The following is a 229,678-nucleotide window of genomic DNA, read 5'->3' on the forward strand; positions in this document are numbered from 1 at the left end:
TGTAGAGGGACATGTGATGTCTGTAAGTTGGAAGCCTTTGCGTAATTGAAATCATTTTGCAGGGAATTTTTGCGTACTAGAGCAGACTTTCTCATGTTCGTTGTGTTAAGAACGAGACGCGATTGCCGAAGATGTTGAAAAGTCTTTTTCAATAAAGTGCGAATTATGGCAGGCGGTGAGTGCAGAAATATGAATGACTCTTTATTTAGCTCGTGTTATGTAACGAAATAGTCTACCCAGAAGAACTTAAAATGTGTTGCAAAATCCTGAGTCAAGTTCCTTCTGTTCTTGAGAATCTTAACATTGTTTTGTAACGACAGCAATGAAGAGATTCTGCTTGAACAAAGACAACTTTGATTTACTGAGATGGAATTATGTCAAAAGGCGTAGGAAACATAGAGGGTTGATGATTTATGTTGAGCAGCTTCGTTCTTACGAAAAGAAATCTGTCTTTGCAAGAAGTTCATGTTAATCGCGCTGAAGAAACTCGGATTTTTTAAGATCACCGGCGATCGCGGCTGCCGGGGGCCAAGCCTTTGCATGCCCTGAGAATTTATGTGGTGAAATGATGTTCAGATCCCATGGTAGATCATCTCATTAAGTTTTTTTTATCACAAGTGGGCAGAATTCCGTAAATTGTTTATCGTTACTGAAAATATTCATTTTAAGCCCGAAAAAGGAAGTTACAGGCAGTGAAATTTTGTGTCCACAGTCGATTAGTTGTATATTTTTTCTCTTAAATAAAAAAAAGATCTAGTCATTTTTAATAAATAATAAATTCCATTTGCATCACTACATGTGGTATTAATAAAATAGTTAAAATACTGGATGAACGTCCTACTCATGTGTTCAGCACACGTTTCACTCTTCTTGTAGTGTAGGGTGTAATACAGAGTGTCAACTCCATTCTAAAGAACTTGCATCTGAGAAAGTTAACGTAAAGTAGATTTACAATGACTTGATGTTTTATTCCGCATTTTAAGTAACAGGCCTTAAATCAAACGCAACAATTGTACTTTTATAGAGGTCACTCTGTATTTACATTAGACGAATTGAAGTCTATGATGACCGTTTCGAAGTGCTTGCCACTAGGGACACGTGGTTCAAACACACACCGCGCACAAGCCCTGCTCCGTTCCCGGAAGATTATTCTGCATGTGGTGACCCTGTAGATTGATGGGCCATTGCGCCTCGTAGTCTGATAGAGTTGCTTGCTGCCTCCATCGTCAGGGTGACGAGCTGATGATCGCAGCAGCCCAGTTGACAGCCGAAGCTTCTAGGCGCTGCGCAGCCAGACCTCGATGGGGATCTTGAGGAACGCGGCGTTCAGGAAGTCCCTGAAGTACCTCGCGATGGTCTGGGACGCCGCCGGCTTCATCTCCTTGATGATCTCGTCGGCGTTCTGGTTCAGGAACTGGTTCATGGCCTCACCTGCGGACAGAGCGGCCGAGGCAGGTATCACAACACTTGGATTCTGGCGAGTTAAAATGCAGAGGTCTTCCGAAGACCTTCCTCTCCTTGCTTCGGTTTAGATTATGGGGGAGTAGCAAATGTGAAGCCCTAGGCTCAGGTGGGACGATGCTCTGTTTTGAACCTTCGGGTTCCGTGAAGAAACCAGCTTCTTTAAGAAGGACTCTGCTCGGTGGAGTTTGTTAATGGCCGTGCAGTGTTCCGCGTCTCGAGTGGATCTGAGGATCGTGTCCTCAGGAGTGATTCCATCTTACCCAGAATGTTGCCGTCGTTGAGATAGTCCTTGATCCTGAATCGAGACTTCCCCAGGTTGAAGTCCACAAACAGATTGTCTGTCCTCATGTACTGTTTGCCGTCCGCCATGGTCACTTCCTTTCCCAGGATCTTGCTCACCGCCGAGATATTGTCTGCAAACAGACAAACTCAGTTAAATCTGAAGCCTGAAGCTCGTATAAATTATATTTAAGAATTCACTCCGTACCGCAAAGAAACCTCAGCACTTCATGCGACCATCTGCTCTTCCGTCTAGTGAATAAACGCTTTCCTCTTCTTCTCTTCATGTGAGAGAGTCAGAACGGCCGTCAGCGCGTACGATTCCAACTTTCTCTCTTTATATTGTTCTGTTTTATCTTACGACGTGTGACTGTTTACGTAACAAAATAAATTGGTTCAAAATCTTCAGCGGAATGGAAATTTTCTTTTTAAACGCTGCTAGGCCTTCATTTGTTTTATGTGATTTACACTTTTACGCTAAATTACGCAAGAAGCTTCTGCTCCCATTTCTGAATGAAACACGATCACCGCTTATCGGGGATGGCAAGTCAGGCGGAACGTGACTTCCCCTGAGCGTGAGGCCGAGTCTGACGGCGGACCAGGGGCTCATTAATCGCGTTTCTGTCGACTTTACTCGGCAGAAGGACGGAGGGTGTTAAAGTAGAGCTGATACTCACAGAAGACGGCCCGGAACTCTCCTTTGCTGCGGACCGGAAACAGCAGGATGTTTCCGGTCACCTCGTACCTGCCCGTCGCCTCAATACGCGGGAGGGCAAGCCCCATCTCTATGCGGTACTTGGAAACATCAGACCTGAAGCAAAACAGCCATAAATCGGAGTTACAGCGCGCTGCATATATCGACAGAGCTAGTGTTGAGAATTCTGTTCGGCGTCCGTCGGAAATATTTAGATAGAAAGTAAAGTGAAATTTAAATTAAAAATAAATTCTGAGAAAAAAAAAAATATATAGGTAAAATAACAATGGCCGACTGCCATTTTATGAGAGTGAACTGTCACAACGCAAGGGCTTTGGAGAAGAAACTTTTGAAATCTGAAGACACAAAATTCACTTGTGTCTGTCTTGTGCCAAGTTTGAAATTGCCTCCACTCCCCCATACGCCTCTGAGTATTCCAGTTTCTTGTGTTAACGTGGGTCAAAGTGCGTGTCCCTACTTGATCCAGGTGATGGAGTAGTTGCTGGCGCCCCGGATCGTCATGTTGTTGAACGCCGCCCGAACGCGCACGGCCCCGTTCCCGTTCTCCATCATCAGAAGCGGGATCACCAGCGGCTCCATCGGAGGCACCGACAGCTCGGGGATGCCTGGGGAAAAACAGGTAAGTGTGAGCCACTGAAAACGCATCATCAAAACCGATTTGGAGCCGCTGTGACTGCAGCGTAGTGTTCAAGGTCACGCCTTCGAGCTGATTCGCTGTGGTAGCTTACCATCCGCGATGTAAGGCCGCAGATGTGTGAAGCCTCTCTTGATACAGCTGTTGATGTCGGGGTCTGTCCTGTTGCACGGCAGAATGTACTCCGCTGAAACACACAGACAGAGGTTCTGTTCAGGGCAAGCGCGCCTTTCTGATCTCACGTACCCCGGACGAACCCCGCGCAGTTGAGATTAGTCTACTCGGAAGACTCGGCCAGACGGATCATTTGCGCCGCGTTAGCTTGCAAGGGAGGATGACACCGGGTGGGTCTCAAGGAAACTGTGTTCGTCTGTCTCAGGATCGGGCTCTTGTGTGGACACGTGACGGACCTTAGTTTTCTGCCCTCAGAAGCTCGAGAAGGGATAACCCGATTTGCATCAAACCAGGAGGCGAACATGGGCTGGTGTGGACGCCTGAAAGATCTTACAATGAGGGCGGTTCTTTCCTGTAGCTCGGAACCTAAGCACGACAGAAGAATAACGCATGGGAAAAACATTTGTTGAGAAGAATGCGTGTCTATTGATTGGGCAAGAGTAGCGCTGTCAACACTCTGCTAGTAACACATAATAATTCATTCCGTACCGCGAAGAAAACGCCACATTCCACCATTACGACGATCGACCTGTTAACGCTGTTTAATGAAATAATCGCTGTTTACACTGAGAAGCATACTAAACATATGGGTAGAAAATCAGGATTTATTGATTGTTGAAGCATGTGGTATGCATAGTTACCACTGGGCGTGCAAGAATCAATCGGTTTTGGACGTAGAATTTAATCATGATTTCTGACGAATAGGAAGGCTGACGTAAAGAACGCCTGTCAGCATACTGGAACGCGGCAGGTTGTGCAAACAAGGAAAGTAAACCGGTGTTTTACGGCTGTGGCGGATTGCGGGATTCGTAACACACTGTCATTCTGTCACGAAGCCGCTGAAGATGCCGCCACTGTAAACGTGAATTTGGTTGCGTAAGTGTTCGCCGCGACTGCCACTGCAGCGTGTTCCTGAGACGAGTCTCTCTGAAGATGTCGACATTTCAGCATCCGTGCAACAGCCGTACCAAATCCGCCACTAATAACCAGTTAACACAGAAAGAGTACAGTGTGTTCCGTATTTTGGGTCACACTCGTCGGTTTAGTGCAGAGTAGTGCGGACTTGCGATTTTCGGACACACACACACACTTGCATGCGTTCTGAAATGTATCCGGCAGTCTCATCGTACAAGTACACAATGGGAGAGGGCTGTGTCCCAACTGACAGCAAAGTACTTCGGGGCCCTCGTCCGTAACTAACCTCACAGGTCAAACCTGTACGGCAGCACGTGACCTCATTTCGATCGAAATTATACGAAATTACGTAACATCACATCACGTTCTCATCTAGAAATGTCCCTGTAATCAGGAGCGTCTCAGACGACGTTCGAAGCTAAATTATAAAATACGGGATGTTTATGAGGTCCTCGTGTGTCTTCCTCAACGCAACCGCGGCCTCTGTCACTGGGGGTCCGTGTTTGTGTGTTTTTCCGATCTGTGCCGAGGTGCACGCAGATGCGAGTCAGCCTGTGTTCTGTGTTCCACTCCCGTGCCTTTACTTTCCCGCAGTTACCTAACAGCGGCCACGCAACGAGTTACAGCACTTCTAGAGGCCTGCCCGCTGCCCTCCTCTGCTCCGCTCCCAATATTCCGAAACACGGCAGAGTTCTGCCTTCGCTACGAAGTGAAAGCGATGTAGAGACCTGAGGTGTGCTTTCTTCCTAGCGACGAAAAGATCACGTGATCTTCAAGGACTTCTTCTGAAGCGTCTGTTCTCAACCCTTTAAAGCCCGGTGGTAACCACACGTACCATTTGCGTTAACAGTCAGTGATTCTGCGCATTTTGTGTTCACTTCCTTGAACAGCGTCGTCCAGTTGATCTTCGTAACGGTGAAGTGTAGTGTTTTCTTCGCGGTACGGACTGGGCCCTCAAATAGTATTTAGAAGTTACTCTGTGTCCTTCAGCATCTCCGTTTCTGAACGTGGGAGCTGAATTCAGCAGGAAAAGGCGAATCCGCGTGGCAAATCGTTTTTCCTTTTTCAGTCGCAATTCCGGTCAGGACGTTTTCCCACGACCGGAACAGGAACAGAGTTTGGTGCTGCTGGATGTCGGGCGCCAGCAAGTCGCAACTGCGCGATGTATTCGATTTCTGTAACCTGTCTCAGCCAAGAACGATCCTGACGCACGGAGACAGGGGACGACCATGCTCTGTGTCGTAAATGGCCGAAGTTGTCAGCTGACGATGTTACGAAAACGTACGTGCGCCTTAGAATCGCCAACGACGTTCAAGGTCCTCTCTGCCAGTCACGTGGGGTGGTTAGAGGCGAAGTTGCCATCACCTAAGATCTCACCGTATCTTAAATGATTTGTGGGTGTGGACGAGAAAAATCGGTCTTATGAACGGGGTTGAGAAATTTCTAGTCCAATTAAAGCGAATGTCAGTTTCTCAAAAAACGTCTGTGCTCAAGATGGGCGAGCAAAATTATCTGAACATTTGCGTAGAAGTTACATCGGCGAGGCCATTGGTATGCAGGCGAGGATGCGCACCTGGCGGGAATACAGAGCACTGCGCAAGAATAATTGTCGCCTGGCCGTGACAATGAAATGAACAGCCTCCATTTCTCAGGGCCGAGGCGTAAGGGTGACTGAATTCCTGCGTCTGATACTCGAGCTCTGTCGTCGCGTGCAGGACGAGAGTCTTCGGTTCGTCTCTTCTCGTCGTGTAACGCAGTCGGCCTAACTTCGTGGTAGACTGACGTCTGTCCGTTCGCGTCTTTGGTCTCCAAAACAGCTTTCAAAGCGCACCACCCGCTTTGACGCGCAATAATTCTGAGTCCGGGTGAACGTATTAATCTGAGGACGAACAGCGATTTTTCCTCCAGAAGCATTAACCATTAGATCGTTGTTTTCTTTGAGGTACGAACTGATTTTTTTTAAATACCGGTATTGCTTAGCTGAGATGCGCGTCTGAAGGCGATTAGTAGCGAAAGCATTTTCCTCTTTGGTTCTGCACGTGCACGTATTTTGTTGCCGAAAGAACCACACACGTGGCTTTGATCTGATCGTTTCCGCACGTCCGGTCGCGAGTGAATCTTCGTGTACAAATAGTGGCCCGCAGGCCGTTTTCGGCGCGCTGCACTAATTACAGAAGCAAAAATATAGAAAGCTGCTGTAATTGTGCAACTGCGGACAGACACGCTCTTTGTGTTCGCGTAATAAGGCATTCTATTGTCTACGTCACTTCCTGAGCTGTGGTGATGGGCGGGCCGTGCTGCCACATAATTCTGTCTGAAATTACCGGAAGCAGCAGCGAGGTAGGATGATAATATTAAAGTAGATCACTGTTTGTCGTGTGATGTTTGTAACTTTTCTGTAAACCGATGTGGTTAATTTCATTTAATAACTTAAAATGGCGGTGTTCAGACTCCCTTAAACCTCACACCGACCTTTAACAGCTGCTGTGTGCTTTGCTGAAGGCCGTGCACAGCGCAGTTTACGTAATTCTGTAGCAAAAAGTGTCTGTCACTTGCTCTGAGTTAATGTTTTGATTGTCTTACGTGTCTCGAAGGCAGCCGCCCTCAGCGTGGAGTTCAGCACCAGAATAAGTACGATCGCTCGACGCGAACAGCAGTGGCACATGTTTGCACACGCGGCACAGACCATGACTGACCGAAGGCGAGGAATCTCGCTCGCTGACGCCGGTGGGTGAAAGCTCTTTTATGTGTTTCGGTCTCGCGGACGGAGTTTTGTACGAGAAATGTTTGGGGGGGGGGGGGATGACAGAGCGAGACTGTGTGGGGGGGGACGTAATTATTCACCACGAAAGGCAATGCGACTTGATTGTCGTCGTCCCTCCTCGACGCCGCTCGTAGCATGCCAAGTGCTGGTGTGACTAGTTACGGTTTTAATGGGCGAGTGTTAGCCTTGGGGTGTCACCCGCCAGATGCACACACGGGAGGATGAGAGGTGTCACTGAACCAGTCGAACAGAATAATGGTACAGGACGTAAGAGAAGTGCATGGGGGAAAAACGTCTGTTGTTTGCGCCGAGTGAATGCGACCAAGAGACACAGTTCCGGGCGGGACACGGATTTTCTTCCCGCCTCCAGATCGGTTCCTTATCCGGAAATAAACTGGCCACTGGATTTAGCGTCCATTTCCCCTTACTTCTTCAGGAAGTGTTTCTTAAATGCAGGGACAACTTGGGTTTATTTTTCACACGATGTTGTTTTTTGATGGTTGAATGAGGAATGACATTTAATTAGGGTCTTGTCTCGTCCCAAAACCCCCTCAGCGTGAGGATGAGGTCCGTGGAAAAGTTGAATAAGAAACAATACCAGAAGAAGGAAATTGCAAGAATAATGAAGAGGAAGGAAGCGAGCAGGCTCCTCGTTTCATAACATTTCTGAAAGAAGACGATACGGTTCCGGTCGAATGCACTTCCGGTTTACAGGACCACAGAATTTCTTCCGGTGTTCCGGAAGGCGTGACGTAATATCGACAGAACGCGGCTGCAGTATCCGAGCGGACAAAAATATTCGACGATCGCACAAATTTGCCTTTTTTTGGATTAATCTAATAATAATCTTAATAAGCAGCGACACGAGTAGGTCATTTTGGATTTATTCCCCTTTTGCACCAAAATCTTGAGACGCACTATTTTCTGGGAGCGCCGTCGCTGGGCGCATTGTGCATTATCCGCCCTTCGATGTTCACGTTCAAGTCTCGCGTCATTTTCCTCTAAGTCACACGTTCGCCGTTCTTAATTGTGGAACTGAACCCAGACCAAAGAGAGTATCTCAGCGGTAACACGTCAGGCCATTGCAGTAGAGGCGACGTTCCCTGGCCTCTTTCCCTTGGGCTCCCTCCAGGAGGTCGCCGTTCGGTTCGTGACGTAACCCTTTCTCATGGGATCGCTTGTGTGACGCCATTTCTGATGTTGCACAGCGAAGCAGACAACAGAGAAATGTTCCCACATTTTGAAACCAGGGCACACATTCAACTCGCAATTGGGTCGAGTTCTGGCGGCAGAATGGCTTCAGACTACCGGCGACTGCTGCCGTCACTTGCGGGGTTGAGAGGGGGCAGTGTGGACACACTCGTTAATTCTTGTTTGTATGAAGACGCTTTATCAACCGCGTAGGTTTTGTAGCGCGCAATGTAAATTGTTTATTGAAAGGGATTTAGAAGGAGCTGGTCGTATCCTGTCTTTTTGCAGTTTTCTTGGTTGTATTTTTAGTGACTGGAGAAAACTGCGATAAACGTTAAGATATTTGTACCCGGAAAGGGAGGCACCAGCGTTGGTTCAGAAGGTACGAAAATTAGGATGGACTTTCTTTCAAATTGCGAAACCAAATCAGCGGCGGACGAAAGTAGTGCAACAGTGGCATGAGGCACGATCAAAGAGCATTCTATTGTGGCGTTGTTATGTGTAAAGGAACGAAGGCTCCGACACACACGAAACAAAAAACTGCCCGTGTCCTCTTCGTCTCGTCTGTAACTGCTTCGCCAAAAATTATTTTAACCTACTAAACTGCATGAGCAATGTTTTAATAAGCAGGATTTGAGATGAATCCGAAGATGGCTGTCTTCTGGGTTGTTGTGCCGTGTAGTCTTGTAGAAGTTTGCCGACGTTTCGGAGGTCCTTGCTGCCTCCATTATCACGGCGATCATTGATGTTTTAACAGTTAACTACAAGACCACAACTTGTAATTTTCAATTCTTGACTAAATTTTTTACCTTGTAATACGTAATTCTAGGCAATAGCAAGTCACATGTACCTCTGCCTCTGAATACGAAACGTGTCTGAGAGGCCCTGAAGATGATCGTGGCGGATTGAAACATGTAGCCCAGAGATTAATCCTGCATCGCTCATAACATTACTTTATCAAAAGTTGTAATGTTTTTTTGTTCGTATTGGGATTGCAAATCAACCGAATTTGGAGTGTCAGTAGCTTCGTTCCCACGTGACCGCGACTTCGTGTAGTAAAGACGGCGTCGTCTGCCTCCCATCTACAGACACAGGATGGCCGAATGTAGCTCGAGGGAGGACAGGCGATCGGGACGGTTAAAGGCCACTGGCGCCCTAGACGATGCGTACAGAAGTACCCATCGAAGGTTATTCTGTGGTGTCCTGACAAGTACAGTGCACCAATGTCACGCGTTCCATCCTCTTGAGGGCTAAGAATAGTCCCTAATGAAGCAATTCGGATGTTCTACACCGACTAGCAATAATCACTCTGCTTTGGCTCTTAAGGAAGTCACGTTGACATTGGGCGTCTCTATTTGGAAACGTTGTTATGTTCCGCTCCTCGATGTTCGTTTGTTTACCTCTGTTAACCCCCTCCCGCAGAACATCGTCACTAATTCTTCTCATTTTTCCTCTTTCCCTCGAGTTTGCAATTCGCTGTGACCCTCGTGCTTCTGTTTTGCCCTATATAAGAGATCAGCGCGATCGCTGGCAGCGGCGGAGAACTTGCATAATAGCTGAGAGAAGGCAAACCAGTGCGCGATTTGGTCGTCTGTGTTATGACACCATGCACCTCGTTTGCGGTTATTAACTTTTTGGAGGAACCCGCCGCCTCCATCTCCTGCGTTGGAAACAATCTAAATTATCGCCGCTGTGAAAATATCACATTTCGCACAGGGCGAGACGTTGCTCGATTTGTAACAAATTCACGCACATACACAGCGTAACCCAGTGAAAATGGGAAATATGAAAAGACGAAACGAGGAGAGAGTTTCTCGACCAGCTGAACGACTGTTAGCTTCGCCAGGAGAGGCGGTTTTCGTGGTTCTGTCCGTCACCACGCAGTCTCACGCATTCACAGCAAAATCCTCTGTTGGCTCTGAATAAGCTTGGAGCCACGAGTTCCGTAGTTAACGGGTTGCAGTGTCGCGGGTTTGACTCCCGGCAGGGGCACCATTCTTCTCCACTCGAGATTTGGAGCCTCCAGTTCGCGACGGTCGCCTATTCACCTCTTTACAATGCCCAGGTCAGGAGTGCGTGGGGCTTTACGTTGCATCTGAGGAGGGCGACGGACGCTGTACGTCACGTCGCTTATCCGACGACGTTGATGGCCCTTGAGGGCGCGAGGAGCGGAGACGTCCCTTCTCGGGTTACGGATCGAGCGAAAGTTTTCGATATCCCTCGGCGAATGACGCAACGTCTTCTGTTGCTCAACTTTCCCCCGGGGCCACGTGACTGCTTTCGTTTCCCGGCAGAGTTACGTCACACGGGGAATTCCCGTCAGAATACCATGGCTTCTTGATTCACGGTCGCGTGGCGTCACAGAGAGACAGGGAAGAAACCGTGACGAAGGAAGGCGTGGATGGAGGAAATTGAGGTAAATGGAGAAAATGAGCGAAAGATGTGAAGGAAAGGGAAAGGGAGAAAGAAGGAAAGTTGTGGTCCCTGCGCATGCGCGGAGCCATTGAAACAACGCGATTATCCTAATGTCTGCAGAGCGTCTCGCGTTTCGCTTACATCTCCTGTTTAACGTGACGACGCTTTCCAAATTGTCTTTGATCCTGACTTTGGGAACTGGTGTCGTGGCCTAATTTAATACGTGCGGATAGCAGAGCATTGTCTCCCCCAAAACATAAAACCCCACCTCATTCAAGAATGTACAGTCTTTGCAACAAAAAACCATGTTCTGAATCCCAAACCGGAAGTGACGTAAGGGTGCAGCTGGTGACAGTTGCAGCCATTCGTAATCTGCTCGTGCTTTCTCGTCAGATGTCCCTTTAGCAAAGACGCCAATATGTCTGCAGGGGCAAAGCGTAGAAATAAATTTTGGTGTCCCGCCTCCCCACTTGTAAGTCAAAGATTGTCGAAAGCCGAATTTCACGAGTTATATGAGGACCCGCGGATGTATCCAAAGAAATTATCGAGATACTTTCTTTTTTTTTCCGTCAAGTTCGCTCTGGTTCGGCAGTGGAGCGTCTCAGTTTCTCTTTAGTTTTTGTCACCGAACTGTACAGTCCCGGCCTTTTTCTCCTATTCAGTTACGCCAAGGTCGGGCGAACGATGGTCGCCGCTCGTGCGCGCGCACCGCATCGAAAATGAAGCATTTTTCGCGCAGAAGAACCGGACATGCGCGGAAGGTCTTATTCTCGACGTGCGAGTACGTGATTCTGGACATGTTATTAAAGGTGCAAGGTCTTCAGAACAGGTATTTCCAAGGACCAAGGTGCTAATTCACACGTTGCATAAGCAATTGGTATATTTTAGAAACAAATTCACTTCCTACATCTTTCTCTGATTGCTGTCAGATTCCAGCACGGAGCTGATGTCGAATCAGAGCGCCGTAGAATTGCCTTTTGCAGCCTCGCACTTGAAGCCTCACGACGGGAATAACGAATGGACCGTGCGTGTGTAATTCGTCGTTCTGTTTCGAATGTCGAGGCTGTTTATTTCTGTGCGTGGAAAATTTCTGACCTGACGTGTATGTGACTTAATGCGCTGGAGATATGACGTCAGCCCAGATTTGAGACGAAAAGGCCAAGACGCCACCATTATTACGGCGTCACAGTCCGTTGGTTTACTTCACTTTTGCGAGATTGCACTGACGTCACTGTCATTTCATTTGTTTTTAAGATGGTAAAGTTACGTCATATTGAGCATGATGTATATATACAGAACAACATCGAGTGTGTTATTAAAAATGGAATAAAAATCTGAAAAAGAACATCGTTTGATATCTGGTAAAAATCTAATAAAAATGCACGCTAGCATAATGTATGAAAATTGTATTTGAATTATTTATCGTTTTGAAGCTGAGGATGGTTCTTTTAGGAACTGAAACATGAAAAATGATGGTCTAATGTAAATCGAATATTTCGATAAAGAACATCATTTAATATTTTAAATATTTTAAAATGTTAATTATAGTAATATTTTAATATTTAATAAGAATTGATTGTGATTAGACGGACAAGATTTAATATATATTCATTTGTTTCGTTGCTGATGTAACCGGCCCCACTGTTGTCATACGAGGCTGATTTCATCAGTTGGCGCGTCTGTAATCAACCAATTGATGGGGCGTAGTTTGTTTTGGAGAAACAGCACGTGTTCTGTTAGTTTGTCAGGATCGCGAGGTTCAGTTTTTAGTAGAATGAAAACGCCGCTTACGTTACAGAATGTCACGTGATGTTTATGGACAGGTAACATTGAGTAGAACTCGGATTTTTTTTATGAGTTACGCCGTTCTAATGAGTAACTATGAAAAACATTATCTCCCATTGTTCGGAAGGCAGCGTAAGAACATTGAAGTGCGAGATCGTTCGTGATTTATTTCTTAATAGTCTCGTTGAAAAGTTCTGATTTCGAATTCGAATGAACATTTCTTTGTCTAACGTCATCCTCTTGGAAGACATTAAAATTAACCTGAAGGAACATGGATCTAATGATAAGCCCAGTATTTGAAATATGGATCTTCCGTTTTCTGACATTCCTTGTACCATTTTGTGTGGCCAATGAGCATCACGCGTGGTATCCGTGACCCCAAACAGCAGGAAGGCTCCAATCATTTGTCACTAGAATGCGAATTGTCCTGTGACAGCTTAATCTATCGGATTCCCGCCATAATTATATTTCTCTGGTTTTCCCATGTACTTGTGGTATTTCATGCGTAAGAAATGACAGGTATTTTGACGGAACACGGACGGCTTTTACTTGTTATTTAAAAAAACATTCCACAAGTCAAGGTTTGTTCTGCGTTCGTACGTAACATTTTGATGTAATGTTTCTGCTTGTAATTTTATTATTAGATAAACAGCGAAATTACTTTTATTAACATGACTTCGTGTTTATCATTGGTGTTCGTTTTTGGTTGGACATTCGAAGAAATATGAACAGACGTTATAATATTGCGTCTTCTGGACGTCCTGGTAATTTTTGTAGGCCATGAAGAAATGTCCCGCCTGTTGGGAAATTAGAAGGTTCATAGCCGTGTTCACAAAATCCCTCCACTTCGGTTGAATCCACTCAAGACTTTTATATCTCGAACAATATTTTTATCAGTTTCAATGTTGAAGGATGAAGTCGTTGAATATGTCTTGGTGGCTTTTGCTTCGACACGAAATAAATTAGTCCCTTCTTTAGAAATTCTGTACGTAAAGAACGCCTTGCCCGGAACTCATGCACGTCGTCCCACACATTTCTTTCCAAAATTCTTTGAAGGACTTGGATATAAATTTGCGATGAGCGTTCCACATTATTCGACAGTCGACGCACGAACGTGAAATGCGTTAGACAGAATCAGAAGAATTTCTAAACTTTGTGTTAATTTCCTGTTGTTATCGGATGTTCCTTTGTTGTTGTCACCTTAAAATTCATTTCATGTTCCGTCTCTCTCCCATTTCAGTGTTAGACCATCGACTAAAAAAGGGCCATCTTCAGGGACTCCTTTTTATGTCTTCGGTAACGTGCGCGTGTCACGTTAACTTTATTACGCTTACTTCGATCTGAATTACAGCGTTACGACACCGTGTGCAACTCTCTAACTTACGAAATGACTGAAAGGAGGCCATGAGGATGGTCTTTGAATGCCGAAACATGTGCAGTGATAAGGAAGTTAAGTTATTTCTGATGGCTCGACAGTGAGGAAGATTGGGCCAGTTTCTTTTGAGGTTTGAAGAAAGAAAGTTTGCCGTTTTACTTTAATTTTAAGCTTGTCTATTTTTATCAGTCTAACCCAGTGGTATTCAACCTGGGGTACGCGTACCCCCGGGGGTACGCGAAGACATCTTAGGGGGTACGTGAAATTTAAAAATATATATTATTTTATGATAAACACTGAATAATGAGTAATGTAATTTATTTAATTTATTTTAGATGTAGATTATATACTACGTATAACTTGGATTATACACCAACAACTTTGGGGTACAAAGTTGAAGAGAAATTATATCTGGGGGTACGCGAACAAAAAAGGTCGAATACCACTGATCTAACCCTTTAAAGCCCAGTGGCGACTGCATGTAGAGCGACTGTGTATTTTTATTTATTTTTCGTACGATCCTCACTCTAAACAGCGATTATTTCCTTAAACAGCGTTAACCACTTGGCCTCTGTAATGGTGAAGTGTTGTTTTCTTTGCGGTACGGACTGAATTCTTAAATGTTATTCAGACGAGCTCTGGCTGAATCTTTTGTTATGATGAGGTTTATGATGTGACTGGAAGCTATTGGCAGTGAATGTGCGGGTCTTATATTTCGTGCAAAATGTATTTCGATCTATAAAAAATATATCAGCTTCGTGTTTTATTTATTTAACCTCGTCTGCGTCTTGGAAAGATGTAGTTGTTCATCTGGACATCCGAAGTCATTGCTCTAACTGCAGTCACGTCCGTCCTTAACTCTAAAACAAAATATATTTTACAATGAAAACAAATAGCTAAGAACTATTTTCAACAAAATATGTTAATCGTGCAAACTTAATAATGACTGTAAAGGTATCCGTCCCTGGATGCAGACTTCAGCTGCGCTGTGGGTGGTTTCGCTTGTTGAAGTTCGTGTCTTCTTCATGCACTCATCTGTTCTGCTTGTGAAGCGTTGGCATTCGTCCTGAGTCCCGATTGGTCTTCGGTTGCGCACTCATTAATTGCAATAAACCATCGCACATGGCGCGAAGCCTTAAATTCTTGCAAGATATTTTACAAGTCCCTCGCAGAACCTGTTTTCAGGGCAACCTGGGAAGAAATCCTTTAAAATGTGTGTACATCGTGGTTCATATAGGCACGGAGACACCACATTTAAATTTCCTGAACAATTCAGACATGATGAAGGAAGCATAAGTGTGTGACGAAACTGTGGAAGGTCACGTCTCGTATGAAGACCATACATAAGAATCAGAGTCATGGAACCTAAGCAACGAGGTTGCTGGTCAGTGTATGATTTGGTAACCACGGGTTAAAGTAGGCCACGAACACTTTCCTCTCCCTCGTAGCTTCTTCTGTCTTCCCTGGTCGAGTCTGTGTCTCGTTTCCATAAAAGTCGTTTTCAATGTAGATAAAGGTAATCGTCATTTCGCCCCGAAGGGCCCACGCCTTTCTTCTTATTCTTCTGAAGTTGTGCCGTTGGAACCAAGACTCGTTTCAGAAGACGTTCAGCGCGCGTCACGAAAGCTCACTGGTCGAGGAGCCAGAGGTCGATTGGCATGTGGCTCAGCGCGTTGTTCATGATATCCTTGAAAACGACGCTGAAACTTTCCCCCAGAGGATCCTTCAACTCCTTCACGATCTCCAGCGCGTTCTTATTTACGAACGCGTTCAACGTGCGACCTGAAACAGAGCGGAAAATCAAACGTCGAAATTACGGGTGGACGGACAGTTGCATTTGCGTGTGAATTCACGTAAGTATAATGCACAATGGAGTAGCATGACTCCGGGTTTCTGTGACAAATTGCAACTTCCGTTCATGAGAAAACGGTCTCTAGCAACAAAGCTGTTCAGAGTGCAAAATGTTGATTTCTCACACGAGATATTTAGTTAGTAACACTTAGTGGTAAAAAGAATTACTAATGTGAAATATCAAGAGAATCACGTGGATTACAAATTAAACCGTTTCTGTGACTTCACGCGCGAAGTCTCTTCATCGGTTCCTGGAGCGCCAGAAGTGTGTTCACTCACCCAGCACCTTATTCCCGTTGAAGAGGTTCTCCAAGTTGACCGTCATGCCCTGGATGTCGAAGTCCACTGTCATGTCAGCGATGTGTAGGACTTGGCGTCCCTGCAGGCGCCTCAGTTCGAACCGCGTCGAGACGCTCGTCGTCACATTGTCTGTAAGCCACGGAGTTCCGTCAACAGAAGCCACGTGCACTACCACACTCAAAACAGCAGAATTACTTAGGACAAGCTGATAGTCGTTCAGTTCCCTGCCTTCTATTGAACTCCAAGGTGTATCGCCCTGTTCACAAGAGCCGTCCTGAGCCAGCTGAATCCAGTCCACACCCTCCCACTCTAATTTCTTCTTAAGACCTACTTTAATATTATCCTCCTGCCAAGTGGCGTTTCGGAAATTCCTGCTCTGCTGTGTACTCACCGAGGTTGACTTTAGCCGGCCCGTTGCCTATCAACGGGAGGATGAGTACCTTTCCCTGCAGGTTGTAGTCTGACTCGATGCGGATTTCGGGCAGGAAGACCCCCAGTTCGAACACCCGCCTGTCCATGTCCAGTCTGCGCCAACATAAACGAGAATGACGATGTGTTAAGTTGTCTCTGAAGACACGACGTTGCGTCCTTACGTTATCGGTTGTTGGGGAATTATGTAAAGTAATTATACCGATTCGCTTTTCGGAAAAAAAAATAGCGAAGAGTTTTTGTTGCTGAAAACGAGGCACAGAAACGTCCTTGACTTTTGGTTCTTGCTCCGAAAGTAAGGCGGCCTGAGAGTGTTTCTAACCACTCACAATCTAGGAGGAGTTTAAGAATAAGTGGAGCTGTGCCTCCAGTTCCATGGCGTGGTACTTACACCGCGGATGTAGCTTTCGCTTTGCTCGGCCCGTGCGCTAGAATGTCGTAGAAACTTCCGGTTATGGTGACTGGTCCATGGCCCTTGGACAGGCTCAGACGGGACAGGTACAGCGGCTCGAAGCGATCCACGTGGATTTCCGGGATCCCTGCAAAATGACGGGTGGAGTGCTTGTCCATCAGCTGTCACTCGTCTACGTAGACCGAGGGCAAAGTGTAGTAGCAGACAGATTGGTTAATTGCCTCCTTAGCCTAGCTTAACCCTTTGAATATTTAAGAATTCAGGCCGTACCGCGAAGAAAACACCGCACTTCACCATTGCGGAGATCAACTGGTTAACGCTGTTTAAGGAAGTTCTCGCTATTTGCAGTGAGAATCTTACAAAACACAGAAATAAAAAATGAAGAGTTACTGATTGTTAAACAGCGTGGTTCTTGTATTTGCCGGTAGGCTTTAAAGGAAATGACTACACCAGACCGCAGGTTCGACACTCTTGCTGTCCATAAATGAATCAGGGAACGGGCAGCCAGACTATTAAGAAAGGTTAGCTTGAGGAAGGGCCTGCAGTGACATGTGGATGTCGAAACTTACGTCCGTGTGTGAGGTAACTAACCTTTAGCCAGGGCAGGGAACATGTTCTGGAAAGTGTCCTTGACGCAAGAGTTCAGCTCCGGGTCCTTGAGTCTGCACGGTCTCAGCCAATCAGCTGAAACAAGTGACAGGCACTTTTCGTTAAGTCAGTATGAAACGAGCTTTGTTTCTATGGCAATTTATGAACTGAGTTTGTGTAGTAAACTTATAGATAGTTGCCTCAAAATTCCAATGCATGGCTTAAGCCATGTCATAAACTAAAGATTTGCAGAGCAGGAGAAGTCGACTTACATCGACATTTGTCGTTTGTAGCATGGAAAGGGATAGAACACACCAAATCATGAAGAGATGTGTGAGATGTGAGGATAATCATAAGAAAGGCGATGAAGGTGTAGAAGGAATTATCTTTTCGAGATTACGCGCGTGGCACATGCCCGAGCAAGTCTTGAAGCGGAAATTGAAATCGAAAGGGAACGTCGCTGGTCAGACAGCATCCTCCTAACCTACTTCTGGCCTTAAGTGTTATTTTATTATGTGAATGTCGTGAAGAACGGAGTAGCAATGAAATGGACAGTGGAGAAAGTATTCGTCTTCGTCTTCCGCGTCATTAAATTATTGCGTTTCAGCTGTTCCTGCCCTTATGAAATGGCTTTTGATATTCTGACAATAAGCCGTACTGATGCCCCGAATGCAGAATTAGCCAGTGTTATGACGCAAGTGCAACCAGCACTCGGCAGACACGAACGGGTGCAGAGTGGAAGCTGCAAATCTTTGTGCTTCAAGTGTCAAGTCTGCGTGGAAGAGATTGGGGAGCTTCGTAATAATAATATTAAAATGGTTAACAAGGAAGAACAAGATTGGATTAATCTGGTTCTGAATTGAGACCGGTGGCTGCTCTTGTGAACACGGCGATGAACCTTCGGGTTCCATAAAAGGCGGGAAATTTCTTGACAACCTGAGCGACTATAAGCTCCTCAGGAATAAATCTTCTCCGCGCAGTTTTGTTGGTTTCTTGGTTGGTTAGGCCAGTGGAATTCAACCGTTTTTGTTCGCGTACCCCCCAGATATAATTTCTCTTCAACTTTGTACCCCCAAAGTTCTTGGTGTATAATTCAAGTTATACGTAGTATAAAATCTACATCTAAAATAAATTAAATAAATTACATTACTGATTATTCAGTGTTTATCATAAAATAATATATTTTTTTTTAAATTTCACGTACCCCCTAAGATGTCTTCGCGTACCCCAGGTTGAATACCACTGGGTTAGGGTAACCGACTAGTTAGTCTGCTTGGGTGAACAGATAATTACGTGGACAACTGAGTTGCTTATAAGAGTGATTACATTTTATAAAACGCCTTCAGTTGAAGTATCGTCATTAAATAACTAATAATATTTGCCTGGCTCTCCCCAGCTTCACCCTTGTTAATATTCATTGTCTCTTCATCCCACCTAACTGCACGCAGTTATGCTGCCGGTCCATCTCGTTCATCAGCTCGTACAGTCGTGCAGTCTACGAACTCTTGAGATGTCGATTTTGAGGTTAGAGTGCCTTTGATACGAAAGAATGAAGCGATTTCATTTGTCAGTACAGCAAAGTAAAAACTTTTATGAAATTTCGGAGGAAGTGTCTCTCGTTGCGTGTTCATCTCCGCACCCACAAAAGCCCGCTGCTTGTGCAAATAGTCTACTTACGCGCCTGGTCCAGCAGTTTGATCGCTCGTTGATCGGCATTTGTCGTTCCGACAGACGGCAGCACTGCGCCGAACAATAGCCAATATTGGATGGCGGTGGCTGTTGCTATGGTGAGTGCGCGGGCCATCTTGAAGTCTTGCCTGCGCTGATGGACTCGGAGAAATGAAATGTTTCGGAAGAAAGCGCCTGCATGACTGGAGAAAGTGATTATTGATTCGGGGAGCCGGGGGAGGGGGCAAAGAGCGAGGCGTGTCGGTTTGGGCATTTGTGTTTGTTACTGCCTGTTCGTGAGGCGGAGACGTTTCGGTACTCTGCCGGAATATAAATCGCGCCTGTGCATTCCTTTGTCGATTAAATGTGATGCTGGCTGCTGTGTGGAGATCGCTTTCTTCTTTAACGCGGACCTGCGGCCGAGTAGACTGAGAGGAAAAGGGACTCATGGAACACACAGAGCAATCCGCCAGAGAAAAACCTCTCCTCTTCAGATTTCTTAGATTTCAGAGGCCACTCGATTGTTTCAGATGCAATTAGTTCATGCAGATGTGTGAGCGTCGTTAAATCAACTAAGACGCTGCTGGACGAAGGACAAACCTCGTTGCGAACTGTTTCGTATTGGAGAGATAGCTGTAGAGTTATTATAAACATTACGTCGTAATAATTAGTTTTAATTTCCTTATTTAATTATCAGCTTATATTTTTACGATTTCCGCACTCTTTATAGGCAAACTTTATTAAGTGATTGCTTGTGTTTGAACGAAACATTGAAGCATCGTCGAAAATAACCTGAGACGCTGGCAGTCGCACTTTTTGATAATCGTGTTCTGATATGCCAGACTCCCGAAACGTCGCAAATCCATAACCAGCCCTACGACAAGTCTTTGAACATATCGCGGGGCGCACGAAATTTGGTCAGAAAATTCTCGGGGGATCGCGTAATCGAGACTCGTCATGGTACTCGGTTGCCTCGGAAACGCGTGGACGCCCACGAGTCGACTGTTCGTTCCACTTGCGACTATTTTTACCGTCCTATTAAGCCGATGCGTCATCGCGAAATAGCCCGACATGTTTATTTCTATCCTGACGTATGCGGTGGGGCGACCGGACCCCCCTTCAGGATACTTCGTGCACGACGAAACTTTAACCTACAAAGACGACAAATGTGACGTGAGGCAAATGTGCTCGTAGTAATCTTGAGGCGGGCCCCTCTATGGACGTCGCTTGGGGGGGGGGTGTCCTTGGGGCCTTTCTATATAACCGAGCTTGGCCAGTGGCTACTCTAGGAGAGCTGTCTCTGTGTGTGATATCCCTGGTGTTGTACGACGTCTGACAGCCACGCGATCATGTTGTGTTCTCTGGTGCTCCTGGCGTTTAGCGTCGGCCCAGCGCTGGGTTACTTTAAGGAGAAACGTAAGTAGTCACATAACCTTCAGTGTAGAGTTTTATGGAAACTTGGTCATTGGTAGAAAAGACAGACAAACGCGTTTTGTATCGAGCAAAGGAATCACGTGGGCTCAATTAATATTTTTCGCGCATCTTGTGAAGTCAGGACAGGATGTCTGCAGCCCTCTAAGAGTTGGTACTGTTTTCAGCGCCCTTCATGCAGGTTTGCTACAAGGCTGACCCGGAGTTCGTCAGGTGCTCGACAGAGGCCGTCCAGATGATCATGGATAGCATCAAGAACGGTGAGTGAGCGATTGTTTGCTGTCGTAAGAGGTTCTTTCAACTGTCACACGGCCCGTCACCATTTGGAGATAGGCACATTCGCGTTCCGGCCATGAGTTTATGTTCGAGGAGCGGTCAGTCGTCGTGTCGAGTTTCGAAAGCGGACAGTCGGGGGGCCGGTCAGAGAACTAGCCATAGATTCGCGAGCAGCTCAGGTGGTTGGGTTACGAAACCGCCTCTGGACGACAGCATGTGCTCAGGCTGTTCTGCGCAAACTAGCACGAGTCTTGCGAAATGCGGTGCTAAGTGCCTTGCGGCTTCGAACCGTTGTACAACACTTCGCGGTCTATTTGTCACGTGCCATTTCATATGTCAAAATTCACACAAGTTGTTATTCCACGTTTAACACGCGCGCACAATTCTGAATATGAATGTAGTTGTATTATTTGTAAAACACCAGGGTCTAGAATTGAACGCTGTCGTGTGGACTCGTAGTGGTAGGTAGATCTCCCTGAAGATGTAGCCAGTATGTGCGTACGAAACGTTGGTATCTACCTACGAGTCCACACGACATCACAGCCCAGAAGAACAAGACAGCCTGATAATTTATCGGGGTCATTTCCGATGCCAGAAAGTTCCGGGACAAAACGAAATTGTGTACGGCGACATCTAACGGGATGATACCTCATCAGTGGTTGTTCAAGGCCAGAAATGTGTCTGAGGGCCGGACCAGAGATGCCAGGAGTTGACAGGTCGAGACAAAACTATGAACTTTGTTGCAGGTCTTCCGGCGTTAGGGATTGAACCTCTGGACCCTTTCAACATCCCGGAGATCAAAATTCTTCAGGGAGGTGATGGCCCGGTCGCTCTGAACGCTTCCTTGGTGAACGTGACCGTGAGAGGGCTCACCAGCACGAAGATCCTTTCCAACAAGTGGGTACCTTCCACCCAGCAGGGAAATGGGAAGTTGATGATGTCATTGTCTCTGCTTGCCGAAACCCTGAGGATTGCGAGAGAATAAAAAAAGAGCGCGCAGTTTGCGATAGTAAGGGACATTTTGGCGAGGACATTTTTAGGACGTCACTTGGAAAACCGAGAAAGTAATCTAAGAGATGGGATTTTGTGTTACCAACGCCGAACCTGTTAGAGGGGCGTGGGCCACTAGAAGAAAATGTTGCGCGAGTGTCTGACGGGACTCGTGTAAATCTGGACAACTCAGGTCAGTACGGTCTGTCTGTTATGTGACCAGTGAACCAGTCGCCGCTTGGTTACGCAACAAGCGGCCAGCAGCATTTCTGGCACGTCTCACACACGCACAGTCCGTACTTTCATTATTGCATTAGGAAAGGTGATTTGTGGAAGGCGTGACCTGACTTCGGCGCGTCGAGTATTCGCTAGGCCGATTCTGGAATTCGGGCGCGTCCTTATGTCACGGAATGGTCACTTAGGAATTTGCGTATCGCCCGAGGCGCTGTAGCAGCGAGAGAGTGGACGCAGCGTATTCCGGAATACCCGGTACGCGTGTTTAAGATTCGGTATTTACGAGTTCGACCAAGATCTGACTGACAGCAGGAATTTACAGCCACTTAACGCACTGTGACGTGCGTGGTTTTCCTCAGTACCTATGTAGAACCAGCAATACGGCGTAAAGCTTAAAGCTCTTGGCGTGAGAATTAGTTTTGAACGCAATTAGTTCGTCACTTCACGCTGTTTGTGTATAGAAGCTTTGAAATCCGAACTTCCGGTTGCGTGTAGTCCGTCAGGGTGACCAAGGAAGACTGAACGTGTAGCACGCGCGAGGAACCGGGTTAGAAACGCAAAGTTTACTCCTCTCCAGATGATATTAGGATATGGGAGGAGTATGTTGATCGGCCAGAGTGACAGGTGTCAGAAAGATACAGCACGGTCCTGTTTGTTGCAGAGTGAACTTCGAAACCTACGCGTTTTCGACGCAGATGAAGATCCCGCGGCTCAGGATAGACGCCGTCTACACCCTCAAGGGCAGGATCCTAGTTCTGCCGATCGTAGGCCACGGCGACGCGTGGCTGGAACCCGGTGAGTGTTCCACGCTGTGCATTTCTTCCCAGACTAACATCCGAGCGTGGATTTGTTTGTCATCAGTGGGCAAAGGCATTGGATTAATGGATTTATATTTGTTTACGGGTGGATGGCTGATGCTTGGGTTATTTTTGACGGATTCACTGCCCGATGGATGCGTGGATTGACGGATGAACTTAGTTATGAATGGACAGGCCATGTACCAGTAGGTAAGCAAGTGAGTGCCGAGGGAGTTCCATGAGTGTGCGCTTGTTGCAGAGGACCTGGACATCATGTCGGAGGTCGACCTGACCCTTAGGAGCGAGGACGGCATCACGTTCTTCAAGGTGCAGGACGTGCAAGTGAACTTCACGATCGGGAAACTCCGACTGAGGCTCAAGAATTTGTACAATGGGTTGAAGGCACTGGGTAGGTTCTTAAGTACCCGGAGGGCAGTGGCGGCTCGTGCCGTGTGCACGGGCGATAGGCCTGCCAGAAATTGGAATATTGCGTCATAGGCGTCGTAAAACTGGTTGGCGTTCTCGAGGTGTTAGGGCGTTTGGACGCGCGATAAACGGAACTTGCACCGGTTACCGGAAGTACCAAGTTTCGAAGAGGTCAGGGTGGACAGGACGTGTAGAACGTGTTAAAGGTGGGATACGTCGGAATCTTTTTGGTGAAAACCTGAAGGAAAGAGATAATTTGAAAGACCCAGGTGGAGATGGGAGGATAATATTAAAATAAAACGTAACGAAATACGAGAAGGCGGTGTGGACTGATTCCACTGTTTCAGGCTAGGGACTGGTGGTAGGCTGTTGTGCATGTTGTGGTCTCAAACAAGACGGCAAATTTCGTGACTCGTTGAGCCAATAGCAGCTTCTTAATAGGATTAAGGTTCCCCGAAGCCCGTAGACTGGCTGCTGTATGCTACGTCTTCTTTGCAGAGGACAGCACCAATGAGTACATCAACAGCAACTGGCGGTCCATCGCGGGCTCCCTGAAGCCCATCCTCTCGAGAACCATAGCCGATCTCGTGGGTGACGTCCTGACGAAGCTGTTTGACGGTGTGCCCGCCAAGTACTTCATCGGCGACCTGAGCTAGTGACCGCAGGGCCCAGTTTCGCTTGAGTCTGAACGAGAACAATGTTTTTCTTTTTGGTAATTTAATCTCTGAGTCTGAACACCGCACGATTTGACTTGTCTCTTCGAATTACGACTCGCCGTTCGCACGTGGTTTTGTGTGGTTACTTCAGAATTTGTTCTGTACCTTCAAGTGTATCAGTGATTAAGCTTTTAGATTTTTTGTCTTCCGGGTTATGACATCTTGTAGTTGGTCACTAGCGTTTTAGAGGAACATGTTGCCTGTGTGTTCAGGGTAGAAATGTGGAGGACTTGGAAGTAAAACTATGTCGTAGTTGGGGATAATCGAACTGAAGAGGGCCGTGTGACTGCAGGGCGAAGCAGCAGAGTTTTCTTGGGCGATGAGAATGGGTGACAGGAACGCAGGAAAGCCTCAAGAAACAGCCCATCATCTTGATACCTTGATGATGGAGGCGGTAAGAACCCCTGCGAACGTCTTCTAAGTTTTTTCCAGAAGAGAGACATCTCCGTCTCACTCCCTTTTAAGTCCAAATATCCCCGTCAACACTCTGTTCTCAAAGACCTTCAAACTGACAGACCAGGTTTCGCACCCATACAGCACAAATTGCAAAATTACATTTTTTTTAACAAATTTAATTTTCTTATTAGACGGGAGGACAGAAGATTTTGGACTGAATGATTACCGGGATCCATGAAAGGTGGGGGATTCGGTGGGCGACTGTCAGCTGCTCAAGACAGCCAAAACCAAGGAGGGGAGGGTGACTCAGCCATTAAAGAATTCAGAAACACTGGTCGACTTTAATTTCAGTTCTTGAGGTAAGACAGAGGAATTTGTACTGAGTTGGGCCTCTCCGTGGTGATCGTGCGAGAAAGCGACGTATTGAAGGCGAGAGAGAGAGAGAGATTGCTGTGGCTACGGCGGGAGGATCTGGTCCAGCGGGAACTTGTGGTAAATGCTGTTGGAGAACTGCCGGAAGACATCGCCGATCTTGGCCTCGAGCAGCGGCTGCAGTTCCGTCGCCACGTTCTTCCAGTTCTCGTTCAGGAAAAGGTTCATCGCCTCGCCTGCGGGCGGGACAGTGAACAGTCTCATTTGTCACTACACCTAAGGCTTTAAACTGCAGTGGTAACTATGTGTACCATCTGCTGAAACAGTCAGTAAATCTGCTTTACGTATTTGTGTGTTTCATTTGCTTTTCCGATTATTTCCTCTGACAGCACTAGCGAGTTTATCTTTGTGATGGTGTGTTTTCTTCGCGGTACGGACTTAATTATTGAATATTATTAAGACGAGCTTCAGCTCCAAAGGGTTGGCTAAGTCTGTTTCTGAGTCCTTTGGATAAGATACGTAGTATTCAAGATGGCGATAGTCCGTGAGCGACGTCTTTTGACGTCATTTCAGGGATGCCCGACCATAGCCCCTAAGGCCTTGGGGCCGTGTCTTATCGTCCATACTTACCCAACTCTCTGTCTCCGTTGAACAAGTCCCCTAGAAACACCTTCGCGCCACCAATGGAGAATTTTACGTCGAAATTCTTGACGCTAAAATGCGTCTGCCCCCGAATGCTGACATGTTCTCCGTGCAGAGTGCACACCGCCTGTATGTCAGCTGCAAAGAGACATGAAGATTCATCACCCTCCTCATTGTACCATTCCCTGAGCCACATAGATCTAGTCTGCACGCCGTTTTAATATTATCCTCCCACCTGGTCACATATTTACGTTTTCTGATGAGAATTTTGTATTTCTCGTCGCCCCGATGTGTCCTGTATATCCGACCTGCCTATTGAATCTAATACGAGTAACATTATCTACCGTCTGCTCTCAGCAATTGTTCATTGCAGCAACAACAAAATTAATAATAATAGCGAGTGACTCGGGGTAAAGACGGCAGGAACGTGAAACTGGGACTGCACTCACTGTAATTTCCCTCGTAGTAGCCGCTCCCGGTGATGGGCAACACGAGCAGACGCCCGTCCATCTTGTAGTGACTCGTCATGCGTAGGTACGGCAACCACAGTTTGAGAAACACGCGTCGCCTGTCCAGGTCAATCCTGCCAACAAAAAGACGGTGGACACATGCACGAGGCAGAATGCTCCGAAACGTCGGTGTATACCCAGAGATACAACCCAGAAGACGAGCAGCTGGGTTATGACAGCGAATATTCTTATAGTCGTCGATTATACTCTGAAGATGGATGCGGCACGCTCCTCCGAAACTTTGGTAACCGCTTACAAGGCTACACTGAGTCACAACCGAGCAGAGCGCAATCTGAACTCTCACCTCAAATCCCATACAAGAAGATACGTTGCTTCAATGATTCCTCGTGTATTTAACGCCGTTAATTCAACTGATTAGATTATCTGTCGTCGAGTGTAACCCGTATAAACACCAAATTGGAAGGAATCTGTATCTACAGTTACTGTCCTAACATTTGCGTTGAGGGACTGAGGAAACCCACGAAAAACACTGGTCACGACAACCTTCTTAGGACTGAGACTGCTTTACGGGACCTTGTTGTCAGAAGTCGCGATTTCCCGACGCAAGGTTTTTCTTAAGATACAATTTACGTAAGGAAATCCGAGGATTAAATTGAAACTCTCGCTGGCCCTGGGCAACAGCAAACTATAAAAACCGACACGGCAGGTCCCAGAGGCGTTTGAGGCCGACGACATTTGTGTCAGAAACGTCGGAATTGAGCCAGGCGCTTTGACTGTTGTCTGCACTAACCTGACGGTTTCCAGTCTGAAGTTCGTGGGGCCGTGCACCTTGATGTCCGTGTAGGTGGAAGTGAGTCTGGCCACCCCCTGACCTTGGTCCAACACCATCTCCTTGATCTCCAGAGGCTCGCAAGATGGAATCCCGAACTCCGGGATTCCTGCAAAACAGGCCTACGTCACTCCCACAATTGTGCCACAGGAGCCTTCTCCCGGAAAACTGAAGAACCTTGTGAGGTTAATCCTCACATAACATCGTAAGTTAATGGCGAGAATCGAATGTTTTAATGTAACTTACGTATTTTTCGCGGTGATTTTTAATACTTCCAATGCACTGTATCTTTCTAGGTTTAAAGCGTCCGGGGCCTCGAGCTAACCATTGAGGTGATGTGGGCTATGCGTGTTGGTTTACTCTCGTACTCCTAAGAATTATTATTTGAGGGGGTTAGACGTAGGGATTAGCGGCTGTGCAACGTACCTTTCACGAGATGTGGCCTCAGTTCCTCCACGGCGGCCATTACACATTCGTCGAGCTTCGGGTCTGATCGGCGACACACCTTGAGGAACGGAGCTGCAACACGCATGCGTAGAGTGAGGTAAATGTTGTCGAAGTTGACGTTAATGTTGGTACCGAATGTCTCTGTTAAAACATTTCTTTTAATTTCTGTCTTGATTTTCAGAATGAAGACGAGTCAGTGTATGCGTAAATAGATAATGACGTCATATAACAGTAATAATCATCTCTGTCTGGTGTCGAAGTTAAGAATGCGTGGAGCTTTGCCTCCTCTAGACTGGGGCCTGCCTCGTCCATCCAGTGGTGAGCTACTAGCCTAGTATTAAAATATCCTGGGTTCGACCCAAACCTGTGTCATTAATATTAAAATAAAACAATATAAATTCTGTCGGTGTGACGATAATCGACTAGAGAATGGTGTACAGCAGGCTCCCGAAACGTCCGACAAAGTACTCACGTATGTTGTCGCCCGAGGTCGCCGCAAAGTATCCCAGCAGCAACATGGCGCCTGTTAACCCCAGCGACTTCATGACTAATAAATAAGTCTGCCCGCCGCCCAGTGGCTTCACAGCGCCATCACCTGTCGTATATATATGGCACCCTCAGCGTCGTACAGCTAGAGCGGCGTAAGTACAGTCAGGAGTGCGCACGTTCTCATGGTGATACCTGCTCAGTAGTTGGAGGTATTTCCACAATTACCACTAAGATCCGCCAGCTCGATCCACTTCGATTTGCCTTGCGTTTTGTGGTCTCTTTGTATGAGCGTTTTTACTAATATTTCGTATGATTTATCCATATAAAACATGCATTTGGCCACGTAATAAATTTGCATGATTCTCCGAGAATTTGGACGTACTAAATATGCCGTCCGTAAGTGATTCTAAACATAAATTCTTATTTAAACATTCTTCTCGGGCATTTAACCTTAGGAGGAAGAAATTACCCGGTTACTATATGATTTCAAGAAAAGGAATATGTAAAATACTGACGAGTAACTTTGAAATTGGGTACTGCAGACGGTGGAGAATTACGTTCTTGTGGTTTCATAAGCTCTCGGGGAAACAGGGATTTGTAACAAAAATAAGGATTTGTCGCCTGCGGGCGTGCTGATTGTAAGTGTATATGGAGATATGTGGATAAATTAATAAATATGTAAATAAGGATATAAATAACTTAATAAGCAATACAAAAATTAAAAAATTTCAGGAAGAGCATTCGTGAGTGTTATAGTACTCAAGAGATTGCTTACACCGACGTTTCATAAACTAGAAGAGTCAGCTGATTGCATACAGGTGATTGCACATTTCCGCATTGTGAAGTATGGGGGTGATGATCCGTGTCATCACTGCCAGGTATTCCAGCCAGTTGTGGGCGAACAAAATAAGACTATTATCGGGAGACAGGCTGAGTTAGTTTGAAATGTTTCCATGTTGTCCATAACAAATGTTGAATTCGCTGGCTAGATGCAGAATATTAAACTTATTAAATAATTCCCTACAAGAGATTTCCCCTAGAAATGCTTATGTTGGTACTGCGTTTGTGATGCTCAACTGTTTACTAGTTATTTTCATCCATTATCGAAAATGCCGCGAATGAGTAAGGTTAATACGAAACGTAAGTCTGAATGAATTAATATACACCTGCCAAAAGAAAGTGCCTTGAAATTAAAGACTGTGAATTGCACATGAAATTTTGACAAAACGAATTTCATGAAATTTTATAGGGAATTGTTTAAAAATGTAATATTCTACTAGCCTGAAAATTTTTGGTCTCGTTATCATAATTTGTAGTGGACAACTCTGAATAATTTAAAACTAACTCATGTATTGACAGTATAGGTACAAGGTGTAGATATAACTTTCATGTGCCAAAACCTAACCTCATTTAGTATCAAAAAGGAGTTTACTATGCCGGAAATAAGCTATTCAGGAATCTTACCCTCCTTCTATAGAGTGTCTGAATCAAGAACTACAAGCCATAACTAAACGAGTGTCTGCTTCTCACTCCTACTCCTTAGAAGAATTTACCTCAACCATAAATTCAAGTATTTCATTTGTGGCATGACATGTTCTGCAGCATCCTTGGCTCAAGCCAATGAAAGCTCTGTGGAATATAAGTAAAGTCTGTTCTGTTCACTGTAAGGGCAAAGTAGTGAAAGTGCTGCTCATTTCTGAGGTTAAGGAAGCAATTGTTGTAAATGATAACCTAGCTCTTGTCTGTGGAAAATGTTATGGAACTTTTCTGAAGAATACTCCCACTGAAATCACTTCTGTTACCTGAATTTAAGTCTTCTTTACTTTACAAGTTAGTGGTGCCAAATCTGTCACATTCATCTGTGTTGGCAGTAAACGCTAAAAGATATGTTCTCAGTATGACACGGCAAGTGCCGTCGATAGCCATCCCAGAGTCCCCGATACTTCCGTTGCAAAGTTACAATGTGTACAGCATGTGCAGGAAATAATGATAAACCCAAACTATGACACTTTTTTGTTGAGAAAAATTGACTGGTATTTATGTGGAGTTAGAAAGCTTGGAACTGACCACGTGAAATGTTATTACGGCTTGGCAGTTTACGATAACATGGAAGAAGCAACATGAGCAATTATTTTCTTAAATATTTTACAGGTGACAGGCCCCTTCATGGTTCTGCTCTTCTGGTACAGCATCTGGTGCCAAGTGATGTCATCAACACCAGTTAAGGTTTGAGTGACCTTGAACTGCTGACAAAATGTCTTCTTGGCAAGAATGTTTTGAGTATTTGAGTTCTGCGGTCTGTTCGAGGCTGGCAAAGGCTGTGTAAATTTTGGTGCTGTGAAATGTATAGTCTGTTGTGCTGCTACAGTGAAAATAAACGTTCTGAAGGGTCTTGATAGTGAACTGAGTGAAATCTTTACATGTGACACGTATTGACTGAAATTTCAAGACTAGAAAATCCAGAAGACATATCGAGAGGCAGAAGTTGGAATGTTTTAAATGTAAGTAGTATTCTATCATGAAACACTGGTATAAATTTAAGTACTTTGGTTTCCAAAATGTCTTTTCTCAGTGCCTAGAATATCTGAATCGTCATAGGCGAGACTACGTGGCGCAGTATCCGAAAAGACTTTTAACTCTGCATTTCAGATTTTCTCTTTAGCATCCTGTTTCCAAAACCCTCTTTTCTTTACATGAGACTGCCACCTGGCTGTCGTACTTAGCAATCTAAGAATTAAAGTTTAAAATATAACAGTTTTCTCTTTAAGCCAAATAGCTGAAGTTGTGCATGCGCCTCAGTTACTAACTTGCCTCTGTGTCCCCGGTGTCACTGGTGTGGCCAAAACCCTTCGGTGGACGTGATCCCTTAGCCAGTTCTATCCAAGTGTCTTTCTGTAAGATAACTGACATTCCATAAGATTCTGTGTGTATTTATTGTCTCCTTTTTGTTTTACGCCCCGAATGCTTGCTTATTTAAACCATCTTGGAGACCGTGTTTCATGCTTATGCGAAGAAACTAGCAAAATGATTGTTTTCAGGATTTTCTGTGGTTGGAAAGTAGATGGAATGATATTTTTCAAGCTGAGGAATGGAAATCATTTCCAGAATTTATTCTTCTCTGCTGATTTCATCGTAAACCTCATTTCTTCTTCCCATTAACATACTTTTAATGTTGAAACATTTTCATTGCTGTTGTATTATTATTTTTATGTTGACTTCGGTTTCATGCCTCGGCTTTGTCGGAATTTACTCGTAGACTGGTCTATTTTCTTGCCTGTAGAATTCCTTGTGGTGATTGCATTCTCCACTAACAAATGCATATTATCAGAGTAAGTACATGACACCCCCCCCCAAAAAAAAAAAAAAAAAAAAAAAATCTCTTCGACTTCCTTCATTTCTTGTCTCAGAGAAATGTTAAACGTTGGTTACGTGATGAACTCGATTTCACGTTTGCTCAGCTTCAAGGTGTGGGAGATGTGTGTCGTTTAGTCTTCCGGGGTCTTCTTGTAGCTTCCTGTAGCGCGTCATGTCAGTGTCCAGCGTTGCAGACATTGGCAAGTATCTCAGCAAATTCTTAACCTCACTATCAGGCGCAAGTGAAGATATCTTCACATATCCCTAGGGACTCGGCGCAGAGCGGAGAGGACACAGGGTTACCAATACAAGAAAATGTGGCCACAAACACACAGTTCAGGAGGGATTTAAACTCAGCATCCCATCGCCTGAGCTGTCCAAGACACGATTAACGTCTGGAATTAGTTTTGTTATTTTACGGCTTAAGGGAAGCCCTGGCCTGAGTTAAACGAATGATTTTTACTGACTGTTTAACTACGTCTTGACTTTAGATGTGCTGCGAATATTGTGGGTGTTCAGCATGCGCAGAGGCAAATGAAAGTTGAACGGCAGGGAAATGATTATTCATATAATAATTTTATTACTAAACAGTAAGGAAATCATAATCAGATTATTTTAACAAGTGGAATTCCTCCAAATTAACACTGAAGGACAATGTAAAGCAGTTCTTCGTGCATAATGTTCTTATGTCGTGAGACAGTGATGCGAGGAAACAGTAGAAATGTAGAAGTGTGCAGCATTTAAGTGATGGGGAAATTAATTATTTCACTATGATCCCTAGGGGCAGGAATGTATGCAGACTTGTAAGTGGTCAGGATTATTTCAGTCGCATCACAAGCGTTTTCTCATTTTCTTTGACAAATGAACAATACGTGATCTTTTTACAGTGACCTGTGTCTTGAATCACGTTAAAGTCTTTTCAGAATTAAAAATCGCAACACAAATAGAATTAATCAAAATTGGGTCTGTTATACTTAACTCCATGAAGCGCAGTTAGAACCCGGAAATTTCTTTTTGAAGGAGGTCCTGGCATCACCGAGTGTTACTTGCACCAGTTACTGATAATAGCTCAGGCCGGGAGCAACTCTTTGAGAGGTATGGTACTCAAGATTTTGTTGCTGATCTGAGTCACGATTTCTTCAGCTGTCTCCTGAACGATAGGCATCAGTATATTCAAGACCTGCTTCTCGTTCTGCTTATAGAACCGCGTAAAGGACTCCACTGAAACACAAAATGGCCGGTTTAGGACGCGCTTTGGTGTCTCATGTGGGAAAAATGTACTCACGCCTCACATCAAGGTGTAATAAAGATGGTCTCAAGGATAATTTTAGACAGAGGAATTAATAGAAGGAAATTACAAATTATGGATCATTCTTATGTACTTTATTCTTGTCACCAAGGTGAATGGGGCATGCGTGCACTGACGAGATGAGAAATGCATGCAAAATTTTAGTTGAAAAACCTAAAGGTACCAGACCATTTGGGATTCCTGAACATAAATGGTCTATAATATTAAGAAGTATATTATTAAAATGGAGTTTGAGGATGTGGACTGGAGTCATCTGGCTCTGGTAGCGTTTGGCAGTGGGCTCTCCTGAACAGGGTAATGGATTTTTTTTTTTATTTAGTGTTCTGTCTGTCCATATGAACAGGATCCTTCCATCCTTTTCTCGGACTGGGACCTGTTCATATACGTTCTTGGCAGATGATCCAGAAGTGGTTTGCCATTGCCTTCTTCTGCGTGTGAATGGAATAATTGTTGGGAAGCCTAGACCACGGCCTTGCCCAACACAAGTTATAAATTCGGGCACCGCCGGGAATCGAACCCGAGACCCCAGGATTACAAGGCCAGCGTTCTAACCGCTTAGGGTTTCATAATGTGAGGGGACTTTGGGATTTTCTTGAACAGCTGAAGTTAAGTCAGATTGAGGCAATAAAAGGCACAGCTAATGGACTGCAAGTAATATCGTTAGCTGATAAAGCGTCGCTAAACAATACGTGTACTCACGCAGCTCATCGTTCTTGTCTTTGTCTTTAGATGCGATCTTAACTTCCGAGCTCCCAATCCCAATCTTTGTCTTGATGTTGTTTACCTCCAGATATTCCTCGCCTTTCCTTGTGACCACTTTCGCGTCACCTGCGACGTCCACCTTCACATCCGCTGCAACAGAAGCACAACGTACTTGTTGATATTTCTTGTTTCAAGTATTGTGGTAGTGCAGGCTGCGCCATCTCTTGATGGAATTGGAAAGCTCATCGTCTATGCTACTAAATCCGCCATTATAACTCATTTGATTGCGATAAATATTCTTGTTACAGTTATTTTCCATTGCGATGACGAGATTATTTTATTTGGTCCATTTGTATCTGTTGCCCTTTGAACAGGCAGACTGCTTTTCATAAAATTCTACATTAATATCACGACGTGAGAGTGCTTCTTAATTCAACTACCGTCCTCCTGGCCTTGAGATAATTTCGTTCGACCTTCAGTCCTATCTTTTTTAATCTGGTTACTATGGAAATTTGTGAAACGTGAATTGTGTCGGGAAGATGTACTCACTGAAATTGCCCGTGAAGGCACCCTTCCCCTTGATATTTCCCAGGATGCGGCCCGTCACGTCGAAATCCGCAGTGGAGTGGATGTGTGGCAGAGTGACGCTCAGCTCGAGCGCCAGCTTGTCGAGGTCCGTCCTGGAACAAAGGAAGTTCTCAGGGCGCTCAGCGATTGTCTCTAGGCTGTGGGCCCCAAAAGGTCTCCATTCCTCGGAGCGTGAAATTAAAACCTTACCTGATTTTACGTGTTATCCTTTTGTACGATTGTCAAAATGTGACTCTTCTGGGAAGCTGTGCTGTTTAGTCTGGTACAAATTGACCGACGTTTCAGAGGTGCATTAATGCCCAGTATTAAAGATCCTTAACCCATGAAAGCCCAGTTGTCCCTCGTACTTCAACTGTGGAGTTTCAGTTACCCTGTTCAGAGCAGCCTCCAAGTCCACACGACATATTCACCGCCTTGAGAACCGGGCGTCTCTCATTTTAACGTTTCCGTGCCATCTGTTTCTGGGTCTTCCAAGGCGTTTTCCAACTAAATTTCAAAGAGCATTTCTTGTGACCCTGATCTTTGCCAAGTAATCAGGAACGCTTGCAAGATATAGGCCTACTTGTTTCTAGCGGGTGTTTGTATCGATTGATATACAATCGCTGATCGATTATTGCATCTTACTTGAATTTGTTGATGACGAAGGCGTTGCCGCCGTAAGCCACGATGTTCTGCAGCAGAGCGTGCACCTTGATGGCCTCCAGGTCCCTTTTGATTTCCAGAGTAGGCAACACGAAGGGGTCTGAGGGTGGCACCTGCAGTTTGGGTATCCCTGCAAAGGAGCACAGCGGCGCCTGGCGTTACTAACCGTGGCGGCATGGAACGGGGGGGGGGGGGGGGGGTTCCCTTATTCCTGGTGCGTTACGACGGTTCGATTGATACCGGAGTACCACTGGACCGCGACGTCAGATTATGCTAGGTGGAGCATTTGCGCTTGAAGGGAGAGGTATAATGTGTCTGCGCCCCCTGCGCTGGTTAGGGTTTATACAAAAACCGACTTTAGAAAAAACCGGTTTTCGAATTTTTACAAAAGAAATTGAAACAGTAAAAAAATATTTATACTTATTTTAAAAAATTTAAGTGTACTTAATATTTATGGAACTACAAAAAATAAAATATACTCCATACAAAACCAAATAAAAAATTAAAATAACTGAAAATCCGTACAAAATATAAATTATGAATTTTTATTTCATTTAGTATTTTTCTTCAGGAAATATGATTTCAAAAAACATAAAATGTCCACTTAACGATTACTTAATCTTGTTCTTATTCTAGATACAAAATTGCCTGAAATAGAAAATACTTTTTCACCGGCTACCGAACTTGGTTTTATCGTTTTCAGGGCATCAAATAATAAATCTAAATTCTTTGTTATTTTATCGGTTGCCTCAAATACTGAAAATTCGGCCTTCAGTGTCTTCGGATTTGATATTAATTCTTCAGGTTCCTCAAGAAACCTTCTTTTCGAGCATTGCCCTGATTAATAGTTTCTCCGTCTCCGATATATCCATCATCGAAGCTAGAGGAAATTCACTAGATTTCTTTGTCGAAATGTTTTGTGGATTTTGCAAATGTAGCAAAAGGCTTACCAATCCAACTTGGTCTTCTTTCTTGAATTCGTACTTCTAAAGCATTTAATGATTTGGAACTAATTTCAGCCTCACTCATGAAGATTAGTTTTACTACAATATGCTTGTGCCCGAGGCGATTTCAAGTCAAAATGTTAACGTGTGTAATCAATTAATTTTTTACATATCAATTCTAGTATCTGAAACCGGTTTTTTTTAAATTTTAAAAACCGGTTTTCGAATTTTACAAATTTATGCAAAAAAAAACAATTGTTTTTAAACCCGATTTTTAAAAACCGACTGGCACTGGAAGATATCTGAAACTGCAGTGAAAGCACAGTTTGAAAAACTGACTTAAACTGCAAGAAGGAGAGTATGGAGTGGATTGAACTGGCCCAGTGCCGCATGGACACGTTTTTACGCCATTGGGTTCCATAAGAAGCAGGGAAGTTCTTGACCGGTTGTGCTACTGTCAGCTGTACGTACCTTTGCTCAGTCTTGGCCTCAGCGACTCCACGGAGTCGATGACGCAGGCGTCGAAGTCAGGATCATTTTTCTTGCAGACCTTCGCGTAATTTGCTGGAACAGAAAGGACGTCATTTGTGTTTGCTTAGTTTGTTGTTTAAAAGGGCGTTGCTCGGTGTAACGCAGTGACACCTGGTGATGGGTTCAGTTCGAGGAAGAGGCGTCCTGTCCCCTAAATCGTCGTGCCCTTCGCCTTCAGGTAGCAAACGGAGGAGTGGAAGATGGTTTCGATTTGTAGTTGATTGACGCTTTGCGATCTCAATGAAAATATTTCATTTGCTGTGTGGAATTTAAACTTAAACTGTCAAGGGATTTTCGAACTGTTTATTTCACAAAACGAATCGATGTTACAGGAGGTCGATTTATCTCGTCCGTAGCATGCAAATTGTGAAAATGTGTTCTCTGTGGCAATTGATCGAAAAATGTCCGTGTCTTTAAACCTTTAATAGCACCACTTGTTTTAACATCAACCGTGGGTTTTGTTTGATACTCAGAGCAAAGTTTCGTAGAACGTAGGACCCTTTTTCGTAAACTTGACGACAAATCTGACTCAGGGTGAGAATACGGACCTGAGTTCGATTCCTGTCAGGAATAGAATTCTCCCCTCGTCGTCCACTGCGTCCAAGCCTTGCCGCTATCATTTTCCTGGATGTAAATCCGTCGGAGCGTGAATCTGACTGCCTCATTCCGCATTGATAGCACGTGCCAGTCAGGAACGCCGACTGTGAAAGTGGTCGGTCGGTACGGCCTCGATCCCGTTGGTCTGCTCGAAAGGCCATCTGTGAGCCTGCCACTGCGTCGAATCATGAAGCAAGTTACTCCGCAGAGCACTCTGTTCCCTTGAGCTCCATTTTAATATTATTCTCCCATTGATCGTCTTAGATAATTCTGCAGTGTCGTTCCTCAGCCACCGCCTTCAGGTCTGTTCTCCCCCCCCCCCCCAAAAAAAAAAGTTTTGGGCCGTCGGTGAACTTACCCCCTTTCTGCGAATTCTTTACGATTTGTCTCGTGTCCATTGAGCTCTGTTTGTAATACAAATTCCTTCCTGGTGGCACTGGACTACTTCCTGTTCGATGTTTTGATTCGACTGCGTCCAGCCGCGTTCCTGAAGAATTTCTCTTCTCGCCGCCTGTGATACTAGGACTTAAAAATTGTAATCGACTTCCTGTTTGACTGCCGGAAGTGACCGGTCGCTCGGTTGACTTGGCCGCCTCGCAACGTAGTGGAGCGTAGTTACGTCATTTCATGGGAGAGAGATGCAAAACAGGGGCGTTGAAACGAGAGCGACGGATGGAGGATAATATTAAAATGGGCCCTCACGGCGTTTAACCCACAAGACCACAGTCTTATTAAACTCTCACGGCCGAGACACCTCAACAAAGCCCAAGAGATGAAGTGTCTGAAGAAAAACATTAAATTATCTGCAATAAGTGTAGTAATATTTCGTGCTAGTTAAACGGGTGTGAAAAGATTGTGAAGATCTAAGTATCCGAATAAAAGTGGAACTTTGTAATAAATTTCCCTTAGTGCTTCTGCGTAATCACTATTCAATCGTGATGGCGTACAGGGGGCGTGGAGGTAAGAGATGACGCATTTTTCACCTGCGTTTGAAAGCCATTGTTTATTTATAAATAACTTAAAATGACAGAAATACGTGGAATTAGTTTAAACTTACGGAACTTGCCGCTGAGAATCCCAGGGAGGACCGTCGCCACAACAAGGAGCCCCACTGCTGCCAGTCTGAGCGCCATGCCGAGGACACTTGAAGTCGACGGGGCGGACCGCGGCTTTTATAGCAGTGGACGCGACGTGTCGGCAGTGCCGCTCTCTGCAGTCCCACCGAGGTGTCTGCTTTCTGTTTACATTTGCGTGTTGGTTCATCGGCGCATCGTCAATTTGTTGATTTCTTTGTTCGTTTGTGTTCCTCCATTTCCGCTTTATTCGTTTCACCAGACGCTGCCAGAGAACTGCTTCGTCTTTGGGAGGTCCCGAGGTCAAATGTCGTATTCGAGACCGGCTCACCCAGATAAGGCTATCCTCAGAACTTTCAATAGAAATACCGGTTCCATCCATATCCTCCCCAATTTATTATTTTTCTTACCATCCGACGCACTGTAGTCTGAGTTACCGACAGCGTCGTTAAACAAGCCGGAAATAAAACTATTCTCCTTGTTTCTCTCATTTTGCCTTCCGTCCGTCTTCACACTCAGTTCCTCCTCCGTAATTCGCAATTCATCGTTTAAAATCGGTCTCTTCCTCGGTCTCGTCCTCAGCAGTTGGCATCACAGATTCATTTGTCATTAATTCCCATGTGCACTAAAGCTTGAATATGGCTGTCTTCAGGGCCGCCGTGCCATGTAGCCTGCTACAAGTTTACCGACGTTTCAGACGTCCTTTCTGCCTCCATCATCAGGGCGAAGATGTTCTGAAATGTCGGCGGATTTACACGGCGCTGCAACCCAGAAAACCTCCATCTCCGTGAGAACTTGAAATCGCACTTAGCGCAGTCGTAATTTCTGGGGTGAGTGAACCCTTCTTTAGTAGAGAAAATTTAAATGGATTACATTAAAGACAGATTGGAAGAAGATATTAACAAACGCAAACGAGTTAAAGCCTGTAAAATTGTAGAAATATCAGTTGTCTTCTAGCGAATAAAGTCATTTTGTATCCTTCACAGCAGTGGTCATTTTACAGAATTAAAAATGTGGCAAAGTCAGCGCATGGACACTCCTGAAATCTCAATTCCTGTTCCGCTCCCCTGTCGCACCCATCGCTCGATCCATGGCCGTAGTAAAGTTTACAACCGGTGGAACTCCGCGCTGACCCCAAAGTTGCTGCCAGGCTTAGCGAGTCGGTCTTACAGAATTTGGATGGTTTTCGTTTCAGCGGGTACTGGGTTTTGTGTTACATTTAACTCCGAAACGTCTGTTTCTCTCGTTTTACTGTGCGAATGAGCTGGGGTTAAAAGTGCAAAGAAACTCGTTCGTTGTCCTGGGCGTGAGGTTCGTCCACCATAGGAATAAATTTTGGGGGTTAGCCGTAGTGGGAAAAGGTTAAAGGATTGAAGGAACGGCTTCCTACGACAAGTGAGAGCGTCATTTGTTACCATGGTTACGCAACTTCTGTTGTTAGGTTTCTGTCTCGTCACCGCGTTCACATCACTCATTCGCGCCTCTTTGTGTCCGGTGAGCGCGGTCCTCATTTGTGTTCAGCTGAGACGACATCTGTTGGACAGTTACAGAGGAGGAAATTAATACGAGAACCGATTATGGAGGTGGTAAAACTACGTTGTTTCGTCAGAGATTTATACAACATTAAACTTGTAAAATCTGAGGTTTCCACTGGTAGAACAGGTCCTTGCTGCCTCAGTCTTCAGGGTAACGAGTATCGCCACCTCCACTGTGAGATTGTTTAATTACATTTCATCTTTCCGGTGGATTACATCGACAAGTTTTCTTTCCATTTTATCTGGAAGTTAGTTGAGTTTTGAGTTATACTTCATGATAAAAAAGAACCAGTTAGAAAGTCAGTTACATCCAGAGTAAGGCTTGCCGTGGTGTGGAGAGAAACGGAAGTATTTGCTCAAAAGAACGCGTTGCTAAGGAACTACAAGATGTGTTAAGCCAGAAAATTCATCGCCCTCGCAGAGTGGACAGCCTGTGGCATTTGTGGGGATGTAGTGAGTAAGAATTACCCCAATGTTCTTCTGACAGTGGCGACTGCACTGCGGAGGAGTTGCGGGTATTTATTCCGAAAGAACGAAACTTTCTTCTGAAGAAGACGATGTCGTAATATTTGGGATCTGTAAATCTGTTGAGGAACTTTAAATTCTGCTTCTACTTTATTGGAGTGTGAAACGTTCTGTAAATTACGCGAAACTTCTGGTCACGTGCAGTTCCACTGTCGCAGATATAAAAAGAGTTTTAAAAGGTGATAATACTCGCAGTAAATGCAATTTAGCGCCCTCAGACCTTGGCCGCGTTGCTACTGCGGTTTATGGACTGTCCCAATATTTGTCAAGGTTCACGATTGGAAAACTTTCCTTGTAACAGTCGGCAGTCATTGGCTGGCTGTCGAATGGCGCCTGGTGTTGAGGTTAAATTGTTGTTCTGGGGAATCACAGCTTTAATTGCGGAGGCGGAGTTCAAATATACAGGCATTCAGATTATGACGCACGTCTCTGCTACAACAACAGCATGTTAGGACCTCTCGATTAGGCTTCATCTGTCTTCGTTGCAGATTACATTGCGAAATTATTTCTTGAGATCCGCCATTCTTACGGCCCTGAGAATGTCGATTGTGATGCTCTGGTCTTGTAGAGGGTTACCATTACTTCGGAGGAACGTTTCGCTTCCATCTTCGCGTCAGAAGAGAAGTATTTCCTCCCATTACCACATTGTCTCTGCACCAGTCGGGAATCGAATCCCAGTCTTCCGTCTCGTAGCCAGTGACCATTCCGGCTCAGAATTGATGTGTGTTCAATGTAAAGCTCAGCATCTAGTTCTAATTGTCGTGACAGAAACCGCTGTCTCCATGGTAACACACAGAGTGCCGGAAGTCCGCCTCTGATATGGAGTTCTTCTGGTGTTAGGATTTCGAATTTTGAAACCCAAGTTTCCGTATTCGTAACTCTGCAAGAGACGCTTAAATGACGCAGGTGAAAGGGTGAGACAGAGAACCCGTGCATGAAGACCGACCAATGTCAGCGTGTTCCCATCTAAGCTTCGTAGAACGACGCAATTTCTGAAATGTTCTCACAAAAACTGGCATCTTACGTAATTAAGAACGTGTCCTTGAACGAACGTGTTTAACTACGCGAATGCATTGTTTCTCCTAACATTCCTATCTGTAACCATAGTTACAGCGTGCTGCAGAGAGAGAGAGACAGTACAACATCGAATTAACAGCGATGCCGCGTAATGTAATTTAAATATAAACATTTGGGACACGGAAGGACTCGCTGACTGGCCGACTGTCGGCTGTAGACTCGAGAGTCAGTCTTTGTTCGACCTGCATCTCGGCTGCTGACGTAAGCAAGTTCGTTTCGTAACAACATTTTACGTTGAGGCTTCGGGTTTTCACGACGATAATCGGGATTTTCTTTTGGGTTCTGGCACCACGTGGGTGCCAGCATTTCGGAGAGTATACTGTCTCCATCTTGAGGGTTGACGTGACAATTCTGGGAATCAGAATGATTATATAGGGTGCCAGGAAGGAAAGTCTGAAGGAATGGACCCTTTTATATATATAGTGGTGGCGTACTCCTGTAATCCAGCTTCTTGGAAGCTATGTGTTGATCTTATATATATATAAGGAGGCAGAGGGAGACTCGTAGCCCACAGCCTGGCTCGTCCGATAGGTATTTAATAACTCTTGTTCATCTGCATACATTTCTACGATGATTGGTGAATGATGAATCGGAAATTATGTGGAGGGAAGCGATGTCAGTCTGTCTCAATGCGCTAACCCAGTTACTGGTGTAGAAACTGGCAAAGGTCGTTTGAAATGGGGGCCTCACCGAATGCGAAGTCGGTGTCTTCTGGACGCTGTAGGCGACTTGATCTTTAATGCTGGAATACACATGTGGAAATGTCTCTGTTTCTCTTAACACTTTATATGTCTGTGTGACGACGGGTCCATATGAACAGGATCCTTCCATCCTTTTCTCGGACTGGAACCTGTTCATATACGTTCTTGGCAGATGATCCAGAAGTGGTTTGCCATTGCCTTCTTCTGTGTGTGAATGGGATGCCACGGAGGAAAACTCCGTGTTGCCTAGACCACGGCCTTGCCCAACACAAGTTATAAATTCGGGCACCGCCGGGAATCGAACCCGAGACCCCAGGATTACAAGGCCAGCGTTCTAACCGCTAGACCACCTCATCTTATTATTATTTAGTGTTCTGTCTGACGACAGGTCCATATGAACAGGATCCTTCCATCCTTTTCTCGGACTGGGACCTGTTCATATACGTTCTTGGCAGATGATCCAGAAGTGGTTTGCCATTGCCTTCTTCTGTGTGTGAATGGGATGCCACGGAGGAAAACTCCGTGTTGCCTAGACCACGGCCTTGCCCAACACAAGTTATAAATTCGAACCCGAGATCCCAGGATTACAAGGCCAGCGTTCTAACCGCTAGACCACCGTGGCTCCTCTGTTTGTATTAACACTTTATGTGTCTGTCTGATGAGAACGCCGTTCTAATTAGACCGGCCCGCCGATCACATATGCTCAGCGCGTCCGAACATCAGCTTCAATATCGCATATCAGGAGACTGGCTCCTACCGGACTGCACGACGTCCCAGAGGACAGAAGCTTTCGAAACTTTGTCGTCAGAGTAATATTGGTTGATGTGACATAGGACTACTCTTCTCTCTCTCTCTCTCTCTTATTTTTTTTACGCTTACAACTGAAGAGACAAGCTTGACTTTCCTTTCCAGTGAGAAAGACAAACAAAAACATAAGACAGCATTTCCCATGTCCATTACGTGTCACCTAACCTTTCACAATTTCTTATTTAGACATCGACCAGACTACACAGCGCAACAACCCAGAAGACAGAAATCTTATTTTGACATTTTTGCCAATTCTGGGAATTTTTGTAATTTTTCAAAAATTTTGAAACAGTTCAAATTTTTACAAATTTCTTCTTAGAAATGTTTCATGTTTTTAGGTTTATAGCCAGTTTTGGAAATTTTTCTCTTTTCAAAATTTATAAAACTATTGAAAGTTTGAAAAAAAAATTGAGTTTAGAATTTTTTTAAATTGTTAATTTTTTTTATTTTAGCCAATTTTGGACATTTTTGTAATATTTCGAAATTTTTAATTTTTCTTATATTTACAAACCGTTTTTGTTTCTCAAAGATTTCCGAAAAATTTTAGGTTTTAGAAAACTTTTGCTGTTCATTTATACGTCACAGAGATAGTGTCTTGGAACACTGAGATGTGCAATCGGATTTTTGTCACGTGACGTGGCGGTCGCGGGGTTTACGGTGTCGTTAAATAAGCAACGTCCTAGGAACTGCGGTTTGGTTCTGTGGCTCTACGTTGAAGTCAGAAAAACCGACAGTGACAGGTTTTAGGCGAGAAAGTCTGCGGTAACCGAAGCGTCAGAGAGCAAGGAGGGAGGGACGCCATTAAGGTGCTACTGGCGATCGGACCGAGTCTCTTGGGGGGCGGGGGGGGGGGGTGAAACTTCACATTTGCGTATTGTTAAAAAGTGCTCTTTGTTTCTGAGTTGGAAGATTTACACCTTATTTGTCGGCGTCTTGCAACAAGACTTCTAAGGTGCAATGATTCCTCGCGCGTTGGTGTTTTGAATGTTGGTAGCCCTGTTTTACCTAGTCCTTAAAGGCACTGACGCATTTTGACGCTACCTACAGAACGTAGACTGTTGAAATGACGTCGTTGAATAATGAAGTGGCCTTTCTGGGTCCACATACCTCGAAGCTGACCACCGTTCTCTGTCGATTGCAGGGATAAATAAGGCATTTAATAATTTCCTTTGCGCTCTCTGTATGAACGCCATGTTAAATAACGTTTAAACACATGGATTTCGTGTAAGCCTGTCGCTCTCTCTAGTGAAGGTGTTTTCAAATGAGAATGTCCCTGTTTAAAATGGCAGTCGGTAGATGGCCGAAGAAACTAGTTAATATTAGTTGCATGACCGTGGATAGATGGCAGCAGAGGGAAAGTACGTTTTGAAAAATGTAGATTAATTAACTAACTAACTAACTAGATGGCTTAGGGAACCCGAAGGTTCATCACCGAACTAACCAAAGCCCTCCACTGGACCCTGTCCTGGGCCAACAAAATCCAGTCTCCTTCAACTCCTATCTCCCATAGATCCCGCCTGAGATTATCCTCCCATCTACGTCTAGGTCTCCTCAGAGGTCTCTTCCCCTCAGGCTTCCCAAATAGTGGACCCAACCAACCAGATGGCTTAGGGAACCCGAAGGTTCATCACCGAACTAACCAAAGCCCTCCACTAGACCCTGTCCTGGGCCAACAAAATCCAGTCTCCTTCAACTCCTATCTCCCATAGATCCCGCCTGGGATTATCCTCCCATCTACGTCTAGGTCTCCCCAGCGGTCTCTTCCCCTCAGGCTTCCCGTCCAATATCCAGTGCACACCTCTTGTCCCATCCATGCGCGCTATATGCCCAGCTCATCTCGAAAAATGTGGTATTCAACCTGAGGTACGCGTACCCCCGGGGGTACGCGAAGACATCTTATGGGGTACGTGAAATTTAAAAATATATATATATATTATTTTATGATAAACACTGAATAATCAGTAATGCAATTTATTTAATTTATTTTAGATGTAGATTATGTACTACGTATAACTTGAATTATACACCAAGAACTTTGGGGGTACAAAGTTGAAGAGAAATGATATCTGGGGGGTACGCGAACAAAAAGTTTGAATACCACTGATCTAGGCTGCTGTGACCTGCTTCACCGGTGTTCTATGGAGTGTACTTGTTTATGTTATGTGCATTTTGTTGTAATTGTGTAGTGTAAGGACCACTGCCATCGGGTGCAGTAAATAAATAAATAATAATAATACGTAACTCGCATGTTCATCAACATCGACACAAAATCGAACCCGTAGTCCAGTCCAAGGACAACATAATCTCGCAGTTTTGCCGACAGCCATTTTGACTTTGATTCCCGGGAGTTTAAGTAGTTTTTGCTCATCGAAATTGCGTTAGTCTTTTCTTGTTCTCGCATGAGTGTCACTGCGCTCCACGAAATCTGCATGAAGAGTGCCCGATGACTGTGTGAAGATTTTTGTGTTAGCCGCTGATTGCTTGAAGCGATGTTCTTGCGTTTTTAGAAACGTAGTTTAATAATTTTAAAGATTTATTCAGTGATCGTTTCCCTTCCTACACTGACCTTAACATGACAGACGAATGCCGGAAAACACGGAAGCTGTTTCATTTTGTTTCCGTAGTGTGTTTATAACCACGCATCTCGCTTTGTCTCCGGGCTGTTGGTAGGCCTGCAGTAGTTTTCCGCTGAACGCTGTAGTGTTCTTGAACAACATCGTGCGATCGTCCTTGTGTGTGTTTCTCATTGGGGATCGAATTGTCAACACTCAGTATGCGACGGTTGCCCCGGAAACCGAGCGGCGACTATACGATCGAGGGCGCTGGAAGGAATTTTGACGTGTCTCAGAACCTAAGTACGTAGGTGCAGGTGTTTAAATCGAGGATAACTTCTCCTGGCCTTTAAGCCACTCTTTTCATTACGACTGTCAAGTCGCTTAGTAACAACTGTTACTATGGGCTCTGCTTGCAAGACCTGAGACCGGAAGATATGAGCATATGATAATAATTCTGCATTATTCTGTGTGGGTGTCAAGGTGAATCTGTTTTCTGAAGGGAACCCAGAGCAGACATTCAAGGATAACATTAAGATGGATCGTGGGGCGCGTATCGGATATCAAGTGGTTCTGAACCTTCAGTAGCTACCCTCCGCAGATTATGTCGAAGGTTGTTCCGACCTCATACGTCTTAGTTCGACCGGTGACCTTGCATGCAGGCGTTCTAATAAGTGTCTGTAGGAGGAAGCTGTTACGTTTGGGACGAGTGGAAAGGAGGAGATATGCCCTTGCTGCATAGTTCTGAACCGCTCCATGTGTTCTCAGTCGGCGTTGGATGGTGGTTGGGTTGGCGCTGGCGTCCATCCCGTTGTCGGATACAAATCAATAACAAGGCAGTCATATTCTTCTCGGCGATCCATCGAGAGTAAACAGTGAAGCGACCACAGCCCTGTGGCTGTTCCGGCAGTGAGGAAAACAGCTTTCGTAGCTCGCAGGAGCGTGAGCTGTTTGTTTACCGGATCGAAACCTTGCTACGCGTTTTGCAGCCCCCAATCGACACGAAATACTTCTCCTCCTATTGGCTTTGTGCAGCCTCGCCAGTTGTTCGTCTGCAGCGAAGAGGGTGTTGTAGCTGGCTGATTGACTGGCTGAGGCCAACCCGTTTTTCGTTAAGACTGGCCGGTTGATTGACGGATTGATTTCGTAGGAATGCTGGTTGACTGAACGATACTAACGGAAACTGGTGGATTACAAATGCAGGCATTCTCTTGCTAGGGCATTGGGGACATTGTATAACGGACTTCAATTAGGCGAGGTTCAGGAAGGAGTCGGCGGCGTGACGTTTGTTAGTTGGTCTTCGAGTCTCTCGTAGGTCTTAATAATTTCGCATTGTGTGCAGGCGACCGGTTGATTTCATTAGAGGTGGAAACGCCTTGCTTTGGATTGAGGTCTTCTGGGCCAAAACTCCGCGAACTCTTGAGCGTGGTTATAACCGTTCCTGGGGACGAGTTTTCCGAAACGCTTTACATTGAAGGTGTGCCGGGCTTGCAACTTCAAGCATTGTTATGCAATGTGGGGGCATGTTTAGGTTTGTAATCTTCGAACCTGTGCAGGGTTACCTTGGCCCCGGATAATTAGTCACGAGTCATGAACTACTGACATTTTAAGTTGCAAAACCTGCCAACGAAGAACACACAGTAAGACCTTCTGAACATTATATCCGAGCGTTGTTAAATCCACCAGAAATAGAAGCCTAGTGCCCTCGGGTAGAAACGGACGGATGGACAGACTGCTTTCCAGCAAAATGTTGAAATAAGCGACGATTGCCTTTTCCTTGTACTTCATACCTGGTGTGAGAATTTGTTTGTTTCACATTTGTATTGCATATAGGCGTTTTAGCACATCGGTGTGAAACACTCCTTCCTCTGGTTAAAAACCAAGGTTAGCCAGGCTCATGTGGGGGTTATGTTAACATGGACATAGAATTTTAAATAGATCCAGGGGCACGCCTCGTGCCGGACAACGTCAGGAGGAAGACTGCGCTTAAACGTTTGATATAGATTGGATTCATGTGGCTTAGGTAGAGACCGGTAGTAGCTGGCTCCTGTGAAGATGGTACTGAACCCCGGGGTTCCATAAACAGATGAGTATCTGACCTACGACCAGCTTCTCAGTGTTATTCCCACAAGTAGAAAATATTTCAAAACATTAGAATTTCATTGCCCTGATGGTGATTACTTAGGAAAGGATTTCCGAAGCTCTGATCAGTGTCCTCGTACCCCGTCGATGTTGCCCGCAAACGCGTTTCTAGACGACCACCGAATGTTTCCCGCTCCTCGGTTATGTCAGTCGGGACACGTAACGGCTACGTGCAGTTGTTCCTCCGCAGTCACGTGACCAGGGTCACGCGCCATCCACTCGCTATTGCGTCTCACAAATGACTCACCTGTGTCTTTCGAAGTTTTGTGCAAACCATTCCAGCGAGGCTCTGAGTGCGTGCCAATGATTGATTGACTGATATTGTGCGTCGTTTGATTATCCTTTGTTCTAATCTTTGTCATGCGGCGATATTACCCAGGAGACCGACACTGCTTAATAAACGTGTCAGAAAAAATCGACTGCTCAGTGCCTTAATGCAATTTTATTCAGAATTTAGATAGTCTTGTGTGTGTGAAGAAAACTGACGATCGCATTTGGATTGTTCTCTTCGAAGCCTCTTACCCCTGAAGGCCGCGGAGAACTGCAGAATGATGTAATGCTTTCACTTGTTCCGTATCGCGGGTCATTTAGAGGTGAGATGACATAATTCGCCTCTCTTAAAAGGATCACTTGGTAGAACGTGAAAGAGATGGGAAGATGACATTAGAATAACTTAGGGAGGGGGTAGGTTGTCAGGATGGAACTGCGACGGCAGTGTGAACTATTCTGCTATCATGTATCAACTGCAGCTGTTACTTGTTGAGATTAAACTATTTATCTGAATGAGGAACAGGTAGATCGTTCTAAAGAAAAGTAACCTGTTTGAAGTTGCTGTTTAGGGTAAAGCAGGGAAGAAATGATGAATAAATAAACGAGAACAGCGCGGCCATTGTCGGGACGAAGCAAACTTGTCCCCACCGGTCCACGAAGGTGTAGGGAGAAATGGAGGCCCAGCTTCTATTGATGTTGCACATGAGGTTAAGTGGACCCTAAAAGTCTGTCTGCCCTGTCGGGAATCGAATCACGGCCTTTCAGCCCACAGCCAGTCACTTTACCGACTGAGACGCAGTTCCCGATTAATCGCGACCTGTCGCAACGTTGGAGGGGGCGCGGAGGGGCAAGAGGCCAGATGCCTCGTTTGTATAAGAAGGCGGCACCCCCAGCGGCCATCCCACAACGGCTGCTGCTCTGTCCAGTGCACTCAAGGGGTGTAGGGCATCGCGCTCAGCTCAGCTCAGCTGCCTCCTGTCGCCATGGAGACCGCTGTGTTTTTGGCCGTCAGCTGTTTGTTGTTCAACTTCGCGGAACAGTCCAGGATCCGTAAGTCTGTTCATCAGGGATAGTAGATGTGGAAGGAAGTGGTCGTGGTGGTGTTGTGTCAACGTTTGCCAGGAAACCGCGATATTTGTCGCATTACTCGGCTCCCCGGACGTCTGGAGTGCTAAATGTTGCTTTTTCCGGTTAACAGGAAGTTACACGTTAATTATTATAATTCTTCGCTTTTTAGTTTTTATATGTTTTTATAAAATATCCCCGGTTGTATGCTACCAGCAGTCTCGAACCTTTTTGATTGGTCACGCATCTAAGTTGCTTGCTTAATGAAAAATGAATTTATTTGTTAATAGAGAGACCGAGTGTAACAGCAAAATTAATTACAGAAATTAAGATGCTGGGTTACACTAAAATGCACATTAATCTTCTGATGTTTAGCGTTGTTAAGTGAATTGGTCTGGCTCAGGGTCACGTCCGATTGAGGACTTTTGTGTTGACGGTTATGAATCAGAACAAAATTTACCTGACTTTAACTGAGAACCCAGTAACAGGCGGAAATGTACGTTCAAATTGAAATACCAACAAAGAGATTGAATAGAAAATTGAATATGATTGATGGATAATTTGGGTTGTAAACCGCAGAAATTAGGCTTCTAATTTCCAGTTGCTGTACATATTCCGCAAGGTCAGAGGACACTCGCTTTCTCCGTGTTTTAGATTGCAAAACACCTTTCGGCTGTGTCTCGCTTCCGGTACGAGTTCGATTTGTTGTGAAAACTGTTGTGCGAGAGAAGGTGTCTGTATCAGGGAGACAGACCCCGAGAGGTGCCCAAAAGGCGTTTGTGTTTTCCCACAGATTTGCGCACAAACAGTTTGAAGCCTTACTGAAAGCAAGATCACGCACGGAAAATAATTTGGTGCTAATCTGGCAAACCGCAGAGGATGGGTACCAGCTGTTCCTGCACAGTCGTTGATGTTAAATTTCCTGAGTCATCCGAAATCTCACAACAGGGCTATTTCAGAGGTGACTAAACAGTTTGAAAATGTTGGCGAAATATGAATGACCGTCTCGTGAACTGGGGTCGGGCTTTCGCCGATGACAAAGGGATTTCGTAGACTCTCCTTCTATCATTAGCGAGGGATAAAACCTGGCAGCACGAGGACCACTGAATTCAATCCCAGAACTGTTCAGTCTGTGCGTGGTTTTATTCAGTTTCAGCGAGATAATTCTGGAATTACACCTTGATGCCGGACACGAGGTCCTGAGGAAAATATTTGTACGCGAGAGAGAGGAGATAACAGCACAATGAAGAATTTGTGCTATTTACAAGGTATTAGTAGGGTTAACAAATCAAGGGTAATGAATGGCTGAGCGTCTAGCACGCATCGGGGAATCGAAAAATTCACACAAAGTTTTAGTCCGAAATTGCGAAGGGAAGAGGATACTTGGGTGTATATGGAAGTGAATTCATGAATTGGACTCGTTTGAGTCAGATTAGGGTTCACTAGGCGGGTTCTTGTTAGCACGGTAATGAACCTGCGGGTTCCATAAAAGACGAATAATTTTATGACTAGTTGTGCTGCGATCAAGGACTCTACTCCATGGGATTAATTTGAGATACGGGTAAGTCATGTGTCTTCTCTAACGACTTATCATTCACGAGTCTCAGATACAGCTTGGAAATAATACAGGGTTAGTCTAAATGATGTCCCCGATTTTAAACACGTGTTACTCACGTTTAATGAAATTCAGATGCACAAAATTGGTACCGATGGAAAGAGAAACTCTCCAAGTTTATGTTGGTATACTTCGCGGCCGCGTAGTAACACTGTTTGCCGCCAGGGGCGATATGAGAGAAAATGGCTGCCATTTGTGTCCTGGATTTCCACGTTCACCGGAGCTGACGCCCTGTGATTCTTTTCTGTGGGGGTTCGTCAAAGATAAAGTCTTCGTGCCACCCTTACCACGGACCTTGCTTGATCTGCGAGCGCGTATCACAGCAGCCATTGCAGTAATCGATCGTGATATGCTGCAATGTGTCTGGGATGAACTCGACTACAGGCTGGATGTGTGCTGAGTTACCATGGGGTCTCACGTTGAACGCCTGTGATGTACTGAAACGAAACTTGGAGAGTTTCTCTTTCCAACGGTACCAATTTTGTGCATCTGAATTTCATTAAACGTAAGTAAATCGGTAACATCATTTAGACTAGCCCTGTTTATCTAGTGGCTGATGATTCATTAAAGGATTATAGAACAAGTGGATAACTTGTTACAACATCACAAGGAACTTGTGAACGTGTCAGCTTCGGAACCCAGTTTGTTGATCTACACTCTCATATCTCTGGGGTCCGTATGTCGTCCAGCAACGGCTGTCGATGTCTTCCACATTATTTGGAGTTTATATTCCATCCTTCGAACTGACATAAAGGAACAGTGGAATTGAAAAAGTGTTGTTAAAATAGGAAGCTGCCGTAATGCTAATCGAAGGTGAATGAATAGTGGAGACTTTAATTCCCGAGTAGGCGACGAACATGCATCTATTTCGTGTCATTCGAAAGAAGGGGTTTTCAACTTACGTCGAATTTGATATTTTCCACTAATTGATGCCCTATGTGGAAATGAGAAATGTTACAATACATAATTCTCCTTCCGAAATGGAGAGTTTATCGTTTGGAGGGAAATTCGTGGTGGACCAGGTTGCACTGGAGCGGGGTTTTTTCGCTTAGCTGATCCTCAGGGTTAAGTTAGTTTAGTAAGGATTATTTCCTCTTAACGTACCAAAGATTACCTGTACAACAGGTAGAAATATGCTATAAGACATTTTTTCTCTATTCTTTCTTAAAATATGTTATATTCATCTGTCTCATTCCATCGACTCCGAAACTGCTTTTGTTGTGATAGTGGGACTTCTTGTGGTCGAGCTTGGCGACGGCGGTCAGTGTATACCCGACCAGACCGCAGCATTCCAGAAGGCAGCATACTCCTGTTTTGGACACTTTCCTGAGTGAGTTTAATAAAGGAAACACAGGAAGAGCGCAGACGACGCGTGGTTACTGCTGAAGTAGCGTCATAATCCGGACATGTCTCAGCGGCTAGTCACCACGTCCTCTGCGGGTTTTCCAAGGTCGAGCACCAAACGACTGCTTTCTCCGAAACGTGATGATGACCCAGAAGCCGAAGGTCGGGATGGTACCGGCGTGCCGATCAGGCGCGATGTTTAGTTGGTGTGCGGAGCCTAGGCAGCGGGCACTCTGTTCAGGAAACATCGATATTCAGCCGTATTCTGATTGCAGTGTATTTCGAGCATTTTCATCGGTTGTGTGGGCCTGCATTCTTCAGCCAGCACATTCTGTGGTCGTGGATCCTCTTAAGATTCTTAATATTCACGGCAAGTGTCTGTCTTCTGTCTACGTGCCAGCAGGTCGTCTCTGCGGTCGTAAGCGTCTTTGTGAGCCAAATGCGTGGGAAATTTGGTGTGCAACAAACGACTATCAAGCCATGTTTATGTTTTGCGCAGGCAGTTAGACGTGCGGAAAGTATCAATTGTGTGCTGGTTCGTTTGTTCGAAGGCCATAACGATGGCGACACGTGATTGCGATGAAATGGCCAACCATTACTTTAAGAATAGACTTCGGGGTTCCCCTGACTTAATTAGACAAATCACTTAGTGCGGACATGCTTGTAGGTTTAAAGGGTTTCGGTGAAACGCATTGCTCCATCTTCAGGGTCGTGATGTATATCGTTCGCCAGGCATCACGGCCCAAAAGATCACCACCGACATTTTCACAGCCGTGAAAAATCTGAGAACTCGCAGAGTGATTAGTGAAATCGCTTTTGTCTGTTCCAGCGAGCTACATCAAGGTGTGTAAAAGGAGTGACCCGAAACTGAATGATTGCATCATAAACTCCATTGAAACTCTGCGGCCGTATCTGCTGAAAGGTGAGTGGATGACTGCGACCGTTGTTGGCTGGCCTGTGGCTAGGACGAGGTTGGAGAGGACTGTAGGTGGGGTCTGCTATTAGCTGTGTTGTGCCTCATATTTAGTGCAGGAGGTGGATGCACCCGGAATCTCACGTTTCCTCTCGATGTTGACAGGAATTCCCGACCTGGACGTGCCGTCCATCGAGCCTCTGACTTTGCCCGAGATCCTGGTGGCTCAGGGCGCTGGGATCAAGGCCGTGGGGAAGAACATCGACATCTACGGCCCCGGGAGCTTCGTCATCAGGAAGCTGAAGTAGGTCACGCCCCGGTGATAAGGGCAGTAATCTGAAATGGGTGTAGGGGCACCCGCGCGGAGGTATATCTCCACGCACTAGATGGCGATTTGTCGGCTACACGCGTCAGTCGCTTTAACCCACACGAAAGGTGTCCTGATGTAAATTTTAATATTATTATTCTTCATGATGTGAACGTATAAGATACCATGGGAGGTGGAGACGGAGATGTAGGATGACGATACTCGGATGTTAGAAGGTGGGTTGCCGTGGTGATGGTTTTGTGTACCCTAGGTAGGGCTCGATATAACCCGAGCCAGATAAATCTGCTTCGACCTGCGCCGGAAGATGGTAGATTGTGGACTGTGAGAGGCGGGGGGAGGGGTTAAATCAGGAGCGTTGGCCTCGTAGTCAGTCTGCGTCTATCGCGGAACTAGAAACGTGCTTGTTTAAGGCAGATTTATTTGTCGCAGCGTGGATTTGGAGAACTACCAGGTGGACATCAGCGTAGACCTCCCGTACCTGACTTTCGATGGGGCCTACGAGGTGAGCGGTAGGTTGCTGGTCCTGCCTCTGAAGGGGAAAGGACCCGTGAAAGCCAACGCCAGTGAGTACAGCATCTTCATGTTGTTCCTCGTTGGAGGATCAGTTTTCGCAATTCTGCCTCCGAATGAAATGGAATACTTCAACCGTGTAAATGCTCACAGTCTTTCTTTGCATCCGGAAAGAAAAGTCTCGTAGCTTTATGAACGTTGCCGTCGTGTATGGATCCGTACGATTTCTGAATGTGATCGAATGTGTGAAGTATAGTAAAATTCGTATTCTGTTCGGAATACGACCAGAGTCAAATTACTTATCGCCCTGATGACGGAGGCAGTATGACCTCTGAAACGTTGGTGGAAGTCTACCAAACCACACTGCGCAACGACCCAGGAGACAACCATCTTCAGACTTACCTCAAATCCTATACAGATGATCTTAAAAAATTGTACCCCTCCCACAAATTGTCAGGATGATTAAGTCAAGAAGAATGAGATGAGCTGGGCATGTAGCGCGCATGGATGGGACAAGAGATGTGCACTGGGTATTGGACGGGAAGCCTGAGGGGAAGAGACCGCTGGGGAGACCTAGACGTAGATGGGAGGATAATCTCAGGCGGGATCTATGGGAGATATGAGTTGAAGGAGACTGGATTTTCTTGGCCCAGGACAGGGTCCGGTGGAGGGCTTTGGTTAATTCGGTGATGAACCTTCGGGTTCGGTAAGCCATCTGGTTGGTTGGGTCCACTATTTGGGAAGCCTGAGGGGAAGAGACCGCTGGGGAGACCTAGACGTAGATGGGAGGATAATCTCAGGCGGGATCTATGGGAGATATGAGTTGAAGGAGACTGGATTTTCTTGGCCCAGGACAGGGTCCGGTGGAGGGCTTTGGTTAATTCGGTGATGAACCTTCGGGTTCGGTAAGCCATCTAGTTAGTTAGCTATAAGATATCTTGTTTCGCTCACTATTCTGTTTATTTATTTATTGATCGTCAGTGTTAACTACTCGCATGCGAGGATCTTTTCGTGTTTGAAATGGAAAGTGTGCATTTGGGAACCCCCGCATTGCAGTGTTACTTTGATGGTTAATGCACATCTTAGACATCCTTGTGTGGCCATATTGAGGAATTGTGATAACCACGGTCAGCTGTTTGGTCTTAAATGCGTCTCTGCGAGAAGCGAGTGTATACGTGCTTGTTGCTGCCCGCAGCGGACTGTAAGGGAGACGTGGTGCTGTACGCTCAGCTGATGAAAAAGGCGGACGGCAGCTACCTGCAGTTCAACAACATCGACATGAAAATCACCATCGGAGGCTACCACGTGCGTCTGGACAACCTGTTCAACGGCGACAAGTTTCTAGGTAACGAGTTTTTGGCAATGCCCGAAGCGATCGCATAAAGTTTTGCTTAACAAAATTTTCATGTCGAATAATTTTATGTTCAGTTAGTTTCATTAGTCGGAAGCTTGCACTATATGCAATGAGGTCACAAGCGAATGTTGAAACTTCGTAGGAATTTTTTGGCGGGAAGAAGTTTATTTTAATGAGGGTTTCAGCAGTGAGGCGTAGGTGTCATTTGTTGTCAGGACTGGTAACTTTCGTATGCACATCATCCGAATAAGATATTGTCTCTCACAGGTGAAGCGACGAATGCCGCTTTGAATGAGAACCCGAAGGAGCTGATCGCGTACTTGAAGCCAATTGTAGAGAAGACGGTCAAGGATATTATCCAGAAGATAGCAAACAAGATCACACAGCATTTCACTGTTCAGGAGCTGCTGCCTGACGACTAGCTCCAGGAGAGGCCGGAAGGTCAGGGGGAGTTGTCGTAGTCGCGTAATGTAGAAATTGTCTGCAGCTGTTGAGGGTGGACAGATGCGGTTGCAAACTAGCTGACTGCTATTTCCCAGTCAAAATATTACCCGTCCTTTATGGAACACCAGGTGTTCGTTGCCGCATTCACATCGCTGGTCGGCTTCCGGTCAAACCAACGAATACTCGTTCAACACCTCAGTATTTCTCTGCTTTGTTTTTTATCTTTGCTGCTTAGAAATGTACGTCTGTGAAAATGTTGCTGTTTTCATTTTGTAATGTTGTACAGACTGTGGACTGTAGTTTTGTGTACCCGAAAAATAAATTGAAGGACTACCAACCTAACACCTCTCACGTCAGTTCCTGACAAATATTTCCTGGCCACATTTGTCCATTAAGTAGGGAAAATGTGCGTTTGTGGCCTTAAAAGGAGTTTCGTGATTTTCTTAATTCTCGCTGTTAAATCTGTCAAACTGTTTCCTTTAATTGGATTTTATTTATTAAATATGTTAACTCAGCAGTGAACAACGAAGTTAGGCCGTGTCACCGTCTCCGCTCGCTGCTACGACGACTTTAACCATAAGAGGGTTTTGAAGAAGTAAATTACTCTGATGCCTCTCGGGTATGAAAATTGCCCTCGAAAGTTATAACATTCACTCTGTTCCTGGATTTCACATGTGTTAGCAGATTTTATTTTGTATTAGTAGCGAAATAAAGTTCATTTTTGTTGTCCGTGAATTCTAATCCCATATCTCGAATCTTACCGTCGTCCTTCAGAATTTGACAATCAATCACCTGGTCAGGAAAGTCCCTGTCTTTCATGGGACCCAAAGGTTCATGAAAAGAGCAAACTCCCAGACCCCATGCTGAACCAGCTGTGCCCAGTGCTCAGATTCAAAGCTTATTCGTCTAATTTACATTTTAATAATATCCTCCCATCTACGCCTAAGTCGTCGAAGAGGTGTCTTCCTTTCAGGTTTCCTCACTAAAATGTTCAAAGCATTTCTCTTCGTTCCCATGCGTTCTGTACGACCTGTCCATCGCGTACTCTGGTGTTTCGTCATCGTAAAATGTTACGTCATTTTCTGCTTTATTAACAGAATTTTTGTATTCGACAAAAACCATGAGATTTTTTTGTGGAACTATTAGGAAGACACAGCATATTTCCTTTGCAATATCACGTTTATTTGTATAGAACAACATGAATTTGAATTTTGCTGTAAATTCTAGAAACATAGAAACTTTTATGAGCAGTGAAACATTTTATTAGTATTATTTCCAGAAATTGATACTTTCTTTAAGTGTTTTTAATATTATACCACATCACGCAGGAATATGAATCATAAGTTACTTTAGATGTCACTATAATTCTGTTCCATCGCGTTTGAGCACAAAAGTGTGTTATTGATATTTTATGCTGAACTAGTTCAGAATAATCAGTCTTATCGTGTTCATGTGCTTAAGTAACGCATTAGATTGTCGGATTTTTTTAGAATTTATTTGTAGTTTCAGCGTTCCGAGAACATTTTATTTGGTTGCAGCCAAAATGAGTTTGTTCTTTACTTAAAAGAAACCCTTAGCAAAAATTGTCGTTCATTCTTCTTTTCGTTATTATTTTAGTGTTATCTGCACCACGTGAATAATAGTCTTTATGAGGCCATTACTAACGCCGCACAGCGTAAGTGAATCGGTTAACGGGGGTGTATTTTTGGACAGCCCTCGTGCTTTAGGAAGTGTCACAACATTTTCGACACTTACCGAAATAAAATTAATATCCTGAACGAAAATTTCATATGCGCGAAATCTTATGGACAAATATTGAGTAAAGATGTGGGTTAAATATGGAAATCTATTTTTAAAATCCTTAAGCGGCTATGGTGTACTTATTGGGTTTCTCACGCCGTCTTATTCTAGAGGGAACAGCTGGTCGTAGGTGAAATCTCGTACGCAGTCGTTCGCTATTTCGAGAATGGCGTCCTCCAGCGCTTTCTCAATCGGATGCTGCAATTCCTTCAGGACCTGCTTGAAGTTAGAGTTGATGGCGGAGTTCACTGCGTCGCCTGGGCAACAGATCGTAAGTCACTGAGATTATAACTTTTACTCACTTTTTTTATGCAAGATTGGTTTATGATTGTACCATGTTCTTGTCTCTCTCACTCTTAATCGGATCCGAACCAACTGACGGATTTTGACGAAACTTGGTATTGAATGTGTGTACGTACCCAGGACTTTGTCGCCGTTGAACAGGTTTCGCAGCTCCACCCTGCCCTTCCCCATCGTGAAGACGATTCTCAGGGTGTTGAATCTGACGAACTTGAATCCGCTCCTGTCTTCCAAGTCGCCGTCCAGGGTCACGTGGGCCGTGCACTCCGCTGCGCATGGGATACGTGATAAGTGACTGCGACTGGCTATAAGTCTTCGTATTATAATTGGAAGTCACGAATACTTATGAGATTAGATACACTTGTTATCTTTTTCTGCAATGAGGTTCATCTACAAAGTGGATTTAACGACCTTGGACGGAATAAATGTTGAACAAAATGCAACAAATTGCCACGCGTTCTTCGCAGTTCGCTCGTTACTTCCTGTCTGCTTACGCGAAGGAGGGTCTCGTGGTTACGTTTCTGGTGATAAAGTGCTTTACCTTACCTTTTCCATTCGAATGCTGACCTGGTGGCTAAAGATACTTTGCCACCTACAGCTTGAACCACTCGTGACAATGCCCCTGTCTCATTCGGCGCTGTGTAACGTAACTCGATTTAATCGGTGGAATTTATCAACCCAGCAGCTGAAGAAACGCCTCTTCCTTCAGCGCGACTGACACGAATTGTTACATGACCCGGTTCTGGTAAGAGCGAGTGCAACTTACACCAGTTTCCGTAGAAAGGCCCGTTTCCCTTTATAGGGATCAGCAGAATCCGACCGCTGACTTCATACTGGGCGACTGTATACAGCATTGGAAGTTCCAGGTCGAACTCCAGGTCCATCTTGCTGCCGACGTCCGCTCTGTGGACATGGTAAATGCTACGCTTAGTTCAGGGCTCGGGACTGGCCGGTCAGCCGGCAAAGTGTTCCTGCGGCGAGCGCTGTCGTAGGCCTGAGACGCACGATCAGATCGTACTCACTTCATATTAAAGATCCTGAAGTCGCTACAGCCGTAGGTCTTGACGTCTTTGCCCACGATTCTCAATCCGTTGTTGTCTATGATGGGGACCTCGTTCATCCGCAGCGGCTCCAAGGAAGGGACGATCCCCTCCACTCCTGAGAAAATTGGAGTTCTCTTTTGCTTTCACACTTCAACTTGAACGGAAGGTTTATAAGATACTCGTTACTTATGATTTTTGTAGATGGCTGTCTCTTGAGTTCAAGCGCAGTGTAGTCTGGTAGAAGTTTACCAACATCGCCCTGATGACGGAAGTATCTTGGACCTCTGTAACGCTGGTAACCTTCTACCAGACTACACTGCGCTACAATCCAGAAAGCAGCCATCTTGAGATACATCACACTGAATCCAGCCCTTACCAGTAACAGTGAGACGAAACTTACAGTCCTAAGCCTTTTGTCCATGCTTGAAGTGGGTTATGTTATCCTTTCATTAGCTTAAGTTATAAGCTGAGATGAAAATTTAAAATAAAAATTTGTATTTCTATTTAAAACCTCAGCTTGGAGATACTATATAACTTCAGGATCGAATAAATACCCACCTCAGAAATTCGCGAGGCACACTAGCCGCCACTGATCATTAAGTAGATATCTCACCTTTCTCGAGTGCTGGCTTGAGGTGCTCCACTGAGTCCGTGATGCATTCGTTTAGCTGCGGGTCGCTTCTCTTGCAGAGTTTGATGAAATCCGCTGTAACATAGCGACAGAAACAGATGACTGGCTTCGTCTCGGGTGAATATGTCGTGTGAAATGTTTTTAGCGCTCCAGCAGAAAGTTACTATCAATTAGTCTCAAATATTAATAGGATTCACGACTCTCGAATTCATTCTTCTTTTCTTCCGGCAAGCTTTATGATCGCGATATCGCCTGCCATTCCTCGTTTAGGCCACACGGTGAACACACGAGTCGGAGAAGTTGCCGCACGATCGCGGGGAACTACTGTAACGAACGTTTGGTGCCGCGTCTTGAAAGAGGGAAATCAGTGGATTCGGACGAAACGTCTGTTTTTAGAGGCACACGTCAACAAGATTTGCCTTTTGATGAAAGGAGACGGGTTAGATGTAGGAGGATAATGGGTTTGGAGTTATGAACTGGATTAATCTGGCGCAGAATAGGGAAAGGTGGCTGGCTTGAATGAACGCGACAGCGGAAGGGCTGGGAACTTTGTGACTACCTGAGCGACTTCAGCTTTGCGATTGCGCGGTTCAGGAAGTCCATGTTTACATTCCTGGCGAAGATGACATTTAACCTGACTAGTAATTTTAATGGACTTCCTCAGTCGACCCAAGCTAGTGGCGCCATAGCTCTTCGACGAAGGTCCTTAAAACTTCCTTCCAAATTCGTTCCAAGTCATTGTTCACCAATCGTCTTGTCATTTGTGGTTTGTATGACGACGTCAAAAGATACAGTGACTAATGAATTGGAAGTGGTCGTGGCATAATGCAAGGCTATATTCCTGAATTTGTCTGGAGATACTGGGTAAAACCACGAGAAGGCTCAGTAGGCGGTCTCATGGCTGAGATTTAAACCTGGGACCTTCCGACTACGAATCAGGAATGCTGAGCACGTTCGTTACTTCTTAACTTGGTCAGTTGATAGAGTGTCGGATATTGGATATGCCGTGTTTTTGCGCTCGCGTGGTGCCTCGTTAAAATCTGTAACGCGGGGTCTACACCGCGCCCCTGCCGAAACGGTTCTGCGTTCCCACTCGCGTTTTCTTTAAAGTTCTGTCGCAATTCGCCCCTCGCTCGCCGAGTTCCACCGAACGGCAATGAGGCCAGATTCCTGGCGCATGGCATCTCGTTCTGCATCGAGACTGCATCGTAATTTGCTTATTAATGTGAATGTGCTCGGCAGTCTAGCTGTCAGATTACCTCCATGTAAGGTTTAGTGGACTCAAGGTACTTATTAATCCATTTGTCAGGCGTTCGTGCCGCGGGAACATGACCGCATAACTTGAATAGGATAAAAACGAGGCGTTGAATGCCCTCGGCACTTGCTACACGTCGTTAAACAAGGATAGTTCGCGATCCAGTAAAGCCGCATTTGACAATTTTCCGTCTTTCAGCGTGTAAGAGTAAAGGGTTTAAGATTTCAGAATCTCAAAATAGTGATTTCGTTTTGAAATACTGAAAATTTTGAGGGGGGCAATGGAAAATAGGTTGTGTTTATTCCGTCGTTAAATGCTGTTGCGTGTCTCGTGCATTTCTGTGTAATGTCAGCGTCCGATGTTGGTAAATTATAAATCTTATCAAAATAAAAACATGTATCTTAATTTCTTCTTTTAAACGTGCACACAGAAGTTTCCTTTTTGGCAATATGGCGGATTATTGCCTTGAAAAAATGTATTATGGAATGCACTGAGTTCACAAATGTTTCGTGCGTGTGTGTAACGTGTCCGGATTTTTACGTTTAAGATTTTTTTTTCTTAAATTCAGTGCCAGATGACGACGGGTTTTGTTGATTTCGGACCCAAACACGTGCGTGTGTGAATTTACCTAACTTCGTTCGTGGGTGTAGAAAATATTTCAAAATAATTCATCGTATTTGAGTTTTGTAAGACGTTATCGTGTACTTAAAGCGAGGTCTAATGCAATTCCTGTGTGCACATTTGCCGAAGTATATTTGCCCGAAGCAGACTTTCTCGTTCTCAGGTGAAACGCAGACAGAATTGCCTTTTTTGTCGCAGTACAAACAAATATTTCGCAATCCGAAGCTTAAGAAATCCCATTTGGACCAAAAAAATGTGGCGACATCTCCAGCTATACCAGAGAGGCGAATGGGGAACGTCGAGGTAAACCTCCACGCATTCCCTGGTCGTCGGCGATACCCGTGGCTGGCAGGTCGGCTAAGTCCCGCCGTACAAGAAGCAGGGTGGGTGCCGGGAACTTGCCCCTGCTGGAAATCGAACTTCGGTGTTTTAATTAACTCAGTTATAAGTAATGGATTACATGAGGATGTTTTTGTTCCGCTGGAAGACACTAATTTGCAGTTTCAAAACGAGGGTAGGGCGAACTTTGTCTCAGAAGAACGGAACGGAACTTTACCGGCCTCAAAAATTTTGTAACAGCCGGAGGTGAAAGATCTTAAATTCTGGGGGGGGGGGCTTCAGCCGTGTTCGATGCCTTCATTCCCTGCGATAGCTTGAAGTCCCGCAAGAATTTTAATCGAATGACTTCACTGTCAGGCGTCCGATCACAGAATATCGAGACGGACTCACTGGCATTTCAAAATACACAGCGACGTGTTGCATAATAATTTCCTTGTGGTCTTTTTTTTACAAAAAAACGCAAGGCCGACCGGTGAGCTAGTTAATTTTCTAAGCCCACAAGAAATTCACACCTTGTTACTGGAAAACTCTAAATTGTTAGCCACGCGTAACAACTGTCATTTTACGTCTGTGATAACAGCAGCAACACGAGGTCCGAGCTTCGTGTCTGACCCCAACGCGAACGAGCACTCTCCTCGCCTCAGCTGCAGCCGGGCACGACGAGTGAACCTGTTTGATGACGATACATCAGCTGAACAAGTCACAACTGTCAGAATGGCCATGTTGAGATTGGAACAGGGTCCCACAGCGTGTCTGGTACTCCATGACACTTGCTCGGGTGTTTTACAGATCCTACGGCTTTTACGGACCCAGGAGGTTCATCGCCGCGTTAACAAGAGCCCACCACCGGTCTCTCTCCTGATCTAAACGGATCCAATCCACAACGTCTTATGTGTACTGGCTCGTTTTAATATTATCACACGCTGTTCACGTTTTTGGATTAGTATATTTCTTATCTCCGGAGTGCGCGTTGCATGCCACGCCCCCTCTCATCCTCCTTGATTTAGTCACAGGAAAACCGTAATTTTAATATTATTATGTAACTTCCGTGATCCGACAGTGGTTTTGTAAGAAAACTCGTAAAATAAAAGGTTTCCGACACGGGAGGGTGTATTTCGTACCCTGTTCTTTCGATGACGAATTCTTATATTTAAGTCCGAAGATCCTGAACTGATGCTCTGACAGATATGTTAAAATTTGTCGCGCTCAATTAATTGTAATCCTTGGTGGTCTTGTTTTAAATCAAAGTTAAACAGAGCGTCTGTATGACGTGAAACATGAAGACCAGCGTGGACGGACATCTTCATCGCCGCACCTCGTAATGCGCTCTGATAAGAATTGCTGGGGCAGAGGCCCTCGGCCATACTCACGTATCTTCTTGTCCTGCGCGGAAGCGGGTGGTGCCTTGAGGAAGACGGCCAGTGCGACGAGCAGCAAGTAGCTTGGCGCCATAGTGTGGACTGCGGACTGCGTCGGCCTGCGAAAGACAGTGCACAGTGTTCAGGTGTACAAGACCCGCCCCCTCCACACATTTGCACACCGCACAGAGGGACAACGCCTCGTAGCACAGACCTACATTCAAATCCTAAGATCCCCCCCCCCCTCCTCATAGCTTCTGTAGTTGATACAGCGTCATTAAGTAACTTTTTACCTGGCGGATTCATCAACTACATATTTTAGGTGCTTACTTTGTATAGCGTTTATGAAGCTAATACGACGAGACACAGACGGACCACGAAACGTCGGAAAAGGCAAGCTATCCGACCGGGAACTCGTGCAGTACCACTGATCGATTGTAAATCGACCGTGACGAAAGGGGTCCCTCCCCGGCCGCGGTCTCATTCTGTCTCCTGCGCCGTGTGAGTGGGCTGTGACGTCCGTGGCGTCAGATAATAGGCCTCGCCGAGTAGTCGCTCACCTGGTCAGAAATTCTATAAGACCGACTTTAATGTTGCCTCCCCCCCTCACCTGCTGGGGTTTGAACTTCGACCACTTTCTTCAGCCTGTGTGGTCTCTTTCCCACGCGGCGACCTCACAGGGACACGCGAATTGTGGAAATAAAGCGAGGCACCTGACATCTCGGTTACATAAGATGTTGGCCTAGAGTGATGTAAGTTCTGGACGGAGGAGCCTGGCTCTGTGCGCTCTCTAATTGCCTTCTGAGAAACGATCTGCCCCTAAAAATATTAAATTTGTGTGAAAACGCCAAACCTCTTATTCGTATATGTGGACTTACGTAATGTTTGTATGTAGTGCCATTTAAACGATTTTGAAAGCAATTTCACTGTTGGAATTATTAATTCTTTCAGCCGACGTTTTCCCCAAATAACCTGAAATTTTAAAAACACCTCATGAAATGATCACAGCGTATAATAGTTAATATGACCTACAGGGTGCAGCATTTTCTAACTCCATGAAGCATAGTTGTTAAAGATAAGCTGCTAGTCGCTCAGCTGGTCGAGAAATTCCCTGTGCCTCTTATGGAACCCCAGTATCGATTATCAAGTTGACAGGATCCCGCCAGTGGACCCAGTCTTGAACCAGGTAAACGTGCAGACCACACCTTCACATCACATCGCAGCCTCCCATCTGCCCCTAGATCCCCCAAGTGCGTGCTTTACTTCAGCGCAATCTCCTAAATGCACGCAACATTTCCATTGCTACCTTCTTGCTTTGTTACGAAGACGCGTGTTCGAGACCTCTGACCCTCATTCTGAGGTCTGTTGCGATTTGCTGTGTGGCGAGCTTACATTTCATAACAGCCGCGTCCTCGCTTCATTACAAGAAACAAGAAAATAAAACGCGATTCTGTGACAACGATCATTTGGTGCATGCTGTTCGATTATTATTTCTGATTATTAGAACTATGTGGTACATATAGTTACCACTGGATTTTTAAATGTTCAATGCCTCAGCCATATTTGTGATTCACCTCGTGCTAAGAACCCGTGTTGCTGGTTTATTTCTCGTCCCAGAACGAGGTTTTGTTATGTGGTTAACAGTGGTACATAACGATCCTTCATTTGCATGCAGTTCTCTTACGTAAGGAACCACGGAATTATTTGAACCTCTCGGCTGTTCGAGCTGCGATCTTCTGCGCTGGCAGTGTCGGGTGTAATCTGCGTCTGCCCCGACCTGCTCTGTAACGCGGCGCGCCTTCGAGGAATTAGTACTTCTAAAGAGAATAATTCAGAAATATTGACGATTATACGAAGCTTATGAACCGTAAAGAATTAACCTTTAACCTGATTCACTTTCATTTAATGCAATTTAAATATCCGGCAAGAGTTTAGGCTTTGTTTATGAGAGCCATGTTGACATCCCTGTTCGTACTGCCCACCGCGTGTCCTGGTGTCAGTATGCGTCACTCTTGCCGCTGTTGAGCGCTAGACGTTCGAACTGCTAGCGATTTGTCAAAGGCGAAGGATGAAATAGTATTTGATACGACAGAATAATTAAATTTTAAGTAGTATTTTACAGCCAGAAGGCAATGTCGTGTGCGTTTTGCGAATCTTCTTCCATCCTCCTTGACTTGCAAGCGATCTCAACAGTGCTGGCTGAAGAATGTGGAAATCGCCACGCCTTTTCCCTCTAAAGTCATTGTTCCTGAAGTTGTGCTGTATGAAGTGAGACTGATCTTACCGAGAGATGAGACCGCCTGGCGACTGGAGCAGCAGCTGAGACTATTGAGCGCGGAATCGGACCGGGCCGGTTTATATACGTAACCTCCAGAGAGTTGAAGCGATTCCCGGCACAGACAGAGACAGACGGACGCACAGCATCGTGCACGGTACCACCGCGTCCCTGACCTTCCACCGTCCTCCGACTTCCTCTCATCCATTCAAGTAGAATTATGAAGGAATTCCGCCCGATACGAAACTCGCACGAGTTACGTGAACGGTGGAAGAGTTTAGACGTCTTTTATCTCTTGATAACTTATGAAATTGACACTGTGACTGAATATGGCGGCATTAAGGCGTTTGAGGGTGGCCTTAAGGCTCTCCGAGCATCCTTACGTTACAACCTCGCACTTTCTTAAAATCGCAAATGTTATTGACAATCCTGAGACATTTTATGTTTTTTTTTTTTTTTTTGAGTTTATGCGGAGATGCGGGTCTGCATTGCAAGAACTAGGCGCTTTAAATTCTCGCCAAAATGGCTTTTACATGACAGTGGTGGTATGAAACATGGTCTTACAAACGCAGACGACAAATCAGGTTTTGTAGGTGACTCTGTGTGGTTCTTGTGACAGTGAATATTTTAGCTTCGTGAGTCTTGTGTTTAGCATTCTTATATTTTGGGGCTGAATTCAGAATATAAAAGTTAATAAAGTGTGACTGACAAACGTGCATTGTCTAGTCGCATTGCAGATTCATAGCTTCATAAATTAGTTATCGTGTAATTTATTAAATAATTACGACACCGAAAGAAATTAATTTTAATTCGGCCTGTACATTACAGTCCAAAACGTTGTCACGCGTTCGAAGATTTCAAATGATGTGGGCAGGAGAATGAGAAGAGGCACGACTGAGAATAGAGAATAAAGTGTAAATGAAGAAATGGAGGAGACCGGAAAGGAAGAAATAAGAAGGAGAATAGAGACGCAACCAGAAGGGGCCTTCTTTGAAGCCCCGAAACAAGTCGATTCGTTGTGCCAGCTTCGTTGCATTCCTGGAGCCAGGCCAGCTGTTGACTATAAGGAAACGGAACTTGATTAGTCCGTACGTGACTGATTTTTATTGGTTTAAGCTTCATTTCACCCACCGTCTTCAACTGTCAGGATTTAAAAGACTCTCTGATCTGTTCCGCTTCATAATTAACTTCCAAAACTATGAATCCCTTTAGACATTTCATGGGACTCCTTGGATGAGGGATCGGCTCATCGCAGCGGATGCCCGTCTAGGATCTGAGTGTTCGGTGGTCATTGAGGTCTCCCGAATACAAACAGAATTGACAATCACTCCACGGCTGGATTGGGTTTCTGAGAACTGACGAACAGCGGATGCATAAGGTCGTTAGTGGTGAAATGGTGATTACTTTTTCCAAATTGTTACTCAGACCTTGGACACAAACGCTGTAGAAAATTGAGTCTTGGACCCCCCCCCCCCCACCCCCCCCTCTCCCGCGTGGTCGGACATCGCTGAGCTGTCCTCGTGGTTTGGTGAAATCCCAGAGCAGACTTTCGGCGACTGAAGAAGCCCTTTGCCCCTGGAATTCGAAGGTTGTTGGGTAAGAGATCGGGGTCAACTGAAGGTGACATGCAAAGTACTGGGCAGCAAAACAGCTTCCTGTGAAACGGACTGTAGAATTGTGTCCAATTAAATTCCTTCTTCTCGTTTGGGTTCATAATCTCGCGTGGTTAGTGTTTATGAACGCTCTATTGCCCAGAGAAAAATTGCGGACGGCTCAACTGAGACGAATCATAATCATACATAATGTTCGGTGTGGGCTCGACCCTTACGTAACCAACACAGCGAGGCCCGTGAGACTGAGGAAAATATTTTGCCCGACCTCAGAACCTGACTGAGTCTTCGTGAAATGCACGCAGCGAAAAAGACAGAACGCGGACCAGGAATCAGTGGTTTCGCGGCCATTCGTGCATTCCACAAGGCCGAAACTTCCCCAACAGATTTCCCATGGCAAAGTCGGCCCGTTAATGATTAAGGCAGTGAGTTACGAACGTGCAAAGGGAATAAGGACCAAGGTCTATTAACCACATATCACTTTATTTATATTACACATATGTAACAGGCAGTGTTATTGCTACGACAATTGCACTCCGGAGAAATAATTCCACCCCTAAACCGGATTGTTCACAGACCTGAATCACTACGCCTAATTTACGTGTAGGAGACCAAAATATTCGTGATTTTGTCCTGAATTCGTTTCGTATGATATTGGCACAACGCCCAGATATTTAAATGGATAGAATACATTTGGAATTTGGGTTTCATGTGCAAATTGTAATTCGTAGAATTTTGCCTGCCCAGAGAGGCAAGGTCGCGAGCCGCCAGCCATTACGGGTGTCTCCGGGGGGGGGGGGGGGGGGGGGCACAGTTTTACGCAGGATCACGAAGGTGGCAGACCTCTCTGTGTCTTTGTTTTCTGTGAATGTTTCAATCGTTAACGGACGCACGTATCAGCGCGTCTGTTCGAAACTCCCTCTTCGCCATATTCAAACGTCTTCTGCACGAATTTACAGATTACGAATTATTTTTAATGTTCATTCCTGTCACTAGGTTGGGCTGCAGGCCGAACAAACGAAGGAGACAATAGAATTTTCTGATATTTGCTTTGTGATTTGTCAGAAAGTAATTTAGCCTCGTGCCAGTTGTCTGCTTGGTGGCCATCTGCCATCGAGTAGATAGAAAATATCCTCCCCTTTGTCTCTCAAATATCTACATTAACTTCACAAGAACTTAAAGCGATGCCCGAATTTCGACAGTTTTTTTTAAGTTCGTCTGTGATTTTCACCGTTTCCACACACGTGTGCAGCAAGACACGTCTTTTGTTATACAGGGTGTTCATAGAGTCCGGCGGCATTTCAGATGTTTTCTCGAGGCACTTCCATCAAACGCAGAAACTTTCTTATAGAAGGGTTCTCAGAGATTTCCCGATTCTGACGAATGTGTTCGTTCTGTAAATTTTTAATTTTGCGGAAACTTGTTTGTTGCTGCTATTTAAAAATGCGTTCGCTCTTCTGGTGTCCTCGTCACTGCAGCATCCACATGTCGTACGGTATTCTGCTGAAGAGGTTGTTGACGAAGTTCCTCGTCTTCTGGACCATCTTCTTCTTGATGTCCGGTTTCATTTCTTGAAGCAGTCCCTGTGCGTTTGAATTGATGAACAGATTCAGGGCTGCCTCTGTAACATCCGCACGACAAGTGATCAGACTACAGCGCGCTACAAAAGCAAGGTCACATTGGCCATCCCTCACATGCATGGAAGGCGGCCATTTTCAATAGTTAATGTAAAACTGTCACTCAGGTTAGGTCCTTGTAAAAGTATTTGTAAGGGAGGTGATTCAGTTGAATGCGGAATCGTAAGGAAATAACATTTTCGCATGCGTTTTGATTTAAAAAGTGTGTCCTGATTTTTGCACCGTCCTGTATATCATTCATTATTCATTCGTTTATACAAAAACATTTTTTTTTTCGATAACCGAGGTCGAGGATTCATGACCATTGCCGCCGAACCTCGCTGTTGGTTTCCATGTTGCCCCAGTCGTGTCTGTCTACTTGCGTCCCTCATGCCTCGGTATAGGTAGAGGCTGGATGACGGGAATTCGATTGCGCGCAGGGCGGGAAATCAAATTCAATCAATTTCGGGTTCTGGGGCCCAAGGAACCTCTGGCAAATGGGCTCTCCTGAGACGCGCGGTCGCTTTACAGAGACTTACTTACGTAGTACAGTGTTGCCGTTGTGCAGGTTCTCAATGCCCATCTTGATATCTTTTACGCTGAAGTCCATTTTCATGTCCTCCACCTGCAAGTAGTTCCTGCCCTTGACTTGTTGGGCCTGGGCCTGGAAGTAAACTTTGGCCTTCACGCCCTCTGAAACGAACAGCGGGACATTAAGCAAGAGTGGCCTATGAGTAACTGAAGACTGTGGCAGTAGAGAACCCGAAGGTTCAACACTGCTAATGCCGCGTTCCAAATGCCATCCCCAAAACCTGTTTCTCTACGGGCTGTTTTAATATTATTCTTCCATCAACTCTTTTTCTTGGATGTCGGCGTCTTACAAAAAACCCAAAGCCGAAATTCCATATTCACTCTTTGTCTGCAGAGCAGCTGATCAAAATTATAGAACGTGTCGTCTGTACCTAAGCCACTGTTGCACTTACCGTACTCTCCCCAGTAGTCTCCGCCCCCCGAGGCTTGTACCATGATCAGCACCCCAGAGCTCTTGTAGTGCGCACGCGCGGTAATCTTGGGGATGTAGAAGCTGACCTGAAACTGCAGCGAATTCAGGTCCGTCCTGAAACAAAGTTTGGGCCGCTGGATAACGATCCTCGTTCGAGATTCTTTGAAAGTTTTCTGACGTTTCGACAGAAATTGCAGTCGCCGTCTTCAGAGTGAATGCCAATCATATCCTTCGCTTCCCGCTCACTCCCCACCTACTGCCTCGTAGACACCACAACAATTTCGCCCTCAAGATGGCAACTGCAATGCCTGCCGAAAGCTTTCGGCATTTGACGCGGCTCATCCCCGAGAGTCGAAGTGGTACCCGACCAAAAGAAGTGAGAAACTTCTTCGTCAAGTCTGCGAGAGACACGAAATCTCGTTTCCTGCTCCAGTGGGTTGTTCCCTCCTAGAAAGTTTCAGATTTCGACCCTTTGTGAAACACATTTATGACGCGGAGTCAGGAGGTCTGGACTCGATTCTCGATACGGGCGGGGAAGATTTCTCGCCACTTTGTATACAGTACGGACCGGCTGTGGGTCCCACCAAGCCTCTGATCTAACGGACTCCGGGCATAAAACAGCCACTCACCACCTAGTGCCGAGATTATAACCGCCTCCTTCCCCCATTACAAGCTCGCTCTAATCGAGAGAGGTCGTAGATAACTACGTATAGTGACTGGAAATGATCCTCTGTGTTGAGGGTGGAGTTAGTGTGCTTTTGCAACAAATTTGGCCATTCGATGTCAATTTTCCGCGTCACGATGCACGATAAGATGAATGTATGTAAATTATTCTCCGTGACTCACACTTAACTATGCTTTCAGAAGACCCAATTTCCTGGAAACACATCCGTTGCCGTAAGTTTCTCATGCTAGTCCTGTCCCATTAAATTGTCATCATCATCATCGTCGGTTTGTGCCGTCAGTCTCCTGAGGCCCGGGTCTTGAACTCGTGTCACCAGGATAAACAGCTCGACTGCTAGTTCTGTCGCGTCTCTGTTTGTGTTGAGGTACGACGTCTCTGCTTCCTACCCACTTTGGATTTAAATAACCCCTTCATGTGATGGAACGTTGTTAAATAGATACCACAACAGTCGTCAACATCAATTTCGCGCCGTAGTCTACATAAAATACTTAAGGAGTTGATTAAATATCTTCCTGCATTTCACTTAACCTCTAAGTTGTCCGTGTGCTTAAGGTAGCACCGGCCGCTTTACCCCATTTCCTCCCGGTGAAGAGCCCCTCCCCGCCCCTCCAGTACCTCTTTGGGCGTTGAGACCTCACGGTCGTGGTGGGAAGAAAACTGCCCGTGCCGGGACTTGAACCCCGGTCGGCAGGCCCGTGGCCTCTTTGTCCCTGTATTAAGCAACCACGCACAGATGAATCAGCGTCATGAAACTCGGAGACTGCTCACCTCATGCCCACTATGGTCATGTTGCTGACGCCAAACGCCTCGATGTCGTTGAACGTGGCTCGGTACCCGTTGGGGCCACTTCCCAGGGCGATGGAGATCTCGTCGATGAGGATGGGCTCCACGTCGGTGACCCCCAGTTCCGGAATACCTGGAACACACGGTGTTGACGGAGGTGAAACGTGTTTCCGTGAAGACGTGTTGAGGAGTAGGGCGAAGCAGCTCCACGCATTCTTAACCTCGGAAACAGGTACGAATTAATGCCGAGGAAATTGTGTCCCAGCTCCGCCCATGCGAATGTGCGTTACAGCAACTTTATTAAACATAGAAATGGTTTCTCTGGACCCAAATATTTTATGGAAAAATAATTACAAAAACATGTACTTTATTAATTCATGTTAGCTTAAGAGTATGGGTTTCGTCGTTCCAGTTTTGAACACGGAAAGTTGAATTACAGTGTTTGTTGGGGTCGGACGCCGTTTCAGCCAACACCTTGCAGTCTCTCGTCGTCTTACGATTGCAGGTTGTGGCGGTCCGTACCCAGTAGTTTCCGTCTTCTGATCTCGGTTGTTCACAAGCCAATGTTTCCGCCGGAAGAGCTAGCTAGCGCCACTGAAGCCCTCTTTCAAGGCCATCGAAGTGCTAGTCGCCGCTCTGAGGGCCCTTCGTGAGGTCCTAGTCTTCTGTCTTCGATATGAACGCCTTCCGTACTGTCCGCTTTGGTTGCTAGGAGACCGTGTAAATTCAATGCACACAGACGGTCACTTCGACGTTGCCTGCAGCGTTGTCTGTAATTGCAGATGTTGAAGGATCACGTCCAACAATCCAAAATGACCACGGATTTCGGGGGAATGTCAGTGTGGTAGCTGCTGGCGTTATGAATTAACATCCGCGCCTTCTTCCGAGTTTTGTCTGTAAAAGTCTTCCAGATCCCCGTCGTCAGTGGCCTTAAATGACATCAGTGTCGTCGTGACTCCTGTGTTCTTTGATTGAGCACGCAAAAATTTCCTAACCGCTGGGTTTGAGTCAGACACGAACTTCGTGTTTGTGCGGGGAAAATGTACAGAAGTGCGATTTGAACATTTCGTCAGCGCGTTCCTCTAGTAGACGCGGCTTGCGAGTGGAGGACAACACTTGAGGGCGGATCTTGTAGAAATATGAATTGAAAAATCTTACTTATTCCTGATTAATCTTCAACTAATTTTTTCCCCGAGTCCCTCCAGAAAAATTCTGCGTCTCTAACACTCATTGGCCCATCCGAAGTCATGTGGCCTGTGTACTTGTAAGCGTCGTTAAAAACAACGAAAATCCCGTGTAATCCAGGAAAAACATCGAGAGTTTCGGACCGACACCAACGCTGAAAACGGAAATCCTGTAGCTACGAGAAGTTCCTCGTGCAGCTGTCGATCGCTTGAAGGCGCTGCTTGTCGGACCCTCGCCTTCTGTTGCCAGAACAGCTTCTTCTTCCTTTCCTTCTCTTTGCGCTGGCCGTGGATGTACAGACGTACCAAAGCAATGACTGACAGGGCGTCGACCCAGCGCGGTTCATCGCGAAAGTGGGTCAGGGGCGCCGAGCAGAAAGTGAACTTCCCGTTTCGCCCGCCTTCGTCGAGCGGAGTCGTTCTTTTTAGAAGCTGGTTTATAATCAGAGCAATTCGCTCGCAATCTTCCGTGGACCCGGAAGGTGTTCGCGAGAGCCCTCCAATTGCCCCCCCCCCCCGGTTGAATACGCTCCGCTCTGTCTTACTCTGAGATCCGTTTTAATATTATCATCCCACCTGTTTCTTCCATGTATCCTCGTGTGCGTAAAGCAAAAATTGCTGTTGGTGTTACCAGCCTCTTATCTTGTGTAATCCTTCGTTGTTGTCATCTTGTGGTGATATGTATCCCCTTGCCCTCCTCTGTGCTTCAGAACCACCCCTTGTCGGCTGTCCGCGACTGTTCACTCCATATATTCGCCGCGTCCACCCGCTACCCGCGGTAATGAGGGAGTTGTTACCTGTCTGCTCCGTGCCCGCCGGACAATAGAAATGTCATTTGAAAAACAATAAGTACTTTCTGTGAAGTATGATTTCGCCGTGATGATGTCACCCCCAACTACAGGCTGCTGCGCGCTCATTAAGCGTCCATTTCAATCTCAAGGTCATGTATGTGTCTAATAAAGACGAACTAGAAATCAATTAACTCGTGGTTTTATGGAACTCAAGGTTCACAAGCGTCTCTTACATTACGTGTACAGGGTGTTTCGTAAGTCTGACGCCACAGGGAATGTTGTAGTTCAGACACAGGCGACCTGCGTCCTTCCGAGCCTCGTATCCAAAGAATGCACTGGAGTCATTGAACTGGATTAAATCTGCCAGAGCGTGAAACTAGCAAGTGTGAAGTTTCTGAGGAATATCGAAGCATGTGCTCAATATCACGATGATATTAGGATAATTGAGGCGGTCGTTGAAATGAGAAGCGGATACTAAATTTTGGTAGGAAAACCGGAAGATCTCGCCGTAGATGGAAAGATAATACAAAGATGGAGCCGGCTATTGTGAATATGGTAATGAACTTCGGGTTCCATGAAAGGCGGGGAATTTTGTTGGGTAGCTGAGCGACCGTCAGCTTCTAGAGAAGCACTCTGCTGTGATAATGTAGCAGCCGTCACTCACCTCTGCTGTAACAACGCGCCAGGTGATTGGTCGCTTCTGCGAGGCACTCGTTGACGTGGGGGTCGGTCTTGTGACACTGGTGGATGAAGTAGGCTGAAACACACCCGGACCAAAGTGAGCGCTTGGCCGTTCCGTCGGCTTGTTTGTTTGTTTGTTTGCTAGAGCTACGACTGCGTATAATCTTACTGGCTTTTAAACGGTGGCATGTTGCCGGAAAAGTTGTGGCCTATTTTAAAGCGTTATTCTGAAATGTAACGTAGTCGAGGCTAGGAAAAAAGCATGGCTGACCAGCGTCTGAATTGCCGGAATAACCTAACCTGCGGGAAACGTCCTTCCTATGCGCAGATCGTCCGGCAGAAACATTATAATCCCGCCATTTACGCTTGGAACGCTGTGACCAAACAATTCCGTCTCTTGTACTCCTAGGACTGTCCATCAGTACGTCCTCTCCTGAGAGTTTGTTTACAAATTTGCAGCTGTGACGACTAAGGCGAATTGGCCTCGGATGTTTGTCCAATAAATTTAGAAAATATGAACGTAAGAAACAGTCAGAATTCTGAAGAGAAGATGGAAAATTTCATGAGCAAATTTCTTATCGCTGTATCGTGGCAGATTATCTACTTCCACTTATGCCAGCTCAATCCGGTAGATTCGAGGATTGCACTATGAAGCCGTTCAGCGCGAGCCACGCTGAATGTCTGCCCGCGTCACCTTTTGCCAGTGAGAGTGACCCCTTGCCAAGTGCAGAGGCAGGGACTACGATAATTCGTGGTACGACGGACTGACGCCTCAACTTACGGACTTGGTGCCTTTGTGGCGACCTCTGGGCGAGCAGGGGGCCCAAGGCGAAGCAGAAGATTAGAGCTGCAGGAAGAACACGCGAACACGCCATCTGACGAGACAAGGAGAAAACAAATATTAGCCCTTTGAAGCCAAGTGGTAGCTATGTGTACCACTTGCTTTCACAATCGGTAATTCTGCGTTTCTCTTTCTCATACACTGCATTGAGACTATCTGTATCGTAAGATCTTCAGAATAAACAGCGAATTATTTCCCTCACCAATTGATCGTTGTGTTTCCTTTGAGGTACGGACTGGATCTTTAAATACGTATTATAAATATACGAGCTTGCAATTTGATTCTGCTGTCGGTCGTTTTGCAGCAGCAACAGTTAGCTTTCGAGAAACAAAGGAAATCTAGGACGCGGAGGTTGCATCTGCCGCAGTTTCCGACTGGCTGAGCTGTAGACACAAACATTTTTCGTAAGAAAGGCCACTGGTTCTTGTGAGCGTGCGGTCAAGATTTTTCCTCATCACGACGTTGCTGTGGGAGCTGAAGGAACTTTCCCGATTTGTCTCTTGGCGTCTTGGTTACGCGCTGTGTCGGTCACTTCTGACGCCAATCTCTCACCCTCGAGATGAAAGCACGCCGAACTAAGCTGAGACAGTTAAGTGACTAAGGAGGCGGTCAGTAGTCGACAAGTGACTCGCCTCTGGACCTTTCGGCGTGTGCAGGTCGTAGCACCGTCCCTACTTTACTTATTCAACAACTGTTACCCAACTACTTACGTTCCTTGATGACTGGTGCTCATTTTAAAACATTGTCAGGTCAGCTGTCTGAAATTGGAAATTAAATCCTCACGAGAACGAAACGGGACGCTGTGTCTGGTACCAACTGGTGTCTCGGTAGTAAGAAATTCCCCCACACAGCCGTGGCTACTCTATTTCTCGCTCTCTCGGTTGCTACTTTCCGTTAGGCCTCTCGGCTCCTGAAGGTCAAGTATTAACGAGAGGTCACGCACCCCAGTGGTCAGCAGATGCAGAAGCCACCCACCCCCAACTGTGGTTCTACGCCCACAAGGGCAGAACAGAGGAACAGTTCGAACGGATGAACGTTGGCAAACTGACAGAAATTCGCAGAAAGTTACGTAACATCCACAAGAACACGCGTTATTGTCCTCCAGACGTTTGATGTCAGTTCCTGAGGAGAGACACATACGAGTATTTGTCTTCAGTGTCATCTGACACACAGTATTTGTCGCGATCGCCCTGATGGTGGAGGCAGTGAGTACCAGACACGGCGCAACATCGCAGAAGAAGTCAGTCGTCTTCGAACTGTTCCGCGATGCCCTTGTTTCATGAAGAGGTGGATGTGACCTACTCCACTTACCTTGTGGTAACGGGAGAGGACTCGACCTAGCGGAGTGACGAGATCAGGCGGGCTTCGTCTCTGCTTCTGTGAGCCCTGTCGACTGCCGTTGAATGAACTGGCTCTATTTATTTACCCTCGCGGACAAAGGTTGCTTAAGGGAGGGAGGGAGGGGGGCTGCTTGCGCGGTACGACCCACGGAGCCCGTGCTAAGGTGGCACAAGGCGCTCAAAAAGTGTCTTCGAAGTTCAATGTCGACGAGCTGGCAGTTTGCAGTTTCGTATCTTCTTTGGCTGTAAGTCGAGTTGAGTGGTTGGTACTCTTAGAGGTCCTGCCTTCGATCGTAGTCTCGGACATCTGCTATTCTAGATGATATTTCACGTGGTTTTCCTTTGATAATGTCAGCGGTTCTCAGGGTTGTGTCGATGCTGGACTTCTGGGCTGTAACGCCGTGTGGTATCGCCCTGACAATGGAGGCAATAATTACGTCAGTAAACGTCGACCAAGACCAACGTGGAAGTGGTTTATCTTAGTTCGTACGAGCACTTATTGGTGTGATAATGGAATACTACCACCCACGGTGGTCTAGCGGTTAGAACGCTGGCCTTGTAATCCTGGAGGTCTCGGGTTCGATTCCCGGCGGTGCCCGAATTTATAACTTGTGTTGGGCAAGGCCGTGGTCTAGGCAACACGGAGTTTTCCTCCGTGGCATCCCAACAATTGCTCCATTCACACACAGAAGAAGGCAATGGCAAACCACTTCTGGATCATCTGCCAAGAACGTATATGAACAGGTCCCAGTCCGAGAAGAGAAAAGGATGGAAGGATCCTGTTCATATGGACCTGTCGTCGGACAGAACACTAAATAAATGGAATACTCGAAAGCCGCCCTCTCATTTGACCTGTGCATTTCAGAGAATTTCATTACGAACACCAAGGTCAGGCGTCTCCGGACGGTCCGCCTTTGGGTTACGTCGCGTGTCTTAACGGCGATACACTTCTGTCGCCTGCCATGCTACGTGTGCCACTCTTCCGCGCACCTGCCAACAGGTAGGCGCATTCCGCGGCCGCGATTGGTCGAGAAATGTACAGTTACGGCCGGTAAGATGACAATCAGCCTACCAGAAGTGTTTGCTCCTCTCATCACCCAACCCACAATGCAACACCTGTATCCCCCTGCACAAATGTCGTCAATTGTGCAGTTAGGTTCATCTGACGTCGAAACGACTGATTAAAGGACAGGAAGCTTGTTTAATGACGTTTTAATCGAGTTCACTTACTCGGCAGGGCGAATGATCAATTGGAAATGTGAAAGGAAGTGGTCGTGGGCTATTTAAACGCAGTATCCCAGCCTTTGCCAGTAAGATAAGGGTCTAAAGACATCCATCGTGATATCCGATCGCCGGGCCTTACTGATTCGATGACCTGCTGTGTCACTGCTGTTTTGAAAGGAGTCTCCACGCGTGTCCTTTAGTCGGCGAACGGCAATGCAGAAATTGTTATGTCAGTGACTTTTTTTATTCTTAGCTTCTGTAACAGTTACTTTGGAGAGACTACGAAAAGGTTAAGTCAGGAAATCAGAAAATAATTTTAAGTCAGAAAACACACAGCTGCAGTGGAAACCTAATAAGAGATTGGAGGATAACATTAAGATGGATCTTATGAATGCAAGTTGAGTAACCGTCAGAGGATCTTCTCTGGTTTTTGTGTCCTGCTATCAGAGACTTGCTTGGTGAGCAGAATACGTTGTTGGTATCATTTGCAGGTGGTTTAACTGACATGGGACCAGCCAGCGACTGGTAGCTTCTCAGGCCTTGCCGAGTGTAGGTCATCCGCTTGGCTAGAATGCTGACGTCACGGTCACATAATTTCGTTTGTACGCGATGTAGAGCGATTTCATATTTTCTATCGCCCTCTCCCCGAGAGATTTTTTCTGCAGACGGAAAGGTTTTAAGTTCAGTTTCACCCAAAGCTGGAAAGAGAGTCCGAAGATGGCCGTCTTCTGGGTTGTAGCGCCTTCAGTATAGTCTGGCAGAAGTTTGCCGACGTTTCGGAGGTCTTTGCTGACTCCGCCAATAAGACTCGTCGACTTGGTGATGGAGTCAGTAAGAACCTATGAAACTTCGGCGAGGCTACGCGGCGCTACAAATCCAGAAGACGGCCATTTCCAGAGCAGACATTTTGCAGAGATTTTCATGATCGTTTTCTGGACTTGGTGAAAACATAAGTGGGGCTCTAAGTGAGAGAATTTCTATATTCTCCGAGTAGAGAAATGAGTAGAACGCCTGAATCCTTTTCGGACCCTAGAAAACTATCTTCCAGAACTGACCACTGTTCGTTGACCAGCCAATCATTTGTCTGTACGTTTCTATATAAAAATCACACGAACGATACTCGAGAACCACCTCCCACTCCCCCATTAGCTGAGAGCCCAGTGAAGCTTCGTCAGGGCGCAGAAGTGCCGTTTAACAGCTGAATGTGTAATTCACGATTGACGTCAACGCTTTTGAGCTTTCGCCAAGGAAGGTCATAAACATTAACTTTCAATCAACAGACACAGAATTGACGGACGACTTCCGCTGACGCTACCTGTCGCTTGACACGTCTCATCGTCGCCTTCGTATGGGAATTATTAATACGACGACTGCTTGTTGGCTTCCTCGATCTAGACGTAAATTCCGGTTTCCGACTTTGCTGACACTAAATCAATTTTGTTCCAGTGGCAATGTCCAGACGTTTTGGGGAGTCTTGTAGGACACAGTTCATCGGGGTTTATGTAAATGGTTGTGGGATAAATAAACAATGGAACAGTCGCTCCTTTCAGAGAAATCTGATGTACCAAAGGTTGCATCTCGCTTTTTTCTGAACACGACCTCACAGATTTATTAATTGGCAGGGTATTTTCTTGTGACGAACTTTTTTGCAGAATTTGACACAATACGGGCACCTGCATTGTTGTTCTTTCTGGGTACCTGAATGACGTCTTCGTTTCTTATGCAGAGAGTTAATCCAAGCCGGCCATTATCGGGGACAGCGGGGCCATGCCACTGCCTGCAAATGGCCGTAATTATCATTAGAGACAATAAAACTGCCCCCCCTCCCCTCATCTACTGGGACTCGTGCCTCTGGTGTATTCAGCGCCAAAGTCACGGTATGTTGGTACTGGGGGGGAGGAAAATGGATTTCTGTTCTCATTCATCAAAGTAACCTGAACATTTTTTTTTCGAAAGTACCGTACAGAACATTATTTGTTATGTCCCGATAAAGATTGTTTTGCGTTTATAACTCGAAAGATTTCCCTCAGCGCCGGACTCTTGCAACTTCAACCCACGCGAAGGCAGATTTGTTGAAGAAGCCGGCTTACAAATCCCCTCAAATGAAAATAAACAAATTCGATTTGAAGCAGATTTATTCGTCATTCACTGTAATTTCTGTGTACCGAACGTGCGTGCACTTTGAAGTGACGACGTTTCGGGATGCACTGTCAGCAGTCGGCCTGCTTTCGTGGCACACGTGTCTTCACACAGTATCTCGTGGGAAACTGCCCCGGCTACTTTCAGCCAAACTTGGTACTTTGAATACACACCTGAACGTCTTTTACGACTGTCGGCAAGTGTCACTGAATTTCTCAAGTTTAAAGTTTCTAATAGATTCGCTTTCGGCCGCTGTACTACACTTTCGCTGGCAGGAGGAGCGTGTCCGTGGGCACGTGAGTTAGCAGCTGATTCGCTATTCCCTTGAACACCTGAGAAAGCTTCAGTCGTAGCTGAGGCATCATCGCCTTCAGCACTTCCTGTCCGTTCTCCCTCAGGAAGAGGTTAGTCGCCTCGGCTGGAACAAAGTAGTCCAACGTTAGTCAGCCCCGTTGGCGTCTTATGACGGAAGAACTCGTCATTGAAGGATCTGCGGAAGGTTCGAGGTGGAAGGGCGAGTGTGTCGGTGGTGCGGATTGGCCCGACCTCGCCTCAGTACTTACTGAGTATCCTGTTGTTGTTGAAGACCTTCTTAACGAGCATGCGCACTGTCTTGATGTTCAGGTCGATGTCGAGAGTGTCCACGTGCAGGTACATGTGCCCTTGCCGCTGTTGCGAGCTGATCGTGCCTTGGACCATCGCTATGATGTCGCCTAGCAACGAAACATTCGCTCATTAACGTCTTCATTTGTGCAGGTGGAAAGGCGGATTTTCTTTGCAACAAAATTTATTTTCCCTAGGGAACTCCCTGAGTGCCTGTAGAGCCCTAGAGGTTGTTTCGTCCACACACCTGCAACCCCGCGCCGACGCAGGAGATTAATTACAATCAATGTCGGACTGTTATAGACGCGGAAATTAACTTTAAATGGACTCCACAAAATTCGGGGAATTTCTTGAGTATTTGAGCGACTGTTATTTTCTCGAGAAGGACTTTAATACAAAAAAGTTAAATTCAGATTTAGTCAATAATTCCCTCTCCACGTATAGACATAATTATGGTTGGCCTTGATCGCTATATACAGGGTGTTTATCGGGGATACGCACCGAGAGTCGAGTGGAAGTTGCCTTGTCCGCTGGCCGGCAGGATGATGAGTACTCCGCTACTCGTGTAGCGCGCGTTGATCTTCAGCTCCGGGATCTTGATGTGCGCCTTGAAGGGCTCATTGCCGTCGCTTAACCTGCGAAGTTAGGTCACAATATTCACCTCGCTCTTTCAGGGGACAGAACCGAGTTTCGGTCCGAATGGGACGAAGTCTCGTAAGAAACACCCTGTAGGCTAATAGCGTATAGTACAGCGCACGTGAGTCCTCGAGGTGGCATCTCAGAGGTGCGCTGAGTCTGCGCATTCCGTCGTAAGTCGAGCAAGAGCTTAGACATCGCATTCCGTGGTGCATTCTTATTGAATGTATTCTAATAATATGAGATTTTCTGGCCATCACTAAGAGCTTATTATGCTTATCTTTATGGTCACTGTAACTATTGTTAAATACTTTTTCTCTTACGTTAACGCTGGGTGAAATAGCCTGGATGTGTATTGGACCCTTAAATAATATGGATCTTAGAAATTACTTTAACGTAGTCCCCTTATATGAATTCCTTCCAGGCCTATTAGAAATCCACAAAGAGTCGAAGAAGTTCAACTTGGCTTTGGCCCTCATTTGAACTTTCTCTTAAAGGTGTTCGTGAGAGTGGAGGTGTAGCTCCACGCATTCTTAATTTAGGCGGCTTACTACGTGCCCCACTAGGTGAGTCCTCAAACAGGTCTTGGCGAAAAGAAAGTCCACGACCTGCCGGGAATCAGACCCCTGTCGTTCAGTACGTAGTCAGTCTCTTCACGGACTCAGCTATACCGGATTAACTTGGTTTAAATTGAAGGGGGGTATTCACTTGGTTGACCGAACCAGATTTGATCGAAAACGGTAAGGAAACTTAGGCTTTGTTTTATGATGAAGGAGAGGCTGGGTTGCAATTCGTTCTTTCCAGACGCACGTGCACATTAAATACTGATCACTTGTTCGCACCGATCGATCATGCTTATAGATGTGTCAAAATACATTAACGTAGCGTTATTAATACTTTATTCCCGAGTTCTGAGCCGATCTGCAGTGACCGCTGAGTTAGTCAGCCCCGTCTTGGCACTGAGAACTTCTGTGCTCCCCAGCCAAGACTCTGCAGAAAAAACAGAGAATTTTCTCTGGGGGTAATGTTAACCGGAGCGTGAGGCTGGAGTCGAGATTTTGGTGATTGGTGGAGCTCTACCTACATGGCGCCATGCCTCGGCACATTTCGGCTCTGCCTGACTTGATACCAACTCACTTCAGGTCGGATACTGAGAAGTTACTAGCGCCGTAGATGTCAAGGTCCCTGAGCGTGACCTTGTAGCCGTTGGGCCCTGTGGTCAGGGACAGGGACAGTTCATCCATTCTGAACGGCTCCACAGAGGGCATCTCGATCTCAGGGATCCCTGGAACACGATCCAAACAAGTGAAAACTCGCGACAGCACTTTGCGTGCTATGAACGGCATAACTCGTTGCTTGCTAGACGTACCTTGCGCGAGGTAAGGCCTCAGGTGGTGCAGAGCTCCAGTGATGCAGTCCACGATCTTGGGGTCCCCCTTGTGGCACTGCTTGACGTAGGACGCTGGAAATGAACACAGGCCATGAGTGAGCTTGCAGAAAGCTGCCTTTCTCCGTTCTCCGAAATGGTTATCGCAGTCGAAGTGTCTCACAAGGAGGAAGGAGATCGGAATGTCGTCTGTGAAGTCTGAGACAGATGTGAGGAGATTGCGGTGCGCGTCGACTTGCGACATTTTCAGCCTCTCGGCTCACGGATTTGTGTCTGTTGACCTCTGCGTGGCCTTGGTGTTGGTAACCGCTGAGGAAGGGAGCGGATACGACACGGGAAAAGGCGAATCCGCCGTGCTGGGGCGGCAACTTCTCCGACACCGCTGTGTTGCGTGAGGACTACACGTAATGCTGCAGGCGAATGAAAGACTGTAGTGAGTCGCTCAGCTAGTCAAGAAATGATTCGCCTTTTATGGAACAAGCAGCTTAATTGCCGTGTTTTCATGAGCTCGCCACCGGTTCCTATCCTGAGCCAGCTGAATCCAGTTTACCCTCACATATCCTCAGAAGACCAAGGCGTAGATGGAGGATAATTTCTGGATGGATCTTTAGGGAAGTAGACTGGGGCGGTGTCAGATGGGTTCATCTGGCTCGGGACGACGATTAACTTTCGGGTTTATCTAAATGCGGGTAATTTGAGTAGCTGAATGCACCGTACGGGATACGCCATTCTCTACGAGGAATCTGGTCCGTGGACGTACAAGTTCTGTTTTCATTTTATTTTCTTTATTTTTACCAACCCGTAAATCGGAGACCGTTCTGCTGTTCGCGGTCATTATCCGAGCAACGCCACTGCATCGGTCAGCCGGTGATTAAAACGCTCGTCTCGCAGGCCCAGGGCGCTGCTTCCTGTTTGGATTGCCTCCAGATTATCTCCGATCTCAGAATTTGTGTCCATGTTCCGACCGCGAGCAGACGCATCGAAAATGAATCTGCTCGTTGAACTCTCGGCCGTAGTCGAAACTTACTCGGCGCTGTTGGACACAGGCGCGCTTAGAGGGGAAAGGCGAACTGCAGTTACGAACCAAACAACTCCATGAAGCAGCTGACAGTCGCTCATCTAGTTACAGAAATCCCAGTCTTTAGTGGACCCGAAGGTTCATGACAGTAGTCAGACGATCACGTCCACAAATTCACAAACGATTTGTGTGAGATTCGTTTTAATATTATCCTTTTATCTTGCGAGAATCGTCAGTCCTAACTAAAAGTGGCTCAGATTTATAGAAGCCTTCGACAAAGACTCTCATACGTTGAGCGTACAAGCACAGATTTTATGAGCAGCTTAGCCTTGCTCAGTGATGAATGTCGCATTCATTGCGATGAACAAGTGACTGTTGGGATAGAAGACGAGGTTCATCACTTCGAGTTCCTTGCGTCGCCCTGCTCATCATCTGACGCATGAAAGGTCCCACTGGACGAAGGGTTAAGTTATTAAGTGGCCCGCGGATTTTCAGTCGAACGACAGTCGTGATTCGGTTATTTGAATTTAATCCCACGCGTTACGTTATTTTCTCACCGTGAGTTCTGTTGCTGCTTAACAAATGCGTAGATAGACTGGCTAACTAACTAACTAACCAACCAACGATGTAGTTATTTTCAGAAGATGAAACTTTTTAATCTGAAGAAAGTTGTCTTTATGGGACATGGTTGATGAAACATTCTATGACCACACTCAGCAGATGCGACTTGCAGGAAGACAATTGTTGCCATGGCCTACTCGAATTAGCGCGTGAGAATTTCGGAGTGTCGTCCAGCGCGTAACCATGGCGACGTCCTCAGCCGAGAAGCAAGTGACTGCAAGCGTCCGATAGCCCGTTCCCCTTCACCGCACAGCGTACTTGGCCGCTTAAATGACGCTACATCAGCTAAGGTACAAATGCCTCAGAAACTGACAGAGTCAGATCTGAGTCAGCGGCCGCACATTTCTGCACCTTCCACCCACGCCCACGCCCCGTCTGTCCTCGTGACACGAACCTGTCGCTTTCTCTCGCATTTCCCCATAGTAGAAAGTTCTCTCGGTTCAGTGACCGAGCCGTGCACAGTGAAAGGAACGGTCGGTACTGCAGCTCGCTGTCATGGTACACCGATGGTTCATTACCGCGCTCACATAAGCCCCCATGGACTCTATTCTGAGCTAGATTAAGTTAGTCTGTACCCTTGTTCTCTTTTTGTTCAACGTGCGTTTTAATATTATCCTTGCATACGTTTCTCAAGTGGTCTCTTCAGATTTTCAGACTGAAATGTTGTGTACCGAATTTCGACTGTACTGTGCGCGCTGCATTACCCTATTAATACAGGGTGTTAAAATACTTAGCACGTGGCTGTTTAAAAATGTGTGAACGGTGTACAGTGTTACTTGGTTGCTCATCATTCGTTCCATGGAGAAGTTCCTTATTTTGTTCGGAATGCCAGCTAGATCGTTCCTTATCACGCCCGGACGTACGAACCGAGTTTTAAAAATCCTTTGATTCTCTATTGCAAGGCGGACTTTCGACTATGTAATTTCGCTGTTTAAGAAATTTACCCCCAAAGCTGCTGAAATTAGCAGAGAACACGCCACTGACCTAGTTCCATGCCGACGCCGTATGAGGAAAAAGTTTGTGGCCCCCGCCCCCCCGAAGATATAACGAGTTATGCAACACCGCACTTTAAAGCGCCACTGTTGAGTAACTGAAAATATTGCGTCAGTCCACCGGCACGACCTGTAGAGTTCACCGAGTGCAGCGTCTGTTTCGTGGTAACCGGGGAAGTTGCCTGAACCGGTTGCAGTCGTTCAGCCAGAAAGACTCTCTCTGCATTCGTAGTAGATGTAAAATAGTCGGTGGGTGAATTTGGCAGAATTTTGTAAGGAAGTGGCCGTGGCCTATTTTAATTGGGGTAGTCTGTCCTTCGTCTAGAGACGCTGGGTAAAGTTCAGTCTGAAGGCGCCTAACCTCACTGAGCGTCGAAGTGCGGACTGAGGGTCTGAGTACCGAAGCTACTTACGTATTTCATCTTCTGAGGCGCATCTGACGAGCGATGCAGTTCCCAGCAGAAGCACAGATGTCACTAGCTGGATGTTGCACGCCATTACTATCTCCGTATGCGAACCAGGTTACGATCTGCAAAGGATATTAACTGGTTTTATTTTGCTGCGAGGCGAGCGATTGTACATTCCGCCACTTTCTTAACAAATTCCTGCGCTGAGCTACATAAAATCATTTCACACACGAGCATCATGTTTCTTTGAGAACAATTTTAATATTATCCTCCCATCGTTCACAAGATATTTTTCGTTTTTAGGTAAGATCTGAGGTGATTGTGTTCTGGAATGTTGCGCCGTGTAGTCTGATAGAAGTTTACCGACGTTTCGGAGATGCTTCCTGCCACTATTATCAGAAAATCTGTGGCATTTTTAACCTTCAAACAGTATTTTTGTATATCAAATCTAAAACTTCTTGACGATGGTGAAGAGTCAATTGAATAAAAATTTCCTTGGATATTATCCATCGTCTAGTAAATATAAAACGTAAAACGACGTTTCGGAGATGGGACTCTATCTCCGTCTTCAGGTTCCTACACAGTAATGTACATTACTGTGTAGGAACATCTAATGTACATTAGACGATGGATAATATCCAAATAAGTTTTTATTCAATTGTCAGTATTTTTGTATCTCGAATAAATGAACATCAGAGCAATTATGTTATGAATATTCGCAGAGAACTTGCGTAGTGTAAGAACCACTGCCACCGGGCGCAAACCCAATTGCAGTAAATAATAAGATAACAGAGCGTCTTAATGTAGTTCACCGGATGGTCAGAAAATTCCGGTCGTTAGAAGAAGGTAACTGGTGATACAAAGACGTTGTGCCGAGCGTGGCCACTCACCTTTCTGCGAGGTCCTGGTGTCAGCGTGCCTACTGCAGACTCTCGTTTCCAATCTGCCTGTCAGCCTCTTTCAGACCCCCTGTCCCTCCCCCTCTGCCAGTAAGTGATTCAGAAGGGGGGGGGGCATATTGAAAGTGTCGAGCGAAGTCCCCCTCACCGGCGTGTTTGTTGTCGTTTTCATTTTTACGACTGGAAATTGACTGACGTCTACTGCAAACAGCGCCACTCGCTTGTTTGTTGAGTTATTAATTTCCGTGGAGAGATGAGACTTGTCAAATTGTCGCTGCCAGGATACGAACTGTAAGCTACTGCTCGCACGAAGCTTTGAGCCTGCACAGTCAATGAAATTGACGGTCCATGTCTTCTGAGTCATAAGAACACGCAGGGGCAGTTGCACTTGCGACGAGAGACGCCAGGGTTCGAAGCGGTGTCTTTCCCTCTGTGTGGTGCACGGATGAGTCAGGTGCTGTCTCAACTCCCCCCATACGCCATCGGTGCGTGTTTTATCGTGACGTTTATGATTGAAACGTTATGTTTTTTTGGGGTCTTTGTGGAAGTATCTGCATAAAGTTGTAAAATGTTGGAAACGGAAGTTACACCAACGAGAACTCTGTATAAATAAATGACAGGGAGTCTTCATTTCATCATTATAACGAATTATCGGCACGGAAGGTGTTGTCTGTCGTAATTAAACTTGTCATTTCGAGACTGCCCGCCATTTTGGTGGCTTCGAACGTGACATGGCGGTGTTTACCAAAAACAAATTATTAATTTGTGTAATTAGACGACCGTCAGAGTTTCTGTCAGCCCTAATGAAAATTAAAGTTTTCTCCTAAAACACAACCTGGTGTGCGCCACCCTGCGAGGTACTCGGGCATGTGATGACGGTCGTCGTACTGAGGCTGAAGGTTTCTCTGACTAACCAAACCTCTCGCGTCCCGATGGCGTCATCTGTCACCTGAGAACGATGTAGCAACGAGTACCTTATAACGGGGTTGCTAGGCAACTGCCGATTGTCTTCGTGTTCGCTCACGATTTGCCAATTCTTTTGTGCGCTATTGGTGTGAAGGACAGTTTCGTCTTGAGTCGTCCGTCTTTTGTTGCAACGGATGACCCACTTGTCGTGCGAGCCAACAGCCGTCCATCTGCAGAAGTCACCTCTTCAATGCCCAGGGGTTACTGTGCGTACCGCCTGCTTCAAGAATCAGTACCTCTTAATTTTGCATTTATGTGTTTCTTATGATTCTCACTGTAAACAGCGATTATTTCTTTAAACAGCGTTAACCAGTTGATCTTTGTAATGGTGAAGTGTCGTGTTTTCTTCGCGGTACGGACTCTCTGTCTAAATATTATGTACGCAATGCGTGTCTCATTATAAACAGCGATTATTTCCTTAAACAGCGTTAACCAGCTGATCTTTGTAATGGTGAAGTGTGGTGTTTTCTTCGCGGTACGGCCTGAATTCTTTAATATTAATCAGACGAGCTTCGGCTTCGAAGGGTTAAACAGGGAAATGATTATAAATTGTTTTTGTAACGAAACGGTTAAGACATTCTTGAAGACGCTATTTCGCCACTCTGAGAGACTGAGGAAAACCTAGAAACGTCGTGGTCACCACAGCGGTTAGCCATACGCGTGTCTCGTGAGTTTCTCAGCCTTCCCATTCCATCGATCGCCTACCCTGTTAGCTGTGACCACAGCAGAGAGAAGCCACTGTCGCGTTTGGTTGGGATATGACACACTTTTGAACGCAGATATGTGAATTGTTTGCATGCAAAACTGAAACAAGTGTCTCGATGTGAACCCCGCTCTAATGAGGAAGCATCGGATTAGAGTTCCACTGAACCCCGTCCACTTATATGGACCGAGCTAATCTTCCTGAAGCTACATTTATTTTTCTAAGTAGAGGATTCAGTAAAAATAATTCCAAGGATTGGGCGTGAAATGGACGGAGTTCGACACTGTACCCCTGTTCCGAAGTTACATGAAAATGAATTTTTTTTAATACAAAACAAAAAAGCTGTCTCTGGTCGTAAGTCGTGCGAAGTTTCAAACTGTCGTTTCGGAATTTCGTCTCTGGTCGTATTGCTCTCCGGTCTGAAAGTTGTACGAGAGGGTGAACAGCTGATGCAAGCGCCAGGTCGTCCAGAGTTGTCATGAACCAATTTGTATCCTTAACTGCGATCGTCTGGCGGGCACTGCAGCCTTGTTTTCGCTCAATCAAGTCTCTATTTCCTTATTAGCACGCTGCTAATCTGCCTGACATTTTTGGAGATCCCTTCTTCGTTATCTAAAAATTCGCTTAGCTACTTGAGAAATTCTGTGTCTTTAGGTTAACAGACTCGTGTCTGAGTCTTCGGTTCTTGCAGTGCGGTCATGTTGTGTAATGAGCAGGTAGTTACGTGCATTCTCAGACACGCAATGGCTTTTAAGCGTTTGCAAGTGGGAACGACACACAGGCTGTGCCTCTTAAAACGTAGTCGTGAGACTCGAGTTAAGGTCGCCCTTGTTGCTAGGCCGATGCTCGCGCCAGTTGCGCAAAGGTTGCGCAGGTGGAAACAAGGCGAGGAACGCGTGTCCGTTCTGGAACATTACTTCGCATCTGAACCGCTGGCGAAACATTTAGCAATTTGCATCCTTGTAAGGAAGTACCGAGTAAGACAAAAATACAAAAAGAATTTCGGGACGCGGGACGTGAGTTTTCATCGAGCGACGACGAAACACCTGAAATTTAAGGCCGCGCCTATTTCAAGCAGCGGGACACGGCTGCAAGAATTCGCTGGTTTCATAGTTCGCGTGTAGTAGTTAGAGTTGCGTTTTAAAATGAACACCCTGTATCTTGCGGCTGCTTCCTTGATATCTGTGTTCTCCGCTCGTTAACCCCATATCCTCTGGCGTCGCCTTCCGTAAGGGCCGTACCACGCAGACCTGTAAATTATCGTTTAAGTGTTCGACTTCGCATGGCTGAGTCGACATTCGTACTTTTTTGTGTTGCGTTTAATTCTGTTTAGCTTTATTGAGAGTTATTTAGTGAAAGGCTTTTTTGGTGATTACAAGGATACCAGATACTTTGCTGGCAAAGCTCACTTGTGGTTTATTAAAGGTAGGAGTGGACGCAGGAGTCGGTTGGCATAAGGAAGCCGGTGACCCGGTCCAGCACAGTTCTGTGATGAAACTGATTAGTGACAGTGCGTCTGGAGGGGGACGGGGGAGGAGAGGATTGTGACAAGCCGAGATTGTTACTTGTGAGTGCAAGACGGGCGCGTGAGGGACAGTCCGGCGTCTGTGCTCGATGGAAAACGAGGTGATCGGAGGAAATACGACGGCGTGAAGCTTGAGAGGGTTACGTTACGTTCCTGAACAACACCGCGGTTTGCGAAACCAAGGACTTTTGGGAAACTGGGGGTTAGGGGGACCGTGGCCGTGGTGCGTTGTTGAAATTTCAGTAGGTCCAGCCCTGTAAGGTTGTCGTTTGAGCGTGCATGTACGAAATCATCAGTGGCTTTTCTGTCTGTGTACGTCCGTGTAATGATGACCACAGAGACACGTAGCAGATTCGTAAGTAAGCGTTCTCTGTTGATGGTCTTTCATTTCATGGAACGTTTCGTCGGTTTTAAGATCTGAGGTACTCGAGGCGATGAGTGTGACGACTGCCATCCACGTACAGTGACTGGTTGTATGAATCGCGCTAAGCTGTCGGCTGCACAAAAGACAACTTTCACTGCTGAGTAGAGACCGCGTTGATGTGGTCAGTTTTGAGTCAAGGCCGGACCTTCCACGTCGCTTAAAACCAGGACGTCTGATGATTAAATTAAGCGGCGACGCCCTGTTAAATCCCGGGACGACATATTCCCGGCAAATAGTTCTTAGTCAAGAGGTCCCTCTCGTTTTCCTTCGCCCATATGCAATACGAATACTTGAAATGTGCATTATTCTCATTGCGTGCTGAAATATTTATTGATTACGTTCTGTAACATAGATACAAATTCTTGTGGCTGAAGTTTAAGCGAAAGTCTCGACTTCTTTTGTCAGTTGGTAAGCGGCCATTAATCTGGGACTGGCTCCTGTAGAAGAAACACAGAATTAAACAAACGAAGGGCACTCGCATCTCGCACGTGTGTTTTGTCCGTGTAGCCGCGATTTGTTTCTCCGAAACGTCGGTAACCGCGCGGCGTCACAACCCGGAACACCAAAATCGAACGTGAGATACTCAGAACATATTGTTCGCGTTGTTCTTCTGGGTAGATACCAGCGTTTCGGAGAAAGATACTGCCTCCATCTTCAGGACTAAAAACCGCTATCAGTTATTCACATTTGATGAATATGCTTTACGGTGTACCAAAATCTACGATAATTATATTATTGATAGCGTTTACCAGCATCCCACAGCACCTCGTTCAGCTGCTTGGAAACAGTTCCGCGAACGGAAAGCGGTCGAACACTTTGCTGGCGGCGTCAGTGAAGATGGCGCTGATGGCCTCGTCCACCACCGGCTTCAGCTCCTGGAACACGACCTCCCAGTTTCTGCTCATGAAGTTGTTCATGGCGTCACCTGCAAGTCAGCGTCAGTTCTCAGCGTCATTCTACCCGAACGCTTCAAGGAGCGTCGCTTTCGCTCGTTGAACAGCCTGTTCACTTACCGAGCAACTTGTTCCCGTTGAACAGTTTGTTCATGTGTATCGACGCGTGTCCTACTTCAATGTGAAACTTGAATTCGTCCAGTTTCATGTAGTCCTGACCGTCACGCGTTTCTTTATGACCAATCAACGAAGCGGTGCCTGTAACGTCAGCTGTAAACAAACAAACAAAAATATTTCAGTTAGAATTTCGAGTGCGGTTAGGAGTCCAGGCGTTGATCTCAACGGGGTGTGTTGTACTCACTGTAGTTACTCCAACTGTCGCCGCTACCGCTGATTGGCAGCACGAGCACTCTGCCGTCGATTTTGTAGTCACCGTGCGTGTGCAGATACGGGATCGCCACCTCGAAGTCCAGCCGATACTTGTCTATATCGGCACTGCGGACACAGTCGGTAACACAGCATGCAGCAATTACTACAGTTCTCCAAGTTGACTCGTCCACCCTCTTTGAAGCGTTTAACCCTTTCGTTATATTTCCCCCCGGCTTGCAAAGTTGTCACAACACTGATCTGATAGTCGTCCATCGTTTTGACGCCCTCCGAGCAAACAAATCCATTCGCAGATCGCTCTTACTCTTTAGTGAATTCTGTCAATGGAGCAGCCGTGTTAAATGTTTCAAATACCAACTGGATGCAGATTAAGAACCTTTACTTTTATCATCGTTTGTAGTTGTGCCAGCGTCGTTTCAGAAATAAACTAAAATTACGAATATCAGATTTGAGGTTTTCGCTGTGGTGGTCTTCCGAATCGTGACGCCGTGTGGACGCCGACGTTTCGGAGGAGCATGCTGCTTCAGCCCCGAAGAAGAAATTGCGTTCCTTCGAAACGTCGGCGTCCACGCGGAGTTTCTGCCCTGAAGACCATCGTCAACGCAAGACTCCTTGAACTCTAAACTTGCCATCGCATTTGGGTGTCCTTCAGGAGCATTAACATCCTAACTTCTTTCTACTTACGCCACTTTCGTGATCTCGAAATTCGTGATTCCCTCCACGTGCAGATTTGTGAACGTCGAGTCGATGGAAACGGGACCCGAGCCCTGGAAGACTCTCACTTTGGGGATCACCATCGGGTCGACCGAAGGCACGCTGAGCTGCGAGATTCCTGGAAAATTCGGAAATTGTTTCTGAGTTCCAACGCTCATCCGCTGTTTCCGGGGCTGCCCCGATCTGTTTTGAGTGTGCTGATATGCGACGCTGGTTCAGAACAGATCAGCACTGAGGAGGACCTTTGTTATGTGCGTTCGGATTTCAAGACTCGCTGGTACTGTGATGCAGATCTCCGTCCCACCTCCCCCGTTCTCTGTCTTATGACACAACCTGCCCCTATATCTTTGGAGTCAGTTACCTGGTTCACTTGATGGCGGCATTAGTGAATTTTTCTTTTAATAATTAGAATATTTAGTATCAAATCTAAAACTTCTTGACGATGGTGAAGAGTCAATTGAATAAAAATTTACCTGGATATTATCCATCGTCTAGTAAATAGTCCGGAGATAGGGATTAGCTCTATCTAGTGGGCCCAACTGTGTAGGAACCTGAAGACGGAGATAGAGTCCCATCTCCGAAACGTCATTTTTTACGTTTTATGTTTACTAGACGGTGGATAATATCCAAGTAAATTTTTATTCAATAGAGTATTTAGTGTAATAACGTCGTAACCAGTCCCTGCGCCGTGAATTTATTTCGCTCCGAACTTAAGTACGTAAATCAGTCGTCCACCTGCATCAGAATAACGCGTTAAGTACGTGACGTGTTGGACCCTGCCGCCTTCAGATAAAATAAGCGTGTACCTGATTTCAGCGTGAAGCGTAGTTCTTCAAGTGTCCCCTTGATGCAGTCGTTGAGTTGAGGGTCGTTTCGGTTGCATATTTTGAACAGATCGGCTGAAACAGAATTCTAGAACTAGAAAGTGCATCAGTGACCCGTGACCTTCCGCAAAAAACTGGGCCAGTCCCACTTCGGATCTCCTCTGAATGTCAGCTTACAGATTTGGGTTTCGTGAAATAACAGGGAGAAGGTCACGTTGTTTTGGAAGGAACTGTACGCGATACGTAGCGCAACGTTCAGATATGCTATAGCTCATTATGGACATGAAGGAAAAATATTAAATTATTGTGGTGCAGTGATGCCAACTTCGCACTCTGAAATATGCTTGCGACGCGTGAGCTCTTTCAATTTCTCCTCGCAACAACTTTTGTCAGGTTATCAGTGAAAATAAGAAGACATATACATATTTATTAATGTAATGCAATTTAAATGGGAAAATCGAAGGATACCAAAATATATGTCGGTAGTCTTGCGTGAAATCACATTTTATTTTATTTAGATTTGCCAAAAATATTATCGCTCTGAAATTAATTATTTTCGTAGTACATATGAGCACTTTGGTACAGACTCTGATACTTCTGAATCTCTGGGGTACGGGGTTTGAAATCTGCTCCCGGCATAAATGTTCCTCTGCACTTTTCGCGTTGTAAACTGATTTCCTTCTGTGTGCGAAGAGGATTTATAAAAACCACCGCCCTCTTGGCTTATTGATCGCTCGAATCTGGCTGCTGTGGAAAAGAAATATGGATGGGCGAACTGTGAAATGTCCTTTATTTTATATGTCTATTTCAGAGCACATTTCCTGGGGAATTAGCTTACATCAACATTGCCGTAACTTCTGGAAAATGTTACAAGCTTCAATCTTGTAGATCTCCACGATCACAAAACACTTTTGTAGGAGGACAAAGGAAAAGTTGGAAGACATTTCACGCTGTCATGTTGTCAGCGCGGGAAGGTTACTGGCGCCAGACAGCAGTAGGGAGGCTTTGGGAAGTCCGAAGGCTACGTTTCATTACTTCCGTGTAAACACCTCTTCATGTGTTATGGTCCGAAAATAAGTAATGACCTTTACATAACTTCAGGGGCTGAAATTGAAGGATTGTTAACAAAATGGAATTACCTTGTGTGAACCCAAATCTGAAAGCTTCGTCAAGGTAAAATTGTTCAGAGCAAATGCAGTTAATTCTCTCCCCCTCTCTTGTATTCTCAGCTACAATAATTAATATTTACTCACAGGCTTTGAGGGCGATGGCGACGTGGTAGCACAGTAGCACAATGGCGAAAACAGTTGACGCTCGATTCAGATGCATGGTTCTCACTGGGTCGCCAACTGGCCTACATCTGTTCCTCGGCTCTGGCGGTGAGAACGAGAACCTCGCTATTTACGATGGTCCTTAAGTGGCTATAAGATAGCTGAAGGTTAGCGGCTCTGATGATGACTCGTACGACAGATAATTCCATATGCCGTATCACGTGCTACAGGACCCTGAGTCTGTGTCAGTGCATGCCAAGAATGCTTCGCGCGCGGTATTTTACGCTTTTCCCCTAACCTCAACTGCGAAGTTATTCCTGGAAGAATATTCTTGTAGTAATGCAGAGGAGGCCGGCCGATGATTCGGTGGGGTCAAGATATGTTTGCTGTCTTTTATGGAATCCTGAAGGATCATTAGTGTGCTTACAAACGCCCGTCACTTGATAGCATCCTGAGCCAGATGAATCCACTCCACACTCGATATACCTTTTGAAATCCATTTGATGGATTCGTCTTCGGCCATTGCCGTGTCCACGCGGTGTCACGCTCCATTGTTTGTTTCCGTGTAATGAAAGTAACGTTTGCAGTGAAAGCGACTCATAACTGAAGTCTGTGTAATAAGCGTTATTAGAGCCTGCGAGTTTCTTTTACCAGGGAAATTCATGCAGAAATCGACTGTAATTTCGTGGCTGAACGGTGGATATAAATGTTTAATAATTAAGGAATGCTTTCGGGGACTTGAGAGGAACTGGCTGTCTTTGGTCTGGAGAAGATTTCAGATCGGCTTCTGTGAAGTCCGGTGTTCGAACCGCGCACCGCACGGCAGCCATTCGGATGACGCAAACCCGGAACGCTCAGCTGCGAGTTACGTTTCGAAATTGCTAGGCCGTCGACATTTTAGGTCTTCAGCGCCTGAGAAAAGAGAAAATCTCTCGCTGTCCCTGTCCTCCTCAGGACGAACGTGACGTAACGAGGCCCTCACCGCGCTCCGGACTAGGTACACATACTTACCAGTCGATGTCGGACCCCGACCCCGATATTAATTTCTAAACATGCAGATTCGTTGCTTAAGGTTCCTTTGAACGCCGTTTCGAAGAACACGTGAAATAAAAATAGGCCTTGGCCAGCTGCGGGATAAGGCACCTCCGGTCACCCGATTTTGAGTCGTGCTGTGGTTTTCCTCAGTCTGAAATAGTATCTTGAATTACGTAACAGGAGTCTCCTTTCAAGTCCCTGACTGCTCAGTTAGCCCGAGAATCTTCGTTCTTCGATGTTCCCGCTTTTTAACAGTCCTCATTTCCTCATACGCAGTGTCAGTTCTCGAGGAACTTGGATGCTGGAGTAAGAAGCAGAAGTTACGTCACGTGTCGTAATGCTAAAACCGAAGCTGCCCTTGTCTTGTCTTGGCCAACAGTAAATGTTTTCCTAACCACTTAGGTTTATTAGCAGCCACTCCAGAAGTCTCTGAGCACATTTGTTAGAATTTCTATATTTTTCCTCGTCTATTCTTCACTGTCCTTGAGTAGCCTTACTTGGAAATATGTTTCCTCGGCGACTCATTCTACAGGCTCAGCCAATCTGAACAATCTGCAGTGAGTAGCCTACAGAGTAACAAAAGAAATATGTTCTTTTCGTCATTCCATGTCTTCTCAGTCATTAATTATTTACATTTTTCATGTTAAATTTTATTTCGCAATGTTGCCTTGTTTTGTTTGAAGTTTTTGCCCGTGACAACTCGACGAAACGTCACAAATTCCTTGGCTTGGGGGAAATTTGTTTGCATTGGCTGTATTAATACCAGAGTTAGATTTTTCACGTCAGACGTAGCCGATGTCTCCTTCGTAGCAATGAACGGGTTAGTGTTTCCATATGAGGACGGCAGTCTTCTAGGATGTTCCGCCGTATTGGCCGACGTTTCGGAGGTGCTTGCTGCCTCCACCTTTAGGGTCACCGTCAGTACCTAAAATCTTATTGTAAGGGACGACCTGTGTAGCCAATTCTCCGAATGCGGTAGACCCACTCGGATGCGACCTCTCCTCGGCGGCCTCCGATTTCTTGTTGCATGAGTGCAGTCGCCGATGATTGTGTGTGTGTGTGTGGAATTTATCTTCTGCCCTTGGCTTCCTTCCTCCAGACTCAAAATGCCGAATTCATATTAACGCCATTGTGTGCAGAGTCCTCCTTGAGGAGCTCGTGGTCGCTCAGCTGGTCAGAGAAATTCCCAAGCCTTTATTGAACTCCAGCGATCATTACTGCGTTCAGGACCGCCCAAAATCGCCTCTTCCGCAGTTCGGCCACTCCTCCACTGTCGCGGGCTTTCGACGTAGCGCGGTTCAGGTTGGAAGTGAAAGTTTGCGAGCGGCAAGTCGCCTCAAACGAGGCCCTTCGTGGCAGTTAAACGCGAGGCATCGTCCGAGTTACAAGGGGAGATGTGGAAGCCCACGGCTGCTGTGACACTGGTTGCGTCCTTCGCCCTCTGCTGGGGGCAGGAAACCCAGAATCGGACCGGTAAGCAGACCGCAGGTCACTTCTTGACAGCCAACGCAGTGACGGGAGCTTCGTTGTCTGAGATAGGCTCTACGTACAGTTCTGATAAAGGCAGACTGTCATGAAGTAGGCCACTACCACATCCTTTATAACGGTCCGAAAATTCCAATTTGAAATTGTCTCTCGTTGCGCTCAGGTTTCTTATATCCATTTTAATATTATCCCCAATAACGCTCAGGTATCCTGACGTGTCTCACTTGTCCCTTTCTTTTAGGTTGGCCTGTTTCGCCTTCTTTGGTTTGATCGTCCTAATAATTTTCGGTGAACAGTAAAAACCACGAGCAGTCTCGCACCCTCGTGTCACTTTATCCCTCCTCAGCAGCCTTTTCTCAACAGAGACCAAGTTTTACACTCATACCGCGCATAAAGAAGACAGCAGGCCGGAAGATACGTGATCCAGTGCAGTTTGCCACACCATTAACTTCCTACAACTCAATATTTGTTGATCTGCAGTTTACGTGTTAGCCAAACATCGTACGGTCATTACAAGGGCGTCTTTTGTTGGCTTTTTTTCCACAATGACCGTGTGATTAGACTATAATATTTAACCAATAACCACACAATTTCACTAGTCGTTATATTGCACGGTCTGTGTCTGATGTTATTTTTAAATTGCCGATCACAGAGTGATAAGTAAAATTTTGTTTTCGCTGTTGACCGTATGTCAGTTAGAGGTTCCCGAGGTTAAGAAGGAGTGGGAGCTGTACAGTCCCCCCCCCCCAAGTGCCTCATGGCGTATAGCTGAACAGCTTTTGTTTGCTTTTACTGGACAGTACCCGGTGCAGTAGTGTTGAGAATTCTGAGTTCCAGCGTTTTTGGCCGCTGAACTTTGTGAATTGGAACCTCGGAGCGAGTCACAAACCAGAAGTTTGCTGGAAGGGATGCATCAGGCCGCGTACAGTACGCTCCAAATAAAATATCACCACGTTATGTAACACAGGAAAGTCGATTTCACTACACTACACGTCACTAGAAAATTAACACAACAGAGAATATTAAATAATCTTATCTTCTTCGCAACTCTTCAGTCCTCTTCCAATTCTTCCACTCCTCACAGACATTCGCTTTCTGAAATATCACTCGATTCATCACCACCGCTGCTGCTGTTCGCTCCATTATCTTGAATTATGTCATATATTAGTGACAAAGCGTGACAAGGCGTGGCCTCCTTTGAAAGCGTGACGAGAGGACACCGTAAGTGTTAAAACATCACCAAGATTTTAAAAGCGTGACAAATCGTGACTACGCGTGACGCACCGTAACGACGTGACGAGATGTGGCCATAAGTGACGAAACGTGACTTAGTGACCTAGCGTGATCAGCGTTCACGTCGTGACAAAGGATTACCAAATGCGTCGAAATGTGACGGAGATTTACACAGGGTGACCAAACGTGACTAGGCGTGACTAGGCGTGACCTGCTATAAATATTTGTGTTTTGACTTATTCAGTTTGATTAAATCGTACTGTTGAGCTTTGGACACGTCACAAAATGGGATATTCATTTCCAATCGCCAGGCTTTCATTTCGTCCTTTGATTAAGACGTCGGTGGTTTGTCTGTCTGTCTGTCTGTTGTGATCGAGGCGTTATCAGTGACCAGAAAGGAGATTGCATCGAACAGGTGGCATATCATTAACACAGCACAGTCACAAGACAACAATTATCAGGCTTCTACACTGCTGCACTGACGCAGACTGTACTGACCGACGGAAACTCCTTCCTTCCTTCCTTCCTTCCTTCCTTCCTTCCTTCCGTCCTTCCTTCCTTCCTTCCTTCCTTCCTTCCTTCATTCCTTCCTTCCTTCCTTCCTTCCTTCCTTCCTTCCTTCCTTCCTTCCTTCCTTCCTTCCTTCCTTCCTTCCTTCCTTCCTTCCTTCATTCCTTCCTTCCTTCCTTCCTTCCTTCCTTCCTTCCTTCATTCCTTCCTTCCTTCCTTCCTTCATTCCTTCCTTCCTTCCTTCCTTCCTTCCTTCCTTCCTTCCGTCCTTCCTTCCTTCCTTCCTTCCTTCCTTCATTCCTTCCTTCCTTCCTTCCTTCCTTCCTTCCTTCCTTCCTTCCTTCCTTCCTTCCTTCATTCCTTCCTTCCTTCCTTCCTTCCTTCCTTCCTTCCTTCCTTCTTTCCTTCCTTCCTTACTTCCTTCCTTCCTTCCTTCCTTCCTTCCTTCCTTCTTTCCTTCCTTCCTTCCTTCCTTCTTTCCTTCCTTCCTTCCTTCCTTCCTTCCTTCCTTCCTTCCTTCTTTCCTTCCTTCCTTCCTTCCTTCATTGAGTGGTCCGCATACTGGGCACTCCCTACAAGGTCAGCGGCCATAATCGGTGGATCCAATTCTAACAAGCGGTGGAACCGCGACGCTGCTCGTGGCACACCTTGCTGACAGATGTTTGTTTGTTTGCATTAACAGTTGATGCCTTCATGAAGTGCAAGGTAGGAAGTCCTGGGTTTGACAACTGCGTCATGACCGGGCTCAACTCCATCCAGAAGTTCTTCCCTACAGGCAAGTTATTTAATTAGGCCCGAAAGAATACAATGTGTCTGTTCTCACGATATTGCGACTATTAGACAGAGTCCAGAAACCAAATGACACCAATTGTAGTAGAACTGAGTGCTGTTTCAGTTGTCTGGGAAAAATTACATGTTTAATATTTCATTTTTATCCGATCTGTGAAACATCTGTTTTTAGCGTTTTTCATATTCTAATTCTTTAGCTGGAAACTCTTAAAACGTTCAACTCTCTGACTGTCGTTCATTCATAACTGTTGTGGTTAAATATATATGTATTTGTGCTGCCTGTTGAGGACTCCCGCAGTACAACGTGGGGTCCTTTGACCCTTTCTTCGCGAAGGAGGTGACCCAGAAACGCGGCGGTCGAAACATGAACTACCGTCTGAAGCTGAAGGATGTGTACGAGAGAGGCTGGACCATGTCACACGTCACCAATTTCAGGTACAGTCTGATCCGCCTGGGAACTCCTACACTAAATGCATTTAAGCACCCGTGATTTGTTTACCATTTTCGGACATCTCTGACTCAGTTTTGCTTATTTATTTTCTATGTGCCTCGTTACTTATTGTTCTTTATCGTAATAAATAAATCATAATTTTTAACACAGGTATTCACTCCTTGAGCTATCAGACAGACATATTTGTTATTCGGTACAGGAATGAAAAAATAAGGTTTCTTACATAATGGCCTAATCTTGCTTCGTATTTGGGAGGTCATGGCTTCAGATCTCGCCCCAGAAACAGGCTGTACTGATCGAGGTCTTTTGTGGTTTTACCGAGTCCCTCCAGGCAAATGCTGGGACATTACCTTTTCATAAACCTGAAGCTGTGAGTGGTATCTGCATAAAAACGAGAGAAAAGACGCACTCCAATAAACTATGTGTGTTTTACAAGTGCATGAACATTGTGATTGGATTAAGTGGCTCATGACATGGTAAAGAGGTGTGTCTGTAGTCTGTGTTTATAAATCTAGATACACGTCTTATGAGAACACGTAAGTACAGTCCGCAGACCAGGAGAAAATCCCTGCTAGGAATTCGATATACGCGCGTGCGCAAGATTTCGCGACGAGTGACGACCGATCCTAAAAGCATTCGTTCCACGACCACTGAACGAACAACAGACGACAGGCTCTCACGTGTTCTAATGGGTACAGCTTTAAGATTATCTCACAGCGGCACAGCGATTTAATCTAGAATATTATCGCAGAACACATTAGAGGTGCACTCACTACACGCTGGTCTCAACTGCTTGATGTTTTCAGTCTGTGTAGTAGCGTAGAACTCTGACGTGTCACACTTCCTACCAATAGCAGCCCTCTAGTCCAGCTGGCAGTAAACATTCCCCCGGCACCGCACCAGAAACGACTTCCCCTTGCAGGGATTTTTCTCGTCATCTGTGGTGTGTGAGTGAGTTTCATTCTTTGTTGCAGGAGTGACCTGAAAAACTACAGGATCAAATATTCCCAGTTTTTCCCTGAAAAATATTTGCAGGGAGACTATGAAATAGAAGGAAGGCTTTTTGACTACCCACTGAGCAACAAGGGGAAGTTCAATCTCTCGCTATGTGAGTTTCACCCCAAAGCGCGTGCGCCAGGCACTGAAACTTTGTTTTACGCATGAGCACACATGAGAAATTCGTTGTGTAATGGGAGAATTAGAACAACATGTAGCGTGCACATTTCTTGAGCGCATTCTTTGTGATTTTTGATTTTCATTACATGGAATTTCTTGATTAGATCTGCAGTTTTATCTGCACAGTAAAGATCTTATTCCAGGTAGTTGGTCAATTACCTGCTAAAACAGGGACACCTTGGGATGCAAATGTGTTATGTTCCATTTATACTGTAGTGAAATGTGACTGTGTATATCTGACAGTCACATGCATAAACAGATTACAGTCAAATTGCGCTAGAAATGGTGATTAACTCTGCCTGTGTGAACAAAAAGCACATTTAATACTGCAGTCCATTCAACGCACTGTCATGCATTTCTGTGTTGGAACCGCGCTGCTGGGATGGCGAACCAGATAACTACACGCAGACTACGACTGCCGCTCGACGCCGACGCTCAAGGGACGGCGAGGGGTCAGACGGCGGACCAGTGAAGGTGAAGATCGAACAAGATGGCATTGGGGACATGAAGCTGCACATCACAAACCTGTTGCAGGGACGGACCGTCATGGGTGCGTTGAACACGGCAAGCAGGACCAACCATCCTGATCTTTCTTGCCTCTTTCTTATTTCAAAAATTATCCTTTTCATTTTATTCCTTCCTGCCTTCCTTTTCAACAGTTATCCTGTAAGAAAGACTTTTGGCGTTACCATTTTCATGTGATTGCATCTGCAAACTCAAGTAACTTCTGAGCCATTTGGGTGCTTTTTAATTGAACCAGGTTGGGGTCCAGAAGCAATCTGCTGTGAACATGGTAATGAATCTTAAGAGGAAGGTTCTTGAAGATCTGGTTCACTATCAGCTCGTCAAGTGGTTTCTGTAGCTTGTAATAACTTCAAGAAACCTACTGGGAAATGTGACAGCGGTGGGGGCATTCTTTTGTACATGGAAGGGGGGGGGGGGGTTGAAATGCGACGCTGTCATGTATGCGCCAGTGCCGCTTTGTTCTGATTGCAGAGAACATGCTGGATGGCGTCATCAATGTTAGCTGGAGGCCCTTCTTACCTGCCGTGAAGCCTCTCATCGATGACTTGGTGAGCACCGCATTCACCGAGATGTTCAACGATAACTTCCAGAACTTCCCGTTCCACGAGCTGTTTTCGCAGTGAAGCTGTGGGATCTCGATCAGGAGATGGACCACTCCTGGCCGCAGGCTTACCTCTCTTTTAAAAGTAACTTACATTTGTAGATGTAGACTTTCTCTTTAAATAAGCTCTCTATAAATCATTCCTGAAGGTACCAAAGTACACGTAAACACCACCAACAGATAGAGATTATATAACTGATTCGATGGGTCAGCGCTGCGTTCACAAGAGGCAGTCTGTTTGTAGGAAAACTGAGATGAAAAGTAAGTGTGCCAGTAACTGCATGAACAAGGCCTCTTTCCATTACCAAAGGGGGACCTCTGCAGTCTTGCAGTTCGCCCACTAATTATAATTCCTTTCCCTAAACCTAATGTAATGAAACAACTTGGGAAATCAAAAGTTTCATAGAAGGATAATTTTAAATTCTTTAAAATAAATTGTGATACGCGAACTGGAATGGAGTACAGGTTTTGCCTTTATGACTTATTATTTTTACTTTAATCGGACTCACACTGCCGTAAACTTAGCCGAGCTTAAATCTTAAAATGCGATGAGCAAGAATGACTTCATCAAGCAATTGGTAATTTTCAGGTATTCGATAAATTTGTCGTTACTGAATCTGAATTTTCATCACCATTACTACAAAAACTGATACTGAACTCTATTCTCAGCCAGTCCACCCCATTAATTTCAACCTAAGATTAAAATTAAAAATTAAATCCGTGGCGTAACAGCTCCAGAGAGCCTAAGCCGACTGGCTTGACTGCTGGCCTCACGTTCACATGCCTAAGCAGAGGTGAACGATCATCCGACCAGATACAGGTGGACGTGTGGTCAGCATGACTAACCCCCAAGCCATCACTAGTTTTCCTGACTGGATTACGCTACTTATTGTAGCTCCCCAATTTCCTCACGGGTTTGGCACCAGTGCCATACACTGGTCGAAAGCTCATGAGAAAATTTCTTCTCCCCCGAGACTCTAACCAGCGCGCATTCCGTATCACCGGTCTGAAGCATGATGCCTCAGACCGCGTGGGACTCAATTTCAACCTAAGATCCTTCTAATATTATTGTCTGGCATGTCTTAAACCATATTGTATATGAATGGAGGATATTTAAGTCTCTGTACTGTGGGGTTGCCAGCCAGACTTAAACTCTTGATTTTATTGGTGCAAGGGAATGCTACTCCGACACACAGCCAGCAGGACCACACATAAGCCACAGTGCATGAATAACTACATGATTCCTTTTCAAGATATTTCCCAGTGTCAGAGTTTTCAGCCTAGGGCGTTAAAATTATGCTTTGGAGAATAAATTGACATTTTCCTTGGCACAATTTTATTTACAGTGTTATAACAATGTATAACTAATAATACCAGGAAATTACATTACAAAACAGGTTACAGATTCCTTGCTTGTATAGTATTAAAAACTGTTAACTTAGTGCTTAGGAACTTAGTCCACAACGACGGTTGTGTCATAGCTGTTTTCCGTCGTCACCGTCTTCTGGCCATAGACACGGTCCGGGCAGCATACACCAGCCAAACTGTACATAGATCAGTGTTTGGTCATAACACAAATTCACGGCGTTAAACACATTGCCGTGTATTGTTAATTCTTATGCATTTTGTAGAATATGACTGTTTGGAATTGCATGTAATTATTGAACACTTACGATGGAAATGAATGCAAAATGTAACATTCACGGCACCAACGAGGAAATATGCTCTAAAACGTTTGTATCAAAATGGATGGATTCAGAATCAACATAAAAAAAAATCAAATTACCTGTCACGTGTACAGAAGTATTCCTTCAGGTATATGTCCAAATCTTGTCTGAACACTCGTAGTACACACTGTGGCAGGGGAACACACACTCCACCACCCAGATAAGCACTTGTCTTGCATGCAGCTCCGTCTGCAGAAGTCTGAGGACACAGTAATTTATTAATGTCTTGAAGACAGTTTTCAGAAACCTTACGTAGCTCAAGGATTAAAAGAGGAGAGATTGTGCATAATAAAAGGGCAATGAAACATTAGACTAGCCTGTTCATGGCTAAACTGGTATATGGTTATCAATTTGCCATCTACTGGGTTAGGAAGGTTAATTTAATTTGAGAATAAATGCTGAAAGTATCAAAAGTACTACAGTAGTATGGGAACAAAGTGCAATATATTCTGCATTCTACCACTATATGTCAGAATTTATGCATTTCTAATTTTTAAAAACATTTAAAAAGGATCTCCCCCTGTCATTTACATTGTTGTTACTTTCTTTCTAACTGAGCACTTCAGGGTGGGATTTCCACTGCCTGAAGGGAATTTTATGGTGTGGCAAACCTGTAGAAACAAGAAGCCATTTTATTTGTATGCTTTGTGAATGAATGTGTGGTTTTGTGAGCTTCATTTTAGTGAAATTTCAGTGCCAGTCAATTTTAATGCTATGCAAATGTTGAGATGAAGTGTTTAAAAGCAAGGAACTGTGTGGGGAAGCTAAAATACTGTCAATTTATGCGGGTATTATGTTTAGGCCTAACCCTAATCTTTAAATAAATATTCAGATAAATACAGCTGCTTCACAAAATTAACTTGAAGATTTATGAAGATAAGTTTAGTAACTTTCTAGAAGAAATTAAGAAAGAACTACTGCCTGGTGTACTTCAAAATAATGTGGCAAAAGTGGAGTTAAATTATTCATACAGTGCCAGACTCCACAGTTCATAATGTGCAGAATTTGGAAAAAAATTAACTACAGCATGTAAGTAGTAGATGTAAGATGTTAAGTTTATATCAGGTTAATAAATTATTGCACTGTAGAATAGAATAAAATTTATGTACATTTTACGGATCCTTCATAGGATTAGGCCAAGGATGCAGAACAGTAAAAGCATAAATACATTACTTGTTTCTAAGAATACAATTATAAATTATATAGTTATAACAGTGATTTGCAGTCTACTACAATACTAATTCAAAAATATTTACATAAGAACGCATCACCACTGTTGCTTTGAATTGTCAGCCTAATAAATTTGGTGAAAATTGCAAGTTATGATACCCTCTTTGTGTAATTTTTTCCAAGTCTTTTATATTAACAATTCATCTAAATATTTGGACTCTGGTCTCAGAATCATACCTCATTTATTCCTAGTCTGAAGATCTTGGCTGTTCCATTCTCACCAAGTGGAAGCACAACCATGTCACTTCCATTTCTAACGCCACTCAGCCACTCCAGGTCATCAACATTGTCCAACACTTCACCTGTAACAAATCAGAAGCTGCTGTATTAAACGGTTTTGTACGATGTGAGTTTAGAAATTTAAATTGTGTTTACTTGTTGTTCTAAACATTCTAATGCCAGAAATTTTAACATTTCCTGGTGCCAGTCTTGATGTAGATTGTCCGTTAGTCCTAAAGTAGACGTGCAAAAGAGTGTTTGTCTTCGCAACTGCCTTTTCGTCATCAATTTTGCTACTGAGGAACTTTTCATTGAAAGATTTACCAAGGCCCTCCCACGTCAGGCACGTTCACTGTCACTGTTCATAGAAATAACTAATTTCAAAGGAGAATATGAGTCGAGAAAGTTTCTGAAACATGTCATATATATGTAAGTGGCAATTATGTGACTTGGAAGGTTTGTGCATCTTGTTTTACAGTAATAATATTACTTTTGGCCCCCAGTCAGAAGCTGGTTATAGTCATCATGCAACTTGAACTGTTCAAACATTGCAATTGTGGGTTCAAGTCCTGCTCAGGGCACGGATGCATGTCCATATCTTATTTTTGTTGGCCTTGCAATGGAACAGTCCGCTGCTCAAGCATATATAAATTAATTCTGAATCAGAAATTTGAGACTGCTTCTATGGCCTCTTGAAGAAATTGTCTTTTGCACTAAAACCGAACTTGGAATGCATTTCATACGTTGCATAAGAAAACCAGAAACTGAAACTGACTTGAGTGATACTGTCTGCCCCCCCCCCCCCCCCCCCCCCAGCTCATATTATTTCTGACACCAATTAATGTACGTACGATACTCCTCATTAATCTGCGTTGTCACTTCTGGAGATCCGATTTCCAGCCGTGTTGTCAGGTATGACGGTGGCCGCGATGACTTCAAAGTGACTGGTTCATCTTGTGCTTTTGGCAGAGATTCCATCTCTAAATTTGCTTCCTCATCATACTTATTTGCGAATACTTGATGTGGGGGCTGAAGGGGTCTCCTTGACGTTGAAAACACTGCCCCAGAAGAGCCAAATCGGTCCACCGCCCCGCTGCCTGTACAAACACTAGGTGTCACTGAAGCTTCTCTTTAGTTTTAAGATTGGTTATTTTAATATTTATAGTATGTTTATAGTTTAATACATAATATTTATACCATAAAACTGAAGATTAATTTATACTGTAACCTCTACATATAAATATATTAAATCCTGCAATAAAAAATGTAAAATTGTATTTATTTGTATTATGATGTATCAGTGGAACATAAAGTTATTCTTTACTGAAGAATCAGAATATGTATGTGTGGCATGGATGTGAAACTTCACATATCCTTAACCTTTAAACTTTGGGTCTGTTCTCCTGTGTAAGATTACATTCATTCATTCATTCACGCCTTTGAAAATAAATACGCAGGTACAGTACAGTCTGTCTGTAACTTAAGAAAAGTCAATTGTATTAATTTTGTGTTCAAAGTTAATCCTATTTCTTGAAGTTGTTGCCGATGGTTCATGACAAAACCACAGATGTCAACATATTATTAAGAAGTTGGCACTAATTCAGCTCCGTGCTCTGCAGATTGGCAAGGTGGAACTCACTGTTGCATTTGTGCCAGAACTTAAAATTATGTTCTTTGTATCACACCTTCATTTAAAAATGTGACTTTCTTATGAAACTAGTAGAATTTCTGAATTCATAAATGCACCTTGAATGTCCTGTTCTCATTTAGGGTAGTGCGGTAGTCGGCTACATTCTACCCAAATGAAAGACCTCCCGTACTTACCTCCAGATGGTCCTGCCTGTGCTGGATTTGCCAGGAATCCTGACAGAGGGAGCGCATAGTGTGAACCGCCATTGTCACTCACTGCGAGTTAAAAACACAGCATTGCACATGAGACTTTGATGCTTTAATATAAACAATAGTTCAAATTTTGGATACCCTGAAGACGAATGAATTGTGTTTTTGCAAAATGTTTATAACTAAGTGCGATACTGTATGACCCTTGGTTGTAGCATGTTAGGGCTCTTTTACAAGATATACAGGTACTTGAAGATCTGCATCATTCTATTCCAGGGGTAGAGAAATTGTAGTTCTCAAAGAAATTCAGCCTGGCACATGTCATCTTAAGGATATTCTGAAAATTGGTCAGCTTCATGGTACAGATGCTTTAGCCCCCTTCCCCTTCCATATGCATGAGATAAGCTGGATGGACCCCAGAGCTGGGTTAGATATGATGGTGAAGTCAAAAAGTCCTACCCTGCCAGGATCGAACCCCGGTCATTTAGCCAGTAGCCAGTCACTTTACTAATTGATCTATCCTGGCTCCTTGTATTGTACGGAGGGCTGCTATAAATAGAAACTATTAAGTTACTATTAAATAATATTTGACTCCTCATCCGGGTACTACTGGGTAGCTAAGCCGAAATATAATCTCGTACTAAAATATTTGGTTGTTTTATGGTGCCGTTTGCAAGTGTTATCTTACAAATGCAAATGGGTTACATCCTGAGCAAAGTAATGGTAAGAGATGAATCATACCTGCAGGTTGGACCACCTCCGTGCCCACAGCGCGAGTGTCATTCGGCTTCACAACCACAAGTGATGTCACGGGCGTCACAAATGAGTACTGCCAGAACAGACGTGTATTAGCCTTCCAAATACACTGAACCCTCAGTTTTTGCAGGGAGGATTTGTTCCAAAGGCATTTGTAAGGAGCATATTCTTTAAATTAAAATTATTTTCATTGCAACATAATATTATATAGGCTCAGTAATTGAAAGTTAGTACAGTTTCTCTACAGTAGGGTGGAGCAGAGAGGTAAAATGTGACTTGAATATGATGGTGTTAATTCTGTTTCTATTTTTAGCATTTTACTTCAACGTGCACTCCATCTGCAGCAAACCGTACATCAGACTTCTAATTTAGCTGCAGCTTCTGATGCTCTTCTTTCTAATTGTTATACTGTTGCCACTTTGTGGAGAACACTTTCTGCCTTCCACAACCCCAAAGTATGAAACGTAACTTAGAAGGGTCACGTAAACAGGGAACCCAAGAAAGCTACAAACTCGTATTGATGAAGTACTCCCAAAATAAGAAATGTAAAATTTGAGGTTTTCACAGCGGTGAGTATGAAGATTTCTGTCTTCTGGGTTGTTGCGCTGTGTAGTCTGGTCGATGTTAACCAACGTTTCAGAGGTCATACTGCCACGTTGGTTAACATCAACCAGACTACACAGCGCAACTACCCAGAAGCCAGAAATCTTCAAGAAATGTAAACTCTTTTTTGAAGTCCAGTATGTGTTGTTGTTTTGCATTACTGCATTCAGTTAATATTTAAATTATAAGTGTTGTCATTAATTTCAGGAAAAACTCTATGCAGAGTTCCAATGTACCTTTAATGCCAACTCAAGGGCCTTCTCCTTGCTCTGTGTTGAGTTGGTGTCATCTTCACTCTGTAGTTCTTGCTTCTCCAGGAGCTGCTGGATGGTGAGGTAGGCCCACAGTCGCTCCAAGGAGGATGCCTTGGCTGCTACAGAGGATGAGAACAGGGAGGCACCATCCAGAGAGGAGCCACTAACATGCCCAACCAGTGAGTCCAGAAGCACGTGATTCTTGAGCTTTCCGGCCACTATGAGCTCAGCACCCGAAAACAGTGTCGGGAAGATATGCTGAGTCACTGACTTCTCCTCCACCTACCAATACAACGGGACAGTCAACTCGTACAGTCGCGTCTTACCTCGATCACTTATAGCGCGAGGTAAGAAAGACAATTTCATCTGGTGGTATATGAAATGGCTGGCATCTTATTTTGTAGCTTATGGCTCTTCCTAGAATCAGGACACATGCAAATATGCTGTTTCTCATAAAATATATTTTTACTGGTTTAAAGTGGCTCAAGATAGGGTTTATGGCAACTTTTGTGATGATGGTGTTGAACTGTTAGGTTTCATAATGACAGAATTCCTTGATGAGATGTATAAATATCACCAATGCAGTTTTGGTGTTAATTTTTATGAGGTTCCATCAGCTGTCTGATGCATAGGTCTGGTAAATAAATGCAGTTCTGATGGTCGAGACTCACATGTTCTGGCTGGTAGCTGAAGGTCACATTAGCAAGCAGCGGAGATGCAACTTGACGGTAAAAGTCTCTGAGTTGCAGCGCTGTGTCTGAAGCCTCATAGATCTTGCGTGCGAATCCAGAGTTGCGCAGTGACAACTTCTTCAGGAATGCCAGATCAGCATCAACTCCTAGTGCCAGGCTGAAGATAGAGGCCTCGGGGTCAAAGTTTAACTCCCGGACAGTGGCCTGAATTTTGTTTGGTCGCACCTCTCCCACCGTGGGCTCACCATCTGTCAGGAACACGATGATCGGCTCTGGCTTGTCTTCAGTCGTTATGTTTTGCAAGCCCTCGTGTGCCACACGTATTGCTGTTTTCAGAGTGTCGTGGATGTTGGTGCCTGGTCGGAAAAGTTGGTCAGTTAAATACTTTTCACCCCGTCACTATTGACGTTTTTTCTTTGGAGATATAGGTACAGTGCTGACAACTAATCAACATTAAAGACCCTGGTTGGTCTTGCAGTGTCTCCGATCTGCATAGAACAGCCTGAACTACATGACCAATTTTCATCATCCTCAGTGTAGTGAATCTATAAGACTGCCACATTTTTAAAATACACTTAGGATATCTATTACAGGGCTTTTATATAGTAGTATTCCCACATTTATGTCCCGTGCCATAGCCGCGTGGTCTGAGGCATCATGCTTCGGACCGGCAATACGGAATGCGCGCTGGTTCGAGTCTCGGGGAAGAAGAAATTTTCTCATGAGCTTTCGACCAGTGTATGGGTCCGGTGCCAACCCAGCATCGTGAGGAAATTGGGGAGCTACGATAAGTAGCGTAATCCGGTCAGGAAAACTAGCAATGGCTGGGGGTTCGTCGTGCTGACCACACGTCACCCTGTATCTGGTTGGATGATCGTTCACCTCTGCTTAGGCATGTGAACGTGAGGCCAGCAGTCAAGCTAATCGACGTTGGCTCTCTGGAGCTGTTACGCCACGGATTTAATTTTTAATTCCCACATTTATAGAAGTTTTTGTGCTGGCATGAGGGTCTCAGTTTCATAATGGAAATAAAGCGTGGACCTAACAATTACTCACCTCCGCCTGCCCGCATTTTCTTGATGATGTCCTTGGCCTTGATCTTGTATTCGTCTGTGGCTGGGAAGGCTGGGATATCACCTGGGTGTGGGTTCGGACTGTCTCCATATGCGTTGAAGGGAGAGAACACGGCACTCTGGGATGTTGAGTCTAGGTTCCACACCTGCAAAACAATACCGGTAAGTCAGCAGCACAACTTTCAACATTGCTAACCTAACCTACCTACATCTTAGACCAAAGGTATGTGGGAACAATGGTGGCAAAGCCGCACACTTTCTGAGGCCTCAGGACAGATGTGGAGATATCATAGGGCCTCCCAATATTGTGGCATCCTCTGATATACTGAAAATGTATAATTTTAGGCTCATGCAGTGGACAGATCTGATTTAAATGTAAGTGAAACTGCTATAATACAAACTACAGATAAGCAAATTTGTGAAGCAGTCTTCTCATTTTACAAAATTTTCTAAAACTTTGTCATTATTTTCCCTTGCCTCAGATCACATTATTTGAAACCTCTCATTACCGTCACTGAATAGGAGAACTCGACGATGTTGAAGTAGTCACCATTGTTGAGGTCATCCAGAATCGCCATCATCGCCTCTTTGAGTTGCTCTATTTTCCTTCCATCCATAGAGCCACTCACATCCAACACAAAGACGACGTGCTTGTGAAGCGGCTTCAGGTCAGTCGGGGCAAAGAAGTGCACAAAGTAGCCGTCACTAACCTGGAATGCAAGGGGCATTTTTTATGTTTCAGTGTTAAAAGATATGACTGTCCTCTGAAACTGTAATAATTTTAAAGAGGGAAACAAATTCTACTTTTCATTTTATAATGTTTTATCTCATCTTCTTTCCAAATGTGTAGTTCTCCGTGTAAAGCGTTGATTATTGCTGTCAAACTTTAACAAAAACTGGGATGTGGAGAGAAATTTGTAGTAGAACTACCTTCCTTCATATTTCATTAACATCTATTCAGCAGTTCCTGAGCTGTTACAGACAGACTGATCCACCTACTAACTGCTCAAGAAGCAGCCTATGTCTGAAGTAAATAATTGATAGTTTGGTGGAAATATTTAGTCATAAGATCGCTGTATCACTCAAGACTCATAATATAATTTACATATAACAAATATAATTGAGTTCCCTTAACTTTTAGTGCTTGTCATTGCAATGTAACGCAGCTTGTAGTATGGTCTGTTACAATTAAACATGTGTTTTGTTGTAAGATTTGAGGTTTTTACAGCGGTGAGTATGAAGATTCCTGTCTTCTGGGTTGTTGCGCTGTGTAGTCTGGTCGATGTTAACCAACGTTTCAGAGGTCATACTGCCTCCGTCATCAGGGCGATATTCATCCACAGCGCAACAACCCAGAAGACAGGAATCTACATGTGTTTTGTTACGAAGGCAAATTTGCATCTCTTCAGGCCATTGTAAAGTCTATAGTCACTTGGTCATGGAACTCACCAAAACTTCACCTGCCTGAGGGTCTCTGTCCACATCGTACTGTACCACAAACTGTCCGCTGAGGCCCGCATCTTCCTTCTTGTTACCTAGCTTCTTGGCCAGCTCGTGCTGCTCCTCCACTGTTGGCGAGAACTGCACATGTGCCTCTGTGGGACTTGGCCGCTCAATCCTGGCCAGTGAGTTGACTGCAGTTCATTGGGGGAAAAAAGGTATGTTTAACATAGCATTAAATATATTGCATTCATGTTTATTTATATAATTGCTACTTTTTATACTGTTTGATTTTATTTTCTTGGTTTATTTATTGTTTATCTGGGGTGACAGCAGGGAGACTCTTCCTACTGGTGTAAAGTAGATGGGGCATGAAGCTATCAGGCCACAGAGCGCTGTTCTCAAGAATGAGTGGACTTGTGCAGCCACTCCCCCCCATATACGTATCTTAATATGCACCAGGACAACTTTACCTAACTCTCTAAATACAAGTCATAATCTTTCCTTTAGAGCCAAGTGTCTTGACGCATTATTACAGGGATGACAATTCTACAGAACATTTATAGGCTTGCCTACCTCTGTCGTCCTGCTCAGGATCTATCTCGTTGCCAGAACGGAGTTCCGGGATGTGGAGCGCGGTGATGTTCCGGCTTTCGCTGATAAAGACGTCGATCTGAAGGTCTCGCACCTCTTGCCCAGGGTGCAGGTTCACCACGTGGCTGTACTCGCCCAGTCTCCGCATCAGCAACTCCTCATATGTCAAGTTGAACGTCGCTTTCTTCCGAGGCTCGACGTTCACCGACACCGTGAACCGGTTTGAGTCCCGGGCGCTGTAAGTTTTACAAGTGGTTGTATTGGTGTGTGAGTCGTAAATGATTAACTGATTGAACAGTTGTTACAGAAGTGACAGATTATTTGGGCCTCTCGTGCATCGCGTGATGAAGGTGACGCTGAGTTGTGCGGGTAATATTAGTTTGTCTGTCTTCAGGGAGTGAAATGCTCACCTGATAGCCACATGTGCTGCGGCCTGTCCGCCTGCCACAGCCTGTTCGTACTCCTGCTTCGCCTCCTCTTTCTCTCTCACGTATGCTTCATACACTTTCCCATCCACTTCCCTGCAACAAAGATAACCTCTTGTAATTTTGTTAGCGTGTCAAAGCGAGGAGGTGAGCCTCCCTTGGCACTACGAGGATGGGTGATCTTTTGGAATCGACCCTAGAAGAAGGTCCTGAAATTGCTGAAAAGAGTTTGGGTGTTCATGGTGATCCACACTGTTAAGTCTAATGCCTTCGAGCAGTGGGAGGTGTTCTGTTGTTTCAGAAGAAGATACTGTCACCATCTTCAGGGCAGAATATGGAAGCAGGATGTTGCTCCAAAATGTCAAAAGCTTTGTACATCGTGACATCATGGAAGAAGCTTGTGAAACTGCCATCTTGACCAAGAGTATGTCAGATCGTTATTTGACACAGCGCAACTTAGTAATGCGGCCCATCTCGAGCACCGAACCGAAGAAGTCTGCAGCTCGGCAACACAGATACGCTAAGGAGGAATCAAATGGGACATGTTTCATCTGCCTTGGGAGAGATAACTGGTTGAAATTAATGTAAAATAAAAATGTAAATACGGTACAAGAAAATATTTTGTATTGGCTCTGTGTATTTATTTATTTATTTATTTCACTGTTTCTGTGAAGATATTGTATCAGCTTTTGAGATTGTGTGACTTTCGGGTGAGGATGACCGATTTAACCTACCCATGTAGAGACGGCTATGTCCGTCGCTCTATCAGATTTTTTTTGTACAACTTTTTAGAAAGGAAATGAACCCATCGCAGTAAGAGAGTTGCTGAAGATGACTTGTCTTCTGGGATGTTGTGCCATGTAGTCTGGTAGAAACAGACGAACATTTGAGAGGTATTTGCTACCTCCATCAACGTAAGTATCAACACACACTTTTGTATGTTTTTAAGATTTCGTCTTGAATTCAAACTGAAGTTACAGATATTCGTCGGCATTTTTGGCTGTTATTAGAATAAATACATTAAGGCATTAAAATTGTACTGATTTTTTTATAACTATTTGAACATTGGGCACTCCATTTTTAAAAGAAAGACACTGATATTTTTTTTTGTTTTCAGTGCCTAAAATGTCTGTCACAGGGTGAATGAAAAAGTGATGTAATAATGCATACACAGATTAGGAAGTGACTCACATGAGGAAACCGGAAATGAAAGCAGTCTCCGGTAGAACCACGCTGAAGAACACTTCCTGGGACTTATTGGCGGGGTTGGCAAGCCTGCTGCTGACCACTGTTGTGGCGTACCGGGACTTGATCCGAGACTCCACCCTCAGGCTGTACATTTCCGGTTTGGGCAGCTCTGGAGCAGCCTGAAGCAGAGAGACCAGAAGACCGGTTCACAGGGAAACCGCCTGACCGGCTTCCGAATAAGAAACAACTGACGGCCGTTCACACGATGTCAGTGCCTCGAAGTGCTATTGACCACCAGAACTTGCTTATGCTGGGTATTTCATAGGGTACGCTGTTTCTAAATCTGAATCTATAGTCAGCTGTCCGCCAGTTATTATTCAATCTACCTGCATACAGACAGACCCCGAAAAGTTCATAAGGAAAATGAGTATTAAAACCAGTTTCTCTTAAACACAGTCATGGAGGTAAGTCCTCTGTCTGAATACTATTGGAATGACTCTCCCTACTGGAGTTCGTACGTCAAGCCCAGACTCGGAGACTTTAACGCCAGAATAAGACACGACGTCTGGCTCTCAGTGACTAGCTGAGCGACTGTTAGCTTCTGAATAAGTACTCGGCATCGTGGACCCAAGACGTAGGTACGCCGTAGATCAGGAAATGTACGCGAAGGCAATTAGGACTTGCTGTTCTGGTAGTGACGTCACGGAGAGACGAGCGAGTTGTGGCAGAGTCGTGCGCTACGTGATGTCAGGTAGCAGGGTCGTGGAAGAGGTCGCGCCGTGGGAACAGTCACGCAGTTCCCAGCAACAACAGCACAAGACACGTTTGTGTTTGTCTCTCAGTGGTATTTTAACTACGATTTCTTTTTCTGGTTCATCAGATTTGTGTCGTGTCTTCTGCTCCGTTCTTAACTTCATTCTTTCTGCGTGTTCATTGCTTTATTTTAAAACCCAGACAGCTCACTTAACATAGCAATTTGCTACAGGAGTGCTGTTCTCGGAAGGAGGCGTTCATCTTCGCCACTGATGTGCTCACACCCCCAAAGATTCCCGTCTTCTCCTACCGGGCTCACCTCCATCTAATAGGTGAAGAATGTATGGAGCTTTTCTCGTCCATTTCGAAACTTTAAATTTATTCGGTCATTTTGCACACTTCGTCTCCTTCCGATCCAAGAGATTCGTATCTCGAAACGCGTGACCAGCCATCCAGATCTCCGTACCACACACGCACGTCAGAATGGCGACCACTTCCTCCCTGCTTCCATATTATTCGGAATTCACGTTTATCGGAAATCAGAAAATGCACGAAATCTGTACCGAGGACTTCCGAAATTTTCCCCAGCTCGCGTTGGTCCGTACGACAATGGCTTTGGAAGGATTGTTGCCTTTCGGCGAAGAGTACACGTCGATGTTGGTCTCTTCGGTTAAAACGAAATTTGACCTTGCAGGTACACAGACGTTTCAGAGGGACATAGTACCTCCATCATCCGGGCTTACGTTAGCTGAAAAAACATTTAAGCTACGTCCCATTCATTTGTCACGGTTGACTGTTTAAAAATGTAATTGGCTTCAAAGAAACGAATAAGAATAAGGCGCCAGTTACCTTAATGTCAAACACGTTTGCGGCAGGACGCTGTTCGTTTCCCGGTAGGTGCAAGGATTTTTCTCGTCACCACGACGTTCTAATCTCTGTACGGCCGAGGTTAAGAATGCGTGGAGCTAGACCTCCATTCCCAGCACGTCTTCGTTACGCGTGCATGTTTTATCAGGGTAGAATATTAAGTAAGCATTTAGAATGCAAACTAAGGGCGTCTTACCTCTGCGGCCCGGGCGACGTCGTGGTACTCAGACTGGGTGGCCAGGTTCAGGGGGAGCGGGGTGGACGTGACCATGGCCTGTGGCAGCCCCTTGACGGTCCTCACTTCGAACCAGAGCAGAAACAGTAGCAGTTGTGGTAGCATTGTGAAGGATGAGCGCACTGTGATAGGTTTGTCTTCCCCTCTAGAGGGCTCTCCGCATCTTCAGAATGGAGTTCTCTGCAAATAAACAATCCGACTGCCATTTATCTCGGAGAGCATTGTCTATTTGTTGACGAAGGTAGATAATATGCATTCACCCTGTAAATCAGAATTTCGTATGATTATCTCTGTAAACAGCGATTATTTCCTTAAACAGCGTTAACCACTTCATCTCTCTAATGGTGAAGTGTTGTGTTTTCTTTGCGGTACGTACCTAATTCTTAAATGTAATTTAGACGAGCGTAGGTTTTAAATGATTAAGTAGGCACGTGACAAGAACACTTTCAATTAAATAAGGAGTTGCCATGAACTGAGCTGTTAACACGTCTCGGCAATCATTTTCATGACAGGAAACTCTCACTGCAGTTCCAGTTGTCTCGTCACGTTCTGTTCAGACCTCGTATGTCTAGTTAAAATATGTAAATAAATACGCGTGCATGTTGGCAAGGAGAGGTCATGTAACTGTAAATATTTTTCGGGTGCCCTGAAGCTGTCTGGGGCAGGGCTGACAGTCAGTCATTGACAGTTAACGTGTGGCTCACATATACGTAACGAAATAAGTAACACATTTAAGCGAAAACTTTGTTTGTCGAGGAACAAAGGCCCTCGCGTTATTCGGTTTTGGCTCATAAAGTTTGTAGTCGCACTTTCCGCAATGATCCTCTGTTCTAAATTCTATAAATCAGGAATTTTGCGGGCTAGACGACCTTTAGGAATTTTGAAAATTTTTCGCATTTAACAAATAAGGTGCCATTTCTGACTCATTTCTTTCATGATGTGTAACCCTTAACCTTTAAAGCATGGTAGTAAGTATATATATACCACCCGTAGTAACAATTAATAGCCCTTATTTTATCCACACAGTGCATTTATGTATTAGTATGATTCTCAAAATGAGCATCGATTATTTATATTAATGTTATCTCAAACTACTTAGCCAACATATATAGCTGACAATGATTTTAAGCTATTAAACTTCAAGACCATAACTTGCAATCGTTAATTTGTAATTAACACCAGCCGGTTGATCGGTGCCACGGAGACGTGTTGTGTTTTCTTTGCGGTAGGGACCAAAATTTTATATGTTATTCAGATGAGCTTCGCGTCAAATTACGGTGATTTCTTTTCGAAGACGTGACGTCTTAATTAGTTGAAATAGCAGTTTGTTTCCGTGGAGCGTCTTCTGCGTCGAACTTGGTAATTGCAGGCGTTTAAAATGAAAGTGTTGGCTCACCGCCTTCCGAGAACGGAGGGCTTCGTGTTCCCACGGTTGTAGAAAAGTGCAAGGTGGGCAGACCTCGGTTGCCGCGGGCGCCTGCTTCAACCTTTCCTCCTTGTCCGCGTTGTTTACCTGCGCATCGCTGATGATGTCACTGGCAGTCTGTATTTCCCGAAAACACGCAGTGGGCCAGCTTTGCCGTCATTTTCACTTTTACAAAAAAGAAGCTGATGTTAAGAAGACCGGAAATCTGCTTCACCTCGGGAGCACTCACAGTTTCGGAAATTCCTCTTTGCTGCTCTAAGTGGAATTCTGTGGCCTTCATTTGTGGCGGGTGCAAATGCGTTGGTTTCGACGAAGTGATAAGCATAAGAAGAACAAAGACACGTTTTGCCAAGGCTGCACTGCGCTCTGACTGGGCAGAGTTATCAGGGATATTTTTGGAGGTGACGCTCAGGTTCTGAGAAGAAATCGCAGGACAATAAACAGCTGTTAACTGCGAACGTGAGATGAATTATGTCACTGCTGTGAGTAACTGAGAAGGAATTGCAAAGCAGGAAACAGGACGTCACAACATGCAGAATTATGACTTCAAAACGGAATCATCTGGCAGAAGACAAGATGAATACAGCTTCTCAAAGTGGATCAAACTTACAACAACGTTGTGAATTTTGGAACTGACTTCGAGGCGTTTGAACAGAACGAAAAACACCATCAGTTGTCACAATTGTCCCATGAAGCAGAATTCTTGTTCAGACGCCAAGAAACTTATCGATGTTTACAGAACCCCGATCGTTCACTATTCTGAGCCTAGTGAGTTCAATTCAGTCCGCATTTTCCCACCTTGGCCGATGCCAAGGGACTCGATGATTTCCGTTTTTAGAACCAAGAATCCTGTACGCACTTCTGATATCTCCTATTCATGCTGACCATCTCATCGCCCTAGTAATATTTCGTGAAGATACGGATTAAAATGTTCCTCATTATGCAGCGAGTACGCCTGGTCCCCGCGGCCAAACATGCGCGCCATCGCGAAAAGAGAAATTACTGCTACCGTCGGGAATCGAGCCCCGGCCATGTCCCGTGGTGACTGACCCAAACCGACTCACATAATTTTTTATAAATCTTGTTTCTTACGTTCATGTCAGAATAGGGAAATTCCGTTCCAGAGATGTTTAGTCGGCGTCTTCACACTCAAAGCGAAGTGGCTTACCTGTAGGCGTGATGTTTGCTACCCGCACCACACTCTAACTCACACGCTGGGGGCCGAGTGATGGCAGTGGGGCAGTGGACACGGCTCTTATACGCGGCACCCCCCTCCACAAGCCTCTACGCGGTCTGCCGGCGTTGATTATTTGGAACACGTGCTTCACAGCACAGTGGTAACTCTTCTTACCACATACTTCGAGGTTCACGAAGTTTACGCGATTCGAAGCAAAATCGGTCATAAGTCGCATTTTCAAAAACTCGTGTATCAGCGTATAAAATTTTCGTAATCCATCCCCAAAAGATTTTGGTTCATGTTCATAATTTCTCTATAGATTTAGAACGCTCAGGCGTTGCGCAGTGACATCTTGTTGGACAGTTTTGAAATTATTAGATTTTGACAGGTAATTATGCCACAAGGATTAGTGTCTATTTAGAAGGCTGTGCAGGGCTACTTCCGCCATCTTGATATCTCGAGTTTCCTGTTTGCAGAGTCTGTCATTGAAAAGTGCCTCAAAAAGTTTGTTCTGAAGTGTTAGTGTTGTTTAGAAGGTGAAAATTTGTGTTCTGTGATTTAGATACACAGAGATCAAATTGGTGAGTCTTATAAATAGCAGAAAATACGTCATTTTAGACTAGAAGTTTAGCCTGGATCTTCTAACCTATCAACTAGAGAGTTGAACAAACGTACACGAATTTACTCAGAAAATTAAACAGACTATGGACTTGCCTTTTTATCTGAGAAATGTGAGAAAAAGAATTCTGAATTGTGGGTAGTGGGTAGTGGATGCCAGTGGTCGTATGCGCATTACACATTATGACAGCCATGGTTTTATCGACGATAAGATTCCGGGCGTAGGAGGACAATATGACAGTGGCTTAAGTCATGAGAGATGTTTAAGTATGGGGCAGTGTGGTTCAGGCTCCAGTGATGGACTTGCCGCCTCCACATTCAGTGGGTTGTGACAACTTTCAATTCGGTGTTAAATTTCCTTTGCTATTCGTAGCTCTCTGTTTTTATTTTAAGAACGTAGTCTTTCTCAACTTTTCCATTTGCATCAGTTGATGGATGGTGGACAAATAGAAAGTTGAGACCGGAGGAACAACGCTTCTTTGACTGGGGTAAGGATTCGTCTGTAGCCTTGAAAGATCGATAGATTTCTCGTGTGAATATTTGGACGAAAGACGAATGAAATGAGAGGGGACTGAACAAAATCATGCAAGCAGGAGAGAGAGAGGGAATTAATAATATACCGGAGCCAACGAAGGCATATTTTGGTTGAAATACGAAATCTGGATTGAAGTGGCTCACGACGCGGTCCAGTGACGATAATTCGGGAGCCGAGCAAATCTTCAGACTGTGCCACATATGCCGTTGTTGCGCTCTGCACTTGGAATTTCTCTCTCTCCTCGGCTCAGAGTTCCCACGCCCTTGAACACTGACGTCATCAGTAGCTTACCTGTTGCAAGGGTCACGCCGATAACAAACATTCTACATTTCTTTCTCGCCGCGTCGGCAAGATGGGATGCTGCACGTACCTGTCAGTCTGAAAGTGGGGCTCTGCCCCACCCATCAATCAGTCATGTGTTTTCCAAGGTGGACGGTTGAACACTGGTGTTTGTCAAATTGTGGTTCGCGAATTGCACATGTAGCAACATTTTTGTCATCACCAGGGAAGGAAATGACAGTTATACGATGATAATATTAAAACGGATCTCAGTTAAATAGGTTGTGGGAGGGGGTGTTCGAGTTTCTAGGTTTAACTGTCTCAGTAGAGTTAAAAAGCGAACTTTTGCGATGAAATATGGATGCTCTTTTTGGTGGTCATTTATAAACATGTTTAAAGTTCCGTGTAAAAAAAAAAAGTTGTGGCCTTCTTTCACGTGTTCCATACAGTGCAGATTATGAATTATGTAAAACAGAACGTTCTTAAGCTCGTCGAGTTTTCTATACGTCGGCAACTTTCAGTTCGAGTTTCATACGATATGTGTAACGCAGTATTGTATCGATATTGATGAAATTTGACATCTCGACTGAACTTTCTTGGGCGAATTTAATTTTTGTCCGTGTTTTTCGTGACATGGGCCTTGCCTCAGCGTCCGCGTTCATAAATTCATTCTCTGACTGTCGTTTGTGACAGTTTTGTGAGGCAGGTCCTGGGGGGGGGGGGGGGAGATGAACGTCACGGACGGCCTTGAAGGTGCAGGACATTGAATATCAAACAGAGGCAAACCCCACAAAGGGGCCTCCCGTTCCGGATACATTTAAATGAGATTGTATGCGAGATGAAACACAAGATCGTCAGATGTGTCCGTCACGAAGACGAGGGAATGGAGGAATACTGATAGAAAGACATCAAACCGATGAACAGTGATCATGATGGCATGAGATAAGCAAATGCGGAACGAATGCTGGAGGAACAAAATTATATATCTTTCGATCTGTCGAGGAAGCATGTTTTAAAATGGTAAGGAAGAATAGGGAAATTATTATTTTTATTTTCATTATCATCACGGTGATAGGGAACTTGCTTTGACAAAAGTTCCTTCCAGTCCCGGAATTGTCAACTTTGTAAATCGGCCATTTCTAGAAGATGGCGTAGGCCAGGGAATAACCTAACCATCGATCACTTCTTCATGGATGAGACAGAAATATCTTGGAATCAAATAACGAAAAGCCATTTGCTTCGGCGGACGCTTTCCTCGAGAGAAAGTTTCAATAGCATCTTCAGTCTGTCACGTTTTTCTCTGTAACCAAGGGTGGACAACCTTTCAGGAACGAGTTTCTCACGCTCTGTTACCAACTCTCCCAGAGTACTAACCCCCCCCTCCCCCGCCATACTCCAGCGCTCGGGTGGTAGCAACTGCTGTCTTCATCATCCGCAGAGTCGCGCTTCGACGAACAATATGGCGGGGTGCGTGGCGAATCAATTAGAAATTGAGACACTCGCCGTGTAGTCTGATGATGGAGGCAGCTACGACCTCTGAAGCCTTGGTAAACTTCCACCAGAGAGGACAGCCGTGGGCAACGTCAAATCCTACTTAGTTTTTTTCCTCTCTGTCTGTTGAAAATGTGTCCTCCGTCGTAGCCGTGGGAAACGCCTTGATGCAGTGGTTTCATTTGTCTTTTTTAGGAATCCCACGGGGCACGTGTGCAGACAGCGCAATGAGTCCGCGGTTGATTGATTTGCTCTGCCCCCCTGGTCTTGGCACCGCAGCCAAAATTCTGTGTTCCCAGTCCGGCCGTTCTGAAGCAACTGTAAACATTATTTAATCACGTGTCCGGGAACTTTCTTTAATTAATCTTAATCAATTTACATGCGTTTGTGTAATCCGCGTAGACGTTATAGAAAAATGTGATTCCAAGTGTGTTGGTAGCTTTCAGTGCCAACACAAGTCCGTAATTAATCAAAATATTGTACCAAGTCACTTATACTTGAATGCTGTTCTTTATCTCCTAACTCAGTGGTATTCAAACTTTTTTGTTCGCGTACCCCCAGACATAATTTCTCTTAAATTTTGTACCCCCAAAAGTTGTTGGTGTATAATTCAAGTTATACGTAGTATATAATCTACATCTAAAATAAATTAAATAAATTACATTACTGATTATTCAGTGTTTATCGTAAAATAATATATTTTTTTAAAAAATTTCACGTACCCCGTAAGATGTTTTCGCGTACCCCCGGGGGTACGCGTACCCCAGGTTGAATACCACTGTCCTAACTCATGAAATTAACATTCAGCATTTTGTCCACAGGATTTAGTGTTCTCTAACAGCGATTATTTCCTTGAACAGCATTAAGTATTTAATCGTTGTAGTGGTGACGGACTGAATCTTTAAAAAGACTTCGGACCAGCTTCGACCTTATTTAAGACTTTACACGGCGCCACAAATAAAGTCATTTTCTGTCTCCGGCAACAAAAGTATTTGTTTGTAGTTTGTATAGACTGGAATAATAAATACATAAAAAGTATTTGTGTTAGTGAGCCTGTGTTTGTTTCTGTCAGATATTTTGTCCTTATCGACTCTTCACCGAGATAAGACAAAAAACACGTTGATACGCTCCGTTGTAACCACTGACAAACAACTTACTTCTCGAAACCCCCCCATCCCCCTTGCGATGCGTCACTTTGTATGAAAATGTCGGCGCTTCGTAAACGGAACAGAGACATTTGGTTGCCTGCAATTTCGCGCGCCCTCAGTGAGCCCGCTCTGCGCCTGCGCATTGTGTTCCGCGCATGTTGACACCGGGGAGCATTCCTGCTCGCACCGGCAATTCTGCGAACTAGCGATGCGCAGTCGCTTTCATGTGCCGCGAACAAACGACAATCATTTCGTCGCTGTGAGCTGACGAAACAAATACGAGGCGGATTTCCGTTTGTTGCCATGACAACCGCGATGTTTTTAACCTGTGTGCAAATTGAAGAAGTCGGTGGCACCCGCATCAACAAATCCACATTTGGTGGGTCAAACCAAAACCAGATCTTTACCTCGCAGGGCCGAGGAATTGCGTTCCCGGATGAAACTACATTATTCAGTCGGTAACGAATTAACTGGTATGAATTATACAGATACGGCACTGGAACTTCGGTTCAAATACTCATTAATACGTAACATTCGTTTTAATAATATCCTGTCCGTGTGGCCGTCAGCGTCGTAAAGTGTTCATAGCACGATACTTACCAACCAGAATATAACTTTTGTAAGGAAACAAAGAAATACATGAATAAATGCGTATCGCCAGTGATGCCAACCTTTATTTCCAACACAGGAAATCGTACATCCTTTAGCTCACTGTTCCACAGTGGTTCATTTTCATAAATAAAGAATTACCGCCTTCTCTATTCTGATTCTCTTCAGTTCAATTTACTACGAACTTATCTAAACTTCGTCTTGGACTTCATTTCTTTCCATTGGCTTTTATGTCTTGTGTTCAGGCCCGTCCTGGAAGAACGTAATTGGTCTTATATATCGGACGTTTCGGTTCACTTGAAGTGAATTCTTAATCGTCGGTTTGTCAGCAAGAACCGAAAATGTTTTCCGCTGTTAAAATGTTAACAGCGGAACGCAGTTTTTCGACAATGAGAACCCGAGATCTCGTTCGCACCCGCGCCTTTTTAATTCTAAGAAAGAGTTTCATTTTATTAATTAAGCAGCCGTTGATAACGCAAAAGATGGTTCGTATGCACGTGATCCGCGATGTGGCTTCAAACCCCTTCACTAAACATTGTTTAACTAATCTGTGTCCATACGTTTATGACCCCCAATGGAAGAAATGGATTTTAAAATCCAAATATGAGTCAAGTTTGTCATAGAAACTTCCTTTAAATATTTTTACCTTAGACTAGTCCTACCTTCAAGACAACTACGGATATTATGAACATAATAAGTAATTAATATAAGAACTAACAGTCACTTCAGTTGTAACTAACAACTTGTCTTCTGAATTCTCTGTCTGTCTGTTTGTTTGTTTGTTTCATCGCACAAAAGACTTTAATGCCATTCAGTGGCGTCACTATATAATACAAGGAACGATGGTCCAGAACTGCAGTCTCCGTTTCTAATCAAGAACTGGGCAAATGGTGGACTTTGAAGACCCAAAACGAACGAAGTCAAAGTAGAATTCTCAGACAGACGCATTGAGCCTAAACATGGCGCCTGCATGTCACTTTTGTTTTGAAATTACAGGGGGAGACGAGATAAACTGTTCATCACCACCTTCCATTTGGAATTCATTCGATCAAGAGTGTAATTCTGACAAATTGCAGTGACTTTGGTGGCTTCACTAACAATGAAATATGCATTCCGCCTACTGAGGCATCTCGTTAAAATTATTTATATTTCATTATACGTACAGTTTTAGTTAAATTAATAATTCTACCTGTAATTATTTCTTAATAGCCAAGGACAACTTTACGTAATGACATGACTAATCGGAGATCTGCAACGAAGCTCGAGGCCTGTGTTCTTGTCCGAATAGGAAATGTTTTCGACTCAGACAAGCGGCCGTCAATCGTGGATGCTGTGTTGTATGGGACTTACGAACGAATTAAGACAAAACACGACTTCCCAGCGCATCTGCCAGACCTATCAAAGTGCAAAGCGATAGACCGAGGATTGTTACAGACCAGCGTCTAAAGAATCTGTAATTTACAGTTCATTTCACGACTCGAACCAAATGCACGGATTTGAAACGAATTCGTTGCAGACAAGTCGAGACGTTAGTGTGTTGTGGGTTGCGTGGTCTTCAGGAGTTACTGTGCGATGCTACCATCAGCTTCATATTTTGTACGTCTTTCACACACAAAACAGCTGAATTTAGGTACCATTCACACTTAAATAAAATTAAAATCCTCCTTTGGTTTAAGCCAGCAATAGGCCCTGCGTTTTTTAAATTAATTTAACCGGGACAATTTGCACAAGACTTGAAACTGAAAAATTTGATATTCTTCGTCAATTGAGTGTGCGAATTCTTTGTTTTGTTAGCTCATTTACGCTTGAGGACGATAACGTCATTCGTCTATTTTAACTTAATTCGTTCTCAGCAAAAAGTCCTCTTACGACGTTGTCCTTAAAGACATTATCTCCGCTCGCTGCAGTTTTTCAAGTGTTGTATCTCTTCTTTCCGAGCTCATGGCGTTTTAAATGGCGTAAAGACGACACAGGGCAACGCGTTTGAAATTAATTTTGCCTAGTATTTTAATTCTCTTGGAGAATGGTTTTTGTTTCCCGGAATACGCGAGATACAGCCCCAACTCATTCCAATCTGAAGTCCCTCCACCTTAAATTATTGGAAACTGCAGACCACTCTGGGCCATTGTTCCTTTTCACGAGTTTCACAGATCGACGTTGTTAACAAGCTGGCCGTCACAACTCAAATTAAACAAATTTGTGCAGACTTCGCTTAAACTGCAGTCATTTGCTAATGTTGTTATTATAGTTCAGTCCTCTGCCGCTGAATGTGCTACAGGACAGCTTCATTGCTGCCACCTTGTGGATAACTGCCGGATTAAATTTGTACACCAGTTTGCGCGGCAAGTTCCGGAGTCGTGGGACAGGTTGCAGCACTTTTGACCTGTAGTACGTCCTGTCAGAGAGAGAAAACATAATTTAAACTAACTGTGTCGTTATTAATCTGGGATTGAACTGGGAAACTAACAAGTTAACATTCATGATTGATTTAACATCAAAATCGGGGAATTTCTAACCGATAACTTACCTGTAATTTTATCATTTGTTTTGTACTTTTTTCAAAAAATTGCAGTTTTTTTTTTTGGTTCCAAGCTACAAAATTTCGCAGAAAAGTTACAGCGATCAAATCGAGAACGTTGCGATTGGTAGGACCTGTAGCACTCGTTCGCGCCTAACGAATTGCGTAGAAAATGTGCCAACGCGCATCGTCGAGAGCGAATCGGACGCTGCTGAGCGGAGCCAAGTCTGTTTGCTCTGAGCAAAGAAGAGATGAAGTCTTTCAGATGTGACATGTTGCTTGCCATAGCAGCGACCTCTCGTAGAGGCGTGATAAGATAAGCCAAGTGGCGAGAGATAAATTCTTTCGTGAAAACGAGAAATATTTCTTAGAAATGTGCACAGTAAATCTAAGAATTTTTCCAAACACGTAATTCCTCATCTATGGGAGTCACTGTTATTCTCTGCAAGCGTCAACTCGCGTTTGCGCGTCGCCGATAAACATCTGCAACGCGGTGGCCGGCAGTCGAAATACTTTTCAGGGTTTCTCTGCTACGAGTCCTTGGTTCTGACCCTAGCGACGACTACGCCCGGAAGGACGCGACATGAAGGAAAACCAACAGACCCTGTCCTGAGCCAGATGAATCCAATCCATTTCCGAAAAGTACAGTTTTATGTCGCGAGGCGTAACGTGTGAATAATTAGGACACGCGTGGACCGAATCTGACTAACACAGTCTCACGCGAAGAAATAGTTATGTCCTCTGTTTCGTTAGCTTGCATTCTATTCGTGTGGAATGTTTTAGTGTCAGTGACGAGTGGAAAATATCTCCTAAATGTTGTCTCTTGCGCGTGAACTGCGTCTGTATCGCCACTTTACGGACCACCAAACATTTGTGATCAAATTCCACCCGCAGCGACACGTCCGGTTCTTTTTGCGGGGTAGACGAGTCCCTTTTTCGAGGATTCCGATTCCAGTTAGACAGATAACGCGCGAAGAAGGAGTCGTGCTTCTGCGATAAGGAAGCCCATCTGCGAACTGCGGACGCCCTCGTTTCGAAAGGCGACGGGGTGAGTCCTTCTGCGCTTAGGAGACCGTGTCTGTGAGCGAGTGGCGTCGTAACAGTTCCCTGAAGTTCCCCCTCAAAGGGCGTTGGCGGCCTCCAGGAACAGAAATGCGATTACTCTCCCCCCCCCCCCCCCCCCCGCGTTCGTGGAACTATTTACGAAAAATTATCTGCGTGATGTAAGCGTGCAGGGTTGGAACTTCGCATTTCACGTGAAGTTCAGATTTCGTAATCGGCCGACTGACTACGCAGTTTTCTGCCGTATTTTTAGGACCTGGGAGTGGAATTTCCCCGAAGATTGGACGATCTCCGAACTCTTATCGCACAATTTTTTCGGCGAAAAACAAATTTACCAAGACGACGCATTTGTATGAACGGATCAGTAATCCTGATGCGTGAGGCGCACCAAAGTACCACGAAAACTGCAGATGAGTGTGGGAAGCTGCGAGCCACGATCTTCCCACTGGCTTTGTCAGTATTTGCCCCAGACACTGACGACGACCACGAGACTACATCAGGGAGGAGGTTTGAACCCGGGACCTCCGCACCGCGAGGCAAGAGTGCCAGTCACTCGGCGGCAGTGACGTTCGTCAACCGTGTGTTTAAATTTAGACCATGACTGAAGAGTCGATTCTTATGTAATCGCTGATCTCGAAAGCTCTAGGTTAAAGTGTGTGCCGGCATATTTGCTTAAATTACAATGATATCAGTTTATCGTAATAACTGTTGCAATTCGTGTCCAAGGCTGCACGTGCTGTGGTCACGTGGACAAGTTATCAACAGCTCAACGGCACCGAAAACAGAACGTCGTTGATTAAACAGAACAAATCAGGACTTTACGTATTTTTGCTTGTAGCCTAACTTTAACGTAGCTTGAAGGTGACGCCCTGATGATGGTGGCAGCAAGCACCTCTGAAACGTCGGCAAACTTCTTCTATCGGTTTATACGGTGCTACTCGCTTCCGTGAGAACGTGAAATTTCTCATTTGACTCGTTTCTGGAAGGCGACCGAGTGCTTCTGATGTCTCCTTAACATTCATCACAACCTTCTAGTGTCATTCGCGTGCTCTGTCCATCTAACAGATCTGTAAGTTGTCCCATTATGTGAGAAAAGTAATGCAAAATCTTTGTCCAAGGAAGCTAAAATAAATCAACCGATTGCATTTGCTTCTGTTCATGAGTTTACTCAGTCACTTCCTTCAGTAATCTCCACAAGTGTACAGTCTCCTTAATTCAAGCCCATTACATGATCTTCCGAAGTTATAATAAACAGGTAAATAAATTGTTTACGTAACCTTTTAAAGTCGAAGCTGTCCTAAATAAATTCACACACGAAGTTCAAACTCTGGGTTTACGTGTTTGTTCGCTTATGGCTCGTGAACGGATGCACCGATTTGCATCAAACTTGGCATGCTTATTTATTGAGACGAGGGAGGGGGTCATATGACAGTTAGAACCCTGGAAAAATGTCCTGAGTTCGATTACCGCTAAGCGTGTTTCCCGCAACTCGGAAACTAAGCACGATACCAGAATGGAGTAAGTCGTTCGCTTCAAAGGGGACACGCCGACCATAAGACGCTTTCAGAAGACGCCCCTTTCGATGCATTTGAACATGCGGATGCCACTGGAAGTACCTATGAACATGAAGTTGGAAAAGCGACGCTAAGCATCGCGACGCCTCCAAAATACGACACATTAACCATAGGTAAACTTTCGGGGGTAATTGGAAACGACGCTGGAAAACAGGCGCCGAGCGTCGTTACACCGCACGTCACGACGCCCCCAGAAGAGGAGGTCATATGTACATCGGAATGCTTTAAAGAATTAAGTAAATAATCCCCCTTGAAACGCAACTCGCAATTCAAGTTATGAAAGAAATCGCGAAGATTATCGGTTCTCCCACGAACTCAAGTATCGCGTAACTCGAGCTGCTTAAGACAGGATCGCCTTACCTCATGGCACGCGCCATCTTCTCGTACGTCATCCTGGGGTTGCCATGGCGCCGGCCCCAGAGCCGGGCAAGCCAGTCCGTGTTCAGGATACGAAAGATCCCCTCGTCGCGTTGCACCCAGTGGATGCAGGGAGAGTTCCTGGGGTCCTCCAGCAGGTTGAGCAGGAAACGCCACAACATGACGCGCTCGATGCGACCCCCTGAAACGTTTGCACTTTGAAACACCCAGATAGCATTTAAAGATCCGGTTCCTACCGCGAAGAAAACACAACGCCTCACCATTACAAAGATCAGCTGGTTAACGCTGTTTAAGGAAATAATCGCAGATTACCTTCGTCAACTTTGTTGGTTATCTTGGCTGGTCTGCCTCGCTTCTTCTTGGTCGGCATCACCACGGCGGTCAGCAGCTTGCCTCCGGCAGTGCTGCCCCCTGAGACGTGCTGGGGGTTGGGCGTGTGGTCCGTGTGTGACAGCTGGGAGATCGCCCGCTCTATGGCGGGCGGTAGGACTTGCAGTCGGAGGAGAGGCAGCAGTTCTGTGAACAGGTAATTTAAAGACGCCGTATCAACTGAGGGAGTACACAAGATGATGAATTGGAACTAATTTCTGACGGTGACGACTCTGGTAGTAGGAAATCCAGACGAAGCTGTGCCGAGCTTTTTAAGTGTTAATGGCGAAGTCTTCCGAGTTCATGGTTTTATCAGGCGGCTGGAGTTTAACGTCAGAGTTCAAGATTCTCAAACCGTTTTTTATCTAAGAGGAAGTTTTTCACGAAAATACATCGCACGAGAAACAGAGAAAAGCTCGGCGTGATGATTGTGTTTGCACTAATCGCTCGACTACAAAGGGGAAGTCGCCTCGTGCCGACGAGAGCTTCGGCCGGCCGGCCGGCCAGCCGATTAGATAGACGCCTTCCGCCACAGCGAACGGGGCAGGACGTTCGGTTGTCCGCATGCTTTTGAAGCCAACGCCAAGTAACTAACTCCGTGTAGCCAGAGAGGCCCCTGACCACACCTTAGCTGACACCAACTTTAATATTATCCTACATCTGGTAGAGTGACTGGCGAAGGCCTGAACTACCGCGGGTTCATTTTGTGCCTCAATGTCCTGAGCTTCACAGTGACGGCTCTCTGTCGCCTGGTGCGAAGGTTAATAATGCGTGGAGCTTTTCCTCCACTCCAACCTACACCCTCATGGCACGTGCCAGAAGAACTTCGTCTTCAAGTTGTGTTTTCAACACCAGCCGATGAACATTTCTGCCCGTTATTTTCACGGCAGGCGTGCATAATGAGGTCGCCGTTTTAGATCGATCGATTATGAAATTATTTAACGACGATTTACCAACTGCGTAGGTTGTATAGTGGCGAAAAGAGATGTGAAAATAACAGCGAATGATGACAACTTGGAACAAGGTTGTCGTGGCCTATTTGAGAAATTATGCGACAAGAAACTTGGTGATTGGCCCAAGTCAGCGAGAATTGGAGCCGTGTTTCGGTATGAAGGTTTGGAGGTTGTGATGGGCTGGGCATGTAGCTAGGATTCCGAACCTAGAGGAATGCATACAGATTTTTCTTTAGTCAGAACTTCGGACACCTAAGTGACGGAGGAGTTTGATAACATTAAGATGAATCGCGGTGCGAGGTATCGGGGGCGTTTGAAGCTGACCTAGTGGGCATTGTGTCCAGTGGCGGATTTTGGTTTCACGAGAGGTGGACCGTCTCATCCTGTCAGTTCAGTTCGGATTACGCTGTTCAGTGAGTCACAGCGCGTACTTTGGCGCCGGACGCGCTGACAGGAAGTCATCGCGTGCACGGCTAGCCTCGTCTCTCTTCGGCTTCCAGTCTTGACGTCCACACGTCGTACGAAAGGGCGTACGTATCGCAGGCAAATTTAATCAGTCAGTACGTACGTAGATAAGAATTGTTGCAACATTATCGACCTTACTTACGTGTATCACAAAGGAAAAAATAAGGTGATAAATATTACTTGCAATGATTTCAGTGCTTTGATAACACAATAATTCTTCAAAGCCTGTTCCCAACTCTTTCAAGGTCTGGGCTATTCCGAGGCTAAATTACGTAGATGGCTAATCCATCGTTCACGTGGTCAACGAAGAATGTGCTTATCGCTTGGTCTGTGTCCTAAGAGGCCGCTCTTCTGTATAGCACTGGAGACTGCACGCACCCGCGAACTTCTGAGGTGTGTGCAATAATTATTTCTTCAATGCTCGCTCCTTAAATCCTGCCTAATGAGAAATATTTTAACACTTTATAACCACAGGATGGCCCAATAATACGTATACAAACATTTAATAAACTCAATCAGTACGCATGTCAGCATTGGCACTTGGTGGGTTAGCGAATACAGTGTGGGTGTTCAGAACGACCACCGTCAGCTTCTTCGTGGCACAGCTGACAGCGGCGAGCGACCGATTGTCAAGTGGCCATCGAATTTCCTTCTGGGAAAACTTCTGATGTGGATTCTGTGTTGAGATAAACGGATTTAAACGGAAGGCTTGATCGTAAGTCCTCGCCCGAACTTATCTGTCGGCGTGTTTAATAAATATTCTCATTCTTTATCAGTGCTTCTGTGAGCGTGTTGATACTTTATCGTATTCTCTATTGGGAACGCGAATCAGCCGGGCCTCGTCCACACAGCTCACACTTCCGTGTACGTGGAGTTCTCGGAAGCGTGAGGTGATCGATTCTTATTTGTAACCTCGAAACAAATCACTAGATCGCGTAAAGCCAGATTACTGCCGTGACTCTTACGGAGCTACTCCGTGGTCTTCTGAAAAGACTTTCTCCTCTAGGATTCTCCGTGATGTTTCAATATTGTTATTTTGTGTACGTACGTGTTCTTTTCAAGTATTTCTATAACTGTATACAAAATTGATAATAACATTTTTAGTTCTGCAGTGCATCTCTGGATGATTTCTTTTGCCTTTGAACTATTCTTAGTTGGATTTTAAGTTTTCACGGAGGTGAAGATGGCTGTCTTCTGGGTCTTCGCGTCGTGGAACTTTCCCGACGTTTCAGAGGTCCTTTCTGCCTCAATCATCACCCTGATGATGGAGGCAGAAAGTACCTCTTAAACTATTTTGCCGTTGTTTCACTTAAGAATTATTCTACAGTGTCGCGGCCATGAAACTATTCGAGGTTAGCGCAGCGTTAGTTCTTTCCAACTGATAATTCTGAAATCACGAACTCTGATCAATTAATTATTTTCAGTATACGAGTTTTTTAAGATTTTCACACTTCTGCGTAAAAAGTGTTGTTTATGAGAAGTGTCGCTGGCTTACTATTTTCGATGAAGAGGATATTTTTTCTATCAGATTAGACCAGAAGTATTTCAGATAAAAACTGTAGACGACAATGAAATCGATTGCATTGTGATCGAAGAATTGCCGTTGATAAGAGCTTCTTCTCTGAAATCAGGCAGTCACCTCCTCCCCCCCCCACCCTGTCGAGTCGCACCGGGTGTCATCTGACGCTGACCACACGTTGGACGAGTGGAGTCGAGTCAAGTCAAGTCTCATCTCTCGCAGCCTCTGAATGTACCTGTACCGATTTCTGAACTAACTAACTAACTAACTAACTGATTCACTTGGTGTAATTTCCTCTGACTGAAGATCGGAGAATCGGACGGTCGTTTCACCTGTTCAGAACAACACAGCATAGGAACAGATGGACGTAGACACGTGCTGGGAGGGATTCGAACCCACGACCCCAATTTTAAATTCGTTTTTCAACGCGGTTTTGACACGAGAGTTCGCATTTGCTCTTCAGTTGTTTCGTTTAATATTAACGAGCCGCCACTGCTGGTCATGACGTCCTTCTCCATGAACATGGATATGTAATCTGGCCGCTTTCCTGCCTACGGCTACCAATCTCGCGAACAATCCCCGAGTATTTCCGCATTGATAAACAGCGATCATGGCAGGAAGGCCGAGTACTCTTATTTACATAGATAACGAAAGAACACGTCGGTCGGCACGCAGTCCGACGTGCGACCGGCCGATCGAGTTCCTGGACTCTGTTCCGTTGCTGTTGCGTGTTTGTCGAGGCTGCGACGGGAACGAGCCACTTCCGACAATGCCAAGATGTTTTTAAACGCGGTGGATTCAGCTGAGCCTCGAGCTCTGACGCCCCGTGTTCCGTGGTGCCTCGTAGGTCTGGACCTTGCAGATTCTAACACCACTCGTACTGCGACAATAAACAATCTGACAAAAGGTTAACGATACTTTTACGCCAATCCGCGTGTTTTGACGACATTTTGTTCCATATTCCTCCAAGATCCGAAATTAGTTCCGAGTAATTTTGATTTTGGATGAAATACGCACGCATTTTGTGAGAAGTTTCTTTGGGCACTAAGTGCATTGTCACCGTTGCACGTTCTCTACTATCAGGATGCAACGTATGCCCAAAAGGAGCGGCTACAATTTCTGCAGTCCACGTTTACAAGATTCCGTAATCACGTCCTTGATTAGTTGGCGCCACTGCGCGTGATAGTGCCGTTATCAACAGATACCACAGCATCAAGGTACGGCATGCATTCGGTTGCCAATCAGATTCGATCCGGTTGGACCGCCCACGGTCGAGATGTCCAATAGCAGTCGTCGTGCATCGTGCCGCGTGTTTCTTTCTGACACGACACAAGAGCTCGAGGGCTGTCGGTTCCTTTGTCACGACTATCTCCCTGCTATTTGTGTCTTCGCTTGATCTCAGAGACCTGAAGAGAACTTACATAAAAACTCAATCAGAGACGAAGTCACCAGCTCGCAACGTGACTGAGACGAAAATGGCTGTCTTCTGGCTTTGTGGTGGCGCTGTGTAGTCTGGTAGTTCATCGCCCTGATGATGGAGGCAGGAAGGACCTCTGAAACGTTGGTAAACGTCTACCAAACTACACACACAGCGCAACAACTACCCAGAACACGGCCGTCTTCAGACTCGCCAGACGGTTCATGCTGATCGCGATCTAGTCCAGTCCAATTTACTCACCCATCTCCACTCTTTGTTTTCCAAAAAGTCGGTTTCCGAAAAATTTCCGTAAAAAATTCTGTATTCGTTTATTCTCTCCACTTATAATTTACTTTCGATGACTTTTAGGGTTGATTTCTATGCTCATGTAAACCTACCATTATTGGTAAGACGTAGAGCATATAATAACGTCGCCAAACCGCGGATAACACTGGAATATAACGGCAGATACATGGACGTCATTGCTCATATTTATACGAGAATTCCTGATGTTCCTCATGAGGAAGATGTCCTCGATTTGTGCGCCTGAAATACGTTCTTCAGTTACCCGGCAAAGTGTGTCTGGAAGTGAGAATGCGGACTGTGAAATGTTGTCCAATATTGTGATGGGGAATTATAAAGCACTGTTTTCAGTCATTCGATAACTTCACGCCAGTGTCCTTACCGTAGTCGAGTTACAAATTTTACTGAATGGACAGTCGCCTTCACAGCTATTTCACGTTTTCCACCACATATCATCGAGAGCTAAATAACCTTCGCAGTTGATACGGCTTCATTGTCTGAGCAGGAACGTAGAATGCAAAAGAGTACATATCACTCACCTTCATCGTAGATCTTGCGGACAACCGCGTCGACGGTGAGGCTTGCCCAGCCAAATTGCTTCCAATGCTCGCGCGTTGGGGCACAGACCTCCAGGAACCGGTGCGTGTGATCCCGGAAGCACAGCATGTCCGAGCCACAGTCGTGGTCCGCGTTCAGTGGCACCGCCGCGGCGCTCTTGACACCGGCCACGGAACAGCAGACGTCCACGACCCGCCACAGGACTCGATGGACGGGCTCCACCGGGTACCCTACTTCGCACAGCCTTCGCTCGCCCAACAGGATCCACAGCAAAATGAGGACGCGGCTCCTGAGTGCAGAATCCTCAGCAGAGAAGGGGGGAGGTCCTTGTACTCCTGTGCTGAGTTCTGGTCCACTTGCAGTGCCCACTTGTTGAATGACGGTTTCTCCGCCTCCGGGTCTCAGTTCCCTCGACCGGACAAGCACAGAGCTCCGTTGACGAGGGGTACTTTGATCGTGTAGAATCCGCTGGGATTCTCTTTGGTTGTTTCGAGCAGACAAGCCACGGCCTTCCTCGCGCTGTTGGTTGTTAATTGCCGTTTCGTTTTCCAGAGATGAATTCCGTTCCGTTCCGACAACTGCACTTTGTACGCGGGGTTCTGAAGGAGTGCTTCGGAGAAAGCCTCCCTTATCTTCGAGATGATGTTCATCAGCGCCTTGGGTGGGTGTCACCACAAGCGAGTTTCTCGGGATGTACTCCCTTCCGTTTTCGATGACATTTTCGTCAGTAATTGGGTTGCGAGTTTTAACGGGAGACCCCTCATGTGGTAAGTCACATCTGTCCACCGAGCGCCATTTGTAGTCGTCGTCGTCGTCCAAATGAGACCTCTTGTGAGGGGATTCGCCCCTGTCCTCAGAAGACTGGTCACTGTCCACCTGAGTTTTGCGTTCGTCCTGATTGGAAATGAGTTTTTCTTCGAAACTTTGTTTGCCACATATCTGAGTGCGGTTTATTTGAGTGGAACGAAGCACGAGTGAGCTTTGTTGTTCACGAAGACTCTGTTTATCCGCATTTTCTGGGCGCTTCATTGCAGAAGACTCCTTATCACCGTGTCTTTCGGAAAGCGGTTTACTGAGGTTAGTTCCAACTAAAACAGAAACGTCAGCCTCACGAGCATTTGCTGGAGGTGAGGTGTGTCTCGGAAAATTCCTCTTCATAACTGTAGGCGTCATGCCAGGGTCATACGCGTCGCTCAAGATTGTTTGGGAGTAATTGACTTCGTCGCCGGCTGTCTCAGCCGTGGGACATTCTCGTACTGCGCCTCTGACGTTGAACACGGGCGATTCCTCAGCGACGTGGGTGAACGTATTTAGTGTTTCATCGTCTTCCTTTCTGCAGAATTTTCTTTCGCCGAAGGAACAGTCTACATTATTGTCTTCACTGCTTCTCGTTGGCGACGTAGTAGGAGTTGTCAACTCGTGTTCCGTGATGGAATACGTCCTTGCTCTCAACGGGCGTCCCTCTGCCTTGATGAAAATATCGTCTTCGGCAAGTCTCGCAGCTGTGACGTACTCACTCGGAAAATGTTCCCCGATTTTAGGAGGCGACGCTGAGGACGGCAGCCGACATTCCTCGCCGTTGTCTGTCTCCATTGAAAGCTGACTTCCATCTTCAGGAAGGCCTGTACCACTTTTAGAGTCTGTTTTAGTAGGAGCCAGAGGTTGAAGCCCTGCTATTTCAGGCATGTAAATTGGTCTCCTGCCAATTTCTATGCTTCCTTGAACAACTGAATGTCTGTTCTGAGCAGCGCCTTCCGTCATCGGAAAGTCCCGCGCCGAACCGCTGGTAATTGTAATTGGTGTCGATACCACCGTTCGTAATCTGCCCACAGCACTGGGAGCTTTCGCGCTTGCAAGCGACATGCAAATGGAGCCTTCGTTGTCCTTACTGCGTGGGGAAGTATTCGTTTCGCAATCTCCGACGTCAATTTCATCTTCTTCTTCATCTTCTTCTTCATATTCTTTACTGCAGTGCGATGCTGTATCCGAAGAATTTGTCCAGCGGTTTCGTGGTTCTAAGCCCCAAAGCCTCTCAGTTCCAGTGACGGCGATGGAACATCTGTAATTGGCACCTGTGCAGCAGCACCAGGTCACCTGCGTGTTTTCCTCCACCGCGGGATAAAACTTTAACACCACCGGGCGGGGTGTTGCCCGGTCATAGGGGCTGACCGGGTGGAAGGCGGAGTTGTTTGTCCCACTCTGATCCCCACCTGGAAATTTGCTGAGCACTGGAGCTGGGTCCGGCCTGTACCATGCCATGGTCTGGGGGCTGTGCCCCTTCGTGTTTGGGTGCAGATGATGCAGGGGCATTGGGGGCTCTCGTTCCTTGTTCTCCGACGTCACCATTTTTCGTCTCGGAATTTCTGAAATTCCTTTCACTCTCGACCTGGGACTCTTATATTTTTAGTACTCCTATCACAAACGATGTGTCTCGGTCTATATTGTGCTACAGAATTGTTCTTTCTTTGTGAACGCTACACTTTTGTGAGCTACGTTCCTACGTCCTGGAACTGCAAGGAAAATCACAGTCTATTCTTAGGAGCCAGCGAATATCCATTCTGTTCCGGAACACAATTGTCTGCGTTCGGCGTATTCTCTAGGAGCAGAAACGTCGTGCGTGCTTCGTTTTGGCGTTCGATTTTAAATGAAGCTTCAAAACGCACTCAGTGGATCTTCGCTCCATGAAATTAATATGAGTTGTAGGTTCGACGCGCGTCTCCTTTGTCGAATCCATTAATCCTCTTATGTCGCACTTAAATCCATTTGAGCCTAGAAGAAAGAAACACGCGCATAATCATATTACGTAAGCACCATACTACCTTGAGGAACAATTTTTTAACACATCATGGCTAACGCGCGCATTTTTCATTTAGAAATCGATTTTACTGCGATAAGAAGAGGTTCGGGCACGATGACCATGAAATGTTTGGGGGGGGGGGGAAACATAGATTGTAAACATTCCTATAAACTTCTGTTTTGAAGTTGGTAGTTTAGAAACATGGCGACGGTGATGACGTTTGATGTCATGTCTGACGAGTTTAACGTATAATATGAAGAACCTGAACAAGCAGGAAGTTTTTAAGTAAGTAATAATACCAATCTGTAACTGACTGAGAGGACTAGAAGTGTTTTGACCCGCGTGGTTGATGTGCCCTGCGAGAGTCGAGAGCTCGTCTGGACACAGTTATGGCGACGAGTAGATCGAACCCCGGTTACAAAGAAAATGTTGTGTCCTTGACAGTTCTTGTGGCCTTTCGTTCTCCACTTTACTTACCCATGAAATGCTAGTTCAGAGTATCCCCCGAACCACATTTCACTTTTAGGGCAAATTTGACCGATGGCAGCCTCTACGTTCCAAAACCAAATGTGACTCTCCCTGAACAAGAAATCTTAGCCTCTTAAACCCACCCCCGGTTTATAACAGAAGTATTTGGGAAATCAATCGATTCATTCACGGAGAGAATTACAATTATATTATTATTAATACAGATGTTATTAGTTTCTTCAATACGTCCTGAATGTGTCACACGAAATCAGGAATGTCTACGCCTCCAGTTGTGTGCAGGATGTTGGATGTTGGATGTTTATTTAAAAACGGAGAACTTTGCATCCTGTTAGTCACATTCTTTTTGAAAAAGAAAAATCATCACTAGTGAATCATGGGAGCATTTCCTGAGTCGCCTGTCTCACTGACAGCAAAATTCATACTCAACACAAACATTCCGAGAGAGTAAGACTTGAGGTTCTCACAGCGGTGAGTATGAAGATTTCCGTCTTCTGGGTTGTTGCGCTGTGTATCATCGCCCTGATGACGGAGGCAGTATGACCTCTGAAACGTTGGTTAAATTCGACCAGACTATACAGCGCAACAACCCAGAAGACGGAAATCTTTGTACTCTGATGACGGAGGCAGTATGACCTCTGAAACGTTGGTAAACATCGACCAGACTACACAGCGCAACAACCCAGAAGACAGGAATCTTCATACTCATCGTCCTGATGATGGAGGCAGTATGACCTCTGAAACGTTGGTTAACATCGACCAGACTACACAGCGCAACAACCCAGAAGACAGGAATCTTCATACTCAGCATCGCCCTGATGATGGAGGCAGTATGACCTCTGAAACGTTGGTTAACATCGACCAGACTACACAGGGCAACAACCCAGAAGACAGGAATCTTCATACTCAGCATCGCCCTGATGATGGAGGCAGTATGACCTCTGAAACGTTGGTTAACATCGACCAGACTACACAGCGCAACAACCCAGAAGGCAGAAATCTTCATACTCATCGCCCTGATGATGGAGGCAGTATGACCTCTGAAACATTGGTTAACATCGACCAGACTACACAGGGCAACAACCCAGAAGACAGGAATCTTCATACTCAGCATCGCCCTGATGATGGAGGCAGTATGACCTCTGAAACGTTGGTTAACATCGACCAGACTACACAGGGCAACAACCCAGAAGACAGGAATCTTCATTCCGAGAGAGATTTTGGTGGCAGATCGCTGATGGCGTTGGGCATTAATGTCTGCACGGGGTAGATTCTTGTGTATTTCCCTCGACGACTTTCTGAATTACCCCGAGAGCCACGATGTAAAAACGAAAATCATGACTTGTGGATCTAAGCTCTTTTGAGCTCTGGAAGTACTTCTGAACTAAAGCGCTCGAGAACGAATGTAGTTCGCTCAAGCAACGGTTCTCACAGTGTCTTAAGTCACTGCATTCGTCCACACAAACCCCTCGGCCTTCTTAAACGGAGGAGGACGTCCTCGGAACTCTGACGACTAGAGAGGGAAATGGCCACTTGGAAGACCTAGGTGTAGATGGGAGGTTAATGTTACAATTGGGAAGGATGTGGGCTGGATTAATCTGGCTCATGATAGGCACCAGTGGCGGACTCGTGTTGTAAAAAAAACGACGAAGACTGTCCAGAGTAGCGGAGGGACTCGTCGGTTCTCAGGAAGAAATCTGCTACGTGAGGCTACTTAGTTATGAGACTGCCACTTACCAGCTGTGACTGAATCCACAATGAAAACTCTGTGCCTGTGAAACGACGTCGATTCATCCTATGATCTGACGGACACTTACGGAGAATTTCGAGCCTGTGGTCCGGAGAGACAGCGCCGACGTTGCAAGTCCTACGGCAGCCGTCGAGCTACTGATTGCCCGCCCGCCCGCTCGTGGACCGCCTAATCCGATAAGATTCATGCGCCTATTGCAGGCCGGGTGTCCAAACCAGTGGGCCGTCGTACGTCGCGCAGATATGGACGCGGGTCGTGTTCGTTGAGAAATTACCGGGCGATTGAAAAATAACATCGCGATGTACAACATTTATCTAAACGTTTTAAAAAAATCTGCTCCTACGGCAAAGTCTCCGAGACAGCGATCAGCTAGTTAACGTTGTCGATTAAAATAGTCGCTGTTCCAGGAATCAAAATGCAAAGCTATCAATCTTGAAGAAGTTGGTTCATATAGTTACCACCACTAAATAAATGAGCTATGTTGCACAGCGCGAGGCCAAACTCCGCTGGAATTAAAGCTCACCACTGTACGCAATTCTGAGCCAGTTTCATCTACCTGACAGCATCTCCCTAAGATCTGTCTTAATGTTATCCTTGGTCTAACGGGTGGACTAATGCCACGCTTAGATTGTGTTTTTGATTCATAACCATCCTATCATCTCTGATTCTAGTCTGTCTTCGTGCAGTTGTTGTATCGTCGTTAAATTTACAAAGAACAGCCTTTTTGTCGATTGGTGAGATTTCAGGTTCTCACGGCGATGAGCATGAAGATGACCGTCTCCTGGGATGTGGCGCCGTGTAGTTTGGTACAAGTTTACCGATGTCACAAATGTGTTCGCTGCCTCCGTCTTCGGGGTGTCACGCAACGCATCAGCCCAGAAGACACCCGTCTTCGGTTGTCAGTTAGAAGACCCAGAGTGTTTTCCTTTATGCTCGCCGAATTTCAAATTTCATTAAATTTTGCTGTTAAATTGTTTCAAGAAGCATTGCCTCTTGGTTCGCATCCAGCTTCCAGGGCAGTGTTTTGTTTTAAGTTTTGCGGACATACAGATTGGCATCGAAACGCCAATCTTTGCCCTTTCTTTAACTATCGTCACTTCCGGTCTTAAAAGACCAAACCCTCACTTGGAGTGACGCATGACGCAAAGAAGGAAGTGCCCGAGGTTCGTGTAAATATTATTTAGAAATTCACCTTGAAGAAAATAGACAGACGTCTCCATGGCAACGATGAACAGGTTAATGCTGTTTTCGGGAAATAGTCGCATTTTACTCGGAGTCAAATAGTTTCTTATGCTATCTCTTGTTTCGGTTTCAAATGCGTGAATGAACTGAGGACAAAATGGAGAATTTGGTACGTGGCTGGAAGACACGGATCGAGATGAGGGAGCCGTATATCAAAATTATGGTAGGATAAGAGGTCTGTTATGACGTGTCGTCGGAAATGAGGAGTGAGGACGTCCTCCAAGAAGACGCTATCTCGTTCAGTCAGACACTAGTCGTTTGTAACAGAACGAAACTCGCTTTGTTTCGATAGACCGAGAAAGTTTGATGGCAGTGGGAGGCCGGAAAGAAGTAATTCATTAACATAAATTCGCATCCGCCTTCCAGATCCGCCGCTTTCATTTCCTGCTCCTGATAGGCCCACTTCCAGGTCCTTGAACTCGCCGGCTGTGCCTTAACCAAAGAACGTGCCCCGCGGACATTCAGCTAACCTCTTTCGTTTTTCACATTTCTGTCAAAACGAAATATCTCCTCGTGGCATTAATTTATAGGCCAACGCCGTGTATTTTCCCATTAATTTCAAGCATAATTAATTAGCTATAAGAATATTGATAGTTTCTTATTTATTTGAAAGCATTGTGGTTTTGAACACGTCCGCGTGATTTATTTTAAAAAAAGCTACTCTGCAGATTTTTGTCAAGCTGGTAGGATCAACCATAACCGTACAAGTCTTATTCGCATGGCGTCACAAACCGGAAGACCTCCACGATCCTTACCTTCAGTTAGTTATTAACGGAAACAAATTTGTATTTTATCTTCAGGTATCTATCCACACACCGTGAGAACCACGGATCTCACCATCACAGGCCATACTCGGTTATGACGGTCATTCACGACCATATTTGTTTCTTAGATGTCTATGGAGACCGACCTTGATGTGTGTTGGTAAATCGGGCTTCCTGCGCGGAAGAAAATCAAGGTTTCCCATTTTGTTTATTTAGCAAGATGCATTGGTTCCTGCATTCACATACATATCCGTCGAAATCTTTGTGGACGAATAATTACGTTTCATCGTGTATGGCTCCCTTGTGAGGTTATGTAGGCTTACCAACCTTGTCGTGTTTTGTTCTTGCCGGCTGAACGAAACATTACTTCGAGACTTCACTTCTAAAGAGGAGTTAGATAAACGTATCGTTGTTAAACTGGACAGAAAAAATAGTTTTGATGACAGAAAGGGAAAAATAGAACACTATATTCTTTATTATCGTAACATATATTTATTATGTTGGATGCAGTTCTCTCTTCGCCATCGGCGCCAAATGGCAAGGTTTTGACTGTGGTGTGAGATGTCTGTGTGTTTATGAAATTTAGTGAACAAGTTCATAAGTATCTTCTCTAGAATGTTTAAGTGACAAGTGTGAACGTTATGGAAAACCGATAATCAGGTAAGCATCAGCTTTTTTTGCTTTTCTGTAATTTGCATCTGGCACTGTTCGCTTTAGAGGCATATTTACTTACCTTCACATTGCCCCACTGGAACTGCTGCTGGTACTGAGTTATTCCATATCAACCACTTACGTTCACTCAGCTTCATATACTGAATAATTTCAAAGAAAATCTGCCATGATACTTGACAAACTGAGCTAAATTACCTTCCAGGAAGTTTTCATAGACCTCGAAAAATCTCTGGGAAAATATCGAGGCTAGGACCGACTGAAGTTTTTATCTGCAAGAAAATTACACACTTTCTCATGTCCTGTAAATCAGAGGGCAGTAAGAGTTCACAAGTAGAATCCTGCATTGTTTAATATTGATATTACAGGGTGGGTGCCTACTCTAAATCCCTACAAACTGTGATCTGCGTGGCAGCAAAGAGAATGAAATGTATCTATCTGCTGTTCATAAAGAAAGTACTGACCAAATTCACTTTTGTTCTCTTTGAAAAATCTACTTTTTGTATTTGTCACATATTACCAAATGGTTGTGTATCTCACAAAGGACAGATTCTTTCCATGTCACGGAGTATAGGCTATTAGTTTCCAGCTTATCACTTTGGAGGCGGTTAGTGTCAAATATTTTAGGGCAGATAACAGTTCCATAAGCCCCATAAACAACAATTACCTCCTGATTGGCTCTACTGCTTTCCTTTATTCTAGCTTCTCTCTCTCTCTCCACACCTTAACCCATGGGGTTTCATAGCCCAGATCCACAGAGTACATTTACAAATAGCCGTAGCAAGTAAAATAATGAAATTGTGTTCATGTGCTATCACAGAACAGTACAAAACAATTGTAATTACATTTCCAAACTCTACTGGTCAATGTGAAGTGACCAACAATTCTTGCCCCCTGATTATTTCATTCTTACAAGACATTACTACGTATTCATATCGGCAGTGAACGCGCCCATAAGTATTTTCAGAGGGCACAATGTTCCTGTTCCTAATTGTCCAGTCACTTCAGATAACTTCTAATAACTTAGATCGTCATGTTCCATTCTTTGAGATTCGAAGAGGAAGACATGACAGTCTTACAGAATCAAAATGGCTTTAAACATAGCACGAGTGCAGCCGCTGTCAGCATTTTCAAACTCTCTCATTAAAAGTCATGTTCAAACATTCTGGTGGCTACCGATGCTCTTTCTCATCTGAGGGGTAAGGAATGTAGTAGGGTGGACTGTGGTAGTACGGTTGCCTTCCCATTGTGGAATATGGAGGTCGTGGGGACACTGATGTAGGTGGCATGAGCTTCGGAGGTAGAGTGGCAGCGTACCCGGGTCCGTAGGAAGCCACGTACATTGGCGGCCCCATTGGCGGTTTCACACACGTGCAGCCTGAACCTGCAGTAATCATTGAAGGGGCATGTCCTCCAGCAGCAAGGGCAACTGGCGTTGCTAGTGGACCACCCCTATATTGAGTATTTGTGATCCGTATCCTGATTATGCAGATGACAATGATGAGAATTGCTATGAAGGCAACCACACCTCCAACAATACCGATGATGAGTGTGTCATCATTGTTTAAGTTTGAGGAGCCTGCTGCTGGTACTGCTTTGTTGGTACTTTCTGTGCCAGGCTTGCTGTTGGAGGCAGTCTTGTCTTTGCTTGGAGGTACAGACCAGATTATGTCAGGTTCTGTGGTTGCCGTTGTAGATGGCGAAGGAGCGAGAGTGCTGTGGGTTGTAGTCGATGGGCGGTTGGGGTCACAAATCAGTTCGTCATCTGCAACTTCGACAAGGAGTCGGCCTTTAAGATTTTCTGGAGAGACACAGCGAATCCCAGACATTCCTGCTCCTGGAAGCCATCGTCTCAGTGCTCGGGTGCCACAGTCACAGTTTATGGGGTTATCAGACAGACCCGTAAGTGTGACATCACCTTTCCGTTCATCCAAAGCGGCCAACAGAGGCGGGCCAAGTGTGGTCAGTCGGCTGCCAGACACATCCAATTCCAGGCGCGTGGAGCGTGGCAGAGTAAAAAACAGTGCAGGGGGTAGGGCGGACACCGAAGTGTTTCGCAAGCCCACGCGAACAGATGGTCCACGCAACCCTGCCAGCACACCTGATGACAAGCTTCTTACCCTTGGCCCCCGGAGTCCAAGTTCCTGTAGACGGGGTTGTAGTGCAGGTGTAAGCTGGTCTCCACTCACAGCTGCATCCTTCAGCTCTATATCTAATTTCACCAATGCTGGTAGACTTCGAAGGATACCAGACACATCAAGGTACCCCAGTCGGGGATATCCGTATGCTTCCAGCTCTGCAAGATTACCAAGTGACGCGAAAGAATTCTTTTCAAGACGTGTGCACATCATAAGGCCGTGTATCCGCAGGGAACACAAGCCGTCTAGACCGTCAAAGTCACCCTGAAGGATACTTATCACTGGGTTGTCAGACACATCCAAAACTTGAAGGTTCTTAAGCCTTTGCCACACATGAGGCAGTTCACTTAAGCTGTTGTGAGATATGTCGAGATCCTCTAATAATGTTGGGCGTTCAAAAACAGTGTCTGGTAGACTGTTGATAGCATTGTGCGAGAGGTTGAGTCGCCTCAAGAAAGGTGTCTCCATTTGAGTGACAGATGTGATTCCAGTACCTGCCAAGTTCAAGTCTCGGACTGTCTTCGGCTCTCCCAACACATTCTCGACGGCTTCTCGAGAGAGGGGGTTATAGGAGAGATCCAGTTTTTTAATGTTGACCATAATGGAATCTTCAGGTGGGATTTCTTGTATCTGGTTATGTGAGAGATCAACTGCAGACAAGAAAAAGTACTGTCGTTGTAATGGTTGCAGTGGTGGGGACTCAAACAGGTTTCCACCCAGCTTTATACTCTCTAGCATCTGAAGACGAGAACGCTCAAATATTGCATCAGGAAGTTCAGAGAGTAAATTGTTCTCCAGGTTCAACATTTCAAGACGAACCAAACCTTCGAATGTCCTCTCACCAAGACGCTCAATTTTATTCCCTGAAATATCCAGTATTTGAAGTTGTGTGGAGTTCTGGAATGCCAACTCACTTATTGTTTCAAGTTCATTGTATGACAGGACTAATGTACGAAGGCGAGGAAGACTTGCAAAATCAAGGTCTTCTACACTTCGCAGTGAATTGTGTCCTAAATCTATGTATTCTAGATACTGCAGTGAACCTATAAGTTCAGCTGGAAAGAAAGAGAACTTGTTGCCACTGGCGACCAGCCGGCGGAGATGGGGGTGCACACGAAATGAACTTGGAAACAAGTAGCTGAGTTCATTGTTTGTCACATCTAAGACTTCTAAAGCTGTTCCCAGGCTTCCGTCACTTCCAAGAATTTGGAAGAATTCCCCTTTGAAAGCAGTGAGCCTGTTGTTGTTTAAATACACTTCTTTTATTGACTTAAGGCCTATAAATGCTCCAGTTCGTATGTTAAGGATTTGATTATATGAAAGGTCAATGGTTGTAAGGTTTCTCAGGTTACGGAAAGCACCCTCTGGTAATTCTTGTATCAAGTTATCGTGGAGGTAAACTTTCTCGAGGCTCTGGCTGTGAAGGAGGAATTCTGGTGATAGCATTTTGAGACCTATTTGACTCAGATCGAGCTCAGTGAGTTGTGGCAGACTATGCAGTAATGTGGACGATATGGAGCCCAGGGCACTGTTGTGGCTCAGGTTCAGATGCGTAAGTCTGGGTAACTGACTGAAGACCACACGAGGAACCTCAGCAAGCTGGTTTCGTGACATATCCAGGAGCTCGAGCTGAGGAAGGGCAACAGGCGAAGACGGAAGCGATGTCAGGCGATTTCCCGAGAGGCGCAGTCTGATCAGACTTCCTTCGAGGCCGGTGAACGTAGTGGCCGCCACGTTGGTCAGTAGGTTGCCACTGAGGTCAAGAGTTTCTAGGTGCGTGAATTCCTTGAATGAGGCGGGTGGCAGCTCACGCACAACATTTCGGGCGAGGCTTAGGACCGTCACGCGGTCAGCGACCGCTCTGAGGATTTCACCCGATAGGGCTGCTACCCTGTTGTAGTCCAACTGCAAAGCCGAGAGGCTTGGCAAGCGGCTCAGTGTGGACGCAGGGACCAGCAGGATGTTGTTGTCCTTCAGTGACAGCTTCTCCAAGCTTGAAAGCCCTTGAAATGCATCATCCTCTACCTGCAGGATCAAAGAATATGTCATTTCAGGCACTGAGGAATTATACAGTGATGTGACATAGCAGGTTCAGGTTTATCCACTTGACTACACACTCATTTTGTTCAGGGTGAGAAGTTATGGCAATGTATCTGTGGACGATATGCATGCACGTTAAATTTCACAAAGAATTTGACACTTTTTAATTTTATTTCAGCCTAGAATGGCTTTGTCAGCATTAAATGCAGCATTTAAAATGTTGCTTCTTTTGACTGTTTGATACATCTGTTTATGTACTGGGATTTCTCAACATGAAACACCATCTTTTGTCTCCTTCCTGGTGCAGTAGTCGTTCTTTTAAGTGGTTTATCTGCTGAAAACTGTTGTAACTCCTGAGGGATTAGCTGCATCGTGTGGGAACTTACTGTTCTTAGAGCATTGACACTGAGGTCGAGTTCACGGAGGTGGCTAAGTCCCAGGAAAGTTCCAGGGGCAATGTTGGCAATATTATTGCGGCTTACATCCAGCCGCTCCAAATCTGGCTGCGATGCGAGATTTGCATTCTCCAGGCTCTGAGAGAGAAGGAAGAAGAAAATAATATAAGATTTTGTAGGAAGCATATGTTTCATGTATCTGAACTCTGATTTTAATCAGAGGTGCCTTAACGTGTTTTAATTAAAAGAATGCATTTCACATTGAATCTTGCATAAAGTCTTGCATGTGTACTGCACAATTTGTTCATCAACTCTTAAAACAGAAATCAGTGACAAGGATCGCTACTGTTAGCAAATAATTTCGTTACAAATTTACCTACTGTTAGTATTTGCATCTTCTTCCATTATCTTGTCTGCCTCTCCTGATTTAAACAATCCATCATCGACCGTCATGCTCTTATCTTTTTATCAATAGTTTCGTTTTCGTAATGAAGGAATTGGAACTTATTTTAACACGCATTTTCAAAATATAGGCAATATGTTAAATATTAAGAAATATCCAGTTAAGAACAAAATACTAACTCATCTTGTCAAATTCATTTCTTATGTGAAGCTGTATTAAACACAACCCAGAACAACATTGTCAAGATAAAAAATGCTAATACAAATGTAAACAAGAGAATTTTTTCTACAAACTTTTTATTTGTAAGTGGACCTTAAAAAATGAGGAATGAGTGTGTGAATTAGACGCAGCCAAATTAAATTTTACAATCTGAAGTTTGAATAAGTGGCGTACCGCTGCACTCCTTCACCGGTTAGGCATTGTTATGAGTGGAACGCATGGTACTGTATCCGTGGATGGCCAGCACTCGTCTCAAAATGAGATCCACAGCAGCTACAGATGCAAGAAATGAATGAAGCCAGTTAATGCTTACCTGAATCAGATTAGACGATAGGTTCAGGAACTTTAGGTTGACAAAAGTTTTTATCGAGATGGTTGGAAACTCAGAGATGAAATTCTCCGACAAGTCGAGAAGTTCCAGGTTCTCAGCTCCTGCAACATGTCATGTCATATCTCTGCATAAAGCTCAGTTCTGTTACCTATTTCGTACAGTGTAATATAGTTATCTAAACTTCTGGAGCAGACATAGTCCAGGAAAACTCACGGCTTCACCTGGTGGCTGTTACCCCGTGGTATCTGCGGCCAAGCACGAGTCTGATGAGTGCCACAGTTTAGAAGGCACAACATTTTTCTCCAGTCCCATTTTACCTTGACGTGGCCCTAAAAACAGAGCAGTGCTTGGGTTGCTTACCGTGAAAGACATCACTATTGAAGCGAGTGAGTCTGTTGTGTGCGAGGTACAGGCGGCGCAGGTGGCTGACGCTGGCCAGGCAATGGGCCTCCAGAGTGACGATCAGGTTGTGACTCAAGTTCAGGCTCTCCAGTGACCGCTGGGACTGGAATGCCCCTGTTCGCACCACGCCTGCAAAAGGACAGCTTATTTAAGGACCACGTATCAACCCCAGGAACTGTAAACATTGTCAAATGACGTCGCCTTTTTTAAAAGTTCTATCCTACCATTTGCCTGGAGGGAATGAATAAAAACCATGGAAAGTGGTCTGTTGGCAAATATTCCGGTCATGTGCCTCCTACCATGCGAGACAAGTCTTTGCCAAAGAGACATCGATAATAATCAGGAATTTGCATACTCCATCGGGACAGCTGGATGCTCCCTTGCCAAATGGAGGTAAACCTTAACGCAGAAATAATTTTTATGCCTGGTAACGTCAAAAGCTTGGACACTCAGGAAGAAGGAACAGAAATACCTGGAGAGTTTCGAAATGTGGTGTTGGAGAAGAATAGAGAAGATCAGGTGGACGGATCGAGTGACCAACGAAGAAGTATTGAGGAGAGTCAACGAGCAAAGGAACATTCTGCAGGCGATTACACGAAGGAAAGCTAACTGGCTGGGACATATTTTGAGAAGGAATGGATTACTGAGTGATATCACCGAAGGCCAGGTTGAAGGAAAGTGAGGACTAGGAAGAAGATTGATACAGCTAACCGACGACCTTAAGCAAGGAAAGAAGATGACGTTCCAGGAATTAAAGCGAGAAGCCGAGAATAGGGACAACTGGAGAGCTCGTTTTGGGCAGAGCAATGGACCTGTCGTAAGACAGAACACTTAATAATAATAATAATAACGTCAAAAGAACTCACAGCGCCCTGTTTGTTAATTAGTTACTGATGGACAGAATGCAGTTTTAAAATGAGAAATTGCCAAACAGATAAATCCTCGCTGGTAGACTGAAGATGTCACGTTATTCTCATTTACAATGAATCGTATCACAGCAGTTCAAAGGAAAATATTAATTTTGAACCACTTAATACGGAGAAAGGGAATGTGCGTGACTTTTCTTTTACGTGGGCTGTGGTTATCAGACAATCTGAGAGCGTACCAATGCGGTTGTGTGACAGGGACAGCACTTTGAGGGCCCGTGGTCCATTTAGTGAGGAGCTGGGGACAGCGGTCAGAGAGTTGTGGTCCAGCAGCAGCTCCTGAAAAAAAAAAACAGGACAGTCTGCATTACAGGTGCTGTCGTTACGCTGCCGGAGACTTTCCGTGCCATGCGTCTCTGAGGAAGAAACATATCTGAAGCAATTTGAAGAAGAATTTCTAAAGAGAAACGGAGATAAATGCCAATTCCTGGTGGTTGTGGTTATCTATCCGTTCCTTCCACCCATGAGGTGAGTCAGCTGATGATCACCTTGACTCTCCTCTCTTCGTACCTCAAAGAATGTGACTGAGAGAGCCCTCTAGTCACGTGATAGTGTGGTGCTCAATCAATCACAGAGGCAGTTTAAGAATTATGTGTGAGATTTGAGGTTCTCATGGTGTTGGTCTTCCGGGTTGTAACGCTGTGTTTCTAGATACCAGCGTTTCGGAGGAACATTCTGCCTCCATCTTCAGGGATGAAGTGAAAGTATCGATGTGGTTTTGCCACGGTCGGTCCAATGCAATTGCACGAGATAATGAAACATGACAAGTAACGGTGTACGGGACTGAACGCCCCGAGTTCGACTGCCGGCAAGATCATCGCATATGCCTCTGTCTCCTGAACGGCCGTGGGCCAACGTTTACCAGGGCTGTCAGCCAGGTGTATCCGGGTCACCTTGCTTCCGTGGCGGGAGACGCGATGATGCTGGTAACGGAATCGAAGTGACACGCTGTCCGGCTAAGCGGCCGACCTCGACACCCACCGTCACATCCGCTCCTCTCTCTCTCTCTTTGTCCCTGTCTTTTGTGCGTGTTTATTTCTCAGTTTATTCATCTTTGCAATCAGAGTCAAGGTCCATTTGTCTGCCACCTCTCTGGAGGCCCAGGTTCAACTCTCGGCTCGTGGATCGGGTATCTTGACTGAGGGTTTCAGGGGAAACCGATAATTATAATCAAATTAAGCAGCGGCCACAAACCGGGAACCAAAAGTGAAAGTAAAATTATCTTGTTTCCTTCCTCTCCCTACCTTCTGTCTTTAGTGCTCGATCCTTGTCGCCGATTCTCCTTTTTACAGACAGTCCAGACGTGGATGACTTCACTTTAATAATATTACGTTGGAATTTTCTTTGTGTCCGAATTCCCGAATGAGATTTGAATTTAAGTTACTGAATGCGTCGTTGAGTTATGTGACTCGTGTCTTCGTACCTGGAGGTCGTTGCAGCCCTTGAGGATGCCTTCCTCGATGCCCTTTATGAGGTTGCCGCTGAGGTCGAGTAGTCTGAGGCGTCCCAAGCCGTGCAACTCGCTGCTCGAGAAGATGGGGTTGAGATTATCACCGAGAAGATTGTCCGCAAGACGAAGTTCTTGGAGCGTGCTCTGGAGCCCCAGGAGAAACCTGCGACAAGGGGGCGATACGTTTTCAGTTGCTGAACGCCTCTTCGTTTTTTAACCCTATAAGACCCAGTGGTAACTATATGTACCACCTGCTTTAAAAAAGTTAATAACTCTGCGTTTGTATGTATGGGTTTCGTATTGTTCTCAGTGTAAACAGCGATTATTTCCTTAAACAGCGTTAACCAGTTGATCTTTGTAATGGTGAAGTGTAGTGTTTTCTTCGCGGTACGGACTGAATCTTTAAATATTATTTAGACGCCTATGCACTGTATCTATGAGTTTCGTGTGATTCTCACTGTAAACAGCGATTATTTCCTTAAACAGCGTTAACCAGTTGATCTTTGCAATGGTGAAGTGCAGTGTTTTCTTCGCGGTACGGACTGATTTATTAAATAATATTTAGACGAGCTTCGGCTTCAAAGGGTTAACCAAGGTAACCATCGAGTTGAATCGTGCGGGCGGACAGATGGACGGACTGACAGGCGAAACGAGCACCGTATGCGTTGGCTGAGGATCGTGTCCGGTGGCGGGCTTGGGGGCTCTGCTACCAGGGAGGCAGTTACATGCCGATCATATGACGCATGAAAGTATGCATTTTAGCTGACGTCAAGTGTTCTACGTTCACAGCCTGAAATCGACCAAGTGAGACGGACGCCACCTCACTTTCGCCGTTCACAATCGCACAGTCGTCAAACAGAAAGCCTGCATAATGAACAGAGAAAGAGAAATTTGACACACAGAGGCGCCGAAGTAAACTGACGCTGAATTCTGTCAACGCGGTCCCGTCTCTGCGGGTGGATTGAGGGGGGGGGGGGGAGACAGTTGCATCGCGCTCGAGTTTACGTAACTCTGTTGTGACGAATTCCTTATTTTATCCCGTGATCAGCGAGAAGGCGAGGCAAATCAGGTGACGTCATCGCACGCTTCAGGCAGAAGCTGCTTGGGACTCGCACAGAGGCGCACTTTAGGGTTCCAAAGCATCGTTGTAACTGTTACCAATGTTACTATCGCCCCGGTCAGTGCGTCAGCGTTTTCAGGAGGCGGGGAAAGTGGGATTGGGACAGGTTTTTCTCCGAGTCCGTGGGTTTCCTCCTGTCAGCTGTCACAGTCTCGCCCCTTGACCATACGAGTAACTGTTTCTGCCAGTTGTCGAATTCTGTCAGGATGAAGTGGCTGGTGTAGGATGCGACTTCAGTTTTCGCAATCTGGGGAATGCGAGAAAAATTACGCGCAGAGCCTCTGTTCAGCTGTCTGCTTCTGGGTTGTCGCGCCGTGTAGTCAGGTAGGAGTTGCCTCCATCATCAGGGCGCCAGACTACAACAACGAGGCAACGCAGAAGACAGCCATCTTCTGACTCACCGCCGTGAAGACCTCAGATCCTGCTTAGTGTTATTGAGCCTGAGGAGGTCGTCAACTAGGACTCTACCTGTCGGTGAGTCTTCTGAGAGAGTTCCCGGAGAAGTCGAGGGACCGCAGCGGAAGAGAGGAAGCCGTGAACGCCTGTGTGGGGAGGGCCTGGTGGCCGACCCAGCGCTGGCTGAACGCCACCACAGTGGAGCTGTAGGGCAGCGAAGGCAGGTCTCCCGGGAACACGACGCGATCACAGTCCATGACGATCCCGTCCTCCGCGGGGGAGCACCGACAGGGATACCTCAGCTCCCAGTGAAGCTCGGAGCAGGGAACAGACCGCCCTGACACGGTTGCGAGCACCAACAGAAGCGGGCGCCACGCAGAAGACAGCATTCTGAAACAGCGAAGCAACTACAAAGCCTGTGGTTGTTCGCGTGACAACGAAACACACACAACAGGAAGACGAATGGCGGAGTAGAGGTCAAGAACCACGTATTCTTACACATGGCAGTAGATAGAGGTGTGCCTAGCTTCACGTTCCTTCCGCTTTGCACCCAGAAAGAAGGCGAAAGAGAGACTTTGCTCGAGCACAGGACACACCTGAGAACTTCGCGACTGTCACCGTGCGTCGTGTCTGCCACGGCCTCCATGTTTGAGCGTGTTGTGTAGAGGCCACGCCTCTTATTATTATAATTATTATTCTGTAGCCCGTTCCTTCCTGAACTTTCTCAGTTTCCATGGTTCTTTGTAAGCAACTGCAGCCCCATAGATGACAAGCTCTTTGAGAATCAAACCCGCTCAGGAGATTCAACGCCTCGTATGAAACCTGAAGGTTCATTGCTCTGTCCCCAACAGTTCACCCCCCCCCCCCCAGTCCCAGACGAATCTAATTAACAAACCCCAAACACATTATTTAAGATCCATTTTAATATTATTCCGTCATCTGCGCTTGTACGCATTCCTCCCGTCTTCGCCATGCTCGCTGGCACATAGCTCGTCGTCGGTCAAGGCTGAAAACGGAGAGAAAGTCTCGGTGCGAACAACAAAATATATGCATTTTCGCAATTTCCATACAGACAATTGCAAGTGGAAGGCAGAAGATGTACTTTCGTTAAAGAGTTTTCGCGATTTTGCAATTCTGAACTTGTAAATCGACCGCGTAACGTTATTTTTGACGTGTCATCTGGCTGGCTACTCGCACGAGGTCGTTTGAAAGTTGTGACGTGCCTCGTTCTGCCGCGGGCAGTTTCAACTTCCAGTCCCGATCTACAAGAAAGCCGAGTGAGTGAGTGGACAGTGACTTCCAACAGCCCCACATGTCACATGATCGACGTTCATGCTCTGGCGTTTATCGCTAGGCGTCTCCGTCTGTCCCCACAGACGTGCGTACGGGCATAGCTTCCGCGTTCATTTCATGCAATCCTGAGCAAGGTGTGAACAGTTATGCAGTGTAGACACATCGTACTTCATCTTCCACGGTGCAAGATCAAAAGTCGCAGCAAAGATTGCGGAATTTAATGTCGACCAGAAATAAATTCGTTGTAAGGGTGAATAGTTATGAAATCTTGTCCTTAGCTTTTCGTGTAGACGTGCAACGTTGGTCAACCCCCGAAAGCCACAGGTTGGCGTGCCTCGGAAAAACAGCACTGGCGCTGCTGGAACACATGGGCGAAGTTCACGGGTCGATGCCCCCCCTGGAGGTCGCGGCGTACCTCGGGGCTTGGCACGCAGTGGGCCTGTGACAAACTGGCACACTCTCACATCGGCGAACACTCGCTGCCAGATTCGTGTCGCGTTAACAGTTGAGTTGTTGGTCAGACTGCACAGACTTTGTCGCGATCTAATAATGTCCCTTGTGCTGAATGAGACTCCGGGTTCCCTCACGACTCCGTGTAGCCTGGAAGAAGTTGGCCGACGTTTCAGATGCGCTTGGTGCCTCCAACATCCTGAGCGTTCCAAAGTCGCTTGCTGGTCAGCGGTAGGGAAGACAGTAGTGGACTTTGACGTGGGTCGTGTCTGTGATCGGTTTCCTCCTGATGTTCAAGGTCACACACTTCGTCTAGGAACCTGAAGAGACCCCCCCAGACCGGCGGATGACTTCCGGGGATTCCATGATCTTATTCCGAAACGTCCACCGACTCACAAGCCTCGTGGGTTCCTTCAGTTTTCTTGAGCTGCTGATAGTCGTTCATCTAGTCCATAATGTCCCTCTTGCTGTGTGAAACGAAAGGTTCAGGACAGTGATCACAAGAGCGCGTTATAAAACCGGAGCCGATACAATTCACAGCTTCGTAATTATTTCTGTAGTGCCAATTTTAATATTATCCACCGGTCTGGGCGAAAATCTTCTGAACTGCCTTTCTTTTAGATTCTCAAACCAAAAAGTTTTTCCAGTTTTACTCAGTTGTTGCAGATCAATCGGGTGTAGTTGAAACAGTGTCGTTAAGCTGTGAATTGTATCGGCTCCGGTTTTATAACGCGCTTTATATTCGAGAGAAAGGAGAATGTTTTGTTCGAGACAACAGCGAAATGTCAGACGACTTCTCTGGAAGGTGAAGTGATGCATTGTGGGAGCTGCTGGCCGTGACCTCCTGCACCTCAGCAGAATAACAGCAAGAGGTTTTAGCGGCCATTTCTCCTCTCGGCCTGTCTTAATAGCCAAAAGGTCTCGTTTCCATGAGACCAGGATTTCGCCTTGCACAATCAGCGGTGAATGCGCGTGGCTTTTACGAGATACACTGAACTTGTTTTTGAAAGTGACGCTGACGTCACAACACAGGAAGGAAAACGGTTATAAATATATTTTTTTCCTTACGATTTTGCATTTAATCTGAAAAATTCTCATGTTTGTCTAAACAGAAATGTTTACAAGCGCGTACATAAATTGTCTTTTATATTTTATTACTAAATTTGATTATTTCCAAAGAGAGCGCGCAATGGTAATTGCGAACGCGTATTTGAAGAATGTTTCACATTCGAACATCGACTGAATTCTTCTGCTGAGTCGCGTTTGCTGCGTTGTAACAGTACAGTGGATCGAACGCTCTGAGCCTTGTCTCAAGCGGGTTGCGGCTACTTGAAAGTGATCCTTGCTGGCCTCCGGGGCAATCCGCCCGTTACACTGCAGTCTCGTCTGCCCATTCAAACCTCCACAGCAGGACGATAATGAAAATGAGAGAAAAGTTATCACGTGAAAGGCGAGAGAGATCCTAGGAAGTAGGCTTCGATGGCTTTGTTTGTCGATGTGTCTCGAACAAACATTGTAAGTGTTGCTGTTTTCGACATGAACAAAAGCTGTATTTGTTCCTGCAGGCAATAACAACTCGAGTTTCGTACAACTCTCGCTGTAAACAGCGATTATTTCCTTAACCAGCGTTAACCGGCTGATCGTTGTAATGGTGGAATGTGGTGTTCTCTTCGCGGTACGGACTGGATTCTTAAACATAATCGAGACGAGCTCCGGCCACAAAGGATTAAAATAGTTGGCTCGGGGACAGGTTTTTTTTTAATTTGACGTGTTCTGCAGGAATGTCACCCAGATCACAGCTGGGTTCGTCAAAATGTCGTTATGTGGCGAACCCGTTAATCAGAATGCGACTCGTTCCGCCCCGGGACCGCTCTGGGTCATGGTCACATCGCTGATGAGTCTCGGATTAACTGTGCACAGCGACACATGCCAGTGAGTCGGGTAAAGTTTCCTCTGAAGAAGTGTAGGGGGAATGGAGGAAAATCTCCACGCATTTTTGGCCTCGAAATTGTAAGCCAGTGGTGAGTTTCATGCTCCGGACCGCTTTACCCTTGGTTCCCAGTCGGTAGACCCTGGAACCAGTCCGTAAACAGCGGTGGTTTCAAAGAAAATGCCCCAACCGGGATTCGAATGCCGTTCAGTCACTTAACTGAACGAGCTGTCCAATCTCGTGTATGGTGTTCGTACGCTCGGGTTTCGATCTGGTTTTACCTGTTGTTTGCCAGCTTAATTCAAGAGAAGGGGCCTTAAAGTAAGTTCATTCAACAATTTTCCAGGATATATTATTCTTTGCTAGAGTTGATTATTTTTTTAACAATAAATTTGTGTCTGAAGCAGATCTCGAGGAAATATGTTATGGACTGTCTTCAGTTTGAGTGAATCCTGACAATTTTGTTCCCCTCATCGAGAAGGAACGTACATGCATTTTAAAGTGTGTGGAATCAGGCGAGACTATCTCGTCGTTCATAGCGCGTTCAGTCCGTACAGAATTGAGAGTAAAACCAACACGTTCGTCCAATGTTGTTACTTCCTGCTCATTAAACAACTATTGACAGAACGCTCGTGGAATTTCTTGTATTAAATTCAAAATTGCTAATTTACTAATGCAAACAGGTTCACATAGGATAATTTTACTTAGTAATTCTCTTAACAAAATCGGTCATTACTGATATATTTGGCACTGTTTTTGATTCAGGAATGTTTCATTATCTTTTATACTGTGCAAGCTGTACGTTCCTCCGAAACGTCGGCGTCTATCTATAAGTCGACGAGCCCCCTTGCGGGTGGAGTCTAGCCTGGAGGCGCTACAAGCTTCCTTTCACACTTTCGTCCTCTTACCTGTCGTGCAGACAAATCCCGTTAATAATACACGGCACTGGCAGTCGCTCACTGTACACTCGCAGAGGACGCTACTCCATTCCGAAACAATCACTCGCTACCAGTTCACTAAAAGTTCATTGTTCCGTTAATCAGTCAGAGCCATTATTTGTTCCGGCGCAACGTCAAACAATGGTCTAAAACTCGTGGACTGCAGATTCGCCTCTAATTTGATCCTTGGGGATGCTGTTGATACGCGGGGGGGTCCTTCAACCACAGCGCAAGAAATGTCACAACAATTCAGCACTACACCGCGTTACCTGACTGAGCGCTGGTCGCTAAGCGACTGGCTGCTGGTACATCGCCTGCTGGTGTTTTCGTTGGCTCTCCTTCTCTCTGCTCAGTGGGAGAAACAGGGGTGTCCAGGATACCATCGCGCGTCACGAGTTTCGAATAGAAAGTATGAGGATGGCTGTCGTCTGTAGTAGTCTGGCGGAAGTTTAACGACGTTTCAGAAGTACCAGCTGCTTCCATTGTCGTGGCAATGATGGAGGCAGAAACCACATCTGAAACGTCGGTAATCTGGCAACGTTCCAGATGACAAACGTTCTCATAAATACGTTGTCTTTAAATCGTTAAAAATTAAAGTGGGTTTTCTGTCTTGGGGACCCAGGTTGTTGTTGTTTTCCTCAGTTGGCAGAAATAGGATCAGTTCCTTTACAATTTTTTAATGATCCAGTCATTCGACGGTGTAGGGTCATAGCAAAAGTTCGACAAACCGCACGAGTGATGCTCGGTCGAGATTTCAACCCGGAACCTGCCGAACACGAACCAATCGAAAGCCGCGTTTGGAACGTCATATTTACCTATGCAGTTGATACATCGTTTTCAAAGAATATGTCCGTCGCCTCTGTCCCCGATGATAATGATGGCTTGACGTTAGGAAAACAGGTCGCATTGCGCTCTGGTCACCCCTGCGTTGCGTTCCAGCGGTGCGAAGTGAGAGGGGGGGAAACATGCAACGGTTCTTTTACTCTGGCGTGTCTTATTCCGTTCGGGGGTCAAGAATGTTGTTGGGCCCTCGGTGCCTCGCAGTTGCTGGAGTTCCGATCCCATAACGCATTTATTACAGTAATAAGTTTGTCTCGCCCTGAGAACCTTTGAAGCCCAAGCGAGATTTCGGGTTTTCACGGCGACGAGTGTGAAGATGTTTGTATTTCTCATCTCTGCTACGCGTGCTACACGTTTCGCCCACCTTATCGTCTTTGATTTGATAATTCGAATGATACTTCGAGAGCTGTCTCGTATTTACAACGGTTGAACGTACGTAGGCCTGTAAAAACTTCATCTGTTAACGTTAGATTAGATTAGAAAATGGATCACTCACACTCATTGCAGGGAACTTCGTGTCAAAACTTATCTGCCCTTCTACTGAGTTCGTTTCCAGTCAGAAATGCCCCATAAACATTGGTCCTGTTCTCAACGATTACTTATCTGTGGATGTTTTTAATTCAAGATAACCCGAACCTCACGTGGAGCATTGCAAATTCGATGTCGTTACTCTCTTCTGTTTAATTTGGATTCATACACAGTGAAACCCAACATACGAAGGCGCAGGGGCTGCTAGGTCAGTTGACCTTAATGGCTGTGTGACGTTTGAGGCTAATTCCATATCAGAGAGATTTGAGTGCCTCAAAAGGCTTTGGAAAACTTTTATCAGAGAAGGCCACTTCTCGAACTGCAGTGTGCCACCAAATTGGTTAAAACCCATGATAATTAATGCCCTATTTTCCGTACGTAACTTTCACCTGACTGGAGACGAAAGTCGCTCGACATGTTGGTACCAGCACAGGTCACGTGTCGTAAGTCGGCTGGCTTCTCATTGCCTGCAGTGACCCAATCGCGGGATTCCCTGACCACGGCGACTTACGATGATTTCGAAGAACACGACCTACCGTATCTTTGGCCATTCTCATCTTCTGAGTTGTGAATCTGTGGTCTTGTAGATGGTTACCGACGTCTCGGAGAAACGTGTCGCATCAAGGTGCTTATACCCCCAGAAGTCTGCACGGCGCCTAAACCACGACAATCGACATTCCCGCCTCAAGACGTGCGTATCGTTTGAAAGAATTGAGAGCGCCGTGTCCATTCGGTGACTTCTCCGACACCTGTGCAAGGCGGGTCAGTCTAACGCGTGTCTGTAGGCGTTCTGTTCACTTCTGGCGTTTGAATAGCCGATTTCGAAAGCTGAGCTCGGCTTAATTTAAATTTAATCACGTACTGTGTATCAGCCAATTGAAGAAATGTGTATTTTTGGAATAATGTTCATGCAAATTATGACAAACTGGATAATTTATATTTAAATTATACAGTGTGTTTTGTCTTTCGTACATTTTTTTCATCACACATCTCACATTTTAGATTCATGGAGTAGGTCTTCAACGAAGATGTATCAGGCTTCTGATTAGATAATTTCCTGGAATATAAAAAGGGTGAAAAGACCGGGTGGATCCAGCCGTAGACGTTCATATTTTAAAGAAATGCGAGGGTGTTCACTGGGTTCATTTCTCTCAGAACTGTAGGAGTAAGCTTACATTTTTCATGATCTCGGTATTTGCTTGAAACCAAAATTCGACAGTCATGCTATATATAATTGTTATCTCGAAGTTTTTTTCTGTCATATTCGGTTAACAATTAATGTTTTCTGCTGTGGGCCTTGTATCATGTGTTATAAGACGTAATCCTTTACGCGGCAGGCCTGCATGTGTGGCGAACATCCTATAAGGGTCTGTCGGGAACGCCGTGTCCAAGGATCCTGATGACGGTGGAGCCAATGACGGCGACCTCAAGCACCCAGGACGGCCTCGTGGCGGGGCTACCTGACCCCCAGCCGCACTCCACCTCCGACTTGAGCACCTCAATCAGCGACTCGTTGTTGTGGTTCTCGCATCGAGCCTCGCGCAGGTCGTCGTCCTCAAGGCACTCCCGCCTGCCCTCCGGACACAGGTACTGCCTTTTTTTACGTAGCCACACCTCTATCCACCTGCAACAGAAGAGAGCTGTTCCTCGGGAAACCGCATTATCGGGCCGCGGGTGCCTCTCACGACGTCGCGATACGTCAGAAATTGTCCCTTGCATTACAAGTGTTAGCACAGGTCACGTAAATAAATGTAATGCGTATTTAATGTGATATATTATTCATTTTTTAAAAAAATCTTGTCGTTATACAAATGTGCGTGCTTTCAGACTAAGGTCCAGTAACATTAAAGCTACCCTAGACCACTCCACACGGTGGAATGTGATGTCAGGTGATCGTGGCGGCTAGTGAAGTGGCCATCTGCGGCCGACCCATGTGTTTTAGTAATGTCATGCGACGTAGACCAGACAGGAATATGTGGGTGGGGGTGGGGGGGGTGGAGAAGGACTCTGTCTTGTCACAGTGGTCGATGTGCAACCCAAATGAAAGATTTGTTTCCTGTCTTCAGTTCGGTTTAATTACCCCAGTTGGCAGTCGCACGTCCATCTGTTTCCCTCGAGCTGCAGTTCCGTGGTGAACATCTTACGGGGAACTCCCGGGAACTCTCCTGTGTTTGGGTTCCCCAGGGACTGGAGCGAATTGTTCCTCACATCTATACTCAGGTTTCGAACCCAGCTCGTTTGCTCGAAAAGCGACCTGGGCAGTGTCTTCACACTTGTGTTGCGAAGAGTGAAGTGTAGGCTGGGGCTTCGCACACCCTGAAACACGCGCACTGCTCAGTTTAAGCTCTGTCATTCGACGGTGTTTTATCTTAGCTGTTGAAGTGAATCGAGATATCGCATCGTGTGCTTTTACTCACTTTAAAGAGGCTTTGTGGGACGGACTCCAGTCTCTCGCCGCTGATGGTGATATTTCGGACTTTGTTCGGTAGAGCGCCCGACAGCTCTTTCTCAAGGTCACTCTCCTCCAGAACCTGTGCAAGTCAGTTCGTGTTATTGCCGTGGCTTCCTACGGGTCTCTCACTCTCTGGTGTAGGCCTACGTCTTTAATGTACCTACTTGTATGTGCAGATTCCTCAGACCAGAGTTCTGCTGAATTCTCTGTGGTATGTTGAAATCGCGAACATCGGAATACGGACTTATATACAGCGTTCTGAGTGACGTCATCCTACTGAGTGCACCGTGCTGAAACATTAAGAGGGCAACGATATTCAAAATTAAACTTTTTGTTTTGCAACGTCGAATGATAAGTCCATGGGCCAGAATTCGAGATGAACTGTACTGAGAAACGAACGAATTGAATAATCTCAGCACACGGGCGTTGGCACTCCTCGACATTGTAAGAAGTTACGAACTTCGATACGGGTCATGTTCATGTTTTGTTTTTTCGCGTACTAAACTAGACAGGAGACGTATTTCCAGGCTGATACGTGGATAATTCTATGCGAATTTACTTCACCTCAAAGTAGATGAGTTCGAGGTGTCGGATGTCCAGTGACTGAAGGTTTTCTATGGCTCCTTGGAAACTGGCGTTGCTCAGAGTTGTAATGGGGTTGGCCGCAAGTTCCAGGTGTCTGAGGCGAGGCAAAGAGCGCGCTGCTGATGGTACTGTCTGTAACAAGTGACGGTCAAAACAGTGTTGCGTAGTTTGGGTACAGAGAATGAAAGATGCGTCAGATTACAATTCCAAATGAATATACGCCTTTTATAGGAGCCATTGAGACATTTCTTGTGGACCAGAATGAAGTTTCTTCGTTAACCTTTTTTTTACTATATAGGCGAGCAATGCACAACTCGCGAAAGACGTACTTGCAGCTGGTTGTAGGACACATCAAGCCGCTGCAGCGAGGCCAAGCTGCTGGCCATCTCGATGGGGACATCCTGGATGTGGTTGTGTGCCAGGCACAGGGTACGAAGTGCCGGGAGCGTCAGCTCGGGTACAGAGCCCAGCGAGGCGTTGCGGAGATGCAGCTGCAGCAGGGAGCTCTCGAGGCCCTTGAAACTGCGACCTCGAGGGTCCAGAACAACCTCCGAGTTGTGACTCAAGTCCAGGAACGACAGGCGGCCGAGGGTCGAGAAGGCCGAGTCATCGATCCGTAACAGACGGTTGTGCGAGATGTCCAACCGCATCAGCGACTGAAAGAGCATCCAGGGTGTGATTAGATCTGCTCACTTGAGTTCACCCAGGTCAGGTACCGGGTTAGAGGTCAACCCCCCCCCCCCTCAAACACACACACAAACAGCTGACAACGTCTCTCGGCGTTTATTATCATTTCTAGAGCTACGATGGGCAGAGTGCCCGGAGAACATGTTTTGTTCATCGCAAACCCCACTTTTACTGTCTGGTAGTTGAACCCAGGAGTCTGAAGGTGGGGTCATGAACTACAGCACCTGCGTACTATGTGTAGCGTGTTTATTGAAGATACATTTACTTCTTGGCATAAAGGAAATTGCCAAAGTTACGTGTTTTGGGAGATTTTGTGTTGTCCTGAGAGATTTTATGAATGTGTAGGGTCTACAGAAAACCACGACGAACACAGTTTAGGTTAACCGGTCCGGAACGGGGAAATAGCATCCGGCCCATAGCGAAGTCTGCGGCAATGGTTTGCGTTTATGCTCTGGATGAAGTCCTTCGTAAAACCTCGGTGAGTCCTGTGTATTAACCCTGTCTTGATGGAAGAAGATAGGGAGATACACGTTTTGGGCTCTTTTAACGAAGGTAGTTCGCGTCACTGGATCTGTTCGCTCTGTTTGAGGACAGAGACAAGGCCAGCTACCGAAACGTCGTGCATCTCGTTGTCTAGACAGTGCTGTGGTTACAATACCTGTCAACTAGTCATCGCGTTGCATACCTTAAACCGCGATAAGACGTCGGGGCTGCTGAGGGACGCGATGGAGTTCGACGACAGGTCGAGTTCACGCAGAGTGGCCGCAGCCGCGGGTCTCAGGCTGGACAGCGGGAGGTCGGGGAACTGGTTATGGGCCAGCGCGAGCCGTTCCATCCCTCCGTCGCTGAAGAGCGCGTCGGGCAGAGAGCGCAGTTTGTTGTGAGACGCGTCTAGTACACGCAGGCCCGAGGTGGGCCTGAACACTTCCGCGGGGATGTTGGCAAGCTTGTTGTGTGAAAGGATCAGCACCTGCGGATGTCAACATGAACATTTCGCGATGTTACTGAAGGAACTTTGGCTAAATGTGGCGTTAGAGATCTTCAGCAAAACCGATAAGGTTAAATGTTACGTCGGTTTTACTTTTTTTTTAAAAAAAACTTATATCCTTATCAGTTTACACTCAGGTGTCCTGAGTTGTCGCTTACAGCCCCACGCGCGTCAGATTGATCTGGAGGTAAATCGACAACGCCAACCTGAAGGTTCCTCGTGTTGCGGAAGACGTCGTATTCAAGCTCCGCCAGCTCGTTGTCGCCGAGGTCCAACCACTGCAGGTGCGGCATACCGCCGAACACCTCGCGGGTGGCGTTGCTCAGGCGGTTGTGGGACAGGTGCAGGTGTGTTAGGGAGCGTTCCGCCGGTCTCAAGTAGTTCCGCACCACCCGCGTTATGTTGTTGTACGACAGGTCCAGCACCCTGACGTTCGACACCTCGCCGCCGCGACCCTTCGTGGCGTTCGGCTCCAGGAGCTGCAGGGCGTTGTGACTCACGTTCAGACGGAAGGACGAGAGCGTGCCAACCTGCGGACACGTACAGCGCCGTGCAGTGTTATTCCCTGTAGACACAGAGCTCGTAAGTGGTCGCTTGACAGACGCTCACCTGATCCAGCATTGAGAAGTCGAGAGACTGCAGCTTGTTGTACGCGAGGTTAAGCAGTTCGAGCTCGGGCAAGTTCTGGAAGGCCTCGTCGGAGATGTCCCTCAACTTGTTCCCGCGCAGGTCCAGTCTCGTGAGCCGGTCCATGTTCATAAAGGCTCGTCGGTCGATGCGCGCGATCTTGTTGTCCTCCAGGCGTAGTTCCTCCAGTGACGGCAGGTCCACGAACGTGTGCATGTTGACGGACTCAAGGCTGTTGAATGAGAGGTGAAGCTCCTCCAGGGCGACGTGGATAACGCCCTGGAATGCAATGGAGAGCTCTACTTTTAATCGGTCCGACTACGCAACATTCCATTTTATAATTTTGTTGTCGTTCTGTTTCGACTTAATTCGTCATTTTCGGACCTGTATTACATTAGTACTTGCTATTTTTTTTTATAAACAAATCATTTTATCGGTGGATTGTCGTGCGCCTCAGCTTCGCTCAGAAGTTCCGCTGTCCTCCACGAGCTGTGCGCGGTTTTACCTGAAAAGTTCCCTTTTGCACGGCGTCGATCTGGTTATGCTGCAGTTCCAGGACCCGGAGACGCTTCAGGAAGTGGAAAGACGTCTCAGGCACGGACCTCAGTCTGTTGTTGCTCAAGTCCAGGTGCTGGACAATCGTCAGAGGTCGCATGGCCTCGGCTGGAACGCTGCTAAGAGAAGCCGCCAAACCATGGGACACCTTCAGCGTCTCCAGTGAATGCCCGACCTGCGACAGGGAAACTATATTTACCTAACAGAAGTTAATTAGTGAAAAAAGAATAAAAAATGACTGGACTTCGAAGTGAGATGTTCGCCAAGTTCCGGATTTTAATTCGACCCGGAGACGACTATCGTGACTGAGAATTTCCGTCGCTTTCCTCAGCCCCTCCAGGCATATTGCGGGATAGTACTTTGCTCCAGGACACGGCTGCTTCGTCCCACATCCGTTCCTTGTTTAACGCTGTTTAGTCTGACGGCGCCGTTAAACAAACCACAGATAAATGAAGTAGAAAATATGGATTGGAGAACATGTGGAAGTTAGTGATCGCGGGCTGAGTTAAGGCACTTTTTAGTATTGTCTCAGAGGGACTGAGGAAAAAATATATATAGCTGGTCTCCAGGCTCAAATTTGAGCCCGAACAGAACCTGCTGAAGCCAATTATCATCAGAGTTGAAAATTACGCTGTGAATGTGGGGTCAGGCCGAACGTCTGTTGCACAATTTGTCATTCGACCATTCCCCGTTGGAATTTTAATTGACATCGACGACCTCTCATGGACTAGTTTCCACAGAGTTCTAACCCAAGGGAGTGCAAAGACAGACCCATTGAGGCTGTCATCATCTCCGTGAACCTCGCAGGAAAGACTCACGTCTGTGAACGCCTCATTCTCGAGTTGACTGATCACATTCTCGGAGAGGTCGAGCGTCTTGAGGCCCCGCACATGGCGGAACGCGTTGTTCTTGATGACCCCCAGGTCGCTGTTGGTCACTCGCAGTTCCTCCAGGTCCACGCCGAACTCCTCGAAGTCTTCGGGTGACAAGTGCGGCCGTGGCAAGCGACTCAGCGACGCGAACCTCAGGTTGCGCATCCTACAACATAAGTCGTAAATTGCGACATGAACTTGCCACAGAGGACATCGGAAGTTGTTCTTGAGACTGGGTGGAGGAATTGCGGACAAGACATCGTGGACTACTACTCCCGTCTCTGATCTGCTGAAATCCAGGAGATGCAGATTCGGCTGGAAGATGTTGATGGAGTCGGAGGGACCAGTTGGTTGAAGCACCTGGCCTGGAACAATTTTGGCAGAGACTGAATTTATACCTGCGGAGATCCTGTAGCGATGTGATGCCCATTTCTGGGCCGCTCAGGTCCAGGCGGTAAAGGGAATACTGAAAGCCCTTGAGAGTGTCCGAGGAGCTGATGGTTGCCAATCTGTTGCCTTGTAGTGTGAGCGTGCGCAGAAAGTCGAAGTCGGAGAGCAGTTGGCGGGGAAAGTCGGTGAGGTTGTTGGATCCCAGGTCTAACGCCTGCAGAGTTGCCTCCAGACCTGCAAACGCTCCTTCGGGCAGGTTGGTTAGGCCGCAACCCCGAATCGATAGATCGCGGATACGAGCGTCCCTGAACGCGTCAGACTAAAACAGTACCAATTATTGTGACGTCAGTTTCACGGAATTTTGTGATCGTTTGTTTTTTGGGGGTTTGGAAAAGTTGCCACTTGAGGCGCAGCGTGCAAATTTAGGTGGAAATCATGTAAAAATGGAGAATGTAGGGACTCGGATCTTCTGTCAGCCACTCTTAATGCAATGTCGATTCCTGCGCATGTCGACATTCTGCTCAGTTGAAATGCAACGCGTGTGATATTTTCGTGCTGAAAAACTCGACTTCTGAGAACCAGTGTAACATCGGTAAATGTAAATCCACGGTGACGTCAGACAGAGATTAAAAGAACCACAACAACAATTTAGATAGTTCGCTTTTACGCGGAGTTGAATCCAGATTGAGTGTAATTTTCGCGACCTGGTTAGGTTAGGATCTCACCTACGTTCAAAGTAAGTTTATTTAGGGCTTATCTAACGACGCTGAAAATATCTCAGATTATTTACAGTCGAATGATGAGAATTTTAATGAAATTTAATTTGGAAAGTGTGTGCAATGTAGCGGTCGTGGCCGAATTTAAGGTACTGTGACGTCGTTTACCAAGAGGGACTGAGAAAACCCGGCTGAGATTCGAACCTGCGTCCTCCCGTATACAAAGCAGGAATGCTGACCATTTGAGTGACCACGGAATCTTTACCTCTATCGTGACGAGAGGGTTGCCGTCTAGAGACGTTTTGTTGAGAATGTCGAAGTGCTGGAAGGCCCTAGACGGCAGAAGTTCGATCTTATTAAAGTCCAGGCTGAGTGTGTCCAGAGACAGGGGAGCTCCCGACGCCTGGTGCTCTGAATGTAGCCTCTCGATGTTGTTGCTGGCTAGGTCCAGTGTTTTGAGCGTGCGCAGTGTCCCGACCTGCTGGTAGGGCACGCTGTTTAGCTGGTTGTCTGCCAGCAGGAGCCTCGACAGACGGGAAGGGCCAGAGCGAAACACGTCGAGGTTCAGTTCCGCCAAGTGGTTAGTGCGAAGATCGAGTATCTCCAGGAGTGTTAGTGAGCTGAACGCTTCGGCGGGGAGTGAGCGAAGCGCGTTGTCCGCCAGGATGAGCGTCTGCAGCGAGTTCTCCAACCCTCGCCAGTTCTCCGTCGCCAGTTCTCCGATGTCATTTCCTGCGCCCACAAAATGACACACACACTGATGAAGAGGAGATTCTGTCGCCCGTATGTGAACTGTTACCTGGAATGTCTCAAAAGCTAAGCTAATGCCTGTAGCTCTGGCGGTGTGGAGTCGAATGTGAGGATGATTACTGATTAACGTATCTGAAAGGCTGTGGTCTAGTTTAAGGTACCATCTCGGAACTTTCCGTGAGGAAATGACGAAGCCCGCGAATATTCCCAGTGAGGACGGATCGGTCGAGATTTGAACTCGAAACCTGCCGAATACGAAAGAGTGATATCCAGAGAGGGCGACGTTTCGGAGTTAGTACTAGTGTTTATGTTTGGCCCTGCTTGGAAAGAGCTACAAAGATTTGAAACCCGAGTTGTCGGAAGCGCCGTTAAGTAAAGCAAGAACGTAGAAGGAGAGTTTTTATTCTCTCTCTTATCGCAATGGAATTGAAATCTGTCCGTTCTATGATGGGACTCAACTCCCGTGAGTGCGAATTCCTGACGACTGGCGACAGTTGTCTGTCGCTCGTGAGCTGAGAGGCGCTGACCTGTGAGGTCCAGGAGCCGAAGTTTCTGGAGCTGCCTCAAGGCCCTGCTGGGCACATCGGTCAGGTCGTTGTACTGAAGTTTCAGCTCCCACAAGGAGCGCTCCAGTCCAAAGAACGCCTCGTCTGGGACTGTAGGCAGCAGGTTCCGACTGATCTCGAGGCGGTACAGTCCTGCAGACAGACAGAGTCTGGCGTGAGAGCCCGTCACCCCGCGTAGCCACGAGAACCATCCTTGCTGTACTCGGTGAAGTACCGTCAGGGTCACGAACCTGTTCCCTGCAGGAAGTAGGGCTCGACGGAGCTCAACCCGTTGTTCTCCAGGTGCAGCATGAACACCTTGGAGCTGTTGATAGCGGGTGGGATTCGGAGCAGGGGCACGTCCTCACAGAAGACGAGCCCCAGGTCGGGCAACGATTTGGAGCAACTGCATAGGGGGTTGAACACGCAGGGTGGGTAGAGGGCAGCACCGGCCACCGTCATCAGGACGTACCCAAACTGTACCAGCATCAGCAGAACCTGCACACGTCCACATTTTATGACAACCTCCGATCACGTGACTTTGCACAGGAATTTCACTCACAGCGGTTAACTGCGAAACGGTGTCAGTGAATCTTTCACCGTCATGACAACTCTGGTCAATGTTTTTTTTTTTGAGACTCGAAGAGGATTTTGTTTTGAGGCAACTTACCATTGCGGAGGCTGGCACGCTGCACGATGTTCAGATGTCAACTGAAGAAGACACCAGCTCGCTCTTCCGTCACTGCACGGCTTCGCCGTTAATGCGATTTCCCTGTCCTCCCTCCGCGGCGGAAGGAAGCCCTGGTGACCGGTCCGTTGTCTGTCTTATGTCTTCTTAATTCAAATTGAACGAAAGGTTGTAATAAGTAGATCGGGTATGACGGCAGTTTTAAACGGATTCTTACCTTTTTACGGTGTGAACAGTCTGGCGTTGTTAAGGAATATTCAGGACGATTTAAAAATCCGATCGAATGTCCGTCACGTCGCCTGCCACCAAATCGACTCGCAAAATCATGTTTTATTTATACTAATTTAAACCCAACACAAACGCACTGTAAATAAAATAATTCGTGCTATATGCCGTACCCATCCTAATATTAAGAATACGCAACTGAATTTGAAGCTTTCCATTCTTCAATCTTGATTATATTCGTCTCCTGTTCAGCAAAATGTATCTTTGGTTATTTGCAGACTGGACTTCTACTGTAGACGTTATGTGGCTCGCATTTAGGAACTTCGTAACTTCTTAGATTCTTCGCTGATATTTACGTGATTCTAGGAGATGTTGAATGAGATAAATTGGTTATGAATAGTGAGTAGGTAAGGGTTTGGAAGGAATCGGTCGTTGTGACTTTGAAGGCGTAACCCAGGCATTCATCTGGGTAAACTGACGAAAACCATGAACACTCTAAGTAGGGGTAGGCAGTAACTCGGGACTAGATTTGAACCAGTCACTTCCGCTGTGCTGTCTGCGTTCGTTATTCAGCCCACCGCCCCCTTAAGTAATAGGAATTACGTGTAAGCCAGGCCAGCACTTGAAGTGTTTCAAGTAAACTCGGACTGAAGCTTCTTTCATTAAAAGAGGAACCAGTGACAACCATCAGCGTCAACAATTACTTGCATGCGGGGTTTATATTATTCTAAGAACAAATGCATTGTTTCTCTGACAGCTTTGTTCGTTTATGCTTTATAATAAACACGCGTTGGGCTGGCTAGGATTCTGTTTTATTATTATTTAGTGTTCTGTCTGAGGACAGGTCCATATGAACAGGATCCTTCCATCCTTTTCTCGGACTGGGACCTGTTCATATACGTTCTTGGCAGATGATCCAGAAGTGGTTTGCCATTGCCTTCTTCTGTGTGTGAATGGAGTAATTGTTGGGATGCCACGGAGGAAAACTCCGTGTTGCCTAGACCACGGCCTTGCCCAACACAAGTTATAAATTCGGGCACCGCCGGGAATCGAACCCGAGACCCCCAGGATTACAAGGCCAGCGTTCTGACCGCTAGACCACCTCATCTTATTATTATTTAGTGTTCTGTCTGACGACAGGTCCATATGAACAGGATCCTTCCATCCTTTTCTCGGACTGGGACAAGTTCATATACGTTCTTGGCAGATGATCCACAAGTGGTTTGCCATTGCCTTCTTCTGTGTGTGAATGGAGTAATTGTTGGGATGCCACGGAGGAAAACTCCGTGTTGCCTAGACCACGGCCTTGCCCAACACAAGTTATAAATTCGAACCCGAGACCCCAGGATTACAAGGCCAGCGTTCTAACCGCTAGACCTCCGCGGCGGTCTAGGATTCTGTACGACCAACCAATTCGATCAAGGCTTCCGTGGATTCTCTCGGCTCGGCAGCAAATGCTGAGTTGATACCCAGATTCCACACATTAATATCAGAGATGGGCGGTCACACAATCTTACGCCGAGGTCAGGTCACAAAACTGGCAGTTCAATGTTTGTTGCGTTTATTATTGCCATTTGTTTTGCAATTGTGAATTTCTGACCTCGAAGCATGTGGGCAACAATTCAGGGGGACTTTGTGTTTCCCAAATTAAGATTTATTAATTATTTAGTTATGTTTCAGGATAATGTATAATTTCTATTAGTCTCTTAATTTAGAGGTTAAAAAGTGAATTATTGAATCAGCAAAAAACGTTGTAATAATTTGTTAACACTCTTATTGGGAACAATTATTGATCCATATTTTATTATTATTAGGTAGTGTGTTGTCAGTGATCATGCTTGCCTCATCTTTCTTTACAATTCCGGTCAAAGTTTCTGTTTCCTCTCGGATATTCTCGAAATCGGTATAAATAGGTATTCCACAATAGCAGAACATTGCAAACCTTAGAAACCCTGAATTTTTTAACCTCAAACTTCTCAGGATACCTCGTGCGAAGGAATCGTTAATAATGTAAATTGACATGTTATGGTATATATAGTGTCAGGTTCTTCCAAAAGAGTTTCAATAGAATGAATAAAATACAAGACAGATTTTATAGGATAACCAGGATATGAAATAAAAATGCACCGTGAACCTCATTATAATCTCGTTTAAAATATTTTCGACTACTCACCTAATTTAGATATCGATTTAAAAACAGTTGACTACGAAACGACATGTGGCGCCACTGTACTTACGAGTCCTGTCCTCTACCGCAATCTCTGAAGCTCTTGTGGAACTACTACACTGATATCTATCTCTCTCCCTCCCAAGACGAAGTCAGAACAGAACGTCACACCCAGACGGATAGTTATACTGCGTTCCAGCGTTTTTGGCCGCTGAACTTTGTGAATTGGAACCTCGGAGCGAGTCACAAACCAGAAGTTTGCTGGAAGGGATGCATCAGGCCGCGTACAGTTCACTCCAAATAAAATATCACCACGTTATGTAACACAGGAAAGTCGATTTCACTACACTACACGTCACTAGCAAATTAAAACTGCAGAGAGTGTGAGATAATCTTATCTTCTTCGCAACTCTTCAGTCCTCTTCTAATTCTTCCACTCCTCACAGAAATTCGCTTTCTGAAATATCACTCGATTCATCACCACCGCTGCTGCTGTCCGCTCCATTATCTTCAATTAAATCATATATTAGTGACAAAGCGTGACTAGGCGTGGCCTCCTTTGAAAGCGTGACGAGAGGACACCGTAAGTGTTAAAACATCACAAAGATTTTAAAAGCCGGACAAATCGTGACTACGCTTGACGCACCATAACGACGTGACGAGATGTGGCCATAAGTGCCGTAACGTGACGAAACGTGACTAAGTGTGACTAAGCGTGATCAGCGTTCACGTCGTGACAAAGGATTACCAAATGCGTCGAAATGTGACGAAGATTTACACAGGGCGACCAAACGTGACTAGGCGTGACCTGCTATAAATATTTGTGTTTTGACTTATTCAGTTTGATTAAATCGTACTGTTGAGCTTCGGACACGTCACAAAATGGGATATTCATTTCCAATCGCCAGGCTTTCATTTCGTCCTTTGATTAAGACGTCGGTGGTTTGTCTGTCTGTCTGTCTGTCTGTTGTGATCGAGGCGTTATCAGTGACCAGAAAGGAGACTGCATCGAACAGGTGGCATATCATTAACACAGCACAGTCACAAGACAACAATTATCAGGCTTCTACACTGCTGCACTGACGCAGACTGTACTGACCGACGGAAACTCCTTCCTTCCTTACTTCATTGAGTGGTCCGCATACTGGGCACTCCCTACAAGGTCAGCGGCCATAATCGGTGAATCCAGTTCTACCTCTAATATGACAGTTTTATTCAGAATTTCTTCGCATGCAGTTCCGTCTGAAAAGTCCTGACCACACACTCGAACGAAATGTGACTGTTTCTGAGAAATAACTGTGTAAATTGAGAGGGTCCCTTTGTTTTCGGCGTTAGGGTCTCCAAGACGTGAGATTAAACCGACAGGGTCTGTCCCTTTCGTGTGTCTTGGAATGAGGCAAATTTAAGACAATTAAATTCACAACTTACGAATGTACTGAAGGCGACGAAGTACAGGTCCGAATTATAAATGTGAACACTTCTGTCCCGCTATTGATGATTCATACACACTTCTCTCAATTTTCGAACAACTGTCGATGCGTATGCCAGAAAAGTACCTAGTCAGGCCACGACCACTTCCTACCATATTCTTTCCTATATGGTCTATATACTGACAGTTAGACTAAATATTTCGATATTCAAACTAGTTGTAACCTCTTAGGTCACGCATTTATTCACAGACTAGCCTTTAGAGATCCAAGAATGCGACGTTGCCGATACATGATCAGAAAGAGCATTTCTTCCACACCAGATCAACTACAAACATCATATATCAGTCGTTATTATTTCCATAATTATGGGCTTTTGAAATTAGGCTTAACAGCAGACCGGGAATTTAAATGCCAGGGCGTCCCGGGACGTCCAACCACCTTGAAGGGTTAGCCTTTGGGTTTGGCACATTCTCCCCACCATAAGTATAATTTTCGTTCCCCATATTCCGGGTTTCCGTGAACTTCGAAACCTTCGTTCACTCATTTGCAGTCATGTGGACATGAAATGGTTTCGCGATTCTCTTTTACTTAACGCCTGCTTTGATCACGGAAGATATCTTGAATATTCAGTGCTGCCATCTGTTTTCGACTACGCAATTTATGGCATAACTGTAAGATACGCGTTGTGAGGTGATTGAGGGGAAGACAAAGTTCGAGCTAGAGGGGGATTCTAGTTAAGTTCACAAATGATCTCATCAGAACTACATTACTATGACAACGGAATCAACAACGCTACGGTCTCATCTATAGGTACAACATTGATTTTCAAATCCAGAGTTAATGCAGTTCGTATACATGTGACAAATGTGACCTCTCTTAACGTATCAGCGTGTTCCGTGTGTAACCATTGTTGTGAAGTAATTCGTGTATGCAGTTTACGAATCTCGCTCAACAGTCCCAATATCATGCAAAATTGAACCATCACTGGAAATACATTGTTTTATCTGTGGTTCAGAAATGATAAAGATGCATTTTCAAAATTAATTTTCCGTGACATTGTATTCTTAGGTCGAACGAATTTAGGTTTCCTGTAGAAAAAGCGGATGAAACACATTTGTATTTTACGCTACATCACAGCTTCATAACATACCCTCAACAGGTAAACTACAAATAATGTTCTGAGGTTTCCCTCTTCGTGCATGATACGTTGCAATTCGCACAAACGACTTTCTTATTACAGCTCATAGTTATCGTGATGCTCACTAGGAGGTGTCACTTAACCAGATCACACATAACTAAAATGTGCAGAAGCATTTTCGCTTCATTGCAAGCAATTAACCGCAAACCATGTGTGACAGACAGTCTTCTCTCTCACTACAGATGGCCATGGCGAAACGAAGCAACTTCGGTTGCATTGCAATCAATACTAGCCCTATATATACATATATATATCGATCCTCGTCGGTGAGTGGAGGGGTGAGGGAGGGAGGCGAACTGCTGGTGGCTTGGACCTGCCCGTACCATCTGCTTGTAGTTCTTCGGTCACGGAACATGTTTGCTGTCGTGCTGGTCGTTGATGAAAACAGTGACACGAATTTAACATTTCTACACTGTCTGTCAAAATTATTTTCTTAGGCAAACATCCATATGCGCATTCATTATTTAATTTTCTGGGAGCACAGTTTTCAATACGGAAGCAGTTATACTAATTCTTCTTTCAAGGGCATGTGTTTGTTTCTACTTCAGAGGAGGGGGGAATTAATTACGTCAGTACTAAGTCATTTGTTAGGCACAGGAAAGTGAGAAACGCCTGTTTTGAAAAGTGATTTTAAAAATACCCAAGATCATTTAATTGTTTCCCTTGTTTGAGTAATGAACTCCGCTTTTCACGCCTCGGAGAAGCGAGTCGATCAATAAATTCACCTTTCACTCAATAGATGGCATACAAATCATGCCATAATTTCAGACGAGTAATCTGATTGGCTACTTCGAAAGTAGTCCCAGACATGTGTTTCATTTCCCGCCTCTCGTATTCTGTTATTGTGTGGACCCCTCTAAGCCAGCATTGGAGCCGCCGCGAATAAGTTGTGGCGACCGTCCGTCATTCCCGGTTTGAAGGTAAAGGTTGAAGGTAGTAAGCTACGTTGTCCGTTCTCGTGTGCCGGAGAAGGGAAATACAGCGGCATGGAGAAGAGGATAGAACTCGAAAAACGTGGAAGGAACCCAGGTCAAGTAAGCACGTTTCAAAATAACTGTAGTAGAAGTGTGACGAGAATTTAAAACAGCTGTAATTTTGGTAGTTTACAAGGCAGGTAATGACGAATGCCAGTTGGTGAGGCATGGAGGCCTAATCTCTGAAATAACATGTGTTTGTATCAGTTATCAGGGACAATATGCAGTATTATTTTCAAGAGCAAAATTTAATTGCACGGATAATAATGGTTGTAGCCCTTATTGTAGTTTCGTATTGGGCTTCTGTGTTGGGTAGTTATCGTACGTAAATAATGTTTTAATTACGAACAACATACGTAATAGACGCATATAAATTTATATTGGTATTAACTGTGAATGGTGTTAATTTAAGGCCTATGAATTGCTTAGACCGTTTGTAGAAGGCATCTTGTAAAACACGCATGGATTAGTGTCATGTGGCGTTGATGTTAGCTTCACTTCTCATTTGCTTCTGTAGTTCTGTACCACCGAAGTAAGTATAATAATTTAATAAAAACACATTTTCATGAATACACTCGCGTGGGTGGGGCTATTAAGTTTAAAGTTGTCTTTAATACAGTTTGATTAACACGTTGAATTTTAGCTTCAAAATGGCTTGCTCAGGAATGCTAGCATGTGCACTTACGCGTACAAATACGTAACATTAATGGTTGGTCAACGAGAGAAATTGTGCTTGGTGCCGAATTTCGTGTTACATTGCTTCATTTCAATGCCAGCTTGCATGTTTTGATTTTGATTTGTATTTGTGATGCCATTAGGACGCCATGTTGGGTGATAATTTGTATTACATCACATATTTTTCTTTGTAAGGTGGCAGTACAGTGTAAGAAATAATAATATGCGCTACCCAATTGCACACAATGTTTAACACCATTCTCTTTACACCTGATTCGCCGACAAGGGTACAAAATGTTGTGTCGGTGTCGAGGTCATAAATGGACGCGGCGTCTTTACGTCGTAATATTGTCGATGGCAGTGGTTCCGTGTTAACTGTGTACTAGGACAACTTGTAAGTTATACAGGTGACATACTTATTGTATGGTTTGATACAAAACTTAAGTTCTATTAAACTAGCCATGGTGTTTATAATTATAAATTAGCGTCTTTTCACTTGCGTTGAACCGGTTGCTAAGCGGCCATGATGGGAAATGTGTTGCTGCGCGCTTCTGCCAAACAGGCACGTAGGCACTTTCTTCCGTAATATTTAAACAGTAAATACAAATTGTTACGGCGATTTAAAGTGTTAATGTAACATTTAAAACCGTTCTGTAGTACCTACCCCCAAGTAGGTGGGATCACTGAACATATTTACGTTTGCAAATCGACGACGGGGTTTGTCGAACAACTTTATTTCTGTAACAGCCCAGAACCACTCGTCGCTTTGTACATGACACCCACATAGCGAGTAGCTTTCCGATCGATAATGTAGTTCGTTGTGTTTTAATATTGGTTGTAAATTAGCCCCAGCTTAATCTGTTATTTTCATAATTATTTTTATTCCACAAATACTAAGGATATTACGTATTTTGTTAAGTTTTTAGAAACTGTGCTGTGTGAAGAGTTGGCATTTTGGTGACCGGAAATATGGCAGGACGAAGGCGGTAAATTTAAAAGGAAACCACGTGTTTTCGAATGCGGTCAACTTTGTTTTCTTGTTGACACAAAATAATTGCAAAAATATAATAAAATTTGGTCTTTTGCCAAATATAGTTATTCATAGCAATGATTATTCGAATCTTCATTTGAATCCCCTTATTACCACCAACTTGAAGGAAAATGTACCTTTTGTGTGTAGAACGGTAAATGACATATGAGTTGTTTATTCATAAGAGAAACCTTCCGTTATTAAGGTCATTTTCCGTGCTCTTTTACATGTCCCAAGTTTTGTGCTCTTTGTTAGTTCCTAACATATTCTGTTTCCTGTCTATTGCACTCTTAGTGATATTGTCGATTAATTCTTTGATGAGGTAGGGACAAGTGGAACTGAGCCTAAGGAGTGGTCTGTGAGCTCATTTTTCACGTTTTAAGTGGGAAATAGAACAGATGGGTACAGAAGAAAATTTGTGAATAATGTAGAATGTTATGTGGCTCTAAAAGTTCATAATGATGACAAATTATTACTTTACTGTTAATGAGTATGTGGTTAAATATATAAGAGCAATTAGCAGATGTAATTAATACAGTCCCAGTAAATTGTATTTCTTGTTTCAGATTTATAATATTTCTTTGGAAGTCCCCCTCCTGAAATTCTGTTCACCTCTGATGCAGTAAACAAATAATGGAATTTACTGTTGAGCGTTCCTCTGCTGGAAGTCTGTTGTTTCAGGACATCCCTAAACCCTTAGTAAACAAAATTTTTGCTCTTGTGTAATGTGTGACACGGATTCACTGCTCACCTGTTTATCAGAATTATCTAGGCAAATGTCTATGTTCTTAACACCATTTACTCCTGCTTATATATATTTTTATACCCTTTTCACTCCTCGCGGAGCGTAGGTTCCTCCTTTTGGAGGTTTCTTGATCTAATAGACATCGGTAGGATTCCTTGGATGAGTGATCAGCTCATCGCAAGGCCTCTATCTGTACACAGGACAGGACAACACAGAATATGACCTTTCTGAACTGCTTGTTGATCACTAGCAATTTTGAACTCTGTTTCTGTCTCAAGCTTTGGTTTGTGTAATGAAGTGATTTGTCAAGGTATTATTTTACATATCTGTGTTTCAGATTGAAGATTTGAACCTGGACAATTGTAGGAGTACCAGCATCGTTGGCCTTAGTGATGAGTTTACAAATCTTGAGACGTTAAGTCTTATTAATGCGGGCCTTACAAGCCTCAAAGGATTTCCAAAGCTACCCAACTTGAAGAAGGTAGTGGTGTTGCTTCATTTTGTTTGTGTCATGTGTTTGGAATTAGAAGTTTTTCTTGAATTCATATTTGCGCAACTTGATACTAGATGGAGTCCCGCGTCGTAGCCGCACGGTCTGAGGCATCATGCTTCGGACCGGCGATACGGAATGCGCGCTGGTTCGAGTCTCAGGGGAGAAGAAATTTTCTCATGAGCTTTCGACCAGTGTATGGGACCGGTGCCAACCCAGCATCATGAGGAAATTGGGGAGCTACGATAAGTAGCGTAATCCGGTCAGGAAAACTAGCAATGGCTGGGGGTTCGTCGTGCTGACCACACGTCACCCTGTATCTGGTTGGATGATCGTTCACCTCTGCTTAGGCATGTGAACGTGGGGCCAGCAGTCAAGCTAGTCGGCTTAGGCTCTCTGGAGCTGTTACGCCTCGGATTTTAATTTGATACTAGACGGAAGGGTTGATAAATATAAGTATTTTTAAAATGTAGCTTTAAATTTAGAGAGTGATCGTCAGCCAAACCTTTCTCAGTACACTATCTGATTCACATATTGAATCACATGCTGTTAGAGAAACTAATATTCTGATAAATTCTACCCCCTGTTACAATCTTCTGTTGTGTCGTGTTCTATGAGAGTGCCCAAACACTGTTCAAGGTTGTCATGCTCCAATAAAATTAGTTTCAAGCTGTTGATGTCGGATGCAAACTGCTGAAGCTTTCTTCTGCTGGAGACAGTAAGGAATTTAAACTTTATGCCCCCCGTGCATTGTACTACGTAAAAAGCTGTATGTGTTTAACTAATCCCCAGGTTAAAAGATGAACATATGTTAGTTGGCGTTGACTACCGCCTTGTTATGTGTTAATGGGTGATGTGAAGAACAAAATTGCGTTGTAAACAGTTGTGGACTGTTGTCAATAATGCCGCCTTGTTATTTGCACTTGGTGTGTTGGTGAATTGATTTGTGCACAATTTTCTGGAGGTATGTAACTTGGAAGCATTTTTTAAAAATTGGGATTGATTAACTGAAGTAAGAACCACGATAGCTCAGTCAATATAGTGACTTGCTACGGGTTGGACGACTGGGGTTTGATCTCCGACGGGGCAGAGGATATTTCCTCTAGCCTCTGCATCCAGACTCCTATCCAGTGGGTACCGGGGTCTTTTCCCGAGGGTAAAGCGCAGTCACGGCGTGATGCTGACCACTCGCTCCCATCTAGTGCCGAGGTCAAGAATGAGTATGAGCTATACCTTCTCTCTCCTGAAGCGACCTAACGGGACTGCTTTACTTTACTTACAACAGAAGTAATTATGTTTATACGTGGTCAAGTACTGATTGAAATTAAAAACTTTAACCTTGTTTTGTTTCAGTTTGCCTAAGACTTACTTGAGAAAGCATATTGAAGTAGAAATGTTATCATAACTGATTATTGATAGCGGAAAGGAATATTTCGACTTCATATTGCATTTACGACATTATGATCTGGTTTTTCCTAACATGTCAGCTGCTCTAAAAGGAATTATGTTTTTTTTTTTAGTTAATGAAAAGCAAATTAGGAATTGTACTTACCAGTCTTATTGTCTTAGGAACTTGAGCGTCACACACTTTCCTCACAGTTCTCCATCTTCTACATTCACAAACGAGAGTTCTGAACAGTTCTGGTAAATTTGAACGCACAAGCGTTCTTTGAGTTTTAAATTTTAGTGTCCTGTCTGACGACAGGTCCATATGAACAGGATCCTTCCATCCTTTTCTCGGACTGGGACCTGTTCATATACGTTCTTGGCAGATGATCCAGAAGTGGTTTGCCATTGCCTTCTTCTGTGTGTGAATGGAGTAATTGTTGGGATGCCACGGAGGAAAACTCTGTGTTGCCTAGACCACGGCCTTGCCCAACACAAGTTATAAATCCGGGCACCGCCGGGAATCGAACCCGAGACCCCAGGATTACAAGGCCAACGTTCTAACCGCTAGACCACCGTGGCCATCGTTCTTTGAGTATAAAGATTTAATTGTAAGGACTGTGCTGGACTGAAGTTCTCGAAATATTTCTTCCACTCTGTCATACTTCTGTTGGTAATTTATCAGTGATCTTATTTAAAAGGATAAGGTTAAGCCACCCCGTGTACTAGAGTTTTTACTCAGAATTGGCTATTACAACAACATAAAAACACGAAGTCGTTCTGCTTCCAACTGGTCATAATATAACGTAACGATGAACTATATTGAGTATTATTGAAGAAGCATCTGGGATATTTACCAAATACTTTTAATCTGTTCTCACATTCTGTGTATCGGATTGTGAAATTGGGTTTCAGATTGCATATACAAATGACTGTCATTGAAAGTCTTTGCTGTTGTTTAATCTTGGAATATTTTCTTAATTTTCACAGCTGGAGTTAAGTGACAACCGTATTTCGGGGGGCTTGAACCTCCTCCGCACAAGCCCTAAGTTGACACACCTGAATTTAAGTGGAAATAAAATAAAGGATCTAGATACACTAGAACCCTTGGTAAGTCCTTGCTTTGTGTTCTTTTATTGTCACTCTGTTGTACATAAAATGTAATTTTAATTGCTCCTACAAATTTTCTTTTTTGACATGGACTGTAAATTACTGGCCTTTCTTAGAATATTTATGCTACTAAAGTAGTTCGGCCATTAGTTTGTACTGTTTTCCGTATTCATTGCAAAATATGTGAAAACGAGAGTAATTACGAAGATCGGAGCTGTCAAAATTAAAACTACTGAGGCGCCATATGTATCTACGGTGTCTTTGCACAGGCTGCGTTATAGAAAATGTTCTTTCCTTGGTACAGTTTGAAGTCATAGAAAAAATTACGGTTACAGAATAGTTTAAACACCCCCCCCCCCTCCCCACAATATTTACTGTCTTATATAACTGGAAAACATTAATGCACATTTTGGAGAGTTGGAAAATGCTCTTAATGTGCAACGCAAAATTTGCAGGTTGCATACGAGCTTAGCAGTTCTATTTGTTGTTATTTTTTTTGCAGAAGGAGTTCGAGAATTTAAAGAATTTGGACCTCTTCAACAACGAAGCAACAGGAATTGACAATTATCGAGAAAAGGTCTTCCACCTTATTCCAAGCCTGAAATATTTGGATGGGTGAGAACTACTTTCTATATAGCACAAAATGTGTCTGCATTTCTTGATTATCAGCCTCTTAAAATCTTTTCTTCTTTAAGTGGCACAGTTTATGGAATTTGAAACCTATTTATCTTTAAATGAGCGAGAAAGGTAAGAATGCTTATGGAAGGCTGTAGTGGTAAAAAATCCCTGCTGTTATTTATAGTCTTGGAAAATGCCGCAGTCAAGAGAAGGGCTGGGGTCTTCAGGAAACACTGGCCGCTGTTACTGCCGACCAAACTTAACAAAATTGCAAAATTATTCTTCTAGACACAAAAATGTATAATAACATGTTTAATGCAATAACATTTTCAAATCCATGGTAATATTAAAAGCCACGTCAGTTTTACGGTAAAAGTATCATTAGTTGAAAATACAGTGTATCATCTCTGAGTCACCGAAGTCGTAGATTGTGTAACTGAGTGAGAATGGTACCGTGTTGTCCCGTCTATTCTGTTTCAAAATCCCTACCTTGCCTGTTTCTGGCGTTGGGTTGGCCGCAAACTGTTGCAAATCCTTCTATTTGCCTGAAGCAGAACCATGAGGATTTCCCCGCCACCGAGAACTAGCAGAGACTCGCATACCTCTTCCTGCGGAAATTTTAATATAGAGGCCATATTTAGTATTCCACCTCAGTTTGTGAAATGCTAACCGGCTTAAGACCAATGTATCGTTGGTGTCGCGTAACAAATCGCTATTTGGATTTCAAAAAGTTTCGAGGAATTCCGTGTTTATGTGCTTTATAACTACATTTCAGTAAAGATGTCTGTTTGGTGATGATATCTTAATCGTCATTGTTTCAGGTTTGATGTGGAAGACAAAGAAGCTGAGGACAGTGAAGTAGAAGATGATGAAATAAATGGTAACGAGAGTGAAGGTAAGATTGTTTTTGAGATGCGGATGTTGATGAAAGAGAGGCGAAAGATTGAAGGGACGCTTGGAATGGTCCTTTTGCTAAGAATGACTTTTTTGAAAATTGTTTCAGGTATTTGGTGAGGCGGTGGTTCTTGCGTAGAGAAACGTTCATATTAGCCATTTTATGTACAATGTGGTACCAAATAAAATGCCCAATCTTTATTTTTGGGCACGATAAAGCTTCCATTCATTTTCTTTAATGGCTTGTGCGACTTGGAGAATTTCTTTTTGGGAAATTTACCAGGCCGTGTTTTAAAGTACATCGGAGTTCAATTTTGTTTTGTAGATTTACGACTCAGCTGTGCTTTTTGTGTTGCGCTTCCATAATACTTAACCATTTATCACTGGAAGGGGTTTCCCATATGATAAGGTCAATTTAAAGCATTGCCTCGTGTTTTATACCCATGAATTCATTTATGCAGTACTGTTGAAGCACGGGAATGACTTTGTATTCGCTGCATAGTTCGTGCACTTCATTTGGGATCTGTGTGCTGTAAAGCAGTGCCCCCACCAGCCATAATTCTACTAGACTCAGTCGGACCAGCTTAGGCTCGTGTCTCATCTCTGGCTTTGCATTTAAATGGACTCTGAGGATTGAAGTTCAGATGGGGGCATGCAAGAGAGATTGTACGAAATTTAAGAACGTCCACTTAAAGCATAGAACCTGTGGAACATGGGCGTTGATAAAGAATAATACTTGAGTACATTTACGTTAGTTTAGTGTACGAAATAAAAGTAAGTCTGATGTTTGAGTCCAAAATCTTCGTATTTGGACATCGTACCTTGTAATGTATTTTACATTTTAGAGTTACAGGTGCACTTGGTAAATAAATACTGTTAAAGGAAGGGGAAATGGATTATATTGACGTAATTACAGTCAAAAGATATGATGAAGTCACTGGTGCATTGATGTTCATGTATGTGAAGACAATAAGTATTCATTTTGTAATGTATTGATTCTAGACGATGATGAAGAAGTTCTCGATGATGAAGAAGACGAAGAAGATGATGAACATCTTGATGATGAAGATCTTGACGATGAAGATGTTGGTCTGGATGCTGTCTACAAAGAACATCTTGAGGTATTGACTAATGCCAAAGGTTTAGTACTCTTTGCAAGTTGAGGAGTCATAGCCATATTCTTGACTAGAACAGTAAGTTCCTTGCCACTGTGATGATACGTTGCAGTCTCGCAAGTGGAGTAATATGCTGTCTTCTACACTGATGATGGACATAATAGTTTTAGTAAGAACTGTTCACAAACCTTCGTTGCATCACTTTGGCCCAATTGTGTGAACTTCCACATAAAGAGTTAAAAAGGTTTGTTATTTAAGATTCGTCCCAAATAAATGGCTGCCCCGATTATCCGACGGCCCAGTTAACCACAATGTACTGTGTTTGTCCACGACATTTGTTATGTGCTTTCTAGGTGAGTAATTTTAAATAGGAAATTTATTAAAAGGCCATTTGCTGCAAACATTTTGGAATGAAATTGTCTCTAAGTGCGGTCATCTTTAGAATTGTGATATTAATCCGTTCTCTTTGCAGGAGGAGAGTGAGGGTGAAGACTATGAAGGAGAAGTTATAGAAGATGAGGATGAAGATGAACTTGTGGAAGAAGAGGAAGATGGTGAAGATGAAGATGCAGAAGATGGTGGGTGGCTTCTAGCGTCTCACTGTACCGGTGCTTAATGCAGGCTAGGTCACGTCACATGTCATTTGCTGTAAAGAAATGCATTTTAAGGTGTGCAGTATTAGCAGTTCTTGGCAGTGCAGGAAAATATCTTCTGATCACTTTGCTATTAATTTGGTGGATGGAATTGCTTCAAGTTGCTGAGAGCTCTCTTAATGCTTTCAGACTACGCAGGTCTCCTTAGTTATGTTGCAAGTATTTTACAGAATTTAAATTTTTTAAAACAGAATTTGATTATATGGTGCAGTTGTAACTTGTAGAAGTGATGTGTTTATTCCAACTTGAAGGAATGTGTTAGTAGAGCAATAGTCTCAGATTTCCCATTTTGAAAATTTAGGTACATACCTGCCATAGAAATTACGAGGTTCTGTAAACAGAATACAAGTACTCGCTATACATGTGCACGTTTTTCCTTAGCTTGCATTATGTGGTGTACCAGTAAAATTAGTATTATGAATTCTGTTGTGTATTAGGGTATAATCAGAATTGTAACAGTGCCAGTAATATATATATATATAAAGTGGGGAAAATGAATTGTTTCTCCATTGCATGGTTTTCTCAACTTATATTAAATTTGTTTTAACGTATTTATTCAGTATAACATGGCCTGTTACATATACAGTGTGAAGAGTATGTTACTTCCATTTGAATGCCTAACCTGAAACCTTATTGGAAACATTTCTTGCAGAGTCGACACCACGAGGGAAGAAGAGAAAGCATGACGATGGGGAAGGCAACTAGAGTGGGTGGGCAGCAGGAAGTGTTACGGGACTGTGATGCTCTTGAACCGAACAGACCGAGCACAGTACGCACAGGCCTGCCTGCAATGTTGACTTGTTTTTTGTTACAGTGGGTGAATTCAATGAGTGGTCCGTTCCAATCATGCACCCGCCCTGCCTCGACAACTAAAAGAAAATGTGCTAAGTGTGGTTGGTTAGGTTTTGTTGGTTGATCAATCTTGTGTGCCCTGGATTGTGGCTACATGACCATTATCTTCTCATCGCATTTGAATTGGCATGTGTGGAGTGTGGCTCGAGGTCAGTTGCCGTGCCACCCCCTCTCCTTGTCCCCTTTGCGATTTGGATGCCAACTTGTTCTTCGGATGAATGATGGCTGGCCAGCCAGTCTTTGTCTATCTGCCTGGCCTACCTAACCATTTCTGACCATGTTAACTCTGAACAAAGGATGGATGCATCTTTTTTGTACAGGAAAATCTCAAAGCATTAGTAACTATATATATTCTTTGCACTTGTATTCTAGCACATTTAAAAATATTAACATTAGCAACTTAATTATTTTATGAAACTAGATGATAAGCAAGGAAGGGAATGGTCTGGATTCAGAATACTATTTAGAAACCAGTACCATGTTGGGTTCAAGATGCCTTACCGGTTCAGGAATGAAATGAGACAGTTGCTGTGACCTGGAATTGGTCATTCTATGTGCAGTGGTTTTTAAAGCTGGCTTTTCTTTCATTTCTTTCTTTCTTTTTCCTTAGAGCATAAATGAGAGTTGTCTTAAAATATGGCTCTTCTTTTTAAGGAAGGAACTCCGATTCCTGCAGTTCATCCTGCCAAAACAGTATGTGTTTAGTATCTAAATGGCCATTAAAAGTACAAATTGTCTTGAATCTTTTGTAAAAACAAATTATATTATGATGAACTGTTGGAATGTGGCTTTTGAACCAGCACCTGCTGATCAAAAATGCTGGTACAAGGTTTTGTCTGTCACTTCAATTGTTAAAAGTGAATTTTTATTGAAAGCTGTGTTGTGTTCTGCTTTATTTTGAATCCAGTGTCTGGTTATAGTGAATTCTCCTATTTAAGAGCAAGAATATATACCACAGGTTAAGTATAACAGAGACATAGGTTGAAAATTTGTGAACTTTGATCATGTATTATGGGCTGTTGTGATGATGTGCTGTCACATAATCACGATTTGGTCGCACCGGTTTCTTTAAAGTGTCCGAGGCTAATTTATATCAGGTTTGAAAATTGAGTTTGTAAGTGTAAATTGAATTCTTGATACGATTTTCTTCCTATGTTTACCTGTTTAGCATAAAATATTTTAAATAAATGAATAAGAGATTGAGGCGCAGTGAAGTTCATTTTATGGCTGTCTCCTAATGAAGAGTAATTTTATTGACATGTTGACAATCTTATTTCAACTGAGGATGGGGGTAGGATCAGATGACCAAGAATGTTTTTGAAGTCATTCCATGCCATCTAAGGAAAGTGGCTAATGTTGACCAAACAACTGAAATCATAATTCTACTTTGAGAGGCATGTCACGTAATTTTATACTTGCATTGTGTTGTAAAATTTCTGGCAGGGATATGAATTTTCTGATGGTTTTAATGATTTTAATCTTCAGTGATGGGTGCAGGGATCATGAAACTTATCAGCAGCCAGTGTAATGACTTCAGAGTAGTATTTTGTTAAGGTATTAATGTTGCATTCAGATGAGAAAGAAGAGATGTTGCAAGTTTTGGTAGGAAGAAGAATAATTATTTTTAAGGAGACCTTGTATTACATTTTGACTTGGAAAGTAATTTTGGAGATATGGTTTATTTGCATTTAAGTAGATGTGCTCCATTTAAGTTCCAGCCCCTATGTGAACTGAAATATGTATTTTTCCTTCACATTTCCTTTGGTATGCCATCAGGGATTTGATTTGGTGTACATTTCTTCAAGCTGCCTGAGTTGGTGGAGCAGTGTCAGAGTACAGCAGGACTACACAGACCCACATTCAAGATTGTTTTAATAAAACTTATGAATTGATAGAACTTTTTTTCTCTCTCCATGCACCAAGGTTTGTGATGAGTGATGAATTTATGTAACTTGCAAAAAGTGGTGTGAAATTTTGAAACTCGTTTCCATTCCATAATCCTGTTACGTAATTCTGGCACGTGTTTTTGGTGATTGGATTGTGTTTTTCTTAATAGGTAACTGGTTTGTAAGTGGCTCGGCAGTTACAGCATTTTTCTACCTATCTAGAATTGCAAATCAGGTTCTGTCATTGTGATTGGATTCATGGAATATGGTTTGCGTTAAAAGAACTTGGGGTAACTTGCTGGAGTGAAGTAGGTTATGTATCAAAGATATTCAGGGGGGGGAAATGCATTTACTCGTTATTTTGTAGTAAAAAAAATGGTGTCTTTCAGACCAGTGCATGTCCATGAAGTTAATCAGATACCTGAAGCTTTCCACGTACCGAAATGGGCCCGTTTTGCGTAGGAACTATTAAATAATAGGACTGGTAGAAGTAAATGAGCCAGACTTTTCCGTTCGTAAGGAAGGGAACGTGTGAATACGACCTGACGTCTATATACTCATACATTATTTATGCTCATGGTTCTTTGTATGCACTGGTTTTCAGTTTTACGTGTACAGTATGTAATTCACAAAGATTCATTTTGGTAATTGCCGTGCTCATTACAATTTATTGTTTGTATGTTGCGTACTTGACTTGAAGCTGAAATATATGCTTACGTATTTTGAGTTTATTTTTAATTTTTCGGCGGAAGGATACGGTCAGCGTACGAATGCATAGCCCACTCCGAATACATGGTTGTTACGTGTTCTGTCTTGTTGAGTCAGGTCTGGTTATGTAGGCCGTGAAATGACGAGTAGGTGGGGTGTATCCCTTCCGGACCAGGTTCCAGTTTCTTTTAATCAATAATGAACTTACGGGTGTAAACGAATACAAATTGCTTCTTTTAAGTTAATTCTTGTGTGATTAGCAGCTGTTCGTTAATATTTTTTTTTGTAATTTTGCGTATAGAAAACTACGGATGATCTCAAGGATGAATGAACCACAGAGAGGTTAGTTATATTTTCTGTCGCGTAAAAATAACATAAATAAATTATTCTACTCAAATTCAATTCAATGTTAGTATTCCTTTTAATCTTGCACATCGCTTCTCAATTTTATGGATACAGATCACATTGTTATGACTCCTAAATGCAAGACAGCTTGTTCAACAACACTTGCAATTGAGAGGAGGACTGTTGCAAATGAGGTAGAAACTGACGAGGCCAAAGTACATGTAGCTGGTGGAGATCATCGTGGTATTGTCATCAATAAACAGGTAGCACAAGGTATGAATCATAAATTTAAGACATATTTGTGTTACGCCGATTTTAACACTCTGAAGTGACAGTATCATCAGGTTTATCCAGCCATAAAGCTGAAATTAAGTTGCAGGTAGCTTCAGAAGTATTAACGTGATAAGCATTGCAATGATTTCTTCAATTTCAGCAGCTTTGTTCTCCAGTATCCACATATCATGTTGTGCTATGAGAGTAAAATTGTGAATTTGAAAGTCGTTAAGTGATGATTGCATGTCAGTTATGTTCAAACAGTACAATGACAATGTGAATTTATACATTTAACTTGCATTTTACATCTGTATAAGAATTGTCCTAAGATATGGACTTTATCCCATGCTGAAACATAGGATATTGTAAAATTCTTAGAAATTCATGATTCATAGGACCAAGTTTAGGGTGTACAACATGTTATAAAACCAAAGTAGCTGGTTGTTACAACTATTTACAGATATCTTGTTTTGTAAGGATATTACATAGTTCAAAGTAATTGTACCAGAGAAATATTTAGAAATATTTACTGTACTTAAGAAGTTCTAATTAAAACATTTTTTGCAGAGTAGATGGAGTGAGGTAAGAGATAATAATCCTTTAATGCTGGTTGAAGTAGGTTTGTATGTATATGTAAAATAAAATACGTGAGCATGTCACAAAACCAAAATTGTAACCATTGACTGTGTAAAATTGAAATGGACTAAATCAAATGTAGCTTAATGATGTTTGGAAATGTTGTACTGATTAATGTCTTATACTCAGGCTCTTAACTTTTTTCCTGTATGTTACAAACAATAACATCTGTTTTGTATCATATCCTTTTTAAGCTCTTCTCCTTATCCATTAGAATTAAATTCTTGTTATATGCTCCTCTGAAACGTGGTAACCACTTAGAAGATCATATGGCATCATGACCCAGAAGGCCACAATGAAGAGTGATGAATATTTGTTTGAAGGTAAATTGTAAGGGGATAAGTATTTAAGAGACATTTATTTTGTCATGAAGTTTCAAGATAATGATTTAAGGTTTTACATGGAACTACAATTGTACTTCACTTCCATCTGGTATGTGCTTGCAGATGAAGATAATAGCCCAGCGCAGCTTTCGCTTGAATTCCGCGTGTTCCTTGTGTCTGCGCAAACAGGCAAGCATACCCAGGAGAGTCGCACCCTCCAGTTCTGGTTCGCTGCTTCCACTTCAGATGCAGAGAACGCTGCGGTAGCACAGGAATTCTTTAGAGAATTAGTCAGCCCACAAGATTTCCCAAGGGGTGAGTGTATTTTATTTGTTCTGTTTTGTTTATATTTTGCATGTATGTATGTGATCAATGTTCCACTAGCAGACGGTTTGTGTCAGTTCTCCCAGTTGTATGATCCATTTAATTCAGAAAAAATATGTTTTCAGGCATTTGGACAGTATGTTTGTGTTGAAAATTAACTTTGTGGAAAGGAGTCCTTCAGAAGAGTCACAAAGTTACTAATACATTTTTTTACATTTTTTGAAACATGAATATTCAATAGGGTTCAGTGACCATTCCCTGTTTTGAGTGACACGAATGTAATCAACACCCTTCCATCCTGTTTCCTAAGAGCCATTTTAAAATTTCCTTTCTGTTTGTGTCTAGGTTTTTTATGAGTGATCAGTTCCCTTAGGGGGCTCCAAGAAAACATTTGTATGAATTCCCATCCCGGTTACAATTCTGTGCCCAGCTCATCCTCCTTTATCTAGGATTTTTTGAACCCTGCTTTCTTTGTTTCAAATAAATGGCAGGCTAACAGTAGCGTGCCCATATGTCTGTCTGAATGAGTTGATGGCATTTTATTAAACTTTGTGTGGACATTGTGCCTCTAAAGGCCACCCCCACCTTTGTCCTCTTTAAATTCCTTCTCTAGGAAGTATCAACATTATCCAGGTCATTGTTTACTGTGCATGTGAGCAGAATGTAATTTCGCTTCAGATTATGTGGGGTTCATTAAAAAGGTGATGAAGCTACTGCAGCACGGCTTCCCAGCCATTCGGAAGGTGGAGGTCACCTTGGCACAACTGGAGGGTAGCCAGGCTCCGCTTCCCACAAGACCCTGTGAGTGCTGTATTTTTTCTATTAATATATTCTTTCATTTATTTTTAGGGGTGAAACTGTTTTTCCGAGTGGAGAGATATATCAGAGTCGCGTGTTTTAGTAATTGAGTTATACGCCCATTTCTGAAGATTGCTTATATTTGTGTGATGAAAATAGCATGCGTGTGATTCCTTGTCGTCTCTGTTCGATAAATGAGTCTGGGTTTTATAATATTTGTTTCACCGCAGTTCTTTAATTTCTTTAATACTTCTAGTTTTGTTAGGTAAAAATTTTATTAAATATTTTTATGCATTTCTGATTATGTTCAGTGGCATGTGTTATTGAAGATAGAGGAGTCTGCTCCTTATGTATTTTAGTTTCATGTTTATTCAGAAGTAAATATAGTGGAAGTAGTAATTTTGAACATGTTTTCTTTACATGTTCAGATCACAAAGTCTGCCACATTTTTCTTAAAAGAGAATGGATTAATCCCAAGGTATGTAAGTTGTTTATGAAAAATGAGGAATGTAAAGCTAAAATGTGTTTCTCAAAGTTTTATCTAGATCTTAAATTACAAATGCATTTTGAAGTCAGGCCATTATTACATATTAACTTTAGAAAGTGTAAGTGTATTGTATTCATTTCTACTTGATTTCGGGGAGTGCAGTTTAGGAATGACGTTTTTGGTTCAGCAGTAGAATGAATGCAGCTTTGCGCCGAATGTGGTGAGTCACCAGACACCTTTGAGAGATGATTGACAATCGCTGTTAGCATGTTTTGACAGGAACTGTTGCACAAAGTCACACTGGGCGGTGACTAAGTTCTATTCAAGGCTAAAAATAGTCTCCCACTTGTCTCTTTGAGTCATCATTTAATGAATGCAGAGGTTGAAACATTGATTCTGCAGGAATGTTATAAATGGTTTGCGAATTTCTGTTACCAGGCAGAATATATCCAGCTGTGGGTTTTGAATCAACTGACATGAAAAAAAATTATAGTGAATTTAAAAATGTTTTATGCTGTATTTAATTGTTATTTAGATTTTCCCACAATTTCTTTACTTGTTACTCACATATGGAACCAGGTTCTGAAATATCAGTGGGTACCTTGTTACAGAAGATTGTTTTAAGTGTCACGCTGCCTGCTGTCGTAGCAACATCACTTGTGTTTTGAGGTGTCCTGTGAAATTTCAGTCACACTTATCCAAGATGCTTAAGTATTACATATTGGCATTCTTTTATGGAAGCGTTTTATATGTGTGTATACATTAAGAGTTTAGAAATGGCTTATGTTTTGACAGTTAAAGAGATTACTATTTGCATCTTCAAGAAAGAAGTAGCTCATTGTATTTCTTGCATTCCTCTGTAGCACGGGCGGATGCAGTGCTGATAACCTTAGGGGTTCGCTGTCACAGCAATTCAGGTTTGGGCAGGCTGTGTCTCTCTGCAAGCCTAACCCACGTAGATAACATGTAGTACACGTATAAATGAGGCTCAATAGCTGAACAGAAATGGTCAGTGGTAACTATGGTTAGGCATCGGTAGCTCTTGTTAATCCATTTTGTACCAACAAATAAATATTGAATACTCAGTGTTGCCCTGTTCTTGCCAGGAAACAGATGTGAAATTTCTGTACAGATGCTTTATCTATTTAAATTAGACCGTTTTTATGTTGGCAGTAACTTTCAAATTGTGATTTATAACCCACACAGTCAGGGTTATGAAATGCGCTGTTGATGTTACATCATTTACGGGAAAGGGAACACGCTTGTTCTCTTTTCATGCGTCTGGCCACGTTGTTTATTAGGTTCTCTTTACTCATACAGAAACTTCCACCTCTGTTTTCCACCCATTTTCATGTCTTGTATTTCTTAATTCTGTCATCAGATTTTTGCAAAATTTGGTTTAAGAGATAGAAATGCATGTATGACTTTTGTGTTAGTGTTTCTTTGCTTGAGGCCCATATGAACTTTCATTTTTAACTTCTCACCAATAAAATGTTATTTCAGGCATATGCATCTGTTTTAATATCTGAACACTTTTTTATATGAATCAGAACACTTACAGTCGGCCACCTTCAATAAGAGATGTTCATTTAGCCCATCGTCAGTGTGTGTTGGTGAACTCACATAATTTAATATACGTTATATGTCTGTGTCGGTGTATTTAATCATTTTGAGTGTCACACTGTGTGCCTAGTTTCGCAGCCTTGAGGAAATTCACGTAATGTTCAAGTTCGATATGAAAATAATGTTATTTATTGGAATTTTACTTTCATGCCCGGTTTTGTCTGATGATTCATTGTTTCCAAATTAAAAAAATACATAAACTAGTTTCACTATCACGGTATAGATTTTATAACTGTGATCCAGATGCATAAACTTTCAGCTTGAAGGTTTGATCAAACTCTGTTTATAGAAAGTGTGGGAGGTGGATGTGTACAGACTGATAAACATTCAGGGAGTAATAGATAATGTTTTCTTTGGCATAAAACTTTATGAACTGCTACTGCTGCTCCTTCCAGCTGGCGTGCAGTACCTAACAGTGTGTCGTGTAATGCGTATGTCGGGAAGTGCAGCTACTGAAATGCTTTCTTCCATACTGTTAACCTCGTGTTTCAAGTATAGTTTATTTATTAGCGATTAATCACTGAGATTAGAGATCTTGTACTGCTGACCTTTTATTGGCTATTGAGCATACTTTAATTGTCCAAATAATGTTCTGGGTTTGAAGTTAGTTTGTTATTGTTTCTCTGTTGGCAATAGTTCCATGACTATAGTTGTTTATGGCTGTTAACAAGTTACTGTATTAATGCTGTATAATGACTCATGAAATAGCTATAAAATTTGTAAGAAGGGATTTTCAGGTGAAAAATAAAATATATTCCAGTAGGCGTAAAAAATTTGCTACAAAGACTGGATCTGGCTTCTTGGTTCCTGACCCACATTTTTATTTTGAAGGTTTATTGAGATACTTGATTAAATAAGGATATTTCTGTGCTATGAATTGTTAACGATTGTGAAAGAAGTTGTTGTAATATATTTGAAAGCATTATCCTGTATGTTATGAAGGGACTGAGGAAAATGCATATTCATCAGAGACTTGATGTTCTCATTATGGTGCAGATGTCATTTGGTGTCTTCTGTGTTGTAATACTATGCAGTCTTTAGCTACCTGAAAATGGGGGTGGTACAGTCCTCAAACACATTAGTAGCCACCTTTGAGACCGTACGGTGTTACGACAACAAAACTGCAGTTGGCACATGTTTTTCAGTTTGGTAGCTGTGATTTATTAATATCTTGTACACACAGGTGTGGGTGTTAAGGACTTATAAAGGTTTTCTGAAGAAGTTCCCCACCCCCATATGTGTGCATTGCGTAGTGCTTAAAATGTACGAGGGTAAAATTTAATCTTACCTTTCCCAAGAAGCATGTCTTTGTGTGGGAAGATGTGCAGATCCAAATTTTGTAATACAGAATCATTATTTTAATACAAATAATAATTTTTAATCCAGTGTATTCAATAGCTTGAGGTACTGATGAAAGGGTAGAGCATTGGTTTACTGTGTTGAGGGTTAGGTTCAGAATCAAAGAAGCCAGTGATTCCTTGGGAGATGAAAATAGCTGAAGCATGATCTTGACCACTATTCATGCCAAAGTATGAGAATGGGTGAAGTTTCACCGTCATACCCCTGTTTGCCTTACATGTTTATGGTGATTAAACATTGGGATGACTTTTCTTTATGTAGTAAACCTGAACAGTGGATCTGTTGCCAGTTAGAAATGCTAACAATGTTTCTGATTGCTGCCTATAAAATCAAGTTTATTTTATTTATCACAGAAATAATTTCATGATGCACTAGTGCCATGCATAGCTGGTGGTGCATGAAATATTTGGATTTCACGTTTTGTTTGATCTTTACATCTAACTTGTGTGTGTTAATTGTTTCCTGACTTTTATTTTTTTGTTTGCATTTTTTTTAATATACTTTTTCCAAATATTTGTTTAATTGTCCATTTATATGAGTTGTTCAGAAGTAACCCTACTACTCCCGTCTCTACCACCAGAAGTAAACTTCAAATTAAGAACTTTCAGTAACTTATACATTTTCTCATAATCACCAGAAATTAACAACATATACTTCCTTAAAAGACACGGTGGTCTAGCGGTTAGAACGCTGGCCTTGTAATCCTGGGGTCTCGGGTTCGATTCCCGGCGGTGCCCGAATTTATAACTTGTGTTGGGCAAGGCCGTGGTCTAGGCAACACGGAGTTTTCCTCCGTGGCATCCCAACAATTACTCCATTCACACACAGAAGAAGGCAATGGCAAACCACTTCTGGATCATCTGCCAAGAACGTATATGAACAGGTCCCAGTCCGAGAAAAGGATGGAAGGATCCTGTTCATATGGACCTGTCGTCAGACAGAACACTAAATAAATAAAATACTTCCTTAAAATAGCCATGCTAATGAGATGTATGTGTGTAAAACTGATAATATTTAAATCAATATTCTTAACCAGTAGGTTACCAAAAGTAATTTGTCAATCGTAGACTGGACGTATTCACCACAGTCTTACACTTCACACATCATAGTGCATGTGCTGATCGCTGCAAAATGTGTGTCTGTACTATAAGCCAGTTGTGTGCTTGAAGGGCTGTAGAGCAGTGTGAAGTTAGCATTCTAGAGGAAACGCTGAGAATCGCAGGTATGATAAAAGGTGCTGCTTCTCATACACTGCGTAATATACTACTACTCGCGTTCCATCCAGTGCCAAGGGCTTTCTTAATTTTTTAAGGATTATTGTTTGTTATATTAGCAGAAATTCCCATCTGTGTTTGCATACGTGCTTTGATGCTCATCTTGACAATATTCACATTGTTTTCTTCTGTTCATACAAGGGATTGATTTTTCCTGCCATAAAAATAACACCTAACTTGGGTTTGTTGTTTGTGCGTGATCCTGAAGATTTAGTGAAAGAAAATTTTTGCCCTTAAAATTTCCGTAAAGGACTTTGTCTTTAAAAGGTTAATCATTATGAACATAAATGTTTTCTAAATGATGCGATCAGTTATTGCACAGTTAACACATGATTTCAATGAAAGCAAGTGCAATCTGGCTGCGTATTGCACGTGCAGCTGTTGTAGTCGCTGTCCGCTCCCCGTAGCTTAGTATTACGAGTCTCTTTTGTCTTGAATATTGTTTAACTGGTAATATTCATTTAGTTTTCTTTTGTTCAGAACAGAATGTAAGGCCATTTTGTATTTACTAAGAACATATGTTTTATTGCATGAAAGAAAACATTGTAAAATTGAGAGATATTTTTTAAATACGTTTGTGTGTAAATTACTTTCATTTTTCTTGTCTGAGAATTTGATTGTTTCCTTTTTGTCTTGGATTCATCTTCTAACTTCATAAATATTCTTATTTGTAATTAACTATCTTTGGAACTTTGTGTTATTCATATTCCAAATGTTTATTTCCATGGGGTCATATGCTGATTTTGTCTCTGAAATTAACCTTTTTTCAACTCTTTAAGTGATTGTAAATGCCTAATGTATTTGTGGGTTAATTTCTTTGTACATGTTCAAATGTTTGTGCACTTGTGGAAGCCGCACACAGATTTCCATTTGTAGTTATGTTTGTGTAATGTATGTTTTATTCTTACTTTAATTTTAACCGTACTCATTGTGTATTATGAATGCCTCAGATATCGTGTCTGTCATCAACACTTGATCAGAGGTGGGCACGGAGTAGGTGTTTACCAGTTATTAAACAATCGAGACATTAACCATTTTAAAAATTGTAAATTTGATGTCTTCTTGGCCTTGTAGTACAGTACATGTATAGGCTTAAGAAGTAATGTTATGCAATGAGGTTCTGTGCTGTGATATTTGTTGTCCTTCCTGACAGTATCGGCAAATGAGGCTGCTTTGGGCATGGTAGTGGAGCTGACTGAAGCTAAGTTGCTGGAGTTAATTGAATCGGCATACCCAAACCCTGTTACTGTTGAGGAACTGGCAACACAGCATGGCTGGGCTGCAGATGCTGTCAGCGAAACACTGACTACTCTTCAAGAAAAAGGGTTGGTTCAGGCTCTGGAGCATGGGGCTTTTACCCGTGCAGGAAAGGCTGACTCTCACATTCAGGTACATTTTATGATGCTTAGTGGCACGGTGGAAAATTAGAGATTTCCCTTTGACTATTGGGTTTAATAAATGAACTGTATTTTCTTGCCAGAACGTAACTTTAGAATTTTCATTTTAATAAGTCGTCCGTAGACAAATAAAAATGGATGTGTAAGTTTTTACTCTTATTCGTTTTTGTGTCAGGGCTTCGTACTATGGCATGAAGCCACAAAGCTTACAGCTAAAGGAAGTCTGAAACATAATACAGAGTAGAACTCCATGGTAAAGGATCTTACTACAAAACATCACAGATACTCATGTGGTCAAGACATTTTATGCTGTTATGGATCTCAAAGGTTAGCCACTCATCACAGAAACCTGTCTTCGGACCCGCTGTTCATACAGTTCAGTCCAATTTACATCTTCATGATCTGTTTCTTTAAAAACTATTTCAGTATTTTCCTCTGATGTACATCTAGGTCTCCCAGGTGGGTCTCTGGCTATGTATTTTCCAACCAACATTTTGTAAACACATTTGTGTGTCCCGTAAATGATTAGTTTGCTCGCAAACAGTGAGGTGTTAGTGCTTTCAAAATTACAGTATTGTGAAGACACTATATGTGAAATGTACCTTTGATTTGTTGAGTTAGTCAAAGTGCCACTCGTATTTTGTGCTTTCGCGCCAGGTGGTGCGGCAGATGCCAAAAATGGCGAAGTCAAAACAGCCGACCATTGCTGTCATCACAGCACAGTACTGTGAGAAGTTAGCAGTTGATTCCATGCTCGAGAATAAGGAGACATTTGTCCGTTACACAACTGTGGGTAAGCTTTCAATTTTACATTTTTCTTATTTAGATTATAGAACAGTTGTCTCTGTAGTGTAGTATTTAATGAAACTATTAGCTGGCTCAAGTATCATTATAATATGAAAAGCAGAGCTGCGCCCCGACTTGCTGAATGCAACTCCCATAACACTGTCCAGCACACAGATCAGCTGATCATGATTAAGCTGTATTTATTTTCCATCGACACTGAAAATATTTAGTTCCTTTTACAGAATTGCTTTAGCTTAATGTCATCATTGTCGCATTGAACTGTATCAGGAAAAGTTTTATCTTCTTCATGATGAAACTTTTTCTGGTGTAGTGTGATGCTGATAAACTTGTACTGAAACACAACCATGATCGATCTACGTACATTAAGGTGGTGTTGGAAAATGAGTTATTTCAGTCTGATAAGGCACTACAGCATTCTGAGATTTCAGGTTCTCATGTCAGTGATTATGAAAACGAATGGAATGTTGCGCCATGAAGTCTGGTATAAGTTCATTGATGTTTCAGGGGTGCTTACTACTTCCTTCATCAGGGCAGCAAGCACCTCTGAAACATCAGTAAACTTCTACCAGACTGCATGGCGCAGCATTCCATAGAACTCACATTCTCTACAGAAGTGTTTACAATAGACCGAACGATAGTTGATCAGAAGTTATTTCTTATTCTGTCTTAATTATCTGAGAACATAAAAGGCAAGACTTAAGGGGACATGTGAGAAATAAATATGCAGTTTTAGGTTAGGTTATTTTTGTATGTTCTGATCTTTCTAGCTGGTTCTCTGAACAAGGAGTAGCTTTGGAAAACTCTACATTAGAGGGCTAACATTTAAGTATATTCCTCTTCTAAATACAGGTGTACTTGTCGAGCATGGTTTGCAGTTCTGGTGCTGAGTTATGAGTGTATTTGTCAGAATATTTTTTTAACTCAGGTATGTCACCCGATCAGCAGCCGTGCAGCCCTCGGCACAGGCGTCGTGTCAGATTTGGTAAGATGCTGCCGCATCTAAGATGTGATGACGATGCTTCTGCTTTTGTTCTTTTGTTATCGTTTGTGATGTTTTGGTTCTGGTACTGCACATTGCTTCACTCAGACTAGTTTATAGAATTTGCCATACAGAGCGTCTGACAGTGTGGATTGAAGCATTTGAAAGAAATACGGTGCAATAAGTTTGTCTCACAGGGATTTTATAATCTGTGTAATCAGTCTACATTGTACATGCTAACTTAAAACCATAATAAACACATTAACCCAGTCTTAGATTTTTGGATTTTCTAAGTGGTGTAATGGTGATCTTCCTAGTTGTGATGCCTCCATCTTCAAATTGAAGGTTCACCACACAGTGTTTTTTTCTAGTGGGGAGTTGTTAGCCCCCCCACCTAACCCCCAAACTGGAGGACCACCCCTTGTCAACTGTCTGCAACTGCTTATGCAATATATTTGAAGCTATCCTGTATGTATGTGGATGCTGTTTGTTGTCTTCATTCGCAATAAGATGATGGGCCATGCCGTGGTGACAAGCGACCCATTTGATTTGGTCTTTCTATTGTTGGTACTGTAATAATTTTAATTTTATTTTAGCAGTTTAGAGTCACTTTCTGAGTTTTTTTAGTATTTGTTTTGTTCCACAATAAATATTATTCGAAATTGGTTTTGGGAGGAAGTTGATAAACATTTCCTGAAATTGTCAGACACTCTTGATGAAGCAAGTGCACGGTTTGTGGGTCGTGCTCCAGTCCAGAGGCCAGCGTATTCCAGCACTACAGCACTGCTTTCGGCTTTGCAGGTCAACATGTGGGGAAAATGTTAGCATAAGAGCATAAGTAGAATGGAATGTCAGGCCTGGAAAGACTATGAGGAAAAGTAGATGTGTTCTACTGTCAGTAACTGGACCATCAAACTAAGCACCTGTCCTGGTGGGGTAGTTGCTATTGACAGCTTTAATTCATATTTCATCATCATAAGTCTCCATTGTATGTCTGTCACATTAATGCAATATTTCTGAATGGTAGGAGGATGTTTGCTATGTGGGAAGTTGCATTATACAACGAATAGAGAAATAAATATGATTTTCCATATATTATGTGTTTTAAGATTTTAAGGTGAAATTTATGATAAATAATACCTTGTTGGGAAATTTGAATCTCACCCAAATTGAAACTTGCTTGAAATGTTGCTTAGAACATAGAACCAAATTGTGAACTTGTCCTGTTTCTGCTATAAGTCTGGGGTATTTGTTGTATTCAGGGATACATTAAGTGTGGGCAGACAGTGCGTGTAGTCCGAGAAGTTTGCTTTGCAGGCTGTCTGTTGGGTCTGGTGGTTCAGTGTATGTGTAGTCTGTTGTACAGGTGCTGGTACGATACTGACCTTAATTGTTGGCTGCTTTTGTCATCTGTTGGATACTCATATGTTATTTTATATTTCTAACCTTGAATTTTACATTTCTTTTAAACTCGTGCCACTCCATTTTATATTCCAGGGAAACTGTAACAAAAATCCTGTTGCCCTGACAAAATTTAGTTGGGCTGTATTAGGCCTCGTTTATTTTCAGTCATGCGAACGAGATCTTACTTTCAGTGTCCATAGAGAAACTATTATGCATGAGATAACTATTACTATCACTGAACATTGCAACATTCGACTACAGCATGTCTTACACGTGGCAACTCAAGTAATTTAAATGCTGTATTTCTCTGTGTTTGGATGATAGTGACCTGTTCTGTAACGTCATATGTGGCATAATGCTAAACTCATCCTACTATGAATTTGTATATAATGGATGTGATTGGCGTCATTCTTTAAAGGTGAATCAAATGTTTACACACTGGGTAACATCGGAGCTCACCGCATTGTGTGCACCAAACTGCCAAGTGTGGGCCACACGAGGGAGGCCATGACAGCTGCAGGCAACACCACCACAAGGCTTCTTGGTAATTCATGCATGACAACTTTTGATTAGTACATCCTTAAAGGTATCATGTGTATGGTTTATGGGATGTGAATTTTAAAGCATATAGAAGGAAGTGGTCGTGGCCTAATGCAAGATACTGTCCTGGAATTTTCCTAGAGGGACTGAGTAAAATAATTAAATATTTAATCAGAGTAACCTGCTGGAGGGCAAGATTTGAACCCAGGACCTCCAAAATACAAAGCAGGTACATGTCTGTTCAATACTTCAGTTCTTGTAAGATTTGAGGTTTTCACAGCGGTGAGTATGAAGATTTCCGTCTTCTGGGTTGTTGCGCTGTGTAGACTGGTCTATGTTAACCAACGTTTCAGAAGTCATACTGCCTCCTTCATCAGGGCGATGAATAAGCCAATAGGGTGTGTGGGACTAGGTTTATAGGTGCCGGAATGTGAATGGTGTACCTATGCACCTATAAACCTAGCACCACACACACTATTGGCTTATTCATCGCCCTGATGACGGAGGCAGTATGACCTCTGAAATGTTGGTAAACTTCTATCATAGCACATGGCACAGCAGTCCAGAAGGTGGCCATGAAGACCTCAGATCCTACTTAGGTTGACATTTGTTAGGCATCTGCATTAAGAATACAGGAAGTACAGAAATTAATCCTAATGTTATGTTATTGTTTCAGGAACATTCCAGAAGGTGGATTATGTGTTCCTGGTTGGAGTTGGGGGCGGGGTTCCCCATTACACAGACTACAGCAAGCACGTTCGTCTCGGTGACGTAGTGGCCTCATACCCTAATAGCCCTAATAGGTAAAATTCTCATCCTCCAGTAAACCCTGTAACGAATGACGTTTCTTCACAAAGCCTTCATTAATAGTGTTTTGACCTTTCTGTCTTTCGCGTACCTGGAAAGAGTGGAGAAGTCCACTTCTGAGTAGCCATAGGCCAGCATTTCATTCACTCCCAATGAGGATCTTGTAATGAGTGTAGTTATTGGAAGACAGGATTTTCATAGCAACATGGATTCCAAACCACTGTGGGAGTCCTTCATTTTCCTCATTAACAACATTTTTGGTATCAAAGGCAAGGAATGAAGAGACTGTCAAGAAAGTCCAACTGGTCTCTGACTTGAGGTCTTTGTCTCAGGGCTCAAGTGCCTCAAGCAGGGGTCCCTACATTGAATGACATAGTCACATTCTCTCATGTCATTGTGTCCAGCTTTCTCTCTCCTCCGTCAATAAACATGTAAACATAACATTGTACAGTTCTGTTCAGGATTCTGTGCATATTTGTTTTTCAGTTCCATCTATATCTACTGTGAGAATGCCATATCAAATTTAGATGGAACTTACGAATTTGAAACAAAGGAATATTGTCCACGGAACCTTGGCCTACAAACAATTGTTTCAAAATTGAAGGCAGAGTCAGAAAGAGAAGGGGGCAGTATCCCCTGGAAGATCTATCTGGCTGAGGCAATGGAAACATCACAAGCAGACACTAGCGAGACAGACTTCTCGCAGCCTTCACTTGATTCTGACAAGCTTTACATGGCGATCGGACAACAGGATGTAATAGAAGTCACTCATCCTTCGCCCCTCCCGGGCAGTGATGTTCCAACAACGTGCAGGTGTGTATGTTAAGACTGATCCTTCAAAATTAATGTTGGTAACAACTCAACAGAAGCTTTACTGCTAGACTCAGCATGTCCAATGGTAGATTTAAGTTTTTGCAGTGTTCTTAATTTCAGCAACAGTAGAAGTTAGGTGCTAACCTTCAGGAGTAGGTGATCAGTCAGACCGAACTCTGGAGTTTAAGGGTATGCCACTGCAAGATGCAGGCACCTGGACTGCACATAAGACATGTACAACCAATGAAGGTTAATAATACTATTGGTAATTACTGTGGCAGAAGAATTTTTTTTTAAGTATTAAATATGATGATGCTCAGTACTTTTACATTTTTTTTTATTATTTTTTGCATACTTTGAAGAAAGTATTTATCATTTTTTGGAATGTGTGAACCATTACTTGAAAATTTTTTTGCAGCTATTTCCGCGTGACATTCTTTATAATTGCTGAGATTTTAAGACATCTTTCAGGCAACTGCAACATTTTTCACCAGCCAAGCAATCTTAGTGTGGCTAATTCCCAGTCAGCTGTGCCAGCCACATTGGCGACTTGCTTATGATGAAGCTATCACCAGTCAGACACCATACTTGTACGAATGTCATGCAAGACTCCACATGGTTCTATCATCTCAGACAACATTCTCAAGATCAGATTGTGGCGATTGTGGCATGTTCTTACACTGTGCATATATTTCCTAATCTGTTATGCATTTTGCAAGCTGTATTTGTCGTTTTTGAAGTCATGTCCTATTTTTGTTAATGTAACAGGGAGTTTGGTTGCCCAGTTCTTCACCTGTCCCCCATAGCATCAGGACGGGCGGTGTCACGAGACGACAGACTGCGACAGATGTTCTCCTCGAAGTGCGGTGCTCTTGTTTTCGACTCGGAACTGGATGCTGTCCTTGATTCAGTACTGGGGAATTGTCGTGACAGTTTCTTATGTCTTCGTGGCGTGGCAGATTATCGTGGCGATGGATCTCGTCGCTCAGAATGGCAACCTTATGCAGCACTGGCTGCTGCTAGTGTCATGAAAGCTGTTATATGCGCTATGGACCCTCCCCAAGACAACTAAATGTCTCTTTATTTGGTATAAATTCTCTCTGCTGACAACATGGAGAAGCAGGCATACTACACTTTAGAGTAACAGAACAAGCAGAATCGCAGCAGTTTATTTCAGTAAAATATTATCGTATTATGAGGCTCGTGAACACCTGCAGTTTCTACTGTTGTAATGTTCTTGAGCTTCACCTATGTTGTATGATCTGAAACTTCAGCGGCGAATTGCACGCTCGAGTTTTAACCACGTGTCACGGGTGATAGCCCAAGGATTTTATTAATTTACATGTGTTGCAGTCAACAAGTATTTAATCCAGAAATTATTAACAATCAATGTCAGTACATTACCATAAGTTGCATGACCACTTCTTTCTTTTATATATACAAACATGCAGAACTATTTGTGTGATTCTTCCAGTCACCACTGAATAGGGTAGAATATTTGTTATTGAGATTGTGCGTGATGTTTTATCTGTCACAGTAGCGGAGTGGTACTCCTTTGTCACTGAAATTGCCATACATCATATCCCTGGCCATGTAGATGCTAATGTTGAGTCAATATATTAATTAACTATAAAATATATGCAATAATTTTATTTGTTATTATTTTGATTCTGTTTTTTAAAGCATTCACCGTACAGTGGTATCTGCTGCAGGAGGTACTTGCGGTCGATAGTTTTAGTGGCATCAGAATGAAGAATTTATATGTCCACACTTTGGCAACTTTTAGAGTCTTCCATATTTTCTCTTAATCATTTACAATGTAATATGTTGCCAGCTGTTTTCTCCAAATCTTTCAGATTCTCTAGATTTTGGGTAGTGAAAATCAGACACCTTGTAGGGGCTGTACGGATATCCACAGCTGCTTTTGTGTGAAGGTGCACTATGTTAGCTATTCATTGTGGCATCTGACTTGATGCAGTATACAGCTGTGATGCTGTGTTACGAGTTCTTGAAGCCTATTGGTGAAATGTAGCAGGAGTTTGTACAGATATTCGCTGTCTCCATGAGGTTACTTTGTCAGGCATTTTCTCTTGGCCTTTGTTTAGAAGTTAATTGCCTGATAACATTTATCACATGTCAAGAGTACTGTTGGGGACAGTCATCCGGCCATGTTTCTTGTAGTATACTTTACAGGTAGAGGCAGATTCAAAGTTGGTAGTCGTGATGTCCGCGTCTGTGCAAGAGCCCAGATAGTTCTTGAACTAAATTGCCCAAGTCATGAAAAACTCCACTATAATGGATGACAGTCAGGACATTTGGAAGTCAGCAAAGTGATATGACAACACAATGCCTGTGAGATCGAATTTGCACTGTATAAAAAGTCAGCTTTTTCTGATTCAAATTTGTAAATACCAAGTGCGAGTAAAGTAAATACATTGTCCTTTGTTAGTTTGTGAAGAGTCCCACAGTTGTGCATTGTTGTTATATTTTTTTTTATATTTCTTATTCTTCTTGGTTTTGGTGCTTCCTTGTGAACATCTCAGAGTCTTTGTTAGCATCAGGCAGGTGAATAGTTTCTTCTTCCTCGAGGGTTTGAATCTGTTCAGAATCTGTAATGCAGTCATCATGATTCTCATTACAGAAAGGGTAATGTAACTTTTCCCTATTGAATTCATATGTGTAACAGAAGAATGCCAGTGCAGCTGCTTGAGAAATAACATGTTGCTGTATTTCCATATTACTAGTTAAAAAGTAGGTGTTAATTTTTCCAGTATAAATGGATCCTTATTTTTGATTGTGGATGTTTTAGCACCTTCCAATATTAATTTTGTGGAATCTAAATCATCTCCCAGAGACCGACGTGTGCAAAGCGTGATTTGATAAAAAAAATACGCTATCTTTTACAGTACATGTGAAAAGTGGTATATGTTCTTCGAAAAATTTGGCAAAGTACGGTTTTCCACACTTTGTTCTTCCTACCAGAACAGAAATTTTCTGGATGCAATTGGAAAAGTCAGCTAACTAGATCTGTCACATACTTGATTGTTGAGGAATTTTGGATGTGTTTTGATAAATTATTTTTGTTTATGATCTTGTATGTTTTTTTGACAGTTTCCACCAAAACTTGTTGAGGTGTTTATTTGCCTATTTGTTTATAAATAATGGGAAATTGTGTCTTTTCAGGGAGTCATATAACGTGTCTGTCGTAATAATTTTCTTGCAACGATCCTGCTTGTAAAGCTACCAAATTATTGTCATGACCTGCAGCTGACCTCTTTTAATTATGTCTCATTTTTTAATTTATTGCTTATATTGTATGCAGTTATAATACGGATTATGCAGATGACTGACGTAGTTATTTTGATAGTAATGGTATCAGTGCAGGTTGAAAATTAAAGAATGAAAAATATGTACTGGGTAAGTCCAGATGTTAGGGATTTGTAGAAGTAAATGTGTGTGTTGATGTGCGATAGAATCAAGGTAGAAGTGTCTTGGCTTGGTATTTATTATTTATTTTCTAAAGACAGGTACATTGATTTTATGTCATTGACCTCTTGGCTTGGTATAATTACTTCATCTCGTAGAGATTCAATCAGTTTAATATTTTGTGGTGGCAAACTCTAATACAGTTAGCTGCTCATATAAATGCATACCTTTCTCATATAAGTGCTTATTTTTAAACAAGGATGGTAATGTTTTATTAAGGAGTATTGAAAAGGAAAAGTGCAATTACAATATGTGTAAAGAAGTTATCATTGAAAACTGTAAATGATGTATACTCTTCTGTAGTTATGTAGAAAGTAGCATTATGTTGCTTTATTTATGTGAATTTTTTGACACTGTCTCAGTTTGGTAGGGTATGTAGCATGAAAGGATGATTTTAAGTGGTGAATTGGGAAGGCAGTGGAAAGATTCTCCTATTATCTGTTTTAAGGTTCTGTTGTAGAATCTGCCTGGTGAGTCTGAGGAAAGTAGAATACCCTTTAGAGGTTGAACTCTGAGCAGCAAGCCTGGTATCAGATGACCCGCATATTCAGTATGTTAAAATTTCATTTGCTTCATCCAGATGTTAAAGTATCAGTTTTTAGAATAGGAAAATATGAAAAGTTATGTCAAATCCATTTATTCAGTTATATCTTAACCTTGCAGCTGTCTGTATTAGAGTTTCCGCTAAAGAATTATAACCTGTAATTCAGTATGGGTGAAGATTTTGTTTTCTGAACACTGGTCCAAACGGGGTGATTAAATGCATTACTTTAATGTTTACCAGTGCCTTGAAAAGGAAGGAATGAAACCTTTCCATAACTGGTGGAATGTACACTGAACGTGTTGTGTGTTCATTGTAAATACATATTGATAGAATTACTAATTTTATTATATTTGTACGTTGTGTTACATCCTTGGTGTAATCGGATGTGAGCGCATATATGTAACATACAGGTTGTCATAACAGGGTGAAGCATAGCATGTAATTGTCAAGAAGGCCTATAATATTGAATAGTATAAAGGTAATGCACTGCTAATAATTGAGATGGTCGAATGGGTTGCAAGAAAAATGTACATTTAATCCCAGAACTAATATATGATACTTCCAAATGTGTGTACAGATAGCAGGGAGTCTTGCTGATCTATTTTCGATATATTTGAATATAGGCTATGTGAGCTGTTTTTTAAGTCAAGCCAGCTTGTTGGAAAGTATTTAACTATTTTTTTATGCTGTTGAAACATGTTATGCCATGAACAAGTGAAGTGGTACATCAAGTGAGAGCTTCATTAAATGTATTTACATGACAAAAGTAGTTAAAATTGTTCATTTCTTCAAGTCCCGTGTTACTTCACTTGGCAAGGCTGTAAGTAATAATTCTGAAATATGTATCTGTGTCCTTGTCGATGGTCACACGCGGCGATAATCTATATTGTTATGCATAATGTTTATAAGAAACTAATATTTATACCAAGCCAACGAGTAAAATTCTTGATACATGCCTCATGTCAACACTAGTAACAGAAAAACTGCACTTATGAGAAAGTATAATTGGTACAGTGCTTAACATCTTGTAGTAGCTCACATATCAACTGATTTGCTTGTATAGTGGCACCTGGACGTTTATCACCAAGAATACATCTAACTGCAGAGATTGAGTAGTGTCATCTGAGATTTGGTGAAAAGTGCAACTGGAATATGTTTTCTGTTTCTGAACTTAAAACAGAATTATTATTCTAGTGTTGTGGCTTTTGTACAGTGCTGTACAGTGGTCAAAACACATTCCAGATGCGCTGTTTCCATATTTGTACTTTGTGAGGTATCACAGTAATTTATGTGATTATAGACCCTTAAGTTTAAGAAATTTTATTAGGAGGGATACTGATGTTATTTGTCCTTATATATCATCAGCCTTGTGAAAGGAAGGCTGTACCTTTTGTGCTTTGTGTTCACAAGTATTGCTGTGAATTTTTAATCATCTGGTTCAAATTGTGGTCATGCTTGCTTGTTTGTGTTTGGATTGCAGTGGTGTACTGAATTTGCTATGTGACTTCTGTGACAAAGGCGAGACATCAGCTTTGATGTGATTTGTGGATGTTTTAAGTCTTGCCTTGACATGATACTTTATGTTTTCTTGTGACTTCTCTTACAGCAAACATTATTTTGTGTGGGGCTTGGTGGTCTCAGGTTGAAACACCAGACACTCATTGACAGAATTGTGCATGTTTTTCTGAAGTCCAAACTGTGATTAAGTGTTAAAATATAGGATTTGAGGTTTTCACAGTGGTGAATCTGAAGATTGCTGTCTTCTGGGTTATTGCCCCGTGTAGTCTGGTAGATATCCACTGACATTTCAGAGGTATTCATCGCCCTGATGACTACACGGCGCAATAACCCAGAAGACGGCAATCTGTAAGTGTTAAAATGCTTGCCAAATTTCTCTAAACATTGATAGAAATGTAAGTAAACCATTTTGAATTTCTGGGTACATATTTCAGAGTTGTTATATTAAATCACAAATTGTTTTTGTTGTAACAAGCTCTGAATGCTTTGGTTTTATAATTAATTGATTTCCCCCTTTCTTTTACAAGGCTGGTGGTTCTGAAGTTAATGTTATGCATTTACTATCTTGCCATATTTATTTTTATGTAATATTGTATGCTTTTTTTTAGCACGTTGGTAATATGTAAAGTCTGTCTGTTCTATGAAGGGACCCTGTCTGTGCCTTTGCAGTGTGTGCCACAGATTCCAACATAGAATACACAGAGTATATGCGTCTTTCCTGCAAATGAAAAGGCTGGTGCATGAACAAAGACGTATCTTGTTTCCCTAAAAAAACAAAAGACATAATTGCATATGCTTGTGCCTTCTACATGTTTGTTTAGTTGAGGTGCTCAATGTGAATCTAACAGGAAGTTAATGATATTCAGTCTGGAATTAAACTTGGAAACTGATCGTATGGAAAACAATTACTTCGAACAGTTGCCACAAATTTCATAGTAATTGAAATTTACTTTTCCTGATGTGTAATCTTTATGATAAGTTTTTCAAAACAATGAGTCCCTACCATGGTGGGTGGTTTATAATATGAAAAAAAAAGTATATTAATTTGACTTGTCCTGTGTTGTTACTGTTTTTTGTCTTATAATTTTACCATCTAACAAGAGCTGTTTTTGATAGTTCTGCCACGATATGTCTTGGCCCTCGACCATAGTCAGCGGCATAAACAAAATCATACACATATCTGCCTTTAATTGCTATCAGTTATTGTATTTATAGATGAACTGAAAATCTCTGGTACCTCTAGTATGAACATTTGACAGCTGTTTTGAAGTTTCTTGAAAGAATTGGCATTGAGGTTTGTTGATGGGTAGAGAGAAATGTTACCATAAATCATAATACATGATAGTGACTGTGAAATCCACAACAAATTCTTAATCTGTAATTTGAAGCTTGATGTCTGAACTGAATGTACTTGAGAATGGAATGTGAAGCCACGAGCTGCATAAGGTATAACTAGTCTTTTAATATTTTGTTATATTTTGTGATGTTTTATTTTTGTATTTGTCCAAGGAAAAAGAAGGGTTGAAAACTGAGTGGAAAATGTTGTGTTAGAAGGAATTAGAAATTATTATTTATTAAATTAACATTATACAATATATAAGCTTTTAAGTGTTCATGAGTACTGTGTGCTAAATTGGTGAGTCACAATTAACCCATATTTATTTGTGTTTCATAATTTGGAAATGAACTTTTTTAGTTCTTGTGAGACAAACTGTCTTTATTAATAATGGTGCAAGGCATTGGCTGGAACAGATAGCCCCAAGAGATCAGCAAGTCCTCATGCTCCGTGGTATGTGCTTGAATATAAAAACTCGCAACTTCTATCATGACACGCTGCTGTTCTGTTTCGTTTGCAGGCAGCGCTATAGTCTCTGTTCCTGTGATGCCGTTTTCATGTCCAAGTATAAAAAGCTGTATTTAATATCTTCCTCTGAAATAACATTTCCCATTCAGTCATGTTTCATTTTATGTTTAGCTGAGACTTCATCATGAGCGACAATGGACTGATCATTCCTCTAAGAAGTGGACAGCTTTCTAAGGGATAATTAGTCACTTAAAGATAACTTTATTCAAGTATTGGGGAAATGGGGTGTTAGTAGTTACTATTATTACATCTGGTCTTGTTTTTATTACAGTTTGTTCAGATTTTATTTTATTATTAATAATAACAGCTTATATTTATTAATGTTGTTTTAAAATACTGTCATTTTTTTGCATCACTGTTTTTGTAATACATTTGTGGACTTAGTTATAGTTACTTTGGTTTTTAGTTGATAGACTGACTGCTTTCACATTACTTCTAGTTTTGTAAGTTGTTTATTTTGATGGCCAGTCTGTCGCTTTGTATCCGAGATGAAGTGTGTCGGTTTTGAGACTTGGTTGTGATGCTGTATTTCTGTCTGGGAGCTTCATATCTGCACAGGATTTGTAACACTTATGCTAGAAGTAAGGAATGTATCCAGGTTTGTAGCTGGAAGGCCTCATTTTTGAAAGGCCATTTGGTAGATGAGGTGAGATGGGAATAGTCTTAGGATAGTAGGTTCTTAAAGATGTTAACTGAATTGAACAAATTTAGGATAGTATTGAGCGCTATGCTTTTGTGGTGATAATGATAAATCTTTGAGTCATGTGATGAGAGGTGATTTTCTTTTAACACCCGCTCAAGAAAGGCCTTACACAGAATGTGGTACAAATGAGTAGGTTACCACGTGTTGGTTTGTAGATAAACTTTCTGATAACCAGTAGCATTTGAGTTTTTCACAGTGGTGAGTTCTGGGTTGTAGTGCTGTGTAGTCTGGTAGACCAACATTTCAGAGGTCCTTGCTGTCTCCATCATCAGGGCAGTGGGTTATCGTCCTGTTGATGGAAGTGCAGCAACCCAGAAGACATCCATCTTCTGCTAACTACACTGAACACATTATTGTCACAGGTTGAAAAATATGGCAGAACAAAGCCATCTTGTGTGTCCACAAATGTACGTATGTGCTGCATTGAGAATTGTAGGCCTTGTGGTTAATTTGATATGTTTCTTTAGAGTTGAGTATAATTGAGTACTAATTTCATTACAGGTGTACATGATTTAGATTGTATTTAAAAAATATTTATATATTAATTACATATTCCAAGGGCAACTAATGTTAGAATCTCCATTGACATGCTAGTCAGGTGCTGCTTGTTTTGTGCATGCACCAGCAGAATGCAACGAAACCAGTCATGAGGCTGACAGTTGGTGCTGTCATGACGTATTGTTGATTGGTGTCGCTATTACAAATTGTTTGGTCTATTGTATTTTCATATATTTCCTTGTCTACAATAATTGAAATGATCATGTCATTTGTGTGTTCAGTACTGTCTTATTTCTCGATGATAATGAATGAAGTGTGTTTATTGGATGGTAAATTTGTTGGAATGTGCTGAAAAGTTATGTATCAAAAATTCTTTCTGAATCTTCTTCTTTGAATGTGATGGTGTTTTGTTACATAGGAAATGTCTTGATTTATGCAGTTCCGAAAGCACACTGGGCCTTGTGCTGTCTGCATAATTTCTTTGTATTATTTTATGACCATTTCTTCATCATACAATGTTTCCCTGTTCTCCCTCCCCCTCAGTAGCAGCAAACCTGAATATCGCCTGCTGTTTTACATTTCCTAGTGCTCAAATGTTCTAAGTTAATGGTGGTAATATGTTGTGATTCAAAAAGATTCATGCTATATTTAATAATTTAATATTCCTTTCATTATGTGTGATCTTGTATGTTTGTTAATATGTTGCTTTTAGATTGTGTATTTATTTTGAAAGACTGCCTTTATTTCTCACGTACTGTACTTTTCTGCTGTTGATTTGGACTATTTGTTTTGATTGAATTTGTTGTTTTCTAATTCAGATTATCATTAGTGAGTACTGATTGCTTGATATATCAAATACTATGCAGACAAGGCATAATCAGTATTTGAAATGGAAAATTTCTGTAGGGCTGAATTTAATGAAACTAGGTAAATATAAATTAGTGGAATGCCAAATTCCATTATCATGTGAAGTAAATAAGTATAATTTTCACACAAACAATTTATAATTAATGTTGAGATTGGAAGAAGTATGGTACAGTTTCCCAGACTATTTAGAGCTTTGTAGAGTTTTTCCAAAAAAATTATCTAGTGACCTTTGGCATACCTTGGATTGTGTGTAAGCTATGGCATGCAGTTCATCAGCATGTCCTGACACATAATATACATTTGAACTTCCATAAGAAGCACTGAAATATGTTTAATGTTTTCAAATATACTGAAGAGGTCATAAATATATTTTAGTGGCATTTAAGGTGGAAGAGTATCGGCAAGGGATTGGTATTTGAGGCGATATTTGTGGTTGAAATAAGTTCCTGCAAATTTTTATTTCAAATATTGAATGTGATGTTGCATTGTTTTAATTTCTTATCTGATTCAATAAGAAGTCAATATATATTATTTTGCCTGGCATTTACATTTTAACATCGTCTCACATATTTCTGTTATGTGAAAATCTTTGGGATTCTAGCAGTACATAAAATACTTAAACTGGGTAGCACTAGTGCAAACATACTCATGCTCACATATGAGGTGCTACTTCATTCTCTTGCTTATATGTGAATTATGTTTCAATTGGTATATGTAGATAATGCAAAAGATTTAGCTTTAATGGAGTAAGCGGTATATATTTTAAGCCCATTTTAGGTGCAAAACAGTGCAGATCATAATAAATATGAACGGAAGTTGAACATTATTTTGTTGTCTTATTTAAATTAGTGCTTCTTCAGTGGCATACCCAGGAGGTAAGCAATGGTGTCTGTGTGACCAGGATCTTGGTCTTTGTTGGCATGGAAGAATAATTTGATTATGCAATTTAGAAGTATAGCTAGATTGTGAAAATGGTTGTAATACTATACTTTCGTTTACTACTCTTGGCGGTCTTGCAATGTAGACCAGTGGGTTAAAAACAGACTGTACACATCTTATCACCCAAACAATGTTCAGCAACAAGTACAAAATTTTAACCTCCTCATTATTCATCCTCCTGATATAATCTCTTACATTCAAGCATTCACTCTAAGATGAGAGACCAAATTTCACAATCATACAAAACAATGTGAAATTAGAGACTTGTAAAAATCAAAGATCAGGGATGTTGAGATGGTTTGGGCATGGGTGCGCTCCAGAGCTGGTCTGAATGCAGAGGCTAAAAGAAAATACTTTTCCCTTGTCGGGTTCAAACCCCGATCGTCCAGTCCCGTAGTCAGTTTATACTGACTGAGCCACCCGAATCTGTGTTGATAACCAAATGAAGTTTTGTAGTTCCGTCTACTGAGAGCACTTTTAGGTACAGGTTATCTACCTTTGTCATCTGTGGTTCTGTATAGTTTATTAGATTATCTATGGCGCAGTGCTCTATTATCACAGGTCCGTGAATTGAGGGGCGGAGTGTATGACAATAATGTAGTCAACGCAGGTTACGAATTTAGACGAGAAGTGAGTGAGACGATTGAAATGATTCGTCGGACAGAGGAAGCTGTGTCAAAACAGGTTGTTGAAACTTCAGATATTTTGAATGTACACAACGGTGCCATAAATAATATGGTTGATGTTCGAGCATGCAATAAACCAGTAGAGAGGGTGAGTTTAATGCATTTACTTGTAAAATGTGTGAACTTCGTTGTATGAAAGTAGGCGTGTGCTGTCATGCGGACGACAGGTTCGGCATTACTTCGTTGTGTTGCTTTTGGTGTATTAAGAATATAATTTTATTATGATGTATGGTTTTTATACAGCTTGCAACATGGACAGTTAAGTAATGCAGGGTGAGTGACTAGATATGGAGTGTAAAAGAGTAAGAATGCCACAATGCTTTTTATAAACGCGTTGTTTTTTTTATATAAATCTGTCTTGCGTTTGCAGTGTTTCAGATGAATCGTAGAAATGTAATAGTGTGTTGGAGTTATTCAAAGTGAAGCATAACACACTTGGTTGATCAAGGTGCTGATAAGGCTATTTTAACATGGAGTTGAATATGGAACAATTGTATTGCTTTATATGGAAAAAGCTGTAGCATGGAGTGGAAACATTACAGTTCCTACTTAACCTTGCATAGAAAATAATTTATTTACATTCCTTACATCCTTCATAGGCCTAAACCATGGATATCGAATATGTCATAATACAAATACAATACAGTAAATACATAGTTTTACCAGCTGTTTACAGACATATCTGATATAATACAGCATTACTGTAATTACATCATTCTAACCATTATTACATGTAGTTATAATAACCGAGTATTATTGTTTGAAGTAAAGTGTTTACTGTGTAGAAGGAGTGAGATAAAATATGTTTTTTGGTGCTGGCTTAAATAGTTTTATGTCATTATTTAAACTTGCTATGACATGAGGAAGATTATTGTATAATTTTTCCCAGTGTAGTAAGATCCTATTTTATATTTGCTAAGGCTAGCGTTTGGCACATGAAGGTCGTGTCTGCGTCTGGTTTTTGTATTGCATACATCAGAATTTGTTTGTAGTTTTTCAATATTTTCCCCAACGAATGATAATAATGAAAATAAGAATTCACTGGCTAACAAAAAAATTTTAAATTTCTTAATAATTTCTTACAAGAGCCTCTCCTTTTAATGCCTACCATTATTCTAATGATTATCTTTTGGACAAAAAAAACTTTTTTTTGTATGTTGAATTTCCCCAGAATATTATTCCATATGATATAATGGAATGAAAGTAAACAAAGTAGATTAATTTTAAAGTTTCCACATTCGTGACTTGCAGTAATATCCTCATAGCAAAATATTTTGAACTTAGTTAAGGGTTAATGTAATCAATATGTGTTTTCCGGTTTAAGTTACTGTGAATTTATATGCCAAGAAATTTTGTTGATTCTACTTCTAAAATTGTTTCATTACTAAGCCCTATGTTCAGATTACCACAAGTTTTGTTGTTGGTACTGGAGTAATTTTGAATTCTTGTGGGTAAATTAGCTGCTGATGTTAGATTAACAGTCCGAATGATATTTTCTGTATTTTATGGAAATGTGCTTGAAATTTTTATGTTTGGATCAACTCATGGCAGGATTGAGCCAAGCAAGATGTAAAACTTGCATTCAGAAATCCACAGACTTTTGGAATAAAGAAGAATTGCCACAGCATTGGAAGGAATATGTTATTAATATTTACATCAAGGAGTTCAAAGAGGAACTCATAATGCTTACTTTCTTATCATATGGATGCGCAGTGCTGCAAGTCTTGTGTTGTTACTCTGTGTAGGTAATGCAAATTTATGGCCAAACAGAGCATTGTTAGCTCATTTTACAGTGTGCTGGTATCATGGGCAGATGAACATAGGATCCAATATTAGTTGAGTATGCGTCGTGAGGTTGTGTAATTGTTAATAATTATGACATTTATCACATTGTCTCCGCAAGTCTTTCAGCAGATTAATGAGTTGTCAAGCCACAGAAACAAAGTACTTAGGCATATCAGTCGGTGAAATAACGCTGAATCTACGTGAACTCATTCACCCTTTAAGAATTTCAAGGTCAATAGTAAGCCTGTAACCTTGAGATGTTTGAAAGACACTGATATTAGAAGGGCATAACTACGTGCGTCTGTATTGAAAGAACATTTTGATGATATTTTCAGTGTTTTATCAATTTTAACATTACATATCCAATGGGAAGGGAATGTATGTTGATGCAATAAAGATTTTCCAAACATTTAGATTTGTTTTATACATTGCTTTACAAGATATGTGCAGCGAAGTGGAGCAAGACATGGTAGGGAAAAATTTGGATATGGCTCGCTGATTCTGTTGTGCTTTGTGAAAGTCTTCTGCTTCAAGGTCCTTCCTGTTAGCTAAAAGTGTGAGGCCACTGCACTCTCTTGTACCGCTGCTTGTGCAGTCCCATCATCACGCTACTCGTTAACTGTTCCCACAAGAAAAGTAATGAGATGTTTAAGCATTGGTCAGGAGAGGAGGAATGAGAAAGTGAGAGATGTACGGGTTCCCAGAAACTGATTGTGATATCTCTTCATGTTTACAGCCCAGCTTCCAAGTTATTCATTGTTAAACTTTAGCAACTTTCAACAAGGGGTTTATGTTTTCTACATACATTCCTTGTGAATTCACATAGTTCATTGATCATGATGTTTGTTTATTGCACATTTATATTTGTTGAAGAAAATGTAGAACAGACAGAGAAATAATTTATGTTTCAATAAATATTAATATCATCAAAATATATTTGCGACAAAATTTGTAGTTAACAGTGAGGATTATATTTTACAGTGGTGAATCCTGGTCATAAAGTTGGGTACAAGGCTGGTAGCCCAAGAAGAATTCATTATAGTCAGTTTAGATTTCCTGTTTACACAGTGGAGGCAGTTTATAAAAAATGTATTTATTCTCTGCAAGCCTCCCATAATAAATTCAAGATGGATTGTTATAATCTTCATCTGGGACATGGTATCATGCTAGCTAAATAACAGTGGTTCTTTTAGAAGTCTTTATATAGCTTTGTGCTGTTTCTTCGTATCAAAAAAATATTTACAAATGTGCCACGTTCTGTTATCTTCTGTCTGCTGAGTATACATTTATCTGTATTTTATCTAATCTTTACATACTTGATCTGCTTTAAGAATTTTGCTGTATCTGAATTGGCCTTTGTTGGTGGCTTACTATACCACATTCAGGTAGGTTGGTTTGACAGTAATTATACTATTAGACTTTTAATTTAGAGGTATGTGGTTTGCATTTTGGCTGTGTTGCTCTTCATTTTGACTGAGGTATTTCCTGCCTTCAAATAGGCCATGACTTTGTCATTTATTTATTTGTGGTTTATTTAACAAAGCTGTCAGTAACTCAGACTGTATTGTGTAAAATGATACGATGGTTGATGAATTGGAAAGTGTGTGGTGTGAAGGGATCATGGCCTGGAGGAACTAAGGAAAACCATGAAAAACATGTCAGGATAGCTCATCTCTGGGTTAAGTTCATGACTGTCTCCTTACAGTTTTCATCTACTGAGTATTCTTGATTATATTCAGATCTCGCTGAATAGATTTGAAGATGATCATGACCAACATCTACAGAGAAGAAAATTTTACTAACTACTTCCATTGAGCTTATTCCTTCTTTGGAAGCTAATAGCTTCTCAGTAAAACAATTTCATGGCTTAAACTTCATTACTGTGTTCCCAAAATGCCTGCACCGAGTCCAATCCAGAAATATTATTTATAAGCCCAAAATAATAAACGTGGCAGGTGCAAAACATTGAGGTTATAACTGACAGATTTTATGTACACAATATGTAGTTTGGGGGGAGGGGGTTACAAAAATATTAATAAAAGAATTCTGTCTTGAGTATGATTGATCATCTGATCCTTTGCACATGAGTTCAGCACACAAACCTATCAGCCAAATTTCATGTTATTGTTGGATTATCAACTTGATTATCTAAATGTAACATTAATGACACATGATCCCATAGGACTGGAAGTGTGTGTAATAGGAACATAGACTATGAGTCCTGTCCATAGCATCTTGTTATATGCCATAAAAATTGTTTATTTTGTGGACTGTACTAGCTGTCACAGGTCCTTGGATCCTGCAACTACTGCTGTTTCACAATGCAGCCATGTATGTATGAATTAAAACCTTTGCATAATGAATATGGGTGCCACTTGATGTCTGTAACATATCCAAACAATTCTGCAGGTTTATTTGATTAGAAATTTATTAATGCACATATAACCATTCTAATTGGAGGACAATGGAACAACTTTCTAGATTTTCACTTTTGTTTTCTGTCACACAAGAATTCCATGCTGATCTTAATCCAGAGATCATGGAGTGGAAGCTTTCAATTAAAAATATTTTAACTAGCCTCGTATAAACTGCTTTTAGAGGTGCAAAGAAAACCAGTAGTTTTCTTCTTGTGTTTACTGTATACATTGCATGATTCGCTGCTTGGGTCAGGGCTGTAGCAGCTCGGGCCCTTACTATTGTCTATGAGTAAGTTAATTTCTTGTACGTTAGGTTGTTAAACTTTCAATTACCACACTTTGTCTTAGATTTGAATGATTTACATTTTACAAACCAGCAGATTGTTTTTATTTAAATGTTTCTATTCTATTTTATTTTATATTGTATTATTTTACTTTACTTTATCGTACTTCTACTATATGCTGCATTATTTTGTTACACTTCTTTTACAACTGGTAACACGCTGTTTGTAACCACGGTTCATATCACGAGAAATGCGAACAGAATTTTGGTTGAAGGGCCTGAAGATAAAAAACCACTGAGAAGACTTAGACATAAGGTAATATTAAAATGAATCTTAGGAAAATAGGGTCTGGACTGAAGATGGCTGTCATCTGGGATATTTCACCGCTTATTCTGGCAGATATTGACCAATGTTTCAGAGGTGCTTACGGCTACTGTCATCAGGGCTATGAATTCTGCTAAGTAATTTATACATATGGCAGCATTCTGTGTTTGCCTGAATGTTTGTGACAGTGCTTGCTTTGTAAAAATACTGTGTTGGGCATTGTCAGTTGTCTGAGGTTTGATATGCACAGTGTCTCAGGAATTGGCTTTACCCGTCGTTATTGACATATCTTCTGTTTTTTTTATTTTCACGTTTGTGATAATGATTTGGATTGAACCTGGGACCTTCTGAATATGATGCTTGTTGTTAGCATTCTAGCCTAGTATTCAGAGTGTTTATTAAAAGTTCCAAACAAACAAGCTGTCTTGCCTGGTATGCAGGAGGTGACATGATGTGATCTGACACAACCTTTCCTTACTAATGGCATTAAGAAAGAGGTTTGTGTCTGCCTGTGTGTAAAATGCACACGGCAGTGAGGATACAAAGAGGAGAGGTAGGAAGGAAGGTGCCTGAACAGCAACCTGCAGTTAACTTGAGATCTAGATCATCTTCCAAGATAACATTGTCCCTCTGCTGTGAGAAAGAGACCATGACAGTGTTCAGCGCAAAGTGAAAAGGCTGTAACGTTAATTTAGTACGTGTTCAGCAGCAAACTGGAATTGAGTCTCTCGTGTTTGGCATTTTCCCATTAAAGAGAATATCTAGTGTTGTGCAGAACTAGAGGTTGCTTGGATGTGTATTTGAGGTATTTGTTTTAAATTTTATTTTCATATTGGACAGTAAAGTAATATTAATTTATGCACATATTTGCATTCCTTAAATAGTGTTGCTAATGTCTCATGTCAAGGTGCTGGAAATAAATATGCAGTATGTGTGATTACTGGTGATTTTAGTGGGCCACTGTCGTTAGACAGTTGATACTTACAGAGGTTTTGGGGCAGATCTTGGTTTGTAGTGTCAGTAAGAAGAAAAGGTTTCTGGTAGCATTGTTTATTTTCTGTCAAATTCATTGTTTTTTTTATGTTTTGTGTTTTTGTGTTTGTTTTTTATTTTTACAGTTGTGATTTGATTGTCCTGTGTCTAGATGTTGCAATAAGAAAAGTACAATCAGCGTTCTTAGCTGCGGCATGACTAACTCGCAGGTAATAAAAACTGAGGAACTTAACGGGAATGTTTTGATCAGAAAGACATTTATCTCTCTTGTGAGTCATGATTGCAGATTACTAAATACGTTTATCATGTATAATAATTTGTGGAGTTTAAGTAATTTTGCCTAACGGGATCTTAAAATGCAAACATGCTAAAATATGACAAATATATTCTAGTCATAGTTTAGTAACCATATTTTCACGCCAATTCTGTCACTGCCAATACCAGGTATATTTCTTTTCATAGTTAGGCTGTATGGTGATATCGTTCTGAATGTATTATGTGAGATTTAAGGTTCTCATGGTAGGGGTGTCAGCGTTGGTCTTCTGCGTTTCTTTTGCCGTCTGGACTTTAATGTAGGTACGAGTGTTTTGGAGGAACCTGCTTTCTCCATCTGAAGAGTAGGAAGCAGTATATGTGTACTGACCTGTGGTATCTCCTTACAAGTCCACACGGTATTACAACCCAGAAGACCAACATTGACACTGAATGTGTTAATTTTTGGTCTTTACATCTGTTGTACATATAGTCATATTTAATGTGTTATGAATACTTGAATTCTAGTATCAAATGTAAAGAACATGTTGAAATGGTAGTGCAGTCTTCATGCTAAACTGAAGAAAAAATCTTACGAAAGATAATTCTTATATGTTTGTACTGATATTCATGAATATGGGGGGGGGGGGGGTTTGTTACGTAGGATGCTGTTCTTATAATATTTATATTCCCAGCTCTGGTGGCGTGGAGTCCGGAGCTCCAAGTTCCGTCATGTGTACGGGCGCCCAGCTAAACGTGAAGGCTGCTACGAAAATATCAAGATCACAAAGAACGCGCATGACTCTCACTTCTGTGCTGCCAATCCCAAGTTTGTCGCTGTTGTCACAGAAGTTGCTGGTGGAGGAACATTTCTTGTCCTTCCCATTCACTGTGTAAGTGTTGCACGTGTTTACTGAGATTCGATGAGGGCATTGGAACTAGCTGGAACTTACTGTATGAAGTCCCTGCCATTATGGATTTGTCTGTAGTTGAGAGCTACTTTCTTGTGTTCATTGTCTTCACAACACCATTACAACTTTCTTCCCTTAGTCTTATTGGTTGAACACTGTATTATATGTTATATTCTTCTGTTTGCTCAAGTGTGCATAGTATTTTTATTTTTTGTAACTATTAATATTCGCATGTACTTTTCTTGTTGTATCGCAGACAGGGAGGCTAGATTTCAATGCGAGTCGAGTAACGGGACATAGGGGCCCTGTTTTGGATGTGAAGTGGAACCCTTTCAATGACAACATTATTGCTTCATGTTCAGATGATTGCACAGTAAGTACAGGATGATTCACACACACAAACACACCCTTGATGACATCGTATGTACAGCACACTTCAGAACGGAAACTGTCGCGCACACAAGGCAAAGCACTGATATGTGTTTATCATTCCTATACTATGAAACTTTAACATCATTCACATACTTCCCTGATTTAAAGTGAGTGTTAACGTTAACCATTCATTACGTGTAAGCCGTGGAAAATCAGCCTTTAAAGAGACTTCTGGACAAATGAACCTGGAACAGACCGACAAGTGGCCTAACTTTTGACTGGTGCGTGAAGACAACAGAAGTTCAAGGCATTAGGTAGTACCACTTATCAACCCTAAAGTTGGAGGCAGCATGTTTACCTGGAATGTTGGTATACAACAAGAAAGCTGCACTGTAAACTTGCACCCCTGTGGATACTTTGGTTCCGGCATATCATGATACTTGGACGCGTGATACCTTGTTTTGCTCAGTTGTTTAGCCTGTGGTCAGGGCTGTCATTGTCACAGAATCTACACAGTTATGATGTGTGTGCAGGCTAATAAGAGGGGAGTGCAGAACTTTTGTTACCTGCTGTACTTGTTCCAGATCAAACTATGGTACATTCCTGATGGAGGACTGGCAACTCATCTGTCAGAGTGGCTCATTGACCTTCACGGGCATAAACGTCGTGTCGGTTACATTGAGTGGCACCCGACAGCAGAGAATATCTTAGTCAGTGCAGGGTTTGACCATTTGGTAATTAAAATTGTCAGATTGTGATCATTGGCTGCATGTAGTTAGACTGTGATAAATTTACGTGGTCCACCATGCATTGTCTTTATATTATGTTTCAGATGATAGTTTGGGATGTCGGTTGTGGTGAAGCAGTGAATGTGATCGACTGTCATCCAGACGTCATCTATTCTATGTCATTTAACCGTGATGGTTCACTTATAGCGACCACCTGCAAAGACAAGAAACTGAGAGTTATTGAACCGCGTCGAGGCATTGTTCTGTCAGTAAGTCATAATTTTTGTGTGAATTTTATAATATTGGAACGCTGTTACATCACCCAGTACCTGAGGCCAACATTTACCAATGTAATATAACAATGGTAGGGTTAATATTGTTAGCAGGCCTCGCAGAATATTGCAGGTAGGCATTTAAAGGTACAGCATTGATCTTATTCATAATTGCTGTGAGAGGTAATGATGCGCTTTGTGTTGATGCTGTGTTTTTCTGTGTGCAGGAAGGAGTGTGTCACGCAGGAACAAAGGCATGCAAAGTGGTGTTCCTTGGTAACACTGGTCGTATGTTGACTACCGGATTTTCTCGCCACTCAGATCGGCAGTATGCTGTATGGAATCAGAGTGATATCTCAACTCCGTTGTGTACGGAAACTATCGACTGCTCCTCCGGAATTCTCTTCCCTTACTATGATCACGACACTCATATAGTGTTCCTTGCAGGGAAGGTGAGTTCGGTGTTGCGGTGAAGTCCGAGCATGCCCCATTTGCAAAGGTGCAGATTCTGGTGAATGTCGTAAAACTATTATGCTTTGTGTACATTTTCTGACTTGGTTCTTCTGTATGAATACCCCCATATTTGTCACGTCTCTGTTTTGAGTTTAAAAAATGTGTGTAAATTAGGGAAAATTGTATTAATAAATGTATTTATGAGTGTAGAGGTAAAGGGCTACACATTACTTATTATTGTTGAAGATCGTTGGGAGTGAAAGATGTTTTTCGTCGTGCCCATCTGTGTCATTCATTTTGGCTTGTCACACATTGTGTTTGTAGGGGGATGGCAACATACGGTACTACGAGGTGGTGGACCAGGCTCCATGGCTGCACTACTTGAACCAGTTCCTGTCTGGCTCTCCTCAGGTACACTTTTGCCATGTTTGGAAATATATTGCGCTGTCATTTGTCTGTGCTCTTAATGGGTAAATAAACTTTTGGTGAACATGTGTAGATTCTGAAACTGGTAACAAAAATTTTTAAATGTCAAACTAGTGGAATAACATAACTATACAGATGGAAATGTTCTGTTTTTTGTTTTTAATATAATTTTCACTTTTAGGACCAGTAGTAACCATATTTACCACTAGCTTCAGCAGTTGGCAACTCTGCATTTTGATTACAAAATTGTGTTTATGTGTTTTATATTGTTCTTAGACCAAATGGTGATCATTTCCTTAAATGGCATTAAGTGATTGATTTTTGTTGTGTGAAGTGTTTCCTTTGCAGTATGGACTTGATCCTTAAATATTATTTAGGCAAGCTTTGACTCTAGAAGGTCAATAACCCAACTAGGACTGTTACTTAAGAAGACAGGACTTGAGGAACTTTCATACAGTCTAAGTGAAATAGTGTTTACTAGAGTATCCTTGGTAAATTCCTTATAATGCCTATCATCAAAGATTGGTTACATCTCAGAACGTAAAGAAAATTTTACAATTATTGGCCTCACTTCTTTGTCTTAGTGAGTGCTACACATTATTTTCACAAAATGATTACGTGTATTTTAGATGTGTTAAAAGACTTTTGTAGTTTTGTGATGTAAGAATTTTGTGTACAGAGCTTGTGTGTCCTTAAATGTGCACGTGATCTTTTGGGCAGAGTTTCCCTTACAGGTCTTTGATTTAAAAAGAGGTTCATGACATACCATCAGCATTGTGAGAAAGCTTTCATTACAGGAAGAGAACATTTCAAAAGGCACTATAGCATTTAAAGGGCTTATGTGTGTTTTGGCCAGAATTTGTTTTCAAAATAATATTTCGTATTGAAAGGACTGCTGTTTGTGTCAACAACATAGTTATTTTGTGATATGTGATAAAATTATTTTTAATTATTTTGTTGCTTTTCGACCAATAATTTTAAACTCCAAAGTCTAATGTAATCATAGAATCAGTATATTTCAGAAATATAACTAAAATAATGACATTACCTTCTCAAAAATAATAAAAAGAGATACATCTATTTCTTTAATTTCAGTTGACATGTCAAAATTTTGAATCATCGTGGATGACTGGATTTTTCAAGCCCTGGTCAAACTTTACCTCAGGTTCACCCCAGGTACACAGCTTTGCATTTGGTTTGAGGTGTGTTGGTCTCCTCTTGCAGGGCATGTTTCTGCTTTGTCTCATTTTCCTTGCAAACTTTTCGAGGATTGCAGTTTTATTGAGTGGTGTGCATATGTATATGAAACATAGACCACATATGTTATGTGGGTAAAAACAAACTTTGCGAGATTTTATGTGCATGTCCTGCAGTTACAGAATGACAAGATTGAACATGTGAGATTTGGGGCTTTCGTGGTGGCATGGTGGTGAGTTCAGAGATGGCTGTCTTCTGGGTTGTAGCGTCGTATAGACTGGTAGAAATTTACCATTGTTTCAGAAGTCCGTGCTGAGTCCATCATCAGGGCGATCGCCTGATGATGGGTTTGCTTAATTTTTAAGTTCTCCAAGAAGCTCTGTGCTCCATGAAATTAGTTACAAGATTTAAACATTCTGCATACAGGTGCAGAACGTCATGTAATGTTATGTTTGCTTCCTGTCACATGTTATCTCAATACTTTCCCTTTGCAGCGAGGACTGGGCTTCATGCCAAAGAGAGGCTGTGATGCTACACAGTGTGAAATTTTTCGTTTCTACAAACTCCATGCTACCAAGGGCATGTGTGAGCCCATTTCCATGATTGTTCCTCGGAAGGTGAGGTGCACTGTCTTGTGTAGATGATTAATTCCTCTCTGCAATTTTTCTCAAATACCTGGTGCTGTATATTCTACGATGTTCTGTGCCTCTTAGCTCCTGTGATCCTTGAAAAACTACAGACGTGGAATACAGAGAAAAATGTCATTTGCTTGGTAATTAATTTTTTTAAAAAAGGTGCATTGGTGATCACACTAGCTGGCATGAGTTATTCTGAATGATCAAAACAAGTGCAACTGTATTTTACATAATTTTGTAAAAATGTTTGATGGAAAAGAAGTACTTTTGTGCAAGTCCTAAGAATCCATTCATTCTGAATGCCAGAATAATTCAGTGAAGTTTACAACCTACTGTTGTGTGTTACAGAGTGATACATTTCAGGAAGACTTGTTTCCAGATACAGCCGCCCCAACACCAGCTGTCTCAGCTCGTGATTGGATAAATGGGAGGAACTGTAACCCAGTTCTCATGTCTATGAATACAGGTAAAGAAATCCTAACCTGAAAAAGCTTACAGTAACCCATTTGTTCACCAACGTGTTACCTTCTCTGAGTTGTGCTTTATCATTTTAATGAATGGTTATGAAGTAGGCACATTATGGTGAGGTAAAGTATGTCTATCCACATATTGTATCTCCCAAACCATTCTTTAATTGTTTATATTTGGTTTGTATTTTTTCCACTGTAACCTTTCAGTTTAAACTCATACGTACTAAAAGCCGTCCAGAGTTGTTCATTGTGTGAATGTGGTTATGTCACATGAAATATCAAGACCTTTGTATGGTTAAGATTGTGAACTACACATTGTTTCTTGTTCTGCCAGCAGGTGTGGCTGTCCGAACACACAAACCACATTCTCCTCCCACTTTGGTTGCTCCGCTAGCAACGCTTCCTACAATCAACAACAATATCAAGAAATTCGCTTTCCTGTCTCATGAAACGGTGCCTGATTATCGTCCCCGTGATAACGTAAGTTCTTGATTCTGCTAAGTCTGTAATTGGAACTTTTGTCATGTTTATTGCAAGGAGTAAAATTATAATTCTGTGTTGTTGTCTTTCAGAGTGAAATTTGGTCTTTTACACAAAGTAATGTAGATTTAGGGTGTTTCAGAAGAAAATCCCTTGACAGGTATTTGTAACTACAGGAGTGGACGTACCAGAGGAATGCAAAATATTACATAAGGAGTGTGACAAAATGTAGATATTTTGTAGTGCCTAAACATATTGGTACACTTATAACCTAGAACTAAGAGGACTAGAAAGCTTTATATGGAATACTGGGCCGTTAAGTGTAAGTTTGTCTGCAGTGTTTGGTCCTGAATGTTGTCTTTGTGTCCACAGGTGCAAGTGTTACCTCTTCCACTTTCAGAGAAGAGCCAGAAGACAAGCAGCAACCAGACCACCAAGTTTCAGCAGATACAGCAGCTCTTTGGACAGGTGAGTTCTCAGTCCCACCATAATGCTCCAGCAACCTGGATGGGCCTCACAGACATTTTAAACATGGTGGTTATGAGAATATTCTGATTGCTCCTACCAGGAATTGAACCTTGGCCATCCAAGCCATAGACCGTTGGTTTAGCTACTGGCCATCAAGGTTTGTTCACACTGGGAGGAAAAGTATTTGTTTTCTCCTGTTGACTGTGTGTCTGCTCTCGAATATCACGCTTGTCATTTTGCATACAGATATTGTGCATTCTGTGCACAAGTTGCGTAGGACGTAGTGCATTCATGCTTTCATCTTCTAAGTTGCTGGTTGTCTACATTTAAAGATGTCGGCTGAATTCTTTAAAGGGGTGGTTCTATCCACGCCTCTTTATGGGTCAGAACTCGTGACTCCCAACTATTTTCATTCAATGAGGAAATGGCACAGATGTGATGCACGTTTTATTTCAGCCTGCCATCATAGCAAGCGATGAATACAAGCGAGGCGAACGGACTGAGCAGCTGGTTGACAGTCCCAAGACTGAGTTCCAGGTAAGAGGGTACACAGTAAATAATAGCAAATAAATAAACCACACTGAGAAAGTTCTAAGTAGTTGAGATAAGCTGTGACTGCTGCTTCTTCCTTCCATTTCATCTCTGAAAATCATTGTGTCTTATCTAACCCTAACATCTGATATATCATCATGCTGTGAACTGGGGGGAACTTTCAAACATAGCAATATGATTTAAGGATTCCACTGTGCAATGATTGACTTCCTGTAATTTCCAGTCAGTAATGCGATAGCGTATATTGTGGTTATTTATTGTCGTAACTCTTCTCCTGAGTTGCTTCTAGATTAAGGCTAAAATGGCCTTCATACTTATGTTCACAACTGATCGTCGGTGTTCATTCTTTGGGTTCTAATGCCATGTGGACTTGCGGGTAGGTAACATTTTCAAGGAGCATACTGCCTCCAAGATGGAGGTATTACAATGTAGAAGTTGAACATCTACATCTGTACTGCTCTAAGGACCTCAGATACCACAAAGTGGGTTTGTGTGTTTGACAGTTTAGTAACCATTGTAATAATACAAAATCTATGGTCTGGGATCAAGGATTGTGCTCTTGCGTCTCATCCTGATTTGATCTGGAAATAAGCAGGAAAGATGACGCTAGTTTATCTTGTTTCAGCTTCAGAGGGCATACTCGCAGCAGTGTGAGGAACTGAAACTTCTGAAGAAGCAGCTAGCGAACCGCGAGCGGCGAATTAGAGAACTGGAGGAGCAGGTACTGACGCTACAGCAGCAGCGCAAGTCACAGTCTGCACACAAATAATCACCATCACCAGGCAAAGTTGATGGGTCACATTTCCTCCACCCCTTTCCCTCCCAGCGCAGGACTTTTGACTGATGCTTGTTTTATGCTTAAAAATTTTGCCAGTATGAATTGTAGGTGGCAATAGTGCATTTTATGTGAATAATCACCACTTTGTCTTGAATTGGCCACGTCAAGCTGATGTTATAGCAGACCGATATAGGCTGTGTAATACTATGGAGTTTTATGTGGGAAAATTACACAGTCCCCCCCTCCCCCAGATGAAAGGAACTGTTCGTGAAGTTTGAAATCAAATCATATGGACAGCAGAACAGTCAGACAGTTTTAATTTTCTTTTATATTCAAATGACTTGTCCCTTAATCATGAAATAAATAGGACAAGATTGTTTATTTAAATGCAAATAATGTATGATGTTTATTTATGAAATATGATTAAAAATGTAGATGAGCAATGGGTGACACCCATATGATTCTGTATGTTCTGTAGAATGTTCCAGTACCCACAAAAATTGAAACAGTTCATCAAAAGATCACAGTAATGTGAGTTTCAGTAATTTTTGTGAAATAGGATTTTTTTTAGATATACAGGGACCAGCACTGCAGGGGTCATCATCATCATCATCATCATCAGGAGGGAGGGAGAGGGAGATAGATATGTCTGTTGTTTATCTTGATTTCCTCTCATTTCGTGAGCATTAAATTAATACATATTGCCAGAGCAAATTATGTACCCAAAAGCCTTGTTTCCAATTGGAAAACGTGTGTAACTCAGGATAATTTCACTATTGCCTCGTATTACGCATTTCTCTGTCATACAGAGTTCAAACAGATAAGTTAACAATTACGTATTGGCCCATGACATTTGATGTGGATTGGAATCAATCAGGTTTTATAAGAAACACATCACTGAAAGTTTCCCCTCCTTATGTAATACAATTTAATCATATTTAATGAATGAAATATTGCTGTGTATGGATTCACAGTTTTATTGTGCGCTTTCATACGTATCATGTTTACTTCTTGACAGACATGATTGTTTTAAAAATAATTTTAGGCTCTTCTGATGAAAAGTGTTTGTATTACATTCCTTATTTGCATTTTGAATCTAAGTTAAATTACATGCTTTGTTTGTTGTGTGAGTCTAGGACATTTTATACCCGTGATGAATTTCAGCAGGATAACGTGTGTTATGGTGTGAAACACTGGCGGTTTTTAGAGATGCAGACATTCACACAAGTACTGGACATTGGCATGTAAAAGGCAGTCATCTTTAAGGCCCATAGCTTGTGTTGATGAATACTCATTTTGCTTCTTATAGTAAAGTTCCTAAAAAAAAGGACGCGGAAATGCTATATCACGCTTGCTTTATATCACATATTCTAAGATTCCTTACCTCCGTTTTACATGCATTTATTATTCTGGTATTTTCACTTCATTGATGATACAACTTCTCGTTCTTTGGGGCAGTGTGTGACGTGCCACTATTATACATTTCACACTTGGGTGATATTACTACTGCCCACATTAGAACATAAACATAGGGCTCTTTCCTCTGCTGTCCTCTACCCTCGTATTGCACTGAAGTGATTCGGTGTGCTTCATTGTAAAATTGTCAGGGGGAAGAGGTGCTTAGAATGATTCTGTTTTGCCATACACGTGATTGGTCGGGTGGATATGGCACGATATCTCATTTTTAGTACTCAGGAGTTGCCTTTAAGCTGTTAGGCATTTTACATGCATTTTGAAATTGTCGCAGCTGTTGAGTTTTGTGTGAATGCAGGTGCACAGCCGAGAGTCTGCTTGAAATGGTCTCATAAAGTAAACCACAGTGCAAGAGAAGTTCTGCTACACCTGATTTGTATTCTTTATTAGAAAATATTTTAAGCCTCTATAACTACATATATCCAGATGATGATAGTACGGAAAGTCTAAGTCTTTTTCAAAGAGGGTTTTTACATTACTCTGTCAGGCAAGAAGAACGTATTTGTTATAAGACGAACCACCCTGGTGAAAATGGCAATGGGTAATGATGAAAATGATGCACAGGGAAGTAATTAAATTGCCTTACTTGAATGCTGCTTTTGGTTTATAAAGAATGGTTGTGTGAGATGAAGTTGCCCTTGTTTTGTGCAGGCGATCGCTACACAGCTCACTCTGTGAGAGAGAAAGTTTGCAGCTGACTCATTTTCTATAGAGGGGAGATGTGATGTGGCTAGGTGCAGGCATCCCTGCTGTCCCAGACATTGATTTGTACCAGAAATAGTAGTAATTGAACTATCAACTCCCTGTTCTCATTAGTCAATTTCATACCAAAACTGCACAATAGATTCAAAATTATATTTTGCTGTATGTGTTGTAACGTGGCTGTTATAAGTGCTGAATTGTTTTTGTGTTGTTACAACAACAGTGCCTTGTTGGTGTAAGTGTGCTTTGACAGATGCGTGGCCAGATCACTGGCTGTTGTAACTTTCTTCTTTTCCTTTCCTCAGTCATTATAAGCAAATGCCAGAATTGTACCTAGAAATAGGTCATATCCTTGATCATACAAGTTGTTCCCAACTTACCATTCATAATCATCTTCCATTTGTATCTGATGCTGTTTAACCTCTGAGGGTGAAGTATGGTTGTTAAATACCTCAAAAATAAATCAGTATATGGGGAGTAGTTGCTGGGAAGACGTGAAATAAAGTAGATCGTATGGCGTTGGACATTTAAGGCATTTCCAGTTTTCAAGGATTCATGTTTCTATGACCTTGTAGCATAAGATAAATATCAAGCAGCTGACACCAGCAACTGTTTGTACTCTGTATTGTATAGTATTTAATATTTGCTGTGTGAGAATAGGAGATTTAAATCCCTGCATTGGTATGCATCTGGCTGGACTTTAATTCTGGAGTTAACAGTTTAGTGGTATGCTGCCAGCTGAACCACGCGTATAAGTCATTACGCACAGTCGGTAAAGAAAGGTTAAGGTATCAAGATTTATAAGATGACCTGTATAATAAATCATATGAATGTAATAATATGAAGTATGTACATTAATTTAATTTTTTTTTTTTTGACAGCTGGTGAAGCTTAATTTTGAAGAAATACAATGAATGAATAAATGTGGAAAGTACTGTGAATCGCACACAAGTGTCATTTAATGGGTCACTTTCCAGCAGAACATGCCCACACCAGATTATTTTTTGTTTGGCGTTACCTCTGAATACATCAAGGAATCATTCCTAGGTTAAGGATTTCAAGTTTGTTACGTACGTAGATATTGTTTTGGTTTTAGTATACAACTCTGGAGATAATTCTGTGTTTCAAGAATGAAGAGAGTTTGCAGAAATTAATACTTGCAACGTGCTGCTAAAATATCAGAATCTAATTTTTGTTTCACATTTCCATTTGTGATATAATTTTTAATACCATTTCATGTTTGTGTATAAGCTGTTCTTTTGTTTGCTGTTGGCAGTGCTTGATCAGTAATTATATATCTTGTAATGCTTAAGACTGTGTTGTGTAACTACACAGGTGTGATGATGTAGCAAGAAATGCTGTCAGGTGATGCAGTTAACATATACATGCATATTACACTAATTAACTTTTAATATGGATAAAGAATTACAACATTACAGAATGGAGACTGTCAAGAAATGGTAGTCTCAAAATGAGGAAACTGTGTTCTGGCTTTAAGAAAATGGTGAACGAACTTCCACAGCATTCACTCTGGTTATGCCTCATGTGACCTTTGCAATTTTGTGAACAGACTTCCCATAGTTGATAATGGCAAGTCTTGATAGCGTAACATTCCAGTGAAGTAGAACAAGAAGCCAGTTTTGGTTTATGTTGCAGCCGAAATGGTGAGCCCATGGGACATGGATTTATGTTTTTTGACGTGGTACTCACAGTGCATATGTAAGCTACTGGTATTTTCAACTTTTCCTCACACAGCCAGACTGAATGCAGTGCATGGAACTTGAGTCGGTGGATATCATACGCTTTTCTTGTTTTTCTCAGAATATTATAAAATTGTTTTTTAATTATTATTATTAAATTTAATAGTAAAAGTGTCAGGCAATATGCTATCGCTCCTTAATTCCAATGTGTTCAGTTTTAGTTCAAGCTGCGTGTGACATCTGATCTAATGGCGTTGTTGATTCATTGAGGATTTAATGTTTATTCGAGCATTGTTACTGTTGAATGCATTTATTTGCTATGCTTAAATACAGTGTTTTCTAGAAACACGACACTAACGTAAGACTTGTACAATATTGCAGATAGAAGTAAGCTAATAATAAGAATAATGTATTGAAGCTTTTGTCTTATAAATATCTGAATAAGACAAACATCCATTAAAGTTTTTGTTGCTAGAGATGCTACTTCTGTTTCAGGTTCAGTAGGGGCCTAGTTCATGTCTTGGTTAGGTTTCCATCAGTCCTCCACATACAAAATACCTCCTACATGTAACAGATAGACGGATCCTCATAAGGTACTGCAGTGTTTGCACTGATGACTACACACAGAACTACCAGATAAAGTACAAAATTTTGTTTCCTCTGAATTTTACCATTCCTGTATTCCTCTGAAAGTTCTGGTATTAACTGTATAAAGTTGAACTTTATATCTGACATAAATTTGTTGAGATTTCTAAATTCATTTCATTCAGTAAGTATTACAATGTTTGGCTTACACTTGAAAGAGTCTGAACTCTGTTAAATAAAGTTTCATGTTTAATCTGAAAGGCCTATGAAATTTTCACACATGTTCCCACTTTGAGGATTCTGTCCATGATTTTGGGGATGTCCTTCAGAGGTGTAGTTATGTGGAGTCCGGTAATTTTGTAAATCTGCTTTGAGAGTACCACTGTTATGATACTTAATGCCAAAGTCATTATTGTGTTCCTTGGAATGGATAATTATAGTTTATACCATAATTGCTGCTAAAGGTGTGGGCATAATGTGATAATGATGTGAGATATATGCGTTGACAGTTGTTACTGCTGTGTGTGGCTTGTGTTTTTATTAATATTATGTGGTACTCTGCTGTTTTGTTGCTATTCTGTCACACAAATAATTTAGTTTTTAGCGTAGCTAATTGTAGTGGAAATGGGCTGGATGGTTATGTAACATGCCATGTTAAGAAAATGTACAGTGGTCTTAATTTTTAGTTTCTGACATGGAATTTTAACTTTGCTTGAGCCATTTTTTTAGTTTGACCTTGAAATTTGTTTTTAATGCCCTTCTTTTTTGTGACTAGAACTGTGTTCACTGTGTTTTAATCATTCATCTAGTGATTTGCCATTCTTGAGGCTTCAGTGACAGGATTAACATTTGTCCTCAGACAAGTGTAATTTTTAAGTATGATGGCAAATTTAAGTTACTGAAGCAAACTGAATTTATTTAGAAAAAAGACTGGTAATTGCCTATTTTCATTTGTGCTGATAACGTGAAGTTTGTTGCAGCACAGTTTCACCACTTGTTCTTTTGTGTGGAGAGGGTGAAAGTGTATTTGTAAGGGTAAGACTTCTGCTGAAATACCGAATGAGCTACCCTCATTTCTGGATGCCAGAACTTTTGTAATTTTTCTGGCATTAGTGATTGCCTCTTAGGTCATCCAGGATTTACTCCATCTGGGAAACACCTTCATTCTACAATTTTTAAACTGGCGTATGGTTAGGGATGAATCTACTGTACTTGAAAATGATTACCACGAGTGTTAGTTTGGGACATTTATGTGAATAAATATAGATTGATATTTTAACATTCTGAGAATGCAATTTGCCCATTTCCACTACTTTGAAATGTGCTGATCATGTATTCAAAGTACTGGCCTTAAAGAAATGTTATTCTGTAGATAAGATCTAAAATTATATAAAGCATTATTTTTAGATGGGAATTGCATAAATTGTGACGGCTAAACAAAACAAAGACACACTCCAGTTTTATCTTGGTGTATTATGAAAAAGTTACAATAATAAAAATATTATATGACTTGAAGCTTTCGCAGTATCTAAAAGTGTTAGAAACAGATTACTGTCTTCTGATCCAAGTACACCCAATTTTGTTCTTAGCAAAACAGAGAGTGGATTTTGAAACCACACTCCTCATTTGGTGCTCCATACCCTGTACCATATAAAAACATCCTAAAACAACCAAGCAGCTGCATCCACACCCGATTGTCCGCAGTTTCATTGCATTGCCACAGAGCTGACAAGGGACATTTTGTACTGTCCCCATTGTATGTGCTGTTCACATCTGTCTGTTGCAGGAGATATTCAGATGTACCTGGTTGTCTTCTCAGCTGAGTTTTCATATATCGTTTTAGGTGAACGCCAGTATATTTTCAGAAGAGCACAAGTATTCAAGACAAGGTAATATAATCTTTGCAGTTGATACTGACTTATTCAGTTGTGCAAGGGCTTCATAAAACATCTTATCCATTGAATAGTTTGCACCTCCTCTCTGTGATGGTGGAAGAGAATGCAGGCTTACCATTTAGTTATCTCAGTCCCTGAATACAATTTTCAAGTAGACTGTGCCTGCTTCCTTTCATAACTCTTCTCGGCATTCTTGATCATCCAGCATCTTATTTAATGCTGTACAATCTAAGAATACTACAGTAATATTTACTGATATCTGAAGTAACTTATGAACCAGTAACAAAAAACTGGTAGACATTAATTACTGTGGGCTTCATACAAGCATGAAGTGAACACATTGTCAATTTAGTGAACATTAAAATTATCCTAATTGTAATTCGCAAAGAAGTGGTAAATATTTTTGATTGCAGACCAACAGGTGAAAGGC

The 229,678-nt window shown here is 43.4% G+C and overlaps 18 protein-coding genes and 1 long non-coding RNA gene across 37 annotated transcripts; 6 read left to right on the plus strand and 13 right to left on the minus strand.

Annotated features, from left to right (window-relative positions):
* Nucleotides 1-741: 741 nt before the first annotated feature.
* LOC147874164 (protein takeout-like) lies at nt 742-6,926 on the minus strand. The gene is made up of 6 exons (XM_087346006.1): nt 6,765-6,926; nt 3,187-3,279; nt 2,916-3,063; nt 2,421-2,554; nt 1,725-1,877; nt 742-1,431 (listed from the first exon to the last, which is right to left on the minus strand). The coding sequence occupies exons 1-6, from the start codon at nt 6,868-6,870 to the stop codon at nt 1,277-1,279; spliced, it is 789 nt and encodes a 262-aa protein (XP_087202132.1). The 5' UTR covers nt 6,871-6,926; the 3' UTR covers nt 742-1,276.
* Jhbp6 (Juvenile hormone binding protein 6) lies at nt 2,891-24,944 on the plus strand. The gene is made up of 6 exons (XM_022074354.2): nt 2,891-3,077; nt 20,558-20,650; nt 21,413-21,563; nt 22,552-22,685; nt 22,947-23,096; nt 23,612-24,944. The coding sequence occupies exons 2-6, from the start codon at nt 20,566-20,568 to the stop codon at nt 23,767-23,769; spliced, it is 678 nt and encodes a 225-aa protein (XP_021930046.2). The 5' UTR covers nt 2,891-3,077; nt 20,558-20,565; the 3' UTR covers nt 23,770-24,944.
* On the minus strand, nt 14,451-19,473 carry LOC110834817 (protein takeout). The gene is made up of 6 exons (XM_022074356.2): nt 18,969-19,473; nt 17,295-17,387; nt 16,683-16,830; nt 16,254-16,387; nt 15,842-15,991; nt 14,451-15,493 (listed from the first exon to the last, which is right to left on the minus strand). The coding sequence occupies exons 1-6, from the start codon at nt 19,231-19,233 to the stop codon at nt 15,339-15,341; spliced, it is 945 nt and encodes a 314-aa protein (XP_021930048.1). The 5' UTR covers nt 19,234-19,473; the 3' UTR covers nt 14,451-15,338.
* Nucleotides 24,547-31,240, minus strand: LOC110834824 (protein takeout). Its single transcript, XM_022074368.2, has 6 exons — nt 27,458-31,240; nt 26,965-27,057; nt 26,500-26,647; nt 25,689-25,822; nt 25,228-25,377; nt 24,547-24,833 (listed from the first exon to the last, which is right to left on the minus strand). The coding sequence occupies exons 1-6, from the start codon at nt 27,528-27,530 to the stop codon at nt 24,682-24,684; spliced, it is 750 nt and encodes a 249-aa protein (XP_021930060.1). The 5' UTR covers nt 27,531-31,240; the 3' UTR covers nt 24,547-24,681.
* Nucleotides 31,241-31,385: 145 nt separating this feature from the next.
* On the minus strand, nt 31,386-37,328 carry LOC110834822 (uncharacterized). The gene is made up of 6 exons (XM_022074365.2): nt 37,199-37,328; nt 35,485-35,577; nt 34,052-34,199; nt 33,389-33,519; nt 32,837-32,989; nt 31,386-32,049 (listed from the first exon to the last, which is right to left on the minus strand). The coding sequence occupies exons 1-6, from the start codon at nt 37,272-37,274 to the stop codon at nt 31,898-31,900; spliced, it is 753 nt and encodes a 250-aa protein (XP_021930057.2). The 5' UTR covers nt 37,275-37,328; the 3' UTR covers nt 31,386-31,897.
* Nucleotides 37,329-47,707: 10,379 nt separating this feature from the next.
* LOC110834825 (circadian clock-controlled protein daywake) lies at nt 47,708-54,738 on the plus strand. Its single transcript, XM_022074369.2, has 6 exons — nt 47,708-47,873; nt 51,677-51,769; nt 51,926-52,064; nt 52,518-52,651; nt 53,794-53,943; nt 54,220-54,738. The coding sequence occupies exons 1-6, from the start codon at nt 47,807-47,809 to the stop codon at nt 54,372-54,374; spliced, it is 738 nt and encodes a 245-aa protein (XP_021930061.2). The 5' UTR covers nt 47,708-47,806; the 3' UTR covers nt 54,375-54,738.
* Nucleotides 54,739-55,556: 818 nt separating this feature from the next.
* On the minus strand, nt 55,557-64,169 carry Jhbp3 (Juvenile hormone binding protein 3). Its single transcript, XM_022074359.2, has 7 exons — nt 64,028-64,169; nt 61,756-61,862; nt 58,153-58,245; nt 57,519-57,654; nt 57,263-57,399; nt 56,616-56,765; nt 55,557-56,453 (listed from the first exon to the last, which is right to left on the minus strand). Exons 2-7 carry the CDS (start codon nt 61,835-61,837, stop codon nt 56,299-56,301), a joined length of 753 nt encoding a protein of 250 aa, XP_021930051.1. The 5' UTR covers nt 61,838-61,862; nt 64,028-64,169; the 3' UTR covers nt 55,557-56,298.
* A 2,253-nt stretch (nt 64,170-66,422) lies between these two features.
* Nucleotides 66,423-74,621, minus strand: Jhbp2 (Juvenile hormone binding protein 2). Its single transcript, XM_022074362.2, has 7 exons — nt 74,524-74,621; nt 73,153-73,246; nt 72,355-72,447; nt 69,701-69,848; nt 68,228-68,361; nt 67,788-67,937; nt 66,423-67,249 (listed from the first exon to the last, which is right to left on the minus strand). The coding sequence occupies exons 2-7, from the start codon at nt 73,244-73,246 to the stop codon at nt 67,098-67,100; spliced, it is 771 nt and encodes a 256-aa protein (XP_021930054.1). The 5' UTR covers nt 74,524-74,621; the 3' UTR covers nt 66,423-67,097.
* A 3,272-nt stretch (nt 74,622-77,893) lies between these two features.
* On the minus strand, nt 77,894-84,566 carry LOC110834819 (circadian clock-controlled protein daywake). Its single transcript, XM_022074360.2, has 7 exons — nt 84,470-84,566; nt 83,586-83,701; nt 80,524-80,616; nt 80,292-80,439; nt 79,020-79,153; nt 78,479-78,628; nt 77,894-78,333 (listed from the first exon to the last, which is right to left on the minus strand). Exons 2-7 carry the CDS (start codon nt 83,668-83,670, stop codon nt 78,173-78,175), a joined length of 771 nt encoding a protein of 256 aa, XP_021930052.1. The 5' UTR covers nt 83,671-83,701; nt 84,470-84,566; the 3' UTR covers nt 77,894-78,172.
* A 3,841-nt stretch (nt 84,567-88,407) lies between these two features.
* LOC110834823 (protein takeout) lies at nt 88,408-92,365 on the minus strand. Of its 2 annotated transcripts, none has more exons than XM_022074367.2 (7): nt 92,168-92,365; nt 90,897-90,989; nt 90,061-90,208; nt 89,351-89,484; nt 89,110-89,259; nt 88,862-89,021; nt 88,408-88,533 (listed from the first exon to the last, which is right to left on the minus strand). In XM_022074367.2, the coding sequence occupies exons 1-6, from the start codon at nt 92,241-92,243 to the stop codon at nt 88,867-88,869; spliced, it is 756 nt and encodes a 251-aa protein (XP_021930059.2). In that variant the 5' UTR covers nt 92,244-92,365; the 3' UTR covers nt 88,408-88,533; nt 88,862-88,866. The 2 variants fall into 2 exon arrangements, with proteins under 2 accessions (XP_021930059.2, XP_021930058.2); XM_022074366.2 differs by having other exon boundaries at nt 88,846-89,021; nt 92,168-92,360.
* A 2,142-nt stretch (nt 92,366-94,507) lies between these two features.
* On the plus strand, nt 94,508-111,473 carry Jhbp16 (Juvenile hormone binding protein 16). Of its 2 annotated transcripts, XM_087346009.1 has the most exons (8): nt 94,508-94,693; nt 97,131-97,223; nt 97,525-97,672; nt 98,663-98,796; nt 99,259-99,414; nt 99,861-100,075; nt 106,682-106,965; nt 109,793-111,473. In XM_087346009.1, the coding sequence occupies exons 1-6, from the start codon at nt 94,615-94,617 to the stop codon at nt 100,010-100,012; spliced, it is 762 nt and encodes a 253-aa protein (XP_087202135.1). In that variant the 5' UTR covers nt 94,508-94,614; the 3' UTR covers nt 100,013-100,075; nt 106,682-106,965; nt 109,793-111,473. The 2 variants fall into 2 exon arrangements, with proteins under 2 accessions (XP_087202135.1, XP_087202133.1); XM_087346007.1 differs by having other exon boundaries at nt 106,682-111,473.
* On the minus strand, nt 101,310-116,566 carry LOC110834815 (inter-alpha-trypsin inhibitor heavy chain H4-like). The gene is made up of 16 exons (XM_087345986.1): nt 116,480-116,566; nt 113,847-114,065; nt 112,034-112,209; nt 110,828-110,938; nt 110,400-110,653; nt 109,833-110,017; nt 108,893-109,093; nt 108,367-108,529; nt 107,290-107,666; nt 106,601-106,900; nt 105,747-105,834; nt 104,991-105,071; nt 104,018-104,263; nt 103,125-103,249; nt 101,777-101,916; nt 101,310-101,534 (listed from the first exon to the last, which is right to left on the minus strand). The coding sequence occupies exons 2-16, from the start codon at nt 113,988-113,990 to the stop codon at nt 101,444-101,446; spliced, it is 2,682 nt and encodes an 893-aa protein (XP_087202112.1). The 5' UTR covers nt 113,991-114,065; nt 116,480-116,566; the 3' UTR covers nt 101,310-101,443.
* A 4,649-nt stretch (nt 116,567-121,215) lies between these two features.
* LOC110834832 (uncharacterized) lies at nt 121,216-137,449 on the minus strand. Of its 2 annotated transcripts, none has more exons than XM_022074375.2 (5): nt 137,385-137,449; nt 132,266-135,053; nt 127,013-127,216; nt 126,683-126,881; nt 121,216-123,563 (listed from the first exon to the last, which is right to left on the minus strand). In XM_022074375.2, the coding sequence occupies exons 2-5, from the start codon at nt 134,628-134,630 to the stop codon at nt 123,392-123,394; spliced, it is 2,940 nt and encodes a 979-aa protein (XP_021930067.2). In that variant the 5' UTR covers nt 134,631-135,053; nt 137,385-137,449; the 3' UTR covers nt 121,216-123,391. The 2 variants fall into 2 exon arrangements, with proteins under 2 accessions (XP_021930067.2, XP_021930066.2); XM_022074374.2 differs by having other exon boundaries at nt 137,305-137,444.
* Nucleotides 137,450-139,792: 2,343 nt separating this feature from the next.
* On the minus strand, nt 139,793-154,734 carry LOC110834830 (uncharacterized). Its single transcript, XM_022074372.2, has 8 exons — nt 154,394-154,734; nt 149,885-150,202; nt 148,270-148,459; nt 147,026-147,125; nt 145,879-146,049; nt 145,501-145,619; nt 144,557-144,703; nt 139,793-144,155 (listed from the first exon to the last, which is right to left on the minus strand). The coding sequence occupies exons 2-8, from the start codon at nt 150,199-150,201 to the stop codon at nt 141,165-141,167; spliced, it is 4,035 nt and encodes a 1,344-aa protein (XP_021930064.2). The 5' UTR covers nt 150,202; nt 154,394-154,734; the 3' UTR covers nt 139,793-141,164.
* A 2,182-nt stretch (nt 154,735-156,916) lies between these two features.
* On the minus strand, nt 156,917-166,891 carry chp (leucine rich repeat containing G protein-coupled receptor chaoptin). Its single transcript, XM_087345984.1, has 16 exons — nt 165,629-166,891; nt 165,210-165,456; nt 164,941-165,111; nt 163,929-164,395; nt 162,956-163,266; nt 162,504-162,723; nt 161,636-161,860; nt 161,113-161,409; nt 160,710-161,033; nt 160,201-160,485; nt 159,158-159,484; nt 158,808-158,960; nt 158,408-158,533; nt 158,209-158,322; nt 157,872-158,107; nt 156,917-157,415 (listed from the first exon to the last, which is right to left on the minus strand). Exons 1-16 carry the CDS (start codon nt 165,629-165,631, stop codon nt 157,151-157,153), a joined length of 3,771 nt encoding a protein of 1,256 aa, XP_087202110.1. The 5' UTR covers nt 165,632-166,891; the 3' UTR covers nt 156,917-157,150.
* A 4,635-nt stretch (nt 166,892-171,526) lies between these two features.
* Nucleotides 171,527-182,411, plus strand: Mapmodulin (acidic leucine-rich nuclear phosphoprotein 32 mapmodulin). Its single transcript, XM_022074376.2, has 8 exons — nt 171,527-171,700; nt 174,428-174,571; nt 176,957-177,076; nt 177,579-177,691; nt 178,516-178,589; nt 179,591-179,709; nt 180,176-180,281; nt 181,009-182,411. Exons 1-8 carry the CDS (start codon nt 171,653-171,655, stop codon nt 181,059-181,061), a joined length of 777 nt encoding a protein of 258 aa, XP_021930068.1. The 5' UTR covers nt 171,527-171,652; the 3' UTR covers nt 181,062-182,411.
* A 151-nt stretch (nt 182,412-182,562) lies between these two features.
* On the plus strand, nt 182,563-208,297 carry LOC110834835 (uncharacterized). 4 transcript variants are annotated; one of them, XM_022074377.2, is made up of 12 exons: nt 182,563-184,144; nt 184,262-184,420; nt 185,503-185,694; nt 186,382-186,504; nt 187,852-187,905; nt 192,398-192,633; nt 193,299-193,434; nt 194,374-194,430; nt 196,250-196,375; nt 197,048-197,174; nt 197,665-197,991; nt 198,760-208,297. In XM_022074377.2, exons 1-12 carry the CDS (start codon nt 184,114-184,116, stop codon nt 199,061-199,063), a joined length of 1,872 nt encoding a protein of 623 aa, XP_021930069.2. In that variant the 5' UTR covers nt 182,563-184,113; the 3' UTR covers nt 199,064-208,297. The 4 variants fall into 4 exon arrangements, with proteins under 4 accessions (XP_021930069.2, XP_021930071.2, XP_021930070.2 ...); XM_022074379.2 differs by lacking the exon at nt 194,374-194,430; XM_022074378.2 differs by lacking the exon at nt 187,852-187,905.
* Nucleotides 187,023-188,753, minus strand: LOC147874165 (uncharacterized). Its single transcript, XR_015534383.1, has 2 exons — nt 188,548-188,753; nt 187,023-187,934 (listed from the first exon to the last, which is right to left on the minus strand). It is a non-coding gene; the product is annotated as an uncharacterized LOC147874165 (long non-coding RNA).
* Nucleotides 208,298-208,967: 670 nt separating the features above from the next.
* Nucleotides 208,968-228,868, plus strand: LOC110834836 (coronin-2B). Of its 13 annotated transcripts, none has more exons than XM_087345991.1 (15): nt 208,969-209,184; nt 215,847-216,044; nt 216,319-216,435; nt 217,019-217,168; nt 217,267-217,431; nt 217,662-217,886; nt 218,212-218,298; nt 219,409-219,489; nt 220,005-220,127; nt 220,494-220,611; nt 220,950-221,095; nt 221,468-221,563; nt 222,020-222,100; nt 222,741-222,836; nt 225,950-228,868. In XM_087345991.1, exons 1-15 carry the CDS (start codon nt 209,059-209,061, stop codon nt 225,980-225,982), a joined length of 1,842 nt encoding a protein of 613 aa, XP_087202117.1. In that variant the 5' UTR covers nt 208,969-209,058; the 3' UTR covers nt 225,983-228,868. The 13 variants fall into 13 exon arrangements, with proteins under 13 accessions (XP_087202119.1, XP_087202118.1, XP_087202117.1 ...); XM_087345994.1 differs by adding an exon at nt 215,025-215,108 and having other exon boundaries at nt 209,048-209,184; nt 222,741-228,868; XM_087345997.1 differs by adding an exon at nt 215,051-215,108 and having other exon boundaries at nt 209,053-209,184; nt 222,741-228,868.
* Nucleotides 228,869-229,678: the final 810 nt, after the last annotated feature.

Source organism: Zootermopsis nevadensis, unplaced genomic scaffold (genome assembly GCF_977971745.1).
Source record: "Zootermopsis nevadensis isolate Lab colony 2312 unplaced genomic scaffold, Znev_1.0 Znev_ptg000010l, whole genome shotgun sequence".
NCBI lineage: Eukaryota > Metazoa > Arthropoda > Insecta > Blattodea > Termopsidae > Zootermopsis > Zootermopsis nevadensis.

Bases quoted from the DNA above. Each gene is read 5' to 3' on its own strand.
- LOC147874164 (XM_087346006.1), bottom strand. From the start codon at position 6,870: ATGGTCTGTGCCGCGTGTGCAAACATGTGCCACTGCTGTTCGCGTCGA. The intron at 3,280-6,764 runs GTAAGACAATCA...TGTGTGTTTCAG, and splicing joins GGCGGCTGCCTTCGAGACAC to CGGAGTACATTCTGCCGTGC. The intron at 2,555-2,915 runs GTAGGGACACGC...GTTTTGCTTCAG, and splicing joins TACTCCATCACCTGGATCAA to GTCTGATGTTTCCAAGTACC.
- LOC110834817 (XM_022074356.2), bottom strand. From the start codon at position 19,233: ATGCCCAAACCGACACGCCTCGCTCTTTGCCCCCTCCCCCGGCTCCCC. The intron at 16,831-17,294 runs GTTAGTTACCTC...GTCATTTTGCAG, and splicing joins GTTCCCTGCCCTGGCTAAAG to GGATCCCGGAAATCCACGTG. The intron at 15,494-15,841 runs GTGAGTGAACAC...GCTCTGTTTCAG, and splicing joins CAACGGGAATAAGGTGCTGG to GTCGCACGTTGAACGCGTTC.
- Jhbp6 (XM_022074354.2), top strand. From the start codon at position 20,566: ATGCAGGTTTGCTACAAGGCTGACCCGGAGTTCGTCAGGTGCTCGACA. The intron at 20,651-21,412 runs GTGAGTGAGCGA...ACTTTGTTGCAG, and splicing joins CATGGATAGCATCAAGAACG to GTCTTCCGGCGTTAGGGATT. The intron at 21,564-22,551 runs GTGGGTACCTTC...TGTTTGTTGCAG, and splicing joins ACGAAGATCCTTTCCAACAA to AGTGAACTTCGAAACCTACG.
- LOC110834824 (XM_022074368.2), bottom strand. From the start codon at position 27,530: ATGAAGTCGCTGGGGTTAACAGGCGCCATGTTGCTGCTGGGATACTTT. The intron at 26,648-26,964 runs GTACGTTGCACA...CCTGTTTTGCAG, and splicing joins GAGGCCACATCTCGTGAAAG to GAATCCCGGAGTTCGGGATT. The intron at 25,378-25,688 runs GTGAGTGCAGTC...GTCTCTTTGCAG, and splicing joins CTACTACGAGGGAAATTACA to CTGACATACAGGCGGTGTGC.
- LOC110834822 (XM_022074365.2), bottom strand. From the start codon at position 37,274: ATGGCGCTCAGACTGGCAGCAGTGGGGCTCCTTGTTGTGGCGACGGTC. The intron at 33,520-34,051 runs GTAAGATGCAAT...CCTTTGTTCCAG, and splicing joins TTCGTCATCAACAAATTCAA to GACGGACCTCGACAAGCTGG. The intron at 32,990-33,388 runs GTGAGTACATCT...CTTCTGTTGCAG, and splicing joins TGCCTTCACGGGCAATTTCA to CGGATGTGAAGGTGGACGTC.
- LOC110834825 (XM_022074369.2), top strand. From the start codon at position 47,807: ATGGAGACCGCTGTGTTTTTGGCCGTCAGCTGTTTGTTGTTCAACTTC. The intron at 47,874-51,676 runs GTAAGTCTGTTC...TGTCTGTTCCAG, and splicing joins CGCGGAACAGTCCAGGATCC to CGAGCTACATCAAGGTGTGT. The intron at 52,652-53,793 runs GTGAGTACAGCA...TGCTGCCCGCAG, and splicing joins ACCCGTGAAAGCCAACGCCA to CGGACTGTAAGGGAGACGTG.
- Jhbp3 (XM_022074359.2), bottom strand. From the start codon at position 61,837: ATGGCGCCAAGCTACTTGCTGCTCGTCGCACTGGCCGTCTTCCTCAAG. The intron at 57,655-58,152 runs GTGAGATATCTA...CAATTTTCTCAG, and splicing joins CAAGCCAGCACTCGAGAAAG to GAGTGGAGGGGATCGTCCCT. The intron at 56,766-57,262 runs GTAAGTTGCACT...TCCCATGCGCAG, and splicing joins GCCTTTCTACGGAAACTGGT to CGGAGTGCACGGCCCACGTG.
- Jhbp2 (XM_022074362.2), bottom strand. From the start codon at position 73,246: ATGGCGTGTTCGCGTGTTCTTCCTGCAGCTCTAATCTTCTGCTTCGCC. The intron at 72,448-73,152 runs GTAAGTTGAGGC...GGTGTGTTTCAG, and splicing joins GCCACAAAGGCACCAAGTCC to CCTACTTCATCCACCAGTGT. The intron at 67,250-67,787 runs GTAAGTAAGTCT...CGGATGTTACAG, and splicing joins CAACGGCAACACTGTACTAC to AGGCAGCCCTGAATCTGTTC.
- LOC110834819 (XM_022074360.2), bottom strand. From the start codon at position 83,670: ATGGCGTGCAACATCCAGCTAGTGACATCTGTGCTTCTGCTGGGAACT. The intron at 80,617-83,585 runs GTAAGTAGCTTC...GTTCATTTCCAG, and splicing joins CGCCTCAGAAGATGAAATAC to CGTCCTACGTCAAGCAGTGC. The intron at 78,334-78,478 runs GTAAGTACTGAG...ACTTTGTTCCAG, and splicing joins CAACAACAACAGGATACTCA to CCGAGGCGACTAACCTCTTC.
- LOC110834823 (XM_022074367.2), bottom strand. From the start codon at position 92,243: ATGCATCTGAATCGAGCGTCAACTGTTTTCGCCATTGTGCTACTGTGC. The intron at 90,990-92,167 runs GTGAGTAAATAT...ATTCTGTTTCAG, and splicing joins CGCCATCGCCCTCAAAGCCT to CCGATCTGTTCAAAATATGC. The intron at 89,485-90,060 runs GTAAGTAGAAAG...CTGTGTCCGCAG, and splicing joins TTCGAGATCACGAAAGTGGC to TGCCGATATAGACAAGTATC.
- Jhbp16 (XM_087346007.1), top strand. From the start codon at position 94,615: ATGTGGAAGCCCACGGCTGCTGTGACACTGGTTGCGTCCTTCGCCCTC. The intron at 97,224-97,524 runs GCAAGTTATTTA...CTGCCTGTTGAG, and splicing joins CCAGAAGTTCTTCCCTACAG to GACTCCCGCAGTACAACGTG. The intron at 98,797-99,258 runs GTGAGTTTCACC...ATGGCGAACCAG, and splicing joins GAAGTTCAATCTCTCGCTAT to ATAACTACACGCAGACTACG.
- LOC110834815 (XM_087345986.1), bottom strand. From the start codon at position 113,990: ATGCTACCACAACTGCTACTGTTTCTGCTCTGGTTCGAAGTGAGGACC. The intron at 105,072-105,746 runs GTATGATTCATC...TTTAACTCGCAG, and splicing joins GGAGGTGGTCCAACCTGCAG to TGAGTGACAATGGCGGTTCA. The intron at 101,917-103,124 runs GTATGATTCTGA...CTGTGTCCTCAG, and splicing joins TCAGACTAGGAATAAATGAG to ACTTCTGCAGACGGAGCTGC.
- LOC110834832 (XM_022074375.2), bottom strand. From the start codon at position 134,630: ATGGTGACGTCGGAGAACAAGGAACGAGAGCCCCCAATGCCCCTGCAT. The intron at 126,882-127,012 runs GTAATCTGCGAT...CAAACGTTTCAG, and splicing joins AACCAACAAAGTTGACGAAG to GGGGTCGCATCGAGCGCGTC. The intron at 123,564-126,682 runs GTAAGGCGATCC...TCTCTCTGACAG, and splicing joins AAGATGGCGCGTGCCATGAG to GACGTACTACAGGTCAAAAG.
- LOC110834830 (XM_022074372.2), bottom strand. From the start codon at position 150,201: ATGCTGTCTTCTGCGTGGCGCCCGCTTCTGTTGGTGCTCGCAACCGTG. The intron at 148,460-149,884 runs GTAGAGTCCTAG...CCCTTGTCGCAG, and splicing joins CTCAGAAGACTCACCGACAG to GTTTCTCCTGGGGCTCCAGA. The intron at 144,704-145,500 runs GTAAGCATTAAC...CTTCTCTCTCAG, and splicing joins TATCGTCTAATCTGATTCAG to AGCCTGGAGAATGCAAATCT.
- chp (XM_087345984.1), bottom strand. The intron at 162,724-162,955 runs GTATAAATTCAG...CTTATGTTGTAG, and splicing joins TCGCTACAGGATCTCCGCAG to GATGCGCAACCTGAGGTTCG. The intron at 157,416-157,871 runs GTAATTAAACCG...CTTCTGTTGCAG, and splicing joins ACGTGCGACTGCCAACTGGG to GTGGATAGAGGTGTGGCTAC.
- Mapmodulin (XM_022074376.2), top strand. From the start codon at position 171,653: ATGGAGAAGAGGATAGAACTCGAAAAACGTGGAAGGAACCCAGGTCAA. The intron at 174,572-176,956 runs GTAGTGGTGTTG...TAATTTTCACAG, and splicing joins AGCTACCCAACTTGAAGAAG to CTGGAGTTAAGTGACAACCG. The intron at 179,710-180,175 runs GTATTGACTAAT...TTCTCTTTGCAG, and splicing joins TCTACAAAGAACATCTTGAG to GAGGAGAGTGAGGGTGAAGA.
- LOC110834835 (XM_022074377.2), top strand. From the start codon at position 184,114: ATGATCTCAAGGATGAATGAACCACAGAGAG. The intron at 185,695-186,381 runs GTGAGTGTATTT...ATTTCGCTTCAG, and splicing joins CCCACAAGATTTCCCAAGGG to ATTATGTGGGGTTCATTAAA. The intron at 197,175-197,664 runs GTAAAATTCTCA...TTTGTTTTTCAG, and splicing joins TACCCTAATAGCCCTAATAG to TTCCATCTATATCTACTGTG.
- LOC110834836 (XM_087345989.1), top strand. From the start codon at position 209,059: ATGATTCGTCGGACAGAGGAAGCTGTGTCAAAACAGGTTGTTGAAACT. The intron at 209,185-215,846 runs GTGAGTTTAATG...TTATATTCCCAG, and splicing joins GCAATAAACCAGTAGAGAGG to CTCTGGTGGCGTGGAGTCCG. The intron at 220,128-220,493 runs GTGAGGTGCACT...TGTGTGTTACAG, and splicing joins CCATGATTGTTCCTCGGAAG to AGTGATACATTTCAGGAAGA.